Here is a 251738-nt window from a genome sequence, read left to right on the forward strand (position 1 = left end):
GAGTTAGCATCATGCCCGTTGGTGGCACATAAAGCCCCGTGTTCCAGTTGTCCTTCTGGTTGAGAACAAGTGTCTCAGCAATGACCATAGATTAAACCTGGGACCCTCTGGCCTATATGGCTAACTTCCGCATACAGATAGTAATTGTAATTAATAGTAAATAATTGCTCTATCAGGAAAGTCCTTTTTTATTTTTAGTTACAGAAATAACCTTTTAAAAAAACCCTGCCATTGATACGACATACGTTCATTAACTGATCTGAGAGACGGTATGAGAAGAGAGCCCCTTTTTGAAGGGGTGCTTCCATTAGGGGATAATCACCTGGATTTTCCTTTTCAAGGATATTAAAGATTGGCCATCAACTTATTCCTTAGCAGATTTTAAATAATGATCACAAACTGATAAACTGAAGTAGTGGACTAACCATTCCATAGGTCAGATATCCACCCACTGATGGAGTAAAGTCTGCCCAGGAGGTGCAGGCATCCCACCAAGCTGCCTGCCCGCCATAGTTTAAGGTAGTCTATCGATATGCAGGTCTGCTTGCTGTTAAATTTTCTGATAGTACAACTTGACTTCACTGAACTGTACCCTGTAACAAGTGACTTAACAAGGGAGACTTTCTGAGTGTGGCGGCAGGAATGTAACTTAAATAAGCTGAATTGTTGCTTTTAAAACATGTAGTGATAGATGCTTTTTGCTTGCATTAAAGAAGTTGATTTGCCATTAGGCATCTCTGCATTTAGTAAAAAATTTAAATCATAGCAACATTACTGCCATATAAAATCATGTTTCTTGATGGAAATCATTCATTTTTTATATGATATGATGGAGGCATATCATTTGTGGCACCCATCTCGAGCACTCTAACAGTTTGTACATTGCTACAGTTTGCACGGAAATTTAAACATAGACCCAGTTTGGTAACATTTACAAGAGATTCCAAGGTTACAGTTTTAGAGTTTAATAAGATATAATTTTAGCATGGGCTTATGAGATTAAGATAAATGTTTTGTAAATTTGAAGTGAAACAAGAGTAGCTCTTCACAGTAATTACACACTGAGAATGTCAAGGTTTCAATCAGTTGGCGTATTCAGGTATTCAAAAACCAAAGTTGTTTTAAAACGTAAAATTAAAGTGGTTCTTCAAAATATGCAGGTTCTTCAAAAATTGAAGGCTACTTATATTCTTTCTCATTTCATATAGTGCCACCAATCAATTTTTAACTGGCTCTTTAATAGTTTCACCTTTATAGTATTTAGTTACATGACATTGGTTTTCGAAATATATTGACAATTGCATGCATATTCCACAGTACAGATGGCACATCTGCAATGTCTGGATAACAATGAAGTGGTGCAACAGGTCCCAACAGGAATTTCTCCATTTGCTAGACTTTGTAATACACTTGGAAGATTTTAACTCAATATCAGTCTCACTTGAATTTATGTTAGAATGGGGAAACAGAGGGAACAAGAGGGGAAATGGAGAAGAAGTACAAAATTTGTTTATGGGAGCGTTTTTATCAGAAATATAAAATAGAACAACACTCTGGGAGAAGTACTTTCAGTCTAACTTACTTCCCAAGAAGCACTACAAAATGTTGAAACATTTCCTATTCGAGAAGAAATATCACTTTCTGCTGGTAAACACAATTTAGTGTATTTTTTGACTGGAAAAGATTACCCAGATGATGTATCTAGATGATTTGGACTCTAAATCATGATGATCTTCAGTGCTTACATACACAGACACTGCCTAAGGAAGGTCTTGTCTCAATTCTGCCTTCCCTCACCCTCAGTGTATTGTCCTTCCCTCTTCAATTCCTGTACAATCTCCCATTTTTCAGGTGGTTCAGAACCAAGCTTCTATCTATCCCTCTCTCCCTCCCTCCATCTTGGTCTTTTGCCTCCCATTTTCTCTTTTTGTAGCCCTTTCAGTTGATGATACTAAACTTTATTTTCAGCTCCAGGATCAGCATCAAAAACTAGTGTAACATGCGATTTAAGCACAGGGACTGCACGAAGGTGAGAAAAACAAGGTTTGTTTATTCCACTGGTATCAAAGCGGTATCAACCTTCAAGGTAAAGCATAACTCCAAGAAACAAACTACTCCCAGAGAATATTCACTGCCAATGCTCCAGATCTCTTCAGGGTCTTGACTCATCAATGCAGCCACTTACCAGGCTTGTTCCGCTGCCCAGTTTCTGGCTGTAGTCCTGTTCTCTCACGCTGTCTCTCATGAGGCTTCTCAGACTCAGGGGTGCGGCCAGTCAGTTTGACAATTCCCTTCCTAGCTCCTTAGCCAGCCTCAAGTGCTTAAAGCTGCCCTAGGCACCTTCCGCACTGCCACTCACAAGCGCTGGATTAGTCTTTGCTGCTTTCTCCCTTGCCTCATGTCTTCTGGCTCCACCCCTCAGATTGCAGGGAGGGGCCCACAGGGGCCCACCAGGGGACTGATGCTCTCCCTCAACATCACCATCTGGTGCCAGAGGCCCCACTATACTAGTGAGAGGGATGACAGTCAGACAGAGAACAACCCATCACGTATGTCTTTAGGTTGTTATTTTCTGAGTCAGAGACTCTCAATGAGGAGAGTTTTCAAGAGGACATAGTTTCCAAAATAAGACTATCAACCATCTTCTCTTACACAGATAAGCTTTCCAATATTTTTTCCATCTTTCAGGAGGGGAAGACTTTGGATTGAGAGCACAGTTACATTACACAGAGTCAGTTGAGAAGTGTAGCAAATTCTGAAGTGATATCATAATACTTTGGACAGTTTGAGAGCTAGTGGGTAGAACCGAGCAAAAAAAGGGAATTTACTAGACAGCATATCAATTGAGCTTATAAAGCACTCTATCAGCACCAACCATGGTGGTTGAGCAGAGTTATCAATATTTATTTGACATTGGTGTCTGGCTATATTAAATTGAATTCTTGTTTGATTATGTTTGGTTTTGTTGATGGTATTTTGTCAAAATTACAATGCATATTTAACTTTGTTTTGCTATAACATGTCAGTTTGAAAAGTTGATTGATACTAATTACTTTTGCTCTATAAACAGATCATGGCATACAAACTAGGAATTTCTCTGAAGTGAGGTGAATTGTACAGAAAAATTATGATAAAACACTAGCATTTGATGGCATAGCTTAAACATCAATTTATACCATAATGCCATTGACATCATAGTGGATGTGGAACACCAGTCTGACAGTAGGTATGAAACATCAGGGCAACTGACTATAAGTCCAGCTGAGCATAGGTATGATACAACTGGAGTGCAGAAGTGGTTATGAAGATGCAGTCTGTCAGCAGTCTCATGGTTCAGAAATTCTCCCTTTAGCCTTAACTGGAAAAAAAAATGACATGTACCTTGTTGTAATACACATTCCTACGGGCATCTGTGTATTGCAGTAACTTTGAAGATTTATCAACTTTTAGTCTCTTTTCATCATGAATGATTACATTTTTGTCATGCACAGTGGGCATGGTGATAAACACATAGTTCATTCTCTTAGCACTGACAGACTCAGGATGAAGTTGTAAAAATTTCTAACTGTGTAATCTCTATAGGATTCATTCAAAGAAAATTGCCCTTATTTTTTTCAACCAGATAAGTCCAGCATTGACACCTCTGCTGCACAAAATGTTCAAGTAGACACTGAAGCCATTCTGTATTTTCAGGATCAAAATGCGGTAACCTGGACCACCAATAAATTTGGGTTTTTGAACGTTGCATTTTTGTATCCCACATTGTGGCATTTATTCTATAGCAAAAATAATGTGAAATACATTTTTTCAATGTAACCAGGCTTTAAAAGACGTGGGGCAGAATTTTGCCCTTGATGTGCGGACTGGCCCCACCGGCTCCGCTGCTGCCGAAACGGGCCCCACCACCATTTTGAGTGGGTGGGCCAATTAAGGCCCGCCTGACGGGAAGCGCTATGCGCTTCCTGTGCGGGGAATGGAGGGATTCTCCAACTGTCAAAGTTGCGTGCGAAAGAGCGCACATCTCCCTGAGACTAAGTGCTGCCTCAGGGAGAGCGCTGAAAGTTTTATAAACGTCAAAAATAGAAAAATAAAAAAATCATTAACATGTCTCCCTCATGTGACAATGTCACATGAGATGGGACATGTTAATAAACATCGCATAAACTTTATTAAAGTTTTTTAAAACAGACATGAAACCTCATCCCGCTGGTGGATGAAGTTTCAAGTATTTTCAGAAGCCCACTGGGGCTCCTGGCCTGCCTGCCAACCTTAAGGTTGGACAAGCAGATCCTTTAATTGGCTTAATTATCTTGTCAATGGCCTCAATTGGCCATTGGCAGGTTGGCGGGAGCACAGCTGATCGTGCTGTCTGCCCGCCTTCCTGAATGTTTAAATGGGGTTCCCTCGATGTCATCCCGCGTCATTTTTGCGTCGGCGAGCGGGCCCCGCCCCCAGCTCGCTGACGGAAAAATTCTGGCCATGCTTTACATCATTTAATAACTACTTCTTGGTTCAACTTATCTTTTGTCCTGCTCTTTTCTGACTCTTGAAATTTTCTTCCCTTCTTGCCTGAAAGAACCTGAAAATGACTTTCAACAGATTATTTATGACTATGGAGGTCACTGCAGTCAATCCCAATTCTATTTTTGCCTACACAATTGCACTTTGCAGCCCACTGGGTTGCAATCAGTGTTGGGAACTTTCCCTAGCCCAACTGCTGCTGATACCATGATCATTTAACTCAATGGGATTCAAAGTTGGCATTTTGAGAGTATCACAGAATCTTACAGCACAGAAGGAGCCCATTCGATCCTAAGTGCCTTTGCCAACTCTTTGAAAGAGTTCCTCACTCCAACTCTTACCTAAGTGCCTTTTCCAATTCCTTTCTCAAATGAAAACAAATTACCTCATCTTCCACTGTAGAAACACTGAATGAAGCAAAGTGAATGGAAAACATCTAGAGTGAATGTTGGGGCGAAACATAGGTTTTGTACTTTAGAATGTGAAATGAACACTAGAACAAAGAATCAATGTATTAATAAGGTAAGAATCAATATCAGAGACTTGTAGACTGTTGTTCCTAAGGCAGAATATTAAGATTCCACAGATGCTGCCAGTCCTGCTGAGTTTTTCCAGCATTTTCCATTTTTATTTCAGATTTCCAGTATCTCCAGTATTTTGCTTTTACGTTAAATGAAGGTACTGGAGAGATACAGAATGAGACGTACTAGAGACTGGAGACCCATATATTCCTAAGGATGAATGGTAACTAACTGCTCAAAGAATATGATGTGGTGATTAGGTATTTGACTGGTACCAAGAATGGTTGTCATTCTCATTAATTAAGTTGTTGATAAGATATATAAAGACATGAAGGGCAATAGTGGTGTAGTGGTAATGTCACTGGCCTACTAATCCAGAAGCCTAAGCTAATAGACTAGGGTCATGTGTTCACATCTCACTTTAGAATTTAAATTCAGTTAATAAATCTGGAATATAAAGCTAGTCTCAGTAATGGTGATCATGACAGCTATCATTTTTCTTGTTGAAAAAACAACCATCTGGTTCACTAATGTCCTCTAGGGATGGAAATCTGCTGTCCTTACCTGATCTGACCTATGTGTGACTCCAGCCCCACAGCAATGTAGTTGACACTTAACTGCCCTCTGAAACAGCTGAGCAAGCCATTCATTTCAAAGCCAATTGGGCATTGACAACAAATTCTGGCCTTGCCAGTGATGCTCACATCCCAAGAAAGAATAAAGAAAAAAAAACAAAAGAAATCAGAGCAGGAGAAGACCTGTCAAGCCTGCTCTGCCATTCAATATGATCATGATTTCCTGTCTGCTCCCCATATCCCTTGATTCCTGAGAGACCAAAAATCTGTCAATCTCATCATTTTCAACGTGGGGGAACCAAAGCCCTCCAGGGTAGAGCATTCCAAAGATTCATGACCCTTTGAGTAAAGAAATTTCTCCTCATCTCAATCTTAAATAATTGACTCCTTACCCTGAAACTGGATGTTTATTATTATTTCTACCTCCTACAGACTTGTGTTTAGCTCTTCCCTTTTGGTATAATCATGAAATGTGTATAGGTAGCAGTGGTTGCTTGCACCCAGGGCCTGAAATGTTTAAAAGTAGAGATTTTTAGCAGATCTTGCAATCACACACCAGGGAACTGGGAAGCAAGAATTAGCCTCAGTGAGCAGACATTAGGTCCCAGGTCACCCGCTCTATTCATCGATTGACATTTGCTTTAGTCTTTAAGGACTGTTATATTACATTTGTGACTTACCATAAAGCCTATTAAAAAGGATTTTATTGTATAGTGTCTTTGGTGAAGGTTCTCAACTCTATTTTAACCATCTAATGAATGGGTCTAACAGATTGACTGAACTGTATAGTTTAGCACTACACGAGACAGTGATTTTGTGTACTAGGCTATTGGGGAAACTTATCTCCTGTTGTCAACCTGCAGTGTCTTTCACGACTGGTCTTGGCCTTTCACCAAGGTGTCTCTCATACAAAATACTTCCATTCTTACTGGTTCTTTATCAGCAGGATAAATCCTGGTTGAGCATGTTTCTATTAACATGTCCATCCTCAATGTAGCATTTTCATTATCTTCATTTTTCTTACAAACATTCTACCTTACATTTTGTAATTTCGACGAATGCAACTTTTTAAAATTCATTTACGGGATGTGGGCATCATGGGCTAGGCCAGCATTTATTACCCATCCCTAATTGCCCTTGAGAAGGTGGTGGTGAGCTTCCATTTTGAACTGCTTCAGTCCCTATGGTGTAGGTGCACCCACAGTGCTGTTAGAGAGGGATTTCCAGGATTTTGACCCAGTGACAGTGAAGGAACGGTGATATATTTCCAAGTCAGGATGGTGAGTGGCTTGCATTCTTGCATGGTTTCAATTTGTAATTCTTACAAAGCTGGTTAGGATGTCAAGCCTACAGACTTTGCCATTAAGAAATCTATTAATGTATGAAATTAACGCACACCAATTGTGTGCAGAAGAAATCAATGATGGTCAGATACTGTTTTTTGGATTCTTTTTCTTTATTCTTTCATGGGATGTGGGCATCATTGATAATGCCAGCATTTGTTGCAGCCCTTAAACTATTTGGCTTGCTTGGCCATGTCAGAGGGCAGTTAAGAGTCAACCATATTACTGTGGGCGGAATCTAGTGTTGTCACTGGTGGCGAGCTTGGAGACGGGAGGAACATGTAATTAGGTGGCATAGTGGCATCCTGGAACCACACCACCTTCCCGCCTCCACCATAATTAAGTTCTCGATGGGAAGGCCTGTGGGTCGATCTTCCTACTCCGCCACCTATTGATCCTGCCACCACTGTCAGTGGTGGGCAGGCCTGTCGACACATGGCTTGCATGACAGGTAAAACCATGTGGCCAGCTTGTCAACTCAGTGCCTGATCGAGGGACTTGACAAGGGTCTCAATAGGCAAGACTTCTGACCTTGGGGTCTTGATTCCAAGGGAAGGCCTGACGCTGCCTGATTGGCTTGTGGTTTGGGCCCTTCCTGAAAAGAGGCAGCAAGGGTTTCTCTCCAGCTGAGACCCCCGATGCCTCAACAAGATTCCACCCATGGAGTCACATGTAGGCCAGACCAGGTAAGGATGGCTGATTTCCTTCCCTAAAGGGCATTAGTGAACCAGATGGGCTTTTATGATGCTCAGTGATAGTTGTCATGGTCACCAATACTGAGACTAACTTAATATTCCAGACTTGTTAATTGAATTTAAATTCCACCAGCTGCTGTGGTGAGATTTGAACCAGTGTTCCCAGAGCATTTGTCTGGCTTCTGGATTGCTAGTCCAGTGACATGACCACTCCCCACCACCAAAGCTGCCAATGCCTCCCCACCCTTCCTTAATGGTCCTCCAAAGTACAAGAGCAAATAGAAGCAGTTGACTTCATTCATTCTTCCTTCATCCGAGTCCTTTTGCATGCTGTTCTCTATTAAAACATAAATCAAAACGTGAAACAAGCTTCATGCCCTGGACTCTGACATATCAGTGATTTTCTATGTAGAGCTCATTCATTCTGTTGGCTAGGGCCATCATCCATGGCACTAAAGGGGTGTCTCATTTTCAGAAAGGTTGATAAAGATTAAGGGGTTATTTTCTGCTTTTTGAAACCGTGGTGTTAATTTTTTTTCCTTTTCTTTTAACAACATTTTAATGGTAATTACTTACATTTTCCATTGGGTGAGTTTGATCAATGGGCTTGCCATCAAAAGGCAGGCCAATTACAGTAATCCGCACTAATGATCCTTTGGCACCTGTCAAGTGGCTTAACAGTCACTTAACTGGTCAAGTAATGGCCCATGACATCAATTCAGCTCTAGAGGATGGGAAACTGTAGGAAATTAAGCACAACAGTTAATTTATACAGTGAATTTCACTGATGCACAGTCCTTTTTTGGATTTTGAAAAATAACTTTACAGATATATGGCATAAGCACCAAATAACCTTTCCTTTTGTGTGTAAGCAGCCTTGAAGCTGTGAAACCAGAAACAGTTCAACATTTAAAATGGTATGCGTGGTCTATCTGTGTTTTTTGTATTGAAAATGAAAATTACTTTCTTCGTTCTGATCTTCTTTGTATATGTCATGACCTGCTTGACAACCAAATCTGGAAATTTTCCGTGAGGGAGATTGAAGTACACAGCTGAGCAGTACATCACGGCCAGAATTTTACGCGCCGCAGGCAGGCGTGCACCCGACATGAATGGATGTGAAATAGCATGTGATGACGTCGGGTAAGCGTCCCAACGTCATCGCGCACTCGCGCGATATTTCGCTCGGTGGATGCGCGCGGCAGTCGGAAGCGCGCCCGCTGACAATTAAGTGGGAAATTAAGCCCATTAACGGTGCAATCAACAGCGAGTTTACATGGCCCGTCCACACATACGGCTGGCGGACGGGCCATTCTCCCAGGCAGCCTTCCCATTTTTGTTCAAACCTCGATCCAGGGCGGGATGAAATCTCCGAGGGGAAATAAAATAAAAATAGATATCTGGGTACTGGTTTTTTACGAGGTATGCTTTCAGGTGTGTGATTGTGCTGCACGGACATATTTTGCAGCATTTTCCCCTTTATTCTGTGGCGGTCTGCAGCTCCCTAGGGCAGCTTTCTGCCTTTAGGGAGCTCACTAGACGTGCTCACCCGCACCCTCGGTTAGATCGATGCCCACCCTCTTCCTGCCCCCACCCCGGTAGCGCTGAGCATTTCAGTGCGTGTTTTATGCTGGCTGCCCGTTAATTGGCCAGCCTGTGTGACATTGCGGCCGGGGGGGCCAATCGTGGCTAACAGATTGAGAGAAGCGCAGCAAAGTATCTAAGAGCAGTTAGCAGCTGGTGTGATCCGTAAGAGTTGACATCTTCAACAGCAAATATTCCAAAAAATATTTCACTCTTCTTGTGTGGAAAACAATAATCACAATAATGTAAATGCAAATTACTGCAGATGCTGGAAATATGAAATAAAAACAGAAAATGCTGGAAAAACTCAGCAAATCTGACAGTACCTGTGGAGAGAGAAACTGAGTTAATGTTTCGAGTCCGTATGACTTTTCTTCAGAGCTAATGAGAAGTAGAAAGTGATGGAATTTATAGTGTTTAAGGAGGAGATGGAGCAGGTAAAGCAAGATAGAAGATCAGTGATAGGTGGGGGCTAAGGAGAGATTGACAAAGATGTCATGGGCACAAGACAAAGGGTGTACTAATGGTAGTGGTAAGGGCTGAAGAAGGGGCTGATAGTGGCATAAAGGTAAGAAAGCAGAATGTGTGAATAGCAGAAAATCTGAAGTGTGTCCGGCACCTGCTTTTCATGTTATCTGATGCAGAGGCCTGAAGCTTACCATGTGCCTATTACACTCATTGCTCCCAACACAGCCAGCCAGCACTTAGAATGCACACAAAATATGTCAAAGGTTTGTTGGGGTTCTGCATGTTATTTCAACTTGCCTTTCAGTTTTCTGTCAGTTTTGCTGTTCAACTCCATGGTTGTTAGCATTTTTTTAAAAAGCGGGCAACAAGTCTCAAAATAGCTGAAGATGAACAGTCTGAAAGTACTCAGATCGCATCACTCCCAGAGCTAGTTTCTTAGTCAGCCAGAAAGCAGTAGGGCTTTCTTCAGTTTGCTAATGCAGATAGATCTATAGGTCTCCTTGAAGCAGATGGTGCAATCCTCTAATTGGCTGCCATCTGAACCAGAACCTCAAAAACAGAACTCCCCATTTCTTGCCTTGACTTGTCGGTACAATAGCCAGAATAGTGTAGAACGTGGACAGTATGCTCCTGGTACCATTTCATATCTCTGGCAACTCTACTGATTGTTTCTGTTTAGTCTGACACTTCAGGGATAATTTTGCAAAGTTCTGTTGCCAGAGCAGAGCCTTGGTAGCTACATAGAGCTATATCACAGCAGTCAAGGTTCTCTGACTCGTGCTGACTGCAAAGATAACTGCACCACAGCAGTCGTCTCACCAATGGAAATAAAAATCTGGAGATATAAATTGAGCTACTGATACACTATCACTCGATTTGTGCTATTGCCCAAAGTCAAACTTCACCCCCCTCCCTCCACTTCTGTTCCTCATTAAGGACCCATGACTTTGAACCTGATTATTAATAAACTTCTAGGAATGTGGCTGCTGAAAGAATATGTTTGTTAAAGTATTATGATGAGCTTTATTAGTTGTGTAGTGGGACCCGGAATTGCCGATAAACGGACAGCCAAAGACAAAAATAGAATCAAAGTCATAACATATTATCTTAATCCAATTACCATTGGATGAATTTTATACGACATGTGGTCCCTGCTCCCCAGCATAAAAGTCAGGGGCAAGCCCGCCCACATCTGGCAGGCTTGCCCCACAGTCATTTAATGGCCATCAACATCAGACCTTTAATTGGCTGGAAGTGGGCCTTGGAGAAGAAGTCCTGCCTCTGTGAGCTGCTGGTGAATCAAATGACCGGCAGCTCTCCTGTCCCAGCAGCCCGACCAGGAGAGGTTACCACAGCTGGGTGTGATTGAGCTCTGTGACAGGACTTCAGGGAGGATGCCTTCAGATTACTCTTCAGAAGTTTCTTCGGGGCTTGATTGGAGGTGCTGGGTCATGGGCTCTGTCAGCTGTTTGGCAGATGCGCCTATGAAAGCAAGGGGAGATAATTAGTGCATGGCAGTGGCCTGTGATAAGTATGCCTGGCCTGTGCGCGTGGAGAGCAGTTCCATGGACGGGATGAGGATAATGACGGTGTGTGTGAGAGAGTGAATGGTGATGTCCCTTGCACTGGCAGTGAGTGAGGGCCCTGTGGATGTGTGCTAGGTTTGTGAGTGTGTGAGTTGGGAGTGATGAAAAGCATGACTTACCCTGGCAGAATGGAGGAGATCATTCATACTTTTGCGGCACTGGGTGGCTGTCCTCTTTTGAAGGATGTTTGCGCTGACCACTGCTGCCACCGCCTCTCCAAGCCGGGTTGGTGACATTGCTACCTATCCTGCGGCCAGAGAGAGGGGGGTAGAGCACATCCTGCCTGGCCTCCACGGCATCCAGCAGTCGCTTGAGGGACCCGTCGTTGAAGCGGGCTCTGCAGTTTTTTTTCCTTTGCTGGCCATGTCTCCCAGGCAGTGGTGGTGGGAATGAGTGCTTTGCTGGTGGCTGCCTTTTAAAGATGGCAGCTGGCATGATGCAACGGCAGAGTGATGGTGGGTGGGCAAAATGGGAGCCCGCCTGCCGTGGAAACTGCATGTTCCCTGGGAATGAATAAATAATGAGGTGGGCTTGGAACGACATGGCGTGAAAACCCACCATTTTCATCGGCGGGTAGGACTCCATTTTACCCGCCCGCTACCGCACTTCATGCAATTCTGGGAAAATTCTGCCCAATATGTTTTTTAGGCCACTTTAAAAAAAGCTTTCTCATAAACAAACACTGGTCCTTACCTGATGCCCAGCCAGTGATCACTCTATAGTGATCCAGGGAAAGATTTTTCACTGGGTGATTTTTCTTGTCCCCAGCCTAGGGGCACTGAGGCCAATTGTAGAATCTCTACTATTGCCTTCAGAATAGCTAACTTAGCACAAACCAAGGTTTCCACATTTCACCTTCTTAAATAATGTTTGTGGAGGGCTTACGGTGTGGTAGGTAGCATCCCTACCTCTGAGCCAGAAGCTCTAGGTTCAAGTCCCACTCCAGCTCTTGATGGTCAAGGGAGGTGTATTCGTAACACGGCCAAAAAAGTTGAGTATCAACTTGTAAATCCTTTTGCACATGCCAATGACAGGTGGCAAGAGCAGGAGAGATTCCTGGTCAGCCACGTGGTGGAAACAAATCAGAGCTTCTACCATCACGATCCATAGCTGCAGGCTACAACATGCATGTAAAAGTGTATGTTGCCACAGCAACTCAGACTCTTTGGGGATCCGTTTGGCTGGACAGCTGGTGTGGATCCGATTAGCGCCAACAGCCTGGGGTTTGATTCTCATTCCGGCTGGGATGGATTCAGGACTGGCCTCCTTGCTTTACTTGTGGTGGAGGTAATGGCGCTGTGAGCTGGACCTGCCTTTAGGCAGAGAACTCAAGAAGAAGAAATAATGTTTCACTGGCCTGTCAATTTCCAGAGATATTCACAATATTGACAAAGAAAGCGAAAGATGAGAAAAGGCTATTTGATCTACTGCAGCTCAAGTCTCCAATACTCCAACGTTCCCAAAATAATTCAAAACAATCCTTGCAGTACTGTGGAGTTAAGGGTAGTATCTGTATTAAATTAAATGTGTTTAATGAATTCTTTTTCGTAAATGAATTTTAAGAAAATAAAACAGTAACACCAAATTTACTTACATGTGCAGCTTTGTTCTGCATGTTGTTCCCCTTTTATCAATAAACCAAGCCTCCTACTACAGTTAAAGATGAAAGAGAATAAGAGATATATTACGTTTTGAAGTTTAAGTAAGTTTTAAAAACCTGAAGATTGAGAGGCATGATGAGTTCCACAGTTTGAACTTCTGGGGAAAGAATGAGTTAGACTAAAAGACTGTGCAATGAGAGTCAATGTCAGGATGTTGTAAAGGACATATCTTTTTATTTCTGTTGGACTGTGGATTAAAATTACAATGGCTACAGTTTGAAAGACATGTCTACTGGAACAGTGTGAGAGATATACACAATGTTGCTGTCCTGGAACAGAGTATGCCTTGAAAGACAGGATCGTGCTGAGGAGGAGTCCAGCCGAACAGGGAACTACCTGGCAACAACATCTTAATTGGCTCCTAACCAGGTGACCAGGGGTTGGGTGAAAGTAGTGCAGCAAGAAAAAGCTCCTAGCCTAATAAGAGACAATAATAACTAACTTTTTTTTTCATCATATCCCTATAACCTGCTCTCTGCCTGAAAAGAGAGGTGGTGGTGTAGTGGTATTGTCACTGGACTAGTATTCCAGAGACCCAGGGTTCAAATCCTACCATGGCAAATGGTGAAACTTGAATTCAATAAAAATCTGGAATTAGAAGTCTGATGATGACCATGAAACCATTGTTCATTTTTGTAAAAACCCACCTGGTTCACTGATGGGAAGGAAACCTTTGTCTGGCCTATATGTGACTCCAGACCCACAGCAATGTGGTTGACTCTTAAATACCCTCTGAATGAGGGCAATTAGGGATGGGCAATAAATACTAGCCTAGCCAGTGATGCCCACATCCCATGAACAAATATAAAAAAAAGCCTGTCAAAAGGAAAAGGGGTTGCTGTTTGAGACACTTAAAAGCAAGTGCTCAACCAGTGAACTAAAGACTGAAAGTGCTGGAAGACCACCTTGTGTCATCAACAAAGAGCTGAAAGGAATTTGGAAGAGATTGATCAAAATCAACCCATTGAATTCTGGAATTGGTGCTATTTTATTTATTAATGCTGTTTTATCCCACCCTTAAAATCCATGTTTTTGCATGTCTTATGTCTCTTGTAATGTATATAGGGATTTAAGGGGGGGGGGGGGGTAGAGTTTAGGTTATAGAGTTAGAAATTAGCAGTTCATATTTCTTTCTTTTGCCACTAGTTAAAGACAATTTGTTCAATAAACAGTTATTTACTTATTAAGCTTACAAACCTGGTGCTCGTATTCTCTTAACCTCAATTAAACAATTAGGTGGTTTGATCAAATTTTTCACATTTGTTGTGGCTTGGGGAGCAGTGGGGCTTGATATTGCAGTGCACTATGCCCAGTGAGTCGTGACAATGTAGTGAGGAGGAAGTGCATGTAGACTTTATAATTGTATTTCAGGTAACAAGAGGAGAAATTCAAAAAACATTGACTATAATAGTTTTGATAACATTTGAGTCTAAGAAAAGCTGCAAGACAAATTTAAATTGGCGTCTGGGAGTGGAAAATGGATCCCCTGTGTACCAGTGAACTTCATCTTCTTTCCTCACCAGGTCTTTGAGAGGTATTAGACTCAAATTGTGGATGGATTTGATCTCTATAAAGAGTTATTCAGTGCTGTTTGTCATAAAAGACAAAACCCAACTTTCTTGGAAGAGAGATGAAATTCTATTTGATTCTATGGAAATCATGAGAAGCAGTGTGTCAATAGATGAAATAGGTGAAATAAGCCAGGGTAAACAAGACTCTGGCATATAACTTTGAAAAGGTAGATTCAATGAAATGAGGGAACGACTGAAGATAATAAACTGGGAGAGGATGTTCAACAATACTTCAGTACAAGATAAGTGAAAAACCTTTCAGACTGAGCATACAGGATAAATACATCCTCGACAAGCTCAGACCACATAAATATCACTCTAAATGGATTAATAAACAAAGGAAAAGAAGAAAAATAACCTGTAAAAATCCTGCAGGATGTAAGGAGAAAGGACTAACTGGGAGGAAGACATGAAATGCAGAAACACATTAAAATGATCATCAAAGAGGCAGTAGGAGGATTGAAAATAACACAGCGGGTGTTGCTAAACATAATAGTAAAACATTTTTCCAGTACCATAACAAGAGTGATGTCAGAGAGAAGTGAACACCATAAAAGTTATAAATGGGCTTCAGTATTTCTGGAATAATACCACAATACTTGCCATGTACCTTCAACTCCAACATTACTGTTGCCAACCTTCCATTCGGTTCGTACCAGATACTTATAACAGAAAAAAATTGAAATATCAATAAATTGAACCATTTTCAGTTAGGATGAGCAAGCTAAGGTGTTTTTATCTGGTCCCTTAGTGTTTCTCACTTTTTTTTTTATTCATTCATGGGATGTGGGCTTCGCTGGCTGAGCCAGCACTTATTGCCCATCCCTAGTTGCCCTTGAGAAGGTGGTGGTGAGCTGCCTTCTTGAACTGCTGCAGTTCATGAGGTGTACGTACACCACAGTGCTGTTAGGAAGGGAGCTCCAGGATTTTGACCCAGCGACAGTGAAGGAACAGCGATGTATTTCCAAGTCAGGATGATGAGTGACTTGGAGGGGAACTTCCAGGTGGTGGTGTTCCCATCTATCTGCTGTTCTTGTCCTTCTAGATGGTAATGGTTGTGGGTTTGGGTGGGGCTGTCTAAGGAGCCTTGGTGAATTCCTGCAGTGCATCTTGTAAACGGTACACACTGCTGTGACTGTGCGTTGGTGGTGGAGGGAGTGAATGTTTGTGGATGTGATGCTAATTAAGCAGGCTGCATTGTCCTGGATGGTGTCAAGCTTCTTGAGTATTGTGGGAGCTGCACTCATCCAGGCAAGTGGGGTGTATTCCATCACACTCCTGACTTGTGCCTTGTAGATGGTGGACAGATTTTGGGGAGTGAGCAGGTGTGTTACTCATCGCAGGATTCCTAGCCTCTGACCTGGTCTTGTAGCCACAGTATTCATATGGCTAGTCCAATGGTTTCTGGACAATGGTAACCCCCCGGGATGTTGATACTGGGGGATTCAGTGATGGTAATGCTATTGAACGTCAAGGAATGATGGTTAGATTCCCTCTTTTTGGAGATGGTCATTGCCTGGCACTTGCTGTGGAACGAATGTTACTTGCCACTTGTTAGCCCAAGCCTGGATATTGTCCAGGTCTGGCTGCATTTGGACATGGGCTGTTTCAGCATCTGAGGAGTCGCGAATGGTGCTGAACATTGTGCAATCATCAGTGAACATCCCCACTTCTGACCTTATGATGAAGCAGCTGAAGATGGTTGGGTTGAGGACACTACCCTGAGGACCTCCTGCGGTGATGTCCTGGAGCTGAGATGACTGACCTCCAACAACCACCACCATCTTCCTTTGTGCCAGGTATGACTCCAACCTGGTGGAGGGTTTCCCGCCAGATTCCCATTGACTCCAGTTTTGCTAAGGCACCTTGATGCCACACTTGGTCAAATGTGGTCTGGATGACAAGGGTAGTCACTCTCACCTCATCTCGGGAGTTCCTCCACCATAATGAAAGTCAGGACCAGGTTGGCACAAGGCATAAGCTGGTTTTCTCAATTTCAATAGATGCTTTTCAAAGAGAAGAAAAATATTATTGATATGTGCATTGCTCTAACAGCCAGCCAACAAATCATCCGTGATCTCAAAGAAAAATTGTCATTGCAACAATGGGCAGGGTTGACATGTTTGCACATTGGTGTTAAAGACAGAAGAGAAAATGCAGACTTTGAGCAGCAGTGGATTTTTCATTGGTAATGCCACAGGTAAAGCAGTCCACCGGAAGCAATATCACAATCTAAGGAGTAGATCTTGATTTCGTGCAGCAGTGTGAAATGGGAAAATAGCAAGCTGACAGCCTGTTTTACATTTCTTCTGATTTAAATTCTATTGAAATCAGTTGAAATCAGGATATTGTGCATACATCGTATCCTCTTCACATATACAGTAAATGCTTAATCCAAGGTCAGACAGACCCATAGGTCAGTCAGGATAGAATGGTCCTTTGCATTTCTTATAGCCAGTTACTGTAGTATAAAGAGCTAATGTTAAAAATGTAAACAGTGTACATCATCAGGAATGTAAGATTACAGAGCATGGAAAGAGATAGTTCCGTGTAGAGCCTCGTGCCGAGTCTACCTTGTAAATAGTTAGCATAAAGTTCAATAAAAGATAGTTTACTAACAGTGTCACCTCCAACATTGTTTCCATGACTACCTCATTTAAGACCAAAAACACCAATAGCATAATTACAAAATTCCTTCTGCTCCCACACAACTTTTTATACCTCAAAGTTAATATTGATATGCTTGCTCCAAATCTGACCCGCAACAGCATTTCTTTTTGGAGCAGCTTGTGGTGGAGCCCACTAGGGAACAGGCAATTCTAGATTTAGTGATGTGTAATGAGGCAGATTTGATAAGGGAGCTTAAGGTGAAGGAACCCTTAGGAGGAAGTGACCATAATATGATAGAATTTACCCTGCAATTTGAGAGGAAAAAACTGGAATCAGATGTAACGGTATTACAGTTGAATAAAGGCAACTACAGAGGCATGAGGGAGGAGCTGGCCAGAATTGACTGGGAGATGAGCCTAGCAGGAAAGACAGTGGAACAGCAATGGCAGGAGTTTCTGGGAGTAATTTGGGAGACGCAGCAAAAATTCATCCCTAGGAAGAAGAAGCATACTAAAGGGAGGATGAGGCAACCATGGCTGACAAGGGAAGTCAGGGACAGCATAAAAGCTAAAGAGAAAGCATACAATGCGGCAAAGAGCAGTGGGAAACCAGGGGATTGGGAAGCCTACAAAGACCAACAGAGGACAACTAAAAAAGAAATAAGGAGGGAGAAGATTAAATATGAGGGTAAACTAGCCAGTAATATAAAATAAGATTGTAAGAGTGTTTTTAGATATATAAAGGGTAAGAGAGAGGCAAAAGTGGACATTGGGCCGCTGGAAAATGACGCTGGAGAAGTAGTAGTGGGGAACAAAGAAATGGCGGAGGAACTGAATAGGTACTTTGCGCCAGTCTTCACGGTGGAAGACACGAGTGACATCCCCAAAGTTCAAGAGAGTCGGGGGGCAGAGGTGAGTATGGTGGCCATTACCAAGGAGAAGGTGCTAGGAAAACTGAAAGGTCTGAAGGTGGATAAATCACCTGGACCAGATGGATTACACCCCAGAGTTCTGAAGGAGATAGCTGAAGAGATAGTGGAGGCGTTAGTGGTGATCTTTCAGGAATCACTGGAGTCAGGGAGGGTCCCAGAGGACTGGAAAATCGCTAATGTAACTCCCCTGTTTAAGAAGGGAGTGAGGCAAAAGATGGGAAATTAAAGGCCGATTCCTGACCTCGGTCGTTGGTAAGATTTTAGAGTCCATTATTAAAGATGAGATTTCAGAATACTTGGAAGTGCATGGTAAAATAGGACAAAGTCAGCATGGTTTCATCAAGGGGAGGTCATGCCTGACAAATCTATTAGAATTCTTTGAGGAGGTAACGAGTAGGTTAGACAAAGGAGAGCCAATGGATGTTATCTACTTGGACTTCCAGAAGGCCTTTGACAAGGTGCCACACAGGAGGCTGCTCAGTAAGATAAGAGCCCATGGTGTTAGAGGCAAGGTACTAGCATGGATAGAAGATTGGCTGTCTGGCAGGAGGCAGAGAGTGGGGATAAGGGGGTCCTTCTCAGGATGGCAGCCGGTGACTAGTGGAGATCCGCAGGGGTCAGTGTTGGGACCACAACTTTTCACTTTATACATTAATGATCTAGATGAAGGAACTGAGGGCATCCTGGCTAAGTTTGCAGATGATACAACGATAGGTGGAGGGACAGGTAGTATTGAGGAGGCGGGGAGGCTGCAGAAGGATTTGGACAGGTTAGGAGAATGGGCAAAGAAGTGGCAGATAGAATACAATGTGGGGAAGTGTGAGGTCATGCACTTTGGTGGGAAGAATAGAGGCATAGACTATTTTCTAAATGGGGAGAGAATTCAGAAATCTGGAGTGCAAAGGGACTTGGGAGTCCTAGTCCAGGATTCTCTTAAGGTTAACTTGCAGGTTGACGCGGTAGTTAGGAAGGCAAATGCAATGTTGGCATTTATTTCGAGAGGACTAGAATATAAAAGCAGGGATGTGCTGCTGAGGCTTTATAAGGCTCTGTTCAGACCACATTTAGAATATTATGAGCAATTTTGAGCCCCGTATCTCAGGAAGGATGTGCTGGCCCTGGAGAGGGTCCAGAGGAGGTTCACGAGAATGATCCCAGGAATGAAAGGCTTAACATATGAGGAACGTTTGAGGACTCTGGGTCTATACTCGATGGAGTTCAGAAGGATGAGGGGGGATCTGATTGAAACTTACAGAATACTGAAAGGCCTGGACAGAGTGGACATGGGGAAGATGTTTCCATTAGTAGGAGTGACTAGGACCCGAGGGCACAGCCTCAGAGTAAAGGGAAGACCTTTTAGAACAGAGATGAGGAGAAACTTCTTTAGCCGGAGAGTGATGAATCTATGGAATTCATTGCCACAGAAGGCTGTGGAGGCCAGGTCATTGAGTGTATTTAAGACCGAGATAGATAGGTTCTTGATTGGTAAGGGGATCAAAGGTTACGGGGAGAAGGCGGGAGAATGGGGTTGAGAAACTTATCAGCCATGATTGAATGGCGGAGCAGACTCGATGGGCCGAATGGCCTAATTTCTGCTCCTATGTCTTATGGTCTTATGGTCTTATTACTGAAATGCTAATTATTAGTTTTAAATTTGTTTCCAGCTTTTAACTTGAATTGCTTTTATAAACGTTAGATTCTAAAATAAAATAACTGCTTTGGCTTACATATATTCCAGGGAAAAAAGAACAGTAAAAAAGTCAGGTAGGGAAAGAAACTGAACCAGCAACGCAGGTTAAAATGCACCAGCCTTTGGATTTTATAGTTTGCTTCAGCAAGATAAAAATGGTGACAGGTGATTATGATTAATGCAGTTTAACTCAGTTTAAGTACTTAATAAAATGATTTCTTGAGCTGATTTGAGTTGGTCCAAGTTGAGTGGAATGCTTGAGGTGGTGGCTGTGGCTAAGGGCGGTGCGTCCCACAAAGTGTCGAAGCAGTCACTGGCTAAAGTCACCAAGAAGCCGCTCAAGAAATGGAGGAAATCTTGCAAGCAGAGCTATTCCACTTACATGTACAGGGTGCTGAACCAGGTCCACCCTTCCACCAGGATCTTGTCCAAGGCCATGAATGTTATGAATCCCTTTGTTGTCGACATTTTCAAGAGCATCGCCTCGGAGGCTTTGCACCTCATTCCCTACAACAAGCGCCATGCCATCTTGGCCAGAGAGATCCAGAGCGCCATCCTGCCAGGGGAACTGGCCAAACACACCGTTTCTGAAGACACGAAAGCGGTCACCAAATACACCAACCCCGTTTAGGCCGATCATTCTAAAGATTATAAAATGACTAATGGTGGCAAGATGGGTACTCAAGTACATAGAAGTATTCATTTTGAAAAAATCATTTCAAAGACAAAGACTTTTAAAATAATAAAATTTTAAAAATCACAGCCAAGGCAATTTAGAAGCAAAAGGTTCTTGACAAGAGACCATTTAAGAAAAGTAGATGGTGCTTTAATACAGAAAACAGAGGCATAGCTAGTGGGTGGGTGGAGTACAAGAATATACACTTTGGAAGGAAGTGCCTAATCTAAATTGACATGTATACATAGACGGAGCTGCTGGATAACTTTTCATCAAAAAAATTGGAGACAGAACAAATAGCTTAGTATAAATTATTTTAATTTTAAAATATTTTCAGATGTTAAGCCTTCATCCTATATGATAGGTAATGCACACTTTACCAACTCTAGTCTTAAAAATAAGGACCAAATCCAGCATCCCTCAGAGGGCAAGTTTCAGATCATTATTTCTGCTGACACAGTGCAGCTGTTGCAGGGTTTTTTCTAGGAACAGCTTCGATTTTTTTTGCACCACAGAAGTCTTTAGCAGGAACAGGAAAGCATGCCCTGTTTGAGCTGTGATCTAACACCAGCTGACAGGCAGGTTTCAGGCGAATCTCTGGGGCCGTAGCCTCTTGAGTGGCTTTACCACTCCAGAACTCAATTACAGCAGAGTTTTACGCTCCACGGCAAAGCTACAGCCTTTTTTCTTGATGCAAAACCCTATCACATGGAAAAGTAAATAAGTCATGACGATGATATGGTTCACCATCTAATATTCATCGTGGTACATATGTTAGGAAATTGGAAGCTCAGAATGAACCCTTGCTCTTCATTTGTATCTACTCAAAGCTGTGACTGCGAAAAAAAAAATGAAGTGAGGGCAGAAAGGTTTGGTTGTTTACTTTGCACATTAATAGCTATTCAGTTATAAGAGTAACTGTTCACTCTTGATGGAGGGCATGTTAATTAGTTAATATAAATGGCATCTAATTACCGTCTGCTGTACATTAGCATGTGCCTTGTGATATAAAGGTTTGGCTGGTGACATCTGCTTTAATAATGCAATGCACAGCTTCCTAAGGGGGACAGGGCTTGATTTGAAACTGAATATGGCGTACGTGAAATTCTCTCCCCTCAGGAACGCTGACTATCTGATAAGTGCCATGAGCCAGAGTGGGGACTGATTCTGTCAAATCAGGCTCAAACAAAAGGCATAATGTGGAATCTTCTCAACTCTCTGTGAAGTAATGTGAGCAGACACTTTTGACATTAGACAGTGCATCAGTCGTGGAACACTGTAAAGTTCACCTTCCTACCAGAAGCATGATCTTAGATGACAGAAAGAAGAAAAAAGGAAACTGTTAATTTATTTTACTTAAAATTTTAATTTAATCACTTTAGGCATAGTTAGAATAAAACAAGAGGATATCTGGCCTAGAAGATTGAGCCCTTCAATCTACTCCCAGGAGGTCAGAAGTTTAATTCCAAGGGCTGCCTTGTAGATTTTGAGTTTATAATCTCCATTGAGTGAATTTTGGTCTATCCTCAGTGAAGCCACTAGAATGGAACAATGCATAAAATTTGCCGAAGTCAGGAGTTCCACCTTGGTGGAAAGAGGAACTAGAACTTGATACCATTGGTTCACTGTATGGACAGTCACTCAGTTTACAAAAATATTTTACTGGATGATCATAATAGCAATCTGTGTGTCAGATTTTTTTTGTTGAGAAACCCAGGCGAAGGACAAAGAGGACACTACCAAAGTTGAAAACAGTCAGAAGGGAGATGAGCAAAGAGCAGACACAGAAATAAGGGGGGCAAATGCCGCTCTCTGTGCTCTAACACTTTGTGGTTCTAGTAACATGAAGAAATAATGATTTGATTGTGTTAACCTTGGATTTATCTTAGAAGGGAAGGGCTAAGGAAGGCAATTAGTTCCATAGCTTTGAAGTCCTGGGGAAGAAGGAATTAGACTGGATGTTACAAACCCTGCTGGGTATGTTTTCAGCGGAGTGTATGTAAAATATGAAGGCAAGCTCACTGCCTTCCCACCACCATTTTTAAAAAAATTAATGGGCAATTGAGTTTGTTACCCAGCCAACTGACCCATATTTCACACAGCCCATGCCATAAAATGGTTGGCGTGGGCAGGCAGGTGGGAATGAGGAGCCCACTTTTGAAACAAACTTTTGGCAAGGTGGGAAGGAGAAGGGGGCACAGCATTCAAGGGGGTGCCCTTTGCACATCAAGGGCACCATCTCAAGATGAATTGTACCCCCCCTTTGTTCCTCCCACCTGGCCTCAAAAACCCATCCTCCAACCCTTTTTGCCAATCCCTCCCTGTCCTAAACATCCAGGACTTACCTGGCTTCAGGATCAATCAAAGTTCTTCGTGGGACTGATTGCAATTTCACTGAGGGGCAGCGGTCACACTCTCAGCCTGCTTAAAGCATTATTGCTGCGGAGCAGGCTTTTTTTTAAGTCCATCTGCTGCCAGCTGACCCTTGTAATGGAAGGGCCAGCAATACACCTTCCCCCACCCTCCCTTGATGAACTTCAGCCCTTAGAGTTGGTGGCAGTGCAATTAGTCTTGGTTTGCTCTTCATTCAGGAGCAAGATGCATACTGGTGATACCTGGAAAAACTCAGCAGGTCTGGCAGCATCGGCGGAGAAGAACAAAGTTTTTGTTTTGGATTTCCAGCATCCGCAGTTTTTTGTTTTTATATCTGCATACTGGTGAGCTGCTAGTACTCAGAGATAAAAACAAAAAACTACTGCGGATGCTGGAAATCCAAAACAAAAACAGAATTACCTGGAAAAACTCAGCAGGTCTGGCAGCATCGGCGGAGAAGAAAAGATTGGACGTTTCGAGTCCTCATGACCCTTCAACAGAACTGAGTAATATTAGGAGAAGGGTGAAACTCAGATTAGTTTCCCGGCCATAAAATTCAGGTAACTATTGTTAGCCATCTGTGTACTTAGGTGCAAGAAGTTGCAGCTTTAAAAGAGTCTTTGAGGAACCAATACTGGAAAAACATGAATGTTACTTCAGGAAAAACAGCATTGCAACTATAAGTAGTGGCAAACTATAAGAAGTGCAAAGTGAGAAGGCAAGGGCTGAACAAAAAAATAAACAGTTGAAAGGAGAGTTAATTGTACTTCGAGGTCAAATTGAAAATGAGCCTGAAGAGTCTCAGAAATAATTGGCAGAAGTGCAATTACAGAATGTGAGCTTTAAGAATTGTGTAGAGCAATTATGCTGTGCCAAGGAAAAACTGATCAGTGTAGAGAATCAACTTTCATGTCCGAAAGAGGACTTAAAACACTTAAAAGATGTAGCTTCAATTAAAACTTGATGAACTTCAGGCATCAAAAGTCTCTACTAAGCATTGTGAAAAATGCCTGGAACAGGAGAAAGAATAGCTGATGCATCAGAACAGTTGCTTGAATACAGAACTGACAATCAAAGCTGATGAAATTCTTCAACTTTAATCTGATCTGAACAACATGAACAATGAGATGTGCAGTATGGAAGAGCAAATCCTGACTTTGAAAGCAGATAAAGAAAACCCCACGAAACAGATCGAAAATCTGACGAATGAATTGAAAGAGCCTAAGGAACAGTCAGAGGCTATGAAGAACACATTCTGAAAAGAACTGAATGCCCAGGCAAAGCTGTTGACCTTATATAACAGTTCTGCACGTAAATCTGAAACAAAGACAACTCAACTCACCAGAGTAGCTGCTGACCTGAAGGAAAAACAACTGGAAAAGAAGAAAGAAATTTTGGGTAAAATTATGAGACAAGTGGGAATGAAGGTTCCATTGTTGAAACGTGAACTTCTATATTGGTAGCGATGCCCTACATGATGACAGGAGAAGCAAAACAAGTGACAAGGAGAGGAGCGCTATGTTCATCCACCCTGCAAGAAATGAGTTAGAGTAGCAACCACCAATCAGTGCGACAGCCGGACCAAACAAGAGCGGTTCAACATGAAAGAATGGACGAAAAGGATGAAAACATACCCAGATGCCAGAACAACTTCCAAACCTACAGGAAGAACCAGGAGTGACAGAGCCTACCGCTCCTCCGACAGTAGTACAAATGATATATGGAAGGGTTACAAGGCCTCCAGACCACCTGAACCTTTGAATTCAAGGACTTGAAAGGGGGAGATATGGTAGTGATAATGTAATAATGACAATGTAAATGTATGATCATAACAACAATGTAAGACATACGGTAAACTATAATCACTTAAAATGCACTTGATAAAGGCTTGGGGGAGTTGCAGTATAAGTGTCTGACACATATAGGGTTAATGTGAGACTGAGTACCGTACCGCCCACACAGTGATGTAAGAGAGCACTTGACCTTCACCCAGGGGCAGTCGAGTATTGGACAGAGCCATTTGTATCTGCAAGCATGGAGCTAGCTGCGAGCTTATAGCCTTTACAGTATGTCTGTCAATAGTACTAAGGGAAAAATTTCCCCCCGTTGCGGGGGAAGTGCGGGAGCGGGCACGGGCGGGCATGCTGCCATTTTACGTGGGCGGGCCAATTAAGGCCCGCCAAGCATGACATCCAATAGGAAGTGCTATGCGCTCCCTGTGCAGACAGGGAGGATTCCCTCAGCCAGGAGTGCGCTCTTTTGCGCATGTGCGCGAAAGAATGCACTGATCCCCCTGAGGCTAAGTGCTGCCTCAGGGAGATTGGCTCTGAATTAAAATCTGCACTACAAACGATAGAAAAATTTCCCTGACATGTCCCCTCATGTGACGCTGTCACATGAGCTGGGACATGTCCATACCTTTTATTGAAATCTTTATTAAAAATTTAAATACCCTCGTGAAACCTCATCCTACCCATGGATGAGGTTTCATGCTTTTTCTGAAGCCCACCAGGGCTCCCGGCCTGCCCGCCAATCTTAAGGTTGGACGGGCAGGTCCATTAATGATTTTAGTTAGTTTCTCAATGGCCTCAATAGGCCGTTGATAGGTTGGCGGGCATGCAGCAGACTCGGCTGTGCCCCCGCCGACCTGAAAACGGAAATGACACAGGGTGACGTCCACCCGACGTCATCCCGCATGATTTTATGTGTCGGCGAGCAGGCCCCGCCCCCGCTCGCCGACTGGAAGATCCTGCCTTAAGAGTCAATAAAGACTTACAGTTCATCTACATTTGACTACGAAGACTTCTTCAGACCTACCAAACTGTAAGCAACACCCTACAAAAGGAGCTGTTGTAACAACAGCTAGACCAGTGGGGCCAAATGGCTTGTTTCTGTGCTGTACATTCTATGTAATTCTTCTTAAAGTAATACTTCTTCATTTCTATCATTTTTCTTGCTTCCCTTTTTAAGCTTGGTGCTGTTCTGCTTTAAAGGCAAAAGCAAAATATTGTAAATGCTAAAAATGTGAAATAAAAACAGAAAATAGTGGAAATACTCAGTAAGTCATGCGGCATCTGTGGAGAGAGAAACATTTCAGATCCATAACTTTTTGTCAGAGCTGGAAAAGTCAGAGATGTAACAGGTTTTAAGCAAGTACAACTCAGGGAATAGGGCAAGGGGAGAAAAAAAACAAAAGGAAAGGTCTGTGATAGGATAGGAGACAGGAGAGTTAAGTGACAAAAAGGATGGTAGTGCAAGCCAAAGGGGGCAAGAATGGGATAAGTAAAGATGTGCCTCAAAGAGTTCTAAATGGGAAAGCAGAATCACTACCAACAACCGCTGTCCGTAAAAAGGGGAATGGCGATTATGATCTGAAATTGTTGAATTCAGTGAATCTAGAAGGCTGTAAAGTGCCTAATTGAAGATAAGATACTGTTCCTCGAAAATACCTCCTTCGAAGGTTGTAGGAGGTGAATACAGAGATGACAGTAGGAGTGGGTTGAAATAACAGGTAACTGGAAGATCAGGATCATGTTTCAGCCTGTTCTTGCCTGACAGAACTGATTCCTCCCTATCTTGACTGTCTCCTACCCTTGTCCAGTCTGATGCTACCTACGTCTGTGACTCTTCCCTCTCCCGCTTTAACAATTTCTAGTTTCCTCGCCCTGACTGTTTCCTTTCCACTATGGATTTTCAGTCCCTCTACACCTCCATACACACCAGAAAAGCCTGAAGACCTTGTGCTTCTTCCTTGAATGGAGATCCAAATAATCCCCATCCACCACCACCCTTCTCCACCTGGCTGAACTTGTAAGTACATTGAACAACTTCTCCTTTGGCTCGACTCACTTGCCCAAAAAAGGTGTTCATGAGGAAACCCACATGTCTGCCTTTTCGTGGAATATCTAGAACATTCTTCATTTCATTCCTACCCAGATCACCTCCCTCACCTCTATTTCCAGTACTTTGATGACTGGACTGTATTTGTGCCAGTTCCTTTCCTCACCCCGAACTGGAAAATGTCATCAACTTTGTTTCCAATTTTTACCTTTCATACTGTGCACCTTTGACTCTTGCCATTCTGGACTTCTCTATTTCCAACTCCCATTTTGCATCCTGTAAGAACTTTATTCCATTCTCCCAGTTTCTTTGTATCTGTTGCACCTTTTTGATGAAGTGACCTTCTATATCAGTGCTTTGATATTTCTTGCTTTTTCTTCAACCAAGGATTCCTCTCCACCATGGTTGATAGGGCCCTCGACCATGTCTGTCCCATTTCGGGCACTTTTGCTTTCATCCCTTCCTCTTACTCCCAGAATTACAGTAGTCCCATGTCCTCATTTTCCATCTAACCAGCCTTCACATTCAATAAATTATCCTTTGCCAATTCCGTCACCTCCAGCATGATGCCACCACCAAATGCATTTTCCATCCCCTTCCCTTTTCAGCATTCTGAAGGGACTGTTCCCTCTGCAACACCCTGTTTCACTCCTCAGTGATGTGCATCACACCCTCCCCTCCCCATGACAGCTTTCCCTGCAAGTGCAAGAGATGAAACAGTTGCCCTTTTACCTCCTATGTTCCCATCATCAGGATCCCAAACAATCCTTTCAGGTGAGAGAGCAATTTACTTGCACTTCCTTCAATTTAGTATACTGCATTTGCTGCTCTGGGGCATAGGTGCTTTAGTATTTTACGGCTGTCTGGGCTCTCAGTCATACCTCATTATGTATGCTTAGCTAAGAGCCCAGGCAACAATTAGAGTACTAAAACATCTGCCCCCAGAGAAAACACAATTTGGTTAACAGCTTAGGCTCTCTGATCTAAACTGTCAGTTTCACAATGCTTGTTCACACAAGTGATTCAAGAGTTTGTGGTTTTCATTATTGATACTTTAAAGGGCCTGGATGATTGACACTTTTATTAGCTAGTGGTGAAATGACCTTTCTTCAACATAGGAGAAAGCTATGAATGAATTACTTTTTTCAAGCTTTTTTTTACACATTCTCTATACACTGCAGAGTTTATTGGTTCTAGACAGTGTATATTGGGCATGGAAGTGCCATAGCTAGGCATAGGGGGTATGAGGGGTCATAGGGGGTGGGGGAAAGGTCAATGCTTGGCATAAGGGGCATAAAGAGATCTTTTTGAACTTACCTTTTAAAAAGTCACCTCATGCAGGCTAGGATTTACGACTCCTGTGAGGGGCTGTTTAAAAGCCTGGCTGATCTCCATGAAAATTGCGAAGGAGCAGAAATGCCCATGCCTGCAATAGAGCCGGCCAGGTTGGGAATGCCGGATGTGGAAACCAGCCGCACTCTTTAAAGGCACTCTCGAAAATCAGACAGTTCGGGAACGGGGTTGGGAATCCTAGAATTGGGACCCACCTGCCATTTTTAAAAGGTTCCTGAGTCACCCCGACTCAGTGACTTTGTTTGTCCCACTACAGATGCTACCTGACCTACTGAGTATTTTCTGCATTTTATATTTTTTAAATTTGGAGTGGAAAGAGAATGAGCAATGGGCGGCACAGTGGTGCAACGGTTAGCATTGCTGCCTCACAGCTCCAGGCACCCAGGTTTGATCCTGACCTCGGGTGTCTGTCTGTGTGCAGTTTGCACGTTCTCCCTGTGTTTGTGTGGGTTTCCGACGGGTGCTCCAGTTTCCTCCCACTGTCCAAGGACATGCTGGTTGGGTGGATTAGCTACGGTAAATTGTATGTCTGTGTGTGTACGTGTGGCCTGTGATGGACTGGCAATCTGTCCTGGGTGTAGCCCGCCATTGCCTGTCGGGATAGGCTCCGTATTCCTGTGACCCTGAATTGGATGAAGCGGTTCTGGAAAAATGAGTGAGAGAATGAGCAAAATATGCACCTTAAAAAATAGAAGATGGAGCAACTCGTACAAGAAAACAAAACCGATGTAAATGCTGTCAGTGCACATTTGAAATCATATGCTTGTAGGTATATCCTCAGTAATGTAGAATTGAAATTCATTATGTGTTCAAACATTTATTACCTCTTTTTCTTCCTGGCAAAATTTTCTTGCAGTAATTTTCATAATACATTTGTATGATAAATTTTAATTTCAATGTTCATGCTTACTCACAGATTTAAACATTTATTTGTTTAAAATTTTAAAGTAGGATAAGTTAAATGAGCTGGGACAGTTCATGTGCTGAGAGCCTATGGTGCCAACATAGTGAGAACAATTAGATTGATGGAGGTTGCTAATGTGCTTAACCAACAAGGGAGGGAAACCTTTCCAAACTTTATGGCCCAAAGAGTTAAATATAAATTGTTAGACCACAGTCAGATCAATGTCAGCACTGAGATTGGTTAACAAAATGTTGCTAAATGCTTAGAATAGTCACAGACAATTCCACCTTGGAATCTTAAATTTGCTGTGTCATTGAGCAGCTCAATCTCTTTTTTTGAAAATAACATTCAGAGGGACATGAGTAGGTCATTTAGCTCTGTGAGCCTGTTCTGTCAATCAATGAAATCATGACATATGAGCATACGAATTAGGAGCAGGAGTTGGCCACTCAGCCCCTCCAGCCTGCTCTGTCATTCAATAAGATCATGGCTGATCGGATTGTAACCTCGGGCAGGATTTTCCCGTCAGCAAGACAGTGGGGGGGCTCGCTCACCGATGTGTAAAATGACGCGGGATGACATTGGGCGGTACTCCCGACGTCACTGCACCCCATTTAAATTTTTCAGTAGGCGGGGGCTCAGCAAAATCAGCTGTGCACCCGCTGACCTGTCAATGGCCAATTGAGACCATTGACAGGATCATTTAACTAATTAATGGACCTGCCCGTCCAACCTTAAGGTTGGTGGGCAGACCAGGAGCCCCGGTGGCAAATAGAAAAAAAAAGAACCCTCATCCACTGGCGGGATGAGGTTTCATGTAGGTTTTTAAAAATTTTATTAAAGTCTTTTCAAAAATTATGGACATGTCCCAACTCATGTGACAGCGTCACATGAGGGGACATGTCAGAGATTTTTTTTCTCTCTATTTTTAATGTTTGTGACAGAAGAGCCGATCTCCCTGAGGCTGCACTTAGCCTCAGGGAGATGAAAAAGCGCATTCTTGGGTTTAGGGATTCCCCCCCCGCCACCCGCACAGGGAGCACATAGCGCTTCCGTGTGGATGTCGCGCTGGGCAGACCTTAATTGGACCGCCCATGTAAAATGGCGCCGCGCCCCCAATCGGAGGCGCCGATTGGGCAGGCGCGCCTGTGCATGCCCGCAATTCAACTTTGCCCCCGATGGGGGGAAAATCCTGCACCTCAAGTGCACATTCCCACTTACCCCCAATAATCTTTCACCCCCTTGCTTACCAAGAATCTATCTAGCTCTGCCTTAAAAATATCCAAAGACTCTGCTTCCACCACCTTTTGAGGAAGAGAGTTCGAAAGACTCACGACCTTTTGAGAGAAAAAATTTCTAACATCTCTGTCTTAAATAGGTGACCCCTTATTTTTAAAAAGTGACCCCTAATTCAAGATTCACCTTTCCACATCCGCCCTGTCAAGTCCCCGAGCCATAAACGTAAGGCAGGTGGCCAAAAGCTTGAACTAAGAGGTAGGTTTTAAGAAGCGACATGAAGGAGGAAAGAGAGCAGAGAGCTTTAGGAAAGGAATTCCAGGCACAGGGACTAGCTGAAGGCATGGCCACCAGAGATGAAGCAATTAAAATTTGGAATGCTTAAGAGGCCAAAATTAGATGAATGCATATATCTCAGAGCATGCTGGGCTGGAGGAAATAGAGATAGTAAAGGGCACGGCCATTATCTGTCATCAATAAATAAGCTGAATAGTTGAGGCCCCAACACAGATTCTTGCAGGGCACTGCTAGTCACATCCAATTAGTGTACCTGCTCATCATCCTTACCCTCTCTCTCCTGCCACTAAGCCAATTTTCTAACTAGGTCAATAATTTGCCTTCAGTTCCATGAGCTACAACTTTAGCTAATAGCCTCTTATGAGGGATTATATCAAATGCCTTCTGAAAGTCCATTTAATAACATCCAAGGACATTGCCCTGTCCACTGCTTTAGTCACCTTTTTAAATAATTCAATCAGGTTCATCAAGTAAATCCATGCTGGCTTTCTCTGATCAGCTGAAAATTTTCAAGGCGTTCAGTCATTTCATCCTTAATTATATACTTTATTATTCCCGACAACAAATGTTGGGCTAACTGGTCTACAATTCCCTGATATCTCTCTCTCTCACCTTTTCTCGGAAGGTTTTCTTCCCTTTCATGATCATCTTGTGTCTCACATCATAAGTGGCTGAGAAGATGGGTAACTCTTGCAGGCCCCAGGCAATGTAACAGTGAAGTGTCCATTAGGAGAGCACCTCAGGGACGACTGATCCTCACCTCTTACAATTTTCCTTTGGCAAAACAAAGGCATCCTCTGACAATACTTCCATAAAGCAGCATGCTTTGGAGCAAGATCTCAACATGCAGGAGATAATGGGTCACAACTGTTCCCTGGCACAGTTTGTTGGTGTTACAATCACCAACTGATATGGTCTTAACTAAAAAAGGTAAGGTTTGCTACTGATATATTATTTCCTTTTTTAAATGTTCTCGAATAAACACTTCGATTTTGCTTGTGCTATGCTAGCAGGATGCTGATAGTCCAGGAATTAGCACCAGTGGCAGTGACCGGATAGTGAAGTAATAAAATGTGTAAGGACATGATGCTTAGTTAAACAAAAATTCAACCCAGTTCAACAGTGTTGTCCCTTCATTCCCTCCCCCAGAACCTGAACAGAGTTAGAATTGAGAAAGAAAAGAGTGAACAGAGCCAGGCTGTTTGCTTAAAATAAATAAAAATCGGATCATTGTTGAATCAATAACAAAACTATGATTTTGTCCTTATGAGCTTATAAACCCCTGGTGTACACATTCAGATCATTGATTTTAAATTTTTTTTATTACATCCTCCCAGTGTCTCTGCTTAAAGATTCAATCTCCTGCTGCTGGAACTATCACTACAAATCTATACCCTGTTTAAAAATCATTTAGATCTGTACTCATGGCAAAACAACCGCTGGCATTGTAAACCACTCCCTGATTTTTCCTGATATATGGCTGTCCTCACGTTCATTATTGCTTAACCTCAATATTGACATACAGGTAATACAAATTTCTATTTTTCAGTTTTTCTCCCTGTAACAAACTTGGAATGCAGGACTGGTTTCTTGTAAGAAACAATAAAATTTATTTGCAGACTCCAGATGAGGTTACATGCTCGTTCCATGACCAAGGCTAAAAAGCTCCACCCCTAAGATTCTCCGTGCTTAGGGCTGATTCGTCTCTCCAGTCACATGATCTCATAACAGTAAGAAATAGTTTAACTTACAATCATTACACTCCCATTATGATAGGTCTGCAACTGAATTGAGCTCACAGGGTGTATTTTGAGATTCACCACCTTTATAGTCTTTTTTGTGTTTAGACCTTTGAATTTTTGAGTGCCTTTACCCCTTTGCAGTATCACGAACCTCTTACTGGTACCTTCCTGTGATTGGAAATTATAACAACAACTTGCACTCCTACTTTAAAATGGCAACTACATTTCAAAACTACTTCATTGGCTGTAAAGTGCTTTGGAACATCTGAGGTTATGAATGGTGCTATATAAATGAAAGTCCTTCTTTTTATACAGAGCAAAAGAAAAGAAGAACCTGTATTTATATCCTGCCTTTTCCAGTAGCTGTGCTTCATAGCCAATTAAATATTTTTGAAATGTTGTCACTGTTATAATGTAGAGAAACATAGCCAATCTGCACACAGTAAGATACCACAAAGACAATGAGATAAATGACCAAACAACCATCTGGAAGTTCTCCTCCAAGTCACTCACCACCACCATTGGAAATATATCGCCGTTCCTTCACTGTCGCTTGGTCAAAATCCTGGAACTCCCTTCCTAACAGCACTGCGGGTGTACCTACACCACATGGACTGCAGCAGTTTGAGAAGGGAGCTCACCACCACCTTCTCAAGGGCAACTAGGGATGGGCAATAAATGCTGGCCCATCCAGCGAAGCCCACATCCCGTGAATGAATAAAAAAAATGTAGGGTTGGTTGAGGGATAAATGCTGGCTGAGACATCAATGGGAAATCCCCTGGTCTTTAAAAAGCGCCATGTGATCTGAGAGAAGAGAGAATATTGGTTTAATGACTCACGGATGCCAGTTAGTAGCCGAAGAATTGGGGCACATACCAAAGGGAATGTTAAAGATAGAAAGTTTCCAGGAGGTTTTTGAAGCTGGGGAGAAAGATAACAAGACAGAAGAGGTTATGAAGAGAGGTCCAGAATGATTGGCCTAAACAACTGAAGGCCTTGTCATCAAAAGTGGTACCAAAGTGGTGAGAGACAATATGAGAGGAAGATCAGAGTTGGAAGTGTAGTGGGCCTGGAAGGGGAATCAGAGACAGAGATACTGGATGAACGAATTCACATATGAGTGTTTTGATACAATACATTGGGAGATAGGGAGCCAATGGGGGTGATCTTGTAACTTTCTATTTTTTCTGTTCATATTTACATATTGTATTCTGTGGCAATTTTAAAACTAAACTTTGATAGAAAGCATCTCTTCCAACAATACTGAATCACCAGTCTTGGAGGTACAAAATATTGAATATATCGCATCACAAACTAATAATTTAAAAAACTGAAAGCTGGCAATAATTTTATTCTATTTTCTCACATTTCTCTGCAGATTCAAGGTGGGCTGGGTTCCAGGGTGGCAGTGCCTCTTTATTAACTTGCTCAGGACTTGCAGCACCAAAACAGGCTATTTGGCCCAATAGTTGTAAGGCAGTATTTATGTTGCATCCGAGCATCCTCCCAACTTTCTACTTATTGCCATATACGGATAGTATCAGAGTCAAACCTGATACTGCCACAAAAACTCAGGCTAATTCTCTGGGGACATGGGTTCAAATCCCATCCACAGCAGCTGGTGGAATTTAAATTCAACTGATAAAAAATTTCTGGAATTGAAAGCTAGTCTCAGTAATGGTGGCAATAAAACCATCTTCAACTGTTGTAAAAACCCATCTAGTTCACTTACGTCCTCTGGGGAAGGAAATCTGTCAGTCTTACCTTATATGGCCTGCATGTGACTCAGGATCAACAGTAATGTGGTTGACCCGTAATTGTCTTCTGAGACGACCAAGCAAGCCACTCATTTCAAGGGCAGTTAAGGATGAACAACAAATGCTGGCCTTGCCAGCGACACCCACATCCCATGAAAGAATAAAACAAACTCATGTACTTTCCAGCAAAGGTCACTGAAAAGCAGTTAGAAACAGGGACATGGGAGGATTTCACATCCCTATTGAGGCAAATTGCAGTATCCCAGCTGCTTCCTTTGTTTAGCACCATTCCATCAGTTTCCTCATTGAACTATTATGGAAGCAAAACCTGCCAGGATTTATTGAAGCTGTTGACAATCAACACGCATTTCACAAATTCAGGACTCAGATATTGTTCTTGTTGTCATAATTGTGCCAAAAGTTGGTGCAACTTTGCTTGATATACTAAATTTTATTCAGAGGCCACACTGGTAGGAAGACAACCCAGTTGCAAGTAAAATTTATCCACGGCGATATCTTCAATGTCCAGTTCCAAAGATCATTCTAAAGAGAGTCCAAATGTTATCCTCATCAGCTGATGCAAACCCCCATCATTAGAGTACACTATCTTCTTGAATGAATGATGGACATGAAACAGCCACCACTATTTTTTTATTGTCTTTCAGGTTAGGAATTTTCTATATGCCAAGGATGGTAGAAGTTGTCATGAGAGATATAAATGTCTATAATGTTGGAAATTATTTTTAAATTGGAATTGTAGTAGGGTCTGTGTCTATGTGTATATCTATATGTGTGTCTGTGTGTGTCTTAATTGGATTAAAGCCAGCTAATCTGGGTGCTTTGATGTATAGTAGTTTGAGATGTTAATTAGATAAACATAAATTAAAAGGTAAAGTGCAATTTGCATTTGTTGAATAAACCATTCAAAAGAATGGGTAAAATCTTATACCTAGCTGGGAGACACCAAGCAATGTGTTTATATTACTAATATAATTGGTGGAATAAAAGGATTATTGTTAGGAGTGGTAAAAATTTTTAAAACTTAGTAATACTATGGAAAACTTACATTCAAAGGGAAATCTGGGTATATTAAGAAAGGAGTTTTTGTGTGTGCAGGTCAGAGCCATTCAAGATCTAACCAGCCTGTAAGCCAAAAACTGTGTCTGCAAATTGAAAGGAACCTCATTTTGAATTTGTAAGGTCAAATTTGTTTTGCCTGGCGTTTGTTTAAAGTCTATGGGTTATTGTTGCCTTGGTGAAGATTTACCTGGGAGTGTTTAATTTGGGGATTTGTTTAAAAGTTATTATGGTAGTAATTTGTAGACATGTGTATGTGTTTAATTAATTGTTAAGTTAATAAATGTTTAATTTATTTTATATAAAAAAACCTCTTGAGTCTTGGTAGTTTTATTCCTGAATTCAGAGCTGCAACTCAAACATACCAGTTGAAAATATAAGTTATGACAGTTGTTCAAGTTTCCCTCTGGGATTTGAACAACTCAGCCTTTACCAACAGCTGTGTCATAACAAAGTTTGGAACTCTCCACCGCAAATGGCAGTTGGTGCTATGTAAATTGTTTACTTTAAATTTGAGATTGAAAGATTTCTGTTATCTAAAGGTACTAAGGAATTTGGCACCAAGTTGAATGTATGGAGTTAGATCACAAATCTGCCATTATTTCATTGAATGGCAGAACAGGCTAACTGGCCTCTTCCTGTTCCTACATTCCTATTGCTGCTATCATATCCACATATGATAGCTGTAAGTAGCTTTATTCAATCAATCTCAGTGGAGATAATCTGTTAAATTAATAAATTAGTAATTACAGTGTCCTCAACATGGTGTAGCGTATCTTTTTTTTATTTATTCACAGGATGTGGGTGTCACTGACTATGGCCAGCCCATCCCTAATTGCCCTTATTCAGGGTGCAGTTAAGAGTCAACCACATGTAGGCCAGGCCAGGTAAGGATGGCAGATTTCTTTCCCTTAAGGTCATTAGTGAACCAGATGGGTTTTTAACAACAATCAACAATGGTTTCATGGTCATCATGAGACTTTTCATTCCAGATTTTTATTGAATTCAAACTCCACCATCTGCCATGGCAGGATGCAAACCCAGGTCCCCAGATCGTTACCCTGCGTCTCTGGATTACTGGTCCAGCAACAATACCACTATGCCACCACTTCCCCTCGGATATTGAACATGTTGTTTTGCAGTAACTAATGACCCAACATGAAACACGTGGACAAAAGCAAAATACTGCATATGCTGGAAATATGAAATAAAGAAGAAAATGCTGGAAATACTCAGCCTGTCTGGCAGTACCTGTGGAGAGAGAAACATGGTGGGCAGAATCGTCCCAGATTTGCACTAAGTGCTGTAGCGTGCAGGAAAAGGACAGTTTACCTGCCGGCCGCAACCTGGATAATTTCACCGAATGATAAATTTGTACACAGATGCCACAAACCATAGAAATAGAGATGTTGCGTGCTCATTTGTGGTCGCCAATCATTTTATCCACAACATGCAGAGCATTTTACTTTTCTGCAAACACGTTCCTGCAGAACTTTCACTTTGTTCGTGCCAACATTACCGAACCATTTTCTCATGGATTTGGGATGGCTGCAATTATTTAATATAAGCTTTTTGACTTGCTAGTTGTTGATATGTTGGGAGATGACCTGACGTACAGACTGGCTTCATTGCCAGATATATTTAAATAATATGCACATAGACTCATTATATGGATTGTGAAAAGCACCAAATCACATTTGGAGATTCAGGTACATCATTTTCATGGTGGAAAGCTTGTAGAAACAGCTGATGACCCAATTTGTTGGCCAGTTAACTAAGCTGTCTCAATCATAAAGCTCAGAAATGCAGAAGTGGAATTTCAGGTCCCAAGAATTTAGAAAAAGAAGGTTTTTCACAATAAGTGCATTAACCTGATGAAATAGGTTATTAGAAATGTAAACCATGGACAGTATAAATGGGTATATGACGGATCAATGTGTTTCTGAGGAGAGAATAGAATATGGGAGAACTTGAGGACGTGGGCAGCTCAGTTTGAGATCTATTAAAACAGAGTCATGGCTTTTCCCTGTGATTAAGAATGTTTTCATAGGAGCTGTCTGGTCTCCCTGAATTTGTAGTCACGAGGTTTAATTTAAAAAAAAAATAAACATCAAGAACCAGAGAGGCTTGTTTCTAACTATATTCAAGCAGTCTTTACCTGGATTAACATAATTTGTCAAAGCTAAATGTATTACAAGACAACCACTTCTGGATTGAAGAAAAACTATTGTGATGCTGTCAAATTACTCAGCGAGACTTCTTATGAAGCTAATGTTAATTTATTTCTTTAGAAAGCTGGCTTGTAACTTTAGTTGACGTGTTTTGCTTATAATGAGTTTGGCTTTGTTCTGAAGCAGAAAATGGAGAGCAGATTAGAATGCTACTCCACAATTAGACTACTTTCCCTCAAAATCTACTTCCCTTTATTTCAGCTGCTGTCTTTGTCACACTATTTTGCATAAGGCATCCTTCTGACCTTTCCAACTGCTGTCCAATACATAACATTGTTTTTTTAAGGACTTTGGCCATGTTGTTACTTTCTAGCCCCATGCTCACCTTACCCAAAATTCCATTTTTGAATTGCTACATTCTGGTTTCTGTCCTGCCCACAGCACTAAGACAACCTTAGCCAAATCGCCAGTGATCCTCTTGGCTTCCTCAAATTCCTCAACAGGATTTTTACCCTTCCCTCAGAAAGGAACCAGTAAGCACAAGATAGAAATAAAAACAGAAAGTGCTGGAAAAACTCAGCCAGTCTGGCATCTGTTCTGAAGCAGAGACATATTGGATTCTCTCCACAGATGCTGCCAGACCTGTTGAATTTTTCCAGCACTTTTATGTTTTTATTTCAAAGCTCCAGCATCTGCAGTATTTTGCTCTTAGATAGAGATGTTTCCAACTTGAGGCACCATGTAGCATTTTGCAGCCCCTCATCAATAGCAGGCACCCATGATGCATCTTGTGTTGTGCAGGCATCTGCAACAGCTAGTGTTCAACAGGATCGACCACTCCAACTTGCGCCACCAATTCTCCTCACTGGTCATTTCCTAGAGGAATGTCCATTCCTTTTTCCACTCCTACTTCAACCAACAGAGTTAGCACAGCTTAAGTAATGGTTTCTCATCCTGCCCCCATTGGTCATCTCTGGAGTATTCATAGGTTCCATCGGTGTGTTCCTTCTCCTCATTATTTATGTGCTATTCCTGATTGCAGAGCTTTCAGCTATCAAATACCTATACTATGGAATTCTCTCCCCCCTTGCCAATAAATGTATCCTTTCACCATGCTTTTGGCCAACTCTCCTAATTCATCCTTGATTGGTTCACTAATGAAGCATCTTTGAACCTTTTTCTGCATTAGTGTTGCTATAAAATGCAAATTATTAATGTTGTTGACTTAATTTTCTATACCAGAGCTTCTATGATGACCTCTTTTATGCTCTTGTTAAGAAAATCCTTCATTATATTAGCCCAATTTCTCTACTCTCAACCCTTCTTCCTTTCACTTACACTGATAACGAGCTCCTCTTGTCCTCAACTTTGGTTCCAGCGTCTGTTATAGCCACATTTCCATATGTACAACATAATCCTAGCACCTCAGGATTGCTTTGTGGAGGGATCCACTCACCAGTGACCCAAGTTGGTGACATCAAGGAAAGATCAACTAATCTACATTGCTGTTGCAGATGTCTGCACAACACAAGATGCATCATGGGTGCCTGCCATTGATGAGGGGCTGCAAAATGCTACATGGTGCCTCAAGTTGGAAACATCTCTATCTAAGAGCAAAATACTGCAGATGCTGGAGCTTTGAAATAAAAACATAAAGTGCTGGAAAAATTCAGCAGGTCTGGCAGCATCTGTGGAGAGAATCCAATATGCCTCTGCTGCAGAACAGATGCCAGACTGGTTGAGTTTTTCCAGCACTTTCTGTTTTTATTTCTATCTTGTGCTTACTGGCTCCTTTCTGAGGAAAGAGTAAAACTCTCAACTATACCAGAGGCCTGGAATGCCAAGATAAGCTCTACTTTCCTCATTCAGCAGAGGTGTGCTTGATCTCAAACAATGCTCTGCTAGGCCAGTGATGAGGAAACATTGTCTGGCAGAGACTCTGCCCTGAGCAAAGCCTACCAGCAAATGAAATCCACAGCCAAACCTATCTAGATCCTGAACTAATTTGCAGCCTTTGCCCCATCAGACCTTTGTCAGGAGTGACTAAAAGAGCCATAGATTTTCCTGCACTCCTGCCCCTCACCTGCTCTTGATCTTTATATTGCTTTGTCCTCTTTATTTTATTTAGTCCAAAGGAGCTCTCTTCTTCAATCATTTCTAATAAAGGTTTCCACTTGAAATATATCTCTGTCTTTTCTCATTTCAGATGAAGAATTTAGAAGCTGGTTCATAGTTGGGGATCTAGCTTGTGGGAGTTTAGGAAGGGGGATGGGCGGCTACTTGGGATTTTTAGCTCTCAACTGTATTGATTTAACCAGGATGTCCCAGTTTCCAAGAGGAATTTCAATCCTAAATCAATGTGATCTGTCCTTTTAACCTGAATACTTAATCAGGGAGACATGCCCTAAAAATCAGGGATAAAATGCCAATACCAAGGAACATTATCTTTCTGTTGTGCAGACCATCAACATATAAATAACCCAATGAATATCATACTTTCCACACATTTGCAAATTAATTGCACTTCCTAATTTGCGTTTGTTTACACATTGTGTGTTCTCAAAATAATTATAGCTCAGAAGTTGTTACCAAGTAGTAAAGCTGATCTTAAGTTTATAAACAGCTCAAGCTTCATTCTTGTGCTTTATAACATCTTGAATTCCTTGATTAGATTCCTAGGAGTCTATTACTCTTCACCCTTTGTTTGTCGATACCTTGTTTAATACCTGTTGTGTAGGCTTAAAGCCTGAAGACATGTTCTACATAGTCAGTATATTCTCCATTTGTGAAACAATTTCACTTTTGCATTTAAATACTTCCCCCGTCTTAATAAAGATATGTATGTTAAAATATGTTGCTTAGCCCTCAAAGTGTGGAGTAAGTCTATTTTACATTCAGTACGAAGAGCTTCAGGCTGCTCACAGCCAAACAGAGAGCAGGGAGAGCTGTGAGGTTACTGACAATTCCATTTACATCAGTCAGTTTATCAGGTCAAGTGCAAACAAGGATAGGACCGTATGGTTCAGTTTTGTACATGCAGCTGTCTTCACACTATGTTCCAATATGGAATTATTTGATATTTTTACATGTTAAATTAGTGATCGATGCACAGCCTTCTTGACCATTAAGTGAACTAAGTAGATAATGAATAGTAATCATTTAAAGTTAGGGAAGCAGTACCTCACAAAATAAAACTGCATTTCTAGTGAAGAATCGATTGCTCCGATTCCAACTCGGGACACAAGTACAGTGTGCAAGAGCCATGGTGGGTGACAAGCTCAGACCTCGGTCTCATAGGAGACTTGGAAAGATTTGAATTTCCTTGCCTCAATTTAAATTCTCCTCCCCATCTCTTGCAGGAATCACCATCTGGTTAATGGGCAGAAGTGGGTTTTGAGAAGCCGGACCCCCACGGGAATGCTCCCCAGCACTATAGGTAAGTAATAATGTGAGGATTTCAGTGAGAATATCCTGATTATGGGAGGGCCAGGGGTGTGGTGATGAGTCGAGGACTGAGGAAGCCCAAGGTTTCCTTGATGAGCACCCTTGCATGCCTGGGTGAAAAGGAAATCAGAAAAAAAATTAAAACAATTCTAAGGTATTTTTTCTTCCTTGAACCTGTCTTATGTATGTTAAGAAGCACCACCCTAACTTAGGGTGGGTGTTATTGCCCCCAGCACAGGAGAGCAGGTGAAAAAGCAAACTGGTCAGCTGCCAGGGGCTCTTAGATTATAAGATTAAAAGAAATAGGAACAGGAGTAGTCCATTTGGCCCCTCAAGCCTCCTCTACCATTTGATAAGACCATGGCTGATCTAATTGTGGCTTTAACTCCACTTTCCTGCCTATCCACCATAACCCAAATTGATCAAAAATCTGCCTAACACAACCTTGAGTATATTCAATAACCCGGCCTCCACTGCTCTCTGGGGAAGAGAATTCCAAAGTCTAATAACCCTCTAAGAGGACATATTCCCCCTCATCTCCATCTTAAATGGGAGGCCCCTTATTTTTAAACTGTGCCACCAAGTTCTCGACTTTGCCAAAGGGGAAACGTCCAACCAGCATCCACCCTGTCAAGTTTCCTAAGAATCATATACGTTTCAATAGGATCACCTCTCGTTCTTCTAATCCCCAATGAATATAGACCTAACCTGCTCAAACTTTCCTCATAAGGCAACCCCTTCATCCTAGGAATCAGCCAAGTGAACCTTCTCTGAACTTCTTCCAATAGAATTATATCCATCCTTAAGTAAGAAATGAAAACTGCACACTATACCCCAGGTGCAATCTCACTAAGACTTGTACAGCTGTAGCAAGACTGCCCTACGTTTATACTCCATTCCCCTTGCAATAAAGACCAAAATTCTATTTGCCTTTCCAAACACTTGCTATACCTGCGTGTTAGCTTTTTGTGATCCATGTACTAAGACACCCAGATCCCTCTGTACTGCAGCATCCTGTGGTCTTTCTCCATTTAAGTAATAACCTGCTTTACTATTCTTCCTGCCAAAGTGAACAAGCTCATATTTTCCCACATTTACTCTATCTGCCAAATTTTTGACCACTAACTTAACCAAAGTCTACCCCTTTGTAGGTTCTTTGTCTCCTATTCATAACTTGCATCCCTATCAATCTTTGTGTCATCAGCAAATTTAACTACCATATACTCAGTCCCTTCATCAAAGTCATGAATATAGATTGTAAATAGTTGAGGCCCAGCACTGATTCCTATGGCATTCCACTAGTTACAGTTTGCCAACCCAGAAACAAATTCTTTATCCCGGCTCTCTGCTAACCAACCTTCTGTCCTTGTTAATATGTTACCTCCAAAACCATGAGCTCTTATCTTGTGTAGTAACCTTTTATGTGGCACCTCATCAAATGCCTTTTGGAAATTCAAATCCATCACATCTACTGGTTCCCCTTTATGCACCCTGCTTGTTACTTCCTCAAAGAACTCTAGAAAAATTAGTCAAACATGGTTTTTGGTTCATTAAAACATGTCTGACTCTGCTTGATTGCATTATGATTTTCTAAATGTCCTGCTATTACCTCCTTAATAATGGATTCAAGCATTTCTCCTTTGACAGATGTTAGACTAACTGGCCAGTAGTTTCCTACTTTCTGTCTCCCTCCTTTCTTGAATAGAGATGTCACATTTGCAGTTTTCCAATCCACTGGGACCTTTCCAGAATCCAGGGAATTTTGGAAGATTACAACCAATGCATCCACTATCTTTGCTGCCCCTTCTTTTAAGACTGTAGGATGCAGGCCATCAGGTGCAGGAACCCTGTCAGCCTTTAGTTCCAATAGTTTTCCCAGTACCTTTTCACTATGATCGTGATTGTTTTAGGTTCCTCCCTCCCTTCTCCCTCTTGATTTTCAACTATCTTGGGATGCTTTTTATATCTTCTACGGTGAAGACTTATACAAAATAACTGTTCAATTCTTCTGCCATTGCCTTATTTCTCATTATTAATTCCCCTGCCTCATCCTCTAAGGGACCAACGCTCACTTTAACTAATCTTTTCCTTTTTTATACACGTGTAGAAACTCACACAGTTTGTTTTTATATTTCTAGCTTGCTTTCCCTCATACTCTGGTTTCTGCCTCTTTTTTAGTCACTCTTTGCTGCTTTCTATAACTTGTACAATCTTCGGTCCTACCACTAATCTTCACAGCGTTGTACATGTTTTGTTTCAATTTTATACTTTCCTTAACTTCCTTACTTATCCACAGAAGGTGCATCTTTCTCATAGTCTTCCTTTCTCAATGGAATAAATCTTTGTTGAGAATTATGAAATATCTCTTTACATATCTGCCACTACTTTTCTACTGGCCTACCTTATAGCCTATTTTCTCAGTCCACTTTACCCAACCCTGTCTTCATACCCATGTAATTGTTTTTATTTAAGCTTAAGACACTAGTCCCCATGTATTGCTCTAAGAAAATGTCCTTAATACACTCTGTGAACTCATCTTCCAGGCAACATTTGCCAATTTGATACATCCTATTTATATGAAGATTAAAATCACCCATGATATTGCAGTTCCTTTCTTACAAGCTCCCATTATTTCTTTATGTATACTCTTCTACAATATAGCTACTGTTAGGGGGCCTATAAACCACTCCCACAAGTGACTTCTTACCATTTCTATTTCTTATCTCCACCCAAACTGATTCTACATCTTGCTTTTCTGAACCAAGGACATCTCCCGCTTCTGAGCTAAACTCATCCTTTAATAAAAGACCTATCCCACCACTTTTTCCTTTCTTCCTGTCCTTCCAAAATGTCAAATACCTTTGAATATTTAGGTCTCAGCCTAGTCATTTTGCAACCACATCTTTTGTAATGGCTATCAGATCATACTTATTTACTGGGTCAAAATCCTGGAACTCTGTCCCCAACAGCACTGTGGGTGTGCCTGCACCACATGGACTGCAGTGGTTCAAGAAGGCAGCTTACCACCACCTTCTCAAGGACAATTAGGGATGGACAATAAATGCTGCCTAGCCAGCTATGCCCACATCCCATGAATAAATTTTTTAAATTCCTATTCGTGCTCTTAATTCATCTGTTTTGTTATGAATGCTGCATTAATTCACTACAGAGCCTTTAATTCTGTCCTTGAGCCATTCATCCATACTCTGACCTTATTTTCTGGTGCACTCTTAAGTTTGTACATTCTGTCCCTTCCTAGCATACTCTGGTTATCATTACCTGTATCGCTATCTTGCTCTATTGCCTTGTCCTTTTTCTTTAACTTATTAAATCTCCCCTCACATTATTTATTTTAAGCCCTCTCTACGGCCCTAGTTCTATGATTCCCCAGTACACTGGTCCCAGACCCGTTCAGGTGAAGTCCCAGTGGTACAGCTCCCACTTTCCCCAGTACAGGTGCCAATGCCCCATGAATTAGAATCCATTTTTCCCACATCAATCTTTGAGCCACAGGTTCAACTCTCTGATCTTATTTACCAAAGCAGGTAAGTAACTTTGGTACAATAACTGTCTACACATTCAGTTTTCAATGGAAAGTTTAGGTTAACCTCACCCCTCCCTTTTTTTAGAATTCTACTGCTGGTTGTGGTTCTGAATAATTGATCAGAACAAATATGTCAACTAAAAAAATGCAACAGGTGATGAGCGAACCAACATGAGGGGAAAAACCTACTTGGCCTCACACTCACAAATCTACCTGTTCCATTTATTCATGACAGTGTGACAAGTCGTGACCACCGCACAGTCCTTGTGGAGACAAAATTCCATCTTCACACTGAGGATACGCTCCATCGTGTTGTGTGGCTCTACCACTGTGCTAAATGGGATAGACTCAGAACAGATATAGCAGCTCAAAACTGGCCATCCATGAGGTTTCGCGGCCATTAGCAATGGCAGAATTGTATTCAGCCACAACCTATAACCTCTTGTTTAATGTATCCCTCACTCTACCATTACTATCAAGTTAGAATCCAGCCTTGGTTCAACGAAGAGTGTGGAAGAACATGCAAGGGGTTGCACCAGATATTTCTGAAACTGAGGTGCCAACCTGGTAAAGCTACAACAGAGAACTGCATGCATGCTAAACAATGAAAACACATGATATAATCAAAGCTAAGCGATCCCACAACCAAGAGACCAGGTCAAAGCTCTAAATGTTGTTTTCAGTGGTGGCAATCAAACAGATAACAGAAGGCAGAGAGTTCATGAACATCCCCCATCCTCAACGACGATGGAGCCCAGCAAGAGTACAAAAGATAATGCTGAAGTGTGGCAATCTGAAATGTTCAGGGGATGATCCATCTTGGCCTCCTCCTGAGGTCCCCAGCATTACAGAAGCCAGAGTTCAGCCAATTTGATTCACTTACATGATATTAAGAAACGGTTGAATGCACTGGATACAGCAAAGGTTATGGACCCTTTCAACATCCTGGGTGTAGTGCTGAAGGATTGTACTCCAGAACTAGTTATGTATCTAGGCAAGCTGTTCCAGAACAGTTACAACATTAGTATTTACCCAACAAAGTGAAAAATTGCCCTGAAATGTCCTGTACTGAAAAAGCAGGAGAGATTCAATCTGGCCAATTATCACTCCAACGACTTGCTCTCAATCATCAGCAAAGTTGACACTCTATCAAGGAACACTTACGCATCAATAACCTCTGCTTACTAATGCTCAGTTCGCGTTTCACCAGGACCACTGAGCTCGAGACCTCATTACAGCCTTGGACAAAAGCCTTGGACAAAATATGAACGAGAAAGCTGAATTCCAGAGGTAAGGTTAGAATGAATGCCCTTGACATCAAGGCAAGATTTGATGAAGCATGGCATCAAGGAGCCCTAGAAAAATTGAAGTCAGCGGGAATAAAGGGAAAACTCTCCATTTTCTGGATTCAGACCTAGCACAAAAGAAGATAGTGGTGGCCAATCATCTAAAACCCATGATATCACTGCAGGAGTTCCTTAGGGCAGTGACCTAGGTGCAAACATTTTCAGCTGCTTCATCAATAACCTTACTTCCATCATCAGGTGAGAAGTGGGCAGGTTGCAGATGATTGGACAGTGTTCAGTTCTATTTGCAGCTCCTCAGATATTGGAGCAGTCTGTGCTCACATGCAGCAAGCCCTGCGCAATATTCAGACTTGAGGTGATAAGTAGCGAGTAACATTCACATCACATAAGGGTCAGGCACAGGACACTTATCAACAAGAAGGAGTCAAACCACTTCCCTTTAATATTCAACAGTGTTACAAGCACTGAAAACCCCACCATTAACACCCGGGAGTTACCATTGACCAGAAATTTAAATGGGCCAGCCACATAAATACTGTGGCTACATAGGCAGGTCAGTGACTGGAAATTCTGTGGTGAGTGACTTCCTGACTGTGCAAAGTCTTTTCACCACCTACAAGGTACAAGTCCGGAGTGTGATGGAATATTCTCCAGTTGCCTGGGTGAGCGTACATCCAACAAAAGTCAAGAAGCTCGACACCATCTAGGCAAAGGAGTCTACTGGATTTGCACCCTATCCATCTTAAACACTCACTCCCTCCACCAACAGTGTACAGTGGCAGCAGTTTGTACCAATTTCAAGATGCATTGCAGCAATTTGCCAGGACTTCTTCAACAGCACCTCTCAAACTGTGACCTCTACCACCTAGAAAGGTATGGGCAGCAGGTGCATGGGAACACAACCACCTGTATGTTTTCCTGTAGATCAGACATCATCCTGACTGGGAACTATATCGTTGTTCCTTCATTTTTGATGGATCAAATCCTGGAACTCCCTTTCTAACAGCACTGTGGGTGTACCTACACCACATGGACTGCTGAAGTTCAAGAAGGCAGCTCACCGCCACATTCTCAAGTGTATTTAGGGATAAGCATAAATGCTGGTCTTGCCAGTAATGCCCACACCCTATGAATGAATAAAAAAAAGATTGTTCAAAGTGGCATTGCAAGTAAATTGGACCATGTGAAGGTTTGTGGTAAGTCAAAAGATTGAACTGAATTTAAGAACCAGCAAAGAAAGACGAAAAAAAGGAGGGAGAAATTAGAGTATGAGAGAAAGCCAGCTTTGAAATATAAAAGCAGTGAGAGTTTCGACAAGTATTTAAAAAGGAAAAGGGTACCTAAAGCTAGCTTTGGTCCTCTGGAGAGTGAGTCTTGGGAACTGATAATGGAAAACAAGGAAATGGCAGAGGCGTTGAACAGTTATTTTGGGCGGAAATTTCTGTGCCTGCTGGCGTCAGGCATGCTCAGCGCCGTGAGCAGACAATATGGCGAGGCCAGAAATCGGTTTAACGACGTTGTGAAACCTGTCTGGCCGAGGGCAGCACCCTTGTGCTCTGTGATCAGGGTCATATCATAAAGACACAGCCATGAAACTTTAAAAGCACCTGATCCTTTGTTCGCCTTTAGCACCTGACCCCTTCAAGAGCACAGCTTCACTGGTCAAAGAAGCTGAAGACTTGGGGGGGTCAGCCCCACCTTAAAGGCACTGAGAGCACACCAAAAGAATGACGGAACTTGGTGACGCCTGCCCATGACATTCTGGCAGCAATGACAAGCACCATCAAGGTGCAGGCATCATTAATGTGTCCAGGGAGTGTGAGACTGGACAATCACTTTGGTCTGAAGGCTGCACAGAACACAGGTAAGAGGCCCTGGACTGAGACACCTGCCTTTATCTTGTGCAGAAAAGTTTCACATCTGAGTGACACGAACACTGCTGATCAGAACAAGGAGCCGTAGGCAGGGAGACGTTTTTGTGAGTTTATTGACAACAGTGAGCAATATGTACTAGAGATTAACACCCGCACCCAGGCTGTGCAACGAATTCTTCTTAACCTTCCTAACCCTGCTGCTTCATCTTGGTGCTCCCTGGACATCCACAGCCGATATGGAGGCAGCCTGCTGACTGCTACGCCTTGTCTGTGATGACCTTGATGGGCGTCCTCTGGAGGGCCAATGCCTGGAAGGCCCTGGTCTGCTTTTGGTGTCCTGCTGTGTGGCAGTGGCATTTCCTTGGCCTGTGGAGCTGGAGCTGCTGTCGTCACAGGAAGAGGGGATTCGGATGGGCCAGACACTCCTGGAGTCACTTTGGTCAATGGCCCTGGGGTGTGCATCTGCTGATCCTCCTCCCTATGGGTGCCCAAGGGTCTCTGGCTGAGGAGAAGGGGAAGCTGGAGTGAAATCGAGCTGCCTCACCCACCTCGCGCGTACACACTGTTAGAGGCCAACTATGGCGTCGGTGATGGAATTCAGCTTGCGCAGCAGGGCAGGAGCGACATCCTGGACCAAGGTCTCCATGGCAGCCGCCATCCTACCAGTGTTGACCTCGGTGCATTGGCATACTGGTGCTATCATCTCAGCCTGAAGGCAGACAGACTCCTCCATTGCGTGTTGCAATCTGAGGAGTGCAGCGGATATATCTTCCTGATATTCCCGAACTTGCCTTTGCAGCTCCAGCTACTGAGGTATGACCGAGTCCAAAGGCTCATCATCTGACTTGGTCTCAACAAATTTCCGGCCTCCAGCAGTCCTCCAAGTGACGGATAAATGGGAAGTCCCTGCCGCCGCCTACTGTGGATCAGAAAGTGGGATGTGCTCACCAGATTTTGATTCTGAGGCTACTCTAAAGCTAGATTCCACTGAGACGTATGTCTCTGTACTGGTGGAAGATGTGGGTGAGCACTATGATGGGTCTTCAATGAAGGTTTCAGCAGATTCCTCTTCCGAGGTGTCTTTGAGGCTTCAGTTGAGGACCTGGGTCGTGGACTCCGTCGGCTGTCTCCTAGATGTGCCTGCGAAAGCAAGGAGATAATTAGTGTGTGGCAGTGGCCTGTGAAAAAGGACACATCACTCACAGTATGGTTGTCTGATGAATGTTGCTTTGCTGGATCCTCACTTGGTTGACCACCGTCGACCTCACCATCAGCACAGGAACAGTCCAGAGCATCGCTGGCCAGCTGGATGGCTCTGTTTTCAAAGTTCCTGAGGACCTTGATTTCAGGCATTTCTCCACCAATCTGCGACCTCTCCTTCTTCTTGTGTGCCAGCTTATCCTGCATAAATAGACTTGGAGAGAGTGTAAGCAGGATGCCTGCCAGGCCAGATGATAAGTATGCCTAACATGTGTGGGTGGTGAGTGTTCCCATGGATGGGATGAGGACAATGAATGTGTGTGTGCGAGAGTGAATGGTGATGTCCTTTGAACTAGCAATGAGTGAGGTCCCTGTGGATGTGTGATGGTCTTGTGATTGTGTGAATTGAGAGTGATGAGAAGAGTGACACTTACCCTGGTGGAAGGAGGAGATCATTCATCCTCTTTTTGCACTGGGTGGCTGTCCTCTTTTGCAAGGCATTGGCATTGATCACCTCTGCCACTGCCTCCCAAGCTGGATTGGTGATGCTGCTGCCCCTCTTGGGGCCAGAGCGGGGGTAGCGGACATCATGGCTGACCTCCATGGCATCCAAAAAGTGCTCGAGGGATGCATCACTAAACCGGGGCAGGGGAGGGTGGGTGCGAGCTGCAGTCTTTTTGCCTGTCTTCTGTGCAGTAGTCCTGGGCTGGGAGCACTGAGACCCGTGCATGCGGCTGCACTTTAAATATTACGCCCGGCATGATAAAGTGATGGCACGGTGGGTGAATGAAACCCTGCTGGCCATCGAAATAACGTATTTGCTGGAAATGCGTAATTAATGCGGTGGGTTTGAGACGATATGGCTTGAGAAGCTGCCATTGCGGCCGGCAAGTAAAATGTTGTTTTCCCCGCCCGTTACCACACTTAGTGCAAACCTGGGACGATTCCACCCTTTGTGTCTGTCTTCACTGTAGGAGACTTTGAAAACTTACCAAAGATACTTGAAAATCAAGAGGTGAAAGGGAGGGAGGAACTTAAAAAGAACCATCATTACCTTGAAAAAGGGACTGGGAAAACCTTTAGACCTAAAGGCTGATAAATACCCAGGAGCTGATGGCCTGCATTCTAGGGTCTTAAAGGTAGTTGCTGCACAGATAATAAATGCATTTGTTATAATCTTCCAAAATTGCTTAGATTTTGGAAGGGTTTCAGTGGATTAGAAAATAACAAAGATAACACCTTCATTCAAGAAAGGAGGGAGGCAGAAAGCAGGAAACTATAGGCCAGTCAGCCTAACATCTATCATAGGAAAATTGCTAGAATCAATTACTAAGAAGGTTCTGGCAGGATGCTTAGAAAATCATAATGTGATCGGGCAGAGTCAACATGGTTTTGAGAAAGGGAAATGGTGTCTGACTAATTTATTAAGAATTCTTTGAGGAAGTAACAAGCAAGGTGGATAAAGGGGAACCTGTAGATGTGGTGTACTTGGATTTCCAAAACGTATTTGTTAAGGTGCCACACCAAAGGTTGCTACACAAAATAAGAGCTCATGGTGTAGGGAGTAACCTATTAGTATGGATAGAGGATTGGTTAGTGAACAGGAAGCAGGGAGTAGGGATAAATAGGTCATTTCGGGTTGGCAAGCTAAAACTAGTAGAATCCTGGGGCCTCAACTATTTACAATCTATATCAATTACTTAAATGAGGACACAGAATTTATGGCAGCTAAACTTGCCGATGACACCAAGATAGGTAGGAAAGTAAATTGTCAAGAGATTTACCAGGATGTTGCCTGGGCTGGAGAGTTTTAGTTATGAGGAGAGATTGGGTAGACTGGGGTTATTTTCCCTGGAGCAGAGGAAATTGAGGGGGGACATGATCGAGGTGTATAAAATTATGAGAGGCATAGATAGGGCCGATAGGAAGGAACTTTTCCCCTTGGTGGAGGGATCAATAACCAGGGGGCATAGATTTAAGGTAAGGGGCAGGAGGTTTAGAGGGGATGTGAGAAAGAATTTTTTCACCTAGAACTCACTGCCTGAAAGGGTGGTAGAGGCAGAAAGCTTCATAACATTTAAGAAGTATTTGGATGTGCCCTTGCAATGCCATGGCATTCAAGGCTATGGGCTGAGTGCTGGAAAATGGGATTAGAATAGTTAGCTACTTGTTTGATCGGCGGAGATTCGATGGGCCGAAGAGCCTTTTTCTGTGCTGTAGACCTGTATGACTCTATGACTTGAAAGTCTTAGTAGGTAAAGGCCAGAGCTTTCCGGTCCCAACACTGGCAGTCATCATCACGGGTAGGACAGGAAAATTTGGAGAGCTGGTGACTTTTAATAGCTCTCCAAATTTTCCTGTGCTGCCCATGACAATGCCTGCCGGTGTCAGGACCGGAAAATCCCGCTCAAAGAATCTACAAAGGAATATAGATAGGCTAAGTGAGTGGGCAAAAATCTAGCAGATGGAATGTAATGTGGGAAAATGTGAACTTATCCACTTTGGCAGGAAGAATAGAAAAGCATTAAACTATTTAATTGCAGAGAGATTGCAGAACTCTGTGATACAAAGGGATCTGGGTGTCCTGGTACATGAATCACAAAAAGTTAGTATATGTAGGTACAGCAAGTGATTCATAAGGTAAATGGAATGTTGGCATTTATTGCAAGGGGAATAGAATATAAAGGTAGAGAGGTTTTACTGCAGCTGTACAGAGCCTTGGTGAGATCACATCTGGAGTACTGTGTACAAATGTAGTCACCTTATTTGAAACAGGATATAATTGTGTGAGAAGCAGTTCAGGGAAGATTCACTCAACTCATTCCTGGAATGAAGGGCTTAACCCAAGAGAAAAGGTTGGACATCTTGGGCCTATACCCATTAGAATTTAGAAGAATGAGAGATGATCTTATCGAAACATATAAGATCCTGAGGGGAATTTCTAGGGCAGATACCGAGAAGATATTTCCTCTTGTGGGGGAGACTAGAACTGGGGGACACAGTTTAAGAATAAGAGGTCTCCCTTTTAAGATGGAGATGAGGGGAATATTTTTCTCTAGAGAGTCGTAAGTCTGTGGAATTCTCCTCCCCAAAAGGCAGTGATGGCTGGACCATTGAATTTATTCAAGGCTAGATTAGGCAGATTTTTGACAGACAAGGGAGTCAGCGGTTATGGGGGGCAGACAGGAAGGTACAATTGAGACCACAACAAGATCAGCCATGGTCTTATCAAATGATGGAGCAGGCTAGAAGGGCCGAATGGCCTATTCCCAAGTCCTATGTTCATATGATCCTATAAAAAAGACACATGGATTCCTTGTTTCTCCACTGCACACTTTTGAGTTACCTCCTCAATGGAAAGATATAAAAACAATAGAAAAGATGCAGCATAGATTCATTGGGCTATTAACTGGGATGAAAAATTACAGTTATGATGAAATACTTGTAAAGTTATGACATTTTTAATCGAGCTGACAAAATTTCAGTTATGAGCTGATACCTATCTTCAACATTAAGAAAGTGAACAATGATTTCCATTTCTGGGTGAGATGCTAATAAAAAAGCATGAATTTCAGGGAATGTTAGATAAACATTCTTAACATAGACGATGGTTGGAATATGAAATTCTCCGTCACAAACTATTACTGACACTGAGTCCATAAACTCTTGAAAAAACTCAGGTAGTTGCTTGAGAAAACGGAATATTAAAGAAAATACAGAACAAGTAGGAGAGTGCCTCATGTGGACAAAACAGACTGTGCAGTTCCAAGGCTATCTGAGTGCTGTAAAATTCTACGGTTCTAGTGGTTATTTTTTCTTCACCTTTGTACCAGGAAACAAAAACCTCTAATTCGTCTGGCAGCATACAGAAGAGCAAACTAATTGTATCAGCCATTTAAATCTCATTGCAGTAAATGTATATGACCCTGGGGTGCTGTAATTAGTCAGTATGACTGCTGGCACCTTCAAAGTAAAGTGAAAATATGGCTTCTAGGTACAATAAACCGAGTTCATAATGGATTTTTTTTCAAGTGGAAACAGTGCTGTGAGATAATGAAAATGTGGGTGTTCCAAATTCTGTTTAACTTGTTTATATAGCAGGGCACATTCAGAGTGCTGTTATAAATATTGAAGCAGTTGCACATGCCTTTTATATTTACCATTGGTGAATCTGGAGGGGTGGAATGAAACTACCTCATTAAGTCATGTCCCATGCCTCCAGAAGCGTATATGTTATCTAATTTATACTACAGCATTTACTCCAAAGAGTGAGATGGGTCACTTAATTCATTCATTCATTAAAGACCAAGGAACAGTGTTTGCACTTTCCTATAGCTCCTTATCAGAGGTCTTAAAATTGGAAAAAAAAATACAGCAGCTCTTGGGACACAGGAATGACAGGCAAAACTGCCAATCCTGGGCTTCACGTGGAAAAGGTCATGGAACCGGCAATGATTCCAAGTCCATCTATTAACTGAAAGATACTAATCAAGGCGTGACCAAATCTAACTATCTTTCTGGGATAGCCTCAAGCACCTCAGAGGAATCAAATGGAAAATCGTCAGAGAGGTTAGGATAAGAGGTCACATCGTAGCCAAGGACAGAATTTTATGGTCCCACGCCGATTGGTTTGCAGGCGAACCTGATGTCATGTCTTTAGGCGATGTGGCTGAGGGGCAGCTTGTAGATGAGAAATAGAAGGGGCCAAGAATAGAGCACATATTTGGAAGGCAAAAACACATTCAAAGATTTGAGGGAAATGAGAAGTTGGAGATGGAGCAGTAGCTTGAAAGGGCAGGTGGAGTAAGGCTGGGTTTTTTGAGGAAGGGAAGATGACAGATTTGAAAGGGAGGGGGAATGTTAACTAACAGAAGGGCCAGGAAAGGAAATTAGATGGTCAGCAGTTTATTGAGAATAGGGTCAAGAAAACAGGAGGTTTGCAAAGTAATTAACTGCACACACATTGCACTAGATCTCCAACATCAGAACACTTAGGGCTGAATCTTCTGGCTGACGTGTGGGTGGTGGAGCCCGCACGTCAGCGCTTAAAATGTCGCGCGTTGACATCGTGCGAGCTTCCCGACGTCAGCGCGCAGCATTGTGATGTTTCGGTCGGCTGGCGCGCTATGCAGCGCGGCGCGCGCCCGCCATTAATTAAAGGCCTTGTTAAGGTCATTAAGTGACCAATCAACCAGGATTTTGAGGGGTCTGTGCAAACTTCGGCTCGGCGCATGGGCCCAACGGGCAGGCGGGTAAGTGATTTTTTCACAAACCTCATCCAGTGGCAGGATGAGGTTTGATTTCGGTTTTAAAAAAGTTTACTAAAGTTTTTGTGTACTTCATTAACATGTCCATCTTGTGTGACATTTTCACTTGAGGGGGGACATGTTAATGATTTTTTTATTCTTCTATTTTTAAACTTTGAAAACCTTTCAGCGATCTCCCTGAGGCACCACTTAGCCACATAAAATGGCGGCAGGGCCCATTTTGGCGGCGGAGATCGACTGCCCGCCCACCGCTGAGTCGGTCAGGCCCACCTGCCCATCAAGGGCAAAATTCTGCCCATAGTACTGGTGTGTTGAATACTGCACCAGTGTGCTAAGCAGAGAGCCTATATTTTGAAGCACAGCAGCAGCCTTTGTTGGGCAACGGAGACCAGGAAATAGCAGAAGGAGGACCACCTCAGTACCTTGCAGCGAGAGATGTGAAAGATCAGCTAATTGTTCAATGGTTCTGATGACCTGATAACTTGCACAGAGCCCTTTTGCTTTAAGAGGCCTGATTAAATCCTTTGCTGTCCCCTTTTCCTGCATTAAAAAAACATTCAAACCATTCAGAAAAATTTCAAATCAGTGACATACTGACAATGCTGAATCAGAAGCTGCTGTTAAATCACATCAAGGGTCAAAGATGGTAAAGATGGCTGTCTCTGCCCCTTCCCACCCTTCCCCTCCCCCCACCAAGCCAAGTTTCCCCTTGCACTCGACATTGGCATCTTCCTCTAGTTTCTTTTCTCATGCCCTCTCTGAGCACAAGTTGTCATTGGAGTGTGAGTGATGCTGACACGTATTGCCCATCCCTAGCCACCCTCAGGTCATTATGGATCAAGTTTAAGTAAAGGACTGGGGATATTTGTAGGCCAGACCAGAAAGGAGTGACAGATTCCCTTCCCCACAGGAGGCCAAGTGTGAACCAGTTGGGTTTTTACAACAGCCCTGCAGTTTTCATTGTTATCTGGTGCTAGTCTACAAATTAATAGATTTATTGAATTCAATTTTCTAAATTGCTATGGTCAAATTCAACACCACCTTTAGATTGTCAATCCAGTATAATAATCACTTGGTTATCAAATCCAGTACCCTAGACATGAGGGAAACCAGTCACTCTTGCAAATCCCTGAGCTCCCTTGTGTTCATTATTGAAGTCATTGGGAAAGGTGTTGTACTCAGCCCTGCCAAAGAGACTGTTGGCAACATGCTTAATGCAGCTGTGTACTGAAGACAGGGAGTTGCAGCTGATGTCCCTTGTAGCAGACAAAAAGAAGTTAAAGGCTGTAGCGACTTTCACAACAATGAGGCCCAACTGACACCATTAAAAAAAAATCTTCTTATAATAATTGAGTTGGTACATGCATCATTTGGCATAACACTGAGCTATACAGACCAGCAAGGGTGAGTGCTAAAATTAGGTTCAGTACTTTCCTAAGAGAGCAAAACTAACCAGAGTTCGTGCTCCCAAACATAACACAGTGACTCACGTTGGAACATGCAGCTGTGTGGTTGTCAGATGAGGGCAGGATTATGCTTAGCTGCAATTTCCTCACAGTGAATAGTCTGTTGCCACTGGAGCACTAGCACTGAAGCCTTTTTTATATTCTTTCATGGGATGTGGGTGCCGCTAGAGAGACCAGCATTTATTGCCCATCCCTAATTGCCCTTGAGAAGGTGGTGGTGAGCTGCTTTCTTGAATCACTGCAGTCCATGTTGAGTAGGTACACCCAGAGTACTGTTACGCAGGGAGTTCCAGGATTTTGAGCCAGCAACAGTGAAGGGACAGCGATATAGCTCCAAGTCAGGATGGTGAGTGACTTGGAGGGGAAGTTGCAGGTCATGGTGTTCCCATGCATCTGCTGGCCTTGTCCTTCTAGGTGGTAGAAGTCACTGGTTTGGAAGGTACAATCGAAAGAGCCTTGGTGAGTTGTTGCACTGCATCTAGTAGATGATACATACTGCTGCCACTACGCATCAGTGATGGAGGGAGTGAATGTTGAAGGTGGTGGATAGGTGCCAATCAAGTGGGCTGCTTTGTCTTGGATGGTGTCAAGCTGCTTTAGTGTTGTTGCAGAGGCACCTATCCTAGACAAGTGGGGAGTATTCCATCACACTCCTGACTTGTGCCTTGTAGATGGTAGAAAGGCTTTAGGAAGTCAGGAGGTGAGTTACACGCTGCAGAATACCCAGTCTCTGACCTGCTCTTGTAGCCACAGTATGTATATGGCTGGCTCAGTTCAGTTTCTGGTCAATGGTAACCCCCAGGATGTTGATAGTGAGGGGATTCAGCAATGGTAATGCCATTGAATGTCAAGGGGTGATGGTTAGATTCTCTCCTGTTGGAAACAATCATTGCCTGGCACTTGTGTGACACGAATGTTACTTGCCACTTAGGAGGCCAATCCTGAATGTTGTCCATGGTCCTGCACATGGGCACAGGCTGCTTCAGTATCTGAGAAGTAGTGACTGGTGCTGAACATTGTGCAATGATCAGCAAACATCCCCACTCCCACCCTTAGGGTGGGGGGAATGTCATTGATGAAGCAGCTGAAGATGATTGGGACTCAGACACTATCCTGAGGAACTCCTGCAGCGATCTCCTGGGACTAGGATGATTGACCTCCAACAACCGCAACCATCTTCCTTTGTGGTAGATATGACTTCAAACAGTGGAGAGTTTTCCTGCTGATTTCCATGAGCCCAATTTTGCTTGGGCTCCTTTTTGCCACACTCAGTCAAATGCTGCCTTGATGTCAACAGCAGTCCCTCTCACCTTACCTCTTGAGTTTAGTTCTTTTGTCCATGTTTATACTAAGGCTGCAGTGAGGTTAGAAGCTGAGTGGTCTTAGCAGAACCCAAATTGAGCATCAGTGAGCAGTATAAAGAAGAATAATTTGTATGAAGTGCTGGAGAACTCCTAGTGCCATTATTCATCTCCAGTATGAGTCTCTATATTGAGGGCAACAATGAAAATACCTGGGACAAATAAATAAAATATTTTAAGCCTTATATATTGTAACATTTGTCTTTTTTTAACTTTCAGGACTTTTTTTTTAAACATAGACCAAACTTGCCTTCAAAACCCTTTCACCAGCAGAAATGAAATGTGTCCTAAATGTCATTTCTTTAACTTGGCAGCTCAAAGTGTCTTCTGCACAGAGCAGTAGCAGCCTTAAAGTTGGTAAACAGATTCATAGTGTTCATTTTCTGGGACGAAGTGGTCTCATTTTAACATTAATACTTTGTGCATGTTTGTGGGAGTGAATTAGCCCCCAATGTGTTGCAATAATTAAACTGGTGGGCAGAAGCATGGTGGGCGTGCTGAGCTCAGGGCTCAGAATCTCAGGGGTCCTTTATCCAATTGCCTATTCATAGGCAGAGCAAATGCAAATAATGCTGCAAGCAAAACTCATCGTTCTTCAGATAAGTTGAATTCTGAGTTTTTTCGTAATAACCTGATTTGGACTTTTAGTCAGATTCTTCAGCTTGTTTTCCCCATGTTTTGTAAGGGTATATGCTGATATTTCCAGCAGCAATGGATAATGTTTTTTCTCGGTTTGCTTTTTGTTCCTATTGCTGGTAAAATAGGTTTAGGAAATAAAAGTTGAAAGAGAGTGAGTGCAATTATTATTTTTATCTACTTAGGAGTATCAAGGCTGAGCAGTTAGGTCATTTGTTTGGGAACTGAAGCCAAACAAGTTACCATCTTTGGGGGAGGTATGAAAGTAAGGCTGAAATTAGTGGTGGAGTGAAGTATTTTATTGTTCACAACCTTGTTTCCTCACTGTCAATCTGTTACCTCAAAGCAGCACGGATTTTATATCCCACTATTCCATGTGCTGCTCTCCAGTATCGTTCTAAAGTTTTTCTTTATTTGTTCATTGGATATGAGAATCGATGGCAAGGCAAGTATTTATACCCATCCCCAATTGCCCTTGAGAAGGTGGTGGTGAGTCGCCTTCTTGAATCGCTGCAGTCCATCTAATGCAGGAACACGCACAGTGCTGTTAGGAAAGCAGTTCCAACAATAGTGAAGGAACAGTGATTATAGGGCAGGATTTTTCAAATGGTGAGGTTTCCGGCCCTGTCACCCGAAGAGTCGGCGGGAGGACACATCCCCGCTGATCACAGCAGCCCCACAGCCGTTTAAATTGGCTGGAGCTGGGAATTTCCCCCTCAATCGGAGAGAGAGCTGCCGGCCAATACGTTGTAGTCCCAGCTGTGCTAGTGGCACAGGAGGACTACAAGCAGTCCCCAGATTCCAAGTCACAGTGTCCAGCACCAGTTAAGTGTGGGAGGGTCTCTCGGCGGGGAGGTGAGGGTCGGGACAGGGGGCGTTGAGGGTCTTGATGGGGCGGAGTGAGTGCTGATGGGGGTCAGACCTTGGTGGGCGGGTGGTGTGCCTGATGTGGAAAGGAGGGAGGCACTCTCCTCCCCTTCCCAGCTGAGGCCTGAGCCGGGCGACTTGCCTGGCATTCCCTCTGCCCTTGGACTTTTCCTGCCAGCCTCAAAGTTTAGGACGGTGGAAAGTGGCCTTTAAGTGACCAATAATTGGCCACTTAAGGTCCTCAATGGAGGTGAGGGCAGGCCTAGACCTTGCCCACCCCACGTAAAATTGCAGATAGATCAGGGGCAGGCAGGAAGGCAGCAGGAAGGCCACATGAGGAATTTTACAGGCACCCCACCTAGAAACCAGCCCACAGGGGACTGTAAAATTCTGTCCATAGTTCCAAGTCAGGATGGTTTGTGGCTTGGAGGAGAGGGCATTCCCATGTGTCTCCTGCCTTGATCTTCTGGGTGGGTTTTGAAGGTGCTTTCAAAGGAGCTTTGGTGAGTCGCTGCACCTTGTAGATTGTACACCTTGCATCTGTGATGGAGGGAGTGAATGTTTAAGGTGGTGGATGGGGTGCTGATCAAGCGGGCTGCTTTCACCTGGATGCTGTTGAGCCTCTTGAGTGTTGTTGGAGCTACACTCATCTAGACAAGTGGGGAGTATTCCATCACACTGCTGACTTGTGCCTTGTAGATAGTGGACAGGCTTTGGGGAGTCAGGAGGTGAGTTACTCATCAGAAAATCCCCAACCTCTGACATGCTCTTGTCACCACAGTGTTTATCTGACTAGTTCAGTTCAGTTACTGGTCAATGGTAATCCTCAGAATGTTTATCATGGGGGATTCAGTGATGTTAATGCTGAAGAGATGGTTAGATTTTTTTTTGTTGGAGATGGTACTTGTGTGGTGCAAATGTTACTTGCCACTTACCAGCCCAAGCCTGAATATTGTCCAGATCTTGCTGCATGCGGGCATGGACTGCTTCAGTCTCTGTGCAGTCGCGAATGGTATTGAACAATCAATTATCAGCGAACAACTCCCTTTTGACCTTACGATGAAGCAGCTGAAAATGGTTGGGCCTAGGACACTATCCTGAGGAACTCCTACAGCAATGTCCTGGAGCTGAGATAATTGGCCTCCAGCGGCCAGACCACCATCCTTTGTGCTAGGTATGACCCCACCCAGTGGAGACCTTTCCCCATGATTCCCACTGGCTTTAATTTTGCTAGGGCTCCTTGATGCTATACTTAGTCAAATGTTGACTTGACATCAAGGGTGGTCTCTCTCATCTCATCTCTGGAGTGCAGCTCTTTTGTCTATGTTTTTACCAAAGCTGCATTGAGGTCTGGGGCAACGTGCTCCTGGTGGAACCTAAACTGAGCATCGATGAGCAGGTTATTGCTGAATAAGTGCTTCTCGATAGTGCTCTTGATACTTTTCATCACATGGTTGATGAGTGAGAATAGACTGAAGGGTGGTAATTGGCTGGTTTAGATTTGTTCTGCTTTTCATAGTCAGGACATGGGCAATTTTCCATTGTCGGTTAGATGCCGCATGTAGCTGTACTGGGACAATTTGGCTTGGGGTGCAGCTAGTTCTGGAGCATAAATCTTCAGTAATACAACTGGTATGTTACCAGGGACATAGCCTTTCCTATATCCAGTGGCTTCAGCCCTTTCTTGATATCACTTTACATGCTCCAGACTTAATATTGAGGGGGTTGTCCAATGAGGAAAGGTTGTATTGAAGAGGAAAGGTTGACAGGTTGGGGCTGTATCCATTGGAGTTTAGAAGAATGAGAGGTGATCTTATTGGAACATATAAGATCCTGAGGGGACTTGACAGGGTGGATGCTGAAAGGGTGTTTCCCTTTGCGAAAGAGACTAGAACTAGGGGACACAGTTTAAAACTAAGGGTCCTCCCATTTAAGACTAAGGCGAGGAGAATTTTTTTCTCTCAGAGGGTTGTGTCTGTGGAACTCTCTTTCCCAGAGAGCAGTGGTGGTATGGTCATAGATTCTTAATTGGCAAGGGAGTCAAAGGGTATAGGGGGTAGGAAAGAAAGCAGAGTTGAGGCCACAATCTTATCAGCCATGATCTTATTGAATGGCAGAGCAGGCTTAAGGGGCTGAATGGCCTACACCTGTTTGTATGTAATATTCGTCCCTAAAAATACTTATCTAGTTGCTCGTGGTTTCTCTAATCAAACTAATATTTTTTAAGACACCATTCCAGAAATTGAAGCTAGTTGCTAAAATCCAATTATATAGCTAAATACTCCCAGGAAAAAAGATAAATTGTCAGTATCGTCCTTAGGTCCAACCCATTCCCTGCTGTTGAAAACATACCTAAGGATCACAAAAAAATGAAATCCTTCAGTGTCCATTCTACTCCAGAATATTGGTTTGCGTGAATAATGTCATCCATCACCTTCATGGGCATTAGGAAATAAAAGCAATTTTCCCAATTATTTTTTTCTCTTCTTGAGTACCGAGTGCAGAAGGATCAACAGTGGTCCTTTGTGTTCAGTTAAATATACTTAATTAAATGGATCCATTAGTTCTATCTACCATAATAACAGACCACAAAAACTTCTCAGACATGAGTATATAGAAAAAGATGTTGTTATTTAGCTCTTTTCAAACTGTGAACATGACCTTAATTGGTAAAAGCCAAGAAACGGCTTTTTGCATTTTCCTTTGTAAGGAACCTATTTTTTATTTTTCTTGGACTTGGCTTTAAAATTGGACTGTGGCTTTTAAAAACTACCATGGCTGCAGTTGAAAGACATGTTCACTGGAGCATGATGAGGAATATCTACAATGTTGCTATCCTGGAACATAGGGTGCCATAAGAGAATAGGATGGTGCCAGAAAGGGGTTCTGGACTAAGGGGAACTGCCTGGTGACAGCATTTTAGTTGGCTCCTGACCAGGTGACCAGCTTTTGTGTGGTAACAGTACAGGCAGAACAGCTACTAGCCTGAAAAGAGGGAGGACCTGAAACCTCTATCTCCTGTGCTTGTAAGATTCCTACAATTCTGCCATAATAGCTAGCTGGTTATCCCTCACATCTCTGTAACCTGCTTTCTCTAAAAACCCCTGTCAAGAGGAAAAGGGGAAAAATCACCAGAAGAGACATTGAAAAGCAAGTTTTTCAACCAGTGAACTACAGACTGAAAGTGCTGGGAGACTGCCTAGTGTCATCAACAACAAACTGCAAGGAATTGGGAAGACATCAATCAAAGTCAACCCATCTAATCCTATACTCCAGATTGGTGCTATTGAACAGTTTTATCTCACCCTTAAAATCCATGTTTTGCGTGTCTTATGTGCGTGGGTGTGTGTTTGTGTATAGAGGTTTAAGAAGGGGTAGAGTTTAAGTTATAGAGTTGGAAATTAGCAGTTCATATTTCTTTCTTTTGCCACTAGTTAAAGACAATTTGTTTAATAAACAGTTATTTACTTATTAAGTTTACAACCCTGGTGGCTCGTATTCTGTTAACCTAAATTAAACAGTTAGGTAGAATTGGGGCAATTTGGTGATCTGATCAAACTTTTCACACTTGTCGTGGCTCAGAGAACAGTGGGGCTTGATATTACAATGCACTATCCCCAGTGAATCGTGGCACCTTTATTAAATATACAGAATTTTAGTTGGAGGGTTTGTGGCCAAAAAGAGTCTTTCTGGTTCGATTAGCAGTCAAATTAATTTCCAAATACAATGTAAGATCCGGCAAGATGTATTGAAGGAGAATAAGACTGATAGCAACCGGTTATTGCTACTTGCAACAGAAGTCCATGATGACTCTTGATGGAACTGCAAAGTGGTTCCCTTTATCCATGAAGCTTATGAGATGCACTGACGTGACAGAGATTGTTGTGGCAGGAGCAACTGGAGAGTGTCCAGAGACTGAACACTCCCAGTATTAGCATCATCCCTGTGGATTTGACTGAGTTGATCTTCAAAATGTCAACAGTTCCTAAGTTCTAGCTAAAGTAGGTAAAAAAAACACATTTACAGTGCTTCCACATTTTTTTAATCTCTGAAGACGTCAGATCTTTCAAAACTCTCAAGGCCAGCTCACACATAATGTATTCTTTATCTACAGCAGAGGAGTTCACAGGGGCCACTAGAGGAATCATTGCCTGAACTTGCTGCAGGCAGTGCAGTCAAATAAAATAGCACTTGAAAACCATAGAGAGGTTAAACTGGTAATGATACATTCTCAAAAGGAATGTGATAAAAGATGAACAATTTTAAGAGAATATGTCTAATCTCGATACATCAGGGAGAGCAAATATTTGCAATGAAGCAGCCGACTGCACTGCAGACTTCAGCTGTTTTAAGACTGTGTATTTTAAACCTTACGTCGTATTCCTTCAGAGGTTGGGGATTAGCAGGTATTTCACTAGTTTTTGCTTGTCAACTTCCTAAGATGTAAATAATTCCTAAATAACTTTGCTTGAGAATGGTTTTTCTTGCTCTTCCTGTGCACTCTTCATCAGCTTTCTGTTCAGAACATTAACTTCGACAACTCCTTACTTGCCTGCCTGATATTCTTCTCAGATTCTTCCATTTATATTCCTTTGCTTCCCCTTTCAGATTGGAGCCATATTTAATTTATTTTCACACTTACAATGTTTTTTTCGTATACCTTGACCAAGATGATACTCGCATGATGTGCAGCAATGTCTCCCTCTCTCCAACAATCCATTTATTGGCAATTAAATTTCTTTCCTGTGAATTAATTAACATGTCTGACATCATAGCATCTACCTGTTAGTCTCCCTTACCCTCTTTGTTTTTGGCAGTCCTATAAAGCACTCCTCCCCACCCCCTCACCCCCTAAACCCATTTATGGGACAAGCCAGTTCTGATGAAAAGTTCCACTCAAAACTCTCTTTCTGTTTTAAAAGCTGACTAACTTGTTGAAAATTTGTGCTTTTTTGCCCTATTCAAAAAACTAAACTCATTTAAATACAATTTAATTAATCCTGACAAATCACAAACATTTCCATTCCTTTTTGCTGATAATAAATCAATCTCTGTGGAGACACTGGCCTTGAAAATCTGCAGGGATGTTATCTCGGTAATAATGCTAGTTTGCACCCTCTACAGAAGTTCACTTATGACCCCACCAAATTTCTGTAGTCTGAGGACACATCTGAACAGCCAGAGATCCTATCAATGCCAGGATTAGAGTTTTGGCTAGGGATGATGGGAGGTAGGAATGATGCCTCCTGAAAGAGTAATAGTGTCCTGAGCAGCCTCCTGTGTCAGACATCCATGTTAAATTTAAAAATAAACATTTAGCACCAATCCCAGGGCCCCAGCCACAGCCAGGTCAAAGGCCACACTCCCCCCTCCTCCCTGCTCCCCAGCCCCATCAGGTTATTTGCATCTTTCTGCAAGCTGGTAAGTTGCATGTCACACAGGGTATTGGCTTCCAACTATATCCAGGCCTCACAAAGTGTCCTTGTTTGGGATTCCCTGCTCTTCACTCTGTGCATAAAATAATGCCACTGAAAATTCCCATGTAAGGCCCAGCCTATAACATTCCAGCAAAGTTTCCTACCATTCTGTCCAACTTCCAATAGATCCATGGTGGAAATCCAGATGAATGACTGAGTAAATTTTGGGGCATTTGTACTTTCAAGCAGGAGATTATATCAACAAATACATCATCTTAGAATGGATGCAGTGCAGTTTTAACTTTTTTTTAATGATTTTTTTTTGTTAAGACAGGAGGGAGGTCAAGTATAGAACTAAGTGGGAGAATATTATTAAAGCATGATTCATATTAAAGAATGATTCACAATCATCAGTATGGGGTCATTGCTGGCCATGCTAGGCATAGAAAAGGACAACATTGAGCACTACAGAAAAAGCAGATCTCATAGGAGTTGGACCGCCAGGATCCACTATGACCAAAGCAGCACAGCTACTGATAGCAACAGAGTGACCTTGCCCTCACCAAGGATTGCAAGGAGTCTATGACTGGTGTTTCCTTGCCCCATTGGCATCAGGCGTCATGGCGGGCAATGGGGGACATTATGGTGAGAAGGCCAAAACTCGGTTTCATGCCAGCGTGAAAGCACAGTGGGATCATCCGATGGTGTCTGCCATGGCAGAGCACCAATCCCGCTGGAGCCGGCGTGAACCTGCTAATTGTCCGGACCGGAGTTGTTCCCCAACACCAGATTTTCCGTTATGCCGGCAGGAAAACACGCCTGCCCAGAACACGTCAGGACAAGTGTGACGTGCAGAAGTCGGCACTTACCATTAGCGCCTTGTTCAGGTTGTGGACATCTGAGAGCAGAACATGCTGGAGCCCTACAGCTACTGAACCCTGGAGGAATATGTGCATCACATGCTGGGTGGATTCTCATGGACATGACTCTGCTGCGAAGTAGCTCACGGAAAGTGGGAGGTCTCCGTTGATGTCTCAGGTCTGCTTCAGAACATCACGGTCTTGGCCATGGGCTGCTACGGATGGTCGGCGACTGGGTGGAGGAGAGAAATGTCTATCTGTGAGCGTGAGAGGAAGCTGCACTGGGTGGGGGCAGTTTGAGGTTGGAGGGGAGGAGCAAGTTGGGGGGAGGGTACAAAGGAGGAGAATGCGGCAAGAGGAGAGGTAGGTATGAGGGGGAGGGGGGAAATGAGTTTAGGGAAGGAGTTTGGAAGGGGGAGGTGTCTAGGGGAAGGAAGGAGTCTGGGGAGGAAGAAGTCCGGGGTGGGGGGAATGAAGGAGTTCGGAATGGGGAAGGAGTTCGGAAGGAGGAAGGAGTCTGGGCGGTGGAAGGAGTCCAAGGGAGGCAGGAGATTGGAGGGGGGAAGGAGTTCAGGGGGAGGAAGGAGTACGGGGGAGGAGAGATGAAGGGTGGAGGAGGAAGTGGGGGGATGTCCACGTGAACGTGCAGGGGTGGGATCTGTGGGGTCAATGACTGCTTCGTGGGGAGCAAACCGAAGGCGGGCATGGTAGGAGGGAATGGTGAGTATGAGGGTGCCGGAAGGATGGGAGGGTGAGGGTGCATCGGTAGCAGTAGAAGGGGCAGCGAGGGTGGTTGGTGGGAACTTAGAGGCAGACATGGGCCCTGGGGGTGGGAAGGAGTTGATCAGGGAAGTCAATATGGTTGGGATGGCATTCTCAGGAAGATAGGGAATGTGCACGTTCACCTGGACATACTGTAAAGTTAAGGGTTCAGGTTGATGGATGATGGTGGGGAGGTGTAAGGCGACGCCAGGGGGTCGACAGTGATGGGGGAAAGGACATGGGTGACTGGGAGATGGGAAAGGACAGGGGAGCTGTGCAGAAACTTAACAACTACAATGTTTCTCAAATCGAAAGTGAGCGGAGCCTCCTGTTGGATGGGCACAGGTGCTACATGGGAGTGTGATCATTGGGCGGGTGGAGATGCAGGTCAGCTCAGAAGGACAACTGAAAGAGAACTCCAGCATTGAAAATGCTCGGGATAGTGAGGTGAGTGTGATGGATGAAGGCTTCGCGTGCATTGGAGAGTGATTGCACGAGGCTCCAAAAGGCCCTGACACACACATAGTTCCCACTCTAGAATCACTCATGATCAGGCTGTGTGCAGCTGAACTGCGAGTGCAGGGAATGCAGTGGGAGGACTCACAAAGCCTGTCAATGAAGCTGAAAGACAACATTACACATTGTTTAGTGAAAGTGAATATATTTTCAGATTATACAATGACAAAATGTGTTCACCTGTGAAACCACTTCTAATCAGAATTTCTTAACTTTTCTGGCCCACTACTTCTTCTAGGTGCTGCCCTGACATCAGCAGCAGGGGTGGAGACAGCCTGTGCAATGGATGGCCCTGTTGCCTCTGATGACTTTGGTGTGCGCCCGCTGGAGAGCTGAGGCTTTTAGGGCCCCTGCTTGCTTTGGGCCAGCTGGTCCCTCTGTGGTGACAGAGGACAAGGTTGAGGGGGTCACAGGTAAAGGGGACTTGGAGAGAGAGGACATTCTCTGAGATCCTGAATGGGTGACCCAGGGGTGTCCAGTTGCCATTCTTCCTCCCATCAGATGCCCGGGGGCCCCAGCCTGACTCCTTGAGGGGAAGAGGCACCTGGAGGGATGTTGAAGTGCCCCATTTCCTTCTCACATTGCCATTGCAGGAACTCACCCACGGCTACCGTGATGGAGTGCAGGTCTGCGTGCATCTGCACGTTCTCAGGGTCTCCATGGTGCCTTCCCATGTAGACCTCCATGCATGTACATGTGGGTGCCACTTCATCAGAGAGCAGGCGGATGCACTCCTCTGCCTCATATGCCACACTGTTGAGGGCTTCCAATAGCTTTGTATGATGTTCCCCCACCTTCTGCTGACTCTCCACGGTGAGTTGGAAGGCCAAATCCAGCAGCTCGTCATCTGACTCAGACCTGATGATGCCTCTTCCTCAACAGCCCTCAGAGTTCCGGGGAGCTCAGCTGAACCTGCCTCCTCCTGCTGCAGATACGTGTCTGTGCAGTGACCACCAGATTGTCAACCCGAACCTGCTCTAGATTTAGGTCCCACCGAGGTGTGTGTCTCTGCGCTGTTGGAGGGTGTGGGCAAGAACTGTGACGGGTCTTCTAGGCTGCTTATTTCCAGCTCTTCAATGGAGGAGATGTCCTCTTGGCTGGAGGTGAGGACATGGATGGAGCTGAGGGACTGGCTAGCTGAGGGCGTCAGTCACTTGGCGGGTCTCCCTGTGAACCAAAGTAGAGTCAAAAGCAGGAGAGAGAGCATTCACAGTTGCAGTTGAGAGAGGGATGATGGGATGCAGGACCCTCACATGGGTGCTCGCCGCCGATCTCACCGTCGCCACAGGCATGGTCCACGTTCTCACCGGTCAGCGTGATGGCACACTCCTCAAAGTGAGTGAGGGACCTAATGTGGGCCACTCCACCCCTGGTCTGGGATCTTTCCCTGCTGTGAGCCAGCTTCTCCTGCGTGAAAACAGATGGAGAGAGTTTGAGCAGGACGCATGGCACTGTGTGGAAGTTTTTGTGGTGAGCGGAGCCATGGACATGATGAGGGTATGAGCTCCAGAGGATAAGAGTCTGATAGAAATGTGAGGGTGTGTGTGAGAGTTAGAGGTGTTGGCCCTTGAGGTGTGAAATCCCTATGGATGTGTGATGGGTTTGTGAGCGTGTGAGTTGAGAGTGATGAGGCGTTTGACTTACGCTGGTGGAACGGATGATATCATTCATCCTCTTCCTGCACTAGATGGCTGACCTATTCCATGCTCCAGAGGCGCTGACTGCTGCTACCACCACCTCCCAGGCCAGATTGGTGACTCTGGTGGACATCCTGTGGCCAGGGTGGGGGGTAGAGGACATCGCAGCGGCCTTCTCGCTGCATCGAGCAGGCGCCCCAGAGAGGCGTCACTAAATTTGGGGCTGCCTTCTTCTTTCCTTTTGGAACCATCTGTCGACTGGAGCAGTCTTGGTCTGTAGACATGAAGTAGGCATGCATTCTGGTGTGCTTTAAATATGGCTCCCAGAATGAAGAAGTGCTGATGTCATGGTGTGGCAGGTAAATCTGGACCTGCCTGCCAGCGATCCAGCGTGTTTCCCATGAACACATTATTAATGAGTCGGGACCACACTGGGAATGGGACGATACAGCGCGAAAAGCTGCCAATGCGGCTGGTGGAAAAAACGTCCTTTTTCCCGCTTGCTACCGCACTTTGTGCATATCTGGGACGATTCTGCCCTATGCCTCAGCAAATAAACCATAGATGAATTCTACCATCTCTTGGTCCCAAACAGCAACATCAACAAGAAGGGAAAAAACAGTTCAGACCAGCTGAAGCCTGAACTGGCCTGAACTGACACTAATTGATGCCTAACTGGTCTGAACTGGATTTTAATGCAAGTGACTAACAAACTACCGGACTCTTCGGAAATCCAGTTGGGCTTCCAGTTTCTGAGTGGTCATCAGTATAGGCACCGGTACTTTTCAGCCAACTTGAACTGATATCTATTTTAATTCCAGCAAGAAGGTCTTTCAGTCCTTTCCTTGCCCTTCCCCCTTCACATCCTCCCCCTTCCACTCTCATCTCCTTCATCCTACCCCCTTCGCGCCTCCTTCCCTTCATCCCCCACCCCCTATGCCTCCCCCCTCCTTCACACCCCTTACTCCCTCCCCCTTACCCGTCCCCCTCCCTCCCCCTCCCCGTCCCCGCCCCGTCTCTTCCCAACCTACCCCGCCCCTTTCCACATTCCCCCTTTTCCCTCCCCTTCCTCTTTCTACTGCATCTCCACCCCCAGCCATCCCACACCTCCACACCCTCATCCCCTACCCCCCCAACCCCCCACACCCCTCAGTCCAGTGGGGAAGAGTTTAGGAGAGGGAGATGGGGGAAAGATTAAGGGAGGGAGGGGGGTGGGGGAGAGTTTGGAGGCTGAAGGGAGAGGGTAAGAGTTTGGAGGCTGGAGAGAGGGGAGAGAGTTTGAAGGCTGGGAGGAGAGGGGGAGAGTTTGGACATTGGAGGGAGTGGGTAGAGTTTAGAGGTTGAAGGGAGAAGGGGAGAGTTTGGAGGGAGAGGGGGAGAGATTGGAGGCTGGAGAGAGAAGGGAAGAGTTTGGAGGCTGGAGGAAGAGAGCGAGAGTTTGGAGGCTGGAGGGAGAGGGGGAGAGTTTGGAGGCTGGAGGGAGAGCAGGCAGAGACCCCTCCCAAAGGGCTGAGGGGTTTGTGGGGATTGATTGGCTGAGGGGAGATATAGAGCGGGGATAATGGAGACCTGCTTTTCGTAACTTGGAAGAAAATAACTTAATTTTGGCACTTATTTCTCAAATTAATCCATATCTCTAGGAAGCAAGAATGGCTGCTGTAGCGAAGTTCACTTATGTCCGATTCCTGGATGACAAGCAAGTCTACAGGATTGCGTCGATTAAAGAGGATATTTAAAAGTTTGATCCCGAGACCCACTATGAATCGAAGGTGTACAAGATAAGGTGGATCCAGGCAGGCATTGGCGCATCGATTGACTGCAATCCAGGGAAGGAGAATGCAGGACGATGTCTTTTATAAGGAACAGATCCTATTGCTTGGAGTTAAATCTCAATGAAAAAACTGAAACTTTGTGCTCACCACCATTGCAAATTAAGTGTATCTTTGAAGCATGATGAGGTTTTCTCTCTTTGGTCTGCAGATTATCGCAAAGGCCTCAAGGAGTAGAAGGAATCAACATGCATGTGAATCCCAAACGTTTGGGACACTACTGCACAGAGTGACATCAGTGCCAATGATGTACTCCTTGCAACCGTCCAAGCGAAGAGGGCATTGAAATATGCTGCTGTGACCAGGGTACATTTGCAGCTCTCTATTCATTGGGTAGCATTTTATGGGCCCGCCTGCCACCAGGATTGTCCAGTCCCGCCAAAAGTCAATGGACTTTTGGCTGGGCCACCGCATCCCCTGTGGTGGGTCCCACTAGAGCGGGGCAGGAAAATCCCAGCCAATGTTTATCACTATGCTAGCTAATATTGTATTCTTGCAGACCTGCATAACAATTGTGTGCCTAAAAGCAAATAGTGCATGGAACTTGTATGCCTGCTGACATCAAAAATACCAACATCCTTTATAACATCTAATTTCTTTTTGCTGATAGAAGGATAAGATTGCATGAACGTATGCTGCCCGACACAAGAAGCTGAGAAGCATGATGTCCCAACATCTAGCGGCCAAGAGTAATAAAGCTAGTGCTTCCAGGGTGACAATGCAGCTGGAGGATTGTGCAGAATCCACCCAGAACCAGGGAGAGCTACTGACCATTCAGAGGCTGGAGGCAGAGAAGGCAGCCCTGCAGCGCTGCAGGAGTTTTCAGGGATCAACCGAGGCCTCCGGGAAAGGTTGGAGGAGTTATTGGGGCTCCAGGACCAATTATTTAGCACCTTTACGCAGAGTAATATGCATTTAGATAACTGCAACCCTTGTGCAACAGCTATTTTAGTGCTGAGGAGTCATATAAGCTTAACTATTTCTCTCGCTTTCTGTTTCAGCCTGAGGACCACAGCAATTGCGTGTGGGGACACAGCAGCCCATGTCCATGCCTTTCGGAGCAACAAGCCTGCCCAGGCCTGCACAGATTGAAGCCGCACTCACATTTACTTTTCCTGTAAAGGATGAGGCAAGCACACGTGCAAAGTTGCTTTACACTCCAATAGATGGGAAGGTATGATTTTCTGAATGTTGCAGATAAAAACTGTGCCAGTTCACACACAAAGCATTCTTAAGGGTGATGGCTATCACGGACGGTGATATATGTCATCTGCATTCATGCAGCCTGATATGCACTGCAATTTAGTCTGCATTACAGATCTTGCATGCAGACTACTGATATGTTCTTTTTTTGTCCCCTACAGGTTCAATTGTAGGGCGGTCTGGAGCTCAGTGAACGGCAATGGGCGAGCGTGACAGGCCAGAGGACAAACTTGCTATTTGTTTAACTTTAACGGTTTCAATGAGTCAATGCTTATGTTTTCTCTTTCCCTTCCCCATCTGCTCCATGTTTCACTCATCATTTGAAGAAGAAGGGTTGAGTGACGATGAGGCCTCAACGGAGCAAAGCAAGCTGATCATCTACATAACAGAGAAAATAATGGAGCAGAACCATGAGCAAATTCGGCCTGAAATCAATCATTATGATAATGTGCATGAGATATTTGTGTATTCTCATTTCTTTTCCAGGAATAAAGTCGCTAACCCTTTCCTGAAACCTTCATTCTGAATTATTTTTTTTTGCCTGTGATCAATGAGGAATTTTAATTTTGTATGCTTGGCATTTTTCATAATAAAATTTGCACAATTTTCATGTATACCATCATGAAACTAACATTTTTAAATTATATTATTATGGTTTATTGTAAAGTAAGTTTATGGGTGTGAGTGTAGACGGTTCTGTCTGTGTGATTTAACTGAATTAGAGCCAGATAGACTGCAAGCTTGAAATTATCAAAAGAAGTTAGGGGTAAAAGGCATTTGAAATGCTAATGAGTTAACATGGATGAGATATGTAGGCAGAGAAGGAAATTTGCATTTTTAGATAAGGGAAGGGGTTGGTTAGGTTTCAAAGGGATGGTAAGATGTTTACAACTAACAAGATAAGCAAGGCCAAGCAGTATGTTTATTTTTTCCCCAAAGGTTCTGACCATATTGGCAACATGAAAGATGTTTATATTATGGGAAAAGTAAATTTCCAGAGACACATAGAACAATGGAATTTACAGATTAAAAAGATAGAAACATACATAAAAAAGGAAGGAGGGTTATGTTGGGGGGCCATGTAAGATCTAAAGGACAGTGTAAGACAGCCTTGGGGAAGCCCCCAGCCACTTTAGCAGAAGTCTGCCATGTCCAGTGACCAAGGGCAGAATTTTACCCTTGGTGCATGCCCGACACACCTGTGCGTGAAATAAAGCATGTTGACGTTGGACGAGCATCCCGACATCAATACACACTCTCGCACTATTTCGTTAGGTGGGTGTGCGATGAAGACAGATGTGCCTTAAAGGGGTATGTAGTTGGGAGTCAGATTAATTAGGGATTTTGGGATTTGTTGTAGTATTAACTAATTGTAATCTTATGTATGTGCTTGAAATCTTTTCATTTGTTAATAAATGTTTTAATTTAGTTTTTAAAATCTCTAAAGGTGTTAGTGGACTCATTACTTCTGAATTCAGTGCACAAATCTTCTCGTACTAAATACAAATTGTAAAACAGTTGTGATAGCATGGCAAAGTTTTCCTTGTGAATTTGGTCTGCCTGACACACATCACCTGCCACATCATAACAATACTTTTATTCTGAGTGTTTTGTCGGACAATCTACAGAATCACATCTTTTAATCTTGAGCATTTCCATCCAAAGAAAACACATAGGAAGGGAGAGTTATTGACATCAGTTGATGCTCGAGGCTGCATCGGCAATAAATATGATAAATAAATGCATATAAGCAATAAATTTAAGTGCAATATAAAGAACAGCGGATAAACTAGAAAAATAGCCAGTTTGGACCAGTACTAGTTATATCACTAGTATTACTGGCATTTCCTACTGGCCTACCAGTGTTACTGGCACCTGCCATCCGACTTACTGGTGCCATTGCCAATAATAACTGGTAATTCCTACAAGAACACCAGTTCTGAACTATTCTTATTTCCCGCTCAGAACTGGTTCCATTTGTACCATATTACTGGAACTTTCTTCTGGGGAAAAATGACAACAGCACTCAATGTTTTTTGCCACAGGCTCCTTCCAGGCACTGATGGGAGACTCGGCAAGAATTAGTCAATTTGGAGTTCAGAATGCATTATCCACGTCACAGATGTCCTGTTTTAACATGCTAGTGAATGTATTAAGATCTGTGTTGGCATGCAGTAACAACAGCAGGAAAGGTTGGCAAGCATTTTTGTAATTTCATCCCTTAGATGAGATTGCCAACTCCATGCCAAACTACTTTTTGTGCTTGGACCCATGCCACAATGAACTGTGAAGACTACTCAAACTCACTTTAGGCTAGGCCTTACAGGCTCTGAAATGGGAATATGTTCCATTTCCCAAAACTGTCAGCCCCCACCTACATGAAAAATAAAAACGAAAAAGAAATCATAACCTACAAAAAAATGAAGTTGAAAAGTATGCGAAATAACCAAAAATGTTAACAACATGTTTTACCATCTAGTTTGAGTTGTGAATAAACGCTGTCTTACTGCTGGACTGCATTTAATGTCTGGACTTAGGTATCAATACTTGTAGATAAAAAGAACCTGAAAAGGTTTATACTTTATAAACTAATATTTTAAAAGTTTGAACATTATAAATGATTATCTGGACCACACAGAAAGGAAAGCCATGTCTGTGTGAAGGTTTATCCACTTTACCCAAGCATTGACAACCCTGTGGGAAATACTGACATTTTTCAGTTTTCACACATTCAACATCAGTGAAATATCAGGAACATAAAAACCACCTGCAGACTCAAACAAGCCACAGCCACTGTGAATATGACAAGTCTTGCGTGTAGTTCCAATCTGGTCAGTCCCTAAGTAATTGAAATGAAAATGGCCTAGTCAATCTTAAAGGCTTCTCTGCAAACTCAGCCTAACCCAGGATGAGTTATACATTTCAGTGATTTTAGTTTGAGAAAAGCAGCAGATGAAGCGATGGAGCAGAGCTGGCTTCCTCCAATATTTAGGGTTTACCTCACATGCAGATCATTGTACGAAAGGTCACTGAACATCCCAATTTAGGGTTGCCAGTTTTTGAGAGGTATGTCCAGAAATTTCCAAAATTGTACACCAGACATCAAATTTTAACGCACCCGTACATGATAAAGATAGAGCTTGTGGAGCATTAAATTCAGGGAAACGTACTGACCTTGTTTGTGCCCCAATTCACCTTTTGCACCATTTTAACAGGTGCATTTTGGGCTATGTCAGGGGCCCTTGTCCCAAGTAGGCAGAAGTTTCATTAAAATGCAAAAGTCAACAACCTGTGACAATGTGGAGACCCCAGCCTCATTTTAACTTTGAGTTGCATGTTTCACGCTGTCCCAAAGCCTCTAGCAAAGCCTGGTACCAGGAAGCAGGTCCAGAAGAGAACCAAGGAGAAAAATGTTAAGAACTTTTTTGGGTTTTCCTGTATGTCGTGAAGATCAAGAACATTCCTCCAGGCCCCACAAGGGAACTTTCACCCTCTCCTGCCACAGTCTCCTCCCTCCCCTGACAGTGATGATCCCTGGAACTTCCATGATCCATTATTCAGTGGCAGGGACTTTTCCTATAGGCCATCGGTGATGTCCTCCTGGCAGACAGTTATGAGAACCAGGAGTTCAAATGCCTGGGGACTCGCTCCTGAATGGTCATGCAAGGTCAACACTTCCTCTGCCACTCCAATGCCAAATTTGCACCCATGAAAATTGGAGCCCAACATTCATTTTCTTTTCAACCAGAAACCCATTTTTTCCATTTTCCATGTCTAATTGTTATGCTTATTAAAGGTTATGACAAATTTTCATTGTCAGCAAATTAAACCCCAATACTCAAGGCATAAACCATTGCTTAGTTTGCTGTTGTCTGTTTTGGAGTTGGTATTGTTACGAGGCTATACCCTTTCGTTTTTGAAAATATGATTTTTCAACTTTCAACTGACTGGAAATTTTGCAATTTGAAATGACATTGAACAAATTACTAAAGATGCAAGGCCACCTTCCAGGGTGAAGGTGAAAAACAAACAAACCACCCTCAGGGGAGTGTGAAGAGAGAAACACTTCCTATAATTCAGAGACCTATCAAAACTCAACACTGTCAAAGGAAGAGACACTGAAATGCAAAGTGCTGGTTATTGAAACAATGAATGCCACTGACAGACACACCCAAATCCTTTTGGAAATACACAACGGGTGGATTATTTCAAGGCCAGGCTACAACCATTGCAGGGAGATTGCAAGAAACTTTTCCGCAGAGGATAAAGGTTGAAAGCTGGTCTCTCTCTCTTTTGGAACAAGTGCATTTCCTGGTTCGGAAGCCAACTTTACTAGAAATCTACCAGCAAACCTAGATCTTGTAACAATGCAACATCTTCTGCATTTGAGATCTCATAATAATTGCAACATCTTCTACATCTGACTGCATCCATGAAACCAGCTAATCCAAATTGGCTACAACATTCAAAAATCTACACCTCTAGGACAATCAAAGGATGCTTAACTGTATATTCTTTTAACATCTTTTTAAATTGGACTCTAACTTCCCTTATTTCTAATACCTGTGTGTGTGTGACATTGCATTTTTATTTTTTTCTCTTGGGTTTAGTGGTTAATAAATTTGCTTTTTCTTTTACTCAAGAAAACTAGACCTGGTATTATGCAACAAGATAGGATTAATTAATGACCTCATGGTGAAGGCACCCCTAGGTAGCAGTGATCAAAATACGATTGAATTTCACATTCAGTTTGAGGGAGAGAAGAGTGGGTCTAAGACTAGCATTTTAAACTTTAATATGGGCAATTACAAGGGCATGAAAGCAGAGCTAGTGAAAGTGAACTGGCAATATAGGCTAAAGGATAGGTCAATAGAGATGCAGTGGCAGACACTTAAGGAGATATTTCAGAATACGCAGAATACATAAATCCCAATGAAAAAGAAAAATTCCAAGGGGAAGATCCACTATCTGTGGTTAACTAAAAAAAATAAAGATAGTATCAAACTTAAAGAAGCATATAATTGTACAAAAATGGGTGGCAGCTCAGAAGATTGGACAGAATATAAAAAAAGCAAAGAATGACTAAAAGATTAATAAGGAAGTAAAAATTAGAGTATGAGAGAAAGCTAGCCAGAAATATAAAAAACAGTAAGAGATTCTATAGATACTTAAAAAAGAAAAGTTAACAAAGTGAGTGTTAGTCCTAGGGAAAGTGAGTCCGGGTAGCTAATAATGGAAAATAAGGAGATGGCAGGTATATTGAATAAATTTTGCATCAGTTTTCACTATCGAGGATACAAGTAATATCCCAGAAATAGCTGTAAATCAGGAATTGGAAGGGAGGAACTCAAAAAAATTACAATCACTAAGGAAGTGGTGCTTTGCAAATTAGCTTAACATCTGTCATAGGGAAAATGTTAGAAGTTATTATTAAAGACGTCATAACCTTGAATTTAGATAAATTCAAGGTAATCAGGCAGAGTCAACATGGCTTTGTGAAAGGGAAATTATGTTAACCAATTTATTGGAGTTCTTTGAAGAAGTAGCAGCTGCTGTGGATAACGGGGAACCAGTGGATGTACTGTATTTATATTTTCAGAAGGCATTTAATAAGGTGCCCCATCAAAGGTTATTGTGAAAAATAAAAGCTCATGGTGTAGGGAGTAACATATTAGCATGGATAGAAGATTGGCTAGCAAACAGGAAACAGAGAGTAGGCATAAATGGGTCATTTTCTGGTTGGCAGGATGTGACGAGTGGTGTGCCACAGGGATCAGTGCTGAGGCCTCAACTTTTTACAATTTATATAAATGTCTTGGATGAAGGGACCATAGGTATGGTTGCTAAACTTGCTGATGACGCAAAGATAGGTAGGAAAGTAAGTTGTGAAGAGGACATTAGGAGGCTACAAAAGGAAATCGATAAGGTAGATGAGTGGGCAGCACATGCTTGAGCGGCCAAATGGCCTACTCCTGCTCCTAATCCATATGTTCATATGTATGTAGGAAACCCCTATTTGATTGCCTCCTTAATGCTCACACCTTAAATAGTTAAGTACATTCTGATTTGGAAAAGGCATATTCTCGTGAAAAAGAAACTTAAACTTTTGTTGTGACCAAACCAGGAGGTTGAGTAGAGGGGAGTCAGTTCACCCCTTCTTACCTGGTCATAGTAGTATATTGTTCTGAACGTATAAATTCTAGTTCAGTATTCCTCTGAGTACAAGCCTTCAATTTGCTTTCACTCCAGCTGCATCTCTATTTCTTCCTTCCCTAGGGTCCCTATTAAGAAAACAGCAATTGCAGGAGCTCCTTAACAGGGCAGACCCTCCAAGGTCAAAAAACACACAAGCTACTGCAAAATATGCATTATATAGGTTTATTTGAGGGCTCAGGGTCCATCTAAATATAATTTGAAATGGCTGCCTCAGGACTTGTACCATCTATGATTGATATATAGACTGGAGTAGGAAGCAGCAGGGAGTAAGGTCAGGAAAATAGTATCAGCATCACTTAACCATTTCCAATTTATTCATGAAGCTCTAGAAATGCCAATCATGTCACCAGGTGGGTGGTGACAATTGCACTGAGTGCTCATGCTCTCACCCCCAGGACTTTGAACCAGTGCTGCAAGAAGTTTAATGACCTCAGCAAGGCAGGCAAGATAACTTTCATCTCTCGTGACCACCCTGGGCACCATCACACTCTTCACCCTCTTGAAGCAATACCTGTACTAGACCTTCACACTGCAATCCGGTAATGCGGAGCTTTAACTCAGGATTTTGCACTGTAACTATCTAGTTCCCCTTACTTACATGCACAACTCTCCCAGGTCACTTGGCACACTCTCCTCAACTGCCTGCCTTCTCCTCATTTACTCTACCTTCTTGAAGGGGATATTGTTGTACAATTCCTTCTAAGGGCAGGCCTTCAGAGGGGTTGCCTCACCTTAAAATTTCTTGTGCCATGAGGAGAAGCTCTACTCTTTTCCATGGAAAATGACAAAGTCATTATTACTGGCATCAAGTTAACGATTGAACACCTACACCTACTGAGGTTACTCTAACATAGGTGAGCAGCTGAATAGAGGAAAAGGTGCCAAGGAAGTTGGGGAAAGACTTCGATGCAATTTGGCAATAAGGACCACACCATCAACCTGGCAGTTTGGACATAGCATGTTGTGAGAGTTAAAGCCAGGTGGGGAGGCTTCAATAGAGGAAAGGTCAAGGCCATTGTGTCAATTTAATCATCCACAGTATGATCATGAATGTCAAGGCTTTGTTCACATCTAAACAGACATTCTGGAGGGAGATGTGTGGAGAAGGACAGTGATTGCTGATCTGCTGATAGTATTGGTTGGCTAAGTGGAGCAGGAAAGAGTTTGGCAGCTGGAGAATAGGAAGGTAGAGAAAGAGTCGGTTGTTGGGGTATGGATTTCAGGGTGGGGTCAAAGTCCTTGAGGGGGAGAAATGAAAAGAAGCACAACTGCATAACAGGAAAGAGAACAGACAAAAGATAAGAACTCAAGGGGTAAAGAGAAAAGGAAAAATGGAGATAAGTAATGGTGTCAGGAGGGCAGCCAAAATGCACATGTGAATGGACACAGAGTTCCATTCCAAAGTTCAGGTTCCATTAGCATGGCAAAGATTATGATAGAAACGTTCTGGTTTTAAATTGTAAATTGACTACAAGTGTGTGTACTAAGTTAAAGTCCAAGGTATCGTGGTGGGATGGAGTTGACTTGTAGAAAGCGTGTGGTCAGCTTGGAGCACCGACTAATTAATGACCAAGTTTGGAGACATTGTTCAGCGCAAATTAGTCCAGGGGCTGTTTGAGGGGTAGAGTAACAGTGAGCGCACTTTTAGAAGTTCTCTGCTATTGAGAACCAAGGAAGCATTGAGAATCAACCATGAACAAGCATTTGCTTGATCCAGGGATCCAGTGGCAGTGAGGTAGAGGCCTTTCTGATTGTCTAATGAAAACCAACAGATCCCGTATACTAGTAGAAGTATATCAGTGGTAATCTGGCTCAGTCAATCAAAATTCAAAGGAACGTGTGATTAATGTAAACTCACCGATACAGACAAGAAGGCCTGCAGTAGGGATAACATTACCTAACACTTCCCCAAGTGAAAATGGCTTCTCCTGCGACTTTTGCCTTATAAGTTCATATTTTTTTCACCATGACCTTGCTACAGATGAATTTATAATTACATCCAATCAAGGTCATCTTGTTTACACTCCTCTGGCACCTCCACCATATCTAGGGAAGATTGGAAGATTATGACAAGCCCTTCCACCATTTCCACCCCTTACCAACCTAGAGTGTAAGCCATCTGGACCAGGTGACTTATCTACTCAGGGTGTACTTTCAAGTACATCCTGCCTGCTAATTTTCACCCTATCCATTACCTCTACCATCTTCACTTCTACCAATAATTTGTCAGCATCCTCTTCCTTAATAACACTGATTCAAGGTACTCGTTAAGAATTCTAGCCTTGTCCTTCTTCTCTAAGCATATATTTCCCTCTTTGCCCCTAACAGGACCCACCCCGCCTCTTACTACCTGTCTGCTATTTACATACCAATAGAAGATTTTGGAGTTACCGTTTACATTAACTCCCATTCCATTCTCATATTCACTCTTTGCCAGTCTTATTTTCCTCTTCACTTCCCCTCTCAATGTGTTTAACCTGGTTCTCGCTTGAAGAATTCATCTAACATACATTATACGCCCTCTTCTTTTGTTTCATCATATTCCCTATCTCCCTTGGTTCCTCTGTCGTTCCCTCTTGTTCGAATGTACCTAGCCTGTATCTGAAACCTCCTCCTTAAAGATCATCCATTGTTCAGTTACAGTTTTTCCTGTCAATCTTTGATTCATTTGTAACAAAAACAAAAATAGCTGGAAAAGCTCAGTAGGTCTGACAGCATCTGTGGAGAGGAACACAGTTAACGTTTTGAGTCCATATGACTCTTCATCAAAGTTCTGATGAAGAGTCATATGGACTCGAAACGTTAACTGTATTCCTCTCCGCAGATGCTGTCAGACCTGCTGAGTTTTTCCAGCTATTTTTGTTTTTGTTTCAGATTTCCAGCATCCACAGAATTTTGCTTTTATCTTTGGTTCAATTGTACTCTGGCTGGGTCCCCTCATATCCCATTTCATTAGCCCTCTTCCAATCTAGAAGTACTACTTTCGATTGTTCCTTACTCTTCTTCATTACTAATCTAAGCATTATGATATGATGATTACTCTTATCTAAATGTTCTACCACAGGCACTTCGACCACTTGCCCCACCTCATTCCCCAGCACCAGATCCAGCTAAGTTCCTTCTTAGTTGGATTGAGAACATACTGTCAAGGAAGTTCTCCTGAATATATTTCAGAAATTCCTCCTCCTCCTTTCTCTTTACTCTAACATTATCCCAATTGATATCTGGATAATTAAAGTTCACCAATATCATCCCAATCGATAGATGGGTAATTAAAGTTTCCCAATATCACCACTCTATAATTTGTGCACATTTCTGCAATTGTCTTGCAGATTTGCTCCTCTATCCCTCTCTCACTAGTTGGACACCTGTAGAGTGCCCACAGCAGTATGCTTATACCCTTTTTGCTTCTCCACTCTAACCAAATTGATTTTGTCTTTGCTCCCTCAAGGACATCCTCTTTCCAACACTACAATGCCTTCGCTAATTACTCCTGCCATCCCACCTTCCATTTTTCCTTCCCTAGCTGTTCTGAGCACTTTGTATTCATGAATATTAAGTGGCCAATCCTCACCATTTTTAAACCATGTTTTTGTTTCAGCTTTAATTGTCGGCTTCTATAAAATGCAGAATAATTACCAAAAAACAAACCTTGCCTTTTAGCGATGCCAAGTTACAGCATGAACAAATCTCCTTTCTCATTATTATTTAAATTATTCAGAAATGGCCACTTATCGTTGAAATATGCCTGGAATCATGACTAATCTATTGACACTAACTGCAATTTCCATACAATTTGCTCTGCTTATTTTCTCCATATGCCGTATGTTTGTAATACTTTGTCAGCAATTTTCCATGCTTTGACTTGTATTCTCTGTTATTAATCATGCTTATTCTGATCTTGTTGACCGACCCTCACTGTAGTTGTTTACATGAAATTGCCCAAAATCAGTTTAAACGTCGACACATTTTAAAAGTCAGATTATTCACTAGTTCCACCTACATGTAATATTTTAGCTCCATGGTACTCATAACACGGGCCAGAAGCCTTTTGTGCCTTGGTAGACTCGTTGTTCCATTTGCTAATGGTTTTTTTCAAGGTCTTTCCTGGCTGTGCAATGTTGACTAAGCTGGGATTCAATACAGTTGTTCTCCAGAAAAGGGAATCAAAAGAATGCTTTTAAGAAGCAGGGTTATACCAACTACCACATCTCAAAGATCCCCATTAAAAAAAGAACTATTCAATAAAGCTACTGATCCTTTACTTTAACCCCCTTTTTCCTGTGGAGGAGTGCTTGTCCTTCACTTGGCAACTGTCCATTCTAGCATCTCTGAATTCACAGTCTCATTATATGAAGAATCACAAGCAGGGACACAAAGCTTTTCACTCAGTAATTGAATGTTTATATAGATTGAATTAGATATTTTGATTGAGATCCAAAGAAAAAGTAGATGTATACAAATCTAACATTTTAAAGATATTCTTCACTTTTTGTTTCCAGCAGGTTCTAGTAGCATCCACGTGTTTGGCACAGCCATGCTGTGTACCCGGGACAGAAACAAAAATACCTGGAAAAACTCAGCAGGTCTGACAGCATCTGCGGAGAGGAACACAGTTAACGTTTCGAGTCCGTATGACTCTTCAACAGAACTAAGGAAAAACTTTTATCTCTGTGTACCCTGGACATGGCCATGGGAAGAAATATACATAAATTGGCTGCCACATTTGACCACGTAACAACGTTGACTGCACTCCAGAGAAAGGAAGAGAAGGTAGAATTTAATAAAGTGATTGCAAGAATGAGTTAGACAGGGTAAATTAAGAATAGACGGAATAAAAATTGGATATCGCAGAGCGATTACAAGGCAGCAGTGAGGGATTGAACTAATTTTTAAATCATGACCAAGGCATATTATAAAACTATCACAATTAAAAGTGACATAATTATGTTGCAAATATTCCATTTTCCTGTTGGTGCCATATTATTACCCTTAGACTCATGCATACGGCAATAATTACTTCAAAAAAAACCTATTGGAGCACTGGTTGGATTAGTCTAAGACAAACCTTACAGACATTTAAAGTGCAGTTCCTGTGAAGGCCAGCTGTTTAAGGCAAAGTTAACACCATAGCACCACCCTCTGCACAGTAGAAAGCAGTGCAGTCTTCTATCAGAGGAGAGACACAGCACTCACATACATACATTTCACTGTTAGAAAGGGAACTGAGAGTCAATACAATCCTCCCCCAGTTGTTGTTTTCTTTGCAGGCGTAAACAGATTTTGATGTGGAACTGTGCATTGTATTGTAAAGAAACAGGTAATAGATTCATATCTATCAAACATTAAACCAACAGAACTATCATGGAGTCGACATGGTCATTGCTGACTCCTTTTCTGATGCATATGAGAAAATGGGCCTTAGACTAAACATCCAAAAACTAAGGGCCGCTTCCAACCAGCTCCCACAGCATAAAATCTCCCACCACCAATTAAAGTCAAAAGCAGGGTCCTGAAAAATGTGGACCATTTTCCGTATCTTGGGGGGCTCCTCTCAATGAAGGCAGACATAGGTGACAAAATTCGTCATTGCTTTCAATGTGCCAGCTCAGCCTTTGGCCGACTGATAGAATAAGTATTTGAGGATCAGGATCTCAAACCCGAGACTAAGGTCATAGTTTACTGGGCAGCAGTGATCCCTGCACTCCCATATGCTTCAGAGATTTGGACAACGCTACAGCAGGGGCCTCAAAGCAGGGGAGAAGTACCACCAACAGTGCCTTTGCAAGATCCTCCAAATCTATGGCAAGAAAGGTGGTCCAACAGCAGCACCCTCTTCCAAGCCAACACGCCGGCATGGAGGTGCTAATCATTTAAAACACTTGTTGGGACAGGACATATAGTTCATACTTGACACCAGACTCTCGAAGCGACTGCTGTGCTCAAAACTCGGTTGTGGCAGGAGACGCCCAGGAGGACAGCGGAAACACTTTAGGGATGTGCTGAAAGCATCCCTGAAGAAGTCAAATATCCCTGCCAACTCGTGGGAGTCACTGGCTTGTGACTGATCAAAATGGAGAAGGTTCATTCGGGAATGTACTAAACACATCAAGAGGCTTCATCGGGATCACACAGAGGCGAAGTCAAGGCCTCGGAGAAAGTGCACTTACCTCCCAACAACTCCAGAGAAAGGTAGAGAAGATAAAATTCAATGAAGTGATTGCAAGAATGAGTCAGGCAGGGTAGATTGAGAATAGACTGAGTAAAAATTGGATATCTCAGAGTGATTGCAAAGCAGCAGTGAGGGATTGAACTAATTGTTAAATCATGATCAAGGCATATAATAAAACTATCACATTTATAAGTGACACAATTACGTTGCAAATATTCCATTTGGTGCCATATTATTACCCTTAGACCCATGCATGCAGTAATAACTACTTCAAAAAAGCCTGTCGAAGTGCTGGTTGGATTAGTCTAAGACATAACTCATAGACATTTAAAATGCAACTCCTGTGATGGCCCCCCAAGCACCACTTGCCCTGAACAAGGCAGGGTCTGCAGATCACACATTGGATATATCAGCCATCATAGGACTCATTGGCCCAAATCTTCCGATTAGAGTCGGAACCCGTTTCCAACTCTGATCAGACAAAAAACCGCCCACTTACCTTCCTCCAACTTTTCTGGCCAATCTTCTGACAGAGGATCCTGCAGAACTAACTCAGCGCAGGAAAACCTGAAGGGAGCAGTGGAGAGAATCTGTGCAGAAGCCATGCCCCCTTTTATGGCACTAGCTGCCATATTCTGGTATTCTAGCAGTTTAAATGTCCCAAAACTTCTCATTGAGTTAGTGAATGAGTGTATGGGTGAATGTGTAGGTATGTAAGTGGTAGGGTGGGTAAGGTAAATGGGTAAGGTGGGGTAGGATCTGTGAGGTAAGTAGGTAAGTGAGCAGCTGGGTAGGGTGGTAGCCGGGTAGGGTAATGAGGTCAGGTCAAGGGGCGGCAAGTCAGGGAATCAGGGGGGTAATCGGGTAGTGCGGGCTAGTCAGGTCGGGTTGGGGGGTAGTTAGGGGATCGGTGGCAGTATCAGCTGGTCAGGTAGGGTCGAGAGGAGTCAGGAAGTCAGGTGGTGGGGTCTAGTCAGTTGGGTCCGGGGGATAGTCAGGGCATCGGGGGGGATGGAAGGTTGGAGGGCGGTCAGATGGTGCCGGCTAGTCAGGTCAGAGATGGCGGAGTTGTGGGGGAGCAGGTGTGAGTCGCGGTGCCATGGGAGTAGTCAGAGTGGGGGGGGGTGAGGGTGGGGGTTGGGGGGTGGGGGTGAGGTCAAGGGGATCAGTTGGATTTTTCTACCATTTCCTGGATAACTATTCAAGTAATTTGTAACCATCCAAAGTCTCTGACTCTAATTTGGAATTGGAGACTTTTTCAGAGGGCCCCAAGGAATAGGGAAATTGCTCATCGGAAGTTCAAACTCTCAGGGAAATTCCCACAGAGTCAGTGCGTTGGCACTTCCAAGGGATGTGGCAGCGCATCTTGGTGGGTATGTCCGACCTCTGATGATCCGGAGACTGGAAAATCTAGGCCATCGAACTGAAGTGGAAGCAAGTCACCCTCATTCTCGAGGGTCTGCCTAAGAAGAAGAAACACTCATAATGTCATAGCAGTAACAGAAGTAATTTCTGTACTGTTTGATTCATCAGAACGATCCTCGACACTGCAGCTTGATTCCATGTTTGTTTTCTTGTTCACAGACTGAGTGTGGGGAAAGATGAAATGAAATCTGTATCAGAAGCTGGGTTATATGTTGGGCGTGATAGAATTGAATGTTATGTTATCCTTTGGCTCACTGGAGCTAAAAAAAAAATGGATGTTTTAAAACTACCAGTAGTAGAAACAGGCAGTGTGGATTTGGGTGGAATAAAGAGTGTAAGTATTATCACGTCTGTGGGGCAGGCTTGAAGGACCTTTCTTTAGCACTCCATCATTATGCTTATGAGCAGATAAAAAGAAAAGCAACAGATGCAGGAATTCTGAAATAAATGCAGAAAGTGCTAGAAATATAAAGCAAGTCAGCATCTGAAACAGGAGGAAAGGTTAATGTTTTGAGTAAAATTCACCAAGGCACAAGTCTGAGCTGCCAGAGCTAGTTTCCTAGGGAATTGGTATCTTCCCTGACTCTGCATGGTGACAAATAATTCCCTGGTGTCATTGGCACAAGTATTATTTCTTAAGTTGTCTGTTATGTTGTCATCACAAACACTGGAATGGTTGGAAGCAGGGAGCACACAGTGGTAGGAAATTTAAAAAATACATTCTGAATCTTGTACTCAGTGTTCCGAAGAAGAGTCACATTTGACTCGAAATGTTAACTCTGGCTGGAATTTTCCAGCCTCACTGCGGCGGGTTTCCCCATGGCTGGGCCAGCGAGCCATTGAAATCTCAGTTCGCAATGGCGGGACTGGAAGATCCTGGCAACATGGGGGGCTGGGAAATTCCGGCCTCTGTTTCTCTCTCTCCACAGATACTGCCAGACCTGCTGAGTTTTACCAGCGCTTTCCGTTTTTATACCATGTAAAAAGCTGGTTAAAAAACTTGAGGCTCGTGGAAATCCAATTGGATAAAAATTGGTTTAAGGACAGAAAACAGTGAGTTGTGGGGAATGGTTATTTTTCAGGATGGAGGATGGTCGACGGTGGTGTTCCCTAGGGTCAGTGGTAGGGCCACTACTTTTCTGGCATATATAAATGACTTAGGTATTGGAATACAGAGTAGAATTTCAAAAGTTGTCAATGATACCAGACTTGGAGGAATGGCAAACTGTGAGGGTGATATGAGTCACCTGCAACATGACATAGATAGGCTAGCAGAATGGACATGCAAGTAAGTGGCAGATGGAGTTTAATATAGAGAAGCGAGGTATTGCATTTTGGCAGAAGTGATAGGGAGACACAATATGGACTTAATGGAACAGCTCTAAAAAGTGTGTAGGAACAGAGGAATCTGGCAATGTATTTGCATCGATCTTGCAGGACATATTGAGAGTGTGGTTAGCAAAGCATATATGGGATCTTGGAACGGCATTGAGTATGAAAGCAGAAAAGTTATGCTAAACCTTTATAAAGCTCCAGTTAGGCCCCAAGTTGAGTATTGCATCCAGTTCTGGTCACCACACTTTAGGAAGGATATGAGAGTCCTTGAGAGGGTGATTTACCAGAATGGTTCTAGGGATGGTGGATTTTAGTTTCAAGGTTAGGTTGAGGAAGCTGGGGTTGTTCGCCTTGGAGCAATGGAAATTGAGGGAAGAGTTGATAGAGGTGTACAAGATTATGACAGGTTTCGGTAAGGTAGACAAGGAAAAAGTGTTCAAATTAGCTGATAGTACATAGGGGAGACAGATTTAAGACTTTGGACAAGAGATGCAAGGGGAATATGAGGAGGAACTTTTTTACTTAGTGAGTGGTAATGACCTGGAACTCACTGTGCATGAGGGTGGTGTTAGCAGAAACAATCAATGATTTAAAAAAGAAATTAGATGGGCACCTGAAGGAAATAAACCCGCAGGACTACAGGGATCTAGGGGGATTGGCTGGATTGTTCCACAGACAGCTGGCATGGACTCAATGGGCTGAATGGTCTCCTCCTGTGTCATAAATGACCCTATAAGTCAGACCGGTTCGTATTTATCCTTGCAGAATTTCATGTTAGTTTGAGAGAGAAAATGGTCTTCCAAGTGTATTGACAGTTCAAAACTAACTTCTTTCCTGGGGTCCATGTAGTCAGCTTTTGTCAAAGAAAAGAGGGAGAGGAAAGAGTCATGGACAATCAGCAGCAGAAGAGAAAGAGACAGCCTAAACGGCCCTTGCAGATATGCCCACATTTGAGTAATGTTCCAACAACAAAATGGTCATAATGCATTGGTCATTAGTCATTGTCTATGAATTTGAGACAAGCAGGGTGTCATGATATCTGACATTATGTGAATTAACTATACTGTAGTATGTTGAGAGTTCAACTTGTAATTGTGACGTGGAGTAAGGTATCCTGTCCTGCTTTGAACCACTTGTTAATAAAGCTATTGATCTTTAATTGACCTAACTTGGTTCTTGACTAGTAGGTATTTGAGGAAATAAAGTTGCAGGGTGGTGGGGTGCAGTGGTGTGCCCTGGCCAGCAGTACTTCCACTTCTGGATCAACTTAAGTGAAAGAATAAAGAAGTCACTTTCCTTTTTGTAGCCCTATGGAGACCCAGAAACCTGAGGAGGGATAACTCTTGAATCTTAATGACAAATTCCAAGCAGGCAACAACAACTTGTAATTATAAAGCACCCTTAATGTAGTTAAGTATCCAAAAGCAAAGGAGACTACAGAAGACCAAAAGCTTGGTCAAAGTGGTAAATTTTAAGAAGGGTCATGAATGAGGAGAGAAATAGGAGGGTTTAGGGAGAGAATTCCAGAGCTCTTGTCTTGGCAGCTGAAGGTTCTGCTGCTAATGGTGGGATGAAGAAGTGGAGGAATGGATGAGATGCCAGAGTTGTGGGAAAACAGATTTCTTGGAGGAGGTTACAGAGATAGGAGGAATTAGGTCATAGAGGCATTTGAACATAAAGATGGACATTTTTAAAATTGAGGCAGTCTAAAATAGAGGCTGCCTGAAAGGAGCCAATGTAGGCCAGCAAACACAGGGGTGATGGGTGAATGGGACTCGGTACGAATTATGATATGGGCAGGCTTTTGGATGAGATTAAGTTTACGGATAGTGGAAGATGGGAGACTGGCCAAAAGAGCACTGGAATAATGGTGCAAAATTTTTCCCCCGTTTGGGGGGGGAGGGGAGCGGGAGCGGTCGCGAGCTGGCGGGTTCCTGATTGGTGCCCCCAATTGGGGGCACACCGCCATTTTACATGGGCGGGCCAATTAAGGCCCGCCCAGCGTGACATCCGCCAGGAAGTGGTATGCGCTCCCTGTGCAGGCGCGGGGGGGGGGGAGGGGTGGGGATTCCCTCAGCCGGAAGCACATGTGCACGAAATAGCACACAGATCTTCCTAAGGCTAAGTTCTGCTCAGATTTTCAACTTTTAATAAAGGAGTTTAAAAATTTTCCTGCCATGTCCCCTCATGTGACAGACATGTCCATAACTTCTATTTAAACCTTTCATTAAAATTTAAATACTCTCATGAAACTTCATCCTGCCAGTGGTTGAGGTTTCATGTATTTTCACAAGCCCGCCTGGGCTCCCGGCCTGCCCGCCAACATTAAGGTTGAACGGGCAGGTCCATTAATGAGCTGAATTGGTTTTCTAACGGCCTTAATAGGCCGTTGACAGATCGGCGGGCGCGCATCCGACTCGGCTGCACCCCTGCCGACCTGAAAATGGAAATGACATAGGGTGACATCGGGAGTTCCACCCAATGTCACCCCATGTCATTTTACACGTCGGTGAGCAGGCCCCGCCCCCACTCACTGACCAGAAGATCTTGCCCATGGAGTTTGGAATAACAAAAGCAAGCATTATGGCCTGAGTTACTTAATTAAGGCAGCTAAAGCACATGTTTCAGGTGGGTGTGATGGACATTTGGCTGTTGCTGGCTTTCAATTTGATAACCAGTGTGCACTTCTGGGGAAAACGGCATGAAATTGTTCCTAGCTCCCAACGGCCAATTCCTTGTCAAAAAAGAGTGGCGAAAGGAGGACCAATTTCTCCCAATCTTTGGGAGAAGATGGTGGAACATATGATGAAATGACATAAATCTGAAATATTAACCGTTTCTCTACAATGCTGCCTGTCCTGCTGAGGGTTTCCATCATTTTTACCCCTCTGTCAGACAATAAAAAAGTGAAAAAAACAAAAAACTAAAAAACTACTGCGGATGCTGGAAATCCAAAACAAAAACAGAATTACCTGGAAAAACTCAGCAGGTCTGGCAGCATCGGTGGAGAAGAAAAGAGTCGACGTTTCGAGTCCACATGACCCTTCAACAGAACTGAGTATAGTTAGGAGAGGGGTGAAATATAAGCTGGTTTAAGGTGGGGGGCGGGGGGAGAGAGAAGTTGAGGGTGGGGTGGTTGTAGGGACAAGCAAGCAGTGATAGGAGCAGATAATCAAAAGATGTCACAGACAAAAGGATCAAAGAGGTGTTGAAGGTGGTGATATTATCTAAGAAAAGTGCTAATTTAGAATGGATGGCAGGACACTCAAGGTACAGCTCTAGTGTCTGTCCTTGGCTTGCTGCATTGTTCCAGTGAAGCCCAACGCAAACTGGAGGAACAGCACCTCATCTTCCAACTAGGCACTTTACAGCCTTCCGGGCTGAATATTGAATTCAACAACTTTAGATCTTAAACTCCCTCCCCCCCATCCCCACCCCGTTTCTTCCCCCTCCCTTTTGTTTTTTTCAATAATTTATATAGATTTTTCTTTTCCCACCTATTTCCATTATTTTTAAATCTACAACTAATACCTTGTCAGTCTTTCCACCCCACCCCCACTAGAGCCGTACCTTGAGTGTCCTGCCATCCATTCTTAATTAGCACTTTTCTTAGATAATATCACCACCTTCAACACCTCTTTGATCCTTTTGTCTGTGACATCTTTTGATTATCTGTTCCTATCACTGCTTGCTTGTCCCTACAACCCCCCCACCCTCAACTTCTCTCTCCCCCCGCCCCCCACCTTAAACCAGCTTATATTTCACCTCTCTCCTAACTATACTCAGTTCTGTTGAAGGGTCATGTGGACTCGAAACGTCGACTCTTTTCTTCTCCACCGATGCAATAAAAAAGTGAATCCCAGCCTATGAATCACAGAATTTTAATGGCACAGGAGGCCATTCGGCCCACCGTGTCGGGACAGGTTCTCCAAATGAGCATCATGACCTAGTGCCATTGCCCTGCCTTTTCCCCGTACCCCATGCACATTGTTTCTATTCAAATAATCAACTAATGCCCTCTTCAATGCCTCAATTGAGCCTGCCTCCAAAGACAGGAGAGACTGCAGAAAATAACACGTGGAAAAGGTTGGTTCCTATAGTTACTGTTAGTTGGTGCAGCATTCAAAGGCCATACTCCTGCTTACACTGAACGACGAGGGAAACCAAGGGAATTGTACCACTTGGACAACTCAGGGAAAACTTTCAGCCCGCCATCCTGATGGACTCTACCAGCAGTTTCCAAGGGGGGGTGAAATATTCTGAACTACAATAATAAGTTTTAAGTCTAAAGTAATGCGATAACAGCTATTTAAATGGTGATACCTTTTATTATTTTACATTTCAATTAAGTTCTTAGTCGTTTACCTGATACTTTCCTAAACTCCTTCAAGGTAATGAGATGTTACTATCTCCCCTTTCCCCGGCTGCCATTTAGTTTGGCGCTGTGACCTTTGCACAGCCTCGTGCTCCTGTCCTTGCCTCTGGAAAGATGGCGGCGCTCATCAGGTTGGCCCGGTATGTCCAGCGGCTGCCGCTGTCTCGCTGTCTGCGCCCCGGTCTCTCCGTCGGACACAGGGGGCCGGGTAACGGCGTTGCTGCTCAACATCCCGGCGGCGGTTGCACCAGGTGAGTGGGTCTCTCTCCCTCTCCCCGGGTCTGAATGCGAGGGGCAGAGGGGACCCCGGGCAGGGAGGCGGCGAGGCTGCGGGCGGCTGACTGACTGAGCCGGGGGTGGCGGAGGGCGCCCGGCTGCTTTAAATTCAACCCCAACTGGGAGACAGTCACTGATGGTTGTGACCTCTGGAGGCTGACTGTTTGGAAGAGGCAAGCAGAAATGAAAAGCTCAGCTGGTTGAGAAGAGGGCCAAGAGAAAACCAAGACTAGTGAATAGTCCAGCTTCTCAGCCCACTGTCTTATTTTGCAGCAAATGCACCATTGTCTGCCATGCCAGAGTGGGGCTCCTGAACTACACTAGGCGATGCTTAACTGAGAGTTGACCATCATGGCACAAACCATCGTCTTATGAGAAGAAAGGCTGCCACAGAGATACTCCTGATGGAAGTGATTGCAGCAGAGATTTTGAATTGGTGAAGGTCATTACTAAAGAAAGCTGTTCTTAAGCAGCACAAAATATCAAGTAAATACTGAGTGGTTTATATAGTGTAACATCAGAAAACATTTGTCTGCCTGTTTGGGAGAATTAACCCAGAATCTTTTGTTAAAACTCAAGGTTTCTCCCAATGCTTTTGTCTTATGCTCGTGGCAGAATGGTTCCTGTATGTTGACCGAATGTAATAGAAAATGAAAATTGTATCTTTAAATCTGCTATGAATGGGCTGACATGCCCAAAATTATGCATTGTCCCAAGACTGTGATATTGATCAGTAGAGATCACCTGGGGTGTTCATCAAGTTCTTATTGAAAAGATGGCTAATCTGAACCGGCTAAACAAATGGGTCTAGTTACAGTTTGAGGTATATGGAGCAGTAATACAACAAGATGGCTTAAAAATAATGATAATAGAATAGGAGGTTTAAGGCACAGCTTTTGGTACACCTTCATGCTGTAATTTGAGCCTGAGCAAATCCTTTCATTGCATGTCAGAGTTGTGAGCCCTGAATAAAAACTGTATTCCCATATGTCCTATAAGCCACCAACTCTGCATCAAGACTTTGTTGTTGAAGAAAAAATGTGAAAGGCTCTTTCACTCCTTCCCAACATATTCCTGAAGCACTGTTACTAAACTAACATTGGCATTCCCTATTGACTTTTATGAGTGCCAGTTGCTGTCATGTATCTGGTTCAAGTTATCATTCTTAATGTGTGAGCTTAGATACCTTCACCTAGCTTTTGAACAATAGAAAACGACTGCGTCTGATTCTGACTTCACCCAATAGCTATGTTCAAGGTTTCATTCATCATCACTGGATGTCAAACAGGAACTCCTGCAAAGCAGAGGTATGCTGAGGTCAGCCTGGTGCCCCTGTGGTTGATTTGTCTCAAATGCACTAACTTTGTTGCCAATGAAGGATCGAATCCGGGAGATTCTTGACTCTGGCTTAGTACTAGTCCTGGCAGTGCCACCATCCATTGAACCATTGGTCGTGCTAAGAATTTTCTCAACTTAAACTAACGTTGAGAAGTTATTATTTGTTGCTTGATTGTTTACCACTGAATTAACAGAACCTCTCTGATACAAACATGTTTATCAGTACTAAAAGTGGCTTTTGTAAAGTGTGTGCAACTGTCTAAAACTATTTATAAATTTTAGCTTTTGCAGATCTCTGAACAGCAATGTGTACTTGTGTGCTGTTGCCACGGAGCAGATGACACCTGCCAAAAATGAAGGAAGCACAGCGGTTCGAGCCAAACAGTCTATGCAATTTGACTGGGCCTTGAACAAGTTGGACTCATCTGTTCGAAGAACAGGTCGCATCACGAAAACCCTGCTGTTTAAGATTTTTCATGACATTTGTCGAACAGGTTTGTTTTTTGTTACATTTATGCTGCAACAGTTTTATAAGTTAGCTTCTAGTTTATAAAGGTTTGCATTATGTTTGCACGATGTTCTTTATCGCCTGCATGCCATTACTAAAATATGTACTTTGAAATAATTTAAAGTAAACGTGTAAAACCTTTTGATTTCTCTCCATCTGATGTATGTTTTAAGAGTTATATGATTACCTAAATGTTCAGTTTTTATTTCTTTAAATCATTTTCTCTTTTCTCTGGCTATTCCATTGTCCCAATTAAGATTGACCTGGAGTTTACATGTTTAGATCAGTCCCACATGAGCTGATAGTTTCAAAGGCTGCTTTTGTTTAATCAATTAAATTTTCTTTTTAGTTTGATTTGTTTGCAGCCTTGTAGTGACCAGCCAACACTGATTTTCTTTGGTTCACCTGGTGGAGATTTGAGTGTAGTTCAAATAAATTGTCATGTTCTTATCATTCGTTCATGGGATGTGAGTGTTGCTGGGAAGGCCAGCATTTATTGCCCCATCCCCAATTGCCCTTGAGAAGATGATGGTAAGCAGTTGCTTCAAGTGCTGCAGTTCAAGTGGTGCAGGCACATCCATGGTGCTGTTTGGTAAGGAGTTCCAGGATTTTGACCCAACAACAGTGAAGGAACAGAGATAAAATTCCAAGTCAGTGTGGTATGTGGCTGGAGGAGGAGCTTGCAGGTATTAGTGTTTCCAAGCATCTGCTGCCCTTAACACAGGTTTGGAAGTTGCTGCCGAAGGAGCTTTTGGGAGTTGCTGCAGTGCATCTTGTAAATGGTGCACTCTGCTGCCACTGTGTGCTGGTGGCAGAGGGAGTGCATGTTTAAGGCGGTGAATGGGGTGCCAATCAATCAGGCTGCTTTGTTTTTGATGGTGTTGAGCTTGTTGAGTGTTGTTAGAGCTGCAATAACCCAGATGAGAGAAGAGTATTCCACCACACTCCTGACTTGTGTGTTGTAGATAGTGGACAGGCTTTAGAATCAGGAAGTGAGTTACTTGGCGCACAATTCCCAGTCTCTAAGTTGCTATCATAGCCATAACATTTATATGGATGGTCCAGTTCAGTTTCTGGTCAATGGTAATCCCCAGGATGTTGATTTTGGGGGATTCAGCGATGGTAATGCTGTTGAATGCCATGGGGAGATGGTTAGATTCGTTTTATTGGAGATTGTCATTGCCTGGCGTTTGTATGTCATGAATGTTACTTGCCATTTATTAGTTGGAGCTGAATGTTATCCAGGTCTTGCTGCATGCTGGCTTCAGTATCTGAATACTTGCGAATGATACTGAACACTGTACAATCATCAGTAAACGTCTCCACTTCTGATCTTGTGATGGAAGAGAGGTCATTGATGCTGCAGCTGAAGGTGGTTGGGCCTAGGACACTACCCTGCAGAACTTCTGCAGCAATGTCCTTGGCTGAAATGATTGACCTCCAACGATCGCAGGCATCTTCCTTTGTGGCAGATATGACTCCAACCCGTGGAATGTTTTCTTCTTGATTCCCATTGACTTCAGAGGCTCCTTGATGTCACCCTCAGTCAAATGTTGCCTTCATATCTAGTGCAGCCACTCTCACCTCAGCTCTGGAATTCAGCGCTTCTGTCCATGTTTGGACAAATGCTGTGATGAGGTCTGAACCACAATGGCCCTGGCAGAACCCAAGCTGGTCATAGTTGAGCAGGTTATTTCTGGCTAAGTGCAGCTTCATAGCATTGTCAGCAACACCTTCCATCATTTTGCTGATGATTGGGATGGTAGGTAATTGGCCAGATTATATTTCTCCTTTTTGTGGACCGGCCATACCAAGGCAATTTTCCATGTTTTCAGGTAGATGCTGCTGTCATAATTGTGATGGAACAGCTTGGCTAGGGGCATGCCAGTCCTGAAGCAAAAGTCCTTAGTATTACAGCCGGAATGTTGTCAGGACCCATAGCATTTGCTGCATCCAGTGGGCTCAGCCATTTCCTGATATCGCGTGGAGTGATTCAGATTGGCTGAAGACTAGCATCTGTGATCAGGAGGACTCCAAATTCGATCAATCAGTTGCCACTTCTGGCTAAAGATGGTTGCAAATGCTTAAGCTTAGTCTTTTGTATTGATATGCTGGGCTCCCCCAGCTAAGAGGATGGGGATGTAGACAGTGGCGTAGTGGTAGACTAGTAATCCAGAGACCCAGGCTAATGCCCAGGGGCCATGGGTTCAAATCCCGCCACAGCAGCTGGTGGAATTTAAGTTCAACCAATAAACTCTGGAATTGAAAGCTAGTCTCACCACGAAACTATCATTAGTTATCATAAAAACTCATCTAGTTCACCAGTGTCCTTTAGGGAAGGAAATCTGCCATCCTTACCTGGCATACACATGACTCCAGACCCAGAGCAATGTGAATGTCTCTTAACTACCCCCTGTAATGGCCCAGCAAGCCACATAGTTCAAAGGCAATTAGGGATGGGCAACAAATGCTGGCCTTCCCAGTGACACCCTCATCCCATGAAAGAATAAAGAAAAAAAGGCTTGTGGAGCCTTCTCCTCAAGTTAGTTCAATTATCCACCACCATTCACAATTGGATGTGACAGGACTGCAGTGGTTTGATCTGATCTGTTGGCCATGAGATCTCCTTGCTCTATCGCACACTGTTTCCACTGTCTAGTATGCTTGTCCTGTGTTGTAGCTTCACCAGGTTGGCACCTCATTTTTAGGTATGCCTGGTGCTGCTGCTGGCATGCTCTTTAAAACTCCTCATTGAACTGGAGTTGGTCCTGTGGATCAGTGGTAATGGTAGAGTCAAGTATGTGCTGGGCCATGAGGTTATAGTTTGTAGTTAAACATAGTTCTGTAGCTGTCAATGGCCCAGCGCCTCATGGGTACCCAGGTTTGAACTACTAGAACTATTCTGAATTTATCCCATTTTGCACAGTGGTAGTGCCACACAAAATGGTGGAGGGCATCCTCAGTGTGAAGACGGGACTTGGTTTCCACAAGGATGGTGCGGTGGCAAACCCTACCAATACTGTCATGGACAGATGCATCCGCAACAGGTAGATTGATATGGACCAAGGTAAAGAAGGCTTTTTCCTCTTGGTGTTCTCACCACTTGCTGCAGACCCACTGTGGCAGATGTGTTCTTCAGAACTCAGTCCGTAGTGTTGACATTGAGCCGCTCGTCATGATGAAAATTAAAGACCCCACCTACAGTATATTTTGTGCTCTTGCTACTCTGAGTGCTTCTTCCAGGCGGTATTCAACTAGGAGGACTACTGATTCATCAGATGATGGAGGGTGCTAGTCAGCAGAATTTCGTTGTCCATGTTTTATCTGATGCCATAAGGCTTCATGGGACCCAGAGTTTATGTTGAGGACTCCCAGGGCTACTCCCTTTCTGACTGTATCCCTCTATGCCGTCACCTCTGATGGTATCCCTCTATGCCGTCACCTCTGATGGGTCTGTCCTTCCTGTGGGACAGTTCATGGTAACGAAAGAGTCTGGGACCTTTGTCATGCGGTATGTTTTGATGAGTATGCCTATGTCAGGCTGTTGCTTGATTATTCTGTGGGCTTTTTCAATTTTGGCACAAGTCCCCAGACCAACTAAGTTTTATGTTTAGTTAACTTTTCTATAGTGGTTTGATACAATTTGAGTGGCTTGCTCAGCCATTTCATAGGGCAGTTAAGAGTCAACCACATTGCTTTGGGTGTGGAGTCACATGTAGACCTGGCGAAATATGGACAATACATTTTTTTTCCTGAAGGATTTTAGTGAACCAGATGAATTTTTATAACAATCCAATTCCTGATATTTAAAGAACAATTGCCTTTACATAGCAACTTTAGTATAATGAAATATCCCAAGGTGCTTCACAGGAGTGTTATCACTGAGGCACATCAAGGCAGATCACCTAAAGTTTGGTCAAAGAGATTAATTTTATGGAGCGTTTTGGAATAATGGAAACTTGCCACGTAGAAGAAAGCTACTCGGCCCGTCATGCCTCAGTTGGCTCTTTGAGAGAGCATTCATGTTTATTCCCACTTCCCTGCTTTTTGTACAGCATCATGGAAACTTATGTTAGGATTCACTTCAGCAAGCAGAGACCCAGTTCCTTACTATAGTTGAAACACAGGCATTAATACCACTTCACTGAAGTAACTCCACTATTACAATGTACTGACAGTCCATTCGGACAAACAGGTCCATGTTGATGTTTAAGCTCCATACCAGCCGCCTTACTTCCATTAACGTATCCTTGTAGTGTATCCTTCTAAAATAAAAACAGAAATGTTAAAAATGCTCAGCAGGTCTGGCAGCATGTGGAGGAAGAAACAGAGTTAACATTTCTGGTCATGACCTTTGTCAGCTGGGAAAAGTTAGAAATGTCATAGCTTTAAATAGGTGAAAGGGGGGAAAACAAAAAGGAAGATTTGTGATGGTGCAGAAATGGGAGACATTAAATGAATAAAGAGTTGGTGGGGTAGAGCCAAAGGGAGTAGTAATGGGACAAGTAAAGAAACAAAAAATGGGCCAAGAGGAGAAGTGAATGGCAGAATAATGAACAGCTGCCACCCGAAAGCAAAAATGAGCAAAACAAGATGGAGACCAACACGTGCAAAGAAAAGGAAACAAAATTTGGGAGGGGGTGGTGGACAGCAGAAATTATGGTTTGAAATTGTTAAACTCATTGTTGAGCCCAGAATGTTATAAAGCACACCTAATGAAAGAGAAGGTGCTGTTGCTTGAGCTTGTGTTGACATTCGCTGGAGCGCTGTAGTAGGCTAAGGGCAGGCATGTCAGCATAAGAGCAAGATGGAGATTTAAAATGGCATGCCACTGGAAGCTTGGTGTCATGTCAGCGGACTGAACAGAAGCGTTCTGCAAAGTGGTTACCCAATCTGCGTTTTGTCTCCCCAATATAGAGGAGACCGCATTGAGCAGTGAATAAAGTATTCTCAATTGAAAGAAGTACATGTAAATTGCTGCTTCAGATGGAAGGAGTGTTTGTATGATGATGAGGAGGGAGAAGGGAAAAGGGCAGGTTTGCACCTCCTGCACTTGCATGGAATGGTGGTGTGGGAAGAGGGCAGTGTATTGGTGATGATTGAGGAGTGGACTAAGGTGTCATGACGAGAATGGTCCCTAAGGAATGCTGAAAGGAGAGGGGGGAGATGCGCATTGTGGTGGCATCACACTGGAGGTGGCGGAAATGGCAGAGGATGATCTGTGAATGTGGGGGTTGGTGCTTTGGAAGGTGAGGACTGGGGGATCCTTATCGTGGTTCTGGGAGGGAGGGGATGTTGGGGGAAAGAATGGAGCATGTTCTGTTCCTTTCCCCCTCTTAAACCTATCTAGTTCCCCCTTAAAGTATCTCTGCTATTCGCCTCAAGGCGAGAAGAGCAGTGGAGAGGTTTAGAGAGAGAATTCCAGAACTTAGGGCCTTGGCAGCTGAAGGAATGGCTGCCAAAGTTTGGAATTGGAGAACTTGGTGTGGTTAGAATACAGGCGGCAGAATTTTGGATGAACTTAAGTCTGGAGGATGAAAGACGGGAGACCGTCCAGGGAGTATGTTGGAATAGTCAAGTTGGAAGGTAGCAAAAGCATGGATGATGGTTAGATAGGGAAAATGCATTACTGGATGGCTGTCACTGGATTGTAGGGCAGGAACCTAATCAAATTAGGGTTCCTGTGATGCCATAAGAAGTTATGATGCCAAATGGAATGTGGAATATTTTGAAAAAGAACCATTTTAAAAAAACAGAAATGTTGATAACTCTTTCAGGGAGACAACATGGGGGTAAAGGCAAAATGTTGGCCTCTTGTGCCCTTAAATTCTTTGATTCTATGTCCATTGGAAATGCTTACAATGAAGACTGAAACATTTACCTAGATTTTAGAAGTTAGGCATGTTCATTGGAAGTTGTGCAATAGGAAGAGAAAGGAGCTTTGACTTGAAAGAAAGAAAGACTTGCATTTATATAGTGCCTTTCATGGATTCAGCATCCTGAAGAGCTTTACAGCCAATTAAGTAACTTTTGAAGTGTAGTTACTTTTTTGTCACATAAGAAAACTGGCAAAAACTTTGCACACAGCAAGGCCCCACAAACAACAATGTGTAATAACCAGCTAATCTGCTTTTTTAGTAATGATGTACGAAGAATAAATATTGGCCAGGGTACCAATTAGAACTCCTCTTTAGAATAGTGCCATTGGATCTTTTACATCCACCTGAAGTGGCAAATGGAGCTTCAGTTTAATGTCTCACCTGACAGTGCAGCAATCCCTCATTTTGCACTCGCATGTCAGCCTAGATTATGCTGAAGTCTCATGAGTGGGACTTGAACTCTCAGCCTCTGACAGTACGACTGCTGAACCATGGTTGACACCATATTTAAAAACCTTAAAGTGCAAAACCTTGAAATGCATCCTTTTAATTTCAAATAGTGGAGTAAAAAGCGTGCAGAACGAGCATGGAGAAGGTTTTAAAAATTGTAAGCTGTTATCTGATGCTTCTTTAAGAAAATGCTATATTTCTATTGTTTTTTAATTTGAAAGTTGATGGCAATGCAATATTCTGATTTCTAAAGGTAGAACTTGAGTATTGCTAAAAAAAAAGCTTTCTGTCTTGCACCCATCAGGACAATCACAAGAATACCATTGTCGGGAAGCAACAACTTTTTACTGTATGAGAAGAGAGCGCTGATTGGTTTGCAAGTGGACGCTGATTGGTAGAGGCATTGCAATGGAGAATGCGCCAGTGACTGACAGTTAATTGCCAAGCATTGTTTGGAATTTAAATCAGGCAGCTTGGCACTGATTGGTCAAGGCATTGCCCTGAGGAATGAACGAGCGAATGGCTATCACTTGTTTTGTTTAGCTGAAACAATGTGTGCACGTTCTTTCTGTCTGCAAAGAACAGGGCCCTGTGCATTAACATATGTAGCTTCCAGTACATGCAAATGCACCTCATTGCGAGTTCAACTGATAACTAATTTAAGATTATCAGCGTAACTTTTAGCACACCGAGGATTATTTAGCAAATGTTGTCCAATCACGGAATCGCATCTAATGTTGGACACTGTGTTTTGAGTTTTGCAAGCAAGGGCTGGTAGGGTACGAACTGTATCTTGCCCATTGTGAACAGCGGAAGGGGCATGCTGTTTGATATGATCCGCCAGTCTTTGGGATGTATGGCTTACATACCTAGTATCACACTGGCACTGAAATTCATATACCACATTATTTATTTGTGTGATAGGCAGAACGTCTTTTTGGCTTGACAGCAGTATCCTGTTAGTGGCGAATACCACTTGTGTTACTACTGCATAGTAGCAGCGTAAAACAGCTAGCTTCACATGTTGCTCAAATTTTTGATACATCTTGCCCTTCCAGAGCAATCTGAGGTAGACTGGGCATTTTTCAGGGCCAAAAGTAATGACCTTAGGCCAGTTCATGAGTTTGCCTGATATACAACGTGAAGCGATCTGATCAGGGTCGCCATTATCCAACAGGATGTCTTTGCACCCTACTTCAGCATCAAGCTTGCATAATGAGCAAATGGCTCAGGCCCTATTTATGAGGTTGCCGATAAGGCCAATCTTAAAGCACATGGAATTGTAAGAATCCCAAAGCATGTATTGACCAGTGAAGATAGCCTGCGGTAGACCGTGGTAGAGGACCCCTTGGCAGATTAATATATGGAGTACTGGAAGCTACATATATTAATACACAGGACCCTGTTCTTTGCAAATAGAAAGAGCATGTATACACATAGCGCCTGTTTCAACTAAACAAAATAAATGACAGCCATTCACTGGTTCGTTCTTCAGGGCAGGACAATGCCTTGCCCAGTCAGAGTCAAGCTGTCTGGTTTAAATTTCAAACAAAGCTTGGCAGTTAACTGTCAGTCACCATTAACTGGTGCATTCTCCATGGCAACGCTTCTACCAATCAGTGTCCACTTGCCAACGAATCAGCACTCCCTTATACAGCATTAAGTTGTTGCCTCCCCCGACATTAGCATTCTTGCAATGGCCCTGATCAGTGCAAGACGAAAAGCTGCGACAAAATATCTTTTTTCAGCAATACCTAAGTTAACGTGTTGGTGATAGTATCTTAGGGTAGGAATTGCTTCTGAAATCAATAAAGTAGCACTTTGGAATCCATTTCAAATCTGAATGACCGTGATGAAGTAATTGCAGTTCTCAACGGCTCCAATTTTCCAAAAAGTAAAATTATTGCTCAAGTCAAGTATGATGGCGTACAGTTGATAGGGAATGACAAGAATATAAGAAATAAGAGCAGGTGTAGGCCATTTGGCCTTTTGAGCCTCCTCCACCATTTAAAATGTTTATGACCGATCATCTACCTCAACTACACCTTCTGCAATATCACCATATCCCTTAGTGATGGGTTCTGGAAAGTAAGTTTTCTCAAACACTGGGTTTTACCAAGTGATGAAAGACATGCACAAGCAGTTTATCTTCTAGTTTGACACTAGAGATGGTTTCTGTTGGCAGTAGATGGGAGGTGGATGGCCAGTTTCTGGCCTCTGCCAGTGCTGCTTATAGCTATCACTAGGAGGTACATAGTTTTTCAGTAATGCCAACCCTCACCAAATTTCCTTTTATTTTTAACTCTGTTCACTACAGCAGTGACTGACCTCTGCTTGGTGGGGCTGAATCTGTGAATTGAGCAAATCAGGGATTGAGCCTATGGTGCCCTGTCCCATAATGCTGTCCTGTATTGTTTCAGTGTGCAGCATCATCACTGACAAACAATTTGTTTATGCTATACATATAAAATAATGCCTTTCAATGTCCTTCGCCACGCCATGTGTTGCTGATTGTGCGACTGCAAATCAATGGCAATTTTCACAATTGGAAAGTCAAGTTATTTTGAGCATATTCATTGTTCTCATGTTATTACAAGGGTTCATGCTGTACCATTTGACTTTTCGGTGACAGTTTGAGGCTGGCACTTGGAGAAAGAAGGTATAGCAAAGTAAAGGGAAAATTGATTGATGGAGGGACTAGTGTGTAGTCTTTCCATTTACGTCATGGTATTGCAAGTGTGTTTTGTGCATTTGCATTCAGCACGAGCTAGACAGCATGATTATTTTTGTACTTGGCAGTTATGTTCCTTCTTAAAAGCTATTGTATTGGAGAAAAGTTTAGAGTTGCTTATTGGAATTGAGCACTGGTTTCAAGGCTGCATAAGTTTTTTTTAATTGAGGCATGATATATGCTAAGTGTAGCATGCTTGGGAGATGATTGGACCTAAATTCTCCATCACTGGGAGAAGTCCTCTTGTCATTTCTGGGTCTGTTATAGATTATTTGAGTGAATGATTATGTTTAGTCAGTAACTCCATCGTAATGGTTTCTGTCAATGTCTTATCAATTACCTTGTTAAGGTTTAGTAATGTCAATTGCATTGTTAAGGTTAAGAATAACTCATCATCTGACTCCCCAAAGCCTGCCCACCATCTACAAGGCACACTTAAAAAAAAATCTACAAGGCACAAGCCAGGAGTGTGATGGAGTACTTTCCACTTGCCTGGATGAGTGCAGCTCCAACAACACTCAGAAGAAGCTAGACACCATCCTGAATAAAGCAGCTCGCTTGATTGGCACACCATCCACCACTTTTAACATCCACTCCCTCCACCATCATGACAGCATTGTGTACCATCTGCAGGATGTACTGCCGCAACTGACCAAGGCTCCTTTGACAGCACCTTCCAAACCTGCAACCTCTACCACCTAGAAGGACAAGGGAAACAGATGCATGGGAACACCATCACCTGCAAGTTCCCTTCAAGCCACACATTATCCTGACTTGGAACTATATCACCATTTCTTCACTGTTGCTGGTTCAGTATCCTGGAATTCCCTACCTAACGGCACTGTGGGTGTCCCTACATCAAATGGTCTGCAGCAGTTCAAAAAGGCTGCTCACCACCGCCTTTTCAAAGATAATTAGAGATGGGCAATATAAATGCTGGCCTAGCCAGCAATGCCCATGTAAAATAAAAAATAATAAAAAGAGAAACAGGTGATGGGTTTTAATTATCTTTGAGCACATATAAATAGGGGATAGCTGGGGGACTGGGTATGTGGGAGGAGATCTGTGAGACTGAACAAGTCAATAAACTCTCTCAGCAGAGGAAAGCTCTGAGTCTTGGTTTTGGCTTCACCAACTGGCTTGGACCCTGTTAACAGTATCATGTGTTCACCAAGATGGTAGAAGGCAAACTAGATGGATCTTTTTTGTCTAGTAGTTCTTATGTTCCTATGAAACCCCAAGTGAAAGGCCAACATAAATATTGTAAGATATTTCTGAAGTTGAAAAGAGTAAACAGAAAAAATGAGTTTAGTTAGGAAACTGGTGAATATTTGATGCCAAATTTAAGTTTGTAAAAATTTAAACTTGTAGAAGGAAGGTAAGACTGAGGGAGGTGAGAAGTGCAACATTTTTAAAATCTTGGTAATGCAATTGATGTGGGAGATTATATAGTGACTCTTGATTTCAACACAGTGGAATTGTAGAAGGAGGAGGAATGTGTGGGATTGTGTATTTGGGTCGTAGAAGGAATAGCAAGGGAAGTTCAGAGAAGCAGAGAGCGATAATTTAATTATGAACATTTAGGGTCATAAAAGCATGCATATAAATTTTAATTAAGTTTAAGATGAGAATGCTGGACTTTTATTTAGAAGGTTAGAAATGTCCCTTCTCTGTGGTCCTCAATGTCTCTCCTGTCCACTCACAGCACAAATAGACAGGTGTGTAAGTGTCTCCTTGAATTCCTTCAGTGCTATTGTTAACTGGCTGGAAGAAAGAGGGCAACTGTGCCAGAGATAGGAAGTTCTACAGATTTAGGAAAGGAAATCAGACCTGTGCTCCATGGTACTACATGTGAGTCTTCCAGTGTTGCTAAAAAGAGTCAGATGACTTGATTTGTTTTTCTACATTACAACAGTGACAGCTGCTCAGAATCACTTCCAGAGCTTCACAGACAATGAGGTCGTGAACAGTACTATACAAATTCAAATTTTGTCTTTTTCTTCTTGTACTCTTAAATTTATCTGAAATCTTGAGATTAAATCACAGCCCTGTTTCCAGCACTCTCATTTTTTTTCAGTAAGTTATACATGGTAATATTGCCACAAGTCACAAGATATAGTTACGTTACAGTTCGAAAATAGTTTGTATGCAGGTTATGAGAGGTAATTTTGCCAATCTTGGCTCATCTATTCAGACTGATTCCCATCATCATAATATTCAGCACTTTTTAAAAAATAAATTAAAGCTTTCTAGGACCTATTCCATATTTATCAGTTGCTGTTTGTGGAGAACCTGACATCAGCCCTCAAGTTTCAATGTATCCACTTTTCCCACTGTCTGTGATTTAGCTTCAAGTAGAGTTTCTAAATTTACGTTTTGTATAATTATTTGTTCTTTTGGGATCGAATGTTTGTGTGTTGTTTATTAATTTCTCTTCTCAGTCATCTTATTTTGAGGCTGAAAAATCTGTTAATTTTTTTCTATACACTGTTTCCTCACAATTCAGTCCTTTGACACTAGGAATTGGGCTTGTGGCTGTTTTGAGTTGGCTCCCAGGATTGAGGCTTTGTGCCTGTGACCAGAATTGAACACAGCATTCAAAACGTAGTCTGGTCAGACCATGTCCTCATGTCCTAGCATCACTATGAATGGATGGAGTTAGATCAGTACTAATTGAGATGAAGAGACGTCAATAAATTATGGGCTGGAATTTACGCTGAGGGCAGGCTCCCCTCACCTCAGCATAAATTTTGGGAGTGAGTCTGCCTCTGCTTTGCTGGCTCTGCCCCACTCGAATTTTTCAGGCGACCAGGAGGACATCCCACCTCAGAGGTGCTGGCTAATTGGAGGCCAGCAGCTCTGCATACGGGCAGTGCCAAACAAGAGCGGTAGCCACTGCTGGTACTGCAGGTTGGCCAAGGAGGTGGCGTTCAGTGCTGGACCTGGACATTCAGATACACCTGGGATCTCGCTGTGGTCAGACTGACAGGCCCCAGCCAGGGGGAATGGAAGGCATGTTAGGGCGGGGGGGATGGGTGGATGTGGGGAGGCAAACTGTAAGTGGGGAGGAAAACTGTAAGTGGGGGGCCTCCGATTGACACGGGGCATGGGAAGAAGGCACTCTCCCCCTTTCACTGACCAGCAGCATGCAGGGTTAAACCTGCCTGACTACACGTTGGGTGCAGGACTCTCCTGCCATCTGTTATATTGGAGCAGTGGTGGGATGAGGCCCTTAGTTGGGCACTAATTGCTCACTTAAGGGCCTCAATTTGGCTGTGGTCACGTGACCTACCCAATACCTCCCCAGCCACCCATAAAATCGTGGAGGGGGCCGGGATGGTGCAGGTATGTCACCGATGATGCGACGCCCTAATTTATGGCTCCAATTGCCTGTTTTCCCACCGGCTGGTGGCCTGTAAAATTCAGCCCTATGTGCTCTTAAAGTTGTTTTTACATGTACCACTGTTTCCAAGTTGAAATTATTTAAGCTGGGCTATGATGTGATACAGTAAAGTGTTTCCCTCAAATGATTTGCCAGATGGCCTCAAGACAGCATTAGAACCTAAAATTACTTATTCAGGGCAGTTGTATGTTTGATGGAGAAAGGAGGTAAAAATATCTTAGATCTAAAGGGAAATGGAATTCGTGAAACGTTTGGTCTGGAATTTAAAAAAAAATGTCAATTTATTGAATGTACAGAATTATTTTGTTGTACCATGTCTACCACTAGAGAGGGTGGTAACCACCAACCCACTGAATTTTTCTCCCTTTTGTGCAGAAAAATACATGTTGAAATTGCTCCGGAATAATTATATTACTCATGTATAACTCAATCTTTGTGTTTATTTTGTGTTGACAGTGAAGGATAACATGCTATCTATCTTCTGAATAACCTGTTTTCTCTTTTAGTTGGCATTTGTAACTTGTGATATCAAAATTTGAATGGTGGCAAAATAGCACATGCAGTATGTGTTGTGGCTGTAACTTCAAAAAGAAATCTGAGCTTGATTGATATTCCAGGTAGAACCTAGATTGCCTTGAAATGTGGAGCTGATGGGAATTTTAGTTCTTTTATTTGTTGTCACTTAATTGAGTTTTCCTTACACCCTACCTAACAAAACAATGTATTTTTTTTTTATACCTTTTAAAGTATATTAACGTATTTATTTTTCTAATCCAGGCTTCCCTAGTGGCAATCAAGCCTTGCTGCTGCTGCGTAGCTGTGGCTCTCTGCTCCCAGAGATGCAACTGCCAGAAAGAACAGATTTGGCTCACAGAATCTGGGACAAACTACAAGAGCTAGGTATGGACACAAGTCATAACTTTCTCTGTTATAATAAAACCGACTGCTCTGATGGATAATGAAAACAGTTGAAGTTTCCTCAGATGCTTACAGTCGATGAGAGATTTTCAAAGTTTGGTTGTATATGTATGACTTAATAACACCCTAGCATACAAATGAAGGCAGCGTAAAAATACATAATTTAGTTTATCTTTTTTTCCCTGGACTGAAGGGTTCATTTATCAATCATACATCAGAAAATTGGTGATAGCCGGCTATATTATGCATTGAGGCAATATTTTGAACAAGGCTTTATCTGGCGAAAGGGTCTGGCAGATAATTGCAAAAATGGATAACTGATGCGCAGATCTTACTGTAGTTTATTTATTGTGAGCTGAATTTCTAATGAGACAAGATCAAGAAACCATCAAGAGAAATATATAATTTCAATTTTAAATCCTTGTTTGATGCTTCCTTAGTGCATGAACATGTTGAGGTTCATTTGTTGTTTGATAACACCATACACAGAGTGTTCCTTTAAATTTTTCAATAATAATTCACACAAACATTGGCCCTGATGTTGCAGTCAACCATGAAGGAACTGGGTTTACTATTCACTGTGCTTTGACATTTTTGCAGGCTTTTTGATCTGCCACATTGGGTAATTAGATATATTTTCTGGCACAGCACCCTCTGCAAGGGATCTGTAGTATGTGTGATTAGGGAAAGTAACATTGTGGCTCTTCAACCAATCAGACTGAGACATGCCTAATCTAAACCAAAAGGTATAAATTATAATATTTAATTCATTGTAAAAATCAGGCGTAGAAAGTGAAAGAGAGAGGAAAAGAAAAATAGGATTCATAGAGAGATAAAGGATAGAAGAAAATGTATTTTTTTTAAATTACGCAATAATTAAATCCTGAAGGAATACGTCTCCACACTTATAAAATCAAATTTTCACTGCCAGAGAGGTGGTTCGGCAGTAATTAAGACACATCATGATGCTAAAAATTCACTTCATGATCCCAGCTGATATTACATCTGGACAAGCCTGATCCCAGGGTGGAACTCGGCTTGATAGATCCTAACTTTTATTTGTTTGCTTAGATATGTGGAGTGTAGCTACTGAACAGGGACACAGGAGTCAGCTGATGAACTTTTAACAAAAGAATAAAACATTTATTAAACAGAAAAATATGAACTATATTACAATACTCCTTCGCCTACAGCTATACTTTTACAGATATATACAGATTTGTAAGGATAGCGTAAGTTACAAAAGCTATCTTATACTCTCTAATGTCCACAGTAAGTACACAGTCCATGTAAACGAATCGGTGACCTATGGTCAGACACACCACAGTCTGAAACCAAGTGACAGATGCCACTCCAAACAGATGCTATGAATCTCTCCTCCACTCCCCCGACACTTGTCACACCGTGAGCCATCCAGTCTCACTGAACTCCGTCTTTCACATGAGGGTTTCCAATCTTCACTCTCCAAGAACTCACTTTGGAATTTTCTCCCAAACTGACACTTTCTCTCAGATGCCTTCTGCAAGGGTTCACCTCTAGGGTTTTGAACTCCTTCCGATTTTCCTCTCCCCTGAGTCAGCACACGCGTTCAAGCTTGCTTCCGTGCACTCTGTCTCACTGACTGACTCACCTTCAACAGTACACCGCTGCTTAACATGCCCACAGCAAAAAGCTGTAAACCTTCAGCAGTGTCCTTGGACCTTCTGACTTCTCATAAGCCTTTATCTCTAAGCTTGAAGCTTGGAGCCTTTCTCTGCTCCTCACTTTTAACCTCATTCAGCAGGACCTTTTCCAGGCTGCTGCCCTTCCTTTGACTAGAAGATATTCTTGGGACTTTCTCCTATTTCACTCCCCTGGATTTGGAGACTTTCTTCTTTATTTTGGGACTTGGTATCTGTCCCTTTTGCTCCATTCTCTCTGGTAGCTACTTTCTACCAACTTAGTTTGGAACTGGCTATCTGAGTCTTCCAGGCTGCTTCTGCTTGGCAGCTGCTCCCAACTGAACCCAAAACTGCTGTTTCGTTAGTTTTTGTATGTGTGTGTGGGCCCTGCCCCTCTGGACCCTGTTGCTATGCAACAGCACAGTTTTTTCTACTCATATGTTTGCTTTAACTTCTTAGTGTCTTAAAACTCATTAGAAATGCAGGCACCTTTTAAAGTGAAACTAAAACTCCAGAAATACAAATCAAACTGAAATCAAAGCAGAAACTCATTCCTGACACCCTAACAAATATAGCTTACTTAAATTACCTCTATTTCCTAAAAACCTGAATGCACCAGCTCTTAACATTTCTGGCATGCAATATATACACTCAAGAAGCTTCACACCGTCCAGGACAAAGCAGCTCGCTAGATTGGCACCACATCCACTCCCTCCACCACCGACACACAATAGCAGCAGTGTGTACCATCTTCAAGATGCACTGCAGGAATTCACCAAAGCACCTTCAACAGCACCTTCCAAACCCACGACCACTACCATCTAGAAGGACAAGGGCAACAGATAGATGGGAACACCACCACCTGGAAGTTCCCCTCTAAGTCACTCACCATCCTGACTTGGAAATATATTGCCGTTCTATCACTGTTGCTGGGTCACAATCCTGGAACTCCCTTCCTAACAGCACTGTGGGTGTACCTACACCACATGGACTGCAGCAGTTCAAGAAGGAAGCTCACCACCACCTTCTCAAGGGCAGCTAGGGATGGGCAATAAATGCTGGCTCAGCCAGTGAAGCCCAAATCCAGTGAATGAATTTAAAAAAACATCTAGTGGTTAAGTGCAGCAACTTCACATCCCTGCATGGATTTCAGTGCTGAATCTCTCGGCAAGGTACTGGTATAGTGCAGTCTGTGGAGGAGTGAGGCACACTAGACAGAAACTTCCAGATTTCCATGCTTAACTGCACATGTGCAGACTCCGGAAGTTGCTGTCCTATTTACTCCATAAAAACAATGAGCGCTGTTAGCCTGAGTTATTCTTCATGCAAAATCCAGGCTGTTACATTTTAGACACAATACACCTCCTGTGTGATTCTTGTCCATGCTTGGCCAGTGAAAATCACAGTCTTCCAGATTTGTTCTGTTTTGCAACAGTTAAACATCGTTGTGACATGCTCTATTTTCCATTGTCACAAGTCTGTTCATTATCTCACCAATGTGAAATATTGATGCTGTGAATTTATCCTGTTTTACGGTGTATGCGCAAGTAAGCTAAAAGATTGCTTCCATTTCTTTTGTGTGACTATATCTAAAATGGCAGTAGCTCCAGGCAAGTTACTATATTCATAAACACTTCTAAATAAATTTGAAAAATCTAGGTGGCAGATAGATTATATAATTCATCTATACTGTTGTAAAGGCACAGAAGTAAACTTTGTAACTGTCCAGGTCGTTTCCTCAATTTGATTTGAATAAATCATGTAATTTGTTGAGTTGTTTTATGATTTATTGAGCTTCTGTGCCAACAAGATGTTTAGTGTCTCATTTTGGGAATAAATCACCTTCACATGTTATGGTCACATTTATTTCACAATTTCTATAGCTGCTAATGCTATCAGTATTTAACCCTTTGCTTTCATTAACATGATGAACTCAAAAAGCAGCAATGTTAATAGTGCTTTATTTTGAAGAAAAAAGATTTTAAGAAAAAAATCTTATGTAAAAATACAAAGGCTTGAGTGTTTTTAACACTTCTTAGTATATCCGTTCAAAGCAAATTTGACAACCAGATAAGCACCCTCAGCTGTTACAATCAACTATATGTGAGACTCTTGGACTGTGATACGTGTTAATCTCCTCCTTGAAAGCTCACAGCAGTTATTGCCATTTATAGAACCTATAGAGTTCCAGGACACATTAAAAATGGTCAAATTTACTCTGTTTTATTGTCAGGATTAATGCTTAGTATTGGAATCTGCTAATGACATCATACAATTGATTCATAATCCTATTTTATAGGATATGAACTTAAACCATTAGCAAATGTGTTACTGCCTGGAGTTATGAGAGACTTTAATCGTCTTTGTCTTCAATTTTTATTGTAATTCATGCTCATTGAGGTGACGGATGTTAGTGGGGAGAGTGAAGTGCTTTTACTTTTAAACGTGTTGGTCAGGTGCAGCATATTTACATTTTATAGCAAAACTTCCTCTGTTCTTGTCCCAGAGGCACATAACCCTGATGTTTTTCCATTTCCCACCTGAGCGATCCTGTGAGATTGCTGATTGGTGCTGAATTATGGACAGTTTTATGCTATGCATGCATGCTCACTGGGATTTTTTAATTCATTCACGGGACATGGGCTTCGCTGGCTAGGCCAGCATTTGTCCATCCCTAGTTGCCCTTGAGAAGGTGGTGGCGAGCTGCCTCTAAGTATATTTAGTGCATGACTTTCTGCTGATAACATGAAAAGCTATCAGTTGGGTTAAATTTGATCCTAAATTACAAAGATGAAGTGTTTTTACTTTCCAAATTGAGCAGATAGAATAATTATCAGTAGCTGAGTTGGTGTGCTGATTATTTTCTTCTACTGACCAATAATCTTTGATATGTAGGTGCTGTTTATGATGTGAGCCATTACAATGCATTGTTGAAAGTCTATCTTCAGAACGAGCACAAGTTTTCACCAACTGATTTTCTGGCAAAAATGGAATCTGCAAATGTTCAACCTAACAGAGTAAGTTATTATGCTGTTCAGTGTGAAGTTTCAAAATCCACTGTTCCTCTACTTTGCAGTTGCTATTTTGGTTAAAAGTTTAATATTTCCTATGTTGGGAGTACATTAATTGTCATTGCACAGTTTTTAAAACAAAAATACATTTTACCTTTTGGAATTAAACCAGATTGATTTTTATACCTTTTTTGATACTTTGATTTTGCGGGTGGCATTGCGTGTAGAGATTTTTTTTATTTGCTAACTTGCTTAATATTTGTGTAGCAATTGAGAACCAAAAAGCAAATCAGTACATATTTTTTATAAATACATGAAGCAAATACTTGAGTGTGTTTCTTTTTCCCCTCAATACGCAGGTTACTTTCCAGAGACTGATAACAGCATATTGTAATGAAGGAGATATTGAGGGTGCAAGGTATTGTTTTTAAAATGATTCTTAATGCACGGTAATTAGGGTGCCTGGGGAATGCCAAGAAATGTTTGGCCTTGTTTGCATAATAAACTGAAATTCAGATCAGTGAGCATGAATGGTTTTCACGGTGCTTTGAGGATGCCTGCAGTGTGTGTCAACAGGTAACTGTAGTTCAGATATTTTAATTGATGTTTATTCCGTTTGGTTGTGGATTCAAAGCAATATTCTTCTTGTTTACCATTACCAGTAATGTTTTTGATTGTGTTTTCTTTGTGCCCTGGGTTTTAAGCGCACAAATTAACACTGTTTCATTTTACTGAAGTGGGATATGAAAATACAATGTTCTTCTTTCAGAATGCAATCCAGAACTCAGCTCAAATTATTGCAAATGCTAAGCAAACCTTTAACACCCTTCTTCCTTCATCAATGGATATTAGGTTTTTGTGCTGTTTTGTCCCTGAAGTGACTGAAATACTTGTATTTTGGAAATGAAATTTCTGGGTAGTATATTTTGATATTTCTTCTGTCATGTAAAAATAGATAAATAATAGAAAAATAAAAATGTAATTGTCTTTGCAATGGTATTTAAATCAATACTTAAACCTGCACAATTGCTTTTGTGAACATTTTTAAAGTGGGGGAGGGATATGCATTTATATAGTACCTTTCAGGCCCTCAGGATGTGCCAAAGTACTTCAAAGTCAGTATATTGCTTTGAAGTGTGGTCATAATTTTGTAACAAAGGTGACAGCTGATTTACAGAGGGCCCCAGAAGCAGCATTTGAGGCTAATAGCCAGTTAATGTGTTTGATGGTGTTGATTGAGAGATAAATATCCTTTGAGGCAATGGGGAGAATTCTCCAGCTATGCTTTGGACAGTCCTGGAAGATCTTTAGCGTCTACATGAATGAGCAGACAGGGCCTCAGTTTAATCACTTGCTTTCACTGGTTCAAATTAGACTTAGATTTTTGAAAACTGACTATATGTTGTCCTCTTTGCAGTCCTGGGAGTGCCTTAATGTTAATTGCTATCTTAAATGGTTCCACGTTTAATTTCCATCTAGGTGGTTTTGTTTGCAAATCCCTTGGAAATTTATTGATCTTTGGATGAATTGCTACATTAAGCCCTATGTGAAACTGTGACATGGTATTTTGGGTGCAAGTTGCAAGAAGCAGGAGAAAAAGAAAATTGAAAACAAAAACAGAAATACCTGGAAAAACTCAGCAGGTCTGGCAGCATCGGCGGAGAAGAGCAAAGCTGATGTTTCAAGTCCTCATGACCCTTCAACAGAACTAAGTAGAAATAGGAAAGGGGTGAAATATAAGCTGGTAGAAGGGGGGAGCGGTTGTTGGGACAAGCAAGCAGTGATAGGAGGAGATAACCAAAAGATGTCACAGAAAAAAGAACAAAGAGGTGTTGAAGGTGGTGATATTATCTAAAAGAATGTGCTAATTAAGAGTGGAGAGCAGGACAAGCAAGGTAGCTCTAGTGGGGGTGGGGTGAAATAAACGATGGATGGAATACATTTAAAAATAATGGAAAGAGGTGGGAAAAGAAAAATCTATATAAATTACTGGAAAAAACAAAAGGGAGGGGGAAGAAACAGAAAGGGGGTGGGGATGGAGGAGGGAGTTCAAGATCTAAAGTTGTTGAACTCAATATCCAGTCCGGAAGGCCGTAAAGTGCCTAGTCGGAAGATGAGGTGCTGTTCCTCCAGTTTGCGTTGAGCTTCACTGGAACAATGCAGCAAGCCAAGGACAGACATGTGGGCAAGAGAGCAGGGTGGAGTGTTAAAATGGCAAGCGACAGGGAGGTCTGGGTAATGCTTGTGGACAGACCGAAGGTGTTTTGCAAAGCGGTCACCCAGCCTGCGTTTGGTGTCTCCAATGTAGAGGAAACCGCATTGGGAGCAACGAATGCAGTAGACTAAGTTGGGAGAAATGCAAGTGAAATGCTGCTTCACTTGAAAGGAGTGTTTAGGCCTTTGGACAGTGAGGAGAGAGGAAGTGAAGGGGCAGGTGTTGCAAATTTTGCGTTTGCATGGGGAGGTGCCGTAGGTGGGGGTTGAGGAGTAGGGGGTGATGGAGGAGTGGACCAGGGTGTCACGGAGGGAACGATCCCTACGGAATGCCGCCAGGGGTTGAAGGGAAGATGTGTTTGGTGGTGGCATCATGCTGGAGTTGGCGGAAATGGCGGAGGATGATCCTTTGAATGCGGAGGCTGGTGGGATGATAAGTGAGGACAAAGGGGACCCTATCATGTTTCTGGGAGGGAGGAGAAGGCGTGAGGGTGGATGCGCGGGAGATGGGCCGGACACGGTTGAGGGCCCCTGTCAACGGCCGTGGGTGGAAAACCTTGGTTAAGGAAGACGGAGGACATGTCAGAGGAACTGTTTTTGAAGGTAGCATCATCTGAACAGATGCGACGGAGGCGAAGGAACTGATAGAATGGGATGGAGTCCTTACAGGAAGTGGGGTGTGAGGAGCTGTAGTCGAGGTAGCTGTGGGAGTCGGTGGGCTTGTAATGGATATTGGTGGACAGTCTATCATCAGAAATTGAGACAGAGAGGTCAAGGAAGGGAAGGGAAGTGTCAGAGATTGACCATTTGAAAATGATGGAGGGGTGGAGATTGGAAGCAAAATTAATAAATTTTTCCAGGTCCCAATGAGAGCATGAAGCAGCACCGAAGCAATCATTGATGTACCGGAGAAAGAGTTGTGGGCGGGGGCCGGAGTAGGACTGGAACAAGGAATGTTCCACATACCCCATAAAGAGACAGGCATAGCTGGGGCCCATGTGGGTACCCATAGCCACACCTTTTATTTGGAGGAAGTGAGAGGAGTTTAAGGTGAAATTGTTCAGTGAGAGAACAAGTTCAGCCAGACGGAGGAGAGTAGTGGTGGATGGGGATTGTTCAGGCCTCTGTTCGAGGAAGAAGCTGAGAGCCTTCAGACCATCCCGGTGGGGGATGGAGGTGTAGAGGGATTGGACGGCCATGGTGAAGAGGAGGCGGTTGGGGCCAGGGAACTGGAAATTGTTGGTGTGACGTAAGGTGTCAGAGGAATCATGGATGTAGGTGGGAAGGGACTGGACAAGGGGAGAGAGAAGGGAGTCAAGATAGCGAGAAATGAGTTCCGTGGGGCAGGAACAGGCTGACACGATTGGTCTGCCGGGACAGTTCTGTTTGTGGATTTTGGGTAGGAGGTAGAAGTGGGCCGTCCGAGGTTGGGCGACTATCAGGTTGGAAGCTGTGGAAGGAAGATCTCCAGAGGAGATGAGGTCAGTGAAAGAAAATTGGCCTTGTGCAACTTGACATACTGGTTATTGTCCAGGCGAACACTTTAAAAAAAATCACAGAATAGCGATTGCAGTGTTGTTTTTGTAGTGTGTCATTGTTGGAGAGGTCGATGGCTTGCCGAGCCCACAGCTGCAGTTAAAAAATAAGTATGTGGTAGTGATTTGAAGGGAGAAGAGGTAACAATTCAGATATGCCGATTTTAAATGCAAAGATGCACTTCTGAGCATTTTAAAGCATTGATTTGAGCACTGTTATTTCAAAGACAATTACATGCCTCTGCGAGCATGTTTTTTATTATAATATTCATATTTGGAAAGTGTATTAATAGATATAATAGAATTATATTAAAAATATATTTATTAGAATAGTTATAACATGTCTATTGGTCAAAGGAGATAGTTAAGTACAAATAAAAAGACATTAAATCTGTTTGACCTATGGGTTATGTTTTAATTGATTTTATGTTAATGAATATAGAGCTAAGCACTGTTAACATTTATTGTCTTTTAGTAAGATCCTAGGCTTCATGAAGAGTAAGGATCTACCAATTACAGAAGTGGTGTTCAATTCACTGGTGACAGGACATGCGCGTGCTGGGTAGGTAAAGCACTGCAGTTAAGACTTGGAAGACATATTGCTTAAAAACATCTTATCTATATTTTTAATGTATTAAAATCAGAACTGTGTGCACTTTCTGTTAACATTTTGCATGACAAACATGGGTACACGCTTACCTGGTCTGGCCTTTGTGTCCCCAGTTCAACATCCATGTGTTTGATTCTTAACTGCCCTTGCAAGCCACTCTATTGGGCTGCAGCTGTTCAAGAAGATCCACAGTTATCATCACATGGGAATGAGAGATGGGCAAGAATTATTGTCCTTGCCAGCATTGCCCACATTATGAAAATGAAAATTAAAGAAAAATGCTAATTTTTAATGGAAACTGCCTCAGTTAACTTGTCATTCTTGACTTGCACCTTCATTGAAAGCTCTGAAGATATGGGCGATACATCCAACTGCCTTCAACGTTTCCTCCCCTCTCCAATTGCTTCCCCATTACTAACTCTATTTTTAGTCATCAAACATGTTGTCTTTGACCTTGATGTCTATTTTTTCCCAAAGCTTCCTATTTTAATTCCTCCGGTCTGGCTTCCGCCTTTGTTGAATGACTGGGTGCACCCTAACAGAAGTCAAAATGACATTTTCTGTGGCGGTGAGCACGGTGTGTCATCCCTCCTTGTGTGCTTCAATGTTTTTTTATAGCGTTTGACTATGCTATTCTCCTCCAGCACCTCTCCTGTTATGCTGCTCCATTAGATTGTCCTTGTGTAGTTCCACTTCATGCTTTCCAGATGCATCAAACATATCTACAGCAACAGTTTCTCTTACCTTGTCTGCCTAGTCATCTCTATTAAAACATGTTTCTGGGGGGAAATATAGCTTAACATCAGTGATAAAGAAAATAATGGAATCCTTAGTAAAGGAGAGAATAGAAGGACATCTAGAAATGAGAATTATAATAGTATGGATTTCAAAAGGGAAAATCTTGCTTAGCCAACTTTATTTTTCTAAGAGGTAACAGAGAGAATAGACAATGGTAATGTGGTAGATGTAATTTATCTGCACTTTCAATAGGTCTTTGATATGATGCCCCATAATAAACTAATGAATAAGTTCGGAGAATGTGGAGTCAGGGCAGAAACAGTGGAATGGATTACTAGCTTGCTTCAAGCTAGAAAGCAGAGATTGGGAATAAAGAGCAATTATTCAGAGTGACAGAAGGTGAGAGTTGCAGGGACCACAGCAGTTCACTATTTATATTAACGATTTGGACTTTGGAATCAAAAACCCAATTTCTACATTCGCGGATGACAACAAATTGGTGGAGAGGGGTGATGATCAATTTGAAGGAGGACTGCAACAAATTGCTGAGGACTTGCAGAATGGGCAAGTAATTGGCAAAATGAAGTTTGTAATAGATAAATGTGAGGTAGCTCATTTTGATAGGAAGAATAGGGAGGTCACATTACTTGGAACGTGCAAATCTAGGTGGGGTAGAGGAACAGAGGGATCTTGGGTACACTAATCACTAAAAGTTGTGCCACAGGTTAGTAAGGCCATATAAAAAACAACTTTCTAGTGGGATAGAATTGCAAAGTAGGCAAGTTATGCTAAATCTGTATCGAATCTTGGTTAAACCTCATTTCGAGTACTGCGTACAATTCTGGTTGCCTATTAAACGATATAGAGGCACTGGTAAAGGATTCAGAGAACATTTACAAGTGTGATACCAAATACACGTGTATTAATTCCCAGGAAAGGATTGCCAGGCTGGGATTCTTCTCTCTTGAAAAAAGGCGGCTCAGAGTTGACCCGATGGAGGTCTTTAAAATTATTAAAGGTTTTAATAGCGTGGATTATGAGAAAATGTTTCCTCTTGTGGGGAAGAGTTTAACTAGAAGCCATCAATATAAGATAGTCCCCAAGAAATCCAGTAGGAAATTCAGAAGAAACCTTTTCCCCCAAAGAGTGGTAAGAATGTGGAACTCGCTACCACTGGGAGTTGTTGAAGTGAAGAGTATAGATGCATTTAAGGGGAAACTAGACAAGCCTATGAGGGAAAAGGGAATAGATGGTTACAATGGTTGGTTTAGATGAGGAAAGATGGGAATACCAGCTTGGTATTGAGTTGGGTTGAATGGCATGTTTCTGTGCCGTATATCCTATGTAATCCCATGTATGTAAGATTTCGTCAATATAGGATAATGTACAGTTTGCCTGTCAGAAGACAGTAACATCCCTTGTTGTTGATATGGATAATGAACTATGAGAATGGAGAACAAATAATTCATGCACATTATTGAATATCAAACTTGAAATATATTCCTGAGTGAAATGATTATAAATATACAGCATTTTTCTGAAAAGAGAGAGATGCTGCCAAAGCTTTTTGTCTTGTACTCATCAGGACAAATACAAGAATGCCAAATTTCAAACAATTAAAATAGTTTATATTATAGGAGAAAAGGGTGGTGACTGGTTGGCAAGTTGACTCTGGCTCAGGTGTTGCAGTGGAGAAAGCAACAGGGAACTATAGACTCCCCAAGCTCCCAGGTAATTCAAAAAATTTTCAAGGCTTGAATACATTCCATTTGTTTGCAGAGAAGGGGTTCCTGCATGCAAATGTATGTCACTTCTAGCAAACATAAATGAGCCATGTTATGAGCTTGACTGTCTTAGATTGGTTCTGAGTGCAACTATTAGCGCACTCAGGATTGTCCCACAAGTGCTACCCCGTCGCAGAATCATACCTAACAGTAGACATTATGCTTTGGGTTTTGTAAGTGTGGCTGATTGCATATGATCGGTACTCTGCTTTTTGCAAACAACCAAAGGAACATGCTGTTTGATTTGATCAGCCAATCACTAGAACGTACTGTCTGCGTACCTGGCATTGCACCGGGACTGAAATTCATGGATGGCATTGCTCAATTGTGTGAGAACGCCTTTTTGAACCGATGGTGGCATCCTGTTGGTGGGAAAATACTACTTGAGTAGCTATTGCATCGTTACAGCTTGCTTCACCTGTTGCTCAAATTTTTGAGATACTTTGCCTTTCCAGGGTAATTTGAGGCAGACATGGCACTTTTCAAGTCCAAAAATGGTGACCTTTGACCCATTTGCGAGCTTGCGTAATACATAACAAACAATTATCTGATCAGGATAGCCATTGTCCTTCGGGATAGCTTTGATGCACTCTGTTTCTGTGTCAAGCTTGCAAGGTGAGCAAATGGCTCGGGCCCTGTTTACATGATTGCTGATAAGACCAAACTTGTGGTCTGGAGCTAAAGGAATCCCAACGTGTATATTAAACAGTGAAGGTAAGTTTATGGTAGACAGCAATGGAGAGCCCATTAATGGATTTCTCAACTATCATTTTGAGGAAAGGGAGGTGTTAGACTGCTCCATCTCAAAAGCGAATTTGAGCATGCGATTGAGATTATTACGGTATGTGAGGCATGCCTCAGTTAATTGAAGTCAACTTGCCAACCACTTTGCACCCCTTCAACCTGTAGAAATTGTTGTGATCGTTTAAAATTTGGCATTCTTGTGTTTGTCCTGATGAGTGCAAAACTTAAAAAGTCTCGTGACATGTCTTGCTTTTCAGCAATATTCAAGTTTTGCTGAAAAGAGACATGCTGAAGGTTGCGCTCATCAGGACTCTTCCCCTTATATTGGTATTCTAGTAAAGTGTGAAAGTGAAAGTTGCCATAGTCTATGGTCTTATTAAAGAGAGACAACTGGTGGTGAGTTTAACCTGAGGGTCGTCACACCTTGGGCGAGGGGCGAGGTTGAGAAGGCAGGGCCTTTCGTGGATGACCTCGGATGGTACGGGACTTGAATCCATGCTGTTGACGTCACTTTGCATCACAAAATCATCCAGCCAACTGAGCTAACCGACCCCCAAAAGTTTTGACATGTCTCTCTTCTTCGGTAATACTCAAGTTCTGTTCTAAGTAATTTTTTATATACAGAGTTAAAAGATTTCTTACTGTTTATGATGCTCTGTAACAGATTGCAGACTTTCATAAGGAAGTTGTGAATTAACGGCAGTGATGTTGGGATTTATTTAACTATGATAGAGGGGAATATGGTCCCTGTGCAGGACAGTTGAACACTCTTCCCCATGCACCATTTCCTGGACATAACAGTAGGTGATGTCACTAAACTCAGGACTCTGCTGCCTGTTAATGCCCACTTGTATTTTCACATGACTGATGAGGGTTGATTTGTCTACTTCACCTCTCTTTTTCCAGAGTAATTTGCTCACAACCTTGGTGACAATTTGTATCATGCTACTTTTTATTTTTTCTATTTGTGTCATTTGGCCACTACTTCGCATATGTCTTTCAGCAAGTGCTGGTCTCAGATCTGACCCTCTCTTAAATTATGTCTGCAGCCAGCATGGTGGATGGTGTAAACTGCTTCCAAAATTCTCTCTATGGTTTCATTTCTGCCCCCACGTTGTCTAGGGGAAGAGAACCAAGAAGCATTTAGCCTGGTTCTCTTACTGGGTCCTTTTTTACCTAGTCAAATAACTTCAGCATAATCATTTTGCACGCTGTATTTAAGTGATTTATTGGGCACATGGTAATGTCTTGCACTGTTTCCATGCCCCTCTGCCTGCCCACAATAAAGGTCCTCAGCGTGTGTTTTCATTCAGTTAGTAGGACTCTTTTGAATCAGAATAGTCAAGGTTCAAACCCCATTTCATAACTTAACCTCTAAATTTAGTTTGATTCCCCAGTGCAGTGCTGAACGAATGCTGTATGAGGCATTCAATCTATGCACGTTGCAATGATTCAAGTGGGGTGTTGAAGATGCCATTCAAAGAATATGGAGTTCTCCTGGTGTCCTGGCCATTTATTCTCTTGGTTCACATTCTTCCCTTCTCCAACACATGATAATTAATAAGGTTAATTAATCTCTGCAATTATTTGGATCTTGTGTGCAATATGACTAAAATATTTAGCTCCATAACAACATATCTGCCCTTCAAAGTGATTTTTGGTGTTTTGAGTGCTTTGAGATGTTACTGGGAGATAATGATAAAGTGCTATGTAAATATAAATTATTGTTTTCCTTTGGTGCGTTGGGCACAAGCAAAACAATCAAATGCTTTGTGTTTTCTGAACAGATATACAATTGAGTATTTGATATCACCATTGTTCAATTTAAACTGAATAGGACAGCTTCTGTATGAATGGATTAATGCAATTGGTTGAAATCTCTATTTTCTGTACATTCTGTTTTCTGTCTGGTATTTTAATTTGTAAACTTCTATTTCAGTGACATGGAAAGTGCAGAGGGTATTCTAACTGTGATGAGTGGTGCAGGAATTGAACCCGGACCAGATACCTACGTTGCACTGCTGAATGCATACGCTGAGAAGGGAGATATTGAGAACATGAAACAGGTACAAAACTGGGCAGCATCTGTTGCTTTTATTTGAGTCCAACTTAATTACAATATATTGATCCGAATACTGTTGTATATGGAAACATTTATGTAATGTTGCAAACATTACATGTATCCTCCAGAATGTAGAGTTTTGCATGAAAATCCTAAACATTCAGGAACTTGTGTGATTATGGTAATGTTTATGATCTCGAGCATTGGTTTATTTTTTACTTTTAATGTTTAATCATTTGTCAAAATGTCATAATTTTGAATTTGTCTCTATTTCAAAATGTTGAAAACCCAAGAGTATAGACTTTTGCTGCTGTAGAGGTCTTTCAGTGAAAGCATGCCTAGAATTTGGTTTCATTGGTGCAAAAATCTGTAATTTCTATAGGCAAGAGTCTTTGAAGTAGTTAAAGGGTGATGGTGCTGAGGAAGGAACATTTTCCAATTGCAATAGCGGCCTGAGGTGTGAAGCATTGGTAAGATGCAGCATAATCCTCTATTTACTTTGGCCTCCATGTCAGAAGAAAATGTCCTCTTGCACTCGTTGAAATTTTCTGTCTCTGACATCAGTTGATTGCCAGTGAGTACAGAATTATGGGCTGATTCATCCAATTGATCCATGCCCATTAGCAATTGGATTGACAGTGATGAAACTCATTTCACATAGTATCCTTTCAGCCAGCACAGAAAGGGTTTTCATTCGGTCACTTCAGGCAGGGTTCATGCTGCGCTTCCTCAGTCTCCACTTTGTGCAACTCTTTAAATTGATGCGTTAATGCAGAATGAGACCTAGTTCAATGCTGCAGTTCTTACTGGTGCATATTTATTATCTTTGTTATGAGTGAAGTCTCTATCCATCCCCCATCGGGAGGAAGGGAAGGAATTGGAAGACAAATCAACTCTGACTTGCAGTACACATCTGGCACCTGATTGCACAGCGTACCATTAGCAGAGTTCTAGGTACTGGTTGCTGGTGAAAGCGGGTGTGGTGCAGGCATGGGAGGAGGGCACTAGTGGTAGCTGAAGAGAGGGAAGAGATAGGTGAGAAACCTGAAGGCCAGCTGATGCTCTCCCTATGTGAGGCTTTCATTCCCTAGTTAGTAAAACATTAAAACAGTGGTAGTGGTGGCATAATGGTATTGTCACTGAACCAGTGTTCCAGAGATTCAGGGAAATGCTCTGGGGACCTGGGTTCGAATCCCACCTCAGCAGATGGTGAATTCAGTAAAAATCATAAAATTAAAGGTTAAAATTGCCAATTGTTGTAAAAAAATCTATCTGGTTCACTCATGTCCTTTAGGGAAGAAAATCTGTTGTCCTTACCTGGTCTGGCCTACATGCGACTCCAGACCCAGATAACGTGGTTGACTCTTAAATGCCTTCTGAGCAAGGGCAATAAATGCTGGCCTAGCTAGTGACACCCACATCCCATGAACGAATAATAAAAAAAATTAACAGTAGAAAATATTATTTCTGTGCAGGCGTTCTGTTTTGTTTTTAAAATGTAAAAATAAGTATTTATAACATCATTGAGTGACATGCTCCCCTCAATGAAATTTCCTGTTACCTCCATCAACTAAATTAATACTTTTATGTGATAAAATATTTTTATGCACTTTGATTAAAATTGCCATCTAGTTTGTGAATTTGGTGCAGAACTTTTTGTATGCTTACTGCATGATACACGTGTTAATAAACGGTTCTCCTCTCCTTACTCAGTGTGTGTCATCTTGTGTGTAAAAAAAAAGTTATCCAGCACAAAGGTGGGAGGAAGTAAAAGGGTTCAGATTTTCAAACTTAATGCTTCTGATTTTTCTTTTTAAGTGTAACTTTGTTCTTTAAAAATTCCCTTATATATATTTTGTAACCTGAATTTAAGTCACAGAAGATAAGTTAATGATCTTTCTCCAAAATTATTTTATTCTCCGATTTGGGTTCCGTAAATACTATATTTTGTAGGTACCTGATTAGTAATTGGTAGGGTAACAGCTTAAAAGAACTGATTGTGACAAGTTAGGGAATAGGGAAGAGATTAAAAGGTGTTGAAGTGAAAAAAAAATCTCTTTTAGCACTGCCCTAAGATATTTGTGTGATTTGAATCTAAAACCTATTTTTGTGTGCTTAATCTTTCCCTTGTTGATAGACATTGGAGAAAGTTGAAAAGACAGATGCCAGCCTGATGGACAGGGACTTGATGCAAATTATCTTCAGCCTGGCCAAGTCTGGCTATCCACAATATGTTCAGGATATTGTGGAGCGGATGAGACATGACAGGGGATATGTACCAGGCAAGTTCCATACTAGTAGTGCATATATATGATGTTCAGTTGTGATTCTTCAAACCTTATTTACCTTAAAATACTTGGAATTTTGCTTAGAGTGCATTAAACATTTTCAATTTTTTTCAAAGAATTGAAAGTCAGAACAAATTTTCTTTCTATTTTCATGGATGAAAAGTGCCAACCGATCCTGGCCATTGTATTTCCCTTGCCACATTTCCTATGACAATCCTGCAGAATGTACTAAATGTATCCTCTTGGGGAAGTCAAAATGTGAATATTGGACAAAAAAACCCATGTCCTGCACTTAAGACTTCATTGCTAAATCACCAGCTTTTTGTTATTTAAGTACTCATAGGCGATGTGTTCTTGCAAATTAGTGTTCAAGACATTGATAGAGAGAGATGCAAAGAAGAGCTGCAGATGATGAAAAGATACAAAAGCTGGTTAGAATATGAAAGAGAAGTTATCTGATTGCATTACTTATATTGTAAAAGGATAGTAACTATTCTTTTTGGCATCCTCATATTCTTTGGTGGCTCTGTTTCATGGCTTTGATTTGTGGACTGGAAACAGCTTGGACTTGGAAATAGCACACAATTTTGTACTTCATTCTATGTGATATTAAGTTCTGCTTTACTAAAATAATGAATTGAACTATGGATCTTAGCACCTCCATTAATTTTGTATCACATGAGGGGAAATTCTACACAAAATGTCTGTTTTCAGATTCAGTAATTTTGAAGGATAAAACGGGACAACACAGCATGATGCAAGTGAATTTTTCAAATCATAATATTTAAGAATATGGGATAATTCAGCAAATTTGTTTTCCTTTTGTGGTTGTCTTCTTGCAATTTACAACAGCTGATGCTAGAGTGCATTTCATTTGCAGTATTCTGAAAATAAATTGTGAAATTTACATTTTTTTGCAGTAGTTCTTGGTCTATTTTAAAAATAGCTCGGGAAATCCTGTTAATAAAGAGGGCCCTTGGGAGGGGGGAGTCCCAACATTGGAGACATTCACAACTCCTCCCCAGGGCTAGTTTCTGAACAAAGCCTTCCTGTGAGATGGGAAGTGTAACCCACCTTACTGATTCCATTGTACAGCAGGTTGTTGGATTGCAATACTTTCCACGCTGCTTATATGAGATCGTGCACAATAAAACCAAACATGAAAAGCTGAGCACAATTTTCCCTGTACGTTGATTATGTTTAATTGTTCAATAAGGATAGTATATTTTACGAAGCAGATGTGTGCTTCATAATTATAATTTGGTGGTTGTAGTTGAACAGTTGTCACAGCATAGCTTATGTTTCTAATTTGTTCATTGTTACAGATGCAATGAATCTATGTTTGAGCCTGATTACACAAGGTTTGGAAGAAGTTGCTTTCCAGATGCTGAAAACCTTTCCCACATTTCAGTCTGAGAACCAAAATGGCGATTCATTAGACTTTGGTAACTTCTTCATCCGGCACTGCATTAACCTAGATAAGGTAAGGCCGAGAAATTTGGTGATAATCCCATAATTTTATGGTGCCAAATCAGCATTCTTATTGCTGTCACTAAGTTTATTTAGCAAATGCTGGTAACTGTAAATTATGCTCAAGTTAATATTCATTAATTTATGCTTAGGTCATACTCTTAGTTCACCACCTCCATAATGCTCCCTTTGTAATGAATACCATCAGTATTTCACTCAAGTCGTACAGTACCCAAACTACTCTTTGCATCAAACACTGCATTTTGCTCTGGGACTGCTGAAAGAAAATTTTTGTGCTTCTCCCATTGCACAGCACAACACCAGCAATGTTATTTTTCTTCTACTGTAACTTTGTCTCCAGAGCACCCCAAAGTTCCATTCTTCTTTCATTCCTTTTCCCTTGTTTACTTGTTACTCCTCTATGATGTTAATTAGCATTTTGTCTGTTTCCATATGCATATTGATGACATCCAGCTCCATTTCTCATAACATCCCCTTGACTCCACGGCCGTCTCTGTTGTTGGATTGTATGATCAATATCAAGACTTGGATGATCTAGCTGCCTCCTCTTACTGAACCAGACAGTACAAAATCTCAGTCTTCTGTGAACTCATTCACTTGCTACTTCTATCACCAACTTAAAAAGCCTCCAGAGAATCTAGCCTTTAAGTCAACATTGTCAGCTCCTGCCTTGTGCACTGAGCCCTTGCCCCTGAATTCTCTGGTTATCTGCCTACACTGGCTGAATCAGACAGTACAAAATTTCAGTCTTCAGCAATGTTCCCCTTAATTTTTTTCACCCATATACAGAATAAATTTTATGTGCACCAATATCAAGGTAATATGAAAAAGCCTATTTGTAGCATAAATTTTCAACAAGTCACCATAGGAATGGAAGGAGAAGGCAGAATACCACCCCCAACCTTTGACATGGTAACATGCTAGTGCACAAATTACAAGGTTTACTGAATTCAATTTTACATTTATCATGGTGGCGTTTGCACTCTGACCTCGAGATAATAAGTTCAGTACCGTAACGACGACACTACCATACATGAGAAAGGTAGTTAGTGTTTATATTGTAGCTTGTATTTTGGTCATTTAACAGAGGAAAAGTTGAATAGGCCGCATTGACTCAAGACGAGGATTTTTTGTTTTAATTTGACAAGCTCAAAATAAAGGCTTAAAACTGCTTTGAATTCTGAGGTAAATAGCTTAGTCATTTCTTCACAGCAACAAACGTAATCAGGCAGAAGTAAAGTGCATGTGAATTTGGAGAGAGGTTGACTTTTGTGAACTGGAGAGTGAAGGTCAGAAAGACTCTGTGTCCCTGCAAATTAAGTGAATACTGAAGGGGGGAAAAGTACATCTGGGAACTGAGGAAGACAGCGCTGTGGTGAAGATGAATGGAATTCGAGGAGGGAAAGCGACTGTTGAAGTTTTTGGAGTAGTAGTGGCATTTGTTCCACCTACAGTTTTTTTAGATTAAAAATCAATAAATTGTGAAGTAATAAACCAGTTCACCATTTTTAAAGTAAACTGCCCTTCACAATGCATACAAAGTGAGTTGGGGAAAGGTAATATTTGGAAGTATGTAAGGTTTAGAATGTTCCATGAGATAACCTCATAAGAATCTTTGCCTTATTATTTGGAGATCTGGGCTAGGTATGCTAAACTATTCATAGAAGTGCCCTTAAATTTTAATGTGCTGAATGTCTTTGGGATCAATCTTCCTTTAATAATTCTACGGACCCAGTTGCAACAGAATGACTGGATCAGTGGTATTAACTGGCCCAAAAATCCTATCACTTAACTCTTAATTACGTAACTCTTTCAACTTAGCCCCTGCTCACTGCTTCCCGCCTCCAGCTCGCTGCCTCCCTTGACTCGTCGTTTCCCTCTCTGACCCTCCTGCTCACTACTTCCCTCCCAACCCTGCCGCTTGTCGCCTCCGTCACCGCTTCCCTCCCCCTCGCCACATTTCCTGGTCACTGCTTCTCCCTCTTGCCGTGAGTGAAGACTCTGGAGAAGGGTCACGAGAGGGGCTGCAAGAGGGAGGGTCGGTGAGGAAAGTGGCGAGTGGGAGGGTCGGTGAGGGAAGTGGTGAGAGGAAGATTTGGGGAATGAGCTGCAGGAAAGACAAGTGCAGGCATACCTTCGGGCTCCTGGAACTGACACAAGTGAATTTTGTCTGCTAATTCCACCTGATTAATTATGTCAGGTTTGGGTCTCGTCCGTTAATTTTCTGTTGTGGGGCAGTCTACCAGTTCTTTACTCATGGGCTAGAGTGGCAGCAAACCTCATTTAACCATCAGGATGTGCGCGGCTGTAATAATTAGGTACGTGGCACATGGCCGCGCAGGCACGCAGCTTAGAGTGCCTACTGGTCTTCAGGTAACTCAGCTGTGCCCTTAGAATAAGCTCCCTGAACCCATTCAAGTGCTACTTCTATCACCAAGTTTAGAAGCTTTCATAAAATCTTGTTTTTAACCAATTTTTTTCTCTCTGTGCGACTCTGTTGTTTAATATTTATTTCTGCTGTATGAAGTACCTTTGGACATTTGCTAGTTTAAAGGTATGCTGTAGAAATGTTTATTGTTAGATGGGTATAAGTTAATTTTTCTCCTGGGTGCATTTCGCAATTAACTGGACATGTGTAGCCTGAAAATATTCACCTACCCATTATTATGTTGTGCTGAAATCCTGGTAACAACTCTGGCTCTATTTGTAGTATGAATGCTTATTTTCTTTTAGGATGAAATTGATTTCTACTTTTTCCCATTGTATTCTAGCCAGTGGACAAATTGTGTCACTTCTGTGAGGGACTAAAGGAGGCCAATTTGCATTCAACTCCTTTCCAGTTTGCTCTTCACTGTGCACTGGATGCCAGGAAATCTGGTATGTATTATATGTAAAATTTGAAGGTTGGGAGATGTCGATTGCTTGAAGAGCATTGAACTTTTCTGACACAGCCATTTATCATAGACTTGTGTGAAGTTTAAAATTGTAAAATCGGGGGAGTTCACGTGACAGGAATGGAGTAGGATGTGGCTGAAGACAGCAACCACGATTTAAGTAATTTACTCCTATAAAAATTACTGATATTGAGTTAAAAAGTTCAGCTTTTTGACTGTGTTTTGGGGTCTATTTTGACGCTCAACATACATTCGAAATGATTAAACCCAGAGGCAAATGTAATCAGAATGATACCGGGCCTGGTGCTTTATCAACTGCGGTGTCTGATATTACAGCTGGTAACAACATGGCGGTTTCCCGCGCTGAATTTAATTCTGTCAGCACACTTGCTGACTTAGAGTGCACTATTCTCACTGAAATTGCTGGACTCCGTTCAGAACTGCGTTCCTCTGTTGCCTCCTTCAAGCAAAGGTTGTTGTTGAATGATCAGCTACTGACTTGAGCGACAGAATTGTTGCTCCAGATATGATCTACCCCCAACAGGAAGACCAAAATACGAAATTGCTGATGAAGATGGATGACCTGGAGAATTGCAGCCGAAGACAAAGTTTATGGATTCTCTTGGTGCCCGAGGGTGCGGAACAGGGAAACCCTACAACTTTTACTGAGGCACTTCTTTTGGAGGTTTTAGGCAAGGAGAGTTTCGATTCACCACCGGTAGTGGATTGAGTCCATCGCCCTTTGGCGTCGGCCATAGCATGGCGAGCTCCCAAGTCCAATAGTACTAAGACTGTATCACTATAGAATGAAGGAGCAAATTATGCACCTGTCTAGAGAAAAGGGTCAACTATACTTTGGTGAAAGCAAGATGTTCATCTTCCCTGACCTCAACATGGATTTAGCCCGGTGTTGTGAAGAATACAAAACTGTTAAAGCCCAACTTTGTGAAGCTGAACTTCAATTTGGGCTTCTCCACCCTGCTCGCTTGCGTGTAACTCTCAACAGAGCGAATAAGATTTTCAACATGCTGCAAGAAGCTTCAGCCTTTTTCAAAGACACAATCGTACCTTCTCTTAAATTATATCGTGACTTCACCCAGGACAAAACGGTACTCGATGCTGAATTAGGCAGCTATGCGTGATGGTTCTGTCACACGATAAGTTTTGTTGGTTGTACCAATCTCTTTGTATCTCATGTCCAAACCACATTAATCGTGGGAAGTTTTACATAAACAGCTGTGAGGGGCAGCATTCACCTCGTTTCGGGAGGTGATGTAAGCTTTTCTTTACTCCTTCGATGCCTTCTATTTTTTCTCCCTTCTCTCTTTTTTTCTGTTTTTCTTCTTCTTTTCCAAATATACATATATACTTCCCTTTTGGTTAGTTTTTAACATTCTTCAGGTGGATATGCTCTGTCTCAAAAATATTTCATCCTTTATTTGTAATGGCTAATCTATGGGGACCATATGCTTTGATACACTTTTGTTATCATAATGTCCCCTAATATTAAGATGGTTGTCCATAACACGGTGGTTGTCCAATCCATTTTATTACCTGGAATGTGAAAGGCCGAAATCGCCCAGTTACAAGAAATAAAGTTCTCTCTCATTTACATCATTTGAAAGTGGATATTACCTTCCTGCAGGAAACTCACTTACGTACATCTGACTACTTTTGAATGCAGAAAGGTTAGGTTGGGCAGATGTTTCATTCTAATTTTCATAGTAAAGCGAGAGTTGCGGCAATTCTAATCCATAAAGGCATTCCCTTTGTTCATTTTCAGGTTGTAACTGACCCTAATGGCTGCTATGTTATCGTATAAGGCAGACTTTTTAACTGTCCATTGACCCTGGCTAATGTATATGCACCCAACTGGGATGATCACCATTTCATTTTAAACTTCTTATTTTCCATACCTGATTTAGACTCGCATCACTTACTTCTTGGAGGAAACTTTAGCTGTGTTCTTAACCCAAATTTAGATCGCTCATCCACAAAATCTGTTCCAATATCAAAATCAGCCTCAACCATCAGGTCTTTTCTGGATACACACGGATCGGTAGACTCATGGCGTCTCCTATACCCATCAGCAAGACAATACTCCTTTTCTCTCCTGTTTACCACACCTACATGTGTATTGACTATTTTTTCCTTGACAAGAGGCTGCTCCCGTTTATTTAATCTTGCACATACAATGGTTTTATGATCACTGATCATGCCCCCTTAGTTTTAGCAATACAATTCCATGACCAACCTGTTTCTCGTCCACCTTGATTCTCTTCTTCTGATGGACCCATATTTCACTAAATTAATTTCCTCACAAATCAATACTTTTATAGAACTTAATACTACTCCAGATATTTCCTTTGCTACTGCCTGGGAGAGTATGAAGGCTTACCTATGTGGACAAATAATTTCATATACTGCTCAACTTAACAAATGCAATATCTCAAATTTGTCCTAATTGGTTGACCACATTCTCTTAGTGGACCAGCAGTATGCTTTTGCACCTACGCCAGTATTATATAAACAGTGTCTGGCTCTACAGACTGAATTTGATCTTCTTTCTACTAAACAAACAGAAAAGCTTATACTTAGATCACGTGGTACATTCTTTGAGCATGGTGAAAGAACCCATAGACTCCTGGCTCACCAGCTTTGCCAATCTGCTTCCTCTCAACTTATTACTGAAATCACCACTCCAACAGGGTCAACCGCCACCAATCATCGGGAGATCAATAATCAATTCAAACTTTTTTGTTCCACTCTTTATACCTCAGACTCTTTTTCAGATCCTGGTTTATTTCACAATTTTTTTGATAATATTGACATCCCATCTCTTATGCCTGACTCTATGAATGCGTTAGAAGTACCCCGTTCCCAAGATGAAATACTAAAGGCAATTAAATCCATGTAGAGTAATAAGGCACCAGGGCCAGATGGATTTCCAATAGAATTTTATTTTAAAAATTCTTATCACAACTTTCTCCATTATTATTCTCTCTGTTTTTGGAATGCTTTTCTCTAAAACACTCCCGCATCTTTGTCTATTCCTTTAAAGAGGGATAAAGATCGTCTGCATGGCAGTTCATACTGGGCTATTTCCCTCTTAAATGCGGGTGTCAAGACACTAACTAAAACCTCAGTCCACTGTCTTGAACCTGTCCTTCTATCTATTATTTCTCCTGACCAGACAGGTTTTATACAGGGTAGGGAATCCTTCTAATTTAGGGCACCTTGCCAATGTTATTTATATGCATTCAACTAATCCTCTCCCTGAGATTCTTACAACTATGGATGCTGAAAAGACTTTTAATAGAGTGGAATGGGACTACCTTTTCTTCACTCTTCAAAAATTTGGATTTGGATCCATTTTTATAAAACGGATAAAACTCTTGTGTTCCTCACCGGTTACTTCAGTACGTACAAATAATATCCGCTGTAAACTCTTTGACATCTATTGAGGTACCAGACAGGGCTGTCCCCTTTTTCCCCCCTACTTTTCGCTATTGCTATTGAGCCCCTGGCAATTTCACTGTGGACCTGCAGAGATATAGAGGGTGTTATAGGGGATGGAGTCGAGCAGAAACTCTCCCTATATGCTGATAACCTGGTTCTTTACATCTCTGATCTGGCCCCACTCCCACTTATTCTCTCTTCTTAAGCGATTTGGTCATATTTTAGGTTTTAAAATTAATTTGCAAATGAGTGAAATTTTTCCTATTACCTCTATTGCAAAGAGTTACCTTCTTTCTTCCCTCCCCTTCAAGGTTTCAGTAAACAGTTTTAAATATTTAGGAATTTTAACTCCTCGATCCCTTGGAGACCTTTTTAAGCTCAACTTTGACCCTTTGTTGGAACATACAAAGCAGGACTTAGCACGTTGGTCTAGCTCACCCTTTTCTGTCATTGGTTGTATAAATTCTGTAAGGATGAATATTCTGCCAAAATTTCTATACTTATTTCAGTGCATTCCATTGTTTATCCCCAAGTATTTAGTTTTTGTTGCAGTAGACCAATTCATCTCTTCCTTTATTTGGAATAAGAAAACACGCAGAATTCGACAAGTTTTACTATAAAGACCCAAGCATTTAGGTGGTTTGGCACTGCCAAATTTTCAGTTTCATTATTGGTCTGCTAATATCCGTAATATTTTTGGCTTTGTTTGGACTGAGCTAGTTTAGCGTGGGTGCAATTGGAGGCAGCCTCCTATCAATGCATATCTCTGCCTGCTCTGTTGTGCTCCTCATTCCTTTTTCAACCAGTCATTTTTCTTCAAACCCTATCATTAGATAGTCACTTAAGATTTGGACCCAATTCAGAACATACTTTGGGCTACAATCTCTCTCTATATGCAGCCCTATTGATGCAAATCATTTGTTTCTGCCTTCATTAGGAGATTCTGCTTTTCAAGTCTGGCATGCGAGAGACATCAAAACCCTTGCTAACTTATATATTGATAATATTTTTGCTTCTTTTGACACCCTCTCTCTTGGAAATATGATATGCCCGCACACACTACTTAAAATCAGAGATTTTGCACGCAAACAAATCGCCCAATTTCCTTTTATTGTCCCCTAAATCACCGATAGATATTATATTAGAACTAAATCCTTTTGTTAGGGAGTTTATTTCCAAATTGTATCCTCTAATTTTTTCACTACACTGTCCTTCACTTTTTACCTTAAAAAGTTCTTTAGGAGCAAGATTTTGACTCCGACTTATTAGAAGATAACTGAAAGTCTGTTTTCTCTTGTGTACGTTCCTCTTCTGTATATGCAAGACGTGGGTTGCTACAATTTAAAATCTTAACATCGTATCCACCTATCCAAAGTGAAATTATCTAAGATTTATTGAAATTTTGACCCGACCTGTGTTAAATGTCATACTGCCCCAGCCTCGCTAATTCATATGTACTGGTTGTGTCCTAACTTGGCTTTCTTTTGGACAAAAATTTTTACAGCACTCTTACATGTTTTTAGTAGCAACATTGAACCTTCTCCTATTAAAGCACTCTTTGGAGTGGAACCAAATGGCATCCCTCTTACAAAAATTCAGACTAATGCACTCACCTTTTCAACATTTTTGGCTAGACGCATTATGCTATTAAATTGGAAGCAGTCTGCCCTGCCTTCTTTTACTAATTGGATACAAGACCTTATGCAGAATCTTAAACTTGAGATAATGGAGTACACTATAAGAGACTTCGCTGATGGATTTTATGTAGCTTGGCACCCTTTCTTAGATTATTTTGAGGAACTACAACTCTCTACTTTCATATAACTGACCCTAATTAGGTTGTGTGTATTATATCACGTGAGACTATATCTGACCTATGATTGCTGTTGATTTTCTTATTTATTTTTTTGGGGGCTGGGAAGGGGTTCTTTTGGGGTTTTTTTCTTTCCTTTCTCTTTTTCTTCCTCCTTTTTCCTTCCCTTTTCTTTCTCTTTCTTTTCCAAATGTAAGTAAATCAAATTATTGCTGTACTGTTAGCTTTTTTTGTACTGTTACTCAGTATGATTGTTGTTAAAACTTGATAAACATAAATTTAAAAATTGTAAAATTCTTTTAAGGGAATGGAATTTCCATAGTTTTTAATACGGACAATTAGAACATGTTATACAGGAGCATGTGGATGAGTTGTTTCCTGCTTTCCTTTTTTATCTCTAGCCCAAGATCTCCTTTGCAATGCTAGATTGCCTCCTGAAACTAGCAGGCAAGTACTTAGGTTGATAGTAAAGCTTTGTCAAAGGCACCATATTCTTGACAACCAATCTTCATGATTCAATATGCAGAGTGGGATGATAGAGCGTGAGTTTTATGTTTGAAGGGGAAGCTACTACAATCAGACTGTTCCCAACACCTCTTTGCATTTACAGCAAATTATAGTTTCTATAAATAGGCCTGCATTTCCTGTGATAAACTTAGAATCTGAGGTGTGCTGTGAATGAAACTGCGTGTCTCGGGTTCATGATTACCTCTACACAAAAACAAATTATTGTGGTTGCTGGAAATCGGAAATAAAAATAGAAAATACCGGAAATACTAAGCAGAACTGACAAAAGTTCATTGATCTGAAATGATTACCTCCGATAGATGGGAAATAGAGTTGGGGACTATGTCAATCAAGCCAAAACTACAATTTGAATTTATTTCTAAATTCTGTTTGTGCAAAAGAAAGCACTAAGACCAGCTGCACAAGCACACTTGGCGTGAGAGAGATTTAGATCAGCAGACAAGAATTTCAAAGTACCTTCTCAAAAGAGGGTTTCTCTTCATCATCTAGTAAATTGCAAGAGCTCCTGGTGTAGGAGTAATGGCATTTCCATTAACCCCATACAGCCCAGCTTTGCCTTTGACATAACTGAACTGAGAAATCTGCAGCATAATAACCCAGAAAACAGGCCTTTGAGCAAAGTTGTTAATTGAGCCATTTTAAATGCAGACTTTGCGTGATTCGCGCAGTGCAATGCTAGCGACATAAGTGGTAATTATACTAACATCATTCCTTCTCTTCAGTTTTCATAATGTGAAATTCATGGGCTGGGGGGGGAAGAAAATATTTAGTTGTTTGCAGAGCTCTCATTTTCAAAATAAAGCAGCCGTTTTAAAAGATTTATTTTTGTGCGCTGTGCCAGAGTTGGTGGAGAAAAAGTACAAGAAGGACAGTGCATCAAACAAAATTAAATCTTGTATAAACCAGTGTTGTTTATCGACCTGAAAATAAAATTGGAATTAATAAGAGGAAAAATCAGCTACATATTGCTCTTAATTGACATATGGTAGCACTTGTAGCTTAATTGTTTGTATTTTGTTGTCAGAAGCCTTGGGAATAGGACATTGCTTTTATTCTAGTATGATTCTATTTAGCACTTGTGATGATAAAGTAATTTCCTTTTAAATTTCTAGGAATGTCAATTGAGCTCATGACGATCATGCAGAAGAAAGGTTTACCTGTTAGGCCCCATTACTTTTGGCCTGTTCTAGCCCAACATCAGAAAGACAAGAACATACAAGGTTTGTGATATTCTAACCCTTTTCATTTGCTGAATACTTGCAATAAGACAGCAATTATTTGTTATGTGACTCTTGAATGGGATAAGTGAGTAGTCTAATTCATATAAGAAAGCTTCAACAGGATCATAAACAAATAAGGCTGACCTGATGTGCAAAGTAGCACTTTTGCATCAGTGGTTTAAAATCATGTGCAGCAGTGATTTAAAATCCAATCTTCGGTCTTAATCCCATTTCAGTTCCCTGAGCAACTCATATCTAATGTGTGCCTGCCATTGTTTCATAATTTTATATGGCATATAATTATAATTAATAATTTGTTTCTTTTTTTCTGATGGATTGCTCTTGTGTAGTTCACATTTTGAATCACAAGAAATTCTTCTAACAGGTCTCTTGAAGACAAATGTTACCGTATAAGTTTTAAGTTCGTTCTAAATAAATGTATTAAAGAGCAATGCTTGATAGTTAATCTTTTAAGTACTGTGTCTGACGTGGGCAAGCATTGCAGCCATTTTGCACCAATGATGTCCCACATACATAAAGGAGATGAATTTATTTTTTGTTGGTATTGATTAAGGAACTGGATATTAGGCAGAGCACTATGAGAATTTCCTGTTTTTTGAATAGTGCCATACAATCTTCAATATCCACCAGAACACACAGCTTGGGCCTTGCTGTAATATTTGGCATCTCCAACAGTTCAACAATTTCACAGAACAGCATTGAGCATCTTCACATAGATTATATAATGAACATTGGTGTGGGATTCAAACCATAACTCTCTGATCCAGTGATGAGGGTTCGCCCAAGTGAGCCAAGCTAGTATTAATCATGAAAAAATATAGTTGCCATAGCTTAGTAACTCATTGGTTAGGTGCTTTATGAAGGTGTATTTATTTTTCTGGTGTGTATTATCCTGGATTTTCCTGTGTTTTATTGGTTTGCTAGAAAGTGAGGTTTGTAGGTATATGTATTGATGACTTTCATTGTCTTGTGTATGTCAAGTCATAGGAATGGCAGTAGACCATTTAGCCCCTTGAGCCTATTCCGCCATTCAAAGAAATCATGGTTGATCTGTGACCTAATTCCTTATGCCTGCCTTTGCCAATGCGCCCTCTAGGCTGCACACCAACCTGGATGTTCCTGCCTAGGTCAAGCATAAGTTGGCTTTTGTAAGTTACTGTGCCTAAAACCCTGTGCACAACAGCAAAATATTAGAAGGGATGTTGACCTTATATCCTTTGATACCTTTGGCTAACAAAAATCCATCAATCCTGATTTTAAAATTAATGATTGATCTAGTATGAATTGCCGTTTGTGAGAGGGAGGTCCAAACTCTACTATCCTTTGTGTTTAGTCGTGCTGCCTGATTTCACTTTTGAAAGATTTGGCTTTAAATTTTTTTTAATGTCCCCTCGTCCTATGCTCTCCAATTAGCAGAAATAGTTTCTCCCAGTCTTCCCTATCTGTTCCTCTTAATATCTTAACTTTGATTTGAATCATCCCAGAACCATCTAAATTCCAGGGAATAGAACTCCTGTTTGTTCAATCTCTCTTCGTAATTCAGCCCTCGGAGTCCAGGTGTACGCTGGTAAATATATGCTGTGCTCCCACCAAGGCAAATAGATCCTTCCGAAGGTGTGGTGCTCAGAACTGCTCACAGTACTCCAGGTGTGGTCTAACATGGGCTTTGTATAGCTGAAGCATCACTTGTACCCCCTTGTACAATATTCTATTCCTCTAGATATAAAAGCCAGCATTCCATTAGTATCTTGTTTATTTTCCATACCTGCTCATCATTAAAAGTACGTACCTGGACTCCCAATTCTCTTTGGGCCTCAACTGTTTCTAGCTTTTCACCATTTACTTTTTAGGTCTTAAATGACCACACATTTGCCTACATTGAAATCCATTTGCCACAGTTTTTCCCATTCATTTAATCTATCAATATCGCTTTGTATTTACGAACATACAAATTAGGAAGAGGAGTAGGCCCCTTGAGCCTGCTCCGCCATTCAATAAGATTATGGCTGATCTGATTGTAACCGCAACTCCACATTCCCACCTATCCCCTGATAACCTTTCATCCCCTTGCTTATCTAAAATCTCTGCCTTAAAAATATTCAAAGGCTCTGCTTCCACTGCCTTTTGAGGAAGAGCATTCCAAATACTCACGACACTCGGATAAAAAATTTCTCCTCGTCTCTGTCTTAAATGAGCGACCCCTTATTTTTAAATAGTGACCCCTAATTCTAGATTCTCCCACAAGAGGAAACATCCATTCCACATCCACCCCATTAAGAGCCCTCGGGATCTTATGTTTCAATCAAGCTGCCTCTTACTCTTCTAAACTCCAGCAGATACAAGCCTAGCCTGTCCAACCTTTCCTCATAAGATAACCCTCCCATTCCAGCTATTAATCTAGTAAACCTTCTCTGAACTTCTTCCAACACATTAACATCCTTCCTTAAATAAGGAGACCAATACTGTGCACAGTACTCCAGATGTGGTCTCACCAATGCCCTGTATAACTGAAGCATAACCTCTCTACTTTTGTATTCAATTCCCCTTGCAATAAACAATAACATTGTATTAACTTTCCTAATCACTTGCTGTACCTGCATACTAACCTTTTGCGATTCATGCACTAGAACATCCAGATCCCGTTGCATCTCAAGGGCTTTGCAATCCCTCATCATTTAGATAATATGCTGCTTTTTTATTCTTCCTGAAAGAATGTACAATTTCACATTTTCCATATTATACTCCATTTGCCAGTTCTTTGCCCACTCACTTAACCTATTTATATTCCCTACCTATCTTTGTATCAGTAAATTTAGTAACCATATCTTCAGTCCCTTCATCCAAGTTATTTGTAGAAATTGGAAAAAGCTGAGGCCTCAGCACTGATCCCTGTGGCACACCACTTATTACATCTTGCTAACCAGAAAAAGACCCATTTATGCCCACTCTGTTTCCTGTTAGCTAGCCAATCTTCTATCCATGCCAATATGCCACCCCCTACACCGTGAACTTTAATTTTCTGCAATAATCTTTGATGTGGCACCTTATCAAATGCCTTCTGGAAATCTAAGCATGGTACATACACCAGTTCCCCTTTATCCACAACACATGTTACTTCCTCAGAGCTCCAATAAATTGGGTATACATGATTTCCTTCTCACAAAACCATGTTGACTCTGCTTGATTACCTTGAATTTATCTCAGTGCCTTGCTATAACGACTTTATTAATAGTTTCTAACATTTTCCCTATGACAGACGTGAAGCTAACTGGCCTATAGTTTCCTGCTTTATGCCTCCCTCCCTTTTTGAATAAGGAATTACATTTGCTATTTTCCATAATGGAACCTTCCCAGAATTTAGGGAATTTTGGAAAATTAAAACTAATGCATCAACTATCTCACGAGCCACTTCTTTCAAAACTCGAGGATGATGTCCATCAGGACCCGGGGACTTGTCAGCCCACAGCCCCAACAATTCACTCAGTACCACTTCCCTGGTGATAATAATTTTCTTGAGTGCCTTCCTCCCTTCTGTCTTATGATTTACACTCATTTCTGGGATGTCACTAGTATCCTCTATAGTGAAGTCTGATGCAAAATATCTTTCAATCCATCTGCCATCTCCTTATTTTTCATTATTAATTCCCCAGACTCACTTTCTGTAGGACCAATGTTCACTGCTGACTCTTGTTTAAATATCTATAGAAACTCTTACTATCAGTTCTTATGTTTCTAGCTAGCTTTCTCTCATACTCTAATTTTTTCCTCATTAATCTTTTAGTCATTGTTTGTTCTTTATATTCTGTCAATCTTCTGACCTGCCACCCATCTTTGCACAATTATATCCTTTTTCTTTAACGTTGATACTATCTTTAACTTTTTTAGTTAACCATGGATGATAGGTCCTCCCCTTGGAATTTTTCTTTCTCGTTGGAATGTATCTATGAACATATGTGCATACGAACTAGAAGCAGGAGTAGGCCACCTGTCCTTCAAGCGTGCTCCGCCATTCAATAAGATCTTGGCTGATCTGATTACAACCTCTCGCCCACCCCCAATAATCTTTCATCCCTTTGTTAATCAAGAATCTATCTAGCTCTGCCTTAAAAATATTCAAAGACCCTGCTCCCGCCGCCTTTTGAGGAAGAGAGTTCCAAATACTCTCAACCCCCTGAGAGAAAAAAATTCTCCTCATTTCTTTCTTGAATGAGTGAACTCTTATTTTTAAACCGTGACCCCTAGCTCTGGATCCTCCCACAAGAGGAAGCGTCGTCTCCACATCCACCCTGTCAAGACCCCTCAGGATCTTCAAGGTTTTGATCAAGTCACCTCATACTCTTCTAAACTCTAGTGGATGCAAACCTAACCGGTCCAAAGTTTCCTCGTAAGACAACCCACCCATTTCTGGTATTAGCTTAGTAAATCTTCTTTGAACTGCTTCTAATGCATTTACAACTTTACTTAAATAAGGAGACCAATACTGTACACAGTATTCCAGATGTGGTCTCACCAGTGTCCTGTACAACTGAAGCATGACCTCCCTGCTTTTGTATTAAATTCCCCTCACAATAATTGATAACATTCTATTAGCTTTCCTAATTATTAGCTGTACCTGCATACTAGCTTTTGTGATTCATGCACTAGGACATCCAAATCCCTCTGAATCTCAGAGCTCTGCAATCTCTCACCATTTAGATTATATGCTTCTTTTTTATCCTTCCTACCAAAATAGACAGTTTCACCTTTGCCCACATTATACTCCATTTGACAGGTCTTTGCCCACTCGCTTAACCTATCTATGTCACTTTGTAGCCTCCTTACGCCCTTTTCACAATTTACTTTCCTCCCTATCTTTGAGTCATCAGGAAATTTAGCAACTGTACCATCTGTCCCTTCAACCAAGTCATTTATATAAATTGCAAAAAGTTGAGCCCCCAGCCCTGATTCCTGTGGTACACCAATCATTACATCCCGCCAACCAGAAATAGACCCATTTATGGCTACCCTGTTTCCTGTTAGCTGGCCAATCTTCTATCCATGCCAATATACTACCCCATACACCATGAGTTTTTATTTTCTGCAATAACTTTTGATGTGGCACCTTATCAAATGCCTTCTGGAAATCTAAGTACAGTACATCCACCGGTTCCCCTTTATCCACAGCACATGTGACTCTTTCAAAGAACCCCAGTAAATTAGTTGAACATTATATCCCCCTCTCAAAACCATGTTGACTCTGCTGATTGCCTTAACTTTTTCTGAGTGCCCTGCTATAACATCTTTAATAATATATTCTAACATTTTCCCTATGACACATGTTAAGCTAACTGACCTGTAGTTTCCTGCTTTCTGTCTCCCTCCCTTTTTTGAATAAAGGAGTTACATTTGTTGTTTTCCAATCTAATGGAAACTTCCTCGAATTTAGGGAATTTTGGAAAATTGAAACCCAACATATCAACTATTTCACTAGCCACTTCTTTTAAGACCTTAGGGTGATGTCCATTAGGACCTGGGCACTTGTTAGCCTGCAGCTCCAACAGTTTGCTCAATACCCCTTCTCTGGTGATTATAATTTTCCTGCCACCCATCTTTGTGCAGTTATATGTTTTTACTTTAAGTTTGCTACTATCTTTAACTTTTTCAGCTAATCACGGATGGTGGGTTCTCCCCTTGAAAGTTTTCTTTCTCAGTGGAATGTATCTATTCTGTGTATTCTGAAATGTCCCTTTAAAAGCCTGCCACTGCATCCCTATGGACCTATCCCTTAACCTTATTTGCCAGTTCACTCTAGCTAGCTCTGCTTACATGCCCTCATAATTGCCCTTATTTAAGTTTAAAATACCCATCCTGGACCCACTCTTCTCTCCCTCAAACTGAATATAATATTCAATCATGTTGTGATCGCTGCTACCTAGGGGTGCCTCACTATGATGTTATCAATTAATCCCACCTTGTTGGCACAGTGCCAGGTCTAGTTTCACCTGCTCTCTGTTTGGCTCCAGAATGTGCTGTCCCCAGAAATTATCCCAAAAACATTCTGTGAGCTCCTCACCTAGGCTACCTTTGCCCATCTTATTTTTCCAGTCTATCTGTAGATTAAAATCCCACATGATTATCCATGTACCTTTCTGACAATTGTCTCTTCCTTTAAACTGTGCCCTCCTGTGTAGTTACAATGAGGGGACCTGTACACCACTCCCACAAGTGACTTTTTGTCTTTGTTGTTTCTCATCTCAACCTGAACTGCTTTTACATCCTGGTTCCCTGAACTGAGGTCATCCTTCTCTAATGTGCTAATGCCATCATTAATTAACAGAGCCACCCCTCCCCCTTTTCCTAGCTTCCTGCCCTTCCTATACCCTTCAACATTTAGGTCCCAATCTATGTCATCCTGCAGTCATGTCTCTGTAATGGCTATCAGATTGTACTTATTTACTTCTATTTGTGTTATCAGTTCATCTGTTTTGTTTTGAATGCTACCTGCATTTAGATTCAAAGCTTTTAATTTTGTCCTTTTATTATTTTTGTAATGCCTGGCATTATCTGTTGATTTAGTCTTAGATTTGTACTCTTTGTCCCCTTCTGTCATGTTCTGTTTTATCATTTCCCTTTCTCTCTTGCTTTGTCTGTACTCTTTTGTTTACCACATTTTCCCAAATTTGATCCCTTGCCTCTACTATTTAGCTTAAAGCCCTCTCCACTTTCCTAGTTATGCGGCTGGCTAGAGCATCAGTCCCAGCACAGTTCAGGTATAGACCGTCCCAACGGGACATTCCCCACTTTCCCCAGTACTGGTGCCAGTGCCCCACAACGCGGTCTCCCACACCAGTCTTTGAGCCACACATTAATTTCCCTAATCTTATTTGCCCTATGCCAACTTGCACATGGCTCAGGTAATAATCCAGAGATTACCTTTGAGGTTCTGTTTCTTAATTTGGTGCCTAGCTCTTCATACTGCCTATGCAGAGCCTCCTTCCTTGTCCTGTCTTTGTCATTGGTACCTACATGGACCATGAATGCTGGATCCTTCCGCTCCCACTTCAACTTCCTCTCCAGCCCGGAGCAAATGTCCCGAATCCTCGCACTGGGCAGGTAACACAGCCGTCTGGACATTTGCTCTATGTATTCTGAAATATCCCTTTAAATGCTTGCCACTGCAACTCTGTTGACCTATCCCTTAACCTAATTTGCCAATTCATTTTAGCCAGCTCTGCTTTCATGCCCTCATAATTGCCCTTATTTATTTTTAAGATACTAGTCTTGGACTCACTCTTCTCTCCCTCAAACAATGTAAAATTCAGTCATATTATGATCGTTGCCTTCACTGAGGTTATTAATTAATCCTGTCTCATTGCACAATACCAGCTCTTGTATAGTCTGCTCTCTGGCTCCAGAACGTGCTAATTTTATCCTTCCATCTACACTGCCTCCCATCTTTCTGTCATCGTCAAATGTGGATGTATGGCTTTCAATTGCATCATCTAAGTCTTTTCTGAATACAGTGAATAGTTGAGGCCCCAACACAGATCCTTTGGGGCATCAGCAGTCACATCCCTGCCAATTAGAATACCTGTTGATCATGACTACTCTCCATCTCCTGCTGTTCAACCACTTTCCTAATTAAGTTAATAATTTGTCTTCAATTCCATGAGCTTCAATTTGAGCTAACAGTCTCCTATTAGGGACTTTATCAAATCCCTTCTAGAAATATAACATCCATAGACATGCCCCTCTGCACCAATTTAGTTACCTCTTCAAAAAATTCAGTTGGATTTGTCGGGTATTACCTGACCTTTACAATTCCATGCTGGCTTTCTGATCAACTGAAAATTTCCAAGGTCTTAACCTAACTAGTTTGTAATTCCCTGGTTTCCCCCTCTCATCTTTCTTAAATAGCAGAATGGCATGTGCAATTTTCCGATCGAAAAGAAAAGTTCCCAAATCGAGAGAACTTTGACAACCATTAGGACATCTGCAGCGTTTTCACCTTTTAAAAACCTGGGATGGAAACTATCTGGTACTGGGGATTTTCTGCTTTTTACTGCCATTAATTTCTCCATTACTGTTGTCTTAATTTTTTTGTTTGTCCCTGTCCCTGATTCAATAATAGCTTACTTGGAATATCTGGCATGCTTGTTATATTCTAGAAAGGCGGTGGTGAAGGAAAGAACTGTAGCCAATATTTACACACTTTTAGAAACACTTATTTAGAGATACACATTACAAGCATGCACCTCCTAACCTAACACAAGTGAATATCCAATTAATGCCTACCAACTGCATACAATTAAATATGGTTAATATGCAATAGCAGATTCCTTTCTCTCTTGTTAAATAAAAATTTGAGTTAATATGTGCAACCAAAATTTCAAAACAAATTAAATCAAATACCTCCATATTCTGTACAAAACCCTACATTGCAAGACATCCTTCCTGCAGGACCCCTAACAATTTTGACAACATGCACTTCCTTTTGTAAAACAATCCGACAGTTGATGACTTGCATCCACCCATTTAATTTTAGATATTTCCTTTCCCTCCAGCATTTGTTACAAGCCAGCAAGGTCAATTCGGAATCTTTTCTCGCTCATGTTTCATAGAGTATACATCATCTCACAAGGAACAGTTACTACTTAGCATTCAAAGGGTATACGTCATTATACATAATCTGACTTAAAATATTTGATAAATATAATCCATATCTGCTCCCTCCTAGAAGAGCCAGTTTTTCGACAGTCGAAATACTTTTAACAACTCTTTATTTTCTTAGCTTCCCAAGCTAAAGAGCAGCATTTCTCATTCTCACCATCAGAAATGTTATGAAACCACTGCATTAGAAAGCCCATCAGGAAGATTAGCATGTGAAGCATTGCTAAAAATGACTAACTTTGTTTCTTGGATCATCTAAGGATGGGAACTTAAGTACATATTTATCTAGATTTAACTTTCTTAATTTTTATTTGCTCTTAAAATATTCTCTCTTTTAGTATGTTTTATTGTGGTACTTAACTCTGACACATCATTACTAGCACCTGGTCTAATCTTGAGTGTGCAACAAAATTCAGCTTGCTACAATGATAATGTTTATAAGGTTATTATGTTTTTGGTTGTGCCTTTACTTTAGGGTAAAATGAAGGGGGTCATGTGTCCTTTTCTGAAGTCTGCCTGACAGCAAGCCTGGGTGGTTTGATTGTTAGAGATTAAAGGGGAGGCAAGATTGTTTTACTAGGAAGAAGGTTCAAGGTGGAGACAATGGTATCAACCTGTTTGCGAAGACTGGATAGACTGTGAGAATCCAAAGTCCCAAAAAAGGGCTGAGAATGTTGGGTTGTAAATAGTAATGCTTTAAGCTGTCCAATTTTTTCCTTTATTCTTTCATGGGCGTCGCTAGTAAGGTCAGAAATTGTTGCCCATCCCTAATTGCCCTTGAACTGAATGGCTTGCTAGGTCATTTTAGAAGGCAGGTAAGGGTCAACCACATTGCTGAGGGCCTGGAGTCACATGTAGGCCAGACCAGCTAAGGAGGGCAGATTTCCTTCTCTAAAGGGCATTGATTGTCGTAAAAGTCTATTTGGTTCACCAATCAATGATAGTTTCATGGTCACCATTATTGACACTGGCTCGCAATTCCAGGTTTTGAGTTGAATTTAAATTCCACCAGCTGCCTGGCCCTCTGGATTATTAGTCCGGTGACATGACCACTACGCCACCATCTCTCCTATTATTTCTGAGATAAAGGAGAGTTGGTGTCTCAAGGATAGCTAAACAGCATCTCTAACTGGATACAAGGCTTATGTGATTCATATCACCATGGTGATAGGAAGGGTACAGAGGAAGACCTTATGACATCAGGTTTTCCTAAAATATCACTGAATATCACAGTCAGGTTGGAGTGCCAGGGCCCGGCAGAGAGAGAGCAGCTAGAGGCCAAAAGTCCCCATGGTTCAGTGCACTGGAATGTACGTGGAGGCGTGTGCTTGGAATGAAAAGACCAAACTCATGAGGAGTTAAAACAAAGAGGATCTCCAGTTAAACATTCACTGTGAAGGACAATTCTGGGGTTAGAAGTTACCAGGCTGAGAAAGGAAAAGAGCAGAAGTAAACCTTTGAGAGCTAAGAATCACTTTGGACTGATTCTGTGAGAATTGAATGTCTACTTAAAGTACAACGTAATGTTTACCTGATGGTAAGTTTTTCGGTTGTGTTGAAGGTTCTATTCTGTGGTTTAAGGTATAAGTTGCTGTGTTGTTGTGATACCCTTTCCCCAGTGATTGGAAGTTCACATTTCTCTTTCTCCAAGTTATCTGTCTCTACAGGGATTGTAATAAACTGACCAATCAAGCTTTGTAATTGCTCCGTCTCTTCTTTAGATATAACGTTATCTTTCTGCGATGACCTAGTACGATTAACTCAGGTGGGACTAACACACTCAATAGGATTGTTGGTTTAAAGTTATTGCAGACCTATTCTGCTCAACCAATATATTGAAAGGCCCCACAAGCCTGTCTCCCAATTTTAAATTCTACTCTTATTAATACTGCATTTCTCAGATTCCAGAGTACCTCACCCCCCCACCCCATAAGAAATCATCAATATGCATAATGAAGTTGCCTGAAAGTTTTACTCTGTAATACCAAGGAAACATTGTGGGAGCTGCTTTTAGTTGAACATAACCTATTTTCAACAAAATAGATCTGTCTGAAAAATACTATGCGCTGGAGGCATCATTCAGGCCACAGATGCATTAGTTTAGTTTCTATAGTTCTCCTTCTTTACCTGCTGCCTCTTTGGGCAGTTTCAGCAATACTTCTCTGAAAAGTATTGTTTGCAGAAATGCAGCTTTTATGTGGATTCATCTGCACCCTTGTGAATATTTGACCAGAGCTAAGTAGATTTTTAAGATTACTTTTCCAACTGTTGGAGACTCTACTTTAACATCTTTAACACCCAGTTGCTCTTCAAAACCTTTGCAACTAGCTTTGCTTTAGCTTTATAAGTCCCACCAATAAGGATTTTTTCAGGACAAATCCAACTATGTAACAAAGCTGGTTGACCCTTATCTGGTACCTCAGAATAAACTCCAAACTCTCTCCAAATATCTAACTTTGTTTTGCCCCTTTTATTAGTTTACCCTCAAGTTTATTAGCAGCCACCAAAACTTCATGATCCTGAGGACTTCTGCTCCTATTTCTGTTTCTAGATGTCTCTGTGGCTTTTAGTTCATTGTCTAACCTGTTCATGCTATGGCCTCTTGTTCCACTTTTATGTCTGGCGGGACTTCTCATGTGAGATCGCTCTCCTGCACTAAGGTTCTTTCTCCAACTTGAGTTCATTTTATGACACAAAAGTCACTTCTGGACTCACAATCACTGCGCTTTCTTACTTTCCACTCTTTCACCCCATTTTGCCAGTTCATGCATCCGAGTTCTTGGCCATACAATTCAGCAAATATTTGAACGTGCCTGTAACTTTTCCTGTATGCCCCACAATTGTCACATCCCACCATTCATTAGACCCCTCTGGAATATATGTCACCCTTGTACCTACTCTGGGCAGTTAGCCTATGGGTAAGCTGCAGATCCACTATCTTGTCTTATCATGCTCTGTCATTTGTGCCTATAAAAGGTTTACTCAACAACATAGGCATCTCATTGGAGACCACATTAGAACCTCGAAAATGCCTCACCTATTTTAATGAAATTTTTTTAATGACCTCAGTATGTTATCATGAACATAAAGCAAGTGGAACTTATATTCTTTATCCTCCTGTTGATCCTCAGTACTTATTGGATCAAGATAATATTCTAACAAATCTGTCTCACATAGTGTTGAATTGCAAGCACTATCTCATATTGCACAGTTAAAGAAGTCCATAATTAACATGTTCATCACAGGACTAAAACTCATTGTGACCTATATAATTTGTTCTGATTCTTCATTATCTTCACCCTCTCCCTCAGAATTCTCTTCGTTATGTGTCATTTTGAGAACCCTGCCTCTTCACTTCGGGCAGCTCACTGCATCATGATATTTCAAATCACACCAGAAACACCTATTAACTGTTCCTTGGGCACTCTTGGGATTTATTCAACTATTGTTTTTGTTCCAATTTTGTCTTCTGCTGTAATAGTTATTAATCACCCATTGGATTGACACCTGAATCCGATTCTGGACCAACTCTAAATCTAGCAATCATCGAGTCTTCTATTCTTTGTGTCACCATGGAATACCTCGTGTTCCATGAAGGCTGAAGGAAATGACTGTTCAGAGGCATTGTTTTAAGGTAACAGATACCTGATCATTAGGGCCTTTTTTAAGAATTACCATTAGTTAGAAACAGTTGCCTGTCAATATGACAACATCTTAGCATAATTTAATAATTTAAACAATAGTATCGGTTGAGGGATCCCAAATTGAATTTTGTCAATCCTCTGTGCAGTCTGCTAAAGTGCACGACATAGACTGTGGCATGTCCATCTTTTTTCTGAAATCTATCAAATTCTAACCATGTCTCGCGGGCATTTTAACACTTCATCTTTCTAGCAGATTTCATCCAAGAACTCTAATAGGTGATCCTAACTTTAATCACCATCCAACTGATGGGCATCCATCTCTCAAAATACTTTAATTCTGATTTTACATGTAGGAAGTGACAATGCAAAGGCCATACCTTGTTGCCTCTTTGGTAGGGGCATAACCCTTGTCCACATACCACTGTTTCCACTGATCATATGGTTCAGATGTTAACTGGATATTAACTGTGTTTAATTGTGCGCAGGTGGTGGACATTAACTGGGGTTTCACAGAGGACATATAAAGAGACACATGGTGAAACTGTGCTGTGGTTGAGTTAGGTGTATACTTGTAATGTTTAACTCTGAAAATAAATCTAAGACTGAGTATGGATTGGCTCTAGTAATGTTCTTCACCATGGTTATCCAAAATAGAACATCAGACATTGAAAACATCGGAAGGTAATCGTACCCCGACAATTTACACTTGCTTTCTGCCATTTTCCACAATGGTACTAGGATTTTTCTTGGTTTCCAACCTTCATCTTTAGACACCCATTCTCTGCTACCGTGTTACATTACAGAAAGGCAGGTTCTAAAGGATAGAACTGAAGCCAATCTTTACACATTTTTATTTGCAGGGTCCCCATTCCAAACATGACCCTCCGAGCACAGCAACCACAGTTTTTGTCTGCTGCTATTCGTAGAAGCACAAGTGAATCCCCAGTTAATGCCCGCCACCCGCATACAATTAAATACAATTAATATATAATTGACATGCTTACTTCTTCCTCTACTATAAACACCGACGCAAAGTAATTATACAGCATGTTCATTGACGACACCAACATCATCAGTTTTCAAGAGTCCCACATTACTCCTGATCGCGCCCCCCCTTTTCCTAATGTGATTGTAAAAGATTTTTTGTGGTGTTTTCATATTCTGCAGATTAACTGGTTAAAAGAAAATTGTATTTGATCATCTGAAAATTCAGTATCACTCATATGTTCGAGGAAGGGTTTTTTCATAACTTAGTTTTACAAGAAAATATATTACCTTTCCACAGTTCAAGATCTACGTGAAATTTATACCTTTTTGAAAGATTTAAATTTTATCTCACAATTTTAAAATACAAGTTTAGCCAATTTTGACTTTGTGTTGTCACCCAAATTTCATGTCTATTCTGAGTCTGTAAAGCTTTAAAGTAAATATTATGAAGTGTATCGCATGTCTCAGCCTAGACACTGTACATCAGACAAAGAAAATATGAAAGCTTGTTGCTTCTAGCTCTTTGTTATTTAATTTAACTGTCATTTCTTTCCCATAACTGCTTTTCACCACTGTTAGTTGAAGGCACATCTGTTCCTATGCTTGTCAGAATTATAAAATGTTAAAAAGAGAAGCAGCACTTAGCCTCGAACATTTGATAAATCTGTTCTTTTTTTTAAAAAACTAAACCGCAAAGTATATTAAATAGGAGGAAATGAATTGCCAAATGTCAGAAAAATGTTAGTTTGTGGTTACTCTGATTTATTAGATGTTCAACTAAAATTCTGCATTTTTAAATTTTTTTTATTATTATTGTGACAAGGACTAAGAACAAAATCGCCTGTAACGGGTAGAAATTTGTCCAGGGAAGGAAGAAAGTGTCAGTCAAATAAAGCAGAGCTGGAAGCAATGAATGTTAAATGTTTTCTTCTGTCTGACGTGTAGAATCTGTGTTTAGCAATGCGATGTATTTTGAAATACAGTACTTAAACCACTATTGGTGTAGCTCTCTTTGACCTGTTGCATTGTTTGGTCACACTGACTATGCCCCACTGTGACAACCTCAACTCCTATTTGTCCAGAAAACATAATTTTGCATCTGATCAATTGTAATTTCATGAGCTGCATCTTTATCATGGGCACATTTAATCTTTCCAATCTACGGAGTTAGATTTTACACAAAACTGTGTTACTGGTTTATTATTGCCAATATTAAATAATGATCTGTTCCTCATTGTGAAAACAGCACTGAAACTTTTTTAACTTGAGGCTGAATGTTGTATTTAAAATACATAGCAAAATGGAAAAAAAATTAAAATTGTATTGTTTTTCAAAACATAGGATGCCTGTTTTAAGAATATCTTAATGGTTGTTTCTAGGCCTTTATCTAAAAATTAAAATTATGTTTAGCTCCTTGGTCTTCCAAATTAACTGTTTGCTTTTGAGAGTGCCTAAGTTTGAGATGTTTAGATTTATTCAATCTGGGGACACATCACCTACTGATCCTCTTCTATGAGGAAAACTATGTTGCAGAAATGAAATAAGTTGCGGGAAGGAAATATTAATTGCATTTTATGCCATAAGAATTGCAGATTTTCCAAATATCCAAAAAATAAGATGAATTTGACAGAGTAGCCTGAAGTTTGGGCTGTGTAGCCTGTTTGATTTAAATGCATTATTTGTGACATGTTTGTCATGAGGCTTATTTAATCTCTTGATACCAATATGTTTTTCACAAAAAATCGCATTTAACCAGATGCACTTTATTGTTGTACCATTATGCTGTTTGTGTGATAACTCAATCTCAATTTGCTCCCTTAACTGCCACCAAAAGCTTGTCTTGCTTGTATGTTATTGAGATTGCACTTGGAGAAAGCAATCCTAAATTTGGAAAGGGGTAACAATTAATGTTTGGAAATTTTGAGTGGCCACCATTACATTTTGCAGAAATTTGAGTGACAGCAAAGAATGAGCTGTGTATTTTGGAAATTAAATTCAGGACTAGGATAATTAAAATGTTAGATGTTAAATGAATAAAAGGATGATTTGCGTGACAGTTTGAGTTTTTATTAGCAAGAAGGAACCAGAATTGTCAATCTTGGCTGAGAAACAGTTGGCTTTTAGTTGCTCTGGTTGGATGGTTTTTGAGCGTCAATGGGATAGGCTGAGAAGGATGGAACTTATAAAATCAAATACTAGCATGAGGTGATGAAATGAGACTGTGATACAAATTATAGGGAGGGGGACAGAAGGAGGGTATGGAATACTCAACTTCCATACCCTCCTCCCAATTTTGCGCTAGGTGTGATTTGGTAATTATTGCACGTTTATGCTGATAAATTCATATAAATTAATCAAAAGGAAGAAAGCTTTTAAATAGTGTGATTATGGTTAGAAGAATAACAAGTGCATAATAATCATCAGAACTGGTGGTAATTTTATGGTAAAAAACTTTATAATCAGTGTATTGTGCTTCTCCACAAATACTATACAGTGCTCTTTGAAACGATGGAAATTACATCAGTAAAATTGTAGCTCCGGGAAATTACTGTGAAATGATTGAATTTAACCTCTCAAGTTATATAAGAGAAAATGTGAAGTAATTTTAATGGACTTTTCTCTTTCCAAAAGGTAGGATTGATGCTTGGGCTTTGAATTAAGGCATTTCAGATCTGAGATATTTGTCTGCCAAACATTGCAGTTGACCCTTTTCACTATTCTGATTTGTTCATGTTCATAGTGTTGCTGTAGAAATAATTTGTGTGCATTATGAAGCTGTCTGGATTTTTTTGTTTACAAGGCCCTAAATAGAATTTAATTGACTGGCATCTGTTTTGAACAAGCTTTGGGTCTGAGAAAAGGTCATTTTTTTTATTCCCGCTCAGACAGTGATTAGTAATCCTGCATCTGTTCTGTAGCTGTAGTTATGAGCGTCATTATCGAGAGAGGTTACTGACTTAATTGTTTGTGTACTGCTAATTAGCAGCAGTTTTTCATTAAGTGGAGAAGTTCTTTCCAAATAAACTATCATGCCATTAGTTTTAGATTAAGTGGAAATGCTGAGTGGCATCTGAGTGTAAATATAACTACAGCTAACAAATATGTTTTTAACATGATATGAACAGCCTTCTTCAGAAAATAAGATCTGCCTTGAAATTTAAAGATGCTGGCTCCCGATGTAAAATTATGATAGAACTTGATGAACATCATTGTTTCATTTATTATTCTGTCAGTGAAAAAAAAGCACATCTATATGAATATATATATATATATATATATATATATATATATATATTGTTTGGCAAAACACCAGTCGTCATAAAGGCAAAACTTTACTTCATGAATTGCTTGATTTTTTTTTTTAACTGCCTAGTACTGTGAGGAGTATGCAGAGCATGGAAGATTTGAAATGTTTGAATTCAAGGCACAAAAGGCTGAATAACCTTTTTATCTTCAATCAATACAAAAACACCTCTTGTTACTATGAAAAAACCCAGAAACTTAGCTCAAAATTAGGTGTTATTTATAGGTATACAGGTCATTAATAATATCCCCTTAGTTACCCTCCTTTTGTTTAAGTATAAGACCAGTTTGACAAAGAACCTTTAGACTGTAAAACGGCTCTGCAAACATGTGCTGGTTTACCTTAAAATTTTCTCTGTTCCAGTTCCTGTCCACAAAAAAAAACAGTAATGTGTACATACAAAAATGAATATGGAGTTGTTCTAGGGCAAAATGGGAAAAGTGGCGTGACTTTAATTTAGAGTGACTTAGCCCCACATATACATTTGTGCTCAAAGGGAAATCACTTTGGATTATCAGCACTGTAGCGCACTGCATAAAATATTGAAGGCTACTTTACTTTCTAAAGGTGGCACTCCAGGCTAGAAGAGCTTTGAGCAAATTTTAAATTTATAAATAACTGACAGAGGTAGCTGATGAGCTGTGAACAGCATATGCTGCCTTATTTCGAAGATGTCGCATCAGCTGACAAGTCCTTTCTTAATAACAGAATTGTTGCATTTGCTGCTGATGTGATTTAAGAGGAAGGAGAGCATTACTGCAATGTTGGGAGTGAGCTGTAAAGTTTTGTTGTGTTTGAAATCATCTTTCAAGTTGAATTGAAAATAGCATGTAAATTGAAAGGACAGCTTCTTTAATTGTTTTACATTTTTTTCGCAGTGAGATTATTTTTTTCTCTTTGTCGCAGTGAGTAACAGGAAGTAGGAGGTGAAATATTTAAGGGGGCTAGATTCAGACCTGAGACAATGGATAAAGCTGTTGACATAGCTGTTTTATATGTCGTTAATTTTCAGTGAGAAAATTTGTCTGTAAAATGACAGCTAACGCTGGATTAGATTGGACAGTGGCTGTCAAAAGGTGCGAAATGTTCTCTTGACCTGTTGATTCACAATTGTAATTCTGAAATTGTATGCACCACCACCCAGAATCAAAACATTCATTCAGCTCAGTAAAGGGTATTCCTCCTCTTCTGCTCCTTCCCCCAAAAGAAATCTGTTGTAGAAGTGGGGTGATGTGGAAAATATATATTGGTTATTATCACTAACTGTTAGTTTCTCACTGTTGGTAGACAAAATCATCTGTGATTTGAACCCATAGTCCTGCAAATGTAAATTTAATCTTCAAGATAGGAATTAGAGCTGAAAGATTACCTGGTCCACCTAAACTCATCCATCCAGAGAACCGATTTTCCCCACCCCACAGCTCCATACACCATCCAAAGGATATTCGTTTCAATGATCCTGAGTTATAACCTGCATGATATGCCAGAAGCCCGTTCCACTAGCTGGTTATTTGTAATGAGGAAGCACAGCAGTTCTGATTTTGCTTTTTGTTTGAATTTGTGAACCCTGTCCTTCTTTCATGATTTAGGTATGGTGATAGTCCAGCTTTATCTATGCTATACCGTCATGAATGTCTCCAGGTTTCACACCGTTACCTTCTTTCAAGACTTTAAAATGACCAAATCTCAAAGGTCAATGCTCTAACACTAGAGAATAATGTTGTAGCTCTGACCTTGTCTTCAGAACTTGTGTCTCACTGGCTAGAACTAGAAGCAGTACTCCAGGCAAGTCCTGAAGATAGCACTTAACAGTTTGAGAATGGCTTCCTTCAACTTGATCTCTCTGTGCTGGCTAGGAAATTCAGTTATTCTTTTTGTTTTGAATACTGTCCTTCAGTTATTTTTGTTTTGAATACTGTACACAGTGATTGATTTACTAAGAGCCAAACTTATGTTTCTACAATGCCTTTCAATTTCATCTTTAATTTTAGAATTAGTTTCATATGAGGCATTAAACCAATGACCATGTATCTGCATTTCGAGGGAAGTATGGCATTTTTCCAAAAAGAGCAGTGGAGATCTCCCAGTGTCCAGGTTGATAATATTAAGCACTCAACCAACACCATCAATGTAGATTATTTGCTCATTTATTTTGTTGTTTGTGGGTCCTTGCAATGTGCAGATTGGCTCCCTTTTTTTGTTTATACTGTGGCAGTGATTCTACTTTCAAACTATTGCTGAAAAGAGAGACATGTTGCCAAAGCTTTTTGTCTTGCACTACTCGGGACAAATATAAGAATGCCAAATTTCAAATGATCACAACAAATTATACTACAGGAGAAAAGCGTGTTGTTTGGTTGGTAAATCGGCTCTGAGTGGCTGAGATGTTGCCATGGAGAAAGCAACAGGGAACTATAGGGTAATTCAAAAAAGGTACGAGGCTTAATCATCCTTTTGTTCGCAGATTCATTTTGTCAGTCCTTGGCTTGTTTCTCAGATTTATTGATCCTCTCTATTTGGTATTGCCTGTGAATTTGGTCAGTCTTCATTGGGATTTTTATCCCTGATGCAGTCTGCTTAGCACTTGGAAGTGGACAACTGGGGCAAAAATGTGACACTGTTTAAATGTTTTGACCATTCTTGAACTCAGTCATCGTAAATTAAAACCATGTGCTGCAAAAATCCAGCTGTGAGTATTTGAAGTGGAAATGCAAATTAACATTTTGGGTGCAACTCTTCATCAAAACACTGCTGTTGTGTTGCATATGAAACAGTTTCACTAAAAACTCAGGGTGATGCTGTACCTTAGTATTTCTCAAGAGGATAGGGAAGGAAATGTGATTGTTAAACTGAAATTGCATATCTTCATTCACAGTTAAATAAAATATTGATGAACAAATAACTATTAATTTACAGGGACCATAGAAGTACTGAAAGCCATGCAGAATCTAGGAGTAGAACCTGATGTGGAAACTTATGCAAACTACGTGCAGTCATCATTTGACAGCGTTGAGGTAGCTCGTACCCAGCTTGAGGTTTGTATCAGCATTTTTTTAACACCAACAAATTGCATTTATATAGCACCTTTAGAGTAGTAAAACATCCTGAGGCCAAGACAAATACAGCACATTTACTTTATACAAGCTTGTTGCCATTGAAATTGCAGCCCACTAAAGTTGAGAGCCAGAAGGCACCAATTTGAGATGATTTGCAAAAGAAGTAACGGGGACATTAGGAAAAACCTTTACACAGTGAGTGGTTGGGATCTGAAATGCACTGCCTGAGAAAGTGGTGGCAACAAATTCAATCAAGGCTTTTAAAAGGGAATTGGATAATTATCTGAAGAGAAGAAATTTGCAGGGCTACCGGGAAAATGCAGGAGAGTGGGACTAGGTGAAGTGAGAGTGACTACCCTTGACATCAAGGCAGCATTTGACTGAGTATGGTATCAGGGAACCCTAGCAAAACTGGAGTCAGTGGAAATCGGGGGGAAAACCCTCTGCTGGTTGGAATCATACCCAGAATAAAGGAAGATAGCTGTGGTTGTTGGAGGTCAGTCATCTCAGTTCCAGGACATCACTGCAGGAGTTCCTCAGGGTAGTGTCCTAGGCCCAACCATCTTCAGTTGCTTCATTAATGACCTTCCTTTGATCATAAGGTCAGAAGTGCTGGTCTTCGCTGACGATTGCACAATGTTCAGCACCATTGGTGTCTCCTCAGATACTTGAAGCAGTCCATGTCCAAATGCAGCAAGACTTGGACAATATCCAGGCTTGGGCTGACAAGTGGCAAGTAACATTTACACCACACAAGCGCCAGGTAATGACAATCCCCAACAAGAGGGAATCTAACAATCGCCCCTTGACATTCAATAGCATTACCATCCCTGGATCCCCCACTATCAACATCCTGGAGGTTATCATTGACCACAAACTGAACTGTAGCCATATGAATACTATGGCTACAAGAGCAGGTTAGAGGCTAGGAATTCTGCAGAGAGTAACTCAACTTCTTATTCCCGAAAGCCTGCCCACCATCTACAAGGCACAAGTCAGGAGTGTGATGGAATAATCTCCACTTGCCTGGATGAGCGTGGCTCCAACAACACCCAAGAAGCTTGACACAATCCAGGAAAAAGCAGCCTGCTTGATTGGCACACCCTCCACCACCGACACCCAGTGGCAGTAGTGTGTACCATCTGCAAGATGCACAGCAGGAATGCACCAAGGCTCCTTGGACAGCACCTTCCAAACCCAAGACTGCTACCATTTAGAAGGACAAGAGCTACAGACACATGGAAACACCACAACCTGGAAATTTCCCTCCAAGCCGCTCACCATCCTGATTTGGAAATATATCGCCACTCCTTCACTGTAGCTGGTCAAAATTCTGGAACTCCCAAACAGCACTGTTTGTCTACCTACACCACTTTGGCTGCAGTGATTCAAGAAGGCAGCTCACCACCACCTTCTCAAGGGCAACTAGGTATAGGCAATTAATGCTCGCCCACCCAGTGATGCGCACGTTTCATGAATGAATAAAAATAAGCTGAGCAGCTCTCAGGGAACCGGCATGAATAAGATGGGCCAAAAGGCTGCCTTCTATGATAGAATAGTTATGACCCCGTATAATCTAAATAAGCCTACAGAAATATTTCCATTATTGAATAAGATTCAAATTTAGCAATATACATAGAATATTTTATTCTTTTATCACTGGGCATGTTTCTGAATCACTTTGTAACTTACTTCATTAACTTCACATGCAGCTATTTGCCTTAATTGTTTTAGGTTTTTTTTCATTTTAACTGTTTATTAAGATTATGTGCATTAAATTGCATTGCCAGTCCTAAATGCATGTGGCTGGATAAAGGATTTGTTCATTTGTTTTGGAAATAGTCAGATTGGTATTCATTGCATAAACTTTGGCAAATTAGCGGGCCTTTTTATTAAGTGTTTTTGCATGACATGGTAGGTCTAGTTCATGGGCCAACGAAAGTCTAACATTACCAGTTAAAAGAAGGGAAAATGCATCGATCTGATGGTTGCTTTGTCTATAAAGGAGAATGGATGTCTGGTCAACACGATGGGATTTTATGCCTCAGAACTCAGAACAGAAGCTTTAAACGGACATTTGGACAAGGTTTATTCTATGTGTAAGTACTATAACATCCAGCAAAATGACCTTTTCTTTACCTAGATGGGATTTTAAAAATAGCGTTATAAATATTGTGATACATGTTGAGGTTGATGTGGTGTTTTTCTTTTAAAGTGTTGATTTTAAATGAGGTGAAAATTTCCTTGGAGCTGCTTCTGCTCGGCTGGGATTTCCTCTGCACTTCTGGCGGAGTTACAACAGCGGAGCAGCAGGAGGTTTGAGGAAATGCACCCTCAAGGATTTTGCAACTTATTATCAAATGTAGGTAAATGCAAGTAATAATATAATCATAAACACAGAGCTAGTACTGACATTTGATTTAACTGCGATGTATTAACTCGTGAAAATACTTGAACTTTCAAAAAAAAAAGACTGATCAGTTGATCAAAATTGCACCATAAAAATGCGTAGCATTTAGGGAAATTGACAAGGAAACTGATGTATTTGATATTATAATCTACGTAAATGAGCCGAACTATGTCAATGCAGGTTGCTGATCTGTTTCTAATAGCATCTATAGAGGTTGCTACACAGCTGCTGCTTTTCCAATTTGCTGCTGGGCTTACAATGCAATTTCTGCCCTTATCACCAGCAATATGAAGTTAATGCTGTAAAAAGATAAATGAACGAATAGAATTTTCTTCTATAATAATTTCTTTATTGAAAAAATAGCATGGCTTAAAATGAAATTGGCGTTTGTTGTTTCAATTTGTCATTTTTCTAAATCTATCGTGTACATTCCTCTCTTGGCAGTATCGTTGCCGACAAATCCTGCAGTGGATTTAACTAGCTTCAGAGGCAGTCTTATTTTAGGATTTAAAAGGTAAGTTGATAGTATACAGTATTTAAGAAAAAATCTAGCAGTTCAACAAATTTTGTACAGTTGAGGAATCAGTTGATACTGTTATTGTTATGATTGATTAGATAACATTTAAGTTATAGGGTTACGTAAATGCTCGCATTGGAATTAAATATTCCACCAGTTACTTAACTGTTTATTATGTTACTTTAGCAGAAAAATAATTGGTTTTATTAGGGCCCCATCTGAGGCAAAATGAGCATTGACTGACTACTGAAATGTGCTTTTTATATTTATCCAGCAATTACAATATCATGCTCCAGTGAAGCACAAATATCTTTATATTTTAATTTTCTTTATGTTGTTTGGTCAATCATTCGGATATTCTAAATGATTATAAAAATGGTGCAACCTCTGACATGACTGCATTGTGTATTTCCTGTCTTCATATGTTAACATGCTGCTGACAGCTCCGATTCATTTAGCCTGAATTTCTTTATTCACTAATATATAACTCTGCTACCAACCTAATGAGTTATGGATCAAAAAATTTTGTGCTTGATGATGTTCTTGCCATATCAACTAAGTCTTCTATAAAACAGGCTCTGAATAACACATGTCAGGTGTATGTAGCAATGAAGTTGAATGTCTGTTCTGGTTAACTGAATTAAAAATTGGACTGTTGGTAATCTAGTATTGAAATATCTCTGCCTTAAATGCAAGGAAGATTTAGAGTGCTGCAGAATTGAGCTGTGTATCAGGTTACACTTTGAATGATATCACCAAGAAATGAAGGAAGGGCCAAGAGTAGATCATTTGGGATGACCCAAGATGATAGTATAGGGTAGTAAGAGAACCATTGTTTGAGATGTTCTGGCTACATTGAGGTAACCAGTTGTGCGTGGCCCCATTGAGCTGGATGACAGATGAGAAGTGTTGGAGGTGGATTGGTGTGATTGACTATATAAAAGACTGGAGTGAGGTCAAGAAGTGTTAATACATCATAGTCACAATCACAGAGAAAGTAATTTGCAACCATCAGAACTATTCTGTTGCGTGTAGGTGGCAAAAATCAGATTGGAAGGATTCAAGCAGAGAGCTATGACAGAGATAGGAATGGATTTAAGATTTGGAGAGGGAAAGTGAGGTTGGAGAAGGAGTTGATAATTTCCAAGAGCAGAGGGATGGACTTAAATGATTGATTCCAGCTATGTAACTTTATGGAATCTTGAATGCCAAACACTTATTTAAAAAAATTCTGATAGGGGTATGGTTACATGCCAGATCTGCTGGAGAGTGATCAGGAATGAAAATTCTGGGTGATTTTTCTTTCTGCTCCATAGCCCTGAAACATTTAAGTCAACTGTACATATTGCAGTTGACAAACGTTTGCTCAGTGTATATTTGAGTCTTTATGGTGTCACGAGGCTATGCCCCTTTATTATTGAAAATATGAATTGTCAACTTTCAACTGACTGGAAATTTTGCACTTTGAACTGAGAGCAAACTGTGTAAAAAAAAATGCAAGGCCACATTCCAAGGTGAAGGTGAGAAACCAACAAATCATCCTCCGGGGGATTGTGAAGAGAGACGTTTCCTATATTCCAGATAACCATCAAAACTCGTAACTGCCTAAGGAAGAGACAAGAAAAATGCAAAGTACTGGATATTGAAAGAATGGCTGCAATAGACAGATACACCCAAAACCTCTTTGAAATACAAGATGGGTGAAGTATTTCAAGGCAAGGCTGCCCAACCACAAGAGAGCAATCGCAAGTGATATAGGTGCTGTCAAGAAAGTCTTCAGTGGAGGAAACAGGCTGAAGGCTGCTCTTTCTACCTCTTTCTTTTGGAATAAGCATGTTTCCCAGTTCAAGAAGCCTACCGTACCAGAGACCTACCAGTGAACTGAGACCTCTTAATAATTGGAACATCTGCATCAGACTACATCCAAGAAACCAGCAGCATTGGCCGCAGCATTTAAAATTTATATCTCAAGGACAATCAAAAGGCACTTAACCATGTATTCTTTTACCATTTTTTATTGGACTCTAACTTCCCTTATTTCTGATACCTCTGTGTGTGTGAACCCAAATTAGGACCAAATGCTTGACATTGCATTTTTATTATTTTTCTTGGGTTTGTGGTAAATCTGTTCCTCCTTTGACTGGAGAAAACCTTGTTTGATTGGTTCCTTATTGCTCGCAGATTAAATAGTTAAATACATTCTGAATTGGAAAAGGACATATTCTCGTGAAAAAGAAACTTAAAAACCTTTGTTGTGACTAACCAAGGAGGTTGAATAGAGTGGAGCCAGTTCACCCCTTCTCACCTGGTCATAACAATGGCAATTTTATAGGCCAGGAAAAGTACAAAATGGTAGCAGTTATGGTTTTCCCACTGTCATTTCCTTTAAAGTGAAAACATAATATGTTTGTTGTATTGGGTTATGTCCATGGTCTATCTGAGATTGTAGGAAATACTTACTGGTAAGGCTGCTTGCCTTTTTAAAGTTATTACCTATAAATGGCTGCACAACCTTATATGCAGTCATCAACATAACATGCCCTTTAATTTACCATCAAAACTTTGCATTTGCAAATATGTTTTTAATGATTTTGTTGTGCTCTAGTGCAGTATCTGCATTAAAGCAGTACACCTTTCTAACACTGAAGGCTAAGTAATTCCATTTGTTTTTAGAACTGAGGCCCAAAATGTGTGACTTATAACCCTCTGTGATGCAAATGAGAATGAAAGAAAATTTAACCCTAATAAAGAATGCACACACTTTGCAATTATTAAGTGTTCTGTAAAATGTTAATTGCTGTTGTTGGCTGTCCCTCGATTCAAGGATGGCATCTAATCCGGGTTGAGAGCTTCTGCCATGGGTCTTCATGTGACTGAGCAGGCTGATTCTCGACCGCAGCATTTTGGGCACATGGGGCAGGATGTCCCCCAAGATAGTGCAGGATTTGCTTCCTTTTTTACCCTTCTCTGCTACTGCTTTGCTGTTAATATTAAACGTTAATACCAATAATTTATCAGTACAGGGGCACTTCATTCTCGTTCCTGGAAATCTCTTGGGAATGAAAGGTTTTTTTTTCATGTGCATATTTACGAAGAACATTTTAAGGATATGAATTTGCAATCTCCTTGGTTTTGCTGGGACTCAGCATTGTGATCAAAAATTGCATTTGGGTTTTAACAATGATTTAATTAAAATGGAAAGGAAGAACTATAGTATCTGCAAATGTGCTAACTGAAACGAATTGAGCAGTTTGAACACAACTGGTTGGCAGAAATCCACAACATAAAACTGCACTCCACTATTTATTAGTAGAATGATAAATAGTTCATCATGTAAAGCTGTTGGTGAGGGAAATGGAAATAATAAGGAAAACCATTTGAAATAAAAAAACGATTACAGGAATACTGCAGAAGGCAGTCCACCCTGTACAGCCCTTGTGCCTTTCGTCACCTTATCCCTTGTTCATAGAGTGCAGACCTAATCAGTGCTGTGTAGTATTTGCTCACTCTGCCCATCATCCAATTGATACTGTCCTTGTCCACCCTGTTCCTAGCCTGTACCATATAGCTCTCCTTCCCTTGCCCCAGTTCTGATAGTGTCTATCATCAATTAGCTACAGTCCGCTTCCATGAGCACAAAATTAACCAAACAGTTTAGAAGGGAAGACAATTTTGATCATTTTGGTGACAGGACCCAACTTTGATCCAGTAGTTTGGTAAAAATTAGGTTGGACAGCCTGCTAAAATGTAGTGGACGGTGTAATTGGGTATTCTGTTTCAGAGAACTTGTTTATTTATGTTATTAAACTGCACTTCATGTAAAACTCCATCGTTGTTTATCAAGATCAATTTAATTGAAATATGATTCTTTATGCTCTGCTGCCCCCTGCAGGTCTAAAGATATTGATTTACTCGCCAAGGTAAGTGCTAGCAAATAAGCAAATGAACTTAGCTGCACTGGAACAATATAAACTAAAAACAAATTTCTTATTTTAATCTTTCGAATATGGTAGAATTTTGAGAGGCATCAAAAAACCTTGATTTTCTGCATGTAAATTTTCTTCCACCTCTTAATAAAGCTTTGATTTACTGCTATGAAGAGATGTAGTATTTATATGGATTGCTTTAACCCTTTGGCAAATTCTTCAGTAATTAATTTAAAACTGACATGCGCTAAAAGGTTGCTTGTAAGCATTAATATTTTTTAAAAATATATATAGTCACTAGCTCAGTATTAGAATAGCCAAATAGCTTTCTTTTTTAGTGGGAAAGTGCCTGTCCTCGGAAGATGTTCAAATTTTGTTCGGTTTTATTTCCTAAAGCAGATTAGCTATTGAGCAGACCATGTTCTGTGCAGCATTTTACAGATGAAATGCCACAATATACTGTTGATTAATACCTTTATAGAAAAGTGCTTTGTTATTTAGAGAATGCAATTTCAAACACTGCTTGTTCTTGCGTTCCTCTATCACCTACAATATATTATTATTTTGTCTTCCCAGATAACAGAATTGTTGTACAAAGATGAGCGTTATTGCCAGAATTCTCCAGGACCGACTGGTAGTGTTTCAATTTCCTTGATTGTAACTTGCCCACAAATCCGTTCTATCTAATGATGGGGCTCGAAGGATTACAGGAGTAACACTGATTGCTTTTTTTTTTAAAGTGAAATTTTTTAAGTGTGTGGTCAGAAAACCTTTGAGTATCTTTCTGCTCCATTGAGTTTTCTTATCAATCAAAAAACTTTAGCCGCTTTTTTATTTGTAGCTTTTCGATAATCTTAATTTTAAATAAGATATTGATCGGTTTACTGAGAAGCAATGTGTTTGTGCCAAATGTTGATGTTGCAGTTATGATATTGAAAGTACGTTTATGCGCATCGTGAGTTTTTTTGTTTGCCTTCTATTTAGCATTCTTTGCACTGAGTTGTTTGCCATATATGCTGCTAAAGCAGCACGATCCACATGCCTCATTGATGATTGCTGCCATTTCAGACACAGAAACCTGAGCTCTTACAAATGATTTGTGATAGATTAATCTTGATAATGCGACAATCTCAATAATTTGTGGCACGATTATCTTGTTTTTTTTTCCTTTCTTACAGAAGCTGTTGGCTATTTTCTTTATAACTTGATTGACAGCATGGGTGACTCTGAGGTGCAGGCCAAGGAGGAGCATTTGAGACAATACTTCCATCAGCTGAACAAGATGGTACTATTTCATTCTAGCTGCATAATGCATGTCATGTATGACATGTATCTATTATTCTTAAAAATGCTGCTTTTAAGTACACTAGATCTCATTTAATGACATGGCTGGAATTGGGGAAGCAAATTACATTTCAAGTTATCCCAGTTACAGAATTTCCAGACATTTCTTTCAGCAGCATTTAATTTAAACTTGTTTTGTTTCTTCCAGGATATAGTAATCCCAGTAAATATCTACAGAGGAATTCGCAATTTGTTGGATGCTTTCCACGTTCCTGAGTTAATTAAGGTGGTTTACAACGCATTTGTCTTTTTCCTCATGTATACAGATTTTTTTCTACAAGATAAGTTATGCACTGTTATGTACCAACGTTGTAAGGTTTTGAATATCTTTCCAAACTTGTATTACACATGAGGAAATGATGACTTAATGGGACAGTGCATCACAGGATTAGCACTGAACCATATGAGTTAGGAAGGCCCTATGTTGCATCTGTATCTATCATCCGTTAGCTATGGGGTGGAACAATTTGCCTTAGTATCTTTGAGCTTAAGGTTCCTGGCTCCCAGTTCCTCTACAATGAATGCAGATGAGTTGGTGATTTAAAGAAAGAATGAGGTTTACTGTGATGCTCCTGTAGCTGAATAGCTTGTGACCAATCCCTATCTAAGTTTGCCCTTGAGGAACAGACCTTTGAAATGGGTAACACAGGTCTTCCGACACCTGTGAAACTAAAGAAGAGACAGTGGCCGGAATTTTCTGCCCCCGTTAGCTTCGGACGTCATGGCGGGCGTGAACGGACAATATGGCGGAAAGGCCAAAAATTGGTTTGATGACATCGTGAAACCAGTTTGTGATCGTCCGTTCCACTCGTCAATGGCGGGCCGCGTTTCCCGCCACTGGGCGTCGGGAACGTCGTTTTAATACATCTACATATAATTATAATCCTGCCCGCCAGAATCATCCCCCCACGCTAGATCATCTGGGCACAATCATGCCGATGTGTTTCACAACTGTACATAAACGACATTCACTTCACTTGGGACTTCGTGGATTGTTTGCCTACCTTACTTCGGGCAGTACTCGCAGTCATCGGTGCCTGACTTAACTGGCAGCATTTCATCACTTTTTGGGGGGCTCACGGGCAGGTGGCTTTTCAACGCCTGCAGGGCTAGGGCTTGTTTGGGGAAGGGGGAGAAGAGGGCTCGAGCAAGGGAAGAGGCTGCAGGGTAAGGGCTATATTGGGAAAGGGGGTGGTATCCCAGGGTGTGTGTGGGGGTGCATGTTGATCTGTGCAAGTGGCCTCAAGATGGTGCGGGCTGAGGAGGCAGTCTCCAGAAGAGATGAGGCCAGATGGACATGTGAGTGTGTGTGTGTGTGTGAGAGAGAGAGAGAGTGAGTGGTGATGCCCCTTGAGCTAGCGGTGAGTGAGATGCCAGTGAATGTGTGATGGCCTTGTGAGTGTGAGAGTTTAGAGTGATGAGATGGTTGCCTTACCCTGGCAGTATGGGTGAGATCATTCATCCTCTCCCTGTATTGGATAGCCAACCTCTTCTGTGCAGTATTGGCATTTACCACCACTGTCACCGCCTTCCAAGTTGGAGTGGTGATATTACTGGATCTCCTGTGGCCAGAGCAGGGGTGGGCCTCCAAAAGGCATTCCTGTGACAGGTCACTGAACCCTTCTTGGCTTTCAGTCACTGGAGCAGTCCTGGGCTGCAAGCATTGAGAACTGTGTGCATGTCTGCAGTTTAGATATAGCACCTGGAGTGAGGAAACAGTGTGATAACAGCATGGTAGGTGATTCAGAGGCCGCCGCCAGCGAGATGGCATGTTTCCAGTGGCTGCATAATTAATGAGGCGGGATTGGGACGATACAGTGTGAAAAGCCACCATTGCAGTCAGTGGGCATAATGTCCTTTTTCCCACCCGCTACCGCACTTAGTGCAAATCTGCAACAACTCCGCCGACTGTCTTTGAGAAGAAGCAAGAAATTGGGAATAGAAGAGAGACAGAATAGCCCAGTTCCTGCATTTTTATCACCTTAGAGCCCACTTTGTCCTTGCCTATGCTATCGTGCAGAATAGATTTCTGCATTACTTCTGATACTTCTATTGTGAAGAATGAGGTTCATACACTTGACATGGGTCCATTCTGAAAGGCACTCAGCTGGTATTAATAATGTAAAAATGTCCTTCTGTGTACAGAACAAATCTGGCCTAGCACAGTGGCTCTTAAATTCCAAATCAACCCAACCTGACAGCCGAAAGTTATTAACTCACCTGAACTAATGCCTATGTCTCTACGCATTTATAAAATGTTAGATATCTCAGACTAGCTTGGTAATTAGGACTGACATAGTAACATTTGTTTCAGCAATGAAGGGTATTATAATCTTTGAAAACAGTTTTCCCCCTCATGATAATGTGCTTACTTTAGGTGTACTGTCTTGATGAGGTACAGTGTAGGTCAGAACAATACGTTGCTCTCCTATGTCACCCTAGTATTGTACTTCATCTAAAACGTAATGTAATATTTTGAATATAGTTGCTGATTTTGAAGTTTTTGAGGTGGCATTGCTTGCATCCCATGTACCATTATCCAGTCAGTATTGACCCAGTTATCTCTGGATCAATAACCAGGCTGCTCCCAGAAGCTGCTTTCTGTGTTTCCTCTTGGAAGGGACAGAATCAGAGAATGAAATTAACACCTGAAACAATAGACATCACTCACATCAATTTTGATTTGTGTTTTTTTTTGCCAGGAGGGGGAGATGAGGTGGTGATTAACTGAAGTGAAATTACCTTAAGGCTCCTTGAGTGATTCCATCCTTTGTCCTTCTGTTACAGGAGATGTATCTAAAAGTTTCACAAATAAGGATGCCTGAACTTCTAAGAAATTTGAAGCCAAATTTTGAAATGTATTACTTTTTGTTACTGGATATTCAAATCCCTTCTCTATGCCCCCCTCTTCTCCTCACCCCAACACAGAAAAGTGAATGAAAAGCATCAAATTCTTAAATTCTAAATCCAAGAATTGCTTTTTTTCAGGATGTAATTGTTTTGGTGAATGAACAGGATAAACTGGCTGCTGCTGACCTCCCAAAAGTGAGTAGGAAGTTCAGATTGGAAATGGAGCTTTTACACAACATGTTCAGTTGAAAATTGAAGTCTGGTCTAATTAGATTGTTAGCTCAGTATTGTAAAGAGGCCAATTTATTCATGCAGAGTGCAGTTCTACCTAAGTAGATTATTAACTAGTCTAAGAAGCCAGGTGTTATGTCACTTTTCATTTGTCTGGGTACATTTGGGTAAGTATTTGTCTCTGCATTTGAGTGTGTTTTCATTCTCCCCTTCCTCCAACTGCTGTGATGCATGACGCTCTTGTCAGATTAATGCCAAAGGTGCTTGTAGTCAGTTACCAAAAGCTACCAGAGATAGCCCAGGTGTTTCAGTGTCTCTGATTTAGGCTCAAATCTGGGTGATGCCACAGGCTTTGTTTAGGATACAAATTGGGAACTGAACAAACTGGAACTTAAACATACAATATTGGATATCTTGATATTTTCCAGAGAAAATGCCTCATCACTTAGTGGCTTGAGTTTGATGCCTTCTGTGTATCGTTCCAAAGAAAAGGTTTCTCTATATTAGCTAGACAGTGAGTACTGTTGCCTCGAGAAGATGTGAATAAATAAGTATTTTTATATTTAAGTATTGCTGAAAAAAAGGCATTTTGTCGAAGCTTTTCATCTTGCATTGATCAGGACAATCACAAGACTACCAATGTCAGGGGAAGCAACAGCTTTATACAATATGAGAAGAGAGTGCTGATTGGTTGGCAAGTGAACTCTGATTGGTAGAGGCATTGCCCTGAGGAATGAACCAGCGCATGACACTGACTTATTTTGTTTAGGCCTGGTTTAAAATTTCAAACAATGCTTGGCGGTTAACTGTCAGTCACCATTAACTGGTGCATTCTCCATGGCAATGCCTCTACCAATCGAAATCCACTTGCCAACCAGTCAGCACTCTCTTTCTCATACTGTATAAAGTTGTTGCTTCTCCTGACATGGGTTTCCTTGCGATTGTCCTGATGAGTGCAAGACGAAAAGCTTCGACAAAATGCCTTTTTTCAGCAATACTCAAGTTCTGTACAACCAAACCACTATTTTTATATTTCTTGCACATTGAATTCATATACAAATGTTAGGGGATAAGAGAATGTGTTTATATTACAAAAACAACTTATAGCACCTTTGTTGTAATAAAACACCTCAAGGCACTTTGCAGGAGCATTATAAAACAAAATACTGCGTGACAATGAGCCACATAAGGCGATGTTAGGTCAGATGACTAGTTTAGAGAGGTAAAAGGAGGAAAGTGAGGTAGAGGTAGTGAGGCATAGTGAGAGAATTCCAGAGCTTAGGACCGAGGCAGCTGAATGCACGAAGCAATTAAAAACAGGGACCTCAAGGAGCCGGAATAAGAGGAGCACATATATCACGAAGGGTTGTGGGGTTGGAGGAGATTACAGAGCTGGGAGGGGCAAGGCCATGGAGGGATTTTGAAACAAGGATGAGAATTTTCAAATCGAGACGCGTGACCAGCAGCCAACGCAGGTCAGTGAGCTTAGGGGTGTTAGGTGGACTGGACCTGGTGCAATTTAAAACATGGGCAGCAGAGTTTTGAATTACCACAATTTTCAGGAGGGTGGAATATGGGAGGCCAGCCAGGAGTGTTGGAATCCAGTTTTGAGGCGATGAAGACATGAAAGAGCGTTTCTGCAACAGAAGAGCTGAGCCGGGCAAAGTTTGATGATGTTACAGGAAATAGGTCATCTTAGTGATGGCGTGAATCTGAGATCAGAAGCTCATCTCAGGGTTAAACGTGACACACAGGTTGTGAACGGGCCTTTTAAATCTCTGTCGCCAGAGAGAGATATAGAGTCGGTAGTTAGGGAATGGAGTTTGGAGTGGGGATTAAAAACGATGGTTTCAGTCTTCCAATGTTTAATTTAAAAAAACATTGAGGTTTGTTAATGGTTCAAATAATTTATCATTATCAAAATGGCTATTTTTTTCTGTTGTAAGATGCCTCTAATGTGCCTGATTTTGATTTATCAGGGGTCCAAGGCTAAAATTGTTGCCATAGAAACAAGATTGGCAGAGCTAAAAATGGAGAAGAAACCTATTGGAGAAACATTGAAGCAACTGATCCTATTGCTTTGTGGGGCTGAGGTAATGTCGGCAATTTCTTAGCTAAAATATATTGTTATGACCAGGTGAGGAGGGGCTGAATGGCTCCCCTCTTTGTCCTCTTCTTGTTTGACTGCAACAGGTTTTTTTTGTTTGGAAAGGAGGTACTTGCCAATTCAATGACTACTTAACTATTTACTCACTATGATCGTAAAATCAATGGAACAGGTTTTCTTAATAAAGAAAAGAGGTTTTATTATACTTAAATCGATATAAGTAAAATAATAAAATATGCACTGACTTTTTCACACACACACACTCTCAGAATTCTCAGACATACAAATGCAGATTACAGAGTGGGGTAGGATAGTTTGGCCAAATTAGAGTCCATTAAAAAGTAAACGAGTAAAACTGTAGTTTGGGATTCAGGTGGCATCAGGCTGAATTTGATGGTATTGATGCTTCTGATTTAAAGATGTAGGCAACTAAGTTGATTGTTCTTCAGGAGATCAGAACGCTGGTTTGGATTCTTTTAAGAAGTTACTGTCTGCAGCAAGGCGTCCTTGGATGATTGTAGTCAGCAAACAGGGCTTGAAGCTTACCAGCTTACCAGGTGGGTTGGAGAAAAAAGGAGGTAGGAGGGACCCCATTTAAATTAGTTCTGCTGAGAAAACATTAAAGCATACAAAGGCTTGGCTTGTCATGTGGCTGCCCTCTCCAACTGACCAGTAATTTAAGTATGATTGTGTATTCCCAAGTTAGGCCTGCCATTCCCCTTCCTAGACTGGTTCCCATTATTCAAGTGATTAGGTTTGATGATTTGTCTCCACCCAGTGGAGTATCTGGATGTTGTGCTAATGGAATAGAAAATATAGTTCATTCATATTCCTCTGAGGTCATTGTCTTTGGTGGGTTTTTGCAGACATGCCAACTCCATCTCAGTGGGGTTGGAATGTGGAATGCACAGTCATGCAAATTAGGTAGCCATCTTGGCTGTGAGTTTAAGACACTTTAGTCTGTGTTTTTAAAAAGTCTGCTTTTTAAAATTTCAAGTTTCCAGCTGCTGGATTAAAAATCATTACTTGGCATGAAGCACACCTTCTTCATGACAATATGGCCCATTGAAAAATGGAGGTATTGTATATGGAATGAAGTCATGTGTGCTCTTCCCGAAGGCAGGTCCTTGGCTCATTGTCTGTTGATGCTTCATCCTGAGCCGTTTTCTTAGGAGTTTTTGTCAGTGGTGGTTTGTCAAGGGCAGAGCAAGAAGGCAGGTCCAAAATCGATCTCAGCTGGAATGGGAATCAAACCCCTGCTCATGGTGATATTATGAACCACATGCTAGCCATCTAACCAACTGAGCTAACCATTCCCTGTATACGAATAATAGTTTTAAAAACAATGAAATGTTTAATGAGCAGAATTGTCAAATTCCAAAATTCTCCAGTTAAATTCTAATGCAGAATGATTTTAAGTTAGTTATAGAAACCATTCTTGAATTTTTTGGAGCTTTTCTTGGTTGCAACATTTAGTCATGCATTTATGGATTGTTTTACTTATACAGTGGCTCAGTGTAGATAGCACACTTTTGGCAGCATGTAATCCATTGGTTTATATACTCTGAGAGTTTAGTTGTTGTGCTATTTTGATGATTTTTGTATCCATTTTATGCTCCCAATTCCACCTCGATTCTTCAACAAACATAAGGTAGACAATACAACATATAGACATGCACAAGAAAGTAAATAGGTTAGGGTTTTTCAAAAATTGGTGGCATTTGAGGTTGCTGCAGTGAGGTCAGAACAACAGAACGGTTCCGAGACCTGATGTTTCCAACACAAGTATGATGAGCTGAATGGCTTCCTTCAGTAATTTCTATTATGGTATAAATTGGCTTGTTAGCTTTTGAATAGGTACAGATCTGCCATCCTCATCTGTTATGTGTTTTTCTTTAAATATTACTATCATGAAAAAAAGAGAGATGCTATTGAAGCTTTTCATCTTGCACTCATCAGGACAGATTCTCAAGAATACCAATTGTAAAGGGCACAACAATTTATACTGCATGAGGGACAGCCATTGCCTGGTTTATTCCCCATGGCAATGCCTTGACCAATCAGAGTCAACCAGCCTGGTTTGTATTTAAACGAAAGCTTGGCAGTTAACTGTTCCCTGGTGTCTCTACCAATCAGGGTTCACTTGCCAACCAATGAGCACTCTCTTCTTATGCAGTATAAATTGTTGTTCCCGTTGGCAATTGGTATTCATGCAAATCTGTCCTGATGAGCTCAAGACAAAAAGCTTTGATAGCATGTCTCCTTTTTCAGCAATATTCGAGTTCTGTATGACCAAATGACTATTTCTGCATCATTTGGTTTAAATTCATTTCTTAGGATAATAGGGTGGTTAGTGAAGGCAATAGCATGATAATGCCAAAGACCACATTGGCCATCAAGGGATCGGTTGAGGCAAGACATTTGAAAAAATTGGGTAAATATTTGAAGGAGAGGAAGATGGAGAGCTCTGAGGAGAAAGCAGGGGTACACAATGGTGGAATTAGATTTGGATTGCATAACGCTAGCAGAGACCTGATGGATCATCCTGTACCAAAAACCACTGCAGTACTTTTCACTAAATTCTTTCTTGGGCGCCATTCTTGGGACCATGCTGGACCATGGAGTTTTGAACTACATACCGAACAGCTGATTTAAAATGTGCAACTCTGAATGATTGCCAAGTGGAGCTCAGGTAATTTTTCATACGGGAAAAAAAGATTTCGAAAAACTGCAGAGTTTGCAATTGTGTTGAACTGTAATTTTCCATGCTCTGTGGGTGATGGTTCATTATCATCCTTCATTTCCTCTCATTGGACAACAACAGGCAAAAGATTGAATGGGCAGCTTTGGGAATAGTCTGTAGCTGGAGGCAGAATGTTGAATGGAAGCCTGGAGACATGCGGAACAATAGCTCTGCTGAGGGCCACACATGAAGGCATGTCACAAGCAGCCTTCGGGCTATAATCATGAGTGTACTGATGAAGGAGCTAATGAAATGCGAGATCACAGTTCTTCTCTTTGGAGCTCATCGAACGTTTTTTCAAAATCCTCATAAACCACATAGACTTCTCTATTCCCTCTCAATTTAGTTTGTAAGATGGGTCAAGTGGAACTTTGGAAATCCATGCTGACTTTAGTTTTATTCATTCAAGGGATGTGGGCTTCGCTGTCTAGGGTGGCATTTATTGCTCATCTCTAATTGCCTTTGGGAAGGTGATGGTGAGCTGCCTTCTTAGACCTCTGTAGTCCATGTGGTGTAGGTGCAACCACAGTGTTGTCAGGCAGGGAGATCCAGGATTTTGACCCAGCAACAATGAAGGAAAGGCGATCCATTTCCAAGTCAGGATGGTGAGTGGCTTGGAGAGGAACTTCCAGGTGGTGGTGTTCCCACGTATCTGCTGCCCTTGTCCTTCTAGATGGTAGTGGCTGTGGGTTTGGAAGGTGCTGTCTGAGGAACCCTGGCGTGATTCTGCAGTGTATCTTGTAGATGGTACACACTGCTGCTACTATGCGTTGGTGGTGGAGTGAGTGAACGTTTGTGTATGGGGTGCCAATCGAGCGGGCTGCTTTGACCTGGATTGGGTCAAGCTTCTTGAGTGTTGTTGGAGTTGCATTCATCCAGGCAAGGGAAGAGTATTCCATCACACTCCTGTCTTGTGCCTTGTAAATGGCGGACAGGCTTTGGGGAGTCAGGAGGTGAGTTACTCGTTGCAGGATCCTTAGCCTCTGACTTGCTCTTGTAGCCACAATATTTATATGGCTAGTCCAGTTCAGCTTCTGGTCAATGGTAACCCCCCCCAGGATGTTGATAGTGAGGGATTCAGCAATGGTAATGCCATTGAATGTCATGGGGCAATGGTTAGATTCTCTCTATTTGGTGATGGTCATTGCCTGGCACTTGTGTGGCGCAAATGTTGCTGGCCACATGTCAGCCCAAGCCTGGATATTGTCCAGGTCTTACTGCATTTGGACATGGACTGCTTCAGTATTTGCGGATTCGCAAATTGTGCAATCATCAGTTTACATCCCCACTTCTGACCTTATGATGGAAGGAAGGTCATTGATGAAGTAGCTAAAGACGATTGGGCCTAGGGCACTACCCTGAGGAACTCCTGTAGTGATGTCCTGGAACTGAGATGATTGACTTCCATCAACCACAACCATCTTCCTTTGTGCTAGCTATGACTCCAACCAGTGGAGAGTTTTCCCTCTGATTCCCATTGACTCCAGTTTTGCTTGGGCTCCTTGATGCCATACTCAAATGCAGCTTTGATGTCAAGGGCAGTCAGTCACCTCACCTCTGGAGTTCAGCCCTTTTGTCCATGCTTGAACTAAAGCTGTAATGAGGTCAGGAGCGGAGTGGCCCTGGCAGAACCCAACTGAGCGTCAATGAGCAGGTTATTGCTAAACAAGTGCCGCTTAATTGCACTGTTGATGACCCCTTTCATCACTTTACTGATGATTGAGAGTAGGCTGATAGGGCTTTAATTAGCCGGGTTGGATTTGTCCTGCTTTTTGTGTACAGGATATACCTGGGCAATTTTCCATGTTGCTGGGTAGATGCCAGTGTTTTAGCTGTACTGGAACAGCTTGGCTAGGGGCGCGGCAAGTTCTGGAGCACAAGACTTCAGTACTATTGCCGGAATATTGTCAGTCTTTGCAGTATTTAGTGCCTTCAGCCATTTCTTGATATCATGTGGAGTGAACCGAATTGGTTGAAGACTGGCATCTGTGATGCTGGGGACCTCTGGAGGACTTCCCTTATTCAATTCCTTATTCTTCAAAAGCTTTATAATTTCATTGCATATTGTGGACTTTAGTAGTACTCTCAAATGAAATAAAATTAACTGGTGTATAATTCTAAGCTTAATCCTGGTTTCTTTTTGAAGAACAGAGTTGCTTTTGCTACCTTCCAGTGCGCTGGCATAATTTCTCTTTCCAAACAATGTTTGAAACCAATAGTAGGAGCCTCCACTAATATCTAAATGTTCCCATACTTTTGATTACCTATTTCCTCTGCTTCACCACCCAGAACCATGTCCAGTAGTGTTTCCTTCCCCTATGGACATACAAAACAGCCTGAAAAAACACTGCAAAAATATTATTGATAAGCAGCAAGCTCTTTCCATATCCTGGTCTCCTTTTAGGACTTAGATCTACAGTTATAACTCTAATGTTAATATATCCCTCTTATCTATAAATTTTACCCCCTATAGGTTACCAATCCTTTGCTCTTCATCAACTCAAAGGGGATTCTGTTTTAATTACTTCTTTATTTCATTGCAATAGTGTTGTTATGATGTCTCTAATACCACTACCCACCTCTGGTCGCTTTCTGCCTTCCCTATCATATCACAAAAAAAATCTTTGTGTATTTAATTGTCAGTCCAATTCGTCTGCAACTGTGTTGCTGCTATTCTGTCATGATTTTCTATTTGAATCAATGATTCCAGTTTCCTAAATTTGCTTCTTGATATACTGAATTAATAAACAAATGTTTTCATTTAGATTCCTTGATTTTGCAATTTATCCTTGCTATTCTACACTCTGATTTTTTGACAGCAGTGTTTGATCCTCATTTCATAGATTAGAAGCATTTATATACTGAGGGCATCGCACTTTTCCTCTGATGATACATTGATGAGCTAATGGTTCTGACTGATTAACACCAAATTTAAGTAACTATTTAAAATCTGATTTGCACCTTGAAGTTCTGAAATGACCTTAAACTGCTTTGGAAAATCTGGATGAGTGGAGATAACTCTTCAGTTGGCTTGGTGACGAGATAATTTTTGCTGAAGTTGTTTTCTGATCTATCAGTGGTTTTGTTCATTTTCCTCCTCCAGTTTAACAATGTCTTGGCATAAATGTCCACTATTGGTATTCATAGTACGTTCAGTTGTTTAGTGGGGTGAGCAGAAACTTCCTTTTTCTCGAATAAAATATTTGACCCTTTTGCTGCGTTTGGATTGGTTTTAGAAATTCACTGCTTTCCTGTTCAAAAAGATAAAACCCTCCCTTCTCAAGTCCCCATTCACAGAGAAGCCCAATGAAGTTATAGTTCTGTTAACAAAATAAGAAATTATATGGCTAAAAATGCTATGGTTCCAGTTGGAACCAAGTTAGTGATCCTTGTCTCAGCCCTCAGATGCAAATGTTCAAGCCAGGGAGGGATGCAGATTTACACTAAACATTCACTCCCTCCACCACTGGGGCACAGTGGCAGCAGTGTGTATATACAAGATGTATTGCAACTCACTGAGCCTCCTGTGACAGCATCTTTACCAAGAAGGACGAGACATGGGAATACCACCACCTGCAAGTTTGGGAGCACCACCACAAGTTCCTCTCCAACTCACACACCATCCTGACTTCAAACTGTATCGCTGTTCCTTCTCTATCACTGAGTCAACAAACTGGAATTCCCTTCCAAACAACACTCTGGGTGTACCGCCACAAGATGAACTGCCATGGTTCAAGAAGGCAGCTCACCACCACCTTCTCAAGGGCAATTAAGGATGGGTAACAGTGCTGGGTTTGAATTAAAGAAAAAACATGTGGTCACATTGCTGGAATAGAGCACTGACCCATGTACAGAAGCTTGCACAAACTTACTGCTCACCAGGACTGTCTGGGGTTTTACCTTCCAGTTTAGATCGAGGGAAATGATACCTGACTCAGCTTTTGAATTGTCTTGCGTTTAACCCAGATTGGAATAATTTTCCAATCCTCATTTTGGTTACTCTGGAACTGCTGAGTGAGTGGTTAACTTTTGGCCATATCATCAAGAAGTCAAGCACGAAACACTATTTATTGGTTACAAGCCACAATTAAAGTTGGGTACACAGACACGCATATACATGCATGAGAGTATTGGAGTTATCTGGACTGTTCTCTTTGGAGCAGATAAGGTTAAGAAGTGACCTTACAGAGGTTTCCAAGATGATAGGTTTTGATGGAGAAAAATTACTCCCTGTGGGGAGTAGATCAATAACTAAAGGTGATAGGTTCAAAATCATTGGGAAAAAGTATATAAGGATGATGCAATTTTTTTTTCCACTGAGTTGTCAGTAGCTGGAACACTACTGAAAAAGTGGCGGAAGCTGATTCCTTAGATAATTTTAAAAGGACTGGCGCATGAAGATGGGGAGCTTAGAAGGTTACAGGTAAAAAGCGGGGAAGTATGATAAAGCCTGACTGCTCTTTCTGAGAGTCAGCACAAGTACTATGTGCCAAATGGTGGCCTCATGGGCTCTAAAAGTTTTTGTGATCTTGTAGTTGAGTAGCAAATCATTACTAGATAGAGATACTTTAAAAAGCAGCAAAGGTTACACAGACAATTTAGCATATCACTAAATTGACTCTTGGTGAGATTGCTCTGAATTATTATTTACACCGCTGAAAATTTAACTGCTTTGAATAGCTGGTTTATTAAATAAACCATGTCCACATGTATGTGATTAGCAACATTCAGAGCTTATATAGTCCCATTCTTACAAGTGTTTTGGTTAAGTCAGTCTCCTTCCTCGCCCTGGGACAGAGGCATAAGTTTCTGAAATCTTCAGTGAGCCCACTTTAGGCAGCGAGACTTTGTTCCACTTAAATTTTAATTGAACTCATCTTATGTAGGACTGGTCGTATTTGAGCCAGTTTTACTCCCCCTTTCTAATCTCGGTTACTTCGAAAGTGGACTGGCATTTTTCTTTGTCCGCAATCGGTTGGTACACCTCCACTAGCTAACTCACTTTTTTTTCTTTAACTCCTTGTCCTATACCTTTACAGGCTATACCTGGTAATGGCACTTTTCTGCACCTCTAAGATAATTCTTGTCGAAGTAAGCAAGCCTGATTGAGCAAATTAGAAAGACTGATAGTTACATAAAGCCAAAGAGGGACAGCTTGTTCCATATAGACAAATATCTAATACTACTACTCCTGACTACCAATAGACTAACACTGAGGGATGTGGAACCCCCATTTTTATATTCTAATTTTAAAGGCAGGTCTCCCTCCAATAGTTTACATAATGTATGGATGACATTGGTGCCAGAAGATCCCCTTGGCCTTATACAAATCAGCCCTTATGATCTATGACTCTATGAATGTAGAGGCCTGTGGTTGCCATTGGGTTGCAGGAGCATGACTTTCTATCAAGTCAGTTTGTGTCAATATGAATTTTACAACCACACTACTGATCTTGCATTTTTCAAATATGCTCACACAAATGGGAAGGAACAGGTTATAACAGAGAAGATCGAGGGGGGAAACGGGGTGGTGGAGTAGCTGTACTTATTCAGGATAACGTAATAGCTGTGTCCCTTTTTTCCACTGCCATCAGCAAGACAAAAATGCAATCTATATGGATTAAGATAAAATATAGTCTATTGACCACCTAATAGTGGAAGGGAAGTGGAGGAAGAAATATGCAGACAAATAAGGGTAAATTAGAGTAAAAAACATAGAATAATAATCAAGGGGGATTTCAACTGTTGCAATTTTAATTGGACAGAAGAAGGTAAAAAAAACCAACAAGGGAAGGTTTGCTATTGGATCTAGTAATGGGCAATGAACTAGAGCAGATAAGAGAAGTAAAAGTAGGGGAAGATTTAGGCAATAGTGACCGCGATATAACACACTTTCAGATGATGATAGAGCAAGACAAAAGTGTGACGAAAATGAAGTTAATGGATTGGACTATATACAAGTATATAAAAAGGAAAGTAGCTAAAGTGAGCTTTGGTCCCTTGGGGAATTAAAAATGGGAATCAAGGAAATGACAAAGACTTGAACAAGTATTTTGTATCTTTCTTCATAATAGAAGACACATAAAGCATCCCAAGAATAGAAAATCAGGAGGCAAAAGGGAATGAGGAACCTAAAACAATCACAAGAGAAAAGGTACTGGGAAAACTAATGGGACTAAAGGCTGACAAGTCTCCGGGGCCTGATGGCCTGCATCCTACACTCTTAAAATAGGTGGCTGCAGAGATAGTGGATGCATCAGTTGTAATTTTCTAAAATTCCGTGGATTCTGGAAAGATCCCAACTGACTGGAAAACCACAAATGTAACGCCACTATTAAAGAAAGTTGGAAGACAGAAAGCAGGAAACTATAGACCAGTTAGCCAAACTTGTCAATGGGAAAATGCTCGAATCATTATTAAGGAGGTAGTAGCAGGACATTTAGAAAATCATAACACAATCAGGCAGAGTCAGCATGGTTTTGTGTAAGGGAAATGATGCTTGACAAGTTCATTAAAGTTCTTTAAGACTGTAGTTAGCACTGGATAAAAGGGTACTAGTAGATATAGTGTATTTGGATTTCCAGAAGGCATTTGATAAGTTGCCACATAAAAGTTACTATGTTGGGGGTTGGGGGGGAGGGGTGATATATTAGCATGGATGGAGGATTGGCTAACTAACAGGAAACAGAGCCAGAATAAATGGATAATTTCCAGGCTGGCAAACTGCAATTAGTGAAGTGCCACAGGGGTGAGTTCTGGGGCTTCAACTATTTATGACCTATGTTAATGTATTGGATGAAGGGGCCAAATGTATTGTCACATTTGCTGATGATATGAAGATAGGTAGGAATGGAAGTTGTGAGGAGGATGCAAAGACTTTGCAAAGGGATATAGATTGGTTAAATGAATGGGCAAAAAATAGCCAGATAGATTATAATGTGGGAAAATGTGAGGCTGTCTACTTTGGTGGGAAGAATAGAAAAGCAGAACAGTTAAGTGGAGAGAGACTGCAGAATGTTGCAGTGCTTAGGGATTTATGTGTCTTTGTACATGAATCTCAAAAAGTTAGCATGCAAGCACAGCAGGTAATTTGGAAGGCAAATGGAATGGTTGACTCTTTTATTGCAAGGGGGATGAACTATAAAAGTTGGGAAGTCTTGCTACAACTGTACAGGGCATTGGTGAGACCGTACTTAGAGCACTGTGTACAGTTTTGCACTCCTTACTTAAGGAGCAATATATTTGCAGTGGAAGCGATTCAGTGGAGGCTGATTGCTGGGATGAAAAGGTTGTTTTATGAGGAAAGGTTGAGCCTATATTCATTGGAGTTTAGAAGAATGAGGTGTGATCTTTGTGAAAGCTGTAAGACTCTGAAGGGGCTTGACATGTTAGATGCTGAGTGAATGTTTCCCCACGGGCGAATGTTTCCCCACGGGCGGAGTGGGGGTGGGTGGGTGGCGAAAAGTAGAACTGGCAGGGGGCACAGCTTCAAAATAAGGTATCTCCCATTTAAGAAGAAGATGAGGAGGAATTCCATCTCTGAGAGTCATTAGCGTTTGAAATTCTCTTCCCAAGAGACCATTGGAGGTGAGTCATTACATTATATTAAAGGCTGAGTTAGACAGAATTTTGATTGACAAGAGAGTCGATGGTTATGGGGGGCAGGCAGAAAAGTAGAGTTAATGCCACAATCAGATTTGCCATGATCTTATTCAGTGGTGGAGCAGGTTCGATGGGCTGAATGGCCTACAAATTTTCATGACTGCAGGGAGAAAAGCTGATTCTGAGATGCTGAGAGTAGAATTTGAGAAAATAAAATGGGTCACTATATTGGCAAAATCAATGTAGAACAATAATAGAAAACAGTTTAAAATAGTGTACAGCAGAACGCAGGAAACATGTATACCACAAAAGGCATTAATGAGACACTGTAGATAAATAAAGACATAAGGGAGCAATTGAGGTTAGGAAAGAGGCATGCATTGAGTACATAGACAGCAGAGGAGTGCATGATAAGAGAAAATACGAGAAGATTAGAGGAGAAGTCAAAAAAGCAATAAGGATAGCAAAGAGGAACTATTATCAACAAAAAAAAAGGTAAAATGTTTTGCATCAGTAAAAGGCTGCGATGAAGGACAAGGGCAGCAGGCACATGGGAATTCTACCACCTGGAAGTTCCCCTCCAAGCCACTCACCATCCTGAGTTGGAAATATATCGCAGTTTCTTCACTGTTGCTGGGTCAAAATCCTGGAACTCCCTCCCTAACAGCACTGTAGCTGTACCTATACCACATGGACTGCAGCGGTTCAAGAAGGCAGCTCACCACCACCTTCTCAAGGGCAATTCGAGATGGGCAATAAATGCTGGTCTAGCCAGCGATGTGCTCATCCCACGAATGAATAAAAAGAAAATAGGGCCTTTAAGGGATAGACAGGATAATACCACAGGTAGTGATGCAGAGATGGTGGACGTATTAAATAATTATTTTACTTTGCCAGGGACATGGAACAGGTTCTATGTTTTCATCATAGCCTTAATGGGGCCATTGGCATCATCTTGCTGCTTCCCTGGCTTTCTTCAAGCCTCCCTTAATCCATGTCTCAATGTTATCCAGCCATTGATTTTTCTTCTTTTTTTACCCTTAATTTCTTATTATATTGTTGCCAGAACAAGGCCGTCAGATCTTCATTTCCAAAGTCCACATTTACCTATCTTTCTCTCTAACCGTATGTAGCAACCCTTTTGATTCCTGAACTTCTACTCCTGATCAAACCCGTTCATTTGTCTTTCTGCCCATCCTACTGATTCTGAGCATTGTCTGCCATACCCACATTTCGAAAGCTGTTATCCTCCTCATCTTCTTTGTTCAGAGTCCAACTCTCACATCCATAGAGTGCAACAGTCCACACATGTGACTGTACCAAATGAATAGAAGATAGCGCAGGTAGACATTGAATGATGAGATGAGTAATGAGATAAATGCATTTAAAATTTTAAACAAGGGATGTATTGAATAAATTAACCAATCTCAGAGGATAAAGCCTGTGGACTGGATGGGTTGTATTCACATATTTTAAAAGAATCTAAGGAAGCGATAGCAGAGGTATTACTACTCATGTTTCGCTAAAGAATTATTAAGTATATAATGCCAAAGGACTGGCAGATAGCTAATGTAATTCCTATATTTACAATGGGGGACAGAACATATCCAGAGAATGATAGACCAGTCATCTTAACATCAGTGGTAGGAAAAATAAAGCAATGTCTACTAAAGGAGAAAATAGAAGGATATCTAGAAATGAAGAAATATAATAATGAATGGATTTCAAAAGGGAAAATGTTGTTTGACCAAACATGGAAACTTTTGAGGAGTTAACAGAGAGTAGAAAATGGTAATGCAATTATTTTTAAAAATTATTCTTTCACAGAATGTGGGTGTCGCTGGCTAGGCCAGCATTTATTGCCAATGGCTAATTTCCCTAGAGAAGGTGATGGTGAGCTGCCTTTTGGAACCGCTGCAGTCTGTGTGGTGTAGATAGACCCACAGTGCTGTTAGGGAGTGTGTTCCAGGATTTTGACCCAGTGACATTGAAGGAACAGCAATATAGTTCCAAATCAGAATGATGCGTATCTTGGAGGGTTCCCATGCACCTGCTGACCTTGTCCTACAAGGTGGTAGGGTTTGTGGGTTTGGAAGGTGCTGTCGAAGGAACCTTGGTGAGTTGCTGCAGTTGACTTTGTAGATGTTGCACTCTGCTGCGACTGGCAACTGGTGTTCCAACGAATAAGTGCCGGAACCAGTGCTGTTCACAATTTGCATTAACACTTTGGAATCAAAAATACAATTTCTAAATTTGTGGATGGGGGGGGGGGGGGGGGGGGGCGGTGATGTGATGGTCAGTACTGAGGAGGACTGTAACAAATTACTGGAAGATGTTAATAAACTTGAAGAATGGCCAAATATTTGGCATGTATAAGTTCAACACAGATAAATGCAAGCTTATACATTTTGGTAGGAAGAATAGGGAGGTCACTTATTACCTGGAAGGTGCAATTTAGGTGGGGTAGAGGAACAAGGATATCTCGGAGTACAATTACATCAATCACTAAAAGTTGCACTGCAGGTTAGCAAGGCCATAAAAAAGCAAACCAAGCACTAGGCTCTGTTGCAAGAGGGATAGAATTGCAAAGTAGGGAAGTTATGCTAAAAGTGTATTGAACCTTGGTCAGTACTGCATGCAAGTTGCCATATTATGAAAAGGACATAAAGGCACTGGAAAGAATGAAAAGAGGATTTACAATGGTGATACCAGAAATGCATGTGTATACATATCAGGAAAAGACTGACAGGCAGTGTCTCTTCTCTCATGATAAAAGGTTGACGGGTGACCTAATAGAGGTCTTTAAAATTATGAAAGGTTTTGATCAAGTGGATACTGTTATGATCCTAGACCAAACCCCAAGTTTTTTCTAATATCCTATAATGTTTTGTTTAAAGTAGACAAAAGTCTGAGATTCAAGACACTGGCTAAGTGAATAAAGCCACGAGTTTCCACGGGTTTTGAACAAACAAAAATAAACTTTACTATACAAGGTCAAAGAGCTAAAACAATTTACAATATCTATCTTAAACGTTCAGGGTTAATATGATGTACATGTGAATTAACAGGCAAACTGTGGCCAAACACACCACACTATACAATAAATAGCAAATGCAAATAAGACAATCCCATAGATTTCTCAGCAACCCACCCAGATGTCTGAGTCAGTCAATCTTGTTGAAGTGATGGATCCTAGACTTCAGATAAGTTAGGAATTTTGGCCCAGCCTGCCTGACACACCCAGGGGCTTGGTGGGGGTGGGTGTTGGGTTTTAGAGGCTGGAGGGGGGCGGGGAATACAATCTGGGGTGGGGGAGGAAACAAAGGGCTGCCCCCGATGAACACGGGGGACCCGCCCTAAAAGGAGATGCCCCCTTTCTGCCTGACACCCCCCCCCCCAGCGCAGTGAAATCTGCCTTGTCTCTGTCTTCCCCTGCTGCACGTATTATAGTGGTGAAGGTGGAATGAGGCCCATAAGTGGCCATTAATTGGCCACAAGGGCTTCAAAAGGCCTAAGCGGAGTGGGCTGCCTGATGCACTTCGCGTCCACCATAATATGGCAGAGGGGTTGGGTGTGGGTGGGAAGCCAGCAAGCAAGCCACCTGTTTTATTTAACAAGCCCCTTGCCTTCAAATACTTTGGCAATGGGCCTTAATATTCACCCCATTGTTTCCTCTTGTGTGGAAGAGCGTAACTAGAAGCCATCAGTATAAGATAGTCCCAAAGAAATTCAGAAGAAACTTCTTCACCCAAAGAGTGGTAAGAATATGGAACTCGCTGCCACTGGGAGTGTTTGAAGTGAATCTTATAAATATGAGTGAGAAGGGAATAGATGGTTACAAAGGTAGATTTAAATGAGAGAAGACTGGCAGAGGTTGAAGTGAAGGATTAACACACTGGGCATGGACTAACTGAGCAGATTGGCCTGTTTTGTGCCAAATATCCTTTGCAAGCAGCATCTTTGTTACATTTAAGTGTTACCTAAGTGACTTGAGTTAGGGATAATGGCTTCTCGTACAGTTAAGGGATGCTTGTAGTATAAACACAGATCTTCCTGGTACAAGTAACCCAGAGGCTTTATGGCTTTAATTAGTTTATGGCCTTTAGTGAGGAATATTTTATGACCAATATTATGTGGGAAATTCTATGATCAAAAATGTAGGCAATCACAGAATCTTAATGGCACAGTCGGAGGCCATTCAGCCCATCATGTCTACACAGGCTCTCCAATGAGCATTATGACCTAGTGCCATTGCCCTGCCTTTTCCCTGTACCCCTGCACCTTGTTTGTATTCAAATAATCATCTAATGCCCTCTTGAATGCCTTGATTGAACCTGCCTCCGTCACACTTCTAGGCAGTGCATTCCAGACCCAAACCACCCATCGTGTGAAAAAGTTTTTTCTCACATCACATTTGCTTCTTTTACCACCTGTCTGTCCACTCCACCAACTTGTCTATGACCTCTTGAAGTTCCACACCATCCTCCTCGCAGTTCATAACTCTCCCAAGCTTCGTAATCTCCGCAAACTTTGAAATTGTCCCCTGCACACCAAGATCTAGATCATTAATATATATCACGAAAAGCAAGGGTCCCAATACCAACCCCTGGGGAACTCCACTACAAACCTTCCTCCAGCCTGAAAAACATCCATTGACCATTACTCTCTGCTTTCTATTTTTCAGCCAGTTTTGTTGCTACTGCCCCTTTTATAAGTCAGTTGTGTGGCACTGTGTCAAGTGCCTTTTCAAAGTTCATGTGCACCACATCAACAGCATTACCCTCATCGACTTTTTCCGTTACCTCTTCAATGGTTTGAACTGGATGATAACTTGTTAGTTAAAACCCATTTCCCAACTCAAAAGCTGATGTTGATATTGTATGGTCAACTTTCAAGCTAACGGTCCATTTTAGGGCATTTCCCCTGCAAAACTCAAATACGCCACATAATAATTTAAGGGTACATTTCCTACATGAGTATACTGAGTATACAACAATGTTGATAGGCCATCCATCAACAAACAAATACATTTTTTTACATTCTGATCTGCAGAATACAATTTCTGGTCTAGCCAGAAGGATAACATAAAATGCTGGAAGTGCATGATAGGTTGTGAAACATCTGAAAAAGGGGTACAATTTAGGGTGTATGTGTGACTTTTGATCAAAAGTAATAGTATGAAAGTTTGACATTTTTAATTATCACAGACCTGGCTTAATCTCCAACCTTTATCTGGTTTGAAATGGAGAACTAGGCAAGTTTGTGAACTAGCTATATCTATTACTTGCTGCCTGAAAAACCAGTGCAGGTTGCAGGTGGGAGCACACATCTGCGAACTACTCAGTCTGGCCAAAAATAAACTAGTGGCTCTGGGAAGGTAACCTTGATTGTTAAATTTGAAATTTAAAAAAAGGCTTATTTGAGAGTTTGTTGACATAAATGTAGCATTTGTTGACACCAAGTCCAAGTGTGCAATTTGTACAAAACTACCAAGCCCAAGTATGCAATTCGTACAAAAGTTTAGAAAGTGCCTGGTTCCCAAGGGGTTATCATCCCAACACTATTGGTCAGAGGAAAAGTATTCCACATTCTCCTAAAAGTAAGACAAATTAAAAACATGCAAGGTCTGTCAAAGTTTTATTCTATTTTATAGTAAAAGATAGGTGAAATACCCATTGAAAAATACATCCGTCTCAGATTTATGTCCTCCCTGATTTATCAGTTCATGATGTCTTGTCTGAATTCTATCCTCACATTCCTCATCTCATTTTGTGAAGCTCTTTACTTATTTGCCTAATTTGTTGATTGGAATTTGTAGTCCCCAGCAACTGTTGTTTTGTGATACTAGAGCATGGGGAAGGGGGTTCAAAGGGGATGTTGGCCTTCCTGTCGCAAAACTTGGAAACCTGACTTGCAACTGACTTCGACCCAAAAAGGAAAAAAACTTTGAGAATAGAATGTGTGTTACACATTTCTGGGAATGCTAAACAATAGCCCATCTGATGATTTTACAAGTTACTCACGCTATGCTCCCCCATTTGTGTTTTTAACAACATTATTGTGCATTAAAAGATTGAAATACAGTCAAAACCATTTATTGAAGTACCCAGTAAAGATGTGTCACAATAAGCTGTTTGGAAGGTACATGGAATAAAAGGGGCTATAGTAAAGCACATGTTAAAGTCTTTTTTCCCCCCCCAACCAGGTGCATCTGTCCGCATTTAATTGGAAGCAGTAATGTTTATGAAAGAACGAACTGCAGTGAAACTTATGATTTTTAAATAGAACCTAATTGCATTTTGTCAGTGTATCCATTGTGGGGATGTCTTAAAATAGGTTTGTTCTCAGAATCAGAGAATTGTTACAGTGTAGAAAGAGGCCATTCAGCCCATAGTGTCTGCACAGGCTCTCTTAGCATTTTAACTTAGTGCCAATCTCCTGCCTTTTCCCCATAACCCTGCACAGTGCTTCTATTTAAATAACAATCCAATGCCCTCTTGAGTGCCTCAATTGAACCTGCCTCCGCCACACTTCCAGGCAGTGCATTCCAAACCCTAACTACTCACTGTGTGAAAAAGTGTTTTCTCACCTCGCATTTGCTTCTTTTGCAAAAACTTTAAAACTGTGCCCCCTGGTTCTCGATCCGTTTACAAAAGGGAACAGTTTCTCCCTATCTACTCTGCCCATGCTGCTCATGATTTTGAAAACTTCTATCAAGTCTCCACTTAGCCTTCTCCTCCCCAAGGAAAGCAGTCTCAATTTCTCCAATCTTCCCTCATAACTGAAGTGTCTCATCCCTGGAACCATTCTCGTAAACCTCTTCTGCACTCTCTCCAATGCATTCACATCCTTCCTGTAGTGTGGTGCCCAGAACTGTACACAATACTCCAGCTGAAGTCTAACCAGTGTCTTATATAAGTTCATCAAAACCTCCTATGCCCCTATTAATGAAGCCTTTAGAAACTACTCTTTTTCTACCTGTCCTGCCACCTTTCTCCATAGTTATAGTTGCCATAAAACACTGAGTCTACAGCATTTTAGCTCAAAAATAATCTGATTTTTGTGGTCACTGACCTTGAAGAAAGCTGCCCAAAAGAAAGAGCAATCTCTTGCGGAGTGGAGTTCCCTTTTCTTGATGTCAAATTCAGCCCAGCGCCAAGTAAAAGTGCCTAGCAACACTCATGTCATCAAGCAAGGTAAGCAGCCAATTGCATGGAAATATCCTCACAGGCAGTAAACCAGCAAGTAAAGTGCACTGAATATTTCACTTGCAACTAAAATTTTAGAGAATGAAATAAATGATTGGGCCACTCGTGGTATTAAAGTAGAAGCAGAAAAAAATACAATAAACTTTTTTTAAAAATTAAAATGTGATAATAGATAATAAAAAGATTTGACATTCCACAGTTTTAAACTTTGTTTCCAGGGCTTGTGGTCTGTTCAGCAGTAATTATGAATTTGGTACCCTATTCACACCACACAAGTGCAAAGCAATGACCAGCTCAAACAAGAGGGAATCGAACCATCTTCCCATGACATTCAATGCCATCACCATCGCTGAATCCTCCACTATCACCATCTTGGAGGTTACCATTGACCAGGAACTGAACTGGACTAGCCAGCCATATGAATACTGTAGTTACAATGCAGGTCAGAGGCTAAGAGTAACTTGCCTCCTGACTCTCCAAAGTCTGTCCACCGTTTATATACAAAGCATAAATCAGGAACATGATGAAATGTTCTCCACTTGCCCGGATGAGTGTAGTTCCAACAACACTCAAGCTTGGCACCATCCAGGACAAAGCAGCCCTTTTGACTCACCCCATCCACCACCTCAAACATTCACTCCCTCCACCACTGGCGCACAGTAGCAGTGATGTGTACCATCTACAAGGTGCACTGCAGCAACTCACCAATGCTCCTTCAACAGCACCTTCCAAACCGCAACCTCTGCCACCTAGAAGACAAGGTCAGCAGATGGATGGAAATGCCACCACCTACAAGTTCCCTACCTAGCCACACACCTTCCTGACTAGGAACTGTAAAGCCGTCACTTCACTGTCGCTGGATCAAAATCCTGAAACTCCCTTCCTAATAGCACTGAGTGTACCAACACCACATGGACTGTGGTGGTTCAAGAAGATGGCTCAGCACCACCTCCTCAAGCGATTAGAGATGAGTAATAAATGCTGGCCTTGCCAATGACACCCACATCCCATCAATTATTTTTTTTTAAAAGCACCTCATTCAACAAGGGTGTAACTTTTTCGAGGGTTTTATAGCAAGAAGCTACGATTGTTTTCATTGGAGAAAAGGAGACTGAGGCGTACAAGGTTATGAAGGATAAGCTGTTCCCTGTAGTTGATGATACAAGGACTAGAGAACTCAGGTTTAAGGCTTTCGGCAAGAGATGCAGGGGCAGAGAGGATAACTTTTTTACAAAGCGAGTGGTAATGATCTGGAACTTGCTGCCTATAAGGGTGATGGAAGGAGAGACGATCAATGATTTCAAATAGATATTGAATAGGCTGTTGAGGGAAATAAACTTGCAGGGTTATTGATATAGAATGGAGGATAAGGACTGACTGGATTGCTCTACAGCCGGCATGGACTCAGTGAGCTGAATGGTTGCCTCCTGTGCCATAATGACTGAGCAGTTCTCGCCAGTTCATTGATTGCTATTTGATTACAGTCTGGGGGTACTTCAGCAGTACACTCTATAGGGAAACATAGCATCACTGAGAGCGACTTTGAGATTTCTGCATTTGGGTGAGCATATGCGCACTTCAGAGGTTGCAGTCAGTTTCAGAAGAGTAATTGGTGGCAAACGCTAACATTTTCATCGCCATTGCCACTGCAAAATATTGGCCAATATTTAATCTCAGATTTTTTCCTTTGTTCTTTCATGGGACGTGGGTGTTGCTGACAAAGCCAGCATTTGTTGCTCATTCCTAATTGCCCTTGAACTGAACATTTTGGAGAACATTTAAGAGTCAATCATTACTGTGGGCCTGGAGTCACATTTAGGCCAGACCGGGTAGGGGCAGCAGATTTCCTTCCCTGCAGGACATGAATGAACCAGATGGCAATTTATGACAATTGATAGTTTCGTGGACCATTACAGAGACTAGCTTTATATTCCAGATTTATAAATTGAATTCAAATTCCACCAGTTGGCCTGGTGGGATTTGAACCCACGTCCCTAGAGCATTAGCCTGGGCCTCTGGATTACTAATCCAGTGACATTGCCACAATGTTGCCATCTCCCCCTAATTGGTTTATTAGCTAGAATTGCCTGCAAACTGTCCATGTCTTAGTCATAAACCATGAGTGGGCTGCAATGTCGTTCTCCACACAATTTCTCCTTCATAGAGTGAATTATGAAGAAAAATGCTATGTTAAGTTTATGAATTTTACAGTGCGGCATTTTATAATTTGCAACAACTCAGAGCATGTTTTCTGCAATGAGTAATCTGTTAATGTAAGTGGTGTCATTTTTTTTAAAATCGTAAATATGTCTCATCCCCCATTTACAAGTGTGCACTAAATCTTGAGAGGAGCTCCCTTTTTAAAAGACATTGACCTAGAAGCACAATATCCATGTATTGCTTCCTTTTTCATTTTTGTTTAATTTCTCAGTTTTCCAAAGGTGTTGACACCTTGGTGGGATACTATTCCAGAGGAATTAAGTTCCCTCTTGATGCAGTGAACGTTTTTCATGTGAGAACTTTGTGGATTTTGGCAGGGTGTTCAAAAAGGGTAGTGGGGCGGTGTTGCCAGGGGTAACATTACAGCTAAATCTAATTTAGTCCCGCTCTACACAACTTTCCTACAGAGATCATTAAATGACGGTCAGGAGCAAGGAACATTGAGTAGGTTCCTTCCCACCCCCAAACCCAGTGATAATGAAGTGAATTGTAGTTCCCCTACTGTGGCTTAATGCTGAATTAATTGATTTCAGCCAGAGTGCTGAACTGCTTACTTTAGACTCAGCAGGTCTGACTGCATCTGCGGAGAGGAACACAGTTAACGTTTCGAGTCCGTATGACTCTTCAACAGAACTAAGTAAAATTAGAAGAGATTTTTACTTAGTTCTGTTGAAGAGTCATACGGACTTGAAACGTTAACTGTGTTCCTCTCTGCAGATGCTGCCAGACCTGCTGAGTTTTTCCAGGTATTTTTATTTTTGTTTTGGATTTCCAGTATCTGCAGTTTTTTGCTTTTTGCTTACTTTAGACAATTGTTTCGTTAACACTGATGAGCAGGTATAACTCTAGTGATGCTTTGATCTTTGCCATACCCTTCTGAGGTATTCTCATCTCCTTTTCTTTCTGGCCTCATGACCCAAGTTACCCCACCTAGCAGGTGGACAATCTGCCACTGATTTCTTGGAATTGAGTGACTCTATTCACTCACTTTATTTTTATCCCCTCATTTCTCCCTGTGATACGTGCTGGCTTTTGGTGGCTAACTCCCTACAAATGCACTACTAAGATTACTATGAACACCCACCCACATTTTTTGTTACTGGTCAAAATGTTCCTGTGTACATTTGAGATCATATAACTGGCTAAGTGCAACTTCGCAGAAATTGAGACCTGGCGAGAAGTTAGTAAAAATGATGTACATTGCATGTTAATCTATTTTTGTGTTGTATTTAAACTGAAGGGGGAGAAAACAATTTTTTTAGGAAATACAATATTCTATTGATTACAATTAAAATCATTATTTAATCTTAGCAAAAGTACATTAAAAGTATATTTATGTATGAAATTACCCAACATTTGTTCCAATGATTAAGCATTTGACATTTTCTGGGCACTCCATTTCTTTTTTAAAATGATCTTTCATTTGTTTCGCCAGCCACATTTTGATTTTAAAGACGTGGTGTGAACCCACCTGTATAATAATTAAAGGTGTTGAAAAGTAACTGAAACTGCAACAAAGGCTGTCGAGGTTCCATAAATCTTAAATTTATACTATGCAGCCAGTACCATCTTCAGAAGAACTGTATTTTCATTCTCTTTTTAGAATATGCAAAAAGCCCTTGAAGTGAAAGCTCAGTATGAATCGGACATGGCTATCGGTGGCTACGCTGCACTAATAAATCTTTGCTGTCGGCACGATAATGCAGAAGAGGCATTGAACCTGAAACAAGAAGTGTAAGTACACTAGTGCAGAAATATGTCAGGATAATTTATGCTGATATAAGGACCTTTCTGAATTAAACAGGTAGAAATCTTTAGATTCCCTTCATAAAATCTTAATCAGAGCCTGGACCATAGATAAATTAAAAGTGAGAGTTGCTACACATTGATTTTTATATAGCATGAAGTTGAGTGTTGCATTACTGCAACATTTTGAAGTATCAACAAAACTCTCCTCAATTGTGAAAAACTAACCTATTTTTCCTCCTTGTTCTGAAATTTAAGGGAACGTAAAGATTCCTCTGTTACCCTTGACACAAATAAGTACTTGGCACTTGTGAGGGTCCTAGCCAAGCATGGTAAATTAGAAGGTAAGCTGACTGCTCCTGTAAAATAATAATTATTTTTTTTAAATCACAATTAAGCATTTACAATAAAGCAAATGGGAATTTGACTTAATTTTGATGGCCAATACCATGCCTTCAAAGGTTATGTTAGTATGGTGTATGATCATTTCATGTGAATTTATATAAAAATATTGGACAGCACAGGCCATTACAGTAGTTATAATGGTTTGGCAAGCTTGTCATTTATATTTTGCACAGCTCAGTGCATTTGCTTTATTTTTTTGCAGCTCTTTTTATTAATATAGCCATTCGATGTTTGAGGAACATGACTTGTGGCATAGATTGCCTACTGTGCCTACACTAATGGTTTTTATTTTTGTTTTAGTATGGTAATGCATAATAACTTGAATACAAAGTTGCGCGACATTTACAAAACAGTTTTAACATGCTATTTGGAAATAAATGTTCAGTTCAATTTCAGAATTATATTTGGAACTTATTAAAACATTTTGAAATAATTCACTTGGTTGGATTAGTTGCTAAAAGCCACAATGCTTGCTTTTGTTGAAATATGAGAATAGACTAGATCTATTCCATAAGGAGAACTAATTTGTTCAGATTATCAAACCTTATTTTTTTAATGTAGACTGTTAGAAAGCTTTCCCTCGCTAAGACTGGATAATTAGTATCGGCTCTGCAAACAGGCTGTATCGGTATCAAGCCATTAGTCTAGATGTAAATACAGTGTAAACACATCTTAATTATCTGGCCTCGTGACAAACCATCTGCTAGAGAAACAATAGTGTGATTTAGCAGATGTTATCATTGAAGGATAAAAGCATCCATTTAGTGAGATTGTGCAGCTACAGGGCAGGCTGTGCAGGGTTATATAGTGCAGAGTGGGCACACAGATACTGCCTATAATTTGTAGTCACAGTAGCAGAGAAATGATAAAATCATGCCATTGTGGTATATAATTGTAGTCTCGCATAGATATACAAGTAGTAATTAACTTGAAATCTGCATTATACTCCAGAATTTGCATTCTTGCTTAGTTAAAATGCCATTTTTTTAAAAAAAAGGCGTTTGTTTTTCTCTTGAATAAATTTTAGCTGGGAACCTTTTGTGTTTTGCGTTTAGAAGCTATTCTAATCCTAAAGGAGATGAAAGAGAAAGAGGTTGTTCAAAGAGACACAACGATCGCTTCGTTCTTCCATATCCTGAATGCTGTAGCCATGAAGGGAGAAGCAGATACAGTGCAACAGCTACATGAATCTATTGTGAATTTGGGGTTGGCCAAGCCTACTGCTAACCTGTGTTCACCGCTGATTGGAGTCCATCTTGATCAGTAAGTTGAAAAGACAAAAATCAACATTTCCCAGGAGCAACAAACTAAATGTCCTGCTGAACAAATGACTCTCCCCTGTTGTAATGTAGTGCTTGCTTATTTTACAAAATATTCACAATTTTCAGGAAAAGCTTAATTGGCTTTGCGGATTAACATGTATTTTTCAAAGTTATTAGCTAAGCTTCGAGTTTGAAACATCTGGTAAATAATTTATGTCTTAAAATTTAATAGATATTTCAGAAAACATTTTGACACAAGTTGCACAATTTAGATGACAATTAGAAGGTTTGAAAAAATGTTATGTAGAAATAAGAGAGAGCAATAGCTAGGCTATGAGTTTTATTTTCAAAATGTAGAGCTTTATGGGATAGGATAGGGAATTATTTCAATGTTATGGTTCACCCAATTCAGGTGTAACCTCAAAGTCTAGGTCTCCTGTATTTTTTTGCTAATTAACAAATCTTATTTAAATGCCCCCCTGCAATTGTGGTCAAAAATAATTAATTTTATGGTATTGGAACTTGCACTCAATTGTTTCTTAATTTTTAAATCTGAGCTGTGTAATCAGTCATAACACTGTAAATCAAAGCTATCTGGTCACCTTACTCTTCCATTCCAATGGCATTATCTCTTCCCCTCTGCCACCTCATTTAACCCATCCCACTGCATCTGTGCTGCACGCATTCTTGTCTTGGATGAGCTGTAAAGTCCTTTAGCTAAATATTTGGAAGACCAAAGCCATTGCTTTCAGCCAAAACTTAAACTGTGTGCCTTCGCTACTAACTTCATCTCTGCCACCACCCACCCACCCCACCCCACCCTCACCTCCCCCAACTGCCTTGGGGTGAACCAGACTGTTCACAACCTTAACGTCTTGTTTAGCCCTGAGCTGAGTATGTAGTCTCCATCAGACAGGTGCCAATTTCTTCTGTTTGTGTTCTATCCCAAACCAACTCAGCCTTTGCCCCAATGCCTCATAATTAAAACACAGGGGGGACAATTTTAATCTATATTTATCTAAAATTCTCCAACCCAACAGTATTTCCCCACCCCCACTAGGGCTATCTGTACCTTGCTTGTCTTGCTTTCTACCCTTAATTAGCACATTCCTTTAGATAATATCACCACCTTCAACACCTCTTTGTCCTTTTGTCTGTGACATCTTTTGGTTATCTCCACCTATCACTGGCCCTCTATCCAGCTCTCTTGTCCCAACCCCCCCACCCTTAAACCAGCTTATATTTCACCCCTTTTCTATTTTTCCTTAGTTCTGTTGAAGAGTCATGCGGACTCGAAACGTTAACTGTGTCCCTCTCCGCAGATGCTGCCAGACCTGCTGAGTTTTTCCAGGTGTTTTTGTTTTAGTATTTCCCATTCCTCTGACTCCAGTTTCTTGTACAACTGCACGATTGGTTGCTGTGCCTTCAGCTGTTTCGTATCACTTTTCAAATTCCCTAAATTTTGCTGACTCTGTGCCTCCGTATTCTCCTTTTAGGACCCTCCCTTTAATATCTTTTGACTAAAACTTTGCTTGTCCCACTTAATTTTTGTTTGGCTTACATTTATTTTTTCTCATGTCTCTAAGTGCCGTGGGACCTTTTTCTATGTTTTTATATATGCACGGATACACACCCACTTGTGATTGTAACAAACTTGTCTGAAAAGTTTTCATTAGATTCTGTCTATTCATGTCAGTACTTCAGCATGGAGCGCAGAGCTCTATAAAATGTGCAGAAAATGTGCCCAATGGCAGTCTAATGTTCTTTGACCTCTACCTCACTCTGTTTTATTTTTGTCCTTAATTTCTGTTAGCTTGCACCAAATTTATAAGGACTATATTTTAGAAAGTTTAGACTAAACATGCTGATGTCTATTAACTTTTTCAAATATTGTTGAAGTTTTTTTGAAGAGCTCTTTCAAATGTGTACTTCACATTTAAAAGACCAAGCCAAACTGTTCCAGTACAGCTGCAGCACTGGAGTCTAACCAGCTGATGGAAAATTGCCCAGCTATGTCCTGTACATAAAAAGCAGGACAAATCCAACCCGGCCAATTACCACCCATCAGTCTACTCTCGATCATCAGTAAAGTGATGGAAGGGGCCATTAACAGTGCTATCAAGCGGCACTCGCTTAGCAATAACCTGCTCATTGATGCCCAGTTTGGGTTCTGCCAGTGCCACTCAGCTCCTGATCTCATTACAGCTTTGGTTCAAATATGGACAAAAGAGCTGAACTCCAGAGTTGAGATAAGTGATTGCTCTTGACATCAAGGTACCCCTAGCAAATCTGGAGTCAATGGGAATCAGGGGGAAAACTCTCCGCTGGTTGGAATCATACCTAGCACAAAGGAAGATGGTTGTGGTTGTTGGAGGTCAGTCATCTCAGCTCCAGGATATCACTGCAGGAGTTACTCAGGGTAGTGTCCTAGGCCCAACCACCTTCAGCTGCTTCATCAATGACCTTCCATCCATCAGAAGGTCAGAAGTGGGATGTTCGCTGATGATTGCAAAATGTTCAGCACCATTTGCGACTCCTCAGATACTGAAACAGCCCATGCCCAAATGCAGCCTGCCTGGACAATATCCAGGCTTGGGCTGACAAGTGACAAGTAATATTCATGTCACACAAGTGCCAGGTAATGACCATCTCCATCAAGAGCGAATCTAACCATCGTCCCTTGATGTTCAATGGCATTACCATCACTGAAGCCCCCACTATCAACATCCTGGGGGTTACCATTGACCAAAAGCTGAACTGGACTAGCAATATAAATACTGTGGCTACAAGGTCCGAGACTAGGAATTCTGTGACGAGTAACTCACCCCTTGACTCCCCAAAGCCTGTCCACCATCTACAAGTCACAAGTCAGGACTGTGATGGAATACTGCCCACTTGCCTGGATGAATGCAGCACCCACAACGCTCAAGAAGCTTGAAACCGCCCAGGACAAAGCAGCCTGCTTAATTGGCACCACATCCACAAACATTCGCTCCCTCCACCACTGACGCACAGTAGAAGCAGTGTGTACCATCTACAAGATGCATTGCAGGAATTCACCAAGGCTCCTTACACAGCACCTTCCAAACCCACTACCACTACCATCTAAAAAGAGGCTCCTTACACAGCACCTTCCAAACCCACTACCACTATCATCTAAAAAGAAGCTCCTTACACAGCACCTTCCAAACCCACTACCACTATCATCTAAAAAGACAGGGGCAGCAGATAGATGGGAACACCACCACCACCTGGAAATTCCCCTCCAAGTCACTCACCAAGCTAACTTGGAAATATATTGCCGTTCCTTCACTGTCTCTGGGTCAAAATTCTGGAACTCCCTTCCTAACAGCACTGTGGGTGTACCTACAACTCATGGAATGCAGCAGTTCAAGAAGGCAGCTCACCACTGCCTTCTCAAGGGCAACTAGGGACAGGCAAATAATGCTGGTCCAGCCAGTGAAGTCCAGCCTGTGAATGTGTATAAAAATAATTATCCGTAAGCTAAGAGGACATGTCAGACTTTACGTGCAACAATCGTGCAAGTAGAAGACAACATTTTATTACAATTACAAATTTAGATTCATAGTGTCTTATTTTAATTTTTATGTTGTTAGCAAGAGTGAATTTTTAATATAATGTTATAACTGAAGAATATTTATTTGAAGTGGGATTTAATCTTTTAGTTCTTAAAAACTTCAGTAACCCCCTTTAGAAATTTTCATCCCGTTTCTGTTTGAAAATGTATTTGAAGGATGATAGCTTATGATGACACCAGGGGTAACTAACTTGTGCATTACTAAGTCTAGCAGTGCAGAACAGTCAAATTTACATATACAATTGAAATGACATGATCGTTGAACCACTCTATATTAATGACAGTATCCACTGACGTTAATTCAACTTCTTTGCATACTGCGAGGTTCAGTACCTCCTTCAAGATGGTTCCCCTTGTGTCGTCATTAACACACCTATTTTTTTTTCTAAATTGCACAAATGTGCACCTGTAGGCGCGTTCTTTTAGCTTTTTGAGGGCTACTGATGGTAAGCTTAAGTTGTCTGTGCTATACAAAATAGGACAGTTTTTTTTGTTTCTAATGGTGCAGTGTAACATCTTGCGATGACAGTAGCCTTCGTCACTGCTTTTTGCTTATGGAACAAGAGTTTCAGTAATGACAACAGAAAGGAGTGAGTTACAGACTGAGAATCAACATCAAATCCCTTGAAAGGACAAATCCCGTGTGTACTTTTGCAAATTTTAGATAAATTCCTCGCAGGAATAAAGCTACAACTCTATGTAATCACCTCAACAGCTATGCCGAATGCTTTCTGGTTTGTTTCCTTTACAACTTACTTCCACCTTAATATTAAGATGCTGCCTCACTTTGAGGTATAGTTGATTTATTTACACATGACACAACTGGCCATCCTTATGTGGTAGCATATATGCATCGTGTTGAGAGGCTATTCAACCATATTACAAGTGATATTACAACAAACCCGATCCTATCCTTTACATCAGATTTTACTGGACCGAAATCATCTTGGATTATTTTCTCACTGGCTAAATCCTGAGTACACTAATACCTCTAATCTAACTAACACAGTGTGAACTGAAAATCGAACTACATACCATCCTAGTCAGTATTGCTCAATTCTGCAACAGGCACACTTGGTGACATTTCATGAGAAGATCAGGGTTGTATTTTATAATGAATAGAAATTCCATTGAGAGAGCCTTGGCTTGGAGCGGCTCAGAACTCAACATACAAATGTGGTACTGAGTCAAAAACAGGTGTTTTGTAAATTGGGGGATTTGAGATACATTGCGGCAATGTGGAGGAAATGCTCAGGATTACTGCTCACCTCTCTGTTCTAGGAGTACTTAGTGCATACAAAGTGCAGAGGTGTTCCATTCTTCAGCTCAGGCATTCCTGTCCTTAATTAGCTTTTCAGATTGTCAGGCTTGTCAGCTCAGCACTTCAGGAGCATGATTGAAGTGTCAATTCAGAATGTAAACAATTGAACTTGCTCTGTTCTATGAGGTATACTGAGTAAAATTATCATGCCATTCAAGGTATTGTTTTGAGAATGGGGCTTTATATTTAAGTAGTTGCTAATGAAATATTTTGATGGGGGAGGGTTGGGGAATGAGTAAATGCATAGATAAAAATAAAAGGGACACCAGCTTCTCCCAAATGAACACAACTATCAGCTACAACTAATTAAGAACGAAGTGTTATTGTAAATATCTTGTTGTGATGTTTAGTGAGGCTGACAGATATAAAATGCATTAATAGCTGCAGACGTGGTCTACTCTATCCACTTTGCATATTTTGACCGGAGGCAGCTATTTTTAAGAACAAAGCATTTCAAACTGAAAATATTTCATCTTGTAAGGTTTAAATTTTCTAATATTTATTCCAGTGAGTCACACCACAAAAATGAAAAAGTTTGTTGTCTGAAGCAGGTTCCTTCCCCTCCCCCTGTTTCATACTGTGTTCTAATGATAGTGAAGACTTCAGTGTAGCTTGCCTTATTTTTTAAACTCTTTTTTTTGCAATTATGAATTTAGCATCACCAGTGATGAAGGACAAAAGTAGTTCATTTGCTTTGCAGAGACAGGACACTGATAAGATGATTTTTCGTCAAGGATCGTTGGGTTGTAATTAAGTTGCATTCATGGCTATTGCATTTTGAAGGATGATTGGTAAATGACAGGCTTCATGTGCTTAGCATGGACAGCGTTAGCAATTTTTTCTGTCCCTGTCAGAAAATCCTGTTGAGGCTGATAATGTAAATGCAGCATATTATTCCGAACAAAAGAGCAGGGAAATGAGCTATCTTGTCTAGTCATTCAGTTGTTTAACAGTGACTTCCAGTTAGACTTAATTGGTTGGAAAGCACTTGACATGTGAAGTTACAGCTATTTCGAAAGCGTGTTTGAGTAAATTTTAAAGTAAGTGACAGCTAAATTGTACCTAGGGAAATTATAAAGCCTTCAACACAGTTAATTTTTTGAGGATTAGTTGTAATTGCAACACCAGTCTCCTTGAAGATTCCTCATTATGTCTAATGAACAGAGAAACATTTAGCTCAGTAAAGAGCCAGTCCTTTAAATGTATGATTGTGCAAAGCTGATTGTACTGTGTAGAATTGATTTCCCTGTACACTAACATCTGGTTTAGATTTGCAGATTGGGATTTGTTACACAAGTGTCTTTTTTTTGCCTCCAGCCTTTTTCTCTTCCACCCTGCCTCCCACCCCATTTTATTTTGCTCCTTTCCCTGAGGTTTTCAGCTTCAAAAGACGAGCTTTTCAATCAGTAAGCCTGCCATGAATTGCCACTTAAGTGAAGCTTTTAACATAACGTTACCACACTACATGGCAATTAAAATCAACAGTCCACAGTGTTTTCTTACATTATATAAAAGTGAACTGTCTCTTGCTCTTCCATTGTAAAGTTGTTCATCACTAAGCAAATGGGGGCTAAGCTGTTGAATAGCAGCTGTACGCTTTTCACGGCAGTGCTCTATTGTTTGTCTAGTCTGTTGCTTTTATTTAGTTGCACCATCTATTCACAGATAAAAAATTAACCTATAATTTTGTCTTCATACAAAATGACAAAAATTTGAATGTCTCAGTAGGGTTCCACTCACTGTACTGTAAACATGGCTTGGGAAGGGTATAAGGTACATATCTATCATGTGAAGCCCCGTTTACATGGAAGAATAGCACTGTGTTTAGATTGTAATGATCCAATTTAGTTATTTCATTTTAGTACTTGAGACTTTTTTTTATTTTGCAGTGTTTAGTGGGTCGCCTGAACAAACGTTTATTGACAGCATAGCCTGTTCTTTAAATGTAACTGAGGCAGTAGTTTTATTCTGTGATTATCGCTGCTATTCTCATCCAGCCAAGTGGGTAAGAGTATCTGGATCATGGGGGAATGGAAGATTTTGGCTGTTCGTTAATAATGAAACCATAAACGCATCTTTTGATACACACTTTTAGGATTTTGTTACAAATATTCAGAGGTGGCAATTTTCCCCCAGGATTCTCCATGGTCACTAGAAACTACATACAAGCACTGGCTGACAAATACAAACAACTACCGGTGCACTACATCAATAATTCTTTCACTCTTTCTAGACCCTCAATTTGAGGCAATAACTAAAAGCCTTGCCTCTGTGCAGCATTCTGTTTACAAGTCAATTGTGCACTAATGTTATTTTGCCCATCAGGGTAAGCAAATTGAGAAAAACTGCAGATTTGGCATTTGGTTTTGGGAAAACATACTTGGAAGTTGGGCATTTCTGTCATTTGAGCTGTCAGATTACTAAAGAAAGACGGCTAAAAAGACTAGGAGTAGTTTTTAAAAAGTAAGTGGGAATTATGCCCTAAATACTTGTTCTTGAAGCTATGATGCTGAATTACGGTATATGTCACCCACATAACATACATTTTTAAAAAAAATTATATAATACAGTGAGTCACAAGACTTAATTCAATCGAGATGCCCTAGCATTGTAGATGGGGCACAATGGCTTAAGCACTTACAGAAACTCAAAACTTAAATTACTGCTTTCAATTTGTTAAAGAGATTATATATTGAATAGTTTGCATTTTTATCTTTGCTGCTGTTATTGGAAGAGGTAGTGAGATTCAGGTTGAAGAGCAATGAAGCAGATGGTGATTTGAGGACTGACTGTTAGTGGAATCATGTGATGGGTACTATAACAGTCCAGGGTTTTACTTGTAGATTCTGTGAATTATTTATGTGTTTTACTTAAAAAATGGAATAAGCGCAAATATTCTGCAACATACCCAACAATCTATGTGCTCTGTTTTTTATCATTACTTTGCAGCTCAACTCTGTACCTTGTAAAGACAGCATCAGGTTCATTTTAACGATTACCTCCATGTTGACAGATTGCCTGCCTGGCATGATGTCTTGGATGCACCACTACGTCCTCCAATGCAGCACCAGGAAGACTGAAACCTTTATTTTCAACCTTTGCATAAATTCCAATGTCTTGCCACTGATTCCATTTCCCAGTCCAATTGCCTACTCATATTTCTTATGTTCTAAATATTCTCTGTCTGTCTGCATGTTAGAAGACATGAATTGTAAGCCAAAAACAGAGGTTAACCAATGGGCTAATAGTGAGGAACTTAAAGTAATTAGTATCAACGGAGCAAAGATATTGGAAAAACTTAAGAGACTAGAAGCCAACAAACCCCTAGGATCTATTGGCCTGCATCTGAGGGTTCTAAAAGAGGTAGCTGCAGAGTTGGTGGAAGCACTAGTCATGATTTTCCAAAATCCCTCAGATTCGAGAATGGTTCCAGCAGATTTTAAGTTAGCAAATGTAACACCACTATTCAAGAAAGAAGTGACAGAGAAAACAGGCTAATTAGCCATTTGTAACTAGTAGGGCTGATAAAGGGGAGCTAGTATATGTAATATATTTGGATTTCCAAAAGGTTAAAACACAAGATAAGGGCTCATCAAGTTGGGAATGATATAATTGCATGGATGGAGGATTTGTTAATGGACAGGAAGCAGAAAGGGACAATTGGGGCATTTTCAAATTGGCAGGCTGTAACTAGTGGAGTGCTGCAAGGATCAATGCTGGGACCTCAGCTATTTCCAGCCAATGTTAATGGCTTAAATGAAGAGACTGAGCGTAATGTATCCATGCTTGCTGCTAATACAGTGCTGGATGGGAATGTAAATTGTGAGGAGGACACCAAGGCTGCAGAGATGTAGGCAGGTTAAGTGAGTGAGCAACAAGATAGCATATGGAATATAATATGGGGAATTGAGGTTATTCACTTTGGTAGTAAGAACAAAAAAGCAAAATATTTTTTAAAAGACTTGAAATTTGTAAATGTTGATGTTATGGGAGACTTGGGTTCACTCTCTGCAAGGAACACCAAATGTTAGCATGAAGGTCCAGAAGACAATTAGACAGGTAAATTGCATGTTGGCCTTCATTTCAAGGTAGGGCTTTGGTGAGATCACATCTGGAGTACTGAGCGCAAGTTTTGATCTCTATATCTAAGGAAGGATATAATTTGCCTTGGAGGCAGTACAGTGAAGGTTCACTAGATTGGTTTCTGGGCTGAGAGAATTGCCCTATGATGAGAGGCTGAGTAAATTGGGCCTATATTCTCTGGAGTTTAGAAGAATAGAAGGTGATCTCATTGAAACTTACAAGATTTCGAAGGGCTTGACAAGATTGACACTGAGGAGTTATTTCTCCAGGGTGGGAGATCTAAAACACGGGGACACGGTCTCAGGGTAAGGGGTCAATCATTTAGGATTGAGATGAGGAGAAATTTCTTCAAATATTTGGAATTGTCTACACAGAGGATTTTGGATGCTCCATCCATTTAATATAGTCAAGGCTGAGATGGCAGATTTTTGATCTCTTGGGGCAATCAAGAGATGTGGGGAACTGACAGGAAAGTGAATTTGAGGCAGTGTGAAAGTGAATTTGAGGCAGGTGACAAACCGTGATAGTATTGAATGTCTGAGTTGGCTCGAGGGGCCATATGTTCTATTACTGCTCCTATTCCTTATTTTCTTATGTTCTTAATCATTATCCCTGTCTTTATTGACAGCATTCACTCCTTGTTTCACAACATGTTAATTTAAACTCCTCATTCTCAAATTATTCTCTGGGGTCACCTCAGCTACCTTTGTAACCCCTTCCAACTTCATATCACCCCTTGGCTGCTGGCCTTTTGCACGCACCCTGCCTCACTGTTGATGGCAGAGTTATCAGCTGCCTTGACCAAATCTGTCAGCCTCTCTTCTAAAGCCCATCACCCCTCTTTCTGAAACCCAACATTTTGGCCAAGCTTTCAGTCACCCTTCCTAACCTCCTTTCATGGTGTGGCATCCATATCAATTTATGAAGCCCTGTGAGAGATCTTTACGTCAAAAGCCTTATTTTAATGCAAGTTGTCATCTGTAGAGCAAGAAAGTTTATTGCTCTCATCCCCAAATGTATTATGCTTGTAAGGTTTTCAGAGTCCATTTATAACAGAGAATTTTATTGGGGGTTATTGAAAAAAGCATAAGGTCTTACTGTGAAATGAATAAAACATGTTTATAAACTGCAGGTTTACGTCTAAAAGTTACAAAGAATGTCTGATGAAAGAACAAAGTTTGTGGAGTCCATATTTATGTATTTATTTCCATCATGAAAGTGCTTGAAGCTAAAACTCATGGTTTTTAAGGTTTCAGTTTGCCTGCAAGTGTTCAGAATTAAGTTTGAGGTGCTCAGGTTTCAGAAACTTACTGTTAATATCCGCTTTTACAAATCAGTTCTTAAAACTCAATTTATTAAATATTTAGTGGTACTTAAATTTTCAGTTGGAACATTAATGGAGAACATTACAATAGGTAGGCTATCCAGTTTTTCTAATTTTGTGGGTGGATGGACATTGTCCAATTTTATTGCTCTTGTCAATTTCTGTTCATTGTTAGGAAGAATACAGTAATTCATTCTCAATTGGATGATTCATTGCAGGTGGTAGCCTGTTCAATGGCTCAGTTCATAGCACCCTCGCCTTTGAATCAGAGGGTTGTGGGTTCATGTCCCACTCCTGGAAACCAAGAACTGTGATTGTACTCAAAAGAGTTGCAATCTGTGACTGTTGATAACTCGAAAGAGTATCAGTAGTGCTGTTACTGCTCAGCGTGTGTTGTAGTGTCAACCAACTAGTGGTATTGATGACTGCTCCCTCACTTGCCCTCTAGCTTAAAAAAGTTATCCATTAGCTTTATTTAACGAAAGCTATTCTGAACATCCCATTGTAAGAAGTAAATGGAATTAAAACGAAAACTCAAGCTATTAAAGCATTGCTTAGTGAAATTATGGTAAATGTTACTGTTCCTGAACAGGATTTATTTTTGAGGAGGAAGATGGGACTATACATTAAATTTTCCAAAGCACAGAGCCATAGGGTTTACGCCTGTGATTTACCAGCACTCAATTCCCCAATGCCCTTTCAGTTTTAATGGAAATAGTCTAGGTTCTCCTCTGCAAGGAGGAAAAATGGGATTGAAAATAGGCATTAATGGGCTGGCTAGTGCCAAAACAGGAGTATCTCTGTGAGAAACCTTGTGAACTTGTTGCTGGTTTTTCCTGATAATAGAAGGGGTGATGTCACTAGAAAGGAAAAAGAAATGTAATACTTCTGAATTGGGTAACTTAATAGTTAAGTGTTTGACATTCAGATTGATCTAACCGTTCTTTCACAGGGTATTACGTAGTGTGCAAGAATTTAAGTTAAACATGTTTTAAAATATTACTTTTATTATTATTTGCTATGGAAATAACGTTCTAATATATTACTGAGGTTTTCTGTTTTCTGTTTCAGGGGGAATCTACCTGCTGCACTAGATGCAATTATTGATTGTCACAAGAAATATGGCCAGATGCCTAGGCTTCATGATGTTTTGTGCAAGTTGATCGAGCAGGGAGACACTGATCTCTTACAGAAAGGTGGTTGATGGAGATGCTGTGAAAGCAAACCAACATATGTTTTTTGTGTTCTCACCAGATTCCCTCCCCCCTCCAATTGAATTTGTATCACAACATCCTAATTATTGTGTGTCCTTTAAAAGCAAACCTATGGGATATTCCCTGTGTTAAATTACAAGCTTTTATAGATTAATTTTAATGAGTTTACTATACATTAGTTCGGAAACTGACTTAAATAATTTATGAATTCATAACTGTGACAAAGCTTTACGTACTGTATTTGCAACTTCTCAATGGGTAGCTATAACATTATTTTGGAGACAAAAATTGAGTAATTGAATAATTTTTGATACAACATTTTTTAAATGCGGATGACACAAAGATTGGCTGGGTGGTTAACAGTGAGGTTGAGTGTCTTGGGCTACAGAAAGATATAGACGGGATGGTCAAATGGGGCAGATAAGTGGCAGATGGAATTTAACCCTAATTTGACAAGGAAGTATTCAATAAACGGCATGACACTAGGAAGTTCTGAGGAACAAAGGGACCTTGTGTGTGTCCATAGATCTCTGAAGGCAGAGGGGCATGTTAGTGGGGTGGTGAAAAAGGCATATGGGACACTTGCCTTTATCAATCGAGGCATAGATTATAAAAGTAGAGAGGTCATGTTGGAGTTGTATAGAACCTTGGTGAGGCCACAGCTGGAGTACTGTGTGCAGTTCTGGTCGCCACATTATAGGAAGGATGTGATTGCACTGGAGGGGGTGCAGAGGAGATTCACCAGGATGTTGCCTGGGATGAAACATTTAAATTATGAAGAGAGGTTGGATAGACTTGGGTTGTTTTCATCGGAGCAGAGAAGGCTGAAGGGCGACCTGATCGAGGTGCACAAGATTATGAGGGGCATGGACAGGGTGGATAGAGAGCAGCTGTTCCCCTTAGTTGAAGGGTCAGTCACAAGGGGACATAAGTTCAAGGTGAGAGGCAGGAGGTTTAGGGGAGATGTGAAGAAAAACTTTTTTACCCAGAGGATGGTAATGGTCTGGAATGCACTGCCTGGGAGGGTGGTGGAGGCGGATTGCCTCACATCCTTTAAAAATTACCTGGATGAACACTTGGCACGTCATAACATTCAAGGCTGTGGGCCAAGTGCTGGTAAATGGGATTAGGTAGGTAGGTCAGGTGTTTCTCACGTGTCGGTGCAGACTCGATGGGCCGAAGGGCCTCTTCTGTTCTGTGATTGTGATTCTGTGAAATGTAAAGCACCTTACCCTCTACCTCTTAAGTTTCTTTTCCCTGTTTTAATGTTATCTTCCAATATTTGAATGTTGCCTCCCACTTTTAAGCGGGAGAACAGTGAGAATCTCTCATGCTCTTTTTTTGTTGCTCTGTAACTGATGCACTGGCAGCTGTGTAAGATTGTTTGATGTTGAATGTTATTTCTTTAAATTTGCTTTCTGTTCTTTTTCATTTGTCTGGCCTACTTGTTGCTTCTCTAGATGGCTCCAGTGTGGTGTCTCAAATTTCTGTGGCAGAAATTTTTCCTTTTATCTTAAATCAGTATCAGGAAGTGTCTAGCTGCTCCCTTTTCTGGAAGACATTTTGTGGACAGTTTCTCTCTCATAGCATTGTGAAGTCTCATGTAGGAACTAAAAAAATCCTAGAAATTGGATGAAAGACTAAGTGCTGGAAATGCACATGTCAGTATCACAAAGAAGATTCACATATGTATAGAGTCTTAGCATATCTTTTATCGGCATCAAAGTGCTTACATTCAAAATCACTTTGAAGTGCAGTGCCTGTTATGTAGGAAAAAGATTCATATTTTGGGTGAAAACCATTTGTATATTTGCATTTTGAATCATTTAATGAGTATACAAACAGTTCACTGGGGAAATTCAGCTGAAGTTGCAGCACTTTAAGACTAGTGGCTTTATTTCTGGGGAGCGGCTAAGCAGGTTGGGCTTGTGATTGGAAAAGTGAAGAATCTGAGTTGACCTATAATAGTTTTCAAGGTAATGGAAATTGAGGATTAATCCAGGCAAATTGTTCCCTCCAACCAAAGCTTTAAAACAAAGGGATAAATAAGATATGCAAAACGCAATTGAGAGGTATTAATTTTTGGGACCAACCAGATGGACTGTATCTTTTCCATCCCTGTGCTCTTGTGTTTTAATCCCATGGAGTATGTAATTAGGGAAGACTACTGAAATAAGTTGTAAAAATGGATCCAGAGGCAATTAAACATGATCCTGCTGAGTAAGTGAGGATGATGGATCAAAAAGAGAGTAGGCTTGTTAGGACAAAGGGCATTTTCCCATTCCTTTAATTTCCCTTCTTAAAAGGACGCTTCCACCCGCCCTCCCCCATCCCAAAATCTGCTTCGTGACTGTGCAAAACTTGTGTTGAAGTAACTTTTTCTTCTTTTCTGCCACTCTCAAAAACAAAGGTGATAAGTAGAATTTTCTGAATTATAGCATACGTAAAATCTGGCATTTTGCTGATATCCTTGGGATGAAAGCGATTAAGATTTAACTTTAGTTTCAACTGTTGTTGAATGCATAGTTTTAAAATTTTTCTCTTGTGCTTGCAGCTATGGATTTTGTAAACCAGAAGCGAGGTGAAATGACAATGCTGTATGACCTTTTTTTCGCTTTTCTTCAGAGTGGGAAATACAAAGAGGCCAGAAAAATTATCGAGGTGAGACTTCATCCTATTATGCTGTTCACACAACCATTTTAGTTTGAACAATGAGCATCAATTAATATTCTGAACCTAAAATGAGTATTAGTCTAATTCTGACTGATGCAATTTAGTCTACAAATTGAATAATGTTAACCTTATTAGCGGTGATAAGTATAGAATTCCTTCTTCTGATGTCTGCACAGTGCTGCAATAAGAATTATAGCCATTGTTTTTGTTAGATGTTATTCAAATTTAAATATTTTTCTAGCTCTGCTTGATTGAGTTGTTCCTTTAATGCCAAATATTATGTTTGCATATTAAACTTGTGATTGTGGAACAATTAAATTAAACTGCCAGTCCTGGGTGTATAAAGTTCTTAATCCCCTTTACTGATCAATTCTTTTGTTGTGCTTAAAAGCAGTGGAATTTAATTTGCTGCAGACAGAGGGTGAATCTGGTCAGATTTACTGTAGGGCATGTCTGGGAGCAAATAATCAGCCAGTCTGCTGCAGCATCATATTAAATTCAACTTTTCCTTCCTGTAATTCCTTAAGCAGCTTATGATCAGCCAAAGGTGACTGATCACTCAGCTAAATTTTGCATACTCTATCTGGTCTTGATTAAAATCTTTCCTAGCAATACAAAGGGATAAGTTGGAGCAAAACTGTCTGCTTGTCCCAGCTTTTACATTTGTTTCCTTGGAGTGCTGACATCAGTAGATATTTTGATCTAAAAAGACCTTGGTACTCTTGTTGGAGCCTTGTTTTTGTTTAAATTGTCTCCTTTAATTTTTCTCCGTGCTTATAAAATGAAATATGGGAGGATTGTCATAAATGAAATATGGGAGGATTGTCTTTATTTTATAGCACATTATTATCTGGAAGGCTTTTTATGAAGACATAGGAACAGGAGTAGATCACTGAACCCCCTCCAGCTTGTTTTGCCATTCAGTTAGTTTGTATCTGACCTGTTCCACAACTTCATTTGCCAATCTTTGTTCCATATTCCTTGATACTTCTATCTAACAAGAATCTACTGACCTTGATCTTGAAAAATCTCAGTTGACCCAGCATCCAAAGCCTTTTGTAGGAGAGCTCTAGATTTCCACTGTAAAACAATAAGTGCTTCCATTTTCACTCCTAAATGGCACAGCTCTAATTTTAAGGTTGTACCCTCTTAGTCTGGATTCCTACTTCAGAGGAGATAAGTTTCTCAGTGTCTATACAATCGAATCCCTTAATGTTTTTAAATATCTCGATTTGGTCAACCTTCAGCCAATGATTATAGATTTTGATCTCTCAAATGCTTAATTGTGACTGCAGAGAATGTATTAAGCTATGTAACATGGAAGTAAACTCATGGGCTTCTGACTGGTGATGGAAGAAACTTGAGGTAGTACCTTGAGAGTACATTTACAGTATATTGGTTTAAGTATTTTTCCATTACTGACAACAAGTGACCACATTGCCAGGACCCTTATCTACTGATGTAATGCACATTATTTGTAGCTTCCAGAGACAACATTTTTGTGTTCTTTACTAGCTAATAATTTGTATGATTTAAAAGTCTGTGTGAATAGACAGGGTGTATTTTACTGAGTAAAGGCAGACAGCAAGAAGGCCAGCCATAAAGAAACCAGATGGCCTCATCACCACCACAACCTCAAGCTAGTGTATGCTTTTGCTGATCTTTACTTTTACTAATCTGAATGGTATGCCACCATTTTAAGTATTTTCTCTCTAAGGAATTTGTTGCATTGGTTTATTCTTGCAAAAATGGAGCATTCATGCTGGTCTTCAAACTATTATTTGGAAACCCTACTTATAATCAAGCTCCCTGTTCTTAAAGGTTATGATGTTGATCACATAGTTTATGTACATTACTGTACAATGTTGATTTTTAAAAATCGTTTGGAGTTAAAGTGAGCAACAGAAAATGAACTATAAAAAACTAGAAATTGCGGGAAGCACACTTCAGGCCAGGTAGATTCTGTGAAGAAGTAAGATAAGTATGTTCTGATATTTCAGCAGTGTGCTCATCAGAAAACGGCACTGGTTTGCTACTGGTACTGACCAAAATCTGGCCTGAGTGAGAAGCTTATTGAAGGGAGGCATTACTGTTTTAATCAAGGCTACAGAAAATATTTTGGAACTATTTTTGTTCCTTTTTCTTACATATAAAAATAATTAAATGATTTTCTCATTTTATAAAATCCTTACATCGTGTTCTGCTGCACCCTCACAACAACATAGGATGTAATTAACTGGCCAATAATTTAGGTGATATGTATCGTGGAACAGGCTCCTTAGGGAGATGGTGGAAGCAGTCCATACTGATTAATTCAAACGCAAATTAAATATATTTATTTGGAAAAAATTATATTTGGGATACAGTATGAACAATGTGAGACATGACATGGTAACTATAGCATGCCTAGGCGGAACAGGTGACTTGGTTCCCAAAGTTCTGCAACAGTGGAGGTTTTTTGCCCCATGTCTGGGTCTGTTGTTGATTTATTAATAGTGAATAATTGTGATTATTAGTCAACAACTCCATTATCATTGCATAATGTCATTACTAGAATGGTAGTCAATGAACAGAAGCCAGATGAACCTTGGTCCATTTTTGCCCAACAGTTTCTGTGGTGATCATCTTATGCTTGCTGGTGCCATGATTTTGGACATCTTGCAAATGACCCTTTAAAAAAAATTGTACTAGAACCTGAATAATGTTTTAAAACAGGTGATTTGAAGGGAAAATATAATCATTTACAGCATTAAACCAGGAGATCATATTGCGCAAAAGCAGTTATTTTCAGTTCTGTGCATTCCATACAGCTATGCAACAGTTCCCATGTGAAGCAATAGATGTATGCTTGAACTAGAGCATACCTAGCAAAGCTGCCTTCAACTTGAGCAGACTATCCATCATTGTTTTTTACTTTGAGATTGTCGATGACATAAACCAAGCAGAGAGGAAAATAATGAAAGTAGGTGATCATGCAAATTGTCACAGTCAAATGTGAAGAATATGCGCCTTCAGAGGATAAAGTGCATCAAATGTTTCCCTGTAGCATTTCTACATAGAATTGATACTCATAGCAGGAGACACTAATTGAAACAACTAAAAGAAATAAACAGAGCACGATATGTAAGACTAGTTCTCTTTGTTATGATACAGCAGTTGGTAAAGGCTGAGTTATTTAAAATCCCAGAGGGAAACTTTAAACAACTGTCATAACCTATATTTTCAATTGGTATGTTTGAGATGCAGCTCTGATTTCAGAAATGAAACCACCAAGCCTCCAGAGGTTTTTTTATATAAATTAAATAAAACATTTATTAATTTAACAACAAATTTAAGCACATACGCATGGCCACAAATTACTGCCATAATAACTTTTAAACAAATCCCCAAATTAATCACTCCCAGGTAATCTTCCCCTAGGGAACAATAACTCATAGACATAAACAGACACCAGGCAAAGCACATTTTATCTTACAAATTCAAAATGAGGTCCCTTTCAATTTGGTTCCCTCGCACAGTTGTAGGCTTACAGGCAGCTTAGATATTACATGCCTCTGACCCACGCATAAAACCCTTTTCTGCATCTACCTAGCTTTCCCTTCGAATGCAAATTCTCACTGTATCACCAGGCCCTTGGAACTCCACTTCTTCTAGCAATAAAACCCCTTTCGTAGTACAAGTTTTATTAGTAATATAAGCATATTGCTTTGCGTCACCTAGCTAGATGCAAGATTTCAGCTCCCAGTCTTTGAATGGTTTATTCAACAAAATGCAAATGTACCCTCTACCTTCATTTCCTTACTATTTAACATCTCAAAACCATTATATGTCAAAGCACCCAGACTAACTGGCTTTAATCTAATTAAGACACTCACACCCACAGACACAGACCTTACTACAAATCCAATTTAAAATAGTTCTCAATAACATTATATACATTAATATCTTTATGACTATACTATTGAAGACTAGAATGCAAGGGGGCATAGCATCTCCGAACGACAGACAAGGGAAGGTCAAAGCAAAGCGGAAATATGGCGCATTAAACAAATATGTGAGAAAGAGATTGAAAATTAAGGGAGGAGCAGAATAAGTCAAAAGAACTTGAAATTAATCTGAGTAAGAGTGAGATTGAAGTAAAATCTGGGGTGAGACTACAGTAAAGACAATGAATATGAAATGTAAGACGAGTAGAATAGTAAGCTAGAAATTAAACAATAGTCACCCAGTTATTTACTGACTCATAATTCCAATGCCCTGAGTTAGGAAGTGGGCTTTAATACTAAAAGAAAACAAAAAAATACAATGCACCATGAAGCCTGACACTGACATCTGTGCTGAAAAATTAGATTATGGCCCCTAGCATTGCTGACTAAACACTTGAACCTAGAAAGTAAACTCTGTTACTGGATATTTTTGTTTGCTATAACAATCTAGCATCCAAGACCAGCAATGATGATGTTGTTGGGTTGGTAGCAATACAGTTGTTCCCCTTGCTTCCTCCTCTCTCAGATCCTTATTTTAGGTATGGAAAGTCATTGGGTAGTGATGATGTATCATTTCCTGAAACATGCAGACAGGATGGAACAATAAGGACATGTTGATTTGGGATGAAACAGTTCTCCAACAAAAATTAATCAATCATCGCTGAGGCTAAAACCCTAATCTGACAAGCATGAGCTCAGTTTTACTCTTACTTACACAATAAGAGCTTGCACAACTCAAAAAAAATTGCATTAACAGATGTACAGTAAAATTGCAGTTGGTGTGGTGGTGTTGGTACAATTCAGTAGCATGCATCATTTGCTTTTAGTTTTACAGTGCTTGCAAGGCTTTGAATCTAATCTGCAGTAGAAGAACGAAAATGTCCGGGGAATTGCTGTTCAGCTATGTAATCATATTCTGCTTCTGCAAAGAGTTGCACTTCGACTTGGCAGATAAGAAAATGGGTGCTGAGCACCTCAGGGAAAATATTCCAATTTAGTGTTAATGTAGACTAGACTATAGTAATTTTTTTCTCAACAGGGTTTGTGACTGTTTAGTTTTGAATCCCTAATGGATTTTGGAATAGAAGGGCATGAGTAGATGAAGAGGAGGTAATGGTGTGAACTGAAAGTGCCCAAATCAGTTGAGGATATGTTGTTATTCCAGTCATGTTTGGAAAAACTAATGTATGATGTCAGACTTCCTGCCACAAGAGGTATAATTTAAACTACAAAATTCTATAAAATTAATGTTTTATGTCATTGCCACTGGAGTTTATAAGGTACCTTGGCTGGTAAGCACTACTTAGTATTTGAGCAATAAGCTGTAAATGTAGAACATCCATGAGGTTAGGAGATTTAGTTAAGCTGACCTAGATGTTCTTTTGAGGATAGAGTCTTATTGTAAGTGAAAACTGTTTTCTATATCAGATGAAACTGAAGGATATCTGCATTTATTGCTTAGCCGTCCTTGAAATGACAGGCGCATCAATCAAGTCTAAACACAGGAGATTTAATACATTTCATGTTGTGGATTTGTTTTGTTGAGATCCATGTCATTTGGATAAGTGAAGATATTGAAAGTTGTAATCAAATGTACTGTTTGTTCTGTACCTATAATCAAACTCTTTTGTTTAATTTTCAGGATTCACTGGTGTTTAATATTTCATTTCATACTATAGTGTTTATGTAAGCTTACTTTAAATGGTAAAGTTAGCACGAAAATTTATCTGCTCCATCAGCCTCAATATGGGAAATTTGAACTTGTTGAGAACTTAAGAGTATTACCAAATTGATTTGATTTTTAGAACATGGGAAGAGTTAGTATATGTTTATTTAAATCCTTAAATTTTAAAAAATTTGGAAGCTCAACACATCACTTTGGTAAATGTAGCATTTAAATTAATTTGAAAAGGACCTTTATGAACCTTATACAACAACTATGAACTGCACAGTAGAAGCTTCCTTTCTCATGAAATTAATTCATAGAAAGTCCTTATTAAACTATCCCTATAATAACCTGAGTTAATATGGTTGTATTAAGTGTCTTGAATATAAATACTGTAAGTCACAAATGGCTTACAGAACAGGCATAAAAACATCCGATTTTTCATGCTATTTGTGCGGTAACAAACTGGTTGTGATTAATGTAGATTCATTTTATTTTAAATTGTAGGTTTGCATTGTAGGCTAATTTAACTAAATGCTGTTTTACCATAATTACTAATGTCATAAATTTTCTTCAGTAATTCTATATATAAAAATGTGATCATCTCATACAGGTGTCAAAACTCAATCATTCTAAAAATGTACTACTTTCGTCCAAATGCCTTTTATTAATCTATTCTTTCTTTCTTTTAATTGTCGTTCCTACAGACTCCTGGCTTGAGAGCCCGTCCAGGGAGGCTTCAGTGGTTTGCAGATAAATGCACAGCCACAAATCAAGTAGGTCGGCTGTGTGGTTTCTCAATTAGTAAAACAAGATTATTAACATAAAATGTTACTGCACAAGATAAGAGCTCATGGTGTTGGGGGTTGTATATTATTATGGATAGAGGATTAGCTAACTAACAGGAAACAGAGAGCCTGGATAAATGGGTCATTTACAGGTTGGCAAACTGTAACTAGTGGAGTGCCGCAGGGATCAGTGGTGGGGCCCCAACTATTTACAATCTGTATTAATAATTTGGATGAAAGTACAGACTGTATTAGAGCCAAAGTTGCTGCTGATGCACAGAAAGGCAGGAAAGAAAGTTGTGAGGAGGATACAAAGAGTTTGAAAAAAGGATATAGATAGGTTAATTGAGTGGGCAAAAAATTGTCAGATGGAGTATAATGTGGGAAAATGTGAGATTGTCCCCTTTGGCAAGAAGAATGGAAAAGCAGAATATTATTTAAATGGAGAGAGATTGCACATTGCTGTTGTACAGAGCGATCTGGGTGTCCTTGTACATGAATCACAAAAAGTTAGCGTGCAGATAAAGCCAGTAGTTAGGAAGGCAAATGGTATATTGGCGTTGATTGCAAGGGGGATAGAGTATAAAAGTAGAGAAGCCCTGCTGTGCAGGACATTAGTGAGGTCGCACCTAGAGTACTGTGCACAGTTTTGGTCTCCTTACTCAAGGGAGGATATGCTGCTTTGGAAGCATAGGCTGATTCCTGGGATGAAGGGGTTGGCTTATGAGGAAAGGCTGAGCAGGTTGGGCTTATACTCATTGGAGTTTAGCAGAATGAGAGGTGACCTTATTGAAATGTATAAGATTCTGAGGGGGCTTGACAGATTAGATGCTGAGAGAATGTTTCCCTTCATGGGGAATTTAAAGCCAGAGGGTACAGTTTCAGAATAAGGGGTCTCCCATTTAAGAATGAAGTGAGGAGGAATTTTTTCTGAGTGTCATTAGTCTTTGGAATTCTCTTCCACAGAGAGTAGTGGAGGCTGGGTCATTGAATATATATATTCAAGGATGAGTTTGGCAGATGTTTGATTGACATGGGAATTAAGTGTTGTGGGGGACAGGCAGGAGAGTGGAGGTAAGGCCGCAATCAGGTCAGCCATGACCTTGTTGAATGGAGCAGGCTTGATGGGCCAAATGACCTATTCCTATTTCTTAAGCTCTTTTGATCTTATAAAATAAAGTTGGTAGTGGGGCGAGGAGAAGAGGTGAATGGAGTCATCTGTAAGCATATTTCTAATCCAAGCGAATCATCTAAATTGTAAAACAAGGCTGTGCAATCATTTTCTTTTAAGATCCATTATAGTTGGACTATTTTGGAAATCTTTCAATATTTACAAAATGTGCCCAGTAAGAACTTTGTTTCATTCTGAAATATTTTCCTAATTTGCTTCAGGTTGAAACACTTGAGAACATGGTGGAAATGACCCAGAAGCTATTTGAATGTGATCGAGATCAGATGTACTATTATCTTCTGAGGCTTTGCAGTGAGTGAGCTCCTAATTCGTCATTAAGCTTGAAAATCACTGGAGATTTTCATATAATATTGTGCATAAAGTACAGTACATTATTTTTATAAGTTTTCAGGCACAACATAGGTTAATTGCGATCTGAAATGATGCTAATTTCTCAGAGTAGGTAAGATTGACGACAGCATTAAAGCTCTCCAACATCAGAGTGAACAAAAATGTGTAATTATAATGTATTTTTTGACAACTGACAGTTGGTTCATCCCAGTATAAATCTAATGCTTTCTCTTCTGCCCCCCCTTGGGTGAAGTGGGTGGAGCAGAAGACGAGAATTGGCAGATGATTGTTACTGATCTTTCAGTAGCCTAGTAGTCACCAATCTATTAAATTACAAAGTCAGACTTTTTGTCAATTTTTTTGTTTAAATATCATGGCATTTTCGTATAACATGAAACTATGATCTAGAATTGATTTTCCTTCAAAGATCATTCTTCGTATTCTGGCTTTTCCAGTAGGTCAGTTTATGCTAAGTGGCATGTGTATGTTGCATACAATCTATGAGCATTGCAATTACTGTTACACAGCTATAGTCCGCATGCTGTGTTTTCTGTTGGGAAACTGGTAAGAATGAATCCCCTGTAAACAGTTTCCTAGCAGTTTCTGAAGCTGATTTCCATTTTTCTATTTGAAGTGCAATATGGTGTGTAATTTTATGTTGGTATTCTCAGTCTGTGAGTCAGTCAAACTTTGCGCTGTTTCCTTTGCATGTAATTTGTTTCCTTCTAGGCTACAGTGTCAGTAATCAGCAAGCTAGTCACAAATTGAACAAAATTTGTTATGCCAACACTTCATATACAGATCATAACAGTTTTTGCAAATTACCTTGTGTATGTTTAGAGGACTCTGCACTCCTCCAATTATGGTTTCTTGCGCATTCCCGATTTTAATTGCTCCACCATTGGCGGTCGCTGCGCCTTCAGCTGCTGAGGCCTTAAGCTCCAGAATACCCTCCCTGAGTCTTTCCACCCTGCCACATCTCTTTGCTCATTTAAGATGCTCCTTAAAATCTCTGATCAAATTTTTGGTCATCTACCCTAATATCTCCTTACGTGGCTTGGTATCAAATTTCGGTTGATAATGCTCATGTGAAACGTTTTGAGACGTTTTGCTGTGTTAAAGATGCTTGCATTATAAATGCAACTTGTTGAAAAACAAGCATCAAATGTAGATTTTTACACAAGAGTTTACAAAAAGGATGTGAATAAAAAGGGTTGGGTAATTATAATGGGCACTGCAATGGCTCCCTTTTGGTGTTAAACTGACAAAAATACAATTTGGTCTCTGCTATGTTAACTGATCTTGATGAAGCCACTGCAGTTAACTGAGCTATGGTAGGGAAAATCAGCTGGAATTCCCACTCCTGGTCACTATTCATTAACTGTGAAAAGTGTAATTGTGAATCTAGTTATAGACAGGATAAAATTCAGCTCTGATTTCTTCTCCATCCCCTTCACCTTTTCCATATTTGAATACCTTGATATTTGCTGTCCAAACTCAATTTTGAAGAATTACTAGCTATCTAGAATTCAGTTCTTTTAATATCAGACATTTCATCCTTATTTTAGGAAATATTTTGGTTTCATATTTATTATCAAATACCAAATTGTAAGGCAATTTGGGAAGCACAGTTGGTGGGAGCATAGGAGTTTCTGTGCAGTACACACTCAGCAGCAGACCACTAGTGTGAAAGCACATTTACACCCTGACAAGATTTAATGTGAAACAAGGTTACATAAACAGTTTCCATTACAAAGGTGGACATAAGAATTTGTAATAGAAAATAAATTGCTAGTTAGTCTGCCATAGTCTTACAGATGGGAAATCAAAATTAAGTGCAATATTCAGATTAACCAGGGTGGGGGATAATTGTGCCAAGCCCTCGGTATGACGGGAAAGAGAATAGGAGATGGTGGTTGTATGGGGTGGGGAGGGGGGCAGAGAAGGGGCTGGGGACAGGTAGGTGAACAAAGGGAAAAGTACGGAATGATTAGGGGAAGGGGAAATGGGAGTCAGGCAAGAGAAAGTGAGAGGCCTGTGCTAAGGAATGGTTGGGAGAGAAAATTGAAGGTCACAGGAGATGCAAGAGCAGGGGAGGATAGAAAGAGGTTGCACTAATGGAGTTGTGACACTACTTATTTACAGAGGAAGCAGAGGGGAAAAGCATGGTGCACAGGTAAGAGAAGATGCTTGATGAGATATAATTCAAGGGATGTCAGTTGTCTTTTTCTATTATCAACATATTGGCTGAAGTATAGTTTTCATTTAGTATTTTTGGTATGCTAAATAAGCCCAGTAGCAACCATGCATGGCACAGGGTACTCTATTTTTAATGAGTTTGAGTTGTGGATGTAGGATGAGTTCCGGAAGTTTTTTCATATAGTAACAACATTTCAGAAAATATTAAAGAGACATATTGTTGAAAATTGAGGTTTCATAAGCTCAGATGACTGGAGGAAAGTGTCCCAAATCTCTGGCTGTTAAAAGATCAAAGAGAAAACTGATTTCTACAGGGTCAATCTGTATCCATATGGACATGAGCCAACAACACAAATCTGCCTTTAATTTGTTTTCCAGAAGACTACAAAGGTTAGGTGGTATGGAAACTGAAAATGTCACAAGCAGCCTGACAGATGGTGCATAGTGTAGGGGGTGATCTGTGTTTATTGCATTTAACCTTCAGTGTACTTTTACCGCAGAAGTTCTCTATGGCCACTGAGTACCAAAAGAAAAATCTTGCCTTTGCTCGGAAATTTATTGTATTGATTCAGTATCATAAAAATTATAATGGAAAATATTTTTATCTGCTCCTGTTGTCTTTTTTTAGTTTTAGGGCTTCTTATCTTTCAAAGAATCATAACATTCTACAGCACAGAATCAAGCCATTTGGCCTGCCAAGTCTGTCCTAATGTTTTTTGCGACTTGAGCTACTTAGTCTAATCCGACACTCTCACTTTCTCCCTAAACTATTTAATGGTCCTTTACCTCAATCAAATTTTGTAATTGCCTTTTTTTAAAAAAATTACGATTCTCCCTTGCGGGGGAGGCGGGGAAAGAGGGCTGAGGGGTGACCCAGTAGAGGCCTTTAGAATTATGAAAGGTTTTGATAGAGTGAATACAGAGAGGATGGTGCAGATCTTCCAGTCGTGGCAATAGTCAGCGGATTGCTGCTGCGATTGAAAATACCCCTGATGCTGCTGCACATTTCGGCTTTCACAGAGTTCAACATTATCTCTTCACTTTTGTATTTTATGTCCCTAGCTACAAAACCAAGGTCATATATCTATTTGTGGTGCCACCTTTATAACCTGTATTCTGTACTCCAAGGTCCTCTCCATTCAAAATCTTATTATTTAAATTACTTATTTTTCCTATTCTTAGCTCCAAAATATATCACTTCACATTTCTCTGCATTGGGCCTCAACAACTATCTTGCTGATCTTTCTTATTACTTCCTTCAGTCTTTCACAATCCTAGATACAATTGGCTTGCTCTGCCCAAAGTTTGGTGTCATTAGCAGATTTCATTATTGTTCGTTCAATTCCCCAGTGAAGATCATTTATGAGTAGTAAATACACAGGCCCGATGTGGAACCCCACTCCTCACATCATTCTAGTCCAAGAGACCCTGAAATTATTTCCTATTCACCCTTCTTGCGTCTTAAATAAACTTCTTCATTTAAACAGAGGAAAATAATGACTGGCGGAAAGCTGATGCAACATGGACCAAAATGCAGGAGGAAAATGTGATACCCCGGGAGAGAACACTCCGATTACTTGCTGAAATACTCAAGTCCAATGGTCAGGAGATTCCATTTGAGGTTCCTGAGGTACTTTTTAACCAAAAATGATTTAATTTGCATTTCTTAAGTCTTAATGAAAGCATAATCAAAATGTATGGTTGCTATAAAATTTCTAGTTAATGTACTACCAGTTAGTTCACAAATTTATCTAGGAACAGGAGTAGACCATTTAGCCACTCTAGCTTAATCTGCTATTCAACTAGCTCATGGCTGATCTGTACTTCATTTGCTTGCCTTTCTTCCGTGTCCCTAGATACCCTTGCCTGGGAAAAGTCTATTGACCTCAATCATGAACATTTTAATTGGCTCAGTAACTAGAGCAACCAAACCAACATTAGAAGGTGGGGTGACCCCAATTTTCCAGTACCCTTTGTGTGGAAAAAATGTTTCCTCTTTGCAAGCCTAAATTGCCTATTCTAACCTGAAGATCCCACTTGTTCTAAATTCCTCCAGCAGATGAAATAATTTCTCTGTATCTACCTAATCGAATCCCTTAATCTGTTTAAATGCCTTGATTTAGATCATCCCTCAGTCTTATAACTTCAAGAGAATACAAACAAATTTATGCAACGTGCCCTCATAATTTAACCCTCTAAGCCCGAGCATTAAGTCCATTGAATCTGCATTGTACCCCTTTCATAGCAAATATATCTTTCTTGAGGTTTAGTGCCCAAACTGAATTCAGTACTTCAGATGAGAATAAAAATAAAATACTGTGAATGCTGGAAATCTGAAATAAAAACAGAAAATGCTGGAAAAACTCAGCAGGTCTGACAGCATCAGTGGAGAAAGAAACAGAGTTAACATTTCAAGTCCGTATGACTCTGAAGACTCAATGGGTTGAATTTTGTCATCGGCAAGCACGGGGTGGGTCTGCTCGCCGATGAGTAAAATGATGCAGGATGACGTCGGGCGGAACCCCCGACGTCATCCCGCCCCATTTAAATTTTCAGGAAGGCGGGGGCACAGCAAAATCAGCCATTGACAGAGTCATTTAAACAACTAAAGGACCTGCCCATCCAACCTTAAGGTTGGCGGGCAGGCCAGGAGCCCCGGTGGCAAATAGAAAAAACACAAAACCTCATCCACCGGCGGGATGAGGCTTCATGAAGGGTTCTAAAATGTTTAATAAAGTTTTACTGTAATTTATGAACATGTCCCATCTCATTGTCACATGAGGGGGACATGTTAGGGAATTTTTTTTTTCATATTTTTATTCTTTTTAAAAATGTTAGCGATCTCCCTGAGGCAGCACTTAGCCTCAGGGAGTTGTGCGCTCTTTCGTGCGCATGCCTTAATTGGCCCGCCCACGTAAAATGGCGGCGGGGCCTGCTTCTCTGGCGGGAATCGTCTCCCCGCCTGTCGGAGATTGGGTTGGGCCCGGCAGACAGAAAATTCTGCCCCATAGCTCTGAAGAAGAGTCATATGGACTCGAAACGTCAAGTCTGTTTCTCTCTCCACAGATGCTGAGTTTTTCCAGCATTTTCTGTTTTTACTTCAGATGGGGTCTGACAATGGCTGTGTACAACTGAAGCATCACTTCCTCACTTTGGAATTCTAATCCCTTAAGATAAATGCCAGCAAGCCAGTAACCTTTTTGATTACTATTTTTGCCTGTGCACTAGATTTTTTTATTTGTGACAATAGACACCTAAATGCCTTTCTTCCTCCATAGGCCCTAGTCTCCTACTGTTAAGAAAACATTCTGATTTGTCTTTCTCACATTCAAAGTGGATAACCTTCTTCCCAACCATTTTCTCCATCTACCATAGTTTTGTCCACTTACTTAGTCCTTTTTGTCCCTTTGTAATTTCTTCCTCCCATCCACACTATTTACCAAAAGTCAAGAAGCAGTGTGCCATCTATCAGTTTGGATATAAAATCCTATTCCTTCAACTTTGTCCCCATGGAGATGCCTGGTGAACACTACTTGTCATATCTCACCAACCAGAGAAGATATTCTTTATTCTTTCTATCTGTCTCCTACCTCCCAATCAATTACGGAGCCAATATAAAATTAATGTTACACTTGCAGCTTAAATGTCTTTGCACACCTATGTAGAAAGTACTGAAAGTTGACTGTTGGCGAACAAGGAGTTGCAACTGAGTAAAGCCTTCATTTAAATCAACGTTGTCTGCTTAAGCATAAGGTACTGAGGCGATTACATAACTGAAAATACTACAGAACTGTGCGGCTTCCCTCAATTCCTTCATCCAGGCACTTGGCTCTGAAACCCCCTCCCTAAACCTCTACACCTCTCGTAAACGTGAGGTCACTCAAAACTCTGCTGACCGTATCCTAACTCACACTAAGTCCCTTTCACCCATCACCCCTATGCTCACTGACCTACATTGCCTCCTGGTTAAGCAATTCTTCAATTTTGAAATTCTTATCCTTGTTTTCAAATCATGGCTTCACTGCTTCCTATTTCTGTAATTTACTCCAGCCCCACAATCCTCTGAGATACCCTTTTTCCTCTAATTTCGGTATCTTGAGCACCCCCAGTTTTAATCACTGCACCATTGGCTGACCATCGTTGTCTGTTGATGAGCAAGGACTTGCAACTGAATGAAACTTCCATTTAAAATTGCAATCTTATCTGCTTTAAGCATATGGTACTGAAACGGTTACATAAATTTCGGCTGCTACAGATCGGAAAGACTTACCCCACTTCCTTTACCCTGTGCCTTCAGTTGCCAAGGTCCTAAACTTTGGAATTCCCTCCATAAACCTCTCCATATCTCTAATGCTCTTTCCCTCTTTAAAGTGGCCTTTAAAACCTACCTCCTCGATCAAGCTTTATCGTTTCATGTGGCTCAGTGTCAGTTTTTGTCTGATTATGTACCTGTGTCATTTTAACATTTTACTATGTTAAAGGCGCTTTTTTTTTAATGCAGCTTTTATAATGAACGTTACCTTAGACTGCTCTCACTCAGACCTGCCAGTGTCTGAGCAGCATTGTTGGAGTCATCTGCACTACCTGTCAGTTAGCAGGATGTGCACTATTAAAGTCAAAACAAGGGAGTAAAATGTCTTTAATAAAACACACTGCCTAACCTATAGAAAAAAAAGGCCATACAGTCATTTGATTTCTTTTATATGTCTTCATTTTGCCCAAATCTGACATATTCTAATTTTGTTTAAAAATTGTTTCTCAGATATGGTATGAAGATGCTGCCAGATCCACTTCATCTGCTCCTCTCAGTCAAGCTACACAAACAAGAGCTGCCGATTTGCCTGTTGATTCTGCCAGTGACTATCAGCGCAGACTGCTAATACTTTCCAAGAGGAACAATATTCAAGGTACAATTTGTGGCAACTTTTTAAAAAAAAAGTAAATGTTTTATTGATTTCAAAATTAGAAATAAATTTCTATACCTAGTGGCAGAGCTCAGTTCAGGTGCCAACTATTAGTATTTTCTTTGCATATTCTCAACCTTCTTTATTTGGAATTTTACTAAATTTTAAAGTTGGCTAAATTGGAAAAGGCTGTCTTGTATGGTACTGAACTACATAGGCCAGGAGAATCATAGGCTAATCATATGCCTGTAGAGTTTAATAAAATGTTGAATGTTAGCTGTATTAATGATCCGATGGACTACCCGTTTTTTTTTTTAACCATGCCATCACACTTTTTTCCCTTTGGGGAATACTAGGGAGGTGGCGGAAAGATTCCCAGGCTGGTTATCAGCCCATTGAACCATGTCATGAACACTCCTCCTGTTGCCAACAAGTCCTGGCATGGGACTTAAACCTGGAGCTTCTGGCCTAGAGGTAGGGGCACTACCAAGGCACCACAAGACTTCCTACTACCCCAGTATCTGATTATGTTGGGAAGAGAAGATGATTGCAGTGGAGACAAAATGTAGCATGTCTTGATGCACACCCCTGTCAGCCTGATCATTTACTTCATTGTGCACACGCATACCGCACTTTAGAAAATGCTATTTTATTTTGTTGGTTCAAGCCCTCCTGACTTGAATGTGCTGTTATGACTTCCCTGGCAAGTTAATACCTTTTGTTTAATCCAGTCTGCCTTCTGTATTTAAGTTGGACCTAGTTAAGTAACTATTCACAAATTGCTTTTTGTTAAGATCTGGAACACAGTACCTGAAAGGGTGATGGAATCAAATTTCTTAGCAACATTCAAAAGGCAATCATACATGCATTTGAAGAAAACTAATTTACAGGGTTATGGAGAAAAACCTGAGGTTATGGGAATAAATTGGACTGCTCTTTCAAAGAGAAAACATAGACATGATGGGCCAAATGGCCACCTTCTGTGCTGTAAAATGTTCTGATTGCTTGCTACTAATTGTTACTGTGGAGAATAGAAATCAAATGGAGAAATCTACTGTGTCCGTGAGATTCTCATCAATGGAGAGATCTGGTATACTGCCAATTCCTGCAGCAATCTGGTGTGCCACTGGTTTGCTTGCAATTATAGAAATACAGGTCAGCTTCTCCTACTTGAATCTCTCTCTTCCCTACCTGGTGATTCCCTGGGAATCTGGGTTAATACATTTTTAATGATTGAAAATTTTTACAATGTGTTTTTCAGTTTCTCCTCTTCAGAGGACTGAAATGGTGATATTTTTGGGCAGCACAGTATGAAATGCGATGTGTCTCTGCACAAACTATATTGCCTCTCAGAGGCTGCTCCCTTCAACTCTGGTCTATTTACCGATTATCTAGTCTAGAGGTCCATATCCTCACCTCCAATCCTAATGCTTAAACTATGTATGTTTTTCCATGGGGTTTTTCTAACCATTAGTTTGTTTATTCTTATGGAACATCCTGCACCAAGTTACATTGTGTAAGCTGGTCCTCGCTTGTTTGACACTGCCATGAAATAGTTTCTGACAATTCTTTTCTGCCTTGGTTCAGTTTTTACTTTGCCTCCAAGTGCCAACTGTAGCCCAGTGGTGGCACCTCTCATCTGAAGGTTGTGTGGTTCAAGCCCTACACCAGGACTTGAGCATATAATCTAGGCTGATACTCCAGTGCAATATTAAAGGGGTACTACACTGTCAGAGGGTGCCATTGTTTGGAGGAGATATTAAATCAAGGACCCAGCTATCTTCTCGGGTGAGGATAAATCATTCCATGGGGCTATGCAAAGAAGAGGGGAAGAGTTTTTTCAGCTTCCTGGTCAACGGTTATTCCTCTCCAACATCACTAAAACAGATTATCTGATCGTCACCTCATTGCTATTTGTAAGACCTGGACTGTGTGCAGATTGAGTCCCATGTTCTCTAAAGTAAATTGTGTACTTCATTTGCTGTGAAGCATTTTGGGATATCTTGAGATCTTGAATGGCACTATATAAATGCAAATTCTTTGTTCTGACCTATCTCTCTACAAATTGGGTAACTGAAGTTCTAGATATGATAAAAGGTTTCATACCTCACTTTTCTCATTCTTGGCTCAATCAAACCTGTTATTCAGCTGTTTTATTAAAATTATGTCAAATCACACCCAAGTTCCTATGTTTTCAAATTTTGGACCAGAAAGGCTATTGGTGGGGTTACACTAAAATGGAACTGTGCCATTTGCAGCTAATTTCTGTGATTGAAAGTTAGCAAAGCTTTAAATGAAAATTTTGAATAGTGTCGACAGCATGCCAATCTCTACACCAGCTTTGGTGCGGAGAGTGGAAGGTCATATCTAAATGAAATTCAAAGTCATGGGAATAATTAAAGGAAATGTATGGTCCTATCTTTATCAATGTCCACATTTGTGTACTTTCAAGCAGGGATTAGTTGGAATGTTTCTTAAGATGCATTGGGCCAAAAGTGTCAGGAACAAAAAGGTAGTATTCAAATCCACACTGGTTGCTGTCTTATTTTATTTTTAAAAAATCATTTAGAATGCCGTTACATAATGTATTTTCCTGTCCTCCACTATAGTATTCCTAAAATGAATTCATAAAATTTAATCTTCAAAACTGAAGGAGATGAATGACTGAAGAAGCCCAAATGGTTTCCTTTAAACTGTTGGAAATTAGATTTTCTTTGACATTTGCTTTTAAGAACTTACAAATATTAGCAGAATGGTGTGTTCATTATAATTCTGTTTTGATAGAAACTCTTTTCATTCTTGTTAGAAGCCCAAAATGTGTTCCTGGAAGCTGAAAAGAAGGGTCTAGTATTCAGCGCAGCTGCTTATTCAAGCTTCATGAGCACTCTTCTGAGTCATGGGTTATTGGAGGAAGCCATGGATGTCAAAAGCAAGTAAGTTTTTTATGGAGTTGAGGGATAAGAAGGTGGAGTGAAAAAATGTTAGAGCACTAATCTCCAGCAGCCACCCTAACAGTAGTTCAGCGTTTTAATTGTAGGAAAAGATTTGTAGATAGTGAAATGTAAATCCTTTATTGTCTGCATTACACTGTCTCATGTACAAATTGTTGATTTAAGACTGGCAGATGGAAAAGGAGAAATCACGACTGAGCAATGGGTGCTTAGGCAGGGATTAAGGGGATTGGCTCTTGAGAGTAAGAAAATCCAGAGACTGATGCTGTATTATTTGAGCCCTGAAGGCTGAAAGTGACTGAGAGGGATAGTTTAACCCTGTACAGTGTGAAGGAATTTCTTAGGATTGATCGCAGTAATTCTCACATGACCCTGATTCTCTTCAGATCTTCAGAATTCTTGAGGTCAAGTAATGCACCTGCGGTGGAGGAGTGTTGTTCAGTTTAGTGCAGTGAGGTAATCGTTCAAGTTTAGCTCAAATGACCTTCTGATAAATTGTGTAATCCTTATCCATTGAAAGATTGTACAATGTGGATTATGCACTTTTTCTCTTGCGTTGATTTTTCTAGTTTTATAAAGATAATATCCTTTCATTAAAAGTTTTTAATTTCTCCAAGGGAGCCGTGCAGTGTTTGACTGATGGCGCATGTCATTTAACACAGGAAAACTTTGGCCCGGAAAGAGATTTTTTTATCAAAATCTCATGTCTGTAGAAATGCACAAGAGAAAAATGATCTGCATACAGATAATCGGGCAGAATAATAAATCGAAGATCTATGAGGGAGAAAAGAGAGTTGATATGTACATAATGTGGGTATGTGTGAGGAAATATATTACAAAAAAAAGGAAAGGGCGTGTATACTTACTTGAAAGCCACTAAGCGTGTGCATGAGAAGCTCCAGGGTTAAATACATTATTCCATGAAAATGCAGGCCATAGTAGATAAAATCGTAAAATGGCCAATAGAGTGTTTTTTGGGGGGTAAGGGCATTGAGTCAGAGAAAAGGGATAATGATTAATGTATTCAAAACCTGAGTTAGGCCACATTTAGAGTGCTGTGTTCAGTTTTTGGTACACTCCTGTAGAAAAGGCATTTACTGAGGTGATGCTAGGGGTGGGAAATGATTTAACAAGAGACTTAAAAGAGGCTTTTAAAATTACAAAACGTGTTTTAATGGTGACTTATGGAAAGACAGTTGCCTCTGGGTAATGCAATGATGATGAGCCATCAACTTACATTTTATCACTGGAAGTGAGGAGGGAGCCAAGGAGAATTTTTTTTACTGAGGATTGTTTGAGCATGGAATGCTTTTCCACCTGGAATGGCATAGCCAGAAGCCATTGAACCTTTTAAGGTGAAACTGGATGAGCGTTTGAAGGAGCGAAAAATATAAAGTTATGGGGAGAGTGCTAGGCAGTATGGTTTATTTTGGATTGTATTAGCATAGATGAATCAGACATGAAACTGGAGGTGATTTACCCAAAATTTCTAGCTGTAGCAGAAAGAACATTCTCTATTACAGTACTAAATAATTAAGCTGCTATCTGCTTGATTGACAGTTGGGCATGTTAGCCTGCAGCAGTATAGATATCCTTAGTATACTGTAATGACTAACTGAGAAATAAAGTAAAACCAAATGTAGAAAATGTGAGGGAGGATTGAGAAAAGTAAGATAAATTGTCTGTTTGGTTACTAAAGAGATGCTTGAATAAGTGGGATCTGAACATTCACATGCCTAGGTTGGAGTTGCTTTGTAATCCATAGACTCCATGGTCTCCAAAGTAATGGAGGCAAATTATGGAGGTTTATTGTTTGAGGCATCGCATAAAATTGGAAGGGCCAATCAGGCGAATGGAAGAGCTGATCAAAACTCCCAAGTCAATAACAAAAGCAGCAGATTTGAAGAAATGTGGACAGGCTGAGAAATGGAAGAGGGTCCAATGATCAAAACTAGCCTGCAAAGATCATTACAAACATTATAAGAAGAGTGGCAATACACAGGCTGCTAGCAACACTGCTCAAATAATGGATGAATGCAGCCACTAATTTCATTGTTATTTTAACCATGACTCACTTGTTTAAGTTATCTTGGCTTAGTGATAGCTAAGTTAGCTCTTGACTCTGAATCTGAAGATTGTGGACAAAAGTATGGTGGTAATGTAGTCCCATTTTACAATTGCCCAGATATGCCAAGGATCGCTGCTCTACTCGGACTTCTCCCATCTCAACACTGCCCTGCATTTCTTGCCAGCTCTTCTGAGCCCAGCTTTATCAGAAATTCAGAGCGCAGCATCCCTCCAAAAGTTCGGTCGCAGCGCTATAGAGGCAGGGGTGGGGGAGAGTGGGAATGGTTAATTTTTTAGGACATTGTATGGTAAGTTTAAAGGTCCATTTTGTGAATGGGTGAGGGGATGAATGAGTAGGTGGGTGAGATGACAGGCAGGTGGGATGGCTGGTTGTGATAATGGGAGTCAGCTGACAGTCGGGTGGGGTGGTAGCGGGTGGTCAGTGTAAGTGATTGGGGGCTCAGTTCTGTACCCAGGAGTTAAACTAGGTTTAATCTGTCTAACATTTCCTGGGTAACTATCCAGTTAAGTAAATTGAAACTGTCCAAAGTCTCCAATGTTTTCTCAGAGATCAGTATTTCCACAGTATCCTGATGCACATCTTGGGTCATACATCCGGTCAACGATCTGGAGACAGGGAGGTTTGGGCCAATGGTTTTTTCTGTGCACTGTATCTCACAGACTTTCTGGTACCTGCAGTACATTTAACAAGGGCTTAAACCTGCACTTGTGAGTAAGCTAGTGACTAATAGGGAGTGGATGGGGGTGAGGGGTGGTTGGTGATGCAGATGAAGGTAAGCAGATCGTTTACAGTCAAGGTGACCCTAAGGTGACATGCATGATTGTGAAGTTTTGGAGCCAGGTCAGTTGTCTGTGTACGTTACATTTTATTTTCCTGAATGCATTCAAGCGAAAACCTTTCTCAAGTATGAAAGCAAATTGCTCCAATTTTAAAAAAATATATAAATATCTCAAAGAATTTAACAAGGGACACAGCTCATGCATCTCCAGAGTCTGGAAGCATTAGACACTATTAAACTGTAGAGGACTCAAGTCCTTTTGATTTTGTTATAACTTTCCATTGCCAGTGCCCAACAAGGACATTCCTATAAATGTTCCTGGTATGATCCAGTTCATTCGGGAGCAAAGCTCAATTAATCCAAATGCTTCATCTAAACTCTGATTACTGCTTCAGTGATTTATCATTCATTATAAGAAATAAATTTTAATTGGAGAAGTTACTGTTTTGTGGTATCTTTTATAAATGTGCTTCTGATGCTGTTTGAAGATCAAGTAAGTGCAGTGTGATATGGAAAAGATGCGATTACTGCCTTGCATGATTTGAAGGTATACTATATTGGAATGTCATAACTGAAATTGTTCTCCCAGGTTACTTTTAAATGGTGCCTTAAGAGCTTATCTGAATTAGTGAATACGTAATTGTGAGCATAGTTGTCAACTATTTAATAATATGTACATTTTTGTAGCTGCTTTTCATGTTGTAATGTCTGCAAAACGCTTCTGATAAATTGCTTTTAAAATGCACTGATATGCGGAAAACGCAGAAACCATGTTAATGTTTCACAGACAAGCAGAAAAATAACTGGCCGGTTTATCTATTTTTGGTGACATTGGTTCAAGGGGGAATGTTGGCCAGGACAGGACAGTGGACGCCTTAGAATCTTCAGTGCGTATCTAATTGCATGAGTGGGCAGATTTGATCTTAGTTTAGTGTCTCAACTGAAAAATGACATGTTTGGTCTGTTGAATTAAATTTCATCCTAAACCCACAACTCCTGAGAAGAGAGTACTGCCAACTGAGCCAAGCTGACAGTGCTGTGTAACAGATGGACTGAGATTTGTTGAATTTCAAGTGTGAGTTGTAAAGCAATTGTACATTTTGATTGCACAGTAGGATAAAAGATTTTAAATGCTTTGCAGAGAGAGTGCATCATATTTTGAGGTCAAATTGCGAAATTTCCAGCCAGAGAATCAGTACAAAAACCCAATGATTTTTGCATGTCAGATGCCACTTAATGGCTGCATGTGGTGTTATGTAGATTGATTTTTTTTAAGTAGTACTGGTGGTTCTGTCACAAAGTGTATGCTTCGAGATGAACTACATATCTCCCAATGATGGTGTACCTTGGTTGTTTAGATGCACAAAAACAACTGTCGTTACTCACTGTCACTGCTGGATATTGTATGTGACTCTGACTTCACAGCAAGACATGATTCTCTACCAGCAACCCCCACGAAAATCACCTACAGGCTGAGACTCTGATCTGCGACTTTTTCAATGTCTAATATCTTTATGTTTAAGAGATAATGTTCTGGAAGCTAGACCACTCGCTTAAACATTACTCTCTCTCTCTCTCTCTCTCTGCTGCCTAGGGTACTACTTATGGCAGCTGTCAGAACCAAAAAAAAAGAAAGAAAGGGAGAGAAAAAACACTATTTCAGTATTTGACGTTCTAACATAAAAGCTGTCTACAGGTCGACATTTGTGGCAAAATTTTTAACATTGGAATGGTAGTTTTTATAATTTCACCTCGGTCTCAACCATTTATTATCATATCAGAAGCATGTCAGTAATTCCTTTCTAAATGTCTGCTTCTTTAGAGTTGAGACCCGCATCAAGGGCTTTACACTGAACGACGCTGCCAACAGCCTACTCATCATAACGCAAGTTAGGCGGGATAATCTGAAAGGTATGTCACACATTATGACCTTTACATCATGTTAATGCCTCTGCAGATTTTCATGTAACGCCTTTCGTAAGCTGTGATAAAGGAGTCCATTTAGCAAATTACCTGCTTATCAAGAGTCTTTTGTAGTAGCTGAGAGACATAAATTACTATATATGCATCTATAATACAACTGAAGCTGAATATGAATGTACTTGTCATTTGGCCACTTAGTCCAGTTTCCATTCCATTTAACAGAGGATGGTTTTGTCTTAGCTAAAATAGTGGGCTGCAGACTTATGGGGGTGGGTTTGAGGGGGCCAAGGGGGGTGAAAGTACAAGCTTTCAAGAATTTTAGAAATGGATGAATGAACAAATTCACCTTTAAATAGTTAGAAAAGAATAGAAAATCCTGCAGCAAAGCAATTTCAACTAATGAAATTTTGTTGAAAATAAGCTATTGGGTAAGAAATTTTCCCCAGGGGTAGGTAAGGAAGATTCAAGCATTTATTATTTTCATTGCGGTATTGGCTAATAAAGTTATTTTCACACAGTAAATTAAATGTACATACTGAGAAATGCTGCCGGAAAAGGCTGATGTTAACAATTATAATTATGTATTGTTAACAAAATGGAATGTACAAAAATGGGGAACTTTGCTTTTGTATGCAGTAGTTTACTTCCTTTAAACTTACTTTTAAGTTGTACTCTGCTTTAAGCAACTAAAAGATAAGATTTTATAGATAAGAATTCAAGTCACTATTAATTTGCCTCTGATATCTTAATATGTTTTTAATGTCACCTTTTTTCTGATTTTTTTTCTGAAAAATACATTAAGTCTTTATGCTTTAATTTTATAATTATAGCAGATGGTAAGTGTGAAGTTTAATTGCTCTTAAAGGCATTTAATCATAATTGAATTGCAGCAAGGTGTATGTTTGTAAAATGGCATGTCAGGTAGCATTTGAACAGATACAGCACACAGCCACATGTTTATATTGAAGGTGTTTTGTTTAAAGTGAGGACAATGAAATCATTTTAATAATACAGTGCATTTCAGGCAAAATATTTAAGAATGAGCCTTACCAAAGATTTTCTTCTGCTGAGGCGCTTTCCATTCTTGAATCCGTAAAATCCTTTACCCCCCACAAAATCAGAGCCTTTTGGGTTTTTTTTTTGTATCTCTACAAGAAATCAGGTTTTAAAAGTGAGATCGACATGTTTATTCTTGTTCTGGTCTGTTTGTTTTGAAAAATAACTAGTACTCGGGGAAAATATCTCAAGTAATTTAGTTGCATATAATTTTTTTAAAATCCTGTGGCAATTAATGTTTTTCCCAGAAGAAAACTAGAAAATGTTTCTCCTCAAACTGCTCCTTGTGACAATGTACCACTGATGAACACAATGACCACGATGACCAAAATGGCAGTAAAAATCACTAAATTTGAATCTATAAACATTTTAAAGTCATCCATTTCTGACATCAATTCTCTACCACCAACAGAACGCAGACTTTCTCTTGAATGAAATGTGTCTCCAAAGGACTAGGCAAAAATAGAAAAATTATAAAAATCTACTTGTAAACTGATTAGCTAAAGGAACCATTTTCATAACAAATGGTAATTAAAATCACAAGATAAATTATTTTCAGTATCAATTAATTATGTTGCAGTTCGTCATTACAAACACAACAGAAGCATTTTCTGTGAAACTATTGACCTGTATTTGCAGCTATTGGAGAGGGAAATGCAATTGCAGTGGTTGGTGAAATTCTTTTGGAAGAAATAATGATTGACACCTCATTAATTTCATGAATCCTTTTCACTGTTTTTGTTTAAATATTTCCTTTTAGATGCTGTTTCTACTCTGAAAGAGATGTTGCAAGTTAATCAAGTGCCCAGCCAGCTCGCTGTTTCACGGCTTGTCCAAGCTCTGGCCTCCAAAGGTGATGTGGAGAAAATTCAATCTGTGGAACAATTGATGGAAAACCTGGCATGGCCTGTCAATTTGTCCAGGATGCTATTTATCAATAACTTAGTCCTGGCTCACATAAAGAAGTAAGTAAACCTTTTCTTCGGATGTTGTAGCAAGCTGAAGTACTATGAATCCAAGTAAGATTTCAGTTCTAATCATTTTAGAAGCTTAAAGAAACTTAAGTTTCAAGCTGTACCTAAGATATGATTCCTTGGTTGCAAGATTATCCTATTCATTTAAAGTATTTGCAACTTTCTTTGAAAAGGAAAATGTTTATATTTCTCATGAAAATTTTGTAAACACTTCTCGAAAGCTACAATTGCAATTGCCGCAATTGTTTATTTACTCACTTCAATTGACGTTGCTTAATTTTTAAAAAAGATAAACATACCTGTATGCATACATGCTTATTAATTTTTTGAAGTGCATATTTATTTGGATTTTTTTGCACCAACCAACTCCCAGTGTTTTATTTTGTAATTCTCTTTCCTGCTACCTTTCTTGCCTGCTCCCCACATATACTGGCCTCCTGAAAAGTGAAAATTATCATCCTCTGTTTATTCAGAACAGTATTGGTGGTCAGTAGGAACACTCTAGTTCAATAAAAATTTGCTTATAATCGAGAACATGAGGGATTAAAAATGTGGTGGAATAGGGAATGGGAATAATCATTTAAGTTAATTAATGATTGTGAACTTCTATTTTCATTTATGAAATCAAGTATTTATGAAAATGACTTGATGTAAGCTAACAACAGATTAAAAGGAATTTTAGCCAAGATTTTAATTTAAAAGATCATGAGCAGTACCAAATAATTTGTAATTTCCTGTTTTATCATCATTCCCATTGCGGTTTCAACTTTACCTTGTTTGAAAATGAATGCAATTTGTATCTCAGGAGTGGGCTGGCTTAATAGCTAATCTTCGTCAGTGTTATGAGTTGAATATAAATTGTATCTCATGCCTCCTGTCCACACACTTCATACTACATATTGGCTTAATACTTAAAATAACAATTTGGAGCAGATTTATACATTTTTGAACACAAACTGTGTAAATGTAGAGATTGCAGACATTGTTATTGTAAATGGTTTACATATTTCTACATTTGTTCTCTGATACAAAGACCTTTCTCTGAATGGAAAGAAATTCATTGTCATGACCTTCTGTGGTATAATGCTACACTGGGCTTTTTTAAAATATGGCATGGTATGAGGATTTTGATTTTCTTGATGGAAGGTATTTGAATATGCAAGGAGCTTATTCAGCATTCTCTGATTCTGGATTGCAAGCAAAGAAAGGTTTCTATACCACTGCCTGAGTCTCTCTGCCCAATCCAGATATCTAGCCCTTTTCTTTATTTTTCTCTTTATGTCAAGCACTTGAGTATTGCAACTTCCAGTCTTGCTTTCACTAAGATAAAGCCGCTTATGTACAGCTGACTCCCTGTGTTTCCTTTCTTGAAAAATGTTAACTCTTACATGTGGCTTGCAAAATAAGTGATTTTTTGCAGATGGACATGTGTATCTTTGTTAATAAATGTTTAATTGAATGATCAAGATTGTTATGTCTTTTCAGCTTGAATTATTTAGAAATGATGCTTTCAATATTTGCATGTTTAAGAATTCAGTGCACCTTGTAAACTGAGTGAGTGTACAGATAACCACACAACAGTCCGTGTCATTTAATGTAAGTTTCTCTCCCCTTTAAAGTGCATCATGGTGACTTAGACTTTTCAAGGTCATAGTTTGTTACAGCACTGCATCTGATTATTGCTGATTGTGCCTATTCGGCTATGAATGATTTTACTGCTTCACTGCAGTAACAGCTGTACAAAAAAACTTCCAATAATTTTCTCTTTGTATAATATTTATGAAAGAAATATTCACGCTTTGTACCTCTTTGTTATATCCAGCAGGTGCTTTTAAGATTGTAACTTAAGAGGCGATACAACTTTTTTGTTCTGTTTTTCTTCAGTAATAATATTGACAGAGCAGTGGAATATGTTGAGCCCTTCTACATTCCAGGAGAAAATAGTTCTCAGCAGCAAGCAACTAGTATGTCCTATGTCTTCCGAAAGGTATTAGAGGAAAATTATAAAGAAGCGATAGACAAATGTAAGTTCATCTGACTATGCATGCTGCTTGCTATGTGTCAACTGCGGTATATTCTTGTGCTTAAAATGTGGAAATGTAAGAGAGAACAGCTGATAAGACAGGGGACTTACCAAGCCTTACGTGTAAAATCTTTGATGTTTTGGGGCTTCCTATTCACGTTTCTACTCATAAGCTCTATAACTATCAGTTAGCTTCATTTACCTAGGATCCTATCTTCACAGTCCGGCAGTGGCAGTTGCAATCATCTGCCTCTTTTGCTGCTCTATCACGGGCAAATAAGGCAAAATGTTCATGGTACTGCAGTCAATTGTGCATTCGCTAAGAACTGACAACTCTCATGCCAACAGTTTTGGGTGAGTTTCACAGGTAGCAGTGAATTGATTTGCACCACCGTAATCATATAGCTAGGAGGCAAGCATTTTTATCAATTACCAGAATTAGTTTTTGTCTCAGCTGCAGTAACTTATTGGTCTTTCATAGCATCTGCCATATTAATTTTTCTGGCTTGAAGTCTGTCTCTATAAACTTAATGCCTTTCCATGATCGATGACCCCACAAATTTACTTTCAAGGAAAGTGAAATGTAAAAATCATGGCTAATACAGATCAAAATTGGATAGTCAGATACAAAGTTTTGGAAAATTAACACAAATAGCTATCTCCAAGAAATAACTAGTCCAAATAATCATTGTGAAAGTAGTTAGTCAATTGTATCTTTCTTTGTCCTTTCTCAGTCAAATTTCTCCCTCCCACCCAGAGGCATTGACTCTTTGCTGGGGTATAGCTCCACAGGTACTGATCACTCTCTGATGCCTTGCCTTTCTGGGTATAGTTCCACGGCTACTGTCAATCACCAGTGTTTTACTGGGGGTATCATTCACCCTACAAAGTTCTGCTCCAGTGCCTTACCAGAGTTCATCATTTTTATTGGTGACCCTTTACAGTGACTGTTGGCAAGATTTTTATTTAACAGGGGTACCAAAGCCAATCCCTACCCTGTTTTGATGTCCACATGCACACGTGCTTCCAGCATGGTTACTGGTTTGTAGTGTGAAGTTGTATCTCTGGCCAAACATTTGTCTATAAGATCAGTCATGATCTTATTGAATGTTGAAAATGGCTTGAGGGGCCGAGTGGCACCTAATTCGTATGTTCTCTCTACCTGAAGAGCACTGAGACTAATTGCTTTATCCTGGCTGTCATCCATATGTAGCATAGACCAGAAATTAAATTTGCATCTTCCTTATCTGGGCTTATTGTTTTAACAAACTATGGCAATAAGGAAGAACTGTGATTTTTCCCATAATGATCTAGGAAGAAACAAATATACAATTTAAAATACAAGCCTTAATTTTCCTCCTGTTTTCCTTTTCCCTACTCTGACCCTAATTTTATTTGTTACCTAAGTTAACCTCCTTAGATACGAGGGCTGATTCAGCTAGCAGCTGCTTTAACAGGGTGCTTAACAGCAGGTTTACATGAACAAAACAGCATTTAGTTTTATTTTCCCCAACTTTTCCTTCCTTCCTCCCATGCATTAACTTTTGGGTGGTTGAAACATGAATGTCAAATTCTATGACAATTTTTTGAAAAGTAACAATGACAGTCAAATGCTAATAGAGCAAAATGCAAGTTTCTTGTGCTACATTTAAAAGAAATGATTAAAAACTGTCTAGCCTAGCATTTTTTTACCTTATATATTGCAGTGAGTGCCATGGCTGAAAGGTTAGCTCTACATTTTGAAGTGTATAAGCCTGTGATGGATCTCTTCCTACAATATATGGATCTAGACAAAACAGAAGATGCCAAATTCCTTTTGCAGGTATGTACCAATAATTTTGCATTGCCTCATTTTTTTTTATATACAAAAATGATTAATGGTCACTTTGTCATCCACTTTCTTTTATTTTGAAATGAATATTTAAACGTGCTAATAGCATTAACTTAGAATTACTGTGCACAACCTTGTGAAGAACATCAGGAGAGATCTTTATTAACTTGAGGCTTTCGTTTCAACAGTGTGTTCAACACTACTCCCTCAGTGTTTGAGCACAATTCCCTATTAGCTTCCTCAATTATGTCCTCAACACTTGGTGCTGAATGAAGCAAATTGAATTGCCAGAAAAACAAGAAATAAATGGAAAAAAAAATCTGTTACATAATTATTTTCAATTGTTTGATACTTTTGTGTGGGGTTGGGTAACTTTATTTGAGCCTGCCTTTATCAAAACAAATGCTGAATGCAGCTGTCATCATTGAGGTGCAATACATTTGAGTGAATGCTCAGAATTGGGCAGGTGGGCAATTGTGTATTTTGCTCTGACATGCAGCATGACCGTTTTAAAATATTAGGGGAAAACAAAAAACTTCCTGTGCTTGTTGAAGAAGGTAGATTTCTGTATTCTGTAATTAGCAACCAGTATGGTAAAAATTACTCCTATAATTAAACTGGCGATCTTGTTTCTGAATGTGATCTCCAGTACAAATGTTTAGATTTCTTCACTTATTGATTCTTACAATTATTTCATAATTTCAGTGCACCTTACTTCCCTACTTGAAATAAAGTGCTACTGCACAATGTTATCAATTTCTTTACAGTAAAGTGGCGTAAAATTGACGGCACTCAATTAAAATTCTAAGCATCATCTTCTTGGAAATGAAACCTATGTAAACAGCCATGCGTTCTTTTCTGACAAAACTAACTATTCTCCAATGTTAGCTATCAGTAAAGTAAAACTGACTCCTGTAATTAAGCTGGAAATCCCCAGGTTCTCCAAGTGAACCCTGCTACCATGATTTCAATTTTTTTTACATTTATTCATGGAATTTTGGCATAGTAACTTTTCTCTTATTGATGCTTAAACTTCCCCATATTTTCAGTATATTCTTCCTCTGTGCTTAAAAAATGAAATTGCTGCTGCAAGGTATAAAGATTTATTGCTGCATCATACAGTTTTTTTTATCAGTCATGTTTCTGTCTGTAATTTTCCAACAACACTCAAATGCATAAATTCATAAGTTGCTGTTACTAGATGTTCTGAATTTGCAGTAAATGACAGGGTGGTAATCTTCAGGGAATGAGACAACAGCATTCAGGCTTTTTGATGGTTTAAGATGTAAAACAGAGCAAATGTTGAGCAGTCTGTAGGGAATAAAAGCTGCCATTGACAGTGTACACACATGCACTGACAAAGAGTCTATTCCCAGCAGGTGGCAGCCAAACAATCAGTGATCTTGCAGATTGCTGGGTTCATGGGCACTCACGCTGTCAGCCTGTGCACATTTTTCTCTTCTGACAGTAAACAACACAGCTTTTGGTTGTAATGCAATATGATTAATAAATGCAAAGAGTTAAAGCAAACCAAGCCAAACACTGAGCTAGAACAGCCCACAATTAATATCTATTGTCAAACATTGTTGCGCATTTAGACAATAAGAGTATTTCTTATCTCTTCTGTAAATACATAACACAAACACAGCAGCATTGATGCATTCAGCGCGAACAGTATAACTGCATAAATCTTAAGCAACATCTTTTTTTTGGAGGTTGGGAATTCTATCATACATAGAACATATGAATCTATACCAGGAAAATAAACCATTCAGGCTTAACAAGCCTATCCTTTTTTTGAGGGATCAACCCACCAACCTACCAAAGAGAATGATGCTAGTTAGAATTTACTTTTACATGACAGCAGAAGAGAATTTGTGTTTTTTTTTAATTGCCCGTGATCAAAATGATTGTATGTAAAAGATGTGCATTTTCTTCCTCTGAGCAATTTTTCCCAATTTAAATAATCTCAGTGCAACACTTTTTGAGAGCCTTAAAAAAAAGGTTATTCATTATCACATTCTTGCCATGGATGTTTAAAATGCATCATCTCCTTCACTCGACTTACACTCACACACACACAAATTATAGACAGATGAAGATAAAATAAAACAATTAGAATTTATGCTTTCAGTCTTTCGTAGCAGGCCTATAGTTTCTTAGATGCATTGATGCATTAATTGAAGCGAAGGTCTTTTAAAGCAGAGATTTCTCAGCAAGCTGTGATGCTGCTTGTTGGTCACATTTCCCAGGAGACTGGTTCTCAGGTTAACTCGAAGTTGGAACCGGTTGTGAGGGGGGGGGGGAGGGAGAGGGAGTCCTTCTCCCACTTTGAAGGTATTGCTGTTTATTTCCTCTGCTGCCTAGATGACTTGCAGCCGGTTCAATGGCTTCCTGACGGAAGCCTGCTTGAAAACAGCTTCTTGCTGTTATTTTAAAAGCAGGCAACAAAATGGCTTCTTTACCATGTGGCTTGTACAAATTCAAAGTCCTTTTTCCAAAAAAGGGTGCTGTGTTAATTACACATCCTGTGTTGTCATTTGATACCTTAAAATTCATTGTCTGTTTTAGATGAGGGACCATTGTAATACAATGGGTGCTCAGTGGGATCCATTCACATTCGTCTAACACACATAACGAGTTTCAATGTTTCTTCTGTTCATATGGTTCTGTTAATGATGGTTCATCCCCAAGTAAAGGGATGTGTGAGTTCCCCGGATGGCTGTGAATGTTCATATTTAATTAGGTATTTGCTTGAGACTCATGAATGCCTGGAGCTCAAAATGACAAAGATCACATGATTTGCAAAGGCCCATTTTAATAGCCTATTTGTGTTCAAAATTTTAAAGTATTGACTGAAAGTTCATAATATACTAAAACATGACGGAAAAAAATTAAAAGCTCTTTTGGGGTTTTATTTTGGTGAAATTTAAAGGATTTCAACAAATTTAAACAGCCATGCTCAGCTGTGCAGAATGCTACCTGATCTATTTTCTCCATTCACAGTTTTGAATAATAGTGTGGCTCTCAAGTTGAGAAAGCATTTTGTGTGCAATTCCCCAGCTATCTGAGATGGAAATCTGAGGTACAAGTGGGTTCGATAAGCGTCTGAAAGAGAGAGGACCTGTTGAGATATTTGGTCGCAACTGAAGCATCAGCCTCCCTGTTTCCGATTGATTGATATGTGCACTTCCATTATTTTCTCTCTATTCCATTAACTGCCTTGATAATGACAGCAGCATAATTTGGAGTTGTTGGGTTGAGAGAGATACTGCTGGGTATTCTCAAAGTAGGAAGAAGGGAGGAAATTGCATGAAGAATGTAATGAGGTGAATCTGGAAACCAGGTGTGGGCCCAAGGGTTAAGGATTGTTGCCTGAGATATATTTCTTGAAGTCACCACAGTGTTGTGTTGCTTGTGAAGTGCAGACAGCCATTCTAATAAACAACTTCACTTTTTTGGGATTGCCATGCTCAGACCTAAGTTCTTTTCTTTCACCCTGATAGAGCACGGTTGTAGACATTTGTACCTGTTCAGTTCTCTCTTGCATAAAACCAGCATTAATTTTTTAATGAAGGGACAAAACCCCAACGAAAATCTTGGTCAAACACCATTCTTAGAGTACTGTAATGGACTAAGGTACCTGATTTCAATCACACCCCTCAACAGTTGTCAGGTTGAAAGTTACAAAAGTAAAAAACAATAAGACCGGCGTTTCTCTTTTAATTCATCCCTTTAAATAGCACTGAGGGGGTTGGGGATAGCACGGCTTCTTAATAACATACTCTGTGTCTGTTTTTTGGACATCTAGAAAAGAATAGGCCAGTGACAGTGGCAGGCCAAAGTGGGGGCTCAGAAACATGTTAAGCAATTATTTTAACAAAGGACAACAGGTGACGGGACATTGGTCTGCGAGTGGTTGTTGTGTCAAATTACAAGTAACGTTGCTTACAACTGTGTCGATGCCAAACTTCAAATGGCATGTACGAAGATTGGGTAAATGGCATTGATGTGCAGAACTTGATAGATGGTAATGAGAGTGGACAGTGATGGTAAATACATTTTCTAAATTCATTCTTAGGATGCGGGTGTCATTGGCAAAGCCAGTGTTTATTGCCCATTCTTAATTGCCCTTGAGAAGGTGGTGATGAGACACCTTCTTGAACTGCTGCAGCCCATATGATGTAGGTGCACCTACAGTGCTGTTGGGGAGGGAGTTCCAGGATTTTGACAGTGGCAGTGAAGGAACACTGATTATAGTTCTAAGTCAGGATGGTGAGTGACTTGGAGGGGAACCTGCAGGTAGTTGTGTTCCCAGGTTTCTGCTGTCCTTGTGTTTTGAGGTGATATAGTTTAGGGGTTTAGAAGGTGATGTACAAGAAGCCTTGGCAAGTTGCCAAAAAATTTTTTAAAATTGGAGAATAGTAGTGAAAGATAAACAGTCAGAAGTTTAAAATAATGCATTTTTGGCACAAAACTTACCTTTGAAAAGAACTGCTTAAACTGCATTTCACAGAATTTGTAATGAATCCAAAGTGAGCTAGATACTTTTGAAGCGATGCCACCTTCCATTTGTTAATATGGTGCTGGTTTTATTTTTGGCTCATAGCTTTTGTGCAAGATCAAGGCCATGCACTGGATCAGATCTGGCAAAAAAAAATTCACTTAATTGTACTTGGCAAAGCACCATCGCCAAGTTTCCACATTGGGTTTCTACACTGTCCTTTCACCTTGGATTCAAATCAGCCAGACTTAAAGGGTGAAAATCTCCTGTCTGTTCGTTAGAGATCCTCTGTATGGTCAGCTTAGACAGTCTGAATTGGGCATAGACACACTGCATAACACTTCACAAGTTGACATTAGAACTGCAGGCCACGGAGACAGCTAGGCGTAGAATGCAATACATAGAAAATAGGAGCAGGAGTTGGCCATTCGGCACTTTGAGCCTGCTCCGCCATTCATTATGATCATGGCTGATCATCCAACTCAATAGCCTGTTCCTGCTTTCCCCCCATATCCTTTCGCCGCAAGAGCTATATCCAACTCCTTCTTGAAAACATACAATGTTTTGGCCTCAACTACTTTCTGTGGTAGCGAATTCCACAGGCTCACCACTCTCTGGGTGAAGAAATTTCTCCTCATCTCAGTCCTAAATCGTCTACCCCGTATCCTCAGATTGTGACCCCTGGTCCTGGACTCCCCCACCATCGGGAACATCCTTCCTGCGTCTACCCAGTCCATTCCTGTTAGAATTTTATAGGTTTCTATGAGATCCCCCCTCGTTGTTCTGAACCCCAGCGAATATAGTCCTAACCGACTCAATCTCTCCTCATATGTCAGTCCCGCCAACCCAGGAATCAGTCTGGTAAACCTTCGCTGCACTCCCTCTATAGCAAAAAGATCCTTCCTCAGATAAGGAGACCAAAACTGCACACAATATTCCAAGTGTGGTCTCACCAAGGCCCTGTATAATTGCTGCAAGACATCCCTGTTCCTGTACTCGAATCCTCTCACTATGAAGGCCAACATACCATTTGCCTTCTTTACCGCCTGTTGCACCTGCATGCTTACCTTCAACGACTGGTGTACGAGGACACCCAGATCTCGTTGCACATTCCCCTCTCTCAATTTATAGCCATTCAGATAATAATCTGCCTTCCTGTTTTCGCTACCAAAGAGGATAACCTCACATTTATTCACATTATACTGCATCTGCCATGCATTTGCCCACTCACTCAGCTTGTCCAAATCACACTGAAGCATCTCTGCATCCTCCTCATAGCTCACCCTCCCACCCAGCTTTGTGAAATCTGCAAATTTGGAGATATTACATTTAGTTCATTCATCTAAATCATTAATATATATTGTGAATAGCTGGGGTCCCAGCATCGATCCCTGCGGTACCCCACTAGTCACTGCCTGCCATTCGGAAAAAGACCAGTTTATTCCTACTCTTTGTTTCCTGTCTGCCAACCAGTTTTCTATCCATCTCAATACACTACCCCCAATGCCATGCGCATTAATTTTACACGCTAATCTCTTATGTGGGACTTTGTCGAAAGCCTTCTGAAAGTCCAAATAAACCACATCCACTGGCTCCCCCTCATAACTCTACTAGTCACATTCTCGAAAAATTCCAGTAGATTTGCCAAGCATGATTTCCCTTTCGTTAATCCATGCTGACTCTGTCCGATTCTGCCACTGTTTTCCAAGTGCTCAGCTGTTGGATTCAATCGGAATATTGTTGTTGTTGTGTTGGATAGAATAGAGGATCACTACTCTGTATTTGGTCTTGTAAATAACTTCAAAGTGACAAATGTATTCCATTATTCATAACTAACATTTTCACCTTAAGTCACAGAATATGTAACAAGTGCAAAGTACATTTTTCAATACGCACCCACTTAAAGAAGATAACTTTAGGATTAAGTTGTTCGAATGCTAAGTATTTAGTCAATATATATATCCCATGTTTGTTAAGTAACATTAAAGTAGTGAAAAGTTAAGCTTTTCCTCGAGAGCTACCCTCTCTTACAACAGATTATTCATTGAAATGTTACCCATGTCTTTGGGTTTGATGTTTTTCAGAGGTGCCCTGCAATTGCAGAACAGAAAAGAAACTTGGTTTCGTTCATTACTAGGACTGCACAAAAACCTGGGCAGGTATGCATACTAAAGAGCCTTCAAGATGCTTACAGTATCCTGTTTTAATGTTCGCTATTTTCAAAATGTTTTCACACTGTTTTCTAATCAAGGGACTGGAGAGGGGCTTATCTGTTAAGGTGCCATCAGTAACATGTGACACAAAAGTGTCTGTTGAAGGTTATGAACACATGGATAGATCATTTCTCGTTTTTTTTAAACCTCTAGATGAACTACCCTCTGCTAGCCCTTCACCTATCTAATACACAATAAACAACCCCATTGCAAGTGGAAAGAGGTGTGGGGGTAAATCCCATCCTACCTTCCCACAACATCTCTTCAAAATAAATTGAAGTATGATCTCTGAAGAATAGTCTCAATTGATCTTCTAATTCTAGCAATTTACTACAGTGGAATCGGCTGTCCGATAATAACTACCTAGACAAGGATGACTTAAGAAATTTTGGTGCATAAAAAACTGTTGGTTATAACGAGCTTCTTTCTTTTTGCATAGATTAACACAACCTTCTCATTATGACCTTCAAATTATTTCTCTCACCAGTAGAGTCATCTAATGTACCTGTTTGTGCTATCTGCTCTAATGGCTTTCCTTGGTATTATTTGTTACACAGTTCTTTACACTTTGACTAAAAAAGCATTTATTTGACTTCCAAGGATATGCAATGCTTATAGATCCTTTGTTCAGAATTGCTGAAGATACACTGATAATATACATGTAGAAGAATGAGACTAGCTGCATTAGCTGCTGGAGTTGTTAATCACCTAGCAGTACTGCCATGCTTTATCCAACATATTGGCACCAGGTTAAACTTTGTCTTTTTCCCCTCAGGCTCACAAGATCATTGGGCTGCTTGACCTGATGAAAGATTTTCCAGAAAAAGAAATTGCATATTCATATCTAATGAAATGTTATGGTAAACTATTTAATGTCATGCTTATTTTGTTAAATAAGATTACATTTACTTTGAGCAATAAAAATTACATGTATTTAGCCACAATATTAAAGCCGTTAAAAATGTCTCTCTTTTTGCCTCTTTCTCTAGCATTAGACAATGATGTGATGTCTGCAAAGACTTTGTACGAAAAGGTTAAAGAAGAAAAGATGATACCAGATGAGCTGTTTCTGAAGCGTCTTGCTGTGCTTTTGAAAAGTTCAGGGGAATCTCTCCCTTTCACGGAGCCCCCTGTGAGTATTCCCAACACAATTGTCCATGGTTTCGCCCTCCAATCCCTTACTGAGGTAAACCCAGGGCATTACTGCGAAATTCTCTACAAAGCACCATAGCCGGAAACTGGTGACACATTTGATTTTGGATATCAGTGAAGATAAGGTTTCAGTTTTGAATGGGTGCCCCTCAGTACAGGATTCAATGCTGTGCTGCAAACAGCATACTGATTTTTTTTCTGTTTTCAGCATTTCAACAAGTGGCTGCAATTAAATGAATACCATCTGGCAGCAGATCAGTGAGCAAAATCAGTACGTCACAAAGTGGTAGGATGTAGGCTCTTGTTTGTGATTTCCCCACACAATGAATTCCCCATTTTACTGGTTATCACAGGACTGTACTCACTGGGAACTGTATGAATCAAAATCAGAAGGTCATCTGGAAATTTTGTCCAGAGAATGGTGGATTACGAGAAATAAAGAGCAGAATCTTATGGAGGCAAGGAGGGTCTCGCCTGCTGTTTGGAGAGCCAACGAGAGAGCCACATTGCCTCTTTTGGGGAAGGCCTGCTGAGCCATGAGTCAACCAAGCAGTTGAGAAGTCATTGGCAGGCCTTTCCTTGGGTTCAGGGCCCCAGGGAGGGAGGTCTTGGCTACTGAGAGCACCCAGCCTATCGGAGGCTGGCAGCTATTTTCTCAGCAACGTCACTGGGGAGGCGGTGGCTGCTGCTGGAATGACAGACAGTGGAGACCCAGGATCACAGAGCAACTCAGGTCAGAGGTAAGTAATGGCAGGAAGGGTTTGGGTTAGGGGTCACTGGGTAGGGAGTAGCAGTGGGAGGGGGTTCGACAGCAAGGGCAGGTGGAGTGTGGTTCTCAGCAGACCCCCCCCCCCCCCCCCCGCCTTCCTGATGTTGGGTCCCTCGATCAGGTACTGAATGCCTTTGAGAGGGACCCCCAACCTTCCTTAAGAGACGTACTAGTGGCCTCCTTGATGCTATGCTGAAACAATGCCAAGTGGGCATTGCACTTTCATTCCATTGCTTATAAAGATGTGAAATAGCTGTAGTTTTCGCTAGATTTCCCCAACTTAAATGAACAGGCTTTTTTTTCATTTGTTCATGGAATGTGGACAAAGCCAGCATTTATTGCCCATCCCTAATTGCCCTTGAAAAGGTGAAGATGAGGCACCTTCTTGAGCTGCTGCAGTCCATGTGGTGTAGGTACACTCAGTGCTGTTAAGCGGGGAGCTCCAGGATTTAAATCAGCAACAGTGAGGCAATGATAACCTATTTCCACAGGAGGGTGGTTTTGTAAGCTCCTAAATTTCTACTGAACTGACCAATGGAAAGTCCACAACAGTGGCCTGGGCTTGACTTTTCTCATCGCAGTAGTCCTGCTGAGATTAGCAACTTGGTGGCATCAGAGATCAATGCTAACTTCTCCACACTGTCCCTCCCTCTCCAATACACTCCCATTCCCACAATCTACTTGTTCAGAAAACAAACAACCTGGAAGGTTAATGATATCACAGAAAAGGAATTAGAGAAAACTGGAAAAATTGGAAGCGATATCATTGTTAATTTACTCTAAGGATGTGGTGAATCAAGTTGGTTGCAAAGTGAAATTCTGCTCTTTAGACCAAGCTTAACAATGCTTAGCTGGTTGTGTATTCCGCTCATCGCCCATCTTGCTTATGTTTTAATTTTTTTAATGGCTCATCAAGATAAGGCACACTGTATGGATAAATAGAGTTGAGGTGCTAATCAATCTAAATGAGTGGCTTGGCAGGCTCGAGGTGCTGAATGTCCTACTCTTGTTCCTAATGTTTCTATGTTCTAATGAATGAAACACTTAATATTTTGGTCAGCCACTGTCAGCACAGTGTGCTCTGAGGCCTGGCCTACACTGCTTTAACACCGTACCTCAGCCCCAAATTCCAAAGACACTAGTGTGGCATGGCATCTCACAAATCGCTTGAGAGATTTCCCTAATTTGCACTAAAATTCGCAGTTCGGAGCCGTGGTATTTTCCCAGCAGGGACTCAATGGCAATGGCACTTGTCATACCTATTTTGTGCAGGATTCTTGCAGACAGGAGAGATGTTCAACCCATTAGTCTGGATTGGAGTTGAATTCGAAGTTTCAGACAAAGTTCAAAATGATAAAACTCTTCAATTTCTAATCCTAAAAGTGAGCATTCAAAGCAAGCTTTTTTGACATATTTTGCATCTTTTCAGTCATTTTGTTTCTATTTAAAAGGGAGGATGCTGCACAATATTCATTCAGTTTGTGCTGATTTTTAATAAGGCTAAATACCATCACTGCTGAAAAGGTCAATGCATTTAAATGTTAAGGCTCCAACACTTCGGAATGTGACATGCCAGTGTTTAGTCATACTTTGCCTTTCAAAACATAATTACATTGTTATTCAGGGGATTGTATCTGTTGAGCTGAAAGTTATTTCATCAGTACATGTATATTATTTTTAAATGCAATGCTTTAAATAACAGTACAAAGCCTACACATAATAGAAGGATACAACACTGTTCAGATAAATCATTAAGCATTTTTCTTCTCTAAACAGGAAACTTTTAAATTTTATGCAGAGAAGCTGAAGCGAGAAAAGGCAGCAGAATCTTCTGATGAAAACTAAGATAAAGATTGGAGCTATCGGATATTTTTATATTTTTGATGAGCCAATTCTTGATGAATGTGTGTATTTCTGAAAGATGGTGACTTTAACTTTATGTTTGACTGTACAGGAGTATTTAATGTGACAAATAAAGATTCAGAGGAGACAAATCCTTTCTCTTGTACTCTTTGTTCTTTCTAAATCAAAGATTATGTTCTCTGCCATTTTACTCATTAGGTAGTATTTTTGCTCCATCAGTTTATAAAAACTTTGAAAATACTGTCATTCGTGTGTTGGCTATAGCTCAGTGGCGGCACTCAAGGCAAGAAATCTAAGTTGTGTGCAGTACTGAGGGAGTTCAAAGAAACATGGGAGTTCTCATGGTGTCTTGACCAATATTTAATGATAATCAACGCTATCAAACCAGATTATCTGGTCATTAATTTTATTGCTGGTTGTAAGACCTTGTGGGTAAATTACATCCTGTGTTTGCCTATAACAATGACTAGATTTCAAAAGCACTTTTTTGGTGGTGAATGGTTTGGATTATTCTAAGTCATGAAAGGTCCTGTGTAAATGCATGTTCTTATTCCAATTGTGGAAAATGTAACACTTGAAACAATAGTATCAAACCAAACAAATAGGTTATCCTAATTGTTCTGTTACAATGCAATCACGTATTTAAACATTACCCGTAATTGATAGAGGTATGGAATGATGGAAAATGAATCTTGCATATCAGCATTCATTCAGGGCAGGTAGTTGATTCTGATGAACAGTTGTGTCTCGACAGTGTTGATGACATGGGACTTAATGGATGTGTTGCTATTATGTCGTGAACTAACGCAGCTTGGGAACTGGCACATGTCCCTTTATGTGGCACTCGACCCACATTAGATGGTTTGCTGGTCAAATTAAAAGAAGGGGAAAATGAGGCTTAGATGTGCTATTCCCCCTCCTGACCGCAGAATTGGGACCTTGGATGCTCCACAGAATTTTGTTCAAATGATAGTGGGGCTTGCACATTTTCTGAAAATGCGCATAAATTCAGATGCCTGGCCAAAGTCTTATTCCCCATGGAATTTGAGCAAATCAGTCTGGAACCAACGCTTCATTTCTGGAGTTTTTGCAGCACTTTTTGTTTTTGTTTCAGATTTCCAGCATCCGCAGTATTTTGTTTTTTACTTTACTTCTGGTTCTTCCCTTAATGGTCCCGGGACATGAATAAACATTGGGGGTTTTTTCTCTCCTAGCAAACATCGATCAAAGAAAAACTTTACATTTGTATAGGAAGCTAAGGATCCTTGAGGGATTTCAGAGATAACAGTGGAGAGGCAGGAAGAGAAGCCAGTGCTGATGATAGCTTGGCTATGATTTGATAGGTACAAGCGAAACCAAGCGAGGACAATCAAACTGAGCTAGACAATGGGAAGTCTTGGAAGAGAATAGCATGGGCAGCCTTGACAAAGGCTACAGAGAGGTCAAGAAGGGCAAAGAGAAAATGCATCACGGCCACAGGATAACATTGGTGGCTTTGATTAGGGCTGTGGCCATGGCAGAAACCTAATTGTGGAGATTGTGGTCTTGCAAGAAAGATGGGCACAGTTTTGCGAGGCAATAACATGCTCAAGGACTTTGGAGAAGAAAGGACATGGGGCAGTAATTTGCAAGGACAGAGGTGTTATGACACAGCAGTTGGTAAAGGCTGAGTTGTTTAAACCCCAGAGGGAAACTTGAACAACTGTCATAACCTATATTTTCAGTTGGTGTGTTTGAGTTTCAGCTCTGAATTCAGAATAAGACCACTGAGCCTCAAGAGGTTTTTTATATAAAACTAAAACATTTATTAATTTAACAACAAATTAAATACATACACATGTCTACAAATTACTACCAAATTAACTAATAAAACAAATCCCCAAATTAATCACTCCCAGATAAATCTTCACCAAGGCAACAATAACCCATAGACTTTAAACAGACACCAGGCAAAGCGCATTTGACCATATAAATTCAAAATGAGGTTCTTCGCAATTTGGTTCCTTTGCAGGCACAGTTGTAGGCTTACGGGCTGGTTAGATCTTAAATGCCTCTGCCTTACACACACAAACTCCTTTCTGTTTAAAACCTAGCTTTCTCTTTGAACGTAAATTTTCCATTGTATCACCAAGCTTTTAGTGTTACATCTCCTAACAATAATATTCTTTCATCCCACTAATTTTATTAGTAAGCTGAAAAAAATAAAAAGAATGCCTTCTAGCTAGGTGCAAGATTTTACTCCCACTTTTGAATGCTTTATTCAACAAATGCAAATTTACACTTTACCCTTTAACTTCCTTACTGTTTACCCAATTAACATCTCAAACTACTATACATCAAAGCACCCGGACTAGTTGTCTTTAATCCAATTAAGACACACAGACACAGACCCCACTAGGTGTCAGCTGTGGCTCAGTTCATAGCACCCTCGCCTTTGAATCAGAAGGTTGTGGGTTCATGTCCCACTCCCGGAAACCAAGAACTGTGAATGTACTCGAAAGAGTTACAATCTGTGACTGTTGATAACTCGAAAGAGTTACAATTCCATTTTAAAAATAATTTCCAATAACATTATAGATATTAATATCTCTTCATGACAGAAGATTCATTTTTTTGAGGGGTCTGATAACGGCTGTTTGCATGGAAGGGAGAACAGTACCCAGAGAGGGAACCATTTAATATATTGGTTTGCATGCGGCTCCATAAGGAAAGCAGCAGTTTGGTATCTCAGACAAAGCGATCTCAGGTAGGAGAGCAAGAAACTACAAAGAAATGGGAGTTGATTTGGCTTGGTCAAATAAGGAAAAAGGAGTAAAGCAACAGAACAGATGGTCTCAATTTTAGTGACAAAGTCCATGAGCTCGTTGTACTTATTGGAAATTATAAAGTAAGCATAATAAGGTTTAAGATGATTAGCTGTGGAGGAAAGAGGCCGGCGGTTATCTTCGCTCTCCAAGATGAATTTGGACTTGTGAGAAATTTTGGCAGAGAAAAGAGACCCTATAGTGCTTCACGTGGTCCAGCTGCATCTGGCAATGAATGACTAAACCTGTTAACGTGCCAAATTTGCTCAGATCTACCTCCCTTGGACTTGAGGGGGCAAAAATGGGGACTGTACTAGGTGAAGGAGTAGAGAGGGAGTTCTTCCAAGCTTTACCTCCATCTGAAATATAGCCCCTGAAAGGGTCAATGTGGGAACTATTTCTCACCAGGTGTCTCCTCCAGTCAGATCTCTCCAATGCAGAGCGATCTGGATGTGTACAGGTGTATCAAAGGGCGGATGACAAACTCACTGGTGACATGGCAAGGAAAACCTCATAAATAGGGGGAGATAGTGGTAATGTCACTGGACTAGTAATCCAGAGACCCAGGCTAATCCTCTGGGGAAATGGGTTCGAATCCCACCATAGCAGCTGGTGGAATTTAAATTCAGTTAACAAATCTGGAATTGAAAGCTAGTCTCCATAATCATGACCATGACAATTCTCATTGTTGTAAAAACCCATCTCGTTCACTAATGTCCTTTAGGGAAGGAAATCTGCAATTCTACATGTGACTCCAGACCCACAGCAATGTGGTTGACTCTTAACTACCCTCTGAAATGGCCCAGTAAGCCAATCAGCTTCGAGAGCAATTAGGGATGGGCAACCAATGCTGGTCTTGCTAGCAATGCCCACATCCCATGAAAGAATAAAGAAATGCTGCACTGGGAAGTTTTCAGTACCTCCTGCAAACTAGGCTGATCAGCAGGAAAGTTTTAATTTTGGGATAGTGGGGGAATTGCTGACATTACCCAAACCCTTCCAACCCACCACAATTGAAACTTTATCCACCCTCCACTCCTGGAGCAGGCCCCAAAAATGTAAACATACTCCTGAATGTGTACATTTACCCCAGGTATTATGCCATGGTCAGCAGTAACTTCTACATTTGAGCACTCTTTGCTCCTAGCGTGTTTTGCATTTATAGGCTAGTTCATGTTAACTTAAGAATGAAGAATGTTTGGCTGTTCATTGCCTTCAGCTGCTAAGGCACTAAGGTCTGAAATTCCCTCCCTAAACTTTTCTAGGGCTCTCTCCTCCTTCAAGATGCTCCTTAAAGTCTATATCTTTGACCAAGCTTGTACCCTAATATCTCCTTATGTGGCTTGATGTCAAATTTTGTTTTATAGTGATACTGTGAAGTGCCTCGGAACATTTTATGTTAAAGAGGCCAAATAAACACAAGTATTTTTTTGTTGAATGTTATTTTTCCAAACTTCTTCCCCTTTATTTTTCTCTTTTCTGAAGATGCTAATTCTTGCCTCATTACACCCAAGACCATGTCATAAAATGCTGTAGACACTCAGCAGGTCAGGCCAACATCTGTGGAGAAAACAGATGGATTGGCGTTTCAGATGTCAACCCTTTATCAAAATTCCTGTCAGCTCTCCCTACAGATGCTGCCTGACCTGGCAGTACGACTACCCCATACCAGTGTCTCCTGGCTTTGGCAGAGTTGTGACAGGAAGGCAGGCAATCAGCCAGTTTTCATATCCTTCTCCCTCACCTTGATTACACATGATCAAGGGTCAAATGGCCAATATGCCTGCTTAAAAGGAAAGAAAATGCTCTAGCACAGGCTTCACCAGCAGGATCCAGTGTTAAGCCTTTCTACCCCATTGACCCCCCCACCCCCACCTAACTGTTAAATGGCCAGATTTTGGGTGGTTTAATGACAATTAACTCTTTAATCGCTAACAGTTTCATCATGAATGGCATTGGCCTTTACAATGTCATCAACGTAACAAAGATATTCCAAATTTAGAAAACTTTTGACATTATTTGCTTAGCAATATTAAGTGATACAAGCATGGGTCAAAGATTTATCGTTGATCTACCAAACCTATTCTTTCCACAGACCATGTCCATGATTGTATGATAGATTGTACCTGCTGGTGAAAGATTTTACAAAATTGCTATCTCAAAAGCAAAGTGAAGTAAATCTTCAGTAAAACTTGAGAATTAACTTTTTATGAATTTGGAGGTCATCGTGTTCAGTGGATTCACAAGTAGAATCCTCACTTTCCACGTGTAATGCCTGGATTTAATTCTTGGCCAATGCAAATGTAAGTGTTACTAGTGATCGAGTGGTGAGCATTGCTTTCTAAACAAAACATGTCTTTGAACAGTTACATTCCTTGCCTTGACATCTTGATGGTCCCAGCAGCTCAGGGACCACCATGTTCCACGCAATACTGATTTTTCCCATCTACTTTATAACCCTCAATCCCATTTCTAACCTGATGTTCTTTTAGTTATTTTTTTTTAAAGGGGGCTTGAAAATGAGCTACTTTAACATCATGGAGTAACAACAAGAATGGCATCATAATCAGGCAGGCTTCACATAAAAGGCCTTTGTTTGCATAATTCTCTCCTTCCTCCCCACCTACACGTATTATCTGGAAGCTAATAAGCAGCAGAATTACTGCATATCCCAATGTGATAGCTATTCTTTTTGTATTTTTTAATGTAATTTTTCTACAATACCTCTGAGTACTTGATTGTTTCATCTTTTATTTCATTTTTAATATATGAACTGAATTTGGAAGCTGACATTTTTCAATTGGACATGTAGCAATTAAATTCTGAAACTTCAAAGTGCTAAAAGGCCACATCTTTCAGCATCGGAGTGATAACTAAAAACAAATGCATTGTGCTGCAGGGATGAGGGAAGCAAATGGCCCTTAACATTCTTAATTGAACAAAACGCAGTGAATTCTCATCAAATATAATGAAATTCCTGAAAGAACCAAGGAGAAAATAAATCCCATTTTATTTTGGAATCTTTACTGTTGTGCTGGATAACGAATACACACTTCCAGGACCTGGACCTCATATCAAATGAGTGAGAATTAGTGCAGCACATCTGTATCTAATACATTTAGAAAAGAAACTTGCAGATCAAAACTATTAGCTGATACTTAAGATCTACTCAGATTTTTGTCCAGTGCACGTAGTGTTCCAGATTAGCACATCTTTGAGAATTTTACCATTCTATGTGGAGGCTGTATAAGCAGTAATCTTACCAGGATGTCTTACTCATTGAAATAAGATTCACTTACTTTGGTTAAAAATGCCCCCTTCAAAATAAATATCACTTCTTGTGTTTAGATGTCTCTGTGATCTGTCTTGCTCTTTTCGTATATCTCACTCCTGTAATTTCCTCAGACCCTCCAATATCCAGGAATCTGAATTCCTTTGGGCTGCTGCTAATGTAAATACAAACACTGTATAGATGTGAAAAAGAGAGAAAGAAAATAGGGGTGATGGTTAGATGGGCTAGCCTCGATGTGTTAAAATTTGAGTGTTGCATATTGAACTGGAGTAAAGACGGAAGCAAATGGATCTTAACATTCTAAACCTAATTTCTGTTAAATGTATAGGGGAGAGGTGCAATCATATAAGGAGCTGAGCAGTATCGGGGCAATTCAGTTATCTGGATTTGGGTTGGGGTTGGAGCAGACTGGGATATAACATGTCAAAAGATTGGTGTGAGAGGGAGAATATATATTCCTTTTACCCCCTCGAGATTATACCTCTGGCATAGAGGAACTTATATGAGTGATTGCTTAGTTCTGATATTTATTCAGCTTGTGAGTTCAGAAGAATAGCAGATACTTGCGGAAAATTATTTAGCCCATTTTAATTCATCGATTCAGGATGACCATATACTCCTCTATCTCATTGTTTCTTCAGTGATTCCAGGATTTTTATTTCTTTGGCGTTTTCCCAATTCCCAACCATAACTTCAGTAGATCATAAGCGGAACTCCCAGAGAAATGGTGTCAGTGGCAACGTTTAAAGTGTTTCACTGGGGTTTTACTGATCTGTCACCAGAAACCCCTCTATGAAAATTCCAGGCACAAAAATTCACCACTTTTTGCATGAAGTATTTATTTATATCAGTCCTAAAAGTCACCTTTTACTAATTTGAACCAGTGTTTCAGTGCCCAACAACTACAGTTTAAATTAAAGTAGCATTCTCTGGAACTATATCGCTGTTCCTCACTGTCGCTGGGTCAAAATCCTGGAACTCCCCTCCTAACAGCCTGTGGGTGTACCTATACCACATGGAATGCAATGGTTCAAGAAGGTGGCTCACCACCACCTCGAGGGCAATTAGAGATGGGCAATAAAAATGCTGGCCTTGTCAGTGACACCCACATCCCGTGAAAGAATAAAAAAAATTCTGGACCATGGATTATTTTTCAAAATTGATTGACGACTATGGACTAACTTAAAGGAGACAATGATACTCCACTAACCACCACGAAACACTGACTTTACCCTACGTATTATAACCATCAATGACAACTCTGAAGACTGTAGATAACTTCATCTATCTTGGAAATAAAATCCCCTGAAATTGGCAGTGAGGTCGTAAATAGAATTGCTGAAGGAAGCTCAGCACTCGCCTGTTTACGCAAGAGTATAGAGGAAATGAGGTATCAAACTTACAACAAAACTTAGGTGTACAAAACTGTGGGAATACCTACCCTCCTGTATGCCTGTGAGACATGGGCTACCTACTGAATACACATTAAGCGTTTGGGCAGGTTCCATATGAGATGCATTCCGAACATCATGGACACCAAATGGGAGGGCAAAGTGCCCAACACTGAGGTACTCCAAAGAGCAGAAATGTTTGGAATTGAAGCACTCATCATCAGGGCCCAGGTCAGATGGAGTGGATATGTACATATGACTGATGATAAAATCCCTAAGGCGGACATGCATACACAACTTAAACTTGGGCAGCACCTGCAAGGTGGGCTGAGATTGAGGTTCAAGGGCTTCTTGAAGGAAAACCTCAGGAAATGTTGCATGCCCACCATGGACTGGGAGAAAGATGCACAAGAAAGAACTACCTGGAGCAATATCAAGTAGTGACTTTGCTTCCTTTGAACAGCAAAGAATTCAAGCAGCTGAGGACAAAAGGCAAGATAGAAAGACTGGGCAGTCCCAACAATATCAGACAATTCATCCTTGCTGCACTGTGGCAAGCCGTGCAGGTCTGCAACTGGGTTCCACAACCATGTTAGAAGATAACAGCAGATGACCCTACGCATGCAAGAAACTGCAATCTTTGAGAACGAAGGGAAACGGGCAACAACGATATTGGGTTTGCTTTATCCATTCCATTTATGTTTTTGTTTAACTCCAGGAGATGAGCGGGGCAAGTTTTTTACGCAGCTTGTAGTGAGTGTCTGGAATTCGCTGCCAGAGGAGGTGGTGGAAGCAGGTACGATAGTGGTGTTTAAAAGGCAGCTTGACAACTACACGAATAGGATGGGAATAGAGGGATACAGACCCCAGAAGTGCAACATGTTTTAGTTTGACAGGCAATATGATAGGTGTAGGCTTGGAGGGCCGAAGGGCCTGTTCCCGTGCTGTGCTTTTCTTTGTTCTTTAATCACCACTCTGATGCCCCTTTCCAAGCTGAAAAGTCACGTTTCCCTTGTATTTCCTCCTACTTCAGAACCCTGGCATCAGCCTTGTAGTGCCAATACTTCAATGCCCTCCTTTCTTATCAATAAAATATTTAAGGTTGTTTTCTGAACAGATCATTGTACCATGTGACCACAACTGCCGTGAACATGCACTCTATCG

At 40.8% G+C, this 251738-nt stretch overlaps 1 protein-coding gene across 1 annotated transcript; it reads left to right on the forward strand.

Annotated features, from left to right (window-relative positions):
• Nucleotides 1-89995: 89995 nt before the first annotated feature.
• Nucleotides 89996-243223, forward strand: lrpprc (leucine-rich pentatricopeptide repeat containing). The gene is made up of 38 exons (XM_078557196.1): nucleotides 89996-90147; nucleotides 91793-92004; nucleotides 105259-105381; nucleotides 109956-110077; nucleotides 110431-110489; nucleotides 114296-114382; nucleotides 119636-119762; nucleotides 121896-122040; nucleotides 123372-123529; nucleotides 126309-126414; nucleotides 133344-133451; nucleotides 152973-153091; nucleotides 155118-155211; nucleotides 155967-156036; nucleotides 159932-159959; nucleotides 160542-160599; nucleotides 161144-161250; nucleotides 161458-161535; nucleotides 164298-164354; nucleotides 166370-166483; nucleotides 187874-188004; nucleotides 188275-188360; nucleotides 189477-189684; nucleotides 201081-201205; nucleotides 203778-203884; nucleotides 210256-210324; nucleotides 211729-211819; nucleotides 215545-215687; nucleotides 218820-218964; nucleotides 221768-221894; nucleotides 226602-226690; nucleotides 228519-228723; nucleotides 230617-230756; nucleotides 232462-232577; nucleotides 239175-239249; nucleotides 240079-240163; nucleotides 240293-240435; nucleotides 243001-243223. Exons 1-38 carry the CDS (start codon nucleotides 90011-90013, stop codon nucleotides 243067-243069), a joined length of 4263 nt encoding a protein of 1420 aa, XP_078413322.1. The 5' UTR covers nucleotides 89996-90010; the 3' UTR covers nucleotides 243070-243223.
• The last annotated feature ends 8515 nt before the right edge of the window (nucleotides 243224-251738 follow it).

The sequence above is a fragment of the Cetorhinus maximus genome, chromosome 14 (assembly GCF_964194155.1).
Source record: "Cetorhinus maximus chromosome 14, sCetMax3.hap1.1, whole genome shotgun sequence".
Lineage (NCBI taxonomy): Eukaryota > Metazoa > Chordata > Chondrichthyes > Lamniformes > Cetorhinidae > Cetorhinus > Cetorhinus maximus.

Coding starts and splice junctions, on each gene's coding strand:
- lrpprc (XM_078557196.1), top strand. CDS start 90,011: ATGGCGGCGCTCATCAGGTTGGCCCGGTATGTCCAGCGGCTGCCGCTG. Junction 90,148..91,792: donor CCCGGCGGCGGTTGCACCAG/GTGAGTGGGTCT, acceptor TATAAATTTTAG/CTTTTGCAGATCTCTGAACA. Junction 166,484..187,873: donor TATTGCTTTGTGGGGCTGAG/GTAATGTCGGCA, acceptor TTCTCTTTTTAG/AATATGCAAAAAGCCCTTGA.